This window comes from Falco biarmicus, chromosome 20 (assembly GCF_023638135.1).
Source record: "Falco biarmicus isolate bFalBia1 chromosome 20, bFalBia1.pri, whole genome shotgun sequence".
Taxonomy (NCBI): domain Eukaryota; kingdom Metazoa; phylum Chordata; class Aves; order Falconiformes; family Falconidae; genus Falco; species Falco biarmicus.
In genome coordinates, this window is record NC_079307.1 from 4,695,245 (window position 1) to 4,939,037 (window position 243,793).

General features: G+C 46.8%; 6 protein-coding genes and 2 long non-coding RNA genes across 21 annotated transcripts; 6 read left to right on the top strand and 2 right to left on the bottom strand.

Annotated features, from left to right (window-relative positions):
• Positions 1-16,307: 16,307 nt before the first annotated feature.
• TRIM29 (tripartite motif containing 29) lies at positions 16,308-60,213 on the bottom strand. 3 transcript variants are annotated; one of them, XM_056322874.1, is made up of 10 exons: positions 59,812-60,213; positions 41,924-42,970; positions 34,228-34,323; positions 32,773-33,006; positions 32,210-32,408; positions 28,075-28,158; positions 24,505-24,564; positions 23,153-23,254; positions 21,968-22,044; positions 16,308-16,930 (listed from the first exon to the last, which is right to left on the bottom strand). In XM_056322874.1, the coding sequence occupies exons 2-10, from the start codon at positions 42,779-42,781 to the stop codon at positions 16,883-16,885; spliced, it is 1,758 nt and encodes a 585-aa protein (XP_056178849.1). In that variant the 5' UTR covers positions 42,782-42,970; positions 59,812-60,213; the 3' UTR covers positions 16,308-16,882. The 3 variants fall into 3 exon arrangements, with proteins under 3 accessions (XP_056178849.1, XP_056178848.1, XP_056178850.1); XM_056322873.1 differs by having other exon boundaries at positions 16,308-19,110; XM_056322875.1 differs by lacking the exon at positions 24,505-24,564 and having other exon boundaries at positions 16,308-19,110.
• Positions 60,214-64,359: 4,146 nt separating this feature from the next.
• On the top strand, positions 64,360-72,932 carry LOC130141733 (uncharacterized). The gene is made up of 3 exons (XR_008819149.1): positions 64,360-64,660; positions 65,190-65,247; positions 69,961-72,932. It is a non-coding gene; the product is annotated as an uncharacterized LOC130141733 (long non-coding RNA).
• A 3,582-nt stretch (positions 72,933-76,514) lies between these two features.
• On the top strand, positions 76,515-87,569 carry OAF (out at first homolog). Its single transcript, XM_056322794.1, has 4 exons — positions 76,515-76,895; positions 84,531-84,665; positions 85,235-85,415; positions 85,926-87,569. Exons 1-4 carry the CDS (start codon positions 76,659-76,661, stop codon positions 86,198-86,200), a joined length of 828 nt encoding a protein of 275 aa, XP_056178769.1. The 5' UTR covers positions 76,515-76,658; the 3' UTR covers positions 86,201-87,569.
• Positions 87,570-92,226: 4,657 nt separating this feature from the next.
• On the top strand, positions 92,227-134,713 carry POU2F3 (POU class 2 homeobox 3). The gene is made up of 14 exons (XM_056322772.1): positions 92,227-92,434; positions 96,723-96,776; positions 97,510-97,578; positions 108,693-108,727; positions 122,491-122,595; positions 124,208-124,310; positions 127,383-127,465; positions 127,617-127,799; positions 128,190-128,331; positions 129,193-129,329; positions 130,593-130,754; positions 132,373-132,439; positions 133,008-133,140; positions 134,081-134,713. Exons 1-14 carry the CDS (start codon positions 92,227-92,229, stop codon positions 134,118-134,120), a joined length of 1,521 nt encoding a protein of 506 aa, XP_056178747.1. The 3' UTR covers positions 134,121-134,713.
• A 3,556-nt stretch (positions 134,714-138,269) lies between these two features.
• LOC130141748 (uncharacterized) lies at positions 138,270-141,206 on the bottom strand. 3 transcript variants are annotated; one of them, XR_008819162.1, is made up of 3 exons: positions 141,081-141,206; positions 139,805-140,327; positions 138,270-139,093 (listed from the first exon to the last, which is right to left on the bottom strand). It is a non-coding gene; the product is annotated as an uncharacterized LOC130141748 (long non-coding RNA). The 3 variants fall into 3 exon arrangements; XR_008819163.1 differs by having other exon boundaries at positions 141,094-141,182; XR_008819161.1 differs by lacking the exon at positions 141,081-141,206 and having other exon boundaries at positions 139,805-139,937; positions 140,174-140,629.
• A 151-nt stretch (positions 141,207-141,357) lies between these two features.
• On the top strand, positions 141,358-143,908 carry LOC130141747 (TLC domain-containing protein 5-like). The gene is made up of 3 exons (XM_056322911.1): positions 141,358-141,416; positions 141,711-141,985; positions 142,636-143,908. The coding sequence occupies exons 2-3, from the start codon at positions 141,790-141,792 to the stop codon at positions 143,124-143,126; spliced, it is 687 nt and encodes a 228-aa protein (XP_056178886.1). The 5' UTR covers positions 141,358-141,416; positions 141,711-141,789; the 3' UTR covers positions 143,127-143,908.
• Positions 143,598-154,131, top strand: LOC130141746 (TLC domain-containing protein 5-like). Of its 6 annotated transcripts, XM_056322906.1 has the most exons (5): positions 143,610-143,736; positions 147,995-148,242; positions 149,626-149,825; positions 150,243-150,792; positions 151,579-154,131. In XM_056322906.1, the coding sequence occupies exons 1-4, from the start codon at positions 143,725-143,727 to the stop codon at positions 150,779-150,781; spliced, it is 999 nt and encodes a 332-aa protein (XP_056178881.1). In that variant the 5' UTR covers positions 143,610-143,724; the 3' UTR covers positions 150,782-150,792; positions 151,579-154,131. The 6 variants fall into 6 exon arrangements, with proteins under 6 accessions (XP_056178884.1, XP_056178883.1, XP_056178881.1 ...); XM_056322909.1 differs by lacking the exons at positions 147,995-148,242; positions 151,579-154,131 and adding an exon at positions 145,237-145,537 and having other exon boundaries at positions 143,598-143,736; positions 150,243-151,418; XM_056322905.1 differs by lacking the exon at positions 151,579-154,131 and having other exon boundaries at positions 150,243-151,418.
• Positions 154,132-159,849: 5,718 nt separating this feature from the next.
• On the top strand, positions 159,850-242,838 carry ARHGEF12 (Rho guanine nucleotide exchange factor 12). 5 transcript variants are annotated; one of them, XM_056322900.1, is made up of 41 exons: positions 162,451-162,626; positions 195,891-195,914; positions 196,661-196,749; positions 198,373-198,429; positions 205,712-205,810; positions 206,258-206,307; positions 207,115-207,172; positions 207,900-208,078; positions 208,667-208,744; positions 209,260-209,379; positions 209,993-210,127; positions 211,761-211,832; positions 212,635-212,727; positions 213,333-213,443; positions 213,952-214,050; positions 214,624-214,666; positions 215,062-215,167; positions 215,968-216,105; positions 216,592-216,624; positions 217,363-217,477; positions 218,526-218,631; positions 218,860-219,072; positions 219,516-219,645; positions 219,943-219,978; positions 220,666-220,820; positions 221,475-221,621; positions 222,428-222,513; positions 223,955-224,080; positions 224,890-225,004; positions 227,621-227,721; positions 227,977-228,054; positions 229,593-229,668; positions 230,080-230,247; positions 230,767-230,854; positions 231,766-231,855; positions 232,006-232,082; positions 232,459-232,686; positions 234,533-235,018; positions 236,637-236,950; positions 237,733-237,805; positions 238,436-242,838. In XM_056322900.1, the coding sequence occupies exons 1-41, from the start codon at positions 162,595-162,597 to the stop codon at positions 238,444-238,446; spliced, it is 4,635 nt and encodes a 1,544-aa protein (XP_056178875.1). In that variant the 5' UTR covers positions 162,451-162,594; the 3' UTR covers positions 238,447-242,838. The 5 variants fall into 5 exon arrangements, with proteins under 5 accessions (XP_056178877.1, XP_056178879.1, XP_056178875.1 ...); XM_056322902.1 differs by lacking the exons at positions 162,451-162,626; positions 198,373-198,429 and adding an exon at positions 159,850-159,937; XM_056322904.1 differs by lacking the exons at positions 162,451-162,626; positions 198,373-198,429 and adding an exon at positions 159,935-160,043.
• Positions 242,839-243,793: the final 955 nt, after the last annotated feature.

Consider the following 243,793-nt stretch of genomic DNA (forward strand, 5'->3'; position numbering starts at 1 on the left):
ATTAAACATCAAGCAATGTGCAAACGGGTCTCAGGTGGCAAATGGGCCCTGGAGAGCAGGAGTTTGCCAGCATTTAAGAGAGAGAAAAATGGCCTCACAAGTATAAGACTTGTGAGCAGCGGGATAGGGGAGTCATTTGGAAATGCACTTGGATTTCTGTTGCTTTTCTCATCCCATGGGTTACGGTCACTGATGTCTGCTGCTGAAACTCCCTGTGGGTCAGACTGGGAGAAGGGATGAACAAAAGTGAGTGGGCAGAGAGAAACTCATACAGACCTTGGGCCTGGGACTGGTAAATCAGTGGGGCTCCCAGTCCTCGGCTGCAATGAGCAGCACATAGCAGAGGTGCCTGCCTTGAAGCAGTTTCAGCCCTGCACGGTTTACGTCCTTTCCTGTGCCCCCTTGCAGCATCTTTGCACTTCCCTTGCCCCATCTCATGGCCCAATTCTAATGTTCCCCCCATGATGCTAAAAGTGTTTTCCAAAGCTGACAATTAAATCCTGCACCTGAAATGGGTGCTAATGAGGCTCAGTGTTGGCCTATTCATTACACAGCTGAGAAGCTTATCTAACTCCAGCAACTGAAAAAAACAGCCTGTGAAATGCAGAAGTGCAGTGCTCTGAGGCTGGCAAAATATTGGTGCTGGGGCTCCACAGAAAGTCCCCAGAACATCCCTCAGAGAGTCACCGCGGGGCGAGCTCCTGCTGCACCAGCCCCAGCTGACGGAGCTCCTGCTCCTGGCTGGCAGGACATAATACCCAACACAGGACCTGCCACAGCCCCCTGGGTGCTGGTGCAGGGGAACCCACCAAAACAGAAGAAACAAAGGGCTGAGGGTGATGATGCTGCCGTACTGACCTGCTGTGGGACGCCGCTAGGTGCACAGTGCGATGACCAGGACCTTCTGCCTTAAGGCTGTCTCCATTTCTAGGAAAGCAAGCTGTAGCTTCAAAGCAACTGGAGGGGAGAGGTGTGCTAAAACTGCTGTGGGTTACTCCCCCCACCTCTGCCCCCCAGCTCTATCGCTGTGTGTCAGACCTGGAGAGGGACGTGACACGCTTCAGCCTGTTTCCACCCTCTCTCTTCTTCTGCTGTCCTGCTGAGCGAGCAAGGACAGAGGAACTCATAAATAAAGCCATGGATTTAAGTCAGGACCAAAATCTTATTTGAAAGGATTTGCTCTCTATTTCATTTTTTGTGCAATGTATTTTTATTAACAAGTCTATTCAATCAGAACTGCAACTCGTTGCCTCCTGCGCCTGCGAGGATTCTTTCTCAATGTAATTTGTCAGCTGGATTCCTTCCTGGTTGTGCTCCTGTTTTTTCTCAGCACATTCTGAATCCCCCGTTTTTCATCAAAAGCAGACACTTCCTATTGCTGGAGCACAGGGACACTTCAATCATTTTTGTCCCAGACACACACAGACGTGTGTGTATATATATATGTATGTATGTATATACACATGCCATTCCCCCCCCCCCCCCCCTCCTTTTTTTTCTTTCTTCTGGTCTCAATTTTTTATTGAGTTTCCTGTGACGCCCTGATGACATAAGACATGAAATTATAGTTCCATCATCTACTTCACAGAAATTGTTTGCGAGTGTTGTTGACACGGGCAGTTCCCCACTACCACAGCTGTAGCAGCACTGGCAGCAGAAGGATGCACTGGCAGTTTTTGTTTTATCACCCAGCCTGGACTGAGGCAGTGTGTGCCTTCATCTCCTGGGATTCAGAGTCCAGAAATATCCCTTTTCTGCCCTTTGATATGTAAAGGGGCAGAGACCACCCTGGCTTTGTGGGGCACCCCTCTTCATTTTAAATCTCTACCAGATAGAATGGGAGCTGACCTACAAAAATGGAGCTCTTAGCAGGAGTGATGGATTGAAACCGAGCTGGTGTTTGGAGCCACAGGCTAAGGGGGAAAAGCCCAAACAAGCTGACTACTGCTGTTCTTTACTGTGCCATAGGAAGGATGTTAGCAGGAGGGTAGTATAAAACCATCTCTAGAATAGATGACCAAAATCTTGTTATCCTGTACTCAAACACCTCATTCCTAGGGTCCGGTTCAGGCAGCAGGAAGACATATGGTACAGCTGTCGTGCTGCTGATGGCAGTATAAATAGAGACCTGAAGATATGTAGAGGAGACTGGTGCCTTGCTGATTTGATTTCCAATACCCAACCCTTGAAGCTTCCACTATTTCCCGGTTTTAGGGGTTTGGTGATGACTGCTGACAAGGAACCTTTAAGAACTGGCAGTTTTCTGCTGATTGCGATTTCATATCAGAACTTTGATTAAACTTTTTCAAAATCCTACTTGTTAGCATAATTTGGGTGGATTTATTCTGTGTCTCAGTGATATATCTGATTATTTATGGGAGCTAACGACCGATTACAATTAACTTTGATGAATGTAAAGCTTTCTGGAAGAAGGAGAAAAATATCCCCTCCCTTTGCTATAATTTATAATGCAGGTTAGTTTGGTTTGTGAGTACAAATAAATAGGACTGGGTCATAAAACATCTTGACTCTAGGCAATGGGAGACTCTTTGCATTACACCATCAAGTGGTGTAAACCAGAGTAACAGAATTCAAAGAATTGCGCAGACTTGATGCGATGTGACAGTCTAGTCCTTTATCTTTAATTTGTTCTTTTCTGCTGATTAGAGCTTTACTAGATGTTGGAGGGGGTTGGGGGACACACACATTAATTTATGTAGATTTATGCGCACTGACAATATTTATGTAGGTGCTAGTGCATGCACAGCAAGAGCATGGGGAAAAAAAATTGTATCATCGTCGGAGATGTCCATAGTGAGTAGAGGCTGTGGTCTCCAGAGAGGCTTTGCCTTGGGAAGCAACTCTCTATCCAAGCTAAACGAGAAACCATCTTAGCCTCACAAGTGAGAAATACTGTGCCTGAATGCAGTGCAGCCTTGAGACGCACTAACACCCAGAGAGGTTTGCTGTTGAAATTCTGTGGCAAGGGGAAAGAGAGCATCTCCTGAAAGCTCAGTATCCAAACCCTGGGTGACACTCCATCTCCTCCGATGGGACGTGGCTACCTTGCCCAGCCAGCAGCAAGGCTTTCAGGTTCAGCTGCCTTACGAACCCCACCGCACCCATGTCTGCCTTCTGAGCAGCGGGGCTTCTTGATCTGGAGAGACAACCTGGCCGGTCCTGCTGGTGCAGCTGCCTGCTGCAAGGTCTGCCTGCTGCAAGGTCTGCCTGCAAACCTGTCGTGCCCAGGGCTGTAGGGGTGGGCAGCTGTGGGGCCGTGCTAGCAGGCACTGAGCGCCAGTGCTTGCACCAGGTAGCAGCGTGGCTCAAGTTCAGTCGCATGATAGAAGCTCACTCTGTATCCTGAGGGGCTCTGCAGTCCTTCTGCCTTGTCAGAAACAAGGCGTCATGTCTTGTTCAGCATGAAGGGGGCTGCATGCTACTGTCTTGCTTCTGCTACTGACCTGAAGATAAAGATCTTGCATGGAGCATTTTATCAGCAGTAGTAGATGTTCTTTCTTTATTAACTCTATTTAGGATCAATAATTAATGCTGTTGCCTCCTTTACAGTTCCCCTCAGTGTGAGAGGAACATGAAGGCAGGTTAGTGTTTCAGAGCTTTACTGTCAGAAGAACTTGTGTTCCTTGAAGACCCCTGTAGTCCCAAAGTATATAAGAGTTCTTATACTGTGAAGCTCCTTTCCTTGTTTAGGATCAGCAAGATCCGAATTTAAGTAGGCTGGCAAGGTATATAATTGGGTGTATAATTCCCATCACAGAGAAAACGCATTGAGCAAGTGTCTCCCCCTCCCATCCCTCCCTGCCCACGGACAGCACAACGCAGACTGGGGCAGAAAGTCAGCTTTCAGTTGGTAGCAGAAGAAGCAACAGACAGGATTTCTCCACCAACAATTACCTCCCCAGCGCTGAGCATTTTCTGACCACAACCTGTTTGCAGAGACGGCCGAATTCCAGCTTTGGTGCTGCGCAGCCTGAAACGTGCGTGCCGTTGGCAGTTACAGGGTTGTCAGCCCTCTGTGACACCCTCCTGCTAACAAAGCAGGGCGGCTTTGCTGCTGACCTACAGGTGGAAAGGCTTTGTGGTCCCTCCTCTGCCCCTTGAGCTAATGCACATCCCTGGAGCATCTCTTATTTAAAAATCAAAGTTATTCGGATTCTGCATTTTAGAAAACAAATAGGTCAGGACTAGGGAGCCAGAGTTTCTTTAGCTTCTAGCTAATGTCTTTAGCTGTATGCTCCCCTCGGGTCAGTCCCTGGCACATCAGGGTTCCTTCTTGGCTGCTTTTCTGACTAATGTCTCCAATAGGAGAGAAATCCTAAGCTTATAAGTTTATTTCTGTACCAGACAAAATGCCAGGATGGGATCTTTGTGCCAGCAACACGGCTCCATCTCAGCCACGCTAGTGGCTGTTGACCCTGCTGTGGGTGCAAAGAGACTTCCAAAGCAGCTGCAGGGTATCAGATAAAGGCTCAGCTAATGCCACCGTTCTCAATAGTCCCTTTCATGTGAGAATGGCAAATGGATTTTGCACAGCCTGTTGAAGCAAGCTTGCTTCTATCCCTCAGATGTAGATCTTGCCATCCTTTCGCATGGCAGGGAGACAGAGGCATCGAGTTGGAATAAAATCTTCCCAATTCGCACCTTTTCAGATTGTTTCATTTTTGTGCTGTCTTACAGTTTCTTCCCTGGCTTCTTCCCCTCCCCTTCCCCTTTGCCCCTAATCAGAAAGAAGTCATCTAACTTGAAAGAATATGGTTTTACTTTTGAATCTGAGAAGGTGCAGCAGCAATAACCCTGACCCTAATGTTGGGACAGATATTCAGCTGCCAGGAAGGTAGATCTGGCGTCTTGGCTTTATGGAGAGGGGAGCTCAGCTTTATTCTGAGGGCTTGTTCAGGCATTTTTCTCTCTCTTATTTGTTACACTTATGTTGTGCTTTGGAGGAAATTCCCCCAGCACTCTTCACTGAGCATTGGTGTTGGCTGGTGTGGTCCTTGCAACTCAACCTGCTGCTAGGCTGGGAACGTCCTGATTTATGACCACATCCCTGCTAACACGCTTGAAGCAATGATGATGGGCCAGCACCCAGCTCACAAATCCAGCTGAGATTTGTCATGCCGAATGCCTTGCGCTGATTACTGAACTGGTGTCTCTGTGCCTGCATCTCAAAGTCTGCTCCTCTTGAGCATGTCTTGGCTTCTCTGCAAGCCTGTAATTTATCCGAGCTGTGAAGCAACAGCCACGTTTGCTCCAGTTTCGCTTCAAGGTTGCTTGCTTCATGTTGTACAAACATAGGAGGCAGCTCATGTATGAACTAATCCTCTTCCCCCTGGCTTTGTCCCACAAGTGGAGACAGCAGTTTACTGAAGCTCTTGATGTGTGGCTAATCCAGGTCCCTGCATGGAACCTGCTGGAAACTTCTCCTGCCCCTGTTGTCCTTGTTGCTGATGTTTCCACTTGCACCTGTAGATTTTGCCAATGGTATTTTTTCTTTTGGTGCCCAGTAACTTCTCTTTGGATTGTGTTGTAATTGTCTAGTTCCTGGCTCATGTGAAAGGTCTTCAGACAGGTCTCTGAATTCCATGAGGTCTGTCTCTGCCCCACATTTGAGCCCTGCGCAGAGGCTCCATGGTATCAATTGTATTAGCATTGCCTTGGCCATCCTCAGCCTTTGCAAATAGGCGCTAGAGTCTTCAATTCTCTTTTTTTTTTTTTTTTTTTGCCTCATCCTCCACCAAAGGCATAAATGGGATTATACTGTAGCCCTCCAGATAGTCATGGACCCGAAACATGAAAACAATGGAGCTATCTGCCAGCATAAGTGAATATGGGATTCAGAGTCTAATTAGATGGGGAGACTGGGAGCAAATATGTAAATACCAAGACAACTATTGTAAAGAATATTTTTAGATATTTGTACTGCAGGATTTCTTGATTTGCTGCTGGGACTGTGAGGTTTCTCTCTGTGGTCTCTTAGGAAAGAAAAAAAACAACATGCAAAACAAACCAGTGGTTGTCTGGTTTTGTTTTTCAAGTATGCTGAAAAGGGGGAGGGCAAGTAAGCATCACTCAATTAAGAGGAATATGATGGAAAGGAAAAAAAAAGGTCTCAAATATGATCAGCAGCCTGATCTCTCTGAAGAGCATGCACATGGACATAAACAGGATATGACAAGGTAATGTCTGAAATATCTAAAATATAAAGAGATCCAACAAGGGTACTCCCCACCTCTGTGCTACAGAAACCAAGCCATGAGACACACTTTTTTTTAAAAAAAAAAAGTTAGAACTAGAAATGCCTGGCAAGAACGGTTTAACAAGTGCTGCTTAAAAAAAATGGAGCAAGGAATAGTAGACAAGAGGGGTACATGTCCATTCTCTGTCCCTAAGGACTTTGTCTGGGTCCTAGTACTAGACATCCAGATGCACAGACATCCTCAGAATGCCATAGAAATGCCCAGCATTTTCTGGATGAGACACCGCACCTGGACAGACTTACAGGGAAGACCCACAAAGGTACTTGGGCACTTTTTGAACAGTTGCCCCTAAGTGATGTGCTCAGGGTGAGCCAGGACAAGGAGCATCCTGCTCTGCAGCCCCGAGCTGAGGGCGAACAGCCTGCTCTTTGAATTGCTGCAGGAGGCTGCTACGAGGATCTGGCTGGGGATCTGGCCATTGCATCAGGTTTACATGGGACCTGGGGCTTTAAACGCTGCTGAAACAACAGCCCCAGGCAGGAACTTGTGTTCTATGGCAGGTAACAGAGTTTGTAACATGCTGATTGGCAGAATTAAAGGAAACTGGTCTTACTGGTAATGCAATTGCCATTTAAAACCACCCAAACAACCTGTGAAAAAGAAGTTGCCTAGAGGAGAGTCTGGCCTTTGAGTAAAAGCTGAAGGAAATTACTGTGGTACCTCAGGGGAGACTCTAAAGAACTGATTTAAGATGGGTCATAATATTTCTTAGTACAAATTGCCCTGTGTAATTTCTTGTCTGCCAAGCACTAGCCTATCTCCACTCTCAAATCCCTACATCTCCAAGAACCTTTCCTCCCATGATCTCTTTTCATCCTCCTTTCCTGAACTCTTAACCCATCTGCTTTAAATAGAAAGCACCTTTCCCTTCTGCTATGAAATACACTAACAGTTATCCTTAAAGAGGAAACAGCCACTTGCACAAAAGTGGGTTTCTGCATTGCTTGAACTCCAGCTCTATCTTTTCAACCCACCAGGGACCTGCTTCCAGACAGGAAAATGCTTAACATCTGAACTGCATCCCACAAGCAAATTTATAAATGTTCTGAAAGGAAAAGAGAAAGAGAAAAGACAATAACAGCCTTTGAGCTGGAAACCTGATTTGCCCCATGACCATGTTTTCTCTGTGGTATGATTTTTGCCAATTAATATTCATGATATTAAAAGGAGATGCCATCCAGAAGCCACAAACTAGCGATAATCATGTTGACCACAATTAGCTTACCAATGTCATCTTTTTCTCGCTGAGCTTAGTCTGATCAACTTTAATGGCATATAGTACTGACAACCCCTTATAATATTAAATGCAGAAGCTTCACTTCTGTTGCTGTTTTGGAAAGCTGGTAAGCAGCTATCTGTTTCGGGGTTTGGTGGTTTTCATAGTGTCTCTCAAAATCTGGTCATTGCTTCTCTCATCTGACCTCCCATCACTGCTCTACAACCACTTGGAGCTCTCTCAGGGCTGCTCAGAGGAGGATGTTGATTGTCATTTCTGCTAAGCGGAAACCCATCTCCCACTAAGACCTCTGTAGTGTGCTACAATAATTTAGGAGTGTTTCTAGAATTCTTTGATTTGAAAGCGTGAAAGTTCTGGTATTGTCATAGCAGGCATTATCATTGTCTCTGGAGAACGAAGGATGTTCCCTTTAGGTGCACAGGTATCAGTAGGTAACAAATGGAAGTAGCTTGCTCACATTTGCAGTTCCCGGAGAGTTCATAACCTGGCCTGGATTAGTAGCCAGCAGGAGGGCAGCTTGCCACAGCTTGATGTGACCCCTTTCTTGGTCATCTTGAGGTCTCTGTGCTCTTGGAGACAGGAGATTCAGCTTCTGCTTGCTAGGGAAATTCACATGATGCGAGTCAGGCAATTGCTTCCTAGATGACTGCTAGCCTTGTTTCTAGTGAGCACGATCCGAATGGAGCCAGCCCACGCAAAGCCTTCGTTACTGGGTCTAAATGAAACGTGGCTGTGGGGCAGAGCCAGCCCGAGCCATTCCCAGTTTGTCCCCTTAGACACATCCAGCTGGTGCCTGCTGTAACACTGCCTGCATCTCCTGGCCCACAGCACTGTAAACTCTGGGAATCTGATGCTGGGGCATTAGCCATGACAGCTAGGTTTTTCTTTAATTCTACACAGAAGTTTGTGAGAACCAAGATAAACAAGATGTGCACAGGACATGAGGTGTGGAGTCAGGAAGGCAAACCCTGTGCCCGAATTCCATTTTCAAAATACAGTTGTGACTGCAGCTGTATCACCTCCTATCTCCCTTCCACCGCACAGGCGGGGACCGCAGCATGGGTAAACTATGGCAGAACTTCTCCTTTTTTTTCAATCTCAAGACCCTCTGATTTTATTTTTTTTTTGGGGGGGGTGTGGGTCAGGAAATCCACAGACCCTCTCGCATGGCACTGCCTCAGCAGCTTTTACTTTTGACCATGTGAAAATCACGCTAACGTTCTGAACATACACTTCTTATTTCCATTTCACCTCTGGTCTGTTGCTGCAACATGTGGTTTTTCTCTTTGGTGTTAAGCGATGCTTCCCGTGGTTTGGGTGAACCGCAGTCTCGGTGCTGATGGGGTGACTCACTGGCATTAACTGGTTGGCAGCGGAGCCAGAAGAGCCTCAGTCCTTTGCGGTGTTAACCACAGAGCCGTGCCCTTGCCTTTTGTGAGACCTTGGCATTGCTTCTGCTGCAGAAGCTAAGCTCCTGGCCCTCGGCAGCTGGGACTGCAGGTCCATGGAGACCTGGTGCTCTCCTGCCCATCACTACCCCGGAGCCGGGTGGCGGGGTCTCACCTCTGGGCCTCCTGTCACCTGACCTGGTGCCTGCCAGAGGGCTGGAGAGGCAGGGCTGCAGCTTCTCCCCCTTGCCAGGGCTGCAGCAGCAAGGGGAAAGTGGGTGGAGTGGGAGCCTCAAAGACATTTTGCCATTAAGTGGTATAATTTAGTCTCTGCTCGATGTTTTGATTTTGCCCAGCTGTGTCTGTGTGCATTTAGATTAATCCTGTTAGCTGGCAGAGGCAGGGCTGCCTGCTGTTTGTCAAGAGTGCTTGTGTGATTTCTGCTTGATATGCAGTTGTCTTGGAGAGGAACTTTGCAGCCTTACTCCTTGGGGTGGCTGGGAGTCAGAAGGGAGAGCTGCTGAGGACAGGCTGCAGTCTTCCTCGAGTGTCTGAAACGAGGGAAAAGCTCCAGTGCCTTGGTCGCCCAGAGGGCACCGATGTGTGGCCATCGTATTTTGTCAGGGTAGGAACCAGCTGGTTTGTGCCCATGGGTTTGTGCCACCGCCTGGCTGGCACCGCGACTTCTCCTCATCGTCTTTCAGTCACTCGCAACGAGCAGAGAAAGAAACTCCGCTCTGCACATGACAGGAGTGTCTTTGGAACTGAAGAGTCCAAGCTCTACCTCTCCCTTTGCCAGGGAAAGTATGGACTACTTATTGAAATTAATTGCTCCTTTAACAAATTACTGCTCATTAACCAAACCTCTCTGGCTGTGCACACTCTTAGCCTGTCTTATCTATGAAATGAAAAAATATTACCCTTAAAAAACATCTCCTAATGGTTAGCACAGCTGAGTTGACTGGCCATAACTCTATCAGCATATGATGAAAAGTGATGCCCTGTGTTCCTACCAGCCATAATAATAAAGCATCATAATACAGCACACAGCTTGGAGCTTCTACATGGCTGGCTCAGTGTGGAATATCTTGGCAAGTCCCGCAGCAACCTGAGGAGTTTGATCCCACGATAACAGAGATGGGTGCCCAGAGCTGCTGTCCTGGGTCAGAGAGAGGAGCTCTGCCGTTTTATTTGTGTGCAGAGATTTGTGACCTTGCTCATATATTTCGGTAGTCTAAGTCAGTCTCTGTCCTAGACCTTTTTTTTTAATTCTACATATTTCAGTGAAACTTTGCTGCATTAGGTGTGATGGAAGTGGGGTATCTAGAGAGGTTCAAATGGGGATTAATCATTTCTCTGGGTAATGAAAACACAAAGTTACTATGTTTAGTTATGAAGGGCAAAAGTCCCTTATGCCTACTGAACATGAGAGTATGCTGGGATGAGACTTTTGTTCTTGATTATTTCTCTCTACTTCCTGTGCAGCTGTCCTTTCAGAAGAAGCTAATGGATTTGGGAATATTCAGTCATTACATCTCCCTGAAATTATTTTTCTTAAAAGTATACAAAATAATAAATGTTTCAGTGGGGAAAATTTTCTTTTTCTTATACTATTTTTTTCCCCAGAAAACACGTTATTCTGTTTAGGTTCCTCTACTTCTTTGATCGTATTATTATCTTGTATTATTCCATCTTTCCATCACCTCCTAAGCACTGCACACAAAATATTAACCTTACTAACCATATTCTGCGTATCGATGTCTGCACTGTTTTCCCATGGTGAGTTTAATATATCGATTCAAAGGCATGTTGTGGATGCCCAGCTGCCCCCGCCCCCATGCTGCCTTGCCAACCCCCTCATTTTGATCAAGATTTGACTTTTCAGCCGATATGACTCTTGCCTCAATAAATGTGCTACACTGGAGCAAACAGGGTGGAGGAAAACCCTACATCTGCTGTTTCTCTGCCTTAATGCCAAGGATCCCGGTGATGCCGGCAGTCTCTCCAGGTAGAAGGTGGAGCTGCGCTGTAACCCTGTGTTCCCTGCACTAATAACACCTTTAATCTGCCAAGTGGTTTTCAAATGTGCTGAGATGTTTGCACAACAGTTGTTATCGGAGAAGCATTTTTATGAGACCAGACTGTATAACGCTTTGCTGCCACATACTCCTGAGCTAAGGGACAAGCGGATTCAAAATAGGATTAGATATGTTTGAGGAAAATAATCCTCTCCTGGCTGGAGATTAGACCTCAAGTTCCTCCCTCGCTACAAACTCCTTTTTTGACCTTAAGAAAATCTCACCTTCTCTGTGCTTCTGTCCCCTGTGGTTGTAAAATGGGGATTCATATTTGCCGTAATTTCCATGGGAAAATAAATGTACCAGACTTCCTGATGCTGATGCTCAGCTGTTACACTAATAAGGAGCTACATCAGATACGTAGTTAATAGGATTTAAAAATACTAAAAGTGGTATTAATTAAGGACATAAGCTGAGTACTAACTGATGGGGTCATAAGGAAATAGCTCTCCCTAAACACAGTTTAGCCCACATCTGTCTACTGACATCTTCTGTTGAAGCATCTGGTACTGTCAGATGGGTTACTGAACCAGATGGACTTGCTCTGCCACTTGTTTTAACACTGCCTTTGTTCGTGCATCTCCTGACTGATTTCCCCCTAAAAGTTTCCATTTTCCATTTGCTGTATGTCAGTGGGGATTGATTACTACAGAGCAGAATCTATACCTTACCCATGTGGAAACCTGATAGATACAACAGGCCTGATTGGGACTGAGACTTTTTTCTTTTTCTAATAAAATTGGAAATCGTAACTGAATATTGCTGGCTGGTGTTTAGACTTCGATGGAGTATGGTGGCTGAATGGGAGGAAGATCTACAGAAAATTTCTCTTGGAAGCGCACGATACAGAAAGTCAAGGTCACAAATCTGTACCACTGGCCCATGTCTACTTGTATTAAACCCGTGCCTTGGGTCCCTCTTGCCTGTTCTCCTCCCCACCAGGTCACCACTGCGCTCCCCGCCGTGCGTGTTTGCTAGCCCACCAGGCAGCCGCTCTTGCAGCCACCAGACACCCGGGCAGTGAGCTGGGTGGAGGGTGTTTTGTGGACACCGAGCAGTTCCCACCGCCCACAGAGCCAAACGGGGCGCTGAACAGTTTCTCTGCTGCTGAGGTTTGCTGATGGGTTGGGACGAGGAGCTGGATGCCCTCAGTGACGGTCCTTGGCCCCCACAGACCCTGTGGTCAGGGTCACAGCAAAACAGGAGTGCAGAATTCCACATGTGCTGCTCCTGCTGTTGTGTGGGAGAGTCTGATAAAACGCCATCAGGCTGGGAGACCTGGGGCGCTCCTGTCCCACCCACATGCTCCGTGTAGGTTCTGCTGTGCCTGCGACACTCCCAGCATCAGCCAGCTGAGTATCTTGCCAGGAACAGCTGACTAGTGTATTTTAATTAGAGCGAGAGTAAATTACATCGGACTACGAGAACCCGACTTTTTCACAACGGCTTGGGGAAATGGAAAGACTAGCATTTTCAATTTAAGGTTTAGTTAGATAATGCCTGTTGGTGCCAGTAGATTACAGAATGGATATTAAATCCTCCAGGATTTGCAATGGGAAAGTACTCACAGAATCCATAAGCAGGCAGGAGAGCATGGCTATGGAGCTATCGTCCCCTGGAGGTCCCGAGCAGGAAGAGAAAATGTGAAGTAAATCTTTTCTTTGAAGGAGGCTCCATGTAAAGAGCACACGCACACAGGCTGTGGCCTTTAAAGGTTTCCCTGTTAAGAAGCTTTCTTGCTCCTGACAGCAGCCAAATGGCACGTGAAAAGGTAATGGGGTCTGTCAGGCTGGTGGAGCAGGGAAATGCCGGGCTGGAATACCGAGGGTAGTGCTCCTGCTGTGGGGCTTGAGACGGTCCCACAGAGACCTTCTGCGCATCCCTGTGAGACCGAGACAGCCGTCCTGAGTTGCAGGGACCCAAACGCAGCTCCCCAGCAATTCTGTGCTGGGCTATTTCATAAAATCCGTGTAAGCTGATGCTGCTGATGCAGGGCTGGGTGAGCAGCCCCTGGCAGTGGCAAAGCAGACTCTTGCTGATGACTCGGGACCCGCTGGCCGGCTGAGCCCACTCCAGCAGGACTTGGGGGCACCTAGGGCTCGCCAGGTTCTTCCTGGAGCTCGCCAAAGCCAGGCTAAGCAGGTTTAGGGTGCCAGCTGTAGGAAGATTATCCTACAGGTTCAAGGGGGACCAACTAATACCATCGTAAAGCATCTGGTATCGCACCTTACCAGACAGCAAATAGCCTGAGGTAGTGTTGGACCAAATCTGCTTCAGGTCCTCCCTGCAATGTATCCAAGAGCACAGAGTCTGGCATCAGCAACACCAGAGAAGCTGCTCCCTCCTCCCTGTGCCTCTGCCCCCGATGAGGGGACTGCAGGCCATGCCTGCCTTCTCAGGGAGAAAGTGTTGAAAACTCATATTTACATAACATGAGTTATATTTACAAAACACTGGACATCCTGCAGTAACAAGTAACCAGAAAGGGCAAAAAGTTTATCCTTCATTATCCTAATATGCAGGAAGCTCTGCCTGACAGTGCATGACAACTGTTCCAGGACTAGATATATGATCAATGGAAGTGTGCAAGATTACTGGTTTAAGTGCACTAAAATGCGCCAGTTAATTAGCGCAACTATCCATGCATATTTTGTCTGGCTTAGATGTTTTGTTTTTCCTCTAGGTTAAGGGAAATACAAACCTGTAAGGAGTTACCCTACAATTTTTTCATTTTAGAAGCATTATTTCAACAATTCTTTCTATTGAGTTGAGAGCCATTTAAAAATCCACGTAGAGGAAGAAGCTGAGGTAAAAAGAACATATTGAACCAGTTTTGTATTTCTTATTGTTGATTTTTTTGGGTACTGTCTGGGTGACTGTGCTGTGACATGTTGGCCTCACTTGTACCAGACAATAGTGTTTTCTGCTTGTCTGTCTGTGAGCTGTGGTGACCTGGTCCGGGACAGCTGAACAAGATGAAAAACGTTTTTTTTTTGTGACGCATTGAGGTAGCAGAATTACCAGCTGTACCATATCTGCAGATGTTTAGTATTTCCTATTCATTTCCAGTCCCATGTGTGACAGATCCATGTCCTTTACGTGTTGGAAGTGATCTCCTGCAGGCAGGTGCTAAGCCACCCCCAGGGTTATTGCAATATTCAAGGAAGAATCTGGCCTTGACTGAGGGTCTGAAACTGGTGTCACCGTGCCCCTCGGTTCCAGCCTGGTCTGTGGGAAACGCTCTGTTATTCTGCATCGCTTCAAGGTCTGTAGCCTGAAGAGCTAAAAGTCTAAAGATCAGATTCTTGGCAATAGAAGTTCAGAAGCTACTGCAGCCTTTGACTGAACATCCCAATAGTTTTATTAAGAACGCATCCCTGTGTTTTATGCTTGCTAATTAGCAAATTCAAACACTTTATTTCTGTGTTATCTTTGTGCAAGAGAGTGGCAAATTTATGTCATTAAAATATTGCAAAAAATTTAAAGGTTCACAAGCAATTAGATTTTATTATTCTTGTTTATACCCTTGAAAAATTGTTCATTTTAAAACTTTGTAGTCAATATGTGCAAAGATAAAACAGTGGCCTGTCTTGCCCTGGGGCCAGAAGTCAAGTGATTGAGTGAGCTGGATGAATTATTAGAGAAGACCAGCTTTTGGAGGTACTTGCTTTGGTTCTTAGCTGACGGTTGCAGCCAGCTGACACCCAGGAAGAGGGTCCGTCCCCATGCCAGTTATGTTTCCCTTGGACTAGCAAAGATCATGCAGCATTCTAGTTCAGCAGCCCTTCATTAAAATATGCTAGCAAAATTCAGCATGATTTTTTTTTTCTATTTGTGTGACAGTTTCACTCCTTTTTTTGATGATCAAAAGGCTGATGACAGTCAGTTGCACAGCAATATACCCTGCACCCCCCTGGCCTGATGCCCCCCGGGCTGCCGGTGGTGGGCTGCGCTGGGGGTGCCTGGGGACAGTAGCAGGCTGGGGCAGGGGAGCTGGTGTGGTGGGGGGGGGCGGCGGGGAGACGTTAGGGTTGCTCTGCCAGGCGGTGGGGGTTTACAAATAAAGTCTGTGCTGAGAAACAGCCTCCTCTGGGCCAAGAAACTAGACCCAGAAGCTTAAACTGTAAGGAAATTGCAAACTACTGGAGGTGAAAGGGAGAAGAGCACTCTTGATTTCAGCGCATCCAGGCCCTCTGAAGGGGGGTCACAGCTGCCTGTCACGATGGTAAATTCTGTCATTGAGCTTGGCCCTGACAGCCCAGCTTTGGGTGCCCAAGCGTCCCCTGCCCTTCTGCAGCTGCTGGCTGGATCAGAGACCCCCATCACCCCCGCGCCTCCTCCAGGGATCCCCTTGGGGTGCGAGCTGATGCCTGACCCCAGATCCAGCCCCTCCGCTCTGCCTGCGCAGGGGCAGCCGAGCAGTCCCTGACCCCAGATCCACCCCCCTGCTCTGCCTGCGCAGTCCTGCCTCGCTCAGCCGGGCCGGCTGTCCTGGCCCAGGAGCCGGTGTGCAGCAGCACGGAGCCTGGAGCGCGCTCCCAGCCAGCGGGGCTCAGCACGGCGTGGCTGGGGCTGCCCTGGCCCGACACCTGAAGCAGGCACGATGCTGCCCTGAGCTCATCACCCCATCCCCACGCTGCCGGTGCCGCCAGTCCTGCTCGCTGCCTCTGACTGCTCAGGCCATCAGCACCATTATTTTTTTTCCTAGTGTCAAAGAGTCCAGGAGTGCAGACCGTGCTTGTAACTTGCTCTTCTCATGCTTAAATGGTGGAACTGAGATGTTTGCAGCAATTTCAGGACAGGAAGAAGATTTCTCTTTGATTGCTTTTTAATCACAGTAATAACAGTAATGGAAGCAGTGAGTGGAATTGATGGGAAAGAGCTGAGCTCTGTTCTCTGGCAACTCCCATGTGGGGTAAACAAGGAGGTTTTACTGGCTTCTCAAGTGAATTGGTAGTATCCTTGCTCTTCAGGAATGACTGGCAGCAATGTCTGGGGAAAAATAGCTGGTACCCAACAGCTGGCAGAAGAAATATGCCAGGCATCCTCTGGAAAGCTCCCTGACTTAGTGCAGCTAGGGCAAATGAATAAACCTTGCCTGCTTCTGCTCTTACCCCCACAGATTCACATGTACAAGCGCTCTCTTAAGTGGCTGCCAGGGCTGCCTCTATGCATGTCTCCGTGAACCCACATCTTTAGCAGCCCACAAGGGGTTTAGTCTCTCCCTCGGAGACAAGAGAAGCCATGATATAGGCAAGAAGTCTGAGCCGTGCAGAACTGGGGACCTATATCCCCAGGAGTTTTCAGGTGGGTGGAGGGTCCCAGTGGTGCCCAGAACCAGCCTCCTGGGGAGACCAGGTCAGGGCTGCAGCCTGAACTCGCCCAGGCTGATTTTGCCCAGCACATACGTGAGCAAGCACTTTCCCCCAGTGGGAACTGGCGAGTTAAACTCTGGCAGGGCAGAGGCACCGAAATCATGATCAACCACAGGCTGAGGGGTTTCTAGGAATGCCCTTCCAGGGCAGGATCTGTGTGGCACCGGTGTTTGTGGGCTGACCTAGCTGGGCGTATCTGCAGGGTAGTCTCAGGGTATTACACTAGAATTGCATCCATCAGCCTGGCTTTGACCTTCAAGGGTGTGGGAATTCTCTCTGGGTTGGCACAACCTTGACTGAAAATGTCTAGAAAGCAGTGAAAAGAAAGCTTCTGGGAGCTGGGGAAAAGGGTTCTCCAAACCCCTTGCTTGCATCAAGGATATTTTGAAGAGACTTAACCTCACTGAGGCTCTTACAACCATACAGACAGCAAAGACAGACCTCGCTCCCAGTGTTTTTTGGTCAGACATGGAGCTTTCTCCTTTATTTCTGCAGTATGTTGCACACGTGAAGGGCCTCATTTACATCAGCGCAGTCGTGTCCTGTCTGAGGAGGTGGAATTCCTCTTGCTTTGCTGATCAAGACAAACACGATAAAAACAGTTCATGCAAAATACACCTCGACGCCGCGCTGCTAGCCCCCCAGGACTGCGAGCTGTGCCCCGACCCGCTGGCCTCCGGCAGGGCAGAGGGCTGCAGGGGGACCAGGGGGCTGGGAGGGGACACCCGGCATCCTCCAGGCTAACGCAGATGGGGAACAGCTCCGGTCCTGGTGCCGGAGCGTGAAAAGCTGTGTGAGCAAGGTCTGAGTGAGGCCCTTAAAGTGAGGCGAGGAAGGGGAGCAAACAGCTGTGGGGCTGCGGAGGTGGGGCAGGGCAGAGCTGTGGGGGGGTGGGGTGGGCACTGGGAGAAAGGGGATGTTGCTCCCTCAGGCTGGTCATTGGTGTGCTGGGCGAGGGGCTGCAGACCCCCTGACACCCCACAGGCCTTCTTTAGGGCAGGAAAGAAGCAGGGGGTTTAATATCCAAGTTTTGGAGGAGGAGGAGGGATCATGCCCACATTTTGGAAAATGGAGAGGAGGCGGTGAAAGCTTTTACTGGGACATAAGGGACCCAAGTTATTGCTGGACGCCTGCTCAGGGGCAAAACAAACAGTGAGACATCGGAGGGGACTTATTTTATCCTTTCACACACATACTCAAACCCCTCAGTCTATTTCCTAGCAACTCTACCCTAGTTTCCCTTTCTTCACATCCTTCCCTACTACTCTGTCCCCTTCCCCCCCGGTCATCAAGGAAAAAAAAAAATAATTATAAAATAAATGCCATTTCAAGTATTCTGGAGCAAACACCTTTCAGCCTTGGAAGTTTTGTCTGAGGTGTCGGATTAAAAAGCAGCGAGTACCTTTGCACAGGGATTAGCAAAACAGTAATCTTCAGGGAGTGATAGGTGTGACCCCTCTCAGCAAGGCATGGCAAGCATGTGAGGGTAGGGAAGGGGGGCGGGGGGAAGCCATGAAGAGCAGCTGTCAGGTGTTGGTTCTCCGGCAGCTGCTTATCGCGGTTTGAGGGCTCTGGTTCTGCAGTGGGCCATCTGCTCCCATCCACTGGCCTGGGGAGGTTTCTGCATAGCGTGGACCTAACTTTGTCCAAGGGGAAGGAAAATAATCTCAGCGAGATCCCGGAAAGGTTAACCAGCCCTGGCTGGTTTGCAGGCTGGGAGCTGACATGATTCGTCTAGCCAGGGGACAAACAAAAAAATATTATCCTGAGCAAAAAGCTATGGTACTGATTTTCATTGCCCATTGCAGAAAAAAATACCTGAGCCACAATATATAAATCAATTTTGGTTTAGGGGAATTAAAAAACCCACCAGAAAACAAAAAGGCCCCCAACACTTATGGCATCTAATCAATCTTACATTAGTAGGGTGGATTTTCTTTTTATTTCTTAATTCGAAAAGGTGGCTGGAGGGGTACTTCAGTGGGATAGAAAGCCTCTCTGCCCTCCCCCAGCAGCTGCCCCTGGGCTGCAGCAGCTCTGAACAGTCCTGCCGGGTGGCTTTGGGGAGGCAGCAGGAGCAGAGCTGAGCTGACGAAGGACCCCGGGAAGCGTGCTGCTGCTGGCACGGGCTGCCATCCCGGGGAGAGCTGGTGTCCCTATCCAAGGCAGGGCTGGGTGACAGGGTAGAGAGGCGTGGGAAGAGCTTTAGCCTGTCACTGCTCCCCGTGGCTGGCTGGGACCTCTCCGTTCCAGGAAAACCTTTGCCCCCCTTCCCCCCCCAGCTTGGGACCTTCCCCAGGACTTAACAGCTATGGTCATACACACACACTCAGGATGAGGGGGCAGCTGGAAGAGCAGAGCGGGGGGTGCTACCCAAGCATCCATGCTTCCCGGGAGAAGCAGAGCAGCTTGCTCTGCAGAAGCAAAGGGAAGGGCATCAGCAGAGAGGGAATAAGGAGGTCACAGCAGAGGATGGGGTTACGTTGTTAAGGCCTGCGGAGCTTTCAAGTTGATTAGGTGATTTGGAAAAAGTCCTTGTTTCCTCTAGTAAAGGCTATTCCCTTCTGCACCTTCCCTCTCCCTGGCAGAGATTAGAGCAGTAAGGTTAATATAGTAGCAGGTACATCCATGAAAATCCACAGCTGAGTCTTCACTCCAAGTGCTGCCAGCTCTTCCCTAAATCTTCAGGAATCAAGGTGCCTCGTTGGAAGTGGCTCCATTGCCTTTGTTGACGTAAAAGGGGCGGTAATGTGACTGCAATGGAGAATTTGGGGCATGTGAGTTTGACCTACCTTCCTTTTCTGACCGCCTATACTTCACCCTCCTAGGCAGCCCAACCATACATATCTTAACATACTCCTGTCCTAACACCTTCAGCCTTGCCTCTTGCAGAGCAACGCCACCTTGTTTCACTGCTGGGTGTGCTGGAGTGATCAAATGCAAATGGTGTTGCTTTTTGATATATACGCTATGCTTTGCATGGACCTCATTCCTGAGCCAAATGAGTCTGTGCATCATATAAAATCTAGACTATGACTCATGGCTTGATGAGAGGTTTCTGTGATAAGAGGAATGTCACCTTTATTTTTATGCTGCTGTCAGTGTCTTTTAATTGCTCACTAACCTGAGAACTCCTGGGAGTTTTCACACTTAAAGCCGTGCACAGTTATGCCAGCGATCAGCTACATCGCACGGTGTTTATTTGTGCTCTTTGGCTGGCAAGGCAAAACTCCTGCGCATGGAAATTCTCACACAATGGTGTAGTGTTTATTTCTGCCTCCACACGTTGCAGAGCCCAGCGCTAAACGTTTGTGTAAATGGAAGCTCTGTTTACTGCCGTCTCTAATTGCATTTCTTCTCATCAGGACCTACCCCTGGAATTTCATTCCAATCTGCACCATTACAAATAAGCAACGTGTGGCAAAGTTGTGTTGTGCAACCTGGTGACGGCATGGCATGACTGCAAAATGCAAAAAAGCCAATTTGCTGTCCGCGATAGCTGGTTGCACTCTTCGAGACAAAATCTCTAGCCTGGATGAGAACACGTTTATGCCAATGAAGCAGTGACCAAGGCAATCAGGAACAACCATGGTTTTGTAGCGTCTGATCTGTCTTAGGTTTGATCCCCTGCCCAGATCTCACTTGCAGAAGGTGGGAGAGACCCCACAGGAACACGCCGGTACGTTTCTGTGCAGCACGCTAGTTAATATTAAGCACGGCAGGGGACTGGAAGCATGGGCAGAGCAAACCCAACCCATTTTGCTGCTCAGTGCTGACTCCCAATACCTCCCGCTCAATGTTCCCTTTTGTTGAAATTCTTTTCATTTTATGGCTTTAATTTCCAATATAATTAAGAGGTGGAAGAGGGGGGCTTAATTTTAAAGAAGTCCCCGTGGGTTAAAAAAACATTCCTCCTTAAACTCAAAGTATAGTCCTTTGTGAAAATCCATATTTACAGAACTTTTAGAGTGTGTATTACTTAAATACATATTTAAGACTATTTTAAAAGCTAGATTATTGGCCCAATAGACCATAAAAGCTCCTGCAGAGCTGCTGCAGTCCACAGCGTGCATTTCTATTTTGGGACTTTTTAATGCTTATATTTATCAACTCAATTGTTAGGTTCAGGGCTATCTGGTGAACACAGGCTATAAAAATAAAATAGCCGCTACAAGTGTATGCATGAGAAAGGGATACAGAAAAAGACCAGTGACTTCACATGAGAGAATTTACCCAGGCTTTCTCCATGGGTAAAGCACGGGCTGCGTTCATGGAGCACAGCGCACTGACTGTGGTGCAGTGGGTTGCTTATTGCTAAGACCACCCTACTCACATCCACCAGTGCCCAGGGCTAACGGAGACTCCACTTTCCTGACCAGACTCCCCCAGTATACCCTCACCATTAGGGAGGCCAGGTTGGTATCTAAAATCACTGGGAAGACTCTCCATCTGAGCACACATGATAAAGCCAATGCTCCTTTGGAAAGGTGGCGATCAAACACAAGACAGAAGATACTGCAAAACTCTGCTGTTCCTAGGAGGTACGTTTTGCTGTAGCCCATTCAGAGACTCAAGGCTGGGTTTTCTGAAGGTGATGCAGGCTGCCAAGGAACATCCCTTTCAGAGGCATTCATTTCCTTGCGGGGCCTTGAAAACTGAGCAGAGATGTACAGCTGCAGTCCTTAGGCAGCCGCTTTCTAACTGTCATGCATTTCCTCTGCTTTCTTCCTTCATTGCAGGAACACTCTCTATTCTTGACCCTCTGCTTCTTACAAGTCTTATTTCCAGGAAACAGTAAATAATCTTTCACAGATGTATAATCAGAATTCAAAAAATAGATTTCATCTGCGGAGACGGGGGCAAAAACTTGACGATCTTAATTCAGATCATGCAAGATCTCAAGGCAGCACAGTGTGAATGGATGTTAAAAAAAATAGATTAACTTAGTGTTTCTGTGGTTGTGCATTAACTGTTTGGTAACCTTGTACATTTAAGATTACAAGACCTAAAACATCACTTTCCTCTGCCCCTTATAATGCACCCTTACCTGTTTAGGGCTAGCAGTGTGAAATGAGTGACTTACAGATGTTCTAGGGATTTATGATCGTAGTCTGACCCCTCATCTTTGATGTTGTATCTGCCCACTGTAGGATGTAATTAGCAAGATACTTTTATATGGTTGTCTTTGGTGTCATTTACACAATCTGTGCCTTCTAAATGTCACAGACTACTAAGAGTGTATGATATCCCTGCAGGGAGGAAAAGTAGTACAGATAGCAGCACACGTGCTACCTGTATTTGTATAGCTTCTAGAAGCCTGGATCAAATTTTAGACGAGGGCAAAATCTTTTCAAAATGTCATTTTGAAGTATTGATTATTCCTACAACCCAGAGCTGTGGAGGTGGCAGCAGCGGGCAGGTGTTAATCTGCATCCCTCTGTGGATGCAGTTAACCACAGAAAAAACTAATAGAAGCTGTTGACTTGAAGCTCTCACTTTCCCATCTCCAAAGGACTTAAGCCCTCATCTTGAAGTCTCAGGTATCCCTAGAACAGACAGTTCTCCTGCTGAAGCTGCGCACATGCTTTCACACCAAGGGTATATTTCTTACCAATACGGACTGCTTAGAGGATTTCCATGTCTGTGGCGTCACCTTTGCAGACTGGTGTCTCACTATTGAAGGGTAAGCTGTGACAACATAAAACAGCCTGTTATAGATCAGTCCCAGCCACCATCCCCATCTCCCCTTGCGAGCACCAAGATGAGTAGCAGGACTGGAAGTGCCACATCATTAGTATTGCATTGCTTAACACTGAAATGCAGGCATTTCTGGGGTGGGACACAACAGCCATCAGACAGATGCCTATTCCACCACCCAATCAGTTAGAAAAAGGGAGTAAAGGAGGTCTGTCTAATTAAAATGTCTGAGGAATGTGGAGAGGTGGAATGCAATCAGTCCAATTAAATGTAGGCCAAGTCTTGAACTAAGCATTCTGACTCTTGCAAAGAACACTATAAGCTATTTAATTAGCACAAAGAGCCGAGGCGTGAGTTTCATGTCAGAAAATTAATGACAGTACCTCAGGCAGTGTGATAAGCCCTAACCCCCTTCTACCACACCAGCTCCATTCTGATTCAAAAATAATATGAGCCCTGCAGTTTCAGTGCCACCAGGCAATGGCCTTGCCCCACCATCTCCCATTCACAAATTAATCAGACCTGACTCCACCTGACAGGTGCTGATGCTCTTGTATTCCACCTCTGGTGCCCCTGAACTAGTGTGTAGTCAAAAGAGCTTTATGAGATGGTGAATGGGGGATTCTGGTTCAGATGAAGGAGGACAGGCAGGTAGTGCACATTTTTTTAAAAAGTTGTGCTCATTGGCTATTATCTTTTCAGGACAATAGCTGTTTGTGGTTTTTTTTAAAACTGATGAAGCTAGAGGGGTAAATGGCCATGAACGTAACTTCCTAGTACTTTCCTCTCCCTTAGAGTCACTATGCCTCTAAAATCATCTAAAATTCTCATTTCTACCCATTGCAAACGAAAGTGAAAACCCTTCCAACTATTCATTTTTTAATACTTTTTAATATTCTTTAATAAACTCCCGTTGCCCTGGTTTAACAGACTAAGTTGCTCATGTGTGTGAGTATCTAAGAGACTGACAGTCCGGGCAGGAGACACGGGCCAGGTGTAGGGCTGCTCCAGGCCTTCTCTGGGGGAGCAAGAGCAGGATCAAATGTCTTATCACCTAAAAAAGGGCAGAAGGAAGGGGAAAAAACTAAATGCCTAGTACCGGTCTTAGTGAAGAGGCTCCCGTCAGACTGTTTGCTGAAGTCACCAGGCGGATTCTGTCCCACCGAGGAGAACTGAAAAGGCAGCTTAGTGCCATTGCCTACTGGAAGATAGAAGAGGTTGTGTTATTCCGCAGTGTTGCGTGGTGCAGTGGGGAAGCCTAAGCTCTTCACAACACACCCTGTAAAACTACCTTCGACTCGTTCAGGGGAAACCGGGAATGAATAGCTTTGTCCCTTTTCTCTTAGTAAGAAAAGGCAACTGAGAGCAATCAGTTGTGGGGTCCCAGTGTACACAGTGTGCGAGTGTGCAGAGATCCCAACGCTCCAGGCAGGCAGGGAAGAGCCTTTCTCTTGAGAGACCCAGAGTGCAGGTGTGACTGAAGAGCAGCAGCTTCCTCACAGGTAAACTGCATCTCCGGAGACCGGAGTAGTGAGGTAAAACTACATATCTGCCGAAGCTCCCTTGCCTCCAAGCAGCTGAGGCTTTATTCAAAGCCCATTGGAATTAAAGCAAGGCTTCCCCTCCTGGCCTCCTTAAGGTCAGGCCCTGGCTGCCAGAATGAATCTGAGAGCAGAGATGATGAGAGGGAGACAGCCCTGCCTGTGGCATCAAAGCAAGAATGACTTAGGTGTGGCTGTGAGTCACCAGAGCTCCCCCAGGTAGAGTGGCCAGGGATGCTCGAGGGCTGCCTCTGAGTGAAAGGCACGGCAGGACCCTCTGAGCCTGAACGAAGCAAAGTAAGAAAACACAGGCGAGAAAAAGGCAGGTGGGGGTCTGGGAAGAAAAGGCATGGCTTGCTGCTGCTGGTTCTCAGTACACTAGCTCAAAGCACCCCCTCTCCATTGTGCTGGTGCTGTACAGACAGTGAACATCAGGCAGGCTCTGCCTTTGAGAACTTATGAGCTCAGTAAAAGGTGTATTTGTGATGGAGAAGAGCAGCCTTGTGCTTCTGACACTGGCTGCGGGTATTTGGAGTCCGTTCCTGGTACTGCCACAACCTCCAGAGATTGCCTTGGATGATGTTGGCACTCCTGTCGATTGCAGTTGGTTTGGTATCTCAGGATCTTTGCAAATTGGCACCTATGTTTTCCATCTTCTTCTCTCACTGTCTGAACAATGAGGACCAGGGATGCCTTTCCCTCCTATATACACAGCACCTACAGCAGTGAGACTCTGGCCTTGGGTGTATGCAGACGGTGCTGATAACCCATGTAAAGAGATGGTTCTGAGACAGTGATTGACAGGTGACAGGCCAGCTGAGAGGAGAAGCAGAAAAGGTTGGTTAGCCAGCTAGAAAGCTGTGGCACGGGGGGTTAGATCCTTTCAAACTGAAGTCGGAATTACCCGTACCAAGTGTTTCCTCAGTCGCTTGGAAGGAGGAAAATTCCCATGATCGTGGGTTGAAATTGGCTGTAAAACAAGAGCATCCAGTTCAGCAGTCGGCTCCTGATGAGCTGGCTCAAAGGCCTGTGCCTGGCATTGCTCTATGAAACAGTCCCCACCAATTTGGAAGCAGCCCCAAACCAGAAGTCTGGGTGCAGGGAGCAGAGGAAAGCCTGGTCTTTTTTCTCTGGGTTCTAGGGAATGGCCCATAGACTTCTCATTCAGAGAACACAGCTCACTCACTGCCACAGAGCTGCTTTACCTGCATTAAATTGCCAAGTCAGGTTTGTCTACTCAACATGACTATTCTGCAAAAAGATCTGCAAGCAGAGGCTTGGATTTCAAGCTTGAGACACACAAGCAGAGGAACATTTCTTGCTCAAGTACATGTTGTCTCAGCCACTGTGACAGGCATGTGCTCCAGGGTTTCACTGGGGCATCACGCTGCGGTGCAGAGTAGTGCTGCTGTGCCCCTTCTGTGAGAGACCAGACTCCCAGAAGAGTGCAAAAGATGAGCCCTTTGAGCTGCTATGCTGCCATCCTGTGGACTGCTTTTCCATTTAAGCAATATTTCTGTTTAAGCAGTTCTCTCTCCCTCCCTGGGTGCCTGAGTCCCTTCTACTCTTCATTCGAAGACTTCCAAAGGCACAAAATGATCTTTCCAACCTCTTCCTGGCTTTGGCCAAACTGTTTGCAACATCAGGAGAAGAAAGCTCAGTGGAAGAGGACAGAAAGGAGTGTTGAGCAGCTGAACAGATTGTTCCTCTATCTTTTCAGCAGCATTTGAAACCTTTAATGTCTCCCTTCTGCCTCATTATGTCATCCCTGCACGCAGATGCTCTATGATACTGGCTTTAATGACAAAAGCAAGTCTCCTTGAATTTAAGCAGGGCTTAAAAACCTGTAGGTTCAGCTCAAATCCAAGCAGTTTCTTAGCATGGGCCACTGCAATTAGCGCAGAGGACTGACTACTTCGGTAGCATTCCTCAACACAGCAAACAGGCTTGCCACTGTGGCCTCAGGCAAAGTTTGCAGTGATCCAACCTAGTGAGGAAAAGGGTGTGTTACAAGACTATCATGAGACATTCAAGGATTCTGTGCACATTGTGCAATGCAAAGGGTGGTCCTCTGGGTTTTTTTCTTCTCATTTTATGGAATTCCTTAGAAAAGATGCAATTGGAGGCAGTGCTGGACTTCCACATGACACATGGATAGAGCATAGAAAGCTCCAGAGAGTTAAATGATTATGGGTATATTGCATTATTCATCAGATAATCCTTTGCTAGCCAGCATACAAGCTAAGTGGGTCATGTCTCCTGTTTTGCCTACTGATTCATTCTGTTCCCAAAGTCCCCATCAGTGTGGTTTCAGCAGCTGGTTCCTTTCTGTCATACTTGAGCTCTCACACTGGCGAAGAATCCAGTGCTGTTCCATCCCCATCTCAGCCGAGACTGTGTGCAATCACACGCTTAGGTTTTTTGGACAAAGAAACTTTGTTGGTAGAAAATACAGAATGAGTAGTTTTGGAAGGCAACATGTCTGTGCTCTCAGGAAAATGGAGATGTGTAGGCGGAACAAAGGCTGCCCCGGTTTTGCACATTTGAAAGTCCATTGCAGGAAGCAGTGGGGCACTGAACCGCCAGCCGCTGTGCAACCCTCACGCTACTCAGTAGCTGACCGTGTCCTGCAAGTGGCCCCACTGGGTACAATAAACAGCACTAAATAAGAAACCCTGCATCTTATAATATAAGATGTAAATATAACTAAATAAGCAGTCCCTGTTGATCCCTCCTGTCTCCTGATCCTTCAGGAGGTTGGGATGCTGGATCCCAGTGGGTAGCCATGAAGCCACTGCTCCCGGGTCTCAGCAACTGATCCTGTAGAGAGGAGCAAAGGGAATTCCAGGCACTACAGCCCTGACTGTGCTGGAGCGAGCAGCACAGAGTGCGCAGCCCGCTTCAGCCACACCACGCACTGCAGCAAATGGCTTTTCCCTTCACTGTGCCACACCAGGTTCCAGCCCTGCCCCAGACACACATGGCAGCGGTGATGGCAGAACGGCACTGCCCGCTGTGTTCCTCCCATCACTCCACCGCGCGCTCTTCCAATGCATGTTGGGCCGCTTCCAGCTGAACCCGAAGCCCCCCGTTTTGGGTAGAGATGGGTTCAGCCCATGCAATTTTAGAACTTTCAACCACCCCTTAAGGTGGAAAAGAGTTTTGGATGTGGGATCTGTGGTCTCTCCGCAGCACCAGCAGCTCTGCTTAGCAGAGCATCTGTTTCCCTGACAGCACAGAGCCTGTAGAGCCCTGAAGCATCTGGGGCAGAACCGCAGCTATAACCGTCCGGGCGGCATTTGGAGACAGGCTCTGTGCGAAATGAACCCACCACCGACAAAATGCCCCTCTGCAGCCTCGGAGGAAAAGGCTGCCCCCTGACTTGGGGGGCCTTGCAGGAGGCAGTCCTGAAAAAGGCTTGCTGACGCTGGATGGGGAATGTTGCCTCTGCCCCTGGTATCTGCTCCAAAGGGCATCCTCGCCCCCACGGCGCCTGGCAGGGCTGCCAGCGAGTGCCAGGCGTGGGCTGGGAACGGAGCAGAAGGGCAAAGTGGAAATCCAGACAAAGGGCTCAGTGTTGGGAGCTGGGTTATCCCCATGAAACCCTAACGACAGAGCAGGCAGGCAACACCGCACTTCAAACACGCCTGCGGGGAGTGCCACCACTAATTGCTGCATATCCCTTCGCCCTGCCCACCATCTGGCTTTGCAGAACAGCAGCTGTAAACACCTGGAAAATCCAGGCAGGGCCTTGCTCTCCAGGGACCAGAGGAAATTTGGTTATTTATTTTGTTCCACCGTTTCTGTTCTTTTGTTTCTACAGGCATTGCCTTGCCTAGGCTTTTAGCACTCCTCACGCTGGAGGTCCTGAGACTAATTTAGAAATAGACAACTGCTATTTTACAACTGGATGCGTTGAAAACAGTTATTCACCCCAAAGACTCATCTTGTAGTGTTCATGTAACAACTGGGACATAAGCATATCACCAGGGCTCTTGTCGCCAGTGTCAGAGCTCAGAAAGGAACTCCAGACTCCTGCTTTTTTAGGATACATTCCTCATTTCTTCTATCATTTCCCTGTAGGGAAAAAGTATATTTTCTGGTGAAAATAAATCCTAATGCAGGGCAAGCCCAGTGTAGCTTTCACACTTGATAGCACAGTGGTATAAGCTTCTGATGGAGAGCAACAGTGACCGCAAACTAGTAACACATGTTAAACTTCCCCTATATTCACAAACCACCCTCTGAAAGAGTCCCATCTCTCCAGCTCTCCCCCATAGAGTTGAGCATCTTTGCCGCCTTGTGTGAGATGAAAAGGCAAAACCTCAAAGCTCTGTAGGCTGGAGAGAAGGCCCGGTATAAACGAATGCAAAACGATGGATCTTGTCCAGGGGAAAGCAAATTTTGGGACAAATCATTCATGAGGTTCCTTTTCTATGCTGTGTTTGGGGGAAGCCTGACCACCATTAGGGTGCCATACCTTTGGGAGACAGGAACATGGAAAATCTCTTCAAGTTGTCAGGCTGGTTCCACTCATAGTTGTTCATCATGTACCGATGGTCACCTGGAGAAGCAGAGCAGGGCGTGAGCTAGAGGAGGCAGTTTAGTGGCCTTGAGGAGGATGGAAGGAAGGGGGGTAACACATTGGAATTGCTTCCTCAGGTGCTGCAGGAGAAATGGGCTTTGAAAACAAGTTCCTCTATATTTTTAATTCCTCTGTGGGACCCTTTGGCTGGGAGGTAAAGCAGTGCTGAGGCTGCCCAGAGGTTCAGCCTGGGATGAAGAGCAAGCTCCCTCAGAGGCATCGCTCAGGTGAAGCATCTGGCTATTCAGTAGATACCCTGTCTCCTGAAAATCCATAGGGAGACTTGACAGTTGAGGCATTTTCCTACTAAAATACTGCTGTGTGGCTAAAAATGTATCCCACTTCAAAAGCAGTGGTTTGGATTTGGTTTCTTTTGTGCGCTTAACCTGTGCACAGCGCTGGCTTCCAGCCGGCAGGTCGTGAACTGCAAGCGTTAGAAAGCTCAAGGAAGTCAGCGTTGGGAGGGCCCAGTGGATTGGTTTTTCTTCCATTTTTAAAGCAAGCTGCTAAACCTGAGTTACAAACAGCTCTGGCTTCCTGGGCTTCTGGACGGGGCATTTCATTCAGGCTTCATGCAAAGTGGATGAAACCTACCCGCTTGCCAGGTATTACACAGCCTGTCATAATTTAATGTTATAGATTTTCATGTGTAGAGAGATATATATGTATATATAAATATATCATAAATTAATATAAAATTACAATAAAATAAAATAAAATAATAAACACAGTTTTGGTTTTCCAACACTGACCCACAGGAAATGATGCTCCGTCAGTGCAGTTGCTCATAAAAATACTTTCCTTTAAGGCCTCAAGTGTTATATTAGCCTGTTGTTCTCCACAAGGAAGTAAATTTGGTTCCTGTGTTTAAATAGTTCCATTCTTCGATTCTTAAGTTACTGAACAAACTTTTATGTTACTTCTCCAATTTATTTCTGTCTTATTTAAACTCCCTGGATGCTCTCTGATTATTTGCCTCCTTGCTACACTACTAAGTAGGTACCTGTTATGACAACTAAAAGAAAGTGGATTCCCTTTGGAGTCTGCTATTAAGCACGTTTCATTCCATTAATACAATATTTCTTCCTGGGAAGTGTTTTACACTAGAAGATGAAGCCGGTTGCAAATGAATTTGTTGCAATGACTCAGGGGGAGTCTGAGTTAATTAAATCCATTAAGTAATTGTTGAGTTATTTCCTTGCAGTCACTAGATGTAGAGTGCTGTCCTCTTTCAAGTGTAACTATGGTTTGAAAAACGGAGACCTCTGAAGTTTCTGAGACTCACCTTAAATAATATTTCCCAACTGAGTGGCTACCACTGTGTTCTTGTCATTAGGCAGGCTCCAACCGTGTCCATTAAATCCTTGGTAAAGTTTCTGAAAGTGCACAGGTTTCTGGCAGTAGTTAATTATTGCCCTCAGAAATGTTTTGGCACTTGAATCCCATGGATTTCAGGTACCCTTGAGGGCTTCTCCATCAGTAAGATGGAGGGGACCCTAACTGAAAGGGATCAAGTGATCCAGAAGTAGCCAGTCTTTATGCGGAGCTACTAGAACGGAACATAACGCATCCTCTCGCTGGGCTGTGCAAGTAGCCAGGTAATATGTATTTGCTCCAAGACTGGCAAAAAACAGTTCAGCAGATGGAAAGTAACTTCCTAAGTTATGGTAACTTTACTGGAAAGTGCTTTTATGCTACTCATCTAGTTTTCAGAACCAAGTGCTGTGAGTAGTCAGGCATCCAAAACCCCTTTGGCATTACGCCATCCGGAGTCGGGAAATGCTGCAAATCTCCAGGTGAACAAAGAAGAAGAAAGAAAAATGTACAAAAATTCTTTTGGATCTGAGCTGCTTGTCATCTGTTTGTATTAAGTCACAGCCAAATTTCTCAGCAAACCTCAGCACATGGAGTGTTGAGAATCTGACTAGGTAGCTGCAGTGTTAAAAGCTGGAAGGCAAACAGCATTCCATTTCTGGTACTTCGTTAAGGGAAGGAAGAGTTGAAAAATCTGGCTCTAGCTAGGCATCGTGAGCACTGAATATGATTCCTGACTGTTCTGAAAGGTTGGTTCTCTGGACCAGACATCTCTGGTCCATCTCATTCATGTCTAATGGAGAATGATGGCGCTAGATAAACATCGCTGAGCCGTTTCCAGTGCAGGCTCCTGGGGGCCTGGGACTTCTCTCCATAATGCAGGAAGGCAGCAGGCTGCCACAGGATGAATACTAGTGATTCTCATAACAGATTTAAATGTGCTCTGGTCCCATGTCACCTTCATTCTTATTGCTTTAGATTATGAATGCCAGACAGGCTGATTCACAAAACCCAGGCTCTGAAAATCATTAGCTTGTTGACCAGTAACTGAGCCCATGTTGTTCTGACCTCAATGCATCTTTTCCATGAGCTGCTTTTTAACTGGGTTGTTTGTTGGTTTTTTTTTTTTGGGGGGGGGTATCATTTCTCCCCCTCCTCCTTTATCATATCATCTTGTAATGTGGATCTGTCTTTTCTGGAAGTGATTTGCACAGCTGTTGCCCAGGAAAAAGGTGGTGTATTAATATGGAAGGAATGTCTAGTGAGTACTGTGAATTTGAATGAAATAACAGTGATCTTGCAGATTTCTGGCCGAGTTCCTCAGCTGCTAATGTCGTATGAACTGGACTTGAGATTATTCCTGCATCTTTTTGAGTTACACATCCTCCTAAACAGCAGGGTGCAATTTGTCCTCACATTACCTATGCAGCTTCTTGACCTTTATTGTTCTGGTATCTAGGGTTCCACAATTATTAATAGATTATATCGTTATAGCAGCCTGATGAGGTAACTATTGATTTCGATCCCTATTATTCTTAGTGCAAGAGGTCATTTCATGGGATTAAGTAACTTGCCCAAGGGTACAAAGGCTATTTGTGGGAGAGCTGGGAAGTGAACCTTGGTTGTGGAGTCCCATCCTGGTGCCCTGTCCAGCTACTCTTATGTGTGAGCTTGATGCAAAACAAGTCCTTTCTGCAGAACTAATTTGGAGATGCAGGAAGTAAGTGGGTTCTAAAACTTGGGAGATTCCTTGCAGTGCTGTGGTATGGACCATGACCTCTCTATTCACGTAAGAGAGATCACCGATTCTTAAACATCACTGAGGCGCGGGGACCATTTGGCACTGCATGTCCCTTGAACACCCTGGCTCAGGGCAGGAGGGAAGCAAAGCTTCCCTAGTGGGATGCGGAGAGTATGAGCAGAGTGAGTTATGCTGGTTTCAGTTGCAGCTTAACCTGAACTCCAAAATGGAGACTTTTTTACTTGGAAAATATGTTATTAGATTTTCAGTGACAGGCGCTTGCAGTGTATTTCATGTTCCAGCCAGGCAGGCAGCGGCCAAAATGGGCTGTTGTGAAAGGGTATGTCATGCAGTACAGCACACGTGCTACCTGAAGCTGTACAAATAGGCTAATGACAGGATTTCAAACTTGCCATACTGGGGTGGCTACATGCACATTTCTGCCACTGCCTTCTCAATTTACCTAGCAAGCCACTGAGTTGCCTTGGTGTATCTGTGCAGTCAGTCTGCCACGTAGAAATGTTGTGCTGAACTTGCAGGGGCTTCTTGGAGCCTCCTGCATGGCAGTGTCCCTGCCGACCTCTCACAGGAGGGGAGGGTCACCGTTCTCGACCCCAAAGAGAAGTGTTCCTCTGAAGTCCCACACAGGAGGTGGCTGAACTGATTAAACATTGCGAAGCCATAACACAAAACAGCACTCAGGAAAGCAGGAGTAGTTTGGGCTCCTGGGTACCCTACACACAAGATACTTTAAATCACTGGTGGTTCAGCTGGCTCCATCCCCACATAGGTCTGGTAGGACAGCTCTGATGTTCCAGAGTGAATTCCAGCTACAGGTAGTGTTTCTCCTACTTTCCCTAGGTCCTTGCTTACTTTCTCCTCTGTGAGAGGACACTCATCACACTTCATCTCCTCTGACTCTGCGCTAGGCTTTGCTGAGGGAGGCAGGGAAGGAGCAGATCTCAGATACTCTACCATTCTCCATGTGGTTCCTCTCTATGAAGTTGCGGCCAAGGTCTGCCTTGCAGATCTTCTCCACATGCCTCATGCAGACGTTTAGGAGGTCATCTCTGAGGAGTCCCATAGATGGGCTCATGCTCTCCCCTTCAAGCAGCACACTGTATGTTGGGAGAGATGGAGGGGGGACATAATTCCGCATCAAAGCCCCAAACTCCTGCCAAAAAAGAAGGGAGGAGATGTTACTGAGGAACATAAGAGATGGAGGCTAGATCCTAGGGAACTGGCTAATGTTAGGGTCCAAATAGTATGAAGTCCAAACCAGAACATTGAAGATGCAGGAGGCAGATTAATTTTCTGCCCATGAACTGTAGCCATCTACAAAAAATAACCAGGCATTGGAACACCTAAGTTCTTCACCTGTTAGAGCAGAGACAGCTTCAGATGTCAAGGTTGGTTCCTGCCATGCGATGCACTGAACTGGAGAAGGTTAATGCATTTTGCATCAAATTGGGATTTGTGTTTGGGACAATTCTTGTCCTCATGGGAAAAAAAGGAAAGGAAAATGAGATCTCAGTTACCTGCAGGAAGAGCACGGAGTCACTGATCTGGTGGATCTGCTCCCTGTTCTCCTTATCCTCCCGCAGAAGCTTTGCCCTCTCTTCCAGCTCATCCACAATTTCTTTCACGTTCTCTGAAGCAATCTTTTCCCTCTGGTCCAGGGCAGCCTTCACTTCATCCCTCTGCCTCTCCAGGTCACGGATCAGCTCTTTGAAATGCTGGTCCACTGTGGCTTTCTCGTTGGTGGTGTAGTTCTGCAAAGGGAAGGAGCAGAGAGAGGAGGCAGCAGGAAAGATACAGAAGAAATAAAATATTAAACTTCTCAGTGAGTCATTTGCTGATAGGGAATAGAGGGGGATACGTTCAAGCATTCTCAGCACTTGGACTGTGACTGTGGGGACTCTGGGTACATAAGTCTTAGCACCAGAAAAGTTGTGCCAAGAAAAGTCATATGTATTCTTGCAATAATTGTGTGTGTGCAATCTAAAGGGCATGCTGTCTTCCTGATTAAAAAAGCATATCTTTTATTTCAATTAATGAACTGCGCTCTTAAGTGATGTTTAAAACCACTGTTTAACATTCTAAATCATAGTTCTGGCTCCTCAAGAATTTGAGGACCAGATTCCCACCATTTCAAAGGATGAAAGGTGCTGAAACACTTTTTACAAACCTGACCTCTAGGTCCCTCTGAAGGACTGTGGATGTAACTATATTCAGAGTTAAAATTTCTAGGTCAGATTTCCAATAATAATAATAATAGTAATAATAATAATAATAATAAAGAAGACGAAAAGCAGAACTGGCAAGCCAATGTACATGTACCACATAAAAGGGAGAAGAATGGCTTTGCCTATTAATATCATGCAAATTTTCTGGGGTGTCTCCAAATAGTGTTTTCACTGTTCTATTCAGTTAGGGTATAAATGAAAAAAATAAATAACGCCATTACTGTATTCTCATCCTTAGTGTGGTGAAAGAATTATAAAGGAGCCCTACATCAGTATGGAAATAAGCTGTTCCACTATAAAGATGTTTGTTGGTGCATCTGTTCCTATTGCTTTATCTCTGGGCAATCCAGAGCCCTTCTGGAGTTTATTTTTGTGTGTGGTCTAGCAGGAAAAAAAGCAGCACACCTTTGTTTCCGAATCAGCTTGGCTACTGGTGGCTGAAGAGCTGTAAGGGACCCGAAGCAGGGAGGTGCCCTGGATCCCTTTGCAACAAGGCTGTGCTGCCTCTCACTGATGCCCTGCAGGGTACGCTGCGGGATGACTCCAGTGGGAGTTGTTGTTTCCAAGATTTGACATGAGTCAGTTTTGGAGAGTGATGAGATAGACGCTGGGTAAGGGATGGAGTAAGAGCTGGATATGTCAGAGAAACTGAGGAAAGGAGGATAGGCATGTGAGAGAGTGGGGGTTGGGAAGTGGCAGACACAGGAGAGCCAGAGAAGTGAACTTAAAATAATATCCTGTACGCACCTTGATACGGTCCCTCTCCTTCTGCCACTTATCCATTTCATCTTCTACCTCAATGATCTTCAGCTGCAGTTGCTCTTTCTGCAGTGAAAGCTCAGCCTGCGAGAAGAAGGGAGTCTCATGAACCTGGGGCTGAGGGTGGCCTGCTTCAAAGAGGCGCTGTGCTTCCACTTACGCGCTTGGCCCTGAACAATAACAGCTGGGAGGTACAGGTTCCTGGCACTGCTTGAAATGGAGATCATGTGCTGACACTGGACAAGATCCCAGAGCTCCTGGCTGGGTCAAGCGATTCAGCTCCCTCAGCAAAGACAGCAGCAGAAGCACCCACCTACTAGGCTACCGTCATGGTGCCGCTTTTAATCACATTAGAGTCATTAGCTGGAGGGGGAAGAGGCCTGTTTCAAAATTCAGCTGTGTATGCAGTGAAGGGCCCATCCCAGGGTGTGCCTCTGCAGCAATAACAGTTTTAATGTAATTATGGAATGACGTTTGACGAGTGTTGCAACAAGAGGACGATGCCTCCGGCAGGAATTGTGTTTAGACAGGATTGTGGATTAATTTGCTCTGAATTGAGAGCTTTCATGTTATGATGAAGCTGGGGAATGCTTGGAAAAAATAAAAAAAAAACAGGAGGAGGGAAGAGGTGTAGTCAACCATGCTTGGCTTAGATCAGCAATTTCACCGGGATTCATTTGCATTTCGTTTTGCACTGGCTTCCCAGAGAAGCCCAGACCAGACAATTGCATGCGAGGCAGCTCACAGAAGCGGAGCCCGCGGAGGGCTGGGCAGCCGCGCACTGGTGTGACACGCCGGCTGGCGTGCGTGCCGTGCCCCTGGACCAGACCGGGACCTGGCTGTGCAGTAATGCCTTGCGCCGTTAACTCTGGGCCGCACCTCCCTCGGTCATTCCTATTCAACCACCTCCCTGCCCAACAGATCATGACAAAGCCTTTGTTTACGCATTTCAAGATCTTTCTGTGTTTCATGTGTGTACAGGTTGGTCAGAGCCAGCTGTCACTACAGGCAATCTGCTGGAACAGTCACCCGCAGAGCTGGTTAGGAGCTAGGCGGATGGCAGAAATGACATGTATTCCACAGCTGACCTATGTCACATTAGAAAAGTTCTGAAAACCCACTGTTCATGCGTGTGGGATCCTTTGGCAAATGGATGTATCACCCAAAAGCACTTACATTTAGGCCAACAGTTAGAGGCAGGAGAGACGAGGGATGGATCAGCCCACTCCCACCACAACTAACACATGAGGTTTCCTTGCCGTTAAAGCACAAGGTGTAGTTCTCACTGCTTTGTCACGCATCCAAGAACATAATACAACATGAAAACCTGGGTCTTCTCTTGTCATCATAGTTGCCATTGAGGTGGGAGTTTAAAAGTTTTCAATTCCCCATTCCAGTAGAAACCAGCATCGCACAATGAAGAGCAGGCAACAAGCTGTCAACCAGCTCAGACCAAGGAAATCAGGGCTCTTGTCTTGGTGCCAGTCACCATAGTGTCTGAGCATCCTCTTGAGCTTGAATCAAGCACAGCTGCATCCCAGAGCCATTGACTTTTGCTGTTCCAATTTAGAAAATCTCTATTTATAGAGGGAAAACAATTTGGTAGTTGTTCTATTGCTTTATGAAACAGAAGAAAGGGGGAACACAGAAGGCAAATGTACTCAAAGGTACCTCAATGCCAGAAGAGCTGCACCCTCACTTTGTCATTGTGATTGTCCTTGTTTCTTGAGAGCTGGGAGAGCACTGGCCCTCTAAATATTATCCATACACCCTGACAGTCTTCAGTAGTCAACTGAATGCTGTCGTGAGCTGAAGGTCATATGCTACAGGGGTTCAGGGCAGACACAGAAGGGTTTTGCAGTACAGGATCATCAGGAAACCATATGGCTATCAAGATGAGAAAATTTGGTCTACTACTGATCAAGAGAGGCATGAGCTTGATACTATAGTTTTCACATTTTCAAGACAGTGACTTGGAGCAGTGCATGCTTTTTTCCATTCTCATGTGCACTGTAAGATGTCCTCTGCATCAAGATGCAGAGGTGCACAACCATCTTTGCACAGCAGGGAAATGCAATGAGATAAAAAGCATTTTAGACCCAAATATCCATTGCACTGCCGCAACCAACGGGAGAAATTATAATGCAAGTTGTTTCCTTGAGCCACAGAGCTACATCCAGATGGCATTAATTGCTAGCAAGGTTAAGGGCACATCTCCTGAGCAGTGGGAGGTCTTGTTTCCCTCCTTGACCCTAAATATCTGGACTATCTTATGACAAGAATGTGAGTGAAATCATCAGAGAAGGATTGGAAGGATTGTTTTGAGAAGAGCAGACCATTTACAGCCATGTGGACACTCCCAAATACAAGGGGCTTTAAAAGAAAGATAATAAGAAAAAAGATTCAGGTGATGGCTGGAAGGTAGTGATAACAACATTATAATTTTATAGTACTTTTTAATTAAGATGGGTCTCAAAGGAATTTTGCAAACTATTAATTGCTCAAAAGTGATAGCTACCTCTTAACAGCTTGTTGCAGTTATAATATCCCTTCACCCAGAAAGTCTGGGTGCCTCTGGGATGGGATGTAACAACTCTTTAAGAGCAGACCCACACTGCAATTTAGAGTGAGGATTGTGATTTGCAAATGGAAATTACAGAGATAGTTCCAATAGCCAGAATGCAAATACCACACTCATCCAGGTTCAGCATGGGTTAAAACGCCCATACGGAGGGCAAAAGGAAACACTAGTACAGACACCAGCAAGGGCAAGGGAGAGGAAGGGGACTGTTTCATTGCATGGTAGCGCAAACATTAAAAGTAGTTTTACCATTGAAAAAATGTTAAAGGGGTCCAGGAAGGCTCTGGAATAGTACAAGAACTGGTGAAGTAGGCACCAGGAGGTGGATTCAGTAGTGGGGCTCTGGAGATGGACCAGGATGTAAGGGGTTCAGCAAAGGTGATTTCATGATGTTTTTAAGGCCCTGTTCAGTCTGGCACTGGCTGTAAGACTGCTTTAGCTGCCCAGGTCTATCCTGTGTCACGTTTACAGCAGGCTGGCTACAGTTACCAGGGACAGCCAACTCCTCAGCTTCATCCCCTGTGAAGAAACTTCTCTCCTAGCTTTCTTCATATTTCTCAGATTTTCCAGGGTCAACAATCCCAGATCCCTTACGTGATTGACCACCCAGAACAAATCCCTGGGGTGAGGCTTGGGGTCCAGAAGGTCCTAGTGAAAGATAATACAGCAGATCCACCCGTTGCAGGCGGGAGTCCCTACAGTGCAGAAATACCACTACCGGTGAAGAAGATCTGGGAAATACAGGTTTAGACCATTCAGTTTGACTGTAGCAAGTTGATAAATACTGGCACTGAGAGTCTTTGAGCTAAGAGAGGATCCCCTATTAGAGTCTGAGTTAATTAGGACAGTCAAGAGGCCTAAGTGAAAGTTCAGAGTGTGCACCTAAACATCCACAACCAAGCCCAGCCCTTGTGGTGTAAAGGACCTAAAGATGTGAGATTATGAGTCTTGCATCATGATGCAACTCCTTTTTGCAAGGCGGCAATACAAGCATCATCATGTCTTAATGCTCTGGGAACCCAGTCCCTGCGTCCCTCAATCAGGGAACGCCCGTGTCACCAGCCTGGGAGAGCTATGCTAATTACCTAACAGCAACAACCAAATGCAATAATGAAGCTAGAAAAAGTGTTTAAACTAGTTGTCCCTGTACAGGGCCCGTGTTGGACATGACCTGGCTGAGAAATCAGCAAATTGTTTGAGACATAATTTCTGCCGGTTTAGCCATTACATTTTTCTGTCTAAGCTTTTGTTAACCAGAGGTGGGTGTCAGTGGGCTACAGTCTGGGGAGACTGCCAGCAACCTGCAAAAATGCCACTAGTCACTGCATGACCTGAGGCCAGAAAAGGCTCTCTGTTTTGCACAGTTTGACGAGAGTTCCTTCCTTGCAAAGTGGTGGGTTTTCCCTGGGTTCTGCCCTCACTGTAGAGGCATTACCATAGAATGCAGGCAGACAGGCAAATCTACTGTAATCAAAATTTGCAGCAGGTCAGCTTCCCCAGCCGCCCCGCTAGGGAACATCCTGCAGGAAACTGCGCCGTCTCTGTGGAAAGAGCATCTATTTAAGCTGTGTCCGCAGAGCAACCACAACTGGTGTAGATAAGGTCTCACAGCCGCACCATGCCCTAACCTTGCATCGGTGAGAACGCCCAAAATCCCTTCCGCTGGCATATTGATACATCCTCGTTTGCTCTCTATTCAGGCAGCGAAAGCAATACCGAGAGGGCTCAAATGGATGTCCCTCTGGATCCATCTCTGTGGATGGTTGACTTCAAAGCCTAGTTCAGACTCTGTGAAGTCTCTCCTTTTAAAAGTCCCTTTGTTGAAACAAGGAACACCCAGCTCCCATTTCTGCACAGCAGTTCTCTGCTGCCTCTTTAAACCTGCTGTACAATGTGAACTTTTCTTTAAAGGTAAAGATTTAAAGAAAAAAATCAAAGTGCTTTTCACTAGAACTGACCTGACATGCTGAGTACTGAGGCTGGCGCTCGAAAGTAACGCCAGGTTATTTACGGCTCGGTGACTGGCAGGCATATGCGAGGTTGTCTCATTTTGAGAACAGGCCTGTAAAACAGGTTTTGAATGAAGGGACCCCTTTCAAAATGAAGGATGTTGTCTGAAAGGGGGGCTCGAGTTCTGCTGGTAAATCAAGCCGGCCAGAGGGTTTTATTGGCGTGTACAAGCTGCTATTGACAATTCTTACTTTTCAGCTGTGTGTGGTTATTACCCAGCCTCATGGACTTTTTCTTGGTCGTTTCTTGTCCTGATTCTGGCGGGGGTGTTACTTTTCCTTTAAAACTGTAGCAGGAAACTAATGCAAAGTGGATCTGGGGAAGGCATTAAAAGTTTGCTGGGTAAAATAGGTGAATACCACTGGGTGGAAACTCAGACAAAAGGTCTCTGTGTTCCCTGCCACGTTTTCTCTGTCTGACCCCCTGTGCCTTCCACTCCTGCCCGCTCAGCAGCACACCAGGCAAAGGGGGGTGGGTGACTCTCATCCCAAGCTCCTGCGAAGTGGAAGATGGTGCTCTGTTCTCCGTCTGTCTCCCAGGCAGAGAGACACCAGGCTTTCCACTGCTTGCCTAAATGCCCTAATCAGTAGGTATCTGTATACTGGCTTGTTTGCATTCCTCTTCTCTGAAGCTGTACTGTCTCTGTCTGCACTGTGGACCAAGCAGAGTTACCTAATTCTACAGAGGGATTTAAGCTACCCTGTGGTTTCCCAACACTGAGTACAGCACCTCTCTCCCCTGCACACCTATAGCAAAGACAAACTCATGAAAGAGGCTGTAACCTGCATTAATTCTGCATTACTAAAGGAATACACGTATGTAAAACAAGCATATTACACCTTATTGTGTGACAGTTTTGTGCCACCAAATTGCTGAGCACACAGATTGACAGGCAGGATTAAGCACATCACAGCATAAAAACCACCCCTAGTTCTGCTGGGATCTTCTCCAGCTTTGGAGTCTCAGTATGACCGGGGACTGGGAAGTCCTCGTAGATAAACCAATTGTTCCTTGACAGCCAACACTGTGTGAAAGGGTCTGTCTAGATACAGCTGTGTTCTTGTCACCAGCCCAGTGGCATAGTTAGCAAATTTGGTGGTAGTCGAGCTACTCAGGAGCTGCTTGGATGCCAAGCTGTCAAAATAGAGCAGGGATAGGGACGACCTGATGTGGGTTTTTTGCTTATTCTTTTCACAAAAGCCAGCAGCACCAGCCACACTTTGCCACTCTTCCAATTTGTGGTCACATTCCAGCTCAGCTGATTTACAAGACTTGAAAAGAATAGGCGGTGCACACAAGGGACTTGGAAATGTTCATTCCTCTTTGTGGTACCTGCTAAGGCTCCACCTATGGTGAATAAATCAGGGCTAGAAATAAACATTTGTAAGCAACAGCTATCCTGTTAATTGTTTTTGTCTGAGTGAATACTCACTCAAGTTACAACATGATCAAAACTCGTTGTCAGGAGAAACTTGCACATGTGTATGATTCATATTGATAAAGCCCTAAATCCTCTGGGCTTAGCAGCTGCAGAAACAGCACAGGACAGTGCAGGAACTAAAGCATGGAGCTAACAAGAGCGGCACAAGGACTCTGAGAAAGAAATCAAATACCATTTAAATCTTAGGTAAAGTCATCTCTGACCAGCTATGGTTGCCTCTTTAAAAGCAAGGTGTTCTAGGTCCATCCAACCTCAGGAAGAATGATCTGAACAGCTTTGGTTCCTCAGGGAACAACTGTTAACCTCTTCTCAGCAGAAACAGCGAAGAGGAATTGGACAACCTGGCAGACACTAGACGCAGCTTTATGAGAGTTGGGCATATGCTATGTTCAGAGCTGACATCAAAAACACAAGAACAAGCAATTATGAAACAAACAGCAGGCTAGCAAGCCCTGCAGGAATTTCTTTAAGAAAGACAGGCGGAGACATGGAAGAAACCTTGTTTGGTTCAGCAAGGCTGCAAGTTGGAGATGACATTGCAAGAAAAGACCAAAAATTTGCACAGAAAGACAAGACATACGCTCTAAATGAGATGCTTTTTTCAGCCTTACAAAGTAATTCTTCCTAGCAGTGTAGGAAGAGTTAAACTGTTCTTCCGAGTTAAGGGTAACACTTTCCAACAGTGGGTACTTGTATGTGCCTGTTCCCCACATCAGAGCACTGGCTTGGGCTGTGCCTAAGGATTTAGCACGCCTTAGTGCCCTTCCAGCTTCTGCCGTGGACTGGCTGAGTGACTCTAGGCAAGTTGGTTTACATTAATGTTTCACGGGTCTCCTTTCTGTAGCCTTTCCTGTCCTGCCTGCTGAGAAGGTTTCTAGGCCAGGACACGCTCTTCCTACGGGGATGTACAGCACTGAAGACAGTGGGACCCTGATCTTTACTACTACTACTTCATTCAAGTGAGCACTGTTCCACATACCGTGCATCTCCTTAGATGTCCACCTGCTAAACCTATTGTAGTAACACTTCAGGGGGATGATAATGTTTCGTGATTGCCCCAGGGGGTTTTCTTCACCTAACTTTCAGAAGACTCTTCCCACAAGCGTGGCTCAACACTATTATAGCCGTAACAGAAAAGAAAAACAAAACCCCATAATCTCAACTCTAAGTAGCTGAGACAGCAATTTCCAGTAGTAACCCAGCAGCCGCTGATCTGACCGCCTGTGTTCTGGAGGTCCTGAGCTTGAGGAATGCACCCCCTTCCTGGCTGTGGGTGACACTCCAGACACACTGTCAAAACTTGAGGCAGTTTTTGGAAAACTTAGCATTTAGGGCTTTGATTCAGCTTCTGCTGAAAGTCAGGGGTGGAAACCAGCTTCCCTACACACCCCCGCCCCCAAATCCACTCTGCCACACACCACCAGCGCTACGCTGCTGTAGCCAGCCATCAGGAGAACGACAGTCCCATTGGAGCAGAAGCCAGGGAATACCAATTCTCCACTAAATGCTTCCCATCCACCACCCCTCATACCAGAACTACATTGCAGACATGATTTGAGGAGAGACTGCGTCAGCTGGAGAGCAAAGGCTGTGGTGTGACATTGAGGTCCATTGGAAAGACTGATGGGAATGTGCAATAAAAAGAGCATTACCTCTTTCCCCGCTTTCTCGATCTCCACTGTCACTGTGCTGTGGTTCTTGTGCTCTTGGAACATGCAGAGGTAGCAGATGCACATCTGGTCTGTCTGACAGAACAGCTCCATGGTCTTCCCATGCACAGGGCACTTTCTTGCTTCAAAGTCCCTGATGGGGTCCAGGAGCTGGTGGTCCCGGAAGGCTGCTCCCTCCAGGTGGGGCTTGAGGTGCAGCTCACAGAAGGAAGCCTGGCACACCAGGCAGGACTTCACGGCCTTTTGCTTGTTATCGATGCAGGAATCACACAGAACATCCTCGAGCTTCACCCTGGGCCGTGACCCAGCTGCTCTGTCAGGCTTGTTGAAGGTGGGTCTTCTCAGGTCCCCCGTCTCCACCAGAGGGAGGGAAGTTTTCTTCAGGTCCCCCATCTGCCCCCCAGAGAACAATGACTTCCTTCCTTCCCCTTCACTGGGCAGGAAGCTCTTTTTGGAATCCAAGGAGAAGAGGGGCTTCCTGAGATCACCTTTCTCTGCAAAGGAGAGGGGTGGTCTCCTCATGTCTCCTATCTGTCCACTGGCATATTGCATCTTCTTTGAATCTGCCGAATCCATGCTGAAGTAGGTCGATCTCTTCTCATCGGAAGACTCCACAAACTGGATGATGGGCCTCTTCCAGTCACTGCCAGAGAAGAGGGAGCTCTTGATTTGCCCTGTCTCCAAAGAAGCACTGCCAGTGCCTTTCATAGCTTCCTTCTCGCCTCCACCAGGGTTTGCGGTCTTCTTCACTTCTTCTTCCTTCTTGGGGGCAGATGGACTCTTCACATCCTCTGGCTTCCCAGCGGTACCGTTTGTCCTCGCTGCACTCCCCGTTTCCATTGTCTGACCAGGGCAGATTGGCTTCGCTGCTCAGCCTTCCCTCCAGTCCCTGTCTCTCAGCCCTCTCTAAAGCGGGTACGTCTGCCCGGCCGTCGTCTCAGCAAGGAATGACGGTGGAAGGCAGCAAAGATTCTGCCCAAGTGACGCACCTGGAGCTCCTGCAAGGAGGAGGAGAAAGCCTGGATTGTGCTAGGTAGTCGCAGGTAGAAAGAAAGAAACAGACGTTACCAGGGATCAGAAGCTACAGCTGTGCAGTTAATTATACAAGGCAGTCCACACCCAGGAACATTCTTGTCTAACCAGGTTTGGGAGGAAGGGCTGTTTATACACATAGAAAAAAAAAAAAATTTTTTTTCAAAAATCATTTTCATTAAGATGTAGCAACCAGTTTGACTGCTTGTTTCAAAAATAATTTTGTTCATTGTTGCCAGGAGCTGAGGTTACCTCCTTGCAGAGATGGGCAGGGTCGGAGAGACCATGAGATGCTGAAGATGGGTTTGTTAACTGGGTCATACACATGCACAAAAATAATGATGGTTGTAATTAAAATGAACGCCTAGAATAAAGCATTCTCAAACTGGGTTCCCCTGAGGGCTTACTGTATTCAGTAGGGCAGGGAGGGGAAATATATGGATAATACTGGGTTTAAAAGACCCTATTATCTTTATTTTGATGCTGGATTTGCGCATGGTTCATCCCTGTAGACCTGGTCCAACTGCGCATCAGAAGAACCCAAATGACCTGAAGTAAAAATTGGCTGGTCCTGTTTTTCCCCCGGGCCATGCAATCTCCACTGATGTGATCAGCAGAATACAACCCCCATCGCCTATTCCATTGCACTATTCTCACTGGGATAAGGGTTTAGGTGTATCTTACGGAGCTCTTCCCATAAATGTCCACCGAACTGAGAGGCATACCTGGAAGAGGAAATATTTTACAGCTAGATGGCCGAAATATTTCTTGCAAGAAAAAAGAACTGAGAAAGAGTTTTAAAAATAGATCTGTCGCCACTAGCTGTATTCCTGGGAAATGTTCAGCTTGTCAGAATCGCAGAAGATTTCTGAAGAAAAAGGCTCTTTACAAGCACTGGTGAATTCCATCCACTTCAAAAGAAGGAGTTTGATCTTCTCATATCATTTCAATTTAGCACAGATTATGCTCGGAATTTCAGTGAGATTGCTCTGAGATTAATGCCCAGGGTGTAAATTAACCATGCCTAAGACTTGTGCTTAATTTAATTTTCGCAGAACGCAATGGTGGTGCTGCTGGAGAATGTGATTTTTAGCCCATAATAATGTCTCGTCAGAAATCTGTAACAGAACCCCAGCTGGAAGTGTCCTTAGTAGTGGAAGAAAAATCCAGGTCTGCATTTTGCAGATCTTTTTCAGATGTGGAGGAAATAGAGGCGCAGCCCAAAACAGGAGCAGCATACATTTTGGATCTGATATGGGAATGAGACAGCCAGGAAGCGCCCGCCTTACAGATACAGTTTCTAAGGGCTTTTTCTGTGCAAAATGAGAGAAAAAGGAAGGTGTTTTTTTTTTTTTCTCTTCAATTGAAATGCAGTTGGGACCCCTGGCTCATAGATCCAGCCCCTTTTAGTGCCTGTACATCATTATGACTTTCTATATATGATAAATGATTCAGTATCCAGTATTTTTTTGGATAATAGTTGTTGGGAAAGGCCACACCTTTTGCAGTAATTTCTAGTGGACAGGTTTTTTATTAATAGGACCGTAGCCTTTCATAAGTCAGAAGTCATTCTCTGCAATAGGAAAGGGCAATGCTATTTTTTAAAAACAAATTTCATTAAAGAAAGACTGACTGACATATATGTATGTATTTCTTTACCCCGGCTTCTGGGGCTGAGCTAATCTTTATAACATCAACAGTCCTGTAGATCTCCAAGCAATTAAAAATACTGGAGGGTGGAGGTGCCTGTTCTCACGTGTACAGGAAAGATTCAGCAGAGGTTTTCCAAACTAGCATTAATACTTTAAGAAACAAAAAAACATCTACCTGAAGAGATTTGACTTGGAAGAAGGTGGCCCTGGTTTCTCTCGTTTTCCTGACACTTTGTTAAGATTTTGGAGTAGGTAAGGCAGTCAAAAGATTAAGGACTGAATTTTTTCATCTTGGTTTTATTGATGCAAATCCAGAGTAAACGAGTTTAATCCTGTTATCCTAGGCAGGCTTGGAACTAACTGGGCTTAGGAGGAGGTTTATTATTGATTCTTCTGTCCATGCAGAGGCACATACAGGACTGACACCCTCCAATAAGTCACATTATGGCTGTACTTTGCCTGACCTACCCTGACGCCAGCCACGGCTTCAGCTCCTCCAGTTGTTGCAGTACTGTGAAGTACGGCCATGCTTGAGATGCAAGACATTGCAATGTCTATCATCTAATGCTGCTCGAATCAGACTCAGATGGGCTGATGTCAGCCCTCATGACAGCCGGTATGTTCCATAAAGCTGTGGGTTCTGCTTTGGCTTTTGAATAGCTTGGGTGGCATCTGTCCTTGCTGCTTATGTCTGGAGAATCCTCAGCGTAAATGCTCTGTGTCAGATGGAAAGACAGAGGTCATGTGCACGCACACACACAGACTAATGGAGCCAAGCGCAAACTGGATTTCTTGAAGAAAAATCTGTCTGCCAGTCATCTGAGCTGAACCTCCCTGGAGTCCGCAGGAAGAAAGAAAGGATGTCACTCACGTGTGCGCAAGGAACATTCCCTGCTGTTGCCAGTCACTTCTGCTTAATGCCACTTTCACTGGTCCCCTTTCTACCTCAGCTCACTCTTGCAGCATCCCACATGCCTGGCATTAGGCACGTCCCGCTTGCACATACCTGAGGAACCATGGCAGGGCCATGTGTGACCAGCAGTGACTAAATGCATCGCCTCTGCTGCCATGCATCCTGGGACTGCAGCTCTGTCCCATAGCCAAAGGCCAAGCCCACTCTTTTCCCTATCATCTCTCTGCACATCACACATCATCACATCTTTTTCATGCCAAAAAATTGGTTTTGAACTCACTTCTCTCTTACTAATTCTGCTCCCCCCTGGGAAATCTACTGTTCACACCTCTCCAAGAGTTGAGGTGCACATGGTCTTATCGGTGCTCATAACCACAGCCATGCTGGGAGCCGCAGGAGGACTGCTGGAGTTAAAGTGCAGTTTGTTAGTTAAACGGTAGTTTGTTAGACAATTTGTGCTTCGGTTCCCAACTGTATTTAGAAGGCTTGTGCACACACATGTATTTCAGGCAACTTAGAAGCCAAAATAAAGTACAGACTGGACGTCTCTTTATTGCAGGCTTTCTCTTTGCACCTCCTGGAGGGTGGTTCCTGATTTCTATAGCATGATTTCACACTTGTGTAAGCATCATCTGTGATTTTTGCACCAGCTACCCCTATATTTCCTGCAGAGGACAACTGTCTCCTATCTAGTGCACTGCGTCAAGCCGATCACACAGTATGCCCATGTCTGTGCCTCTGACTCAGAGTATACACCCACGTTTGGCATCTGCAGTGCCTTTCATCTGAAAAACTCGGAGCGTTTTTCAAAGGTTCACAAATTAAACTTGACAACACCTTTGCAAAATAGGTCTGGGTTGCTAACCCCATGTAGCAATTAGGGAAACTGAAGCATATACTGTGGAACAGACTGAAAATTTTCAGCAAAAATGAAACTTTTTTTCTGAAATTGCTATGCAGCCTTTTGCTTGCTCATTCTCTGCTTTTTCATGATTGTGACCCCTCTAAATCCTTGATTTTTTACAAAATATTCCATGACGCTTCTGTTCTTATTTTGAACTTAATTCTTTTATTGTATATGCACCAGTAAGTTTGGGTAGTTTACTGCTTGTATTAAAGTGTTTCCTCTGTGCAACGAGCTGCACAAAAATCCTCATGGGTAGGTGCCTAAAATAAAAAATAATTTCCCCAGGATGGAAAAAGTGGAAAAATTGGGTCCATTTCAAACTAAATAGAATAGAAACAGTTAAGCCAACCCTGGGGCACTCCTTTAGAGAGGCTCCAGAGCAGAGTTTCAAACACCAATGACTGATGAAGTCATGGAAAGTCATAGAGAATTAGATCAACCAGCCCATGATTCACTAGCCCCAGTTCTCACAACAACTCCAACCAAAGCAGGAGCAGGGAACCTGTCTGCTAATTGCCTACTCTGTGCTCTACCCACTAATCCACACTCCCTTTCACATCCTACATACTTTCAGTCCTTTCTCATTTCTTACACCTTTATATGAAATAAATCCACAGCGCAGAAGATGTGAAGCTGAAATGCATGCAGGCTATTGCTGCTACAAGAAAGCAGAGGAGATCAATCTGTCAGGCATGTAGACACCATTGGGCAATGACCGTGCATTAACCAGCTCCCCGTGTAACAGCAGAGCAGGCAGAACAAGTTCAAGGCTTCGTGTTGCTTTCACACGTATCAGATTCAGTCAGCAATGCACCCAGAGAAGTCGGTGGAGCTATCCTGCTGCAGAGCGCATGGGGGGAAATGCTGCAGATGTGCTTAGAGCAGCCTGCAGACATGCTCAGAGTGGGGCGTTGTACCAGAAAGACTCAAATTATATGGCATAAACCAAAGTTCAGAGGCTTGTGACAATGTGGGCTTGCCACACGCAGCTGTGTGTCTCGGGGTCGGCGAAGAAGGGGAGGAAAATGGAACGGGGGGATCCAGTTGTTTGGGGGGTGCATTTTCCCGCTAGGGGCAGGCTGAACTGAGAGCTCCCTGGAGACGGTCAGGACCTGGCATCAGATGGGGGGACCTGGGGTTTGAGGGTGGTGTGAGCGTCCGAGCAGCTCCTCCAGGGTACCGTGGCAGGACAGACTCCAGCTTCCCAGGCCTTAAAGCAGGCCTGCAGGCTATGAGCTGGGCCGTGGGGAACCTTAATTATTGACACAAGTTACAGGCAGGACATAAATGCCCGTTGTGTAACAACGATGCTCCACGAGCGTGCAGGAGGGTGATTCACTGAAGGAGTGAGAGGGTGTGTGACGGGACAAGGGCATTAACTGGAGGATATGTGCTGCCTGGGGGAGGACCCCTTTCTAGTGGTTACGCTGAGTCTTCAACTTGGAAAAGGCTGAAGGGGAAAACAACTACTCAGCGTTAAATTCATGTGGAGGACAGGAAAGGGAATACCAGCTAAAGAGGGAAATCTATTTGAATTAAAGGACAGTGCTAGTGTAAGATCAAATAGGGTGAATTTGTTCATTAAAAAATATAGGCTAGGAATTAGAAGACGATTTCTAGACATCACAGGAGCAGAGTTCAGGGATGGCCTTTGAAACAGAGTCTTGGCCACCAGGATCCAAACTGGATTCAAGATGAGCTTGCTACAGTCATCAACACATTGCATAACTGTATGGATGATACTGCATGCCTTCAATGTGCTTACAAGACTTGTTGCACCATGTTCATATTGGTTTTAATTAATTAATTAAGCCTGTATTTCAAGGCTTCTGCTCGTTGCCTGTAGAGGCCAGGAAGGATTCCGCCCCCCACCCCCCACCCCCCACCCTTGATGATTAACTTGGTTTCTGTGTCATTGGTTTTCATGTTTTGTTTTCTTTTCCACCGCCTTTTCATGCACTGGAGACTGGCACAGCCTGAGATGGGGAAGCTGGGTGGAGCTGGTTGGACCTCTCAGGTGTCTGCTCAGCACTGGAACACATCTCCAAACCTGGGAGCAGGAAGGAGTATTCCTTAACTGGGTTGGCAAGGACCACTGGAGCTTTTATACCTTATGCTGGAGGATGCCATATTGTCTTTTGGCTTCCTGGGAGCATGGGCACTGGCACTTTTCAAGTCCTCCTCAGTAACCGTGCAGATGCGATTTTGAGGATGGTCCCTCATGTGAACCGGGGAGATTGTGATTCTGTTCACTGTTCTGCTCCAACCTGTTTGTGCCGATTAAGCTTGTCATACAGCTGGGGTCCTAGACTGGGAGGGAAGTGCTGTGGGATGGAGCCCAAGCTGGGAAAAGATTGAGGGTACCACTGGTAAGAGTTTTATTTGTGATGAACAAGACTTGACAAGTCCACATCATGTGCTATAGGCAGGCTTGATGTCCAGGGCTCTGTGCTAATGGAGCTGGAAGAAGCTTTGCACTGGGTGATGGGTGATAAAAGATGGCTAATAAGGTACATCACTAATTGCTCCTCCTTTATCTCTTTCTAAAAGTCACCCCCTTCTCTGCAATCCCATGGTTCCCCGGCCCCCCTCTCCAAACACCCATGCTCTTCCAAGTTGGCAGCTGTTCCCCAGCTTCCCTCCCGGTGCAGAGTCTCTGACTTCATGAGATCAAAGTCCCAGCTCCCTGGAGAGGTCTGGGAGCGAGAGCAAGTGAAGGTGATGGTACAGGGTGTGACTGACTCACAGTGCCGAGCCTGGAGGAGGCAGGTGGAGAGGGAGAGGGGAAACACGGATGGATAAAGAAGAGCAGAACAAGGACAGGGAAAGAAGGAAAAAGACAGAGCACTATTAACAGACTCTCCCTAACACACGAAATGCACTGAAATACTCTATGTTTGGCAATATCAAGCCAAGCTTCCCTCCAGGCAGCAGCTGTTTCTAGCAAGGGTAGCACATGGAGAAGCTCTCCTTGCCCTGGCCTGCCCTGAAGACAGAAACTGTGGCTCTGTCCCTCCCGAGGCACCCAGGCCCATGTGGCCACTGAGCCCAGCACAGTGGGAGGAGAAGTGGGACAGGGCAACCTCTGCCCCGAGAGAGTGCTGCAGGTGGGGCTGAGGAGGGGACAGATGCTTCTTCCCCTTACACTGGGCTCATCTGCAGTCTGGGTGCTGGTGAGGGTCTGAGGGTGATGGCAAGATCATGGGATCTGCTCTAGCCCTGGTCAGTGTCTTCCTTGTTAAGTGCAAGTGCCATCTCCACCAGATCTTTCTTCACCTCTTGCAAGAGCCTCGGTGTCTCAAGTCACATCTCTGCAGAAGGCTCAGCCTCCTGAGACAGGCCCCCCTGCAGGGAAGATGCTTAGAGGGATGGGGAGCTGTCACCCACCCAGGGCAGCAGGGCTGGTCTGAGCAGTCCCACAGAGGTGGAAGGGCCCCAGCAGGCAAGGTCTGGGCTGCCCTGTGCAGAAACCTCCACGGGAGGTTTTGCTGGCATGAGGGCTGCTGCTCCGTCATGACCAGAGACAGCTCAGCACTTGGGGAGCTGCATCCTCATCCTGCCCTCGCTGGGCTCTCCTGCCTGCTGGGGAGCCTTCAGGGGAGGCGGAGGGTGGCCCCCGCCTGTGTCATTGTGGTGTTCCTGGAAATCGGGAGTGCAGGACGGGGGGAAGCCTGAGGAATGAGGCCACCACACACATCAAATGACTGTGAGCTCAGCTCTTGTGTCTGGTTGTTCAGAGGAATTCTTGTTCTGAAAAGCCCCTGGGAAGTTAAATGGGAAAACATGTTGAAACAAGGATGCTTATTCACTCTGTGACTGAGCAAGACAAATATCCAGCATGTGTGTGTGTGTGTGTGTGTCTTGATTTACTCCCCTCTTCCCTTCCTCTATAAATACAGAGCAAAAAAATGGGGCAGCAAAAGACAAATGAGATGGAGGTGAAGCAGGGAGACAAAGAGGAGGGGGAAATACTGGGAAAAGAAGGGAGAAGGAGAAAAAAAATCAGAACAATTCTGGGAGAGAAGTATAAAACCTAGATAAGAGAGTGAACCTGGGGCCTGAGCCTCCCTTACTCACTGCCATAAATACAGGATAACTTGACAGAAGCTGAGGCAGGGCGAGGGTCAGGACCAGACCTCGAGGAGGGTTAGCATCCACCACTCTTACTCATCGGGAGCAACGCTGCACTGCATGCCTTGCCTGGACTTGCTTGTCCTTGGTCAGCATTATCCCCTCTGCAGCCGAATCCCACCCTCTGGTTTTAGGGTGGTGGCAACTGCCTGGGAAACAACTGTGTCATGCCATCCCCTTCTCCAGGTGCAAACAACAGGATCAGCAAGCTGCAGGGAATGCCAGCAAGGCTGCTTTTTTCCAGGCAGCAGCACAGAGACAGTATTTGGGTTGCTGGCCTGCAGCTGGAGATGGGATCAGGGAGCAGGCAGTCCTTGACACAGCTTGTCTTCCCAGGTCCCTTATCTGCTCCTGTCAGGGGCAGTTCAGTGTCTGGGGCTTGGGAAGGCATCTGCAATTCAATGGGAGCATGTGGACACTGGCCCTGGCTTGCACAAATGGGAGTGAAATTTGGCATCCAAGGAGAGCAGTGTCTGATGGAAAATGTCTGATGTTTGCTTTGGAATGGATCTGGGAACAGGCTGATCGTAGCTTTTACGTCACTGGCACTGAGCTCACAGTCCTTCAGCACCTGTTTATACCTTCTTCCAAGCCCCACTGTTAAATGGCAGGAGCCCAGACTTCACCTCTCATCCTGCTGTCCCAGCTCTCTGCCCTAGCCCTTGCCTCTCTCCAGGTGCATCCTCACTGTTCTGGACAGCCCTGCACACTGAGTCACCTGCACACTGAGTCCCCCTCCCAGCCTCCCTGTAACCAGCCTCCACCGTCCTGCCAACTGCACTGGGGCCTCTTTGCTTCACTCCTGTGTGGCCTGGTGGCCCAAAAAAGCTGTTCCCTGCTCCACCCCTACCCAGCAAAATGAACCTCTGAAGGGTTCTCCAGCTCAAACCCCCCTGCAGCAGGACCTGACTCCAAGTCAGGGGAAATAATGGGCTTCTTGGTGGCACAGGCATGGCCACCCACTGTGTCCTTGCCCTCGGATGCTTGCCTGTCCATCCCATCCTCTCACCTACCTCCCTAGGGCAGAGCTTTCTCTGTGGCTACCGTGGAGCTCTCCTCCAGACTTGGTGGCAGCTCTGTCACTGCGGTAGCAGCTGTATGTGGTGAGTTAAGTGCCCACAATAAGGTGCAGGGTAGCAGACTGGACATTGGCAGCAGCAGCAAGGGGCACAGCCTCAGGCCAGGCATCTGCCACGCTCCCTGTGTGCCAGCCAGCACTGTCACCAAGACTGCCTGCTGGCCCCGCAGAACAGGATGGCCAGTCAGGTTGGAGAACTCTTTTACAGCTGCATGTGAGCTTTGGAAAGTGCCCAGCACCCAGAGGGCCCAAAAGCTCATGCATTCCTGCCTCCCCACCTCGCTACTCCTGGCAGAGCCTGCTTCTCCAGCAGCGAGCTGCTGGCAGAGAGGCAGGATTTGGCCTCCTCGTTGGTGGTATAATTGTGAAAGAGGGGAAAATAATGGGGGAGATTCCCAGGCAGCTCTGAGCCATGTGCTGGCACTACAGCTCCGCGGGCCGCAGGAATGCCAGGGAGTGGAGAAGGGATGTTGCTTGTGCATGAGCAGGGAACACCTGGGTCTTGGGCAACTCAGGGAGCCATCCCTGCTGCTCTGGTTGGTTCCATGCATGTACTAGCTGCTGGCCTTTATTACATTAATTGCATTTAAGTTTGAGGCTCCATCAAGTCCAAACGCAGCCTAACATAGCGTCATGGGGCTGGCTGGCACCCAGGAAGAGATGCCAAGGGGGTGGAGGAAGATTGGGTGAGAGAGCTGCCGGCCTGGGGGAGCTGCAGCTCCCTTCCAATACAGGGAAGGGCGCGCTTGCCTCTGCCTCACACTCCCTGCGCCCTGGAAACTATGGTCCTGCCCCCTGGGCTGGCTGGGTCAGCCTTTCAGGGTGAGTTCCCCATGTCAGGGGGACACATTGCCACCCAGGGACACCTCTGCCGCTACAGGAGGGGGAGGGGGCTGCCCTCACCCGCTTGCTTTGTCCCTCCCCTGCCCCGTGGCAGCAGGAAGGGGAGAGAGGCAGCGTGGACGTGTAGACGTGTGGACACACAAGAAGGACACCTTCGCGCTCGCTGAGGAGAGCGCATGCTGCTCACCACCCAGCTGAAGAGCAGCTGATTTCTAAGAGGGTGTTTCTGATGGATGGAGGCCTGTTGGACGTTGCTGGAAGGTTCCCACATCTCTCACCTGGTGAGCTTTAGTGTTCAGCTTTTCTGGGACTCGGTGTTCACATCTTGCCGGTGCAGCAAGGGAAGATGCAACAGTGAGTGAAGGGGTCCCTACCAGCACATTTTTAGTGGCTTTTTTTATAGAGCAGGGCTCTCCGAGCATCCCAGAGGACCTCCAGGCTGGCTGGTGCAGCGCTACTGGCCACCAAAATCCCCTCTCCCCTATGCCACACCTGCAAGCCTTCCCCAGCATCCTCTGGCCCATCCCAGCTGCCCTCATCCTGCCGGTGCCCTGCACCCTACTGGGGTGACGTGGAAGCCCAGCTCGGGGGTATGCAGGAGGTGCTTCCTCCTCGCTGACCTTCCGCGACCGTATGCCCACACCACGTAGCATTCAAACAACCTCCCCCAGAGTCCACTGGGTTCACGGGAGGGTGCCACAGGTGCTGAGCCCCACTCTCCCCCTCTGTGCTACGGGACTGCGCCATTTCCCCGAGCCTGGGGCGTGGGTGAAAGCCTTGGAGATGGAGAGGGGAGCGGCCGCGGGGGAGCATCCCTGGGGGAGCACCCCTGGGGGAGCATCCCTGGGGGGAGCATCCCTAGGGCAGCCTCCCGCCGCGGTGCCCGCGGGCAGGGGCGGTGGGGCGAGCGCAGCCCGGCACTGCTGGCCAGCCGCTAGGTGTCCTCCGTGGCCCGCACACGGGTGTCGGGAGCCCACGGGGCAAGGAAGCGTGGGCATGCTGGCCATCCCCCCGGGACAGCGCCGGCCTCCCCCCCTCCCCGCCCCGCCTGTGCCGCCCGGGACCGGAGCCAGCGTCCGGGGCTGGGCAGGGGGAGGGGGGTGCTGTGTTGTCCCAAGTCCCCGCCCTCGGTGGTGAGGGGCTGCCTGGGCCGGCCCGGGGCCGTGTCCGTCCCTGGCGAGCCTGGGGGTGCCGGTGGGAGGGAGAAAGGGCCCTCCCCGTGCCCGTGCTGCGGGCAGGGGCGAAGGAGCTTCACTGCGCATCATCCGCCCGGCTCTTCCGCGCCCTGCGGGAGCGGCGAGCCCAGCGCCCCCGCTGCCAGCGCCGGGCAGCGCAGCGGGGCCTCACCGGTACCTGCCCGCTCCGGTACCTGCCCGCACCGGTACCTGCCCGCACCGGTACCTGCCCGCTCCGGTACCTGCCCGCACCGGTACCTGCCCGCTCCGGTACCTGCCCGCTCCGGTACCTGCCCGCACCGGTACCTGCCCGCTCCGGTACCTGCCCGCACCGGTACCTGCCCGCTCCGGTACCTGCCCGCTCCGGTACCTGTCCGCACCGGTACCTGCCCGCTCCGGTACCTGCCCGCACCGGTACCTGCCCGCTCCGGTACCTGCCCGCTCCGGTACCTGCCCGCGCCCCGCCGCCCTTCCCGGGCGCTGCCGCCACGACCCCCCGGCCCCGCCGCGCCCCAGGGGGCAGCGCCTTCGAGATGGATTTTCAGCAGGACCCCAGGGCTCCTTGGGGGTCTGACAGAACCTCCTCCTCTCCTCCCCGCTGGAACGCCCCAGATGCTGGGAAGGGATAGTTAGGTCTACAGCAGGGAGAACAGCCCAGATTCCTTCCTGGGGGAGAAAAACATAATCCTGGGAACGCCAGCTCTCCCAGTCCTGCTTTTCTGTCCTAGAAAGACCTTTTCTGTAAGCAGCATGAAGTAAATGCTCAAGAATAAATGCTATTGCCTCTGTAGGGTTGCCAGCAGGGTATTTCCCAAACACCTTGCAGAATACAGCTAGCAGCTTCCCCATCAACATATTCCCCCTTCATTCAAGTCAGCTAGTTCCTGCACTATCTTATCGGCACACTCATTATACCCTCAGAAACACAGTGTAAACATCCCCAGCAAACTGCTCTTGATGACAATTTCCTTGCCAAATCAGCCACTTCCCTGCTTGAGTGATGGTTTACTAGAGAGGATTTTTTGTAACTGCTGTTGTTTGAACAAGTGAGAAGTAAATACAGCTCCCGTTCTGGGAGCACATGTGTGCACCTGCTACGCAGAGGTGGGAAGGTATCTGTGGGAACTGCTCATTAAAATACTGGCAGCTCATCACTACTGCTTTGTTCAGTTTCTAACCTGGAATTTGGCTGAGGGAGGAAGATAACGCTGGCAGGAGCTGCCAAGGGAACTTTTATAGTCCAGGCTTTCAGACAGTTGGTTTTACATCTTATTCCAAAAGATGGCACCTGCACTGGCACAGCATCTCTCGTCAAGCGCATCAGGGTACCGACACGGGCTGTGTGGGGAAGGGATTGGTTGTGCTGGGGATGACAGCATTGCACGCTGCTGCTGGGCACCAGGCAGAGAGGGGAGTACTGCTGTGCGAAGCAGCAGGAAGATGACAGAGCACTTGCCAGCTTCAGCCCCTGCCTGTCTCCGCTTTCATTACCTGCCACGGCTGCTGTGGGATTTAGAGCAGTCCTCGGGCTGCTCTACTTCACAACAGGGAATGCAGCTGGATGCAGACAGGCTGGGACCTGTTGGGGATTTCAAGTGCTTCCTGTGCTCTTCAGCACTGTAGAGCAAGCACAGCCTAAAGAAAGCCCTTTCAGCTTTCCCTGGTGTTTACTCCTCCACGGAGTGACCCAGCCTGCCCCGTCCAAGCCTGTACGATCCGGCTGGAGCTGAGCCCTTGGCCACGTTGCTCTCCTATTCAAAGAGAGAAAGAGGGAGGATGCGGAGAAAGGGGGGAAAACAGAAACTAAATTAGTCTCCCAGCTGGTAGCAGAACTTCCGTGCAGCGATTCCAGAAGTCTGTCCAATTTCTTCTCCCATGATGAGGCTTTGTTGCAGACCCTCACAGCCTGCTGTAAGAGCACTGTGCGAACTCCTCCTGCAGTCTGGGCTGGGATGACTTTCTCAGATGGGCACATTCCTACCCTGCTCTGCCTGTGTGTCTCTCTCTTCTCTTAACTCATATTTCACAAAGATACATTTTTTTCTTCCTTTCCCCATGTAAATAACACCACATATGGCCACAAACGGTTTGTTCAGCCAGCAGGGCTGCTCCAGACAGGAGCCAGTACTAAACTAAGCAAACAGTATCATTCAGCATCCTGGCCTGATGCCCACCTTAGCAGCCTGAAGTAATGCTTTAAAGAGGGGGCAGAAACATCAGGAGGTGATAGGGAAGCTTTTGAGAAAGGAATTCACATACAGTTTAGAGAGAAAAGAAAATCCACTTGGTGTTCAGCACTGATTGAGTTTGTTTGTTTCTTGCAGTGATGTAACCACAGAGCTGTATCGCTTCACGACGCCTGCCATGCATTAGAGCAAGGTGCTGGCGCATAGCATGCTTTGTACTGTGGCCCTGTGTCCACATTAGCTCTTTGCACTTACGTATCTAGTAGTTGCTGTTACAGTGACTGAGAGGAAGGTTTAACAGAAACTAAGATCTAAGCATAGACGCTTGGGTTTTAACTCTGCTTTTTGGAGCTGGAGGCATTAGAAGTGAGAAAGAAGTTAAAACCTTGTCCGTTCTGTGCTGAACCCTGGTTTCAGTGGATCCCTAGTTCAGGGAACTGCATTTCATCACCATTTGCAGTGTGCCCTGCTTTCCAGGCAGAGGATGTATTGCACCATGCAATGCAACATCTGTCTGAAGAGGTGCAGAAACAGCAGGCTAGCTGGCAACCTTGCTCTAAGATGAGATCTGAAATGGTTATGATTCCCTAAAGGTATATATGGTAGAAGGGGCAATACAGACCTTTATAGCGAGAATCCTTCAAGTCTTGACATGCTGTGACAGGAATCTGTTGGACTTAAGACTGGTGGGCAAAGAAAGATGGGCTGGTCCTGGCATTGTGAGGGGGCTGTGCTGTAGATTTCCAAAGTCAGACTGGGACACGGACAGAGAGTCCTGCATAATTATTCACCTGACACTGACTGAGAAAGTGTGTTCTTACTCAAGAAGTGAAAGTCTTTTATCTAGCATGAAAAATCAATGTCACCAATAACAGTAGTGAATATAAAATGGCATGTGATAGTGAGTAAATTTCTTCACCAGCGTTCACTGAACCAGTGAGGAAAGGTATTGCCCTGGACTGGGTTCTGATAAAGCGACAAGGGCACCACACTGAGAAAGTAACCTTGGATTCAGAGATTAGCTGCTGATTCAATTAAAATGAAATGGAAAGGCAAACAAAGCCTGCAAATACGGTTCTTGATTTCAAATAGGCAAATCCTTGTTGGCTAAGAGAAATCCACAGGAATGAAAATTGGACTTGGGAGCTCAGAGGAGGCTTGCAATTTTTCTAAGTCAAAAAAACAAAGTTCAAAATGTTTGAGAGGTGGGGGGGGTGGGGACACCTTCCAAGGGAGGTTTCCAGTTCTAGCTAGATGAATAACCACCTCAAAAGGATGCTAACAGTAATCAGAATGCCTGCAAGGGATGTAGGAACAGGCCAGATCAGCAGAGAAAGCAGCAGCTTAGAGGTCGGTGTGTGGAGGAATCAATGAGAGCTGTCGAAAGCCAAGCTGACTAACCTCGCAATGGGCATTAAAATAACCAGCCCTAAGTTCTTCGGGTGCAAAAGAGCAAGGAAGGAAGAAATGGTGATGCTCTGCAGTCAGCATGGGGTAGAGATTAAGGCAGGTCTAAATATTGCCTCAGAAGGACTTAATCATCAGGGGGAAAAAAGGCAAAGGTACTCACAGGGAAATTGCCAAGTTCCTGGTAGAAGCAAAATTCAGAGCTCACTTTCTGGTGGGGGGTATGTAGGAAAATACCTTCTCTCTGGGTCTAGAAGAGTGGTGGAAGCCATAGATCCTTCCGCTGGGTTTTTAACAACTCTCTGTCACCTCAGCATTATCACAGGACCAGAGCACCTAATTCAATACGTACAACTAAAAAAGGATGGGGTTGGGAGAGACTATTGTAGGTGACTACAGCAATGCTACCTCACTCCTTAGCAGGATGTCTGAGCAAATTTTGCAGGAGAGAAGTATGTTAAGGCTATATATAAATAGAAGATGAAATTAACTGTGGCTGCCTAGGAGGGACTAGTTGTTTTTCTAACTACTTGGTTTTCTTTTCTAAAATAATTCAACTTGTAGATTCAGCCTGGGGGGGGAAAAACTCTCTAGCTTGCTTTAGGATGAAGCTTGAGCTATAGTGAGGGCGTGTGTGATTCTCCTAATACTCCAGCAGATCCTTTCCTGTTCCTGGGGGAGGAGAAAGGGCTTCTGAGAAGTACTGATGATGATGAGCTTACACCTATACCTGTGCTGGGAGCAGTGGCCACAGAGGTACTTTACCCCCAGTTTGATTACACGGATTCCTCGCTGGGTCACTGGGGAGCTCGCTGCGCTTCAGCAGTGCTCTGGCCACCTTGTTCGAGGCAGGGTGAGCAGGCAAGGTGGGGGGGTCGGGCTCATCGGTGGCACCAATGCCCTTCAGTGTCTGGAGGAGGCTTCCTAACTGCACAGCGAAGAGGCACATTCCGACCAAAGTCCGGGTTCTGGGTCCTCCTCTTGGCTGTCCTGCCGCTGGGCTGCGCCGCCACGGGCAGGCTGTGACCCCATCTTTGAGATTACGGTGCAATGACGAACAAGGCCGGAGAGACGCCAAGTATCGCTGCTGTTATTTCTGACCCTAGCATGTTCAGGTCTCCTCCTCCGCTTCACTGCACACACGCTCGCTCTCTTGCTCTCGCTACCCTAATAGCTCACAGTAACCCGAGTCTGTCCTTCCCCTTTTCCTTACTTTCTCCACTCTTGCTCAGGCACGTTGCTGAGCAGGGCAAAAGTCAGCATTGCTCCGGGAGGTGCCCCTCTGCTCTCTGCAGTGACACGGGAGGCGAGAAGCCAGCTGGCACCGAAAGGAGTCCGAGAGAGGGAGAGGTGGCAGGAAAAGGGGACAGGCATGATGAAAGGAGGAGAAAAAAAGTTAGAAGACAGAGAAAACATTTTTTGCTCTGATTTGTGGGAAATCTCTCTGCTGTCTGTTAGCAAATTTCTCCTGTTTTTGCAGCAACTGCAGCCTCAAGCTACGGCCTGGAAGCAGGGGAAGATGAAAGAAAAGGAAGAGGTGGGAGAGGGCCCAAGTCTTGCTAAACCAGCAGGATGTGAAACCCGCAGTAGTAACTGGCTGTCAGCGCTTTCTTACTGCTCCCTGCCACTTTCCTGGCAGTAGTTCTGAGCCCAGCAGCAGGGCGAGCTTGCGAGAGGAGGAAGGGGCTGCAGAGAAGCAGCGAGGAAGGCAGTGGAGATGGGAAGGAGGGAAAGGGAGCTGGGGCAGTGGGAGGGGAGCTGTGCTGCCAGCAGTTTCCTGCAAGGCCTGCAGGCACCTCAGGGTCCAGAAGTGGCCAGGGACTGCACAGGACTCCCTCGGGGTCCTTCCTTGCCAGCCAGGAGTTTCTCCAGGGCTGCCTGGTACAGACAAAAGCTTCCTCTCTTCCTCTTGCTGCCCTGGCTGGCGGGGAGCACACTTCGACTCCAGTGCCTGCTTCACCTCTTGGCACTGGAGGAGCAGATGGGAAGATATTCGAGCTCAGTTGGAAGAGTCTGTTCTGAGTTTGGGGTTTTTGTTCTTTCTTTTTTTCAAAACCACAGTTAATGTCTTTAATACTAAGCTGAGCTGCTCATAATTCTCCTCCAAATCTTGCGCTAAGCAGGCCTGCTCCTGCTCTGACTCAGGGTAGGAGATGTTCAAAGTGCTCCTGCAGGGCAGGGGAGGGGGTGGGCAGCCGCTTGCTTCATCCTCTCTTTCAAAGCTGTTTATTGACCTTGCAGCTCTGCACTCCCTCCCGTCCACCCTGAGCTGCAGCCTCTGCCTTTCTCGCACCCCGACAAATCTCTTCCTCGGTGCCTGTTCAAGGATCCTATTTAAGGATGTTTTGCATGGGAGAGCACACCTGCCTTCCCTCCAGGTGCTCTGTAGGGACCCCCATGCCCTCCGGCAATGCCAGACAATGACCAGGGCAGTCCCACCCATCGGCTGCGAACGTTCACCCCCTCTCTCAGAGACGGTTCACCCCCTCTCTCAGAGATGAAGCTCAACCTAAACACCAGGCATGAACACAAGGTTTTATACTCACGGACAGGTCTCACTTGCCAGGATTAATCATTACACCAAACGGAATACTTCCACTAAAGCATGAAACTGCACTGGCTGTATGAAAACCTGAATGACTTTGGTGACAAGCTAAGCAAGACCCATCCTGCCCTGGTCATCACATGGTGCATTTAACGCTTGCGTGGCAGCAGGGCAGGAGCTCTGCCACCCCTGTCAAGGGCTCCCTCTCTCCCCCGCCTCCAGTGGCTGCTGGTGCGTGGCAGGAGGCAGCCAGCCTTGCTCGGGACCAGCGCTCGTTATTGTCATCAGCACATGCCATAGCAGAGTGACCTGGCCGGGAGGGCCCAGCAGCCTGAGCGCATGCCTGTCACGTCTGCCCTGCGCAGCAGAGCTGCTTTCCTCGCTCCTCTGTCCCCTGCCTCCCTGTCGCTCTTCTGTAAGGGTCCAGGCACAGGAAGACTGCCTGGCATCTTCTGCTGTCTTGCTTCACAGCTGGTGGCTTTGGGGGGGGGGGCCGGGGGGAGGCTTTGCTCAAGGGCAGGGAATAGGGCCGTGTCTATCTGGAGCTGGTGTTTTGGAAGGGGGCCCCTCTTTCTGACCCCACCTCCTTTCCCCTTTTACGAGAAGCTGGCCTCTTTCAACTGACAGCAGGGCTTTCCTGCCAGGCTTGTTAGCTTTAGCTGGAACAATTTCCTTTGAACTCAGCTTGAATTAACATCTCCATGGCAATAGGATCAGGGCTTTGTCTCTTGCAACCTGCCCTTCACCATCAACAAGAGGTTCTACCAGGAGGTGGGAAGGGAAGGGTATGCCACCCTGGCCAACACCACCACCTCTTCCTGAGGGAAAGCAGAGGCGTTTGCTGGGAGGACAAGCAAGGATGATTCTGTCTGTAACTTCCCCTGGGGCGGGGAGGGGAGGATCAGGGAAGCTACAGCAGATGCTGGCAGGTCCTCTCTCCGTTTAGATTAGCTGCTGCATAAAGTGCCAGCGAGTGAATGTGTGTGTTGGGGGTAAAAGGAAAGCAGCTTGTTTCACTTCACCATAAACAATTACAAACAGTTCCCCTGGGACTGGATTTCTCCGGTGCTGCGCCAATGCAGCGGAAGGAAAACAGTGCTCCCACTTTATCCAGACAGTGTTTTCTCTTCTGCCCTGTGCTGTCACCCCATCTCTCCCACAACCACCCAGTTCCCCTCCTCCATCTCTGCCCTGTCTGCTCCTTCATCTCTAGGGCTTGGAAATCTGCTGCTGCTGAAGGAGGCTGGCTGGGTCACTCTCCCATCCTCTCACCAGGTTATGCGGTGCACTTAGCCCTTCCGACCGTAATATCTCCTTTCCCCTGGAGTGTGAAAAAGCCACACGGGAGTCAATGATTATCTGGCTGTTTGCTCATCAGATGCTCCTTATTCCTCCCCTAGCTCCCCCAGAAGGGAGATCCCCCTCTTCAGGCTGTTACAAAACTTGACCTTTCCACTTATGCTAACCATGCATCACCCCCAGCCCAGGCAACCCATGCACCAGAAAAAGGGACACTTTATTCCCTCCCTATCTGACTCCCACTCCCAGCCCTGGGCCCACGTGGGTCGGTCTGTTTGGCAGTAGTGGGTTCTCACTAACAATATGGGGTTTTTTCCCCTTGTAGAGCGAGAGGCTCGTTTTGCAGCCAAGTCTGGAGGTGGGAAAAAAGAGGCCTTTTCCTTTGAATGCCGGGTAAATTCTTTGGGAGCTGCCTCAGGGAAATCAAATCTCAGTTTCTTCGTTTTGGGGGCAGAACAGGGGGAGATGTAAACACTACAGCAACCGCTTCCCTTTCTCCTGCTCCTCCTCTTTGTTGCATTCCCTGCTCCTAAATACCCTGGGAAGGCAGTGCTGCTCCTGCTCCCCACTTCTGACATCCTGGGATGGGCTGTAGGTGACTGGGCAAGACAGGGAAGCCCCAGACGGATGCTGTGTGGTCCAGAACGGTTTTGCTGGGCATTACATGGCAGTCAAGGTCATTGCAGCTGTGGTCCCCCAAGAGGTTCAGGGAGCAGAGCAAGGTCCTCTCTGGCATGACATGCTGGCGTCAGTGGAGGTTCAGCAGGGTGTACAGGGCAAGAAGTGCAGGGGCAGCACTACAGGGCTCAGAGCTCCTGGCTCAGGCTTTGTGAGGCAGTTGTGCTTGTTTGATTTCCTTTTCTACCTCCTTCCCCAACAGAGATTTTTCTCCCTCCTCCAACAGAGTTACTGCAGCTGGATCACAGCAGGCAGTTTTCATTCTCTGTTAATGAGAAACTCCTGCACTTTGTCCCTTGAAATGGAGCCATGTTCACCACGTGATTTGTGGGGAAGGGCTCCAGCTAAGGTTATGGTGAGAAAGAGAGAAGGGATAAAGTGGCTCCCCTTGTATACATGGTTCCTGTGCTAGGGGCTGAGCTGGGTGGTGGGAAGGCACCAGCTGAAAGCCAGTTGCTGGGGGAATCAAAGCCTGTCTGGCCTTACCCTGCTGACCCTGCGCTGACGCAGCGGGCTGTCTGGATCTCTTCACGCCAGGGAACGTGAATTCATCCCCCTACACTTCCCACCTCCCCCATCCCCATCCTCACTGTGATTAGCACGCAAGAGGCTACATGCACATACCAGCCTCCCCACTCCCATAACCATGAATCATAAACCAGCAGGATGGTTTCCTTGAGCGGGAGAACAGGGGTCGTTTCTGCTTTCCTGGGCTGGCCTCTTCCCATGGCAGCAGCTCTTGGTCAGGGCCAGGGAAACCCCCAGCCTGTCCCTGGGGCAGCTAGCAGGAGTGTCACTGGGAAGGAAGGGGAAATTTCTCTTCCACAGCCCAGGCTTTGCTGCCAATGGTGCCCCAAACCTGCTTGGCATCGCCAGGGGTGCAGCTTTCCCTACTAATCCAGCCCCCTGTTGCAAAAGCATTTTCTGAGCGTGCTTGCACCCCTCTGTGCACCCCGCCAGGGTACAGCACGTCCTTGGTGAGTTTCTGCTCTCCCGCCTGTGCTCTGAACAGGCAGAGCACAAAGTGCCAGGCTCTGCCTCCCTCCCGCTGTGGTTAGTGCCTCTTATCTCAAGCAAAGGTATCTCTTCTCTTGCTAACACAGACAAGAGTGCCTTGACCCTTTTATGGCTCCAGCCCAGTGAGGGATTCTTGTTCTCTTGCAATCCTGCCCCACGAGCTGTGAAGGGAATATAATGTGATTTCTCCAGTGCTAAGAGCCGCTCAATTAGTTCTGGGCTGCAGACTTCCTCGCAGCAGTGCCCCACAAACAGTGTGATGCATTCTCTCAGGCCTGGCGCTCTTGGTGACCCGCGTGCTGCCCAGCCTGGAAGCGGTTGGCAGGGCAGCTGCAAGCAGGACCATCTTGTGTCCTTGGCCAAACTCTGAGCTTCACGTCACAGTGCCTTGGGAACACAAAAGGGACTTCCCAGTCTTCCCAGCAGTAGCTCTGTCTTACTCCAGCTCTCGTGCCCCCTTTCTGTTTTCTTTCACGCTTCTCTGCTTTCATGAATCACTATTTAACAGTGGACTCTGGTTTTACTCCACAGCATGACTGAAGGACGCATCCTGAACTCCAGAGTAGCAGCTTAAGCCAAACCTCTTTGGACTTTGGGGTATTTGAAATTCAGAGCCCAGTTCTTTCATGAGAGAGGGTTGGGAACTCTGGCATCTGGGAACAGGTAGCTTCTTAAAAGATGCTGCTGGTTTCTCCCACATGCCACAGACAGGGAAGGCAGGAGCATCTTGCCTTTGGTGCACTGGAGGGAAGAAAAAACTTCCCAGCTCTGAATACTTCTCAGCTTTTGCATTCCTGCTTTCCCCACCTCCTTAATGGGGTGGGCAAATAGGAGAAGGCAAAGCAACAGGAAACTCTCAAGACAGCTGTGATTTTTCACCAGAATCCGAGAAGCTGTCTGAGCTCGGCAGCTGCGCTTAGAGCTGGGTCATTAAAATGACACAGCAGCTCGGCTGGGCTGTAGGGAAGGAGAGATTCCCAGCATGAGGGGGCCTTCGGGAGCCGGGGTGGGGGAGCCCCTTCCCTGAAATAACTGGAGGACAGACAAAAACAGAAAACTACCTTGGAAAGTCTGGCTAGGGATATAGAAAATATTCCTCTAAGGTCCTGGTGCTGTGCCCAGCTGGTGAGTTGCCGTGGCTTTTAGCCACCAGTCTGGGAGCAGGATGGGGGGTGTAAAGCATCACCTGGAAGAGTTAGGTTTCCTTTGCTGGCCTTGTGCTTCCCACGCTTTATCAGTCCCCCAGCAAGCACTGGAACTGAGGCCAGGCAAGGAAGAGATTTTTTGTTTTATTATTTTTTACTCCATCCCCCAAACGCCACATCAGCAGCGAGCTGCAAGCTGCAGGATGACCTCAATGAGGAACAGATTGTCCCTTGGCCTGCCTCCATCTCACTGCCTGCAGGGACATCAGGCAGGAGGACCTTGAGCTAGGAAGATAGAGATGAGGGAGTGTGGACTGTTTCCAGGAGCCACGCGTTGGGATAACGACACCCGGGAGCTGGAGCCAAAGCAGCAGCAGGGTTGGGGAGCTGCAGGAGGGACTGCAGGAACTGGCACGGGGCGGGGGGGGGTTCTTTCTGTCATCTCTAGTTTGATGGCTTGTTGGCAGCACCCAGCAAAGATTTACAAGCATTAGTCAAGAGCTGCGATCAATTGGTGAAGCTAGCACTAAAACCTGGACCTGAACCAGCTCTACCCCTCCCTCTCCTCCACTGAAACCCACAGCGTGGGGTGATGGCTGCCAGCTTCGCTCCAGAAAGCTGGAAAGTGACACCCCTCCTGAGCACTGGCCAGCCCGTTGCCACAACCCTGCTGCACAGGAGCTTGCAGCTTTCCCTGGGGAGGAAGGAAAGGTGACGTTCACCTTTATCTGCCTTCCCAAGCAGACATGGAGCAGCCCCTCACGCCTGTGTAAGGCAGAGCAGCCTCTGCATTGCTCACGTCGTGCCCTCCCCAGGCTCGGGGGTGAGCGGTGTGGCTCCAGGAGGGAGTATGGCAGCTCTGTCCCTTGCCATGCTGGGCTGGGAGCAGGGTGGCTGTGGAGCCTTCTCACCACAAGCAGACAGGCAGAAGGAGATCCCCACCCTTTGAAAGGTGGTAGGTATCACTGCCAGACTCTCGCATAGCCAAGGTCATATATTTCCTTTTTTTGACTGATTCCCTCATCTCTGAGTTCAAGAGGTACCTGTATAAGCTGTGCTACTCTGATTCTCATCAGCCACCACCACCCCAGATCCTTCATGGGAACAGACTCCTGGCTTGGACCTTGTAACTAGTCCACTCTAGATTCACCAAGCCTAGCTTACAGGTTTTGGGTTAATTTCTTGACAGTCTATGAAGTTTCTCTGCTTTAACCTTGTCTTGTTAAATCTCTCTTTCCAGGTTGGACAATCATTTCATCACTTACTACATTTATTGCAGCAAGACCTGGGCTTCTCAGGTAAGTGCCAGGTTCTCACTGGGCAGGTGCTGTCAACAGCAGCACAAAGAGCCTCAGCCCCAGAAGTACTCGGCCATGAGTAAAATCCTGTTTGTCCTTCTTCAAATGTCACTGCAACCCCATCATCTATCTACTTTGCTGTAATAACCAGCCATGTTCCCCATCCTAAATCAATCCTCATCGTTTTTCAAAGCATGCTAGGTTATCATTAGCTTTCTTATGTCTGCACACATGGCGCACGATGCACCAAGGTGCTTTGACTGTGTTTCAGGCTGGTCTGGGCATCACTCATCCTCCTGTAGCCACTGGAGAAGTTTTAGTGACAGTACGGAGTGAGTGTTTCATGGATTCAGGGCTTTTGTTTGCTGATTGTATCGCCAAGGCTATTGCAGCGTCTGTATTCAATACTGATAGCAACAACCTCAGCAAAAGAACAGGATGAGAAACAGCCTAATCGTCAACTCCACTAAGTCGCCGGGCTGGATCCAGCTTGCATTTGCACAATGTGAAATCCCCAGAGCCGGCTCCTGGCCCCCATGCTCGCAGGGACTAGCACTGTCCCTCACATCTGATTTCAGCGTAGGACGAGCTGCAGAGGCAAAATCCTTCCCAGTGTAAAATCATGCAAATCTAGCACGGAAGGATAACGCTAATGACCTGTATAAGATATTGCGTCATGTCAGACTGTAGCTGAGGCTTATTGCTGTATTCACACAATTGGAAGGGCTCCAGAGAGCCAAAGCAAAGCAGGAGGCATTGGTGTGCCGCTGTGGCAACCAGGGCTCTCGGGAGTGCATTCTGGATTTGGTGTGTAACTTCTGTTAGTCACGAGACCTATTTCCTAATTTCCAGCTCATTTGTTAATTCCAAGTGGCACATCTCATTCCGTCCACCCTGAGCTAAATCAGGCTTGAATTTCGGTGATGCTGAATGTCTGCCCACCTCCTTGATTCCAGGTAATGAGCTCTGTGAGGTTTTTCTGGAGGCACCTTAAAACAGAGGTGTGCTACGAAGAGCCCTGGTAGGGGTGGCTTGTTCAGCCACTCTGCCCTCCTCATCCCCAGCTGTTTAACCCACTTTCAAACCGTTCCGTTACATGGCTTTGATGGGAAGAATATAATGTAATGTAATATAAAATAACAATTTACAAAACTATTTCCAATGAGCTTTAGGACCATGTAAGATTAGGCGACGCAGAACACAACACATCTGTCCATAGATGAAGTGAATAGACATTTTGGTTAACTTGGTGGTTTTTAAAAAACTATTTGAATCAGTGGGCCCATCAGTCCAACAGACTGCCTAATTTTGCATTAATGTTCCAGGAAAGCATCGGAAACATTTCCAACTAAATCTGAAAGAAAAATATTTGCATTTCCCTCCAGGCTGATTTCTAACTGAAATTGCTGGGGTTGAGCGCTTTGGGAGGGGGGTGCTGCTTTTCAGTAAATTTCCACAAAATAGATATTTGCCATTACTCTGGGAAAATGAAATTCAGACCACTGCAAATGCTCAAATGCCAAATTACTTTCAAGCACAAGAAAATTTTGAAATCCTTAAGTATAAAACATATGGCACTTTGCTCTGGAGTAAGATTGGAAAGGAAAAGCTCAATTGTAAAGCTGAATTGAGGATGTTTTATTTTTTAGACTGAAAAGAGAGAGCTTTCTTTTAGCTAAAGGAAAGCAGAATTTTGAGCATATCTGACTGCTTACCGCAATTGCTTTTTTTCCAAAGATGAGCAACAGCCTTATTAATTATTTGCATTGTGGTCATATTAGGTCAATTATTAAATCACTTAAGTGAAAACCAAAAGATCCTTAGACATTTATGTCATGTGAAAATGGATGAAAATGAAAAAAAAAATTAGATTCTTCCAGTTTAAGAGAAAGTTATGAACCACTGGCTCTCTCTGTGAACACAGAAGATTTGGGATGGTTCTGCCTTTAAACATGCAAGGCAAAGGGGGGAAGGAGATCTTTATAGCTCTAAACTGAAGTGGAAAAAATCCCCAAATACTTAATTTTCTTTTTGCTGCTTCGCTGTATACAGGAAAGTTTGCAATGGAAATTAACCTCCCTGGGGAAAGATTTCAGACAGGACTGTGCTGGCTGACTGCGCTTGTCCCCGTGCCCGCAGGGAAGCCGGACCCCTCTGTGGAGCTCAGGGGCGAGGGGGAAGCCACAAACCACCCAGCAGCTCGTCCTTCTCGCTACGCTGGCTGCTCCGGGGTGCTGGCACTGTGCACCCAGCATCGCTGCACAGCAAATCAGGGCTAAAATGTGCCTAACATTTTGCTTTGGGCTTGAATTGATTCCAGTTTCTCTTAACTGTTTCGAGAGTCGACCCTCAACACGAGGCTGGCGCTCCCAGCCCGCATTGCTGCGTCAGGTCTGATAGAGTCAGACGAGCGTGCTCAGCTGTGCAGGGGATTACGGTTGTTCCCATGAACTCCTGCTTAACTGAGCGTCCAGTCCCCAGAGCTCTCAGGACCTCGAGCTGGAAGACTCCTGGGTTCCCCTGAACAGTGCTGTCATTATCTTCACTACCTTACATTTACCCCATGCAAAACATTCCTGTTTTGCTTCCTTGCCATTCGTGTAATGTGGATCAGGAGCGACTGTGACTGCTGTGCTGGGAGAAGAGCAGCTTTCCCGACCCCTTCTGCAACTGGAGATCGCCCCGAAGCACAGCACCTAATTAACCTTGGTTTATTCTTTGTAGCTGCAGAATGTTTTTATTGCTCATAAACCTACCCTGGTCCCTCTCTTCAGCTATTCTCATCTTCTGTAGGCTGTGATTCTTTTTGAAATGTCCATTTTATAAATCACTTTAATTAGTTTTATATCATTCTGTTATATTTATATCACTTGATTTAGGTTTCAGATTGCTTCCATTACATCTTATATATTGCTTTGATTTTATTTATGGTGTTTCTAGTGCATTTGCATTGCTTTCCTTAGATGGATATCATTTTGGCTGGATTTACAATTTATTTCTTCAGTTAGATTTATATCACTTTAATTAGATTTATATCCCTTTAGAATTTGAGGGCTTCACGTAGATTTATAATATCTCTTTTACTAGGCTTGTCTTGCACAGAAGATTTGCATCCTTTTTGTTTTAAAGGATGTTGCTTAACCCAACACTGATGTTGCTTTATCTAGACTTTGGTCAGCCTCCCAATTAGATATATGAAGCAAGAACTCACCACCTGTTTTTTCTCCCCCTAATTTCCACTGAGATCATTCCGGCATAAACTGTGCTGATTTAAATTAACCTCTTCTAAATCAGCACCAGCAGGAATGTAGTGGAGATCATCTCACTAACTGATTCATCAGAGTACCCAGTGGAAGTCCAGTTAGATACCACTTTTTCTTTCCTGTACAGTAAATATCACACCATCATAGAGAAGCTGAGCACGCTCTCCCAGCATGGCAGGGGACCACAGCTGTGCTCTCCCAGGATGCAAGACTCTGGGATCAGTGTCCAGTTGGGTGATGTAGGCTCCAAAGTGGGTTTTCCCTGTCCAAGGAGGTACGCTAATCATGAAGCAAGTGGGTGTTGAGCGAGCAGTAGTATTTCCTCCTCCACTTTCCTTTTCCCTGGAGGATACTCAAATATCTTAAGGACAGCTCAGAGCTGGTAGTCCCAGGCATGGTGGCATCTCCATCCTCAGCATTTCCTACTTGCTGCTGTCCCCAAAACTGTAAATGTGCAAGAGGAGCAAGCACCAGGGCAAGGCCATGACCCCTCACACCTCATTTTGAGCTGAGGTCTTGCAGTACATGAAATTCCAGTGCCAGAGCCTGTCCCTCAACACTCCGGCCAAGACCACAGCAGGAGGAAAGCAGCCATGCTCCGAAAAGCCGCTCTTCCAGTTAACAGCACGGGGGACCTGGCTTTGTATGTCCTGCCCAGCTCTGATCACATCGGCGTAAGAAACCAGCTAGAAGGGATCTAAATCCACGTGCTTCAGGGCGAAAGCCAACCAGTGATTGAGAAGGGTCAGTAGATGTCCCTGAGGGCTGTTATTCCAGATGTTCACAGCAAGATATTTGGTTGTTTTCCCAGAAACATGTGATTCAGGGCTCTGTCAGAGGGCAGGACAGTGGGCCAAGTGGACCGCTGCTCCCAGACCCTACCTCATTTTATCTCTAAACCCACTGAGGGCCTGAGCTGATGGACTTTAATTTCTGTGAAGATCTTCAGCCATCCACACTCAAGTCTGGCAACTCACTCTAAGGTCTCATGCAGACAAAACCAACCTCCCGAATCTCTTCTTTCCCAAAACACAGCAGGACACTGGAGCTTACTGTGTTCCCAGGGATATTAACAGCTCATGAGACATACCACGTTAGGGTACCCGGGGCTTGGCTACGTGAGATGCCTGCCAACCAAAGACAAGCCCATCAGCAGTGCAGAGGGCTGCACATCCTCCCCATCCCTGGAATGGCAGGAAGGTTTTCCTTCTGGTCGCTGTGATTACTGCAGGGCAGCTTTCATGGGACAGTTTCAGAAGGCTTTTGCAGTGGTTTTAAATTGGATTCCTGTGTTTGTGCGGCATTTGGGAGCCCACGTCAAACAGGCTGAGAGCTGGGTTCAGGAAAGGAAAAGAAAAAAGTTTTTCACCTCCTGATGCCTTCACCCTGCCCTGCCTTCTTTGTCTCTCCCTGACCTCCCCCGCTTTGTGTTTATTCCCTCTGTGAACAGGACAAACCCTATGAGGCATGAAGCAGCGAGGGAGGCGAGGAATGTGTTACAGAAAGCCTGTTGTTTGATAGTTGAATCCAGATGTTACGGGAAGGAGCAGAGCTGTGTGAGTGGGAGAGAAAAAGGCTGGAGCAAGAGAAAGTAAGGAGCACCAAGCCTGCCCTCCCAGTTAGACCAGTTAAACACAAAAGGAATGTGAATTCAACTCTTCGGGTACATCTATTCTGCCCCCAGCAGAGGACAGAAGCTGGACCGAAAGTGAAGCCTTCCCAAACCTTCAGTGCAAGAGAAGGACTGACCCACAGAAACTGCTAAATCCTCCTCCCCTATTCCAGTGTGACGTCTTTTGGCCCACGCCAAGAGGAGCCTGCCGCAGGAGGCATCCACAGCCAGTGCTTAGTCATGGGCCCTCTTCACAAAAGCAGCTATTACTCCTGTAAGGAGCTGTAGAACAGTGCTGGTCACAAGGGACATTTTCCAAGTATTACCTAGTAGCTCCCAAATCTACACCAGCAGCATGAACTCTGAAGTCCCTCCTTCAGACAGACCAGCCTCTTCCACGTGATCCTTCCAGCAATCATGGCTTTTCTAAAGAAGGGCAGCCCAGACCTTGACCACTGTTAGTGGATGGTCCCCACCGGTTCCCACGGTTCAGGATTTCTCCGTTAGGGCCTCAGGTCCCCTGTGAGGGATCCTCATCTATATTGTATGGTGTGGCTTCAAGGGTATTATTTTTGTGGCATTTCTCTATTCCACCCTCACTGTGAACCAGGTCACACAAGACCATGGCAGGAGCAGGCTCATGCTCTTGAGTCTCTTACTATGAATTTACCCAGGGGAAAAGGGGCAAAACCCCCTCCTGACACGCCAAGAACTGCTCTCCTCCCCCCATCCTCTGCCTTTCTCATCCTCCCTGCAGCTGCATCCAGCCTCTGCATAAACAAGCATGGTATCTCAATTAATGTGCATCTAATCAGGACATCAGCATCTTGGGAAAAGAGTCTGCATCGGCTATAGAGGTTGAGCACGCAGTTAACCTCCCAGTGCTCTGCCACTGGTGCCTGTTCATTCAATTACACCCAGGCTGCTGTACTCCTCAACCTTTTAATTGCCCAGGACAGAGAATAGGGTGGTAAACAGGTCAGAGACAGAAGATGCTAGGCATTGTTTTAAGACAGTAAAGCTGTTTTTAAACACCATTCAGAATCTTGTTTTATGTAATTGCCGAGAAAAGGAGGGCATTCAGGAGCGGCAGCAGTGAACACGCAAAAGGGATACTGAATAATTTTTAATTAATGAAAAATTACTTGAAGCCTGATTCCCTTCTGTAACAGTAAGATCTCTACTGAACAGCACAATGCAAATCCTTTCCCAGAGCTTCAGATCAAGCCACAGGTCCACTGTAGTAATATTCCTGATAATAGCTGGGATTTAGTCAACAAGCTGGGGGACTGTGAGGGTAAAAAAAAAAAAATCCAATTAACTCTCCCAGAGTTCTATTAGTTCTGCAGTGCTCTGAACAACAGTAAAAAGCTGGTTTTTATGTGTTCAGATCCCCAAAATAGTTGCCCTGATTGAATCCTTCAAAAAGCACTGATGATTCTTTCATGTAGCTTTAAAAGTAGAGTTTGGCATGAAAATGAAAGATGGAAGATTAAAGAGATCAAGGCAGACCATTTGGTCTGATCCCTGACCTCAGTTATACCAACTTTAGTTGAGATTAACACCAGTGTAAATAAGATGAGGAACTCAGGGGCTCAACAGGCAGCAAAAGTTTGTTGTCAGCTGATTTTCATCTCGAAGACTTAGGCATCTCAGGCTGTTTTGGACAACTGCTGCCTGTGTTTTCAAAGCCCAACCAAAAAGTCTGGTTTTCCTTCCCCTCGCCTTTGCCTTACTGCCGTGGTCTGTCTGTGTAAGCGGTGAGCCAGCACGCTGGAAGGAGAGGGCTGCCAGGCTCTCAGCGTGCACACACTGAGCTCTCCTCAGCCCAGTGAGGGAAATAAACCTGATGAGGCCAGGGGAGGGACAGAAAGCCATGGTAAACCACAGGCAAGCTGCCCAGCAAAGGCTGGGGAAAGGACGGCTCCCAGGACCTGCTAGCTGGATTAGCAGTCTGATCAGGGCACAAGGTCTGAGGATGTTTCCTGGGGTTCTGATCATCTCTGCAGCCTCCGAGGTCAGCTAACAGTGCAGTGTTCTCCCTGCCGAAAGCGCCGCAGAAAGGACCTGCAGAGCTGTGAGTGCACTGGGAGTAGCTCCCAGAGACATGCATTGCCCCAGGAACACTGGAAAGCCTCCTCAAGCCCCTGTTCCACCTCCATCCAACAGTACATCATGCTTCCCAGCTTCCGCAGAGTCAGGATCTTGCTTCTTCCCACGGCAGTTTGTGGGTGATCCTGGTGTGTTATAAATGAGCATAACCTAGTGTTAAACCTCTTGCATTGTCAAAACAGGTGTACGCAAGAGCTTTGATGCTTGCTCCATCCATCTCCTCCATGTCTTAACCAAGCAAAGGTGCTGTGTACAGTTCATTAGACACAGCCCAATAAATCACCTTGAAAGAAATATGGCTTGACATCCCTGCTTTGTTTGAGCTCTGGCTTGGAAAAGACTTGGTGTCAGGGCACTGAGCATACCAGCAGGCACTAATTGCCCCAGCGAGCCTCGCCCAAGCCTCAGCCCACACACTCTTCCTGCTGGCCCCACAGCCCTCCTCTGAGCACCCAGTGGGGAGACCCACTGGAGAAGACGAGCAGCGTAGGACAAGGCTGTGTCTTTGCCATCGCAGGCATGACCCTGGGCAGGGGTTGCCGCACAGGCTTTGTGGGGATAACTGGTCCAGCCAACAGTTTAGTGAGCAGCAGGCAAGTGTGAGATGATAAGCCAGGCAAGGGCCATGCTGAGGAGGTAAGTCAAGTTCAAGAGGTCCCACCTGCAGGTAAGGGCTGGGGACCAGGGTCTTTGCTTAAAAGGAGCAGTGGAGCCAGGGAAAAAGGGGTGGGGAGGGAGGGCTGAGATTGGGCGTTCAAAGTTTGTTGTTGCAGCAGTTAGGTATGGCACAGACCTGGGGGTGCCCTGCCTGGATGTGTGCCTTCCCTGACAGCCAGGGCCTCCTAGCTGCTTCATGGCTTCTGCACAGAATTTCTGTTCAACAAAGTGATGCGTGAGGCAAAGGCAACTGGAAACTGCGAACAAGAGGCCTTTCTGAAGAAGCAGAGATGATTTGGAGGACCTAGAGTTTCTTGGGAACCACTGTGGTTGTTGATTCAGCAGTCTGAGGGGAAACCACACTGGCAACGATAAAGGTTGTTTCTGCAACAGCAGAGTTGTGTGGGGCCAAGATCAGCTGAGATCTCGAAGAGGTGTGGTGCTGCTGCACCTGCATGACAGCCCCCTGCAGCCCTCCAGTCACCCGACACAGGCAGGACTCGCTTTTTCTCTGCCACAGAGGATGGGGGTGGGGTGGGGGGTGTCTTGCCCCTCCAAAGGCAAGAGATGTGGAGGAGTTGCTGGCAGCAGAGCAGCTCTCAGCAAGCTCTTCCCCACTGCCCAGCCCCGCGCAGCCCAGCTCCCCACTGAGTTCCCAAGATTGTTTCTTAGAATAAGCAGCTCACTCACAACAAACATCCTCACTCTTTGATGTGTCGCTGGTACTGTTGTGGTGGTGTTTCAAATACCTTGGTTTCACGCTCATAATAAGAAAACTGGCCACAGAGGCTTACTGTAAGTTGATGAGAAAGTAGCAGTAATTATTGCGCTCTCGTCTGTGGGAGGGTAAACTTCAGCTGTTAATGGCCTCTAGAGTATTGACTGATTACTCACATCGGGGTGAAACAGCAAGGGGAAAGGGCCTTCATTCTCTTTGGTCTTAAACGCTCCTGTGTTCAGAGGGGTGGGTGGGAAGCATCCTAGACTGCACAAGACAGAGTGGCAGTGGTCTGATTTTGGACTAAGGTGAAAGGATTATTTGAGGGGGGAGATGGGGATGGGGGGACACGGACGGGGCAGATGTATTCCTGGAACGGATGAAGGGAGATGCTGGTGCAAGTATTTATGCCTCATCCAGCTTGACAGCATGCACACAACAGCAAGTGGGTGGCAAGTGCTGAAGACAGGGTGGCTGTAAACAGTTTTGTTTGCCTGGTAAATTTGCATGTGGGAAAGGCAGGGGCCTTGCGAGCAGTTTACTCACAGAGCCTTGCAAGGGACACTCTAGGACTTCTCACACCCTCTGCTTCTATTTGTCCCTTGCTTGCTAGTGCTTTAAGCTTTTACGGCAAGGGCTGTCTTTGAGTCCAGGTCTTAGTGGGCATTGATCCCTTCCTGGTTTTCCAAGGTGCCGACGTGACACCAAGCTTCTCTAAATTAAGTTTTGAAGGAATGAAGATTTGTAGCTTGGCCAAATATTAGTGGTTTTCCCCAGGGATGACAAAGGATGCATCTATGGCACCAAGGCAAACCCTGTGTCAGATTGTAATCCCCTGCTCCCACGCGCTGCCCTGCTGAAACTTCACAACAAAGCATAGCAGAGAGAGTTTTCTATTGACAAACAGCATATTTTTTTCCTTAACCTTGTTCTCAAACATGGCTGAGGTATTTTAATGGAAATTTCCTCCCAGTAACATGACTGCAGCATGTGCATATACCAGAAACTCCTGGCCCAGACCGTTAACATTCAGAGAACTAAATGCAACTCAGCAACCGATGCTGCAATGGGAACATTGAGCTGTAAAGCATGTTCCACCTTTCCTATAGCTCAGAAAAGAGATTACAGGCATGAGGAGCTGTCCCGTATCAGCAAACAGCAAAGGTAGAGGAGGCTGACTGTCACCAGTAAAGCACTAGTTGGGCCACTCAGACCTGTCCCTTTGAGCTGTCTTTGAGCTGTGCTTGCTCTTCAGTAATTCTCCACTGGCCACTAAACTGTTCAAGTGTCTCTTGCTGGGATGTGGGCCAGCAGTGCCTGTCCCTTTCACTTGCCAGTTTTCTGTCTCTTTCAAATCTCAGCAAAGTTCTCGGCTTCTGTCCTCCCTGAATACTTTTCTCCGCTATCTGCTAAAGAGCCACTTGCTCTTTAGTTCTGTTGCCTGCCAGTGTTTTGAATCCACTCCTCAGCCTCCAGTATTTCTTGTGTCAGTGTCCATTCATTTTGGGACTGGAATCAAATCTACCATTCCCGTGTCAGATTCAAGGTTCAGTTGCGCCTTGCTCACATCGCAGTCCGCAGGACTATGGTGTTCCTGGCAAGGTGCTGAGCCTCAGAAAGAGCTCTCTGAGGCAGCCGCCTTCCCGATTTCCTTTGCTCTCAGAGGTACCAGGAGAAAAAAAGGCCACCACTTACTCCGAGCCAACCTCGCTAGACAGGCAGTCCTGAATTACCTCTCCCACCCCAGGGCCCAGGTGCGCAGTGGGTGCTGGTAAAACCCACAGCTAGAAGAGCACTTCCCCCAGATGTGGAGCTGCAGGGAGCACAGCCTTATCTCCGTTATCCTTTGTCCTCCATCCAGCACAGACACAGGACGCACAGACACAGGACCGCGCGCTGGTGCTTGGGGCTCAGCTGCGAGCCCACAGACCTGAAGCAACCCTGGTGCGACAGGGAAGGGGATTCCCGGTTTGGGCCGAGAAGCTGGAAGTCTTCCCAGGGTTATCTGTGCCCACCGGCCCGGGGCACTCTCCCTTCCAGCCCCTGCGGGGTCCTCCTGCCTTTTTGCATAATCTCCTCTGAATAAATACTCTGTGAGCCATGAGCGAGACCTTCTCCTGCAGCTTTTGTCATAGGAACTGCTGCCCTGCTGGTTCCTACCTTGGCCCTCCGGGCCCTCCCTCCCTGTCTGAGCCCACCCGTCTGTCTTTCTCCCATTTGCACCCCTTCGCTTCTTCTTCCCCTCGGCTGTCCTGGTTTAGCTCTGCGATTGTCCTGGGAAGTGTTTCCAGGGATGGTTTGTCTGAGGGAGGTTGTGGAGGTTTAGGGTTAGCCTGGTGTGAGGCCCCACAAGCACTGTTCGGACGCCAGCGCTCCCACCGCCTGGAAGCGGGGACTCGGGGCTGTTTCTGTTCACTTCCGAGTGTTCCCTTGCAGAGCTGCTCCTCGGGGTCGGGGCCCACCGCCACAGCGTCTGGGGGGGGGGGGGGCTCTGGAAATCCAAGGGGTCCTCCACGGCGTGACCGCGGAGGCGGGCGGGCGGCGGGCACATGGGGGGTCGCCTTTTGCCTGCGAACCGGAGTCTGAAGCGACCCGGGTCCCCGCTGCGGGCCGGGCGTGCGGCCCGCCTGCCTGCCCCCCGCACGGCCACGGCCACGGCACCGCGCCGTGCGGCGGGACAGCCGGGACTCGCCTGCCTCCCCCCGCTGCAGCGGGTGGCCACCCCGCGGAGGAGCCGGTACCGCGGGAGCCGCCGTGCCGTGCCGTGCCCCCCCCACCCCCCCGCAGCACAGCGGGGCCGCTGCGGGGGCCGGCCCGGCCGGCGCTGGCCCTTTAACGGCGGGGCGGCGCGCCGGCTCCGTGGGGCAGGCCCTGGGCCTGGGGGAGGAAGTGACGGGCGGGGGGGCGAGGGAAAAGCCCGCCGAGGGTTGAATGAGAAGGGCGAGCGGGCGGCGCGCCGAGGCAGCCCAGCGGGCCGGGGCTGGGGAGCGGCGGGCCGCCTCGCCCCATGCCGGCCTTGCCCTGAGCGCCGCGCCGCGCCGCGGGGGGGATGCGCGGCCCGCGGCGCCGGCTGCCGGCGCTGCCCGCGCTGCTGTGGCTGGCGCTGGCCCCGCTGCCCGGCGCGCCCGGCCCCGCGGCCAGGGCCGAGCTGCGGGTGCGGGTGCGGCTGCCCGGCGGGCAGGTGACGGAGGAGAGCCTGCAGGCCGACAGCGGCTCCGACTGCATCAGCCTGGAGCTGCGCACGGCCGACGGCGCCCTCGTCACCCTCACCGCCGACTTCAGACAGGTAGGGCTGGGGGCCGGGCTGCGGCCCCGGGGGGCGGCCGGGGTGCCCGCGGCGGAGCCCGACGGAGCGGGGAGGCGGCGTTGGGAGGGTGGCTGCCGGCGGTACCAGCACACGGGGACCCCCTCGGGGGCGGGCTGGGGCCTGGCGACCCCCGGCCGAGAGCGCCGGAGCCACAGCCGCGCCTGAGCGGGGGGTCCCTCTGCACGCGTGGGGAAGGGTCCGCCCGCCCCTTTGTCTGCAGCCCCCGCGGGCGCTGCCCCCCGCAGCTCCGGCCCGCCCCGCCGGTGGGAGCAGCGGGGCCGGGGGCTCCGCGCGTGGGGGTGCCCGCGCTGTGCCGTGCCCCGGAGCATCACCCCGCGGGGCCGTGGGGTGCGCTTGGTTCCTTGGGCGCAGGAGCTGCCTCGGGGAGCACGTGCGTGGTGTGGGAAGCGTTTGATTGACAGCTGCCTGTGAGGCTGACAGCAGCCCCCCCAGCCCGGCCCGGCGTGCAGAGGTGGCCGCTCTGCGGGGGGGGTGGCCGCTATGGCCGAGCAGAAGCCCAAAGGTGCCGCGTCTCAGCGGGAGGTGGCAGCTCCCGGACCAGCGCGGTGTTCCTCGGAGCACGCCGAGCCCGGCGGGGTGCAGCGAGCTCCCTGCGGCACGGGAAGGGCCATGGGGCGCCGCGGGTGGCACGGCTCCCCGGGCAGCGCGGCAGCGCTGTCTTGCTCTAGCCCTCTGTTCAGACTGTTCAGGTGGACTTTGGTTTGCAGTGGGAGGAAGCTCAAACCCATGAGATAGGAAGGTGTGGTGTCACAACCTTGTTGTGAACCTTGGAGCCTTTAGCCAGGGATTATTCTGCTGCCTCTTCCCCTTTCAGCGCTGTTCTCTGGTCCCCGTCTCCTTGCAAGCCTCTCTGATGACCCTCATCCATCTGGAGGGTGCATGGTCAAGCCCACCTCTTTCTGAGATGCTAGCAGAAGCTGTGGTGGGTTTGGAAGTGATGGCGTGCTCCATGTACTCCAGCACACATGAAGGGAAGCAGTACCATGACTCCAGTTTTTTGGGTTGGTTTTTTTTTTTTAATTGCAATGTAAGACATGGCACACCAGGGAAGTTTCTTAAATCTGCAAGTGGCAGTGTATTTCTGGCCAAGGGAAATCCAAACTCCTTATAGAACCTCTAGGTCAGCCCTTTGGGAGCCTGGGATGTGACTTAGGGACTTCAGGTGTTCTGAACTGTTGATTGTTTCAGCATTTTTCCACTTGCTTCAGCTTTTCTTCAGGGGAGCTTACTGTCAAATCTCATCTACAAATGCAGCAAAGCGTATGTTAGCTCTTTTCTCACTCTCATCCTTATTATAGTTGAGCTGTTTCTGGGTACAGGTTGTCTGAAAGTATCTTGACTTCAGCATGGTAGATCCTTAGCTCCATGCAGCCCCTCAGCTCCTGCTGGAAATACAACAGGAGATGGTCCCTGGAAGGCTTTGCAAGCATCAGACTTGCAGAAGTCCACTGCTAATCTTCAGTTTCAGAACAGTTGGGTACTGGCTCTCTCAGTTTCATGGCTTTGCTAGAAAATAGCTGAAAGAAGCCAGAAAAACATAAAGAACCGAGATGGATTTGTGGTGCAGTGACTAATGATGCGAGCAGGCAGCTGCCTGGCCAGGCCTCCCCTTCTGACCTGTTCTGGCTGCACACAGGCATTTCCCTGTTCTGCTCTGGTGCTCATCTCTCTAACATTACACAACTTCTCCTCTCCAGAGAGAAGGTCTTGAGGCTCTTCATCTTGGTAAAAGCAGCTGGGGTTGTTGATCTGGCTTTCCCAAGCTAGATTGTGTGGTCATGCTGTGGCCAGGATGCTGGCCACATTTTGCACAAATGATTTTTCCGCTTCTCTGGCTTAAACTGCAGGGGGTTAGTCCAAAGGCAGATATTATTTTTTTAAATGTCTTTGCTGACAAGGAGTTGCTGCTAGACCAGGGGCTGGAGGAGAAAGGAGTTATAATGAGGTCATGGTTCCTTTCTCTGTTCTGACACTGATGGGACTTGAACAGTGGTTGGGTCTTCCACAGAGGTGGGACTTTCATGTCTCTTACACCTCTGCCTCCCCTCCAGAGCTGAACCTGAAGGGGTCATGTCCTCAGAGCACGCCAAGTTGGTGGTTTTTTTCTCGTTCTCTAGTGCAGCACAGACTGCTCGGTGGGAGTCCAGACTGGGACTTGATGTTTTCTGGGCAGCACAGTAGCGAAGACCATTTCTTTTCTTGCAGTGTGACGGAATTTGGTGAAAATGCTTCTCCTTCTCCACTGTAGTACTGTCACACATAAAATGTATTGCAAAGAAGAGTGAGGGGGGGATGGCAACCCTAAATGTTGTGTCTAATTTGAATAGCATGATCTCTCTAGTTTAATATTGAACAGTGGCCTGAGAACAAAGTGGGTGGTTTTATTCCAGGGTCAGCACAAAGGTATGGAAAAGTTTCTTTTTCCTTTTGATTGCTGGAAAAATTGCATTGGAAACACAAGGGAGAAAGCATGGGTAATAGCAGTTTAACACTTGCACTGCCAGTCCTTTCAGTTTCCTTGTTAATAAAACTGACATTATTTGATATTGTGGGGCAGTATTTTGACCCCCTTATGGCAGGGGTCTGTCATCTTGGATGCTAAATGACCAGGTGATACAGGAAAGCAGCTGTCCAAAGATTTTATCAGTGCAATTTGGAAAACAGTCTCTTCTCTGATAGAGATACCAAAAATATAAAAAGGAGGGTGGGAGGGATGGGGTGGGCTCATTAAAACATGGTGGTGTTTGTTACCCTGAGCTGTAGTGAGGTACCTAAAAATGCTCTCCCTTGAACTGATCACTCAAGGGTAATTTGGCAGCTGTGCCACACACAAAGGCAGCGTGGTGGCTGCTGAGCTGAGCACAGGGCTGGAGGGCTACACTCCTCCTTTATGGCCGGAGCTGCCTTTTGCTCACTCCACGGCTTCAGTGAAGTCATTTCTTAGGTAAATCCAGTTTCAAAAGTGGCCTCTGACAGTTACTTTTACGCATCACTCAGGTTCCGGATGCTGAGCATGAGAATGCTTAACTAGAGAATGTTCTTCCAAGCGTCTTGGAGCATTGTGGGGATTTCTGGCTGCTCAGTGCCTGTAAGAATCAGAGTCAAACTTTATTGCTCCTGAAAATGTGCTTCCCGCTCTCCCAGCACATCCTCAGTTCACCTTCATAGATACCTGAATGTAAGAGGCAATGTACCAAAGGGACTTCGTTCTAGCCATTTCCAGTAGGAGAGGGGTTAAGAAACATGATCTCCACCCATTCAGGGTAACTCAGCTGGCTGGACCCCCAGTGTGAATGCAATAACAGCATTCTCTGTGTTGTAGGACCAGCTGTAGCTGTTCCCCCAGGACCGCAGCAAAGGCTGCTGACAGGGTAAGGAACTGGGCTCAGGAGTGCCGGCGTTACCCCGTGCCCCGAGCAGTGCATCCCCTTTGCGTGTACCCCCCACCCTGAGCAGACACGTGACAGCAAAGACAAAAGTGGTCCCACAGCAGCACTGCTGTCCTTGGGGGAGAGAATATTGGCAGGAAAGCTGAATGGGCTGTGGGGAGGAAGGCATTGAAATAATTTATTTCCCTGGGAACTGGTTTGCTCCACTCAGTGTGAAGTTGAGATGCTGGGCTCAGATCTAGACCACACAGGCTTGTACGTCTGTACTGGATAAACCCTAGAAAGGGAGGTTGAAATGTTCTCGCACCCTGGATGGCAGTCCCTGGAGGAGCTGGCCGAGGACAGAGCGAGGAGGGAGGAAGTTTGATGATTTCCCTGCTCCTCTGTGCAGGGAAGTCTTTGCTGGAAGTCCCATTGGTAGATGCAGGCATCCTGGGCTGTTGGGAGCTCAGTGCACAGATTTCCTTTCTGCCCTTAGGAGAGGGGAGCTGCTCTCCCCACGCTGTGGACGCCAAGGCTGTGGTTACCTCCAGTGCCATGGTTAGAGCGTGGCTGCAGAACTGGTGGTTCTGTTACACCAAGCGTTTGTCATCCAGCCCTAAACAGCAGCTGTAACTGTACCCGCCACCGGAGTGTGGGTCAGGGCCAAGGATTCTCAATGCCCCCATGGTAAGTTCATCCGAGAGTCCTCGCCCTGCAAAGGCAATGTTCTGCTGGGACTTGTTCCCTGCTGGGAAATTTTGCAGAAGCCCAGAATTAAAGGTGCTGTTTGTTGCCTTGGCTGAGTACCCACCTTGGCACTGATTCACCCTATTCCTGCTGGTGGGAAAGAGGTGACGTGGCTGCAGAGGGAAAGGCTCTTTCTGCGTAGGAAGAACTTTGGTGGCTCTTTCCACGTGAGGTGTGACATATTTTTGATGTGACAAGCTTTGGTTCTTGCTCCACCTGAGGTCACATAGGCAGGGCAGGGAGAGCTGGGAAGCTAAGGAAAGCCAGGCGAGGCTTTGAGAGAGAGAGAGGGAGAGAGGTGAAGCAGGGCTGGGGGAAAGAAGAGACGGGCTTCTTGCTCAGGAGCGAGCAGTCGCTGCAGGGTACGTGTCTCCCAGGAAATGGGCCAGCACACGGCACAGCTTTAGCCTTGCTCTGAAACCCCCAGCAAGGGTCGCTTTGGGTTTGCTGGGAGGTGGGTAAAGCTGGGGTTTCTCTCTTCAGACCAGCGCATGCCATGGGAGCCAGCTCCTTGAACAAAATGGCTTGATTAAAGCTGTTGGTTGGCTCACTGGCTGTTTCAGTGCTGGCAAAGCCAAACTATTCCTGTCGTTCCCAGTGCACCTCCCTTGGTATCTACAAATGTGCTGGAAACCCCTGATGTCTGGAGTTGAGGCAGCACCAGAGCCCTCTTCATGCCAGAGCTGCTTCTTTTAGATGCTGCGGAGTGAGACAGGGAGAGGGATGTGGGCAGAAGCACGGGGGGTGCAGGGGGGGCAAAGAAATTATACCCCCTCTCTGGGGGACCCAAGCCCATCGTGTGGAGGGGGTTGCAAGCATTGAGGGTGGCAGCTCAGGGTGGTGGTTCTCGCAGGCAGCAGTATCTGCAGGGCTGGTGGCATGGCTGGCAGACACAGATCTGGCTTTGCTGTTCAATGCACCCGTCCAAGCAGCCAGGCGCAGTGGGGAGCAAAGGGCTGGCTGGGGGTGCGCCCAAGGGCAGGAGTGGGGAGGCACGAGGGAGACCAGCCATGCCTTTCTGAAAAAGGAGACTCTGGGGGTGGGGGAAAGGATGTGTTGTGCAGTGGGACACCATCCCGCTCATCTTTACTGTCTTCCCCCCTGATCTTTCCTCCTGCAACTGTACCTTCCCCCAGTGCAAGACCACCTTTTCCTACCTTTCTCTCCCTTTTTCCATCCCCTAGCAACAAGCTCTTCCAATGATGATTTTTGCAGGGAACTCTATCATGGGTTACAGGGACTTATCAACCTGTAAATCAGTAAGCACACAGAGGTAGGCAGATAAATATTTAGATCAGATGAGCAGCAGCCCTGGGTCACTTGCTTGTCGGTGCGATGGAAGCAAGGCCGGAGCTGGAGGCAGTACCATAAGGTGCTTCGAGGGCAATACAGCGGTGGCTAGTGACCCTGTGTGCTCCGAGCTTGCTCCTGCCAGCCTCGGGTTGGAGGGGGGAGCAGGTGTTTGTCTCGATGCCCGAGAGCTGCTCGTTTGCACCGTTTGTGCATTGTTGTGACACAAAGTTGGTCTTTCCTCTCCTGAGTGCTGGGAAGTCAGGAACACTTAGCTTGTCTCTGCCTGGACTTTGCAGGGGCAGCTGGGGGGGTCAGCCGGGAGCCCTGGACTGTTTGCCAGGAGCCATGAGAGCTCTGAATCTCTCATCTGTATCAGCCGTGAGGAGGGAAGAGAGTTGGGTGTCTGAAGGCTAATTCTTAAATAGGCAGATGAGAAGGATTAATCAGTTGCTCAGCATGCTCTCGTTTTACAAAAATTGCCTCCAACCTGGGAAGTGCTGCACTGTTTTTAATCTCCTGCCTGTAGAGGTTTTTGGCTTGAGTGCAAAACATGGCTATCCCTGTTTGCATTTTCCAGACTGAATGCTGATTGTTCAGAGTGAATTAAAATTAAATCTGCAACTGAAGAATATGCCAGGGTCAGCTACTAGTTTTAGTCTTGCGCAGCATGGGAGATCACAGCAGAGGAGCTCAGCTGGAAGGCAGGTGGACTAAATGTAGGTGGGAACAAGGGTCATTCCGGTGGTGCCAGTGTCTCATTGGGAATTCTCCCTATTAAAGCTGTCAAAAAAAGAATGATTCTGTAGTAATTTCGTAAGCGTTTTTGGTATCTCTTTCTTCCCAGAGCTCCTCTGTGTCCTGCTCTCGTGGTGTGTTTTCAGTCAACAAATGCACCCAGCAAAATCCTTTCTTCTGTCTTGGGGAGGGAAAGGCATCCTAGATTGCAGCTGTTCTTTCAGCTGTCCAGATGTGCACTGAATTGTATACTCTTTTCTCTTCTGGACATGAAATAGAAGGCAGGAAATAAATAGCTGGCCGTATGAGCTAGTCTGTGGAAAAATTCAGCACAGCCACTGCTTAGAGCTTGTAGGAAAGAGAAAAGCTCCCTTCTTCTCAGGGCAGAGAGAGGTTTGGAAGAAGCAGAGCTTATGAGCCATACAACAGGAATAGCTCAGGAGGAGAGGGATGATCTTAGCAGCTTGGCATAGCTTCTGTTTGCTGGTCCCTAGCCACCACTATCTGTCCAGTTCTCTGTGGAAGACATTGTTAAGAGCGATGGCTGCGGGCGGGTGCCAAAAGGCAGTAATTGCTCTTCATACTGAGAAGGAGGCACTGTTCCGATCCGTCTGCTTAGCCCTTACACTAGTATGGTCTGACACTGAGACGGGGTGGTGGATTCCCACAGAGTATACAAATGCACTGAAGTAAGAAGCCAGAAGAATTGATACCTGCATAGAAATCAGTTGGCTTATGCCAGAACAGGGTATAGGGAGATTTTACTATCGAACAAGGTACTCTGAGTCTATGTGAAAGTAACTGTGACTGTTTTCCAGGCTGGTTTTGGTGATGGACTACAATCCATGCCAGAAGGTTTATATATAAAATGCCAAAACTCTTGACCCAGGCAGAAAAGAAGGTCAGCTGCAGCTGATCGTAACGGTTCCTTCTGGCTTCAACAATTTGACTTTCATTTCTGTTCCACGGGCTGTTGGGGTCAGAAATGAATAATTTGTTCTCCAGGATACCAGTTTCTCACAAGCGGCAGAGGAAATTTGCAACTGCTTGCCCCAAGTAATGCATGGAGATAATGGCTATGTGATATTTGTTTAACAAAATAAACTGAGGCTCCTTGGAGGCTTGCCTCCCTTCTTGGTAAAGGACAGAAACCCCCAGCTGTTGTTTGAGGAAGCCATGGATGTGGGATGTGACCTAGCAGCAATTTGTCCTTGCTACAGTGGGATTGCAAAAACCCTTCCTTCTTTACAGACAGCAGTTATTATGCTGCAGGTTTTTGGGTGGAATTGAACCTGGGACTACGCCCCTGTGCTGGGGTAGCAGAAGTGTGAGACCTTTGACTTTGTTCTTTTGGCCAGAACCTTCCTCTTTGACCCTGACCTGTTGGTTCACCCTACTGATGCCAAAGATCTGAGACTCTCACTGTCTGTGTTTGTGTCTTTGTCAGGAGGTGAAGATCTTCCGTGCCTTAATCCTAGGGGAGCTGGAGAGAGGCCAGAGCCAGTTCCAAGCGCTCTGCTTTGTCACACGGCTTCACCGCAACGAGATCATCCCCAGTGAGTCCATGGCAAAGCTGCGGCAGGTAAGAGGCACCCAGCAGCTGGCTTCAGTGCCAGCACCACCCTCCAGTCCATCCAAGGGGTTTAGAGCTGTCCTGCCTGGATAGCCTTCCCCAGCAGCTGCCTGGTTGTTCAGCTATCAGACCCACTTTTGACCACCTCTCCTGCTTGAGGCACTCTGTATTAAACTAAGCTCATCAATAGTGTTGATCCTGTTCTACTATTATACTAGAATGAGGCATGATTTAGTGCAGCCTCATCTATATCACAGGGTAAGTGGATGGCTAGAGCAATCACCGGGAAAATCCCTGCCCCACATCACCCAATGAAGTAAGCAGTGATTTGGGACTATTCATCACAACAAAGCATTGAGAAACACCACAGGCAGAAACACATCAGAGCTGTGGTAAACTATCATCTGTTTCAGCATCAACAAGAAGTTTAAGTGCCTTCCATCCAGACAGGATGCAGGTGCATTTACAGAGGAACATCCATTTGCACATCATTTTATGCTGACATGAAATCACGACATGCTATAAGGAATAATTCGTTGCAACCAGGATTCAAGTTTTCATTATTTCATCCTCTGCAGAAAAATCCCAGGACAGTGCGGCAGGCTGAGGAGGTGCGGGGCCTGGAGCATCTCAGCATGGATGTAGCTGTCAACTTCAGCAAGGGGGCCCAGCTGAGCTCTCACATCCACAATGTCTGTGCAGAGGCCAAAGAAGCAATTTACACCCGAGAAGAAGATGTCAAGTTTTGGCTGGAGAAAGGTAAGTTTCCTCTGGTTTCTTTGGAACTGCTCCTGTCAGCCAGTTGGCGTTCTGCTGTGATCTCTTCTGCCAGGTTTCTGGTGATCAGCACAGATCATTTTGGCTTCTCCTTCACTGTCTTTATGGTGGGTAAGGCATTTGTATTGCTTGCTTGCACATCATGCTGCACCAGTCTTATTTGTTAGCATGTCTGACTTCTTTTGGTGGTGCTCTCCTAGTGAACCTGATTAGGCAGGTGTTTTCAAGGTAACCTTTCTCCTGGTCCATCACCCAAAAGAAATACACCAAGCGTGTGAATGTATCTTCTGGCTTACTTTCACCAGGGCCCCTTCTCCCACGATTCCTATTCAGACTCATGTCCAAACAGCCCCTGGAAATGCACTTTGCCTAACCTCACCCTCCTTGACTGTCCCGGAGACTGCAGAGAGAGCAACGCTTGCTTTGGTGGCTCTCTCCTTTGCCCTTGCCTTTCGGCAGCACCCTGAGCAATGTCTCTGCTTCCTCCTGCAGGGGTGGATGGCTCTATGTTTGAGGTCCTGCCACAGACATCGGATCTCCCTGACCTGCAGCGCTGCAAGCTGTGTGCTGATCGCTGGAAACCCTGCATTTGCAGCTACTCGCTGAGCATCGAGTGGTACCCATGCATGCTGAAGTACTGCAAGAGCCGCGATGCTGGGGGCAAGGTTTCTTCTTACAAATGTGGCATCCGCAGCTGCCAGAAGGGCTACACCTTTGATTACTATGTGCCGCAGAAGCAGCTATGTCTCTGGGATGAGGAGACCTAGCAGAGCCAGGCCGGGCCTTTTCAAGGGGCAGCTCATCTGCCTCCTGCCACTATTTATGATGCTAAGGGCCTCCTGGAGCTGTCTGCTCCAAAGAAGGAATATGGTTCACAGCGGTGCCTTGTACCAGGAGAGCTCCGTGTGTGTGCCTTTCTTTCTGGCCCCCTGTGACTCCCTCCCCACCTGACACTGCCTCATACTGTGATAAGCAGGCTCAGCTCGCTGCCTGTTGATGCTCTCCTGCCAGCTGCTGGGAGATCCAGCTTCCTGGAGGCAGCAGGAGATGGAGGTTTCTGGGGTGAAGCACCAGGAGGGGGTGTGTTTTGCCCTGCTCTTGAGTTAGCAGGTGTGAAAGGGGGCAGCTCTGATCAGTTATCAGCCCCGAGCATCCTGATGAGTGGTCAGGGCAGGGAGAGAAATGGTTTTGATGACCTGGACTGTCAAACACCTCTGCCACCGAAGAAGCCCTTTCACTGACTTCAGCCCCTCCTGGTGATACAGCAGCATTTCCCAATGGGAAAAGAGCTGATCTGTGGGACCACATACCCTGAACAAGGAAGGTATGGAGCCTACCCAAAGCAAGAGCCTACCTGTAGCTTTTTTTAGTGTCTGGCCATTACATCCTTCCTGTGGCTAGAAGATATAATGGGGGGATGTATCCCAGGAATGACTTTTGCCCCTTAAAGGGCTGGTAATTAGGGCTCTAATTAACCCCTGTTTAGACTAGTGAAGGCCCAACTTTCTGTGTTGGTCTTGTGACTCTCCCACAAAGAAAGAAACATCTAGAGACTTGTAACTACCATGATATGTTGTGGTTCCAAGGGGGGAAGATGATCCCAGGTGGGTTTGCACTGTCGTTTTGAAGAAGACAACCTACATCTACGTCCAGTTTTATGTCCTTTTCTGCCAGCTATTCACAAGAAGCTCTTAGGTAGTTGTACTGCTTTGCTGTGCCTTGGTTTCCCCTATATGTAAAACAGGGACAACACTGAAGCTGACCTTGGCCCTGGTGTACGTCTGGAGGGCATCAGGCAAAAAGCGCTGCAAGAGTTCTGCCTGGTTCCTGTGTCCTCTTCCACTCAAGTCAGAAGGAGCAGGGAGGGGAGAGAGGCTGTTGGGGTGAACATTGTGAACCCCTGTGCCTCCTGGTGAAAAGCCTTCACAATGTGCCTTTTTGCCTAAAATACCGGATTTTTTGACAAAAAAAAAATTGGTCAATTATTTTTGTATTGATCACTTAAGGGGGGAGAAGGGAAAGGTATTTTAATATTGCAACATGAAGTAAAACACACTTGAAATGATTTTCTTTTTTAAAAAACCAAATTATTTATCATTTGTAAGGTAAAATAAACTGATTTTTTTTTTTAAAGCATCCCTGGCCTAAAAGATTCCTTGTGCGTCATTATCTGTGTGTGATCCAGTTTGGGTTCTTGATAAAGAGTTGCTCCCTTATGGGCAAGTCTGAAGCCTGCACCTAGGACACTGGAGACCCGTGGATGGGGGGAACATCCAGCTGCCCAGCATGCCCACCGCGCTTCCCGATGTGTCCTGCACCTCCAGCGTCCTGCCCACCCAGCCCCGGGGCTGGCAGGCAGGCAGGCAGGCAGCTTTGGCTCATCTCGAGCATCTGTGGAAGCTTTGAGCCTGAGCTCAGGTGAAGTAAAAGACCAGCAGTAGAAGCAGGTTGTGGGGTGATGCAGGCTGGTGCCTGCTCTTCTCGCCGAGTGGTGGTGGGGTCCCCTCAGGGGACAGTAGCAGATGTGGCTGGAGGCTTGCCTGGGTCCAGCAGCCCCAGTGAAGTATTCTTTGTCTGTTCCTCTGTAGCTGAGAGGAGGTGAGGGCAGCAGAGCTTCGGGCCAGCTCGGAGCTCTTAGTGGCTGCTCGAGGGAGAGCCGTGGAGTGCTGATTCCCCCTAGTGTGAATGCAGGGATCGGACAAGGTCTCCTGCAACCTCAGGTGCTCCAACCACCGAGGCGACTTACCCCTTGCTGGGGTTTCTGGGGAACCTGAAATTGCTTCATTTTGGCTTACGTGGTCAGCGTTTGCAGGGGTGGGTTCTCCGCTGCCTCTTTCCGTGCTTGCCGGGGATAAATCCAGCTGTGGGGTGAGGTGGGCAGAGGGGGGCTCCATCCTGCTGGGAGCCCTGCGTAGCCCGTACCCGCTGCTGCCTCCTGCGCAGGGGTGCTGGGAGGGGGGGATGTGAGCTCGCTCTGGGAGCGGTGGGTCCCATCCCGGTGAGCGTCAAGATCCATGTTTTGTAGCGTCGAGGCTCTGGGGTGCCGGGATCACAGAGACGTTTCAGCCCTTCCCCGGTTCCTCTGGCAGCACCGAGCTGAGGTGTCCCAGGCCAGCTCTGGGAAGCAGCATGGAGCTCAGCACCACCGAGCCATCGCCTCGGCTCTGCGGGGTGGCGAGGAGCCCTCCCCGGGCCGGCCCTGCGTTTGGGGGGCTGGGCCCGTGCTGGGCCGGGGGCCGCTGGCAGCAGCAGGTCAGGGAAGGGCACGAAACGCGAACGCGAAGCACCCGCTGCGCTGGGCCCCGGAGCGGTGCTGGGTTTGCGTGGGCTCCGGGGGGGTCTCCGGGGGGAGGTGGGGGAGGTGGGCACGTCTCCCCGGCGCGCTGCAGCCCCCAGCCGTGGGCGGGAGGGGTGTCTCGGCTTTCTCGAAGGGAATGCCGCCTGCCGGGAGCCCTGCCCGGGGGCTGAAGCCCGGCGGTGCCGCTTTGCGGTGCAGGTTGCCCGGCCTCCACCAGTGGGTGCTGGCGGAGCGCGGCTCTGCGCGGCGGGGCCACGGGCTGCCCCCGCTGCCCGCGCTGCCCGCACTGCCCGCGCTGCCCCCGCTGCCCCCGCTGCCCCCGCTGCCCGCGCTGCCCCCGCTGCCCCCGCTGCCCCCGCTGCCCCCGCTGCCCCCGCTGCCCGCGCTGCCCCCGCTGCCCCCGCTGCCCCCGCTGCCCCAACTGCCCCCGCTGCCCCCGCTGCCCGCGCTGCCCCCGCTGCCCGCGCTGCCCCCACTGCCCCCGCTGCCCCCGCTGCCCCCGCTGCCCCAACTGCCCCCGCTGCCCCCGCTGCCCCCGCTGCCCGCGCTGCCCCCACTGCCCCCGCTGCCCGCGCTGCCCCCACTGCCCCCGCTGCCCCCGCTGCCCCCGCTGCCCCCGCTGCCCGCGCTGCCCGCACTGCACGGACCCTCCCGCCACCGCCACCCCGATGACAGCGCTGCAGCTCGGCCCCTGCAAGGTCGCGCTGTCCCGCCGAGCCTCACTAGAACTGCACTGCGGTGCATTTGCCTTTCCAAAGAAAAATCCTTGTTGATGCACTCAAATAACACCCTGAAAAAGCAGCTGCTGCAGGTGGAGGCAGGAGACCTTCTTGGCACGGAGGGAAGGCGCAGTTGGCCAGGAGTGCTGGTATAAATCCTTGCTGCTAGGAAAAAGCAGTGGGGATTTTGTAACATCTTTCTGCAGTTTGTGCTTTCAGCCTGTCCAAAGGCCATACTCCATAAATCAAGCACTATCTGCGGAGCTTATCTTCCTCCAAGAAGGGAATAAACGCTGGCAGCAGGAGTGGGGGAACACATGCGTACAGTGAGGATGAGAGCGGACTGATCATTTGTTGATGGCCATGGAAAAAAACCAAACCAACCAGCGCATCTGCTGGCATCTAGGTGTGATCATCTCAGGGCAGTGTTAAAGCAAATCTGCCTTTGCCTGGAGAAGGTGGTCTTATTTCCAGAACAGAAAGGAGTGATGCTGCTGCAATCTGACCCCTACTACTTCTCTCTGTGGGTAGCAGAGGTGTCTTGGGTAGCATGATCAGGAGAGTGTATTCTCTTTTGCCTGTGTTGTCACTGTGATCAGTGAAGCCAAGGGTACCCAGGTGAAGGGCTGTGCTCCCACAGCCGTTTGGGGAGAAAAGCACCTAAATGTTGGTTGGTTTTTTCCTGCTGTTTCATTGATCACAAAATAAGTCAGAAAAAGCAGATGTCACCAGCTGCAGGGCCAGACTGGTGGCTGGAGGATTGCTGGCTGTTCTGGGCAGCACCCACGGGGCCAGGAGAGAGGGCACTGTGGCCCTGCCCAGGGCTGGGACAGCATCCCTGGCCGGGGGATGTTCGGGATTCCTGCCCACCTGGAAGACTTGCTGGGGAGGACCTGCCTGCCTGGGGCTCCAGGACAGGCTGCTCCCCTCTGGAGCAAGAGAAAAGCACTGGGCAGCAGAAGAGAAAAGATGGGTGTCAAGTGAACTTCCTGCTTGGTGTACAAAAGGGTCTCTGATGTGGTGGGGAAGGAGAGCTCTCGTGGTCCCCAGCCTTTCCAGGGCCTTTCTTCTGTGCCCCAGAGGCCCTTCAAGCTGGCTGGGAGCCACCAGCAAATCCATGTTTGACGCAGTGGAGACACCTGATCGCGTCAATCTTCAAGATGGGGAAAACCCAGACATGGGGGTCATGCTGAAAACGCTAGCAGCAGCTGGCCAGGAACAGCCCGAGGATCAGGGCCTGAATGGCTGTGGTTCCGCTGACACAGGCTCAGCTCGGTGGCAGGAGTCCAGCCCCTCCAGCAGCTCGGAACAAGCTGCCTGCGCAAACTACCTCGTGTCACCTCTCTGCTTCCTGGAGCACTGAGCCAGCCTGCCGGGATGTCCCCTCGCGCCCTGTCCTGCAAATGTTAGTCTGACCCGGGAACTTCCCCTCTTCCTGCTTACCCCCTTCCACCTCTCCCTCTCACTTTCCTCCACTTTTTCCTTGTTAGAGCTTTCTTTGACACGTCGCCCTTTCCTCCCAGCGCTATGCCCTCTGCTGAGGATGCCCTCCCTGACCGCGAGCCGAGGGCAGGCGCTCCAGCCCCATAACGTCGTCAGGCTGGGTTGGAGGGAAGGCTGGGGAGCCTGCTCGCCCGCCCACCCATCTCTTCACAGAAACCTGTCTTTCCAGGGAGGGAGAGCAGTATGTGGGAAAGCCAAGAGCCCTGGAACGTGAATTAGGCAGGGAGAGATGAATGTGTGATAGCTTGTACCTGGCAGCTGCCAACTGAGCGTGTTAACGCTTTCAGGAGGGGGCTGAGCAGTGCTGGAGCTCAGGCGTTTAACACAGGCGTCCTGCTACCCCCGGCTGTGGTAGGGGTCATCAAGGCAGTGAACAGCAGGGACGGGGGCAACTGCAGTGCCTGGGTCCATCGGGGTGGCTGTTGGTGCCTGTCGCAGCACAGAGCGTAGGCTGAGGATCTGGCCTCTGGCAGCTTTCTGCAGAAGAAGCCAACATTAGGGGATTTTTTTCCCTGGCTTCCCTGGAATTCGGCTAAATACTGCAGCTTTAAACAACATGGAGGAGGAGGAGGAGGAGGAGGCTGTCTGCCACTTCTCTCCTCTTCTTGGGGGGCTGATGTACCACAGAGTACGGGTCAGGAAAGGGGAGACTCCGTGTGCTGATCCTAACCCTGCCCTGTGTCTTTAGCCAGGCCGGGTTATCCTTCTGCTCTTAACTTTCCTTTCTGTGCTGGTTTGTTTCACACGGCGTCGTTAAGGTTCAGCCCAGACCCAGACCTACGGGTTGCAGAGACTCAGCCGCACAGGCTGCTCTCGTGGCTCACGCTGCAGAGACCCCAGGATTTAAGTGAAGGGGCTGCCGACCAGGGGGGCTGTTCCAGGTGCCTTCCCCTCTGGGTGCTGGCAGCCGCTGCCCAGTTTGGCTCCATGCCTCAGCCTCTCTTACCTGCACGTTGGAAGGGGCAGAGCCAAAAGCCTGTCCACAAGGGGACAACTCAGACTGGGGCTGACGGCGGAGCCCCCGCAAAGCCCCCCGCTCACAACCCAGCAGGCAGGTGCTGTGGGGTGTATCTGTGCGGGTGAAGGCGGGCAAACTGCCTTCCTTCCTCCCTCCTTCCCACCCCACCCCACGCCCTGGTAGCGCTGCAGGGACTCATCCATTCCCGAGTTACTAATATGCAAATGGTGCTTTTGCATGGGCCGGGCGCCAGGCTGCTGGGTGTCAGGGCACCCAAGGGAGCCGGAGGTGGGGCGAGGCGTGGCGCGGCGCCGCATGCTCACCTGGCCCTGCATGGCAACAGGCAATGGAGCTCTAGGTCCCTTCGGGAGCGGACCCACGCCTGGTTTGAGAGGCAGCGGGTGGCAGAGGAGGGAGGGCAAACTGGCAGCCCCTGGCAACCTGGGGCTGACGGCAGGAGGCTGGGCGCACCGCGGATTTCCCTCCACCAGCAGGATGGTGAACCTGGAGTCTGTGCACGCAGGTAAAGAGCACTTGAGGAAGGATCGGGCTGGAGCTCACCGTGTAGCCGAGACCGTGGACTTGGGCAGGAAACAGGATTGCTCCGATTCCTGTGACCTTTCCTCCCTCCTTTCCCTCCTCTTTTCTCCCGCTGGAGCGCATGGTTCAGTGCCCACACTCCTACCCGGGGATGGATGCTGCCCTGATCCTGTTCAGGGGGCTGCCAAGCCATGCCCACAATGTGGGTGCACCGCTCACGCTGCCAGCCCTAACGTGGGTGGGGGAGCAGAGCGCAGAAGTGTCTCGGGAACCTGGAAAATGACCTTTTAGTGCCTGACCTGGGGGTCCGGTCATTGGGATAAAGCTGGGAGGAGTGAGAGGGGATAAATTCACAGAGATGCAGCAAGGCAGAGGGGAGTGCATGTGTGAGAGAGTGAGAGCGAGATGGAACGTGGGTTGGAAGGAGAAAAGTTAATGACAAAGAGGGAAAAGGAGGGAAAAATGAATGAGGAGGGAGCTGTAGGAGGCTGAGTTGAGTGAGGAATGAATGAACAGGGACACTCTGAAAGAGACAGACTCCTTCCAGGGGGTCTGATCCAGAAGTACAGCTTAGGTAGTCCCACATCTTTGCTGAGAAGACCTCTTTGCAATTCGCTGGGGAACCAGAGCAATCACTGCCAAATCCCTTGGAGCCGTGCTGAGCTCTGGCTCGCCCCGACAGAGTGAGTTTAGCTTCTGCCCTCAGCAAAAGCCCCTGTGCTTGAGGGGAGGGACGGTGCCCCGGGCACACCGGAGCTGCGGGTGCCGCTGGGGCAGGGGCAGAGTGGCGGCAGCAGCGAAGGCCAGATCCTGACAGCCCCTCCTGCGGCAGGGGCAGGCAGCAGGATGCTGGGGGTACGGGACCACCTGCCCTGCTGGTGCTTTGTGCAGCAGGACCCCTGCTCGCTGTCCCCAGGTGTGGAGGGGAGGGGGGTGGGTATGGCCATCGCTCTGTCCCAGGCTCGGTCCCTCTGCGCCCCTCCTGGCACGCTGCAGTGAAGCACGGGTGCTGGGTGGTCCCGCTGTGCAGGGGAGACCTTGGGCTCCGTGGTCAGTGCCTGTAGCCCCTCACCAGGCCCTGCTGGCCTGTGGGCTCACAGACAGGCCTGCAGGGCAAGCCAGGTGCTGCGGCAGTGCCGTCACCTAACGCAGTGTCAGCCTGCAGCGGGCTGTCAGAGGCGGCCAAAGCCTCTGCTCCCTGGTGTTGCTCTCCCCATGGCTCTGGGGTGGCAGCAGCCCCTCCGGGCCGGCCGGTCCCCGCTGAGCAGGCTGGTTCCCTGGCCAGCCACCGGGAGGGGCAGCGGGGGAGCCCCTGGTGCCGCCGGCCAGCCACAAGGAGAGGCTGCGGGAGGTGTGAGGCTCATGGTCTTGGCTCGGCGTGTGAGCCTGACTAGTCTGAGCACCTGCAATGGGTGTGCTTGTGTGTGGTGTCTCTCGGGGACGCATCCCCCGCAGGCTCCTATCCACCCATCTGCTTTGCTTGTGGGCGACTCTTTCTTCATGAGAAGATTCCCAAAATCGATACGGTGCCCTCTGTCAAAGCCAGTGGCATCACTCCCAGGGTGGATTTGGCCGGCAGCTGCGCAGAGCTGGGTGCGTACTGAACTTCCATTCTCCCATATCATCCCACCCTGCCATCTGCCAGGAGAGCCTAGGGTTTAAGCCGTCTTTTCGCAGGGAGGGAGACCAGCCTGGGCCCAACCGCTCTCGCGTGCGGGAGCTCAGTGCTGGTGGGAGGGCGCTTTCCTCCTTGGGCAAAGGCACTTCAGCAAGTTCAGTCCTGGGGTCCCTGCACAGCAAGGCCTTGCCGTGAGCTGCTTGCAGAGCTGCTTCTGCTCTGCCCATGCAGGGAAGACGCAGTGTGCAAGGTGAGGGTGGGCTGCTCCGGCCTCGCATCCCTGCCGGGAGGGTTTCCCTGCAGCAGCACCTTCCCTGGCTGGGCCACCTCCTCCTCCTCCCCAGGCATTGGGACAGGTCACCTGCCTGCAGCCTCTGGAGGGTCTGGACACCTAAAGCACAGAAAATTCAATAGGCTCTGGGTAATGGTCTCAGCCAAGCTGGGTTTCCCCACCACCACCACCAGCTTTCCTTTTTCCTTTGAAAGTCATCAGGTTGGTTTACCCTAGTGCCCATGTCTGAACAACTATAAGGGCTTGGGAAAGCTTTATTTGCTGACACCATTTGTTTCAGCAAAAATAGAGATGCAGATATATCCCCAGAGAAGTGTCTGCACTGGTATAGTTTCTTTGGTCTGGGCAAACAAACCAGACTGCCCCTACCCCAGGTATGTTTGCGAGCTGAGGTACAGCAGCACATTTTTAATATGGCCCAGGCCACAGTGGCGGCTCCTAATGGGTCTGTGGTTAGGAGTTAGGCAGTCCTAAGTTGCATTATTTTTCCCAGAGATTTTTTTACTAGCCTGCTTATTCTCCGTGTATTGCCAACATGGCAAAGCCGTATGGAAGAAGCCGGCATTTAGCTGGACTCAGTCTCACAGCCTGCCTTGTCTTGAGGTGTTTTTTCAGATGGAGCGGGAGTCAAATCCAGACGCATCACTGTCCTGCTTTACAGTGGCAGCCTCCTGAGCGGCCATAACAAGGTGTTGCCTTTAACTTGGTTACACTTACATCACATTAGAAAGCAATTCCTCTGTACGTCTGCTCCCTGTTCTTGAGGATCCCTTGGAGGATGGCTGGCGCTACACTGGTGTCCATAGGTATAAATAAGCTGGTCAGCCCCAAACCACTCAGATCGGTGGGCCTTGATCAAAAGGGTTCTCTTTTTCTTCCCCCTCACTTCAGATTTTTAAACTGTAATAGTTTGTGTATGTCTATAATGGGAATTTGATTTTTTGTGAAAATACAATTCTGCTCTACACGTGAGAGAATCACAGGGTATCTTGTTATCTCCTGACTCCAGGAGGAGGGAGTTTAAGTGATAGGTGGCATGTGATATGTAATCAGGTTGCAGCTGCAATCCCTCCTCTCCTCCCCACCCACCCCAGGTTACAAATGGCAGAGGGGCTGCAGGTTTGCTCCTGTGAGAGGGGGGAATTCCTTAGGGTTTGCTTTTGTGCCTTCCTCTCAGCTCTGTCTGAAATGCTCTGTCTTTTGCTCTGTGCTCATAAGGGGCTCCTTGGTCTTGGGGATTAGATAAATTTTTTTCAGTAACGTGCATTCATTCATTATTTGTGTGCTCATGATGAAACCTGTTTGGGCTTTTTTGCAAACTTGCAGACTTTCTCAGTAAAGCAAGCACTGAACTTCTGCATGGATTAAGATTTTTCTTGCTCTATTTTATGAGAACTTGGCTTTCCTTTTTTTTTTTTTAAGATGTTTTTTGGCAGCAAACAAAACTTTATGCTTTGTAGATTGCCTAAGTTAGGGTCCCTTGGCAGTGTTACAAGACAAGAAGATGTTTATAGCTGATGATAATTACTCTTCCTGCAGTAGAAATGCTTAGAAGCCCCACTAAATGTTCATGTCTTAATTACAGAGGATTTATTTGAAGGGGGGGAAAAAAATTCCCACAACTCTTTTCTCTCTCCTTTCCCCCCCTCAGTCCTTAATACAATTTAAGGAAAAGCAGTTTCTGAAGTATGTGAAGGTTTCTTCACTCTGCCTCTGGTATAAAATCTTGACTTATTTTCTTCCTTTATTCATTTGTTGATGAAAAAGTTTCAAACTTCAACCTGAACAAAGCTGTTCAGTTTTGCCCCAAAAGCAGATAACCTTCCATTTGCATACTGGAAGTTTGAATAGGGGAAAAGAAAACCTGAACAAACAAACAAAAAGGCCTGCCTGTTTTAGTGTGAGTAATAGAGGGAAATGGGTATATAGGGTTCTTCTCACCCTCTTGGCCGTTTGGAAATAACGCAAGGCATACACAGGAAAGAGGAAAAGGTTTGCATGATGCTTTTAAGAAGGCTTCCACCTGTCTCTTCTACCCCAGCAAAACCACAGCAAACACTGGCCCTGCTTCCACAGTGGTGTTGTTGCCCGATGCAAATGGGGTGACTCCTGTGGCCGGGATTCGCTGCAGGAAGCACATGCAAATCCGTCGGTTCTTTATAAAAAAAATTATCTTTTTCCCCCCCCCCCCAACTAGCCTGGAAAGAGTTAAAATTCCCATGGAAAGGGTAGAAGAGGAGGGGGTGTCCATCTGAATTTGAATAGATATTCTTCCTTCTTTCACTGGTGTGTACTTTGCCTCTTTTAAGGAGGAGATGAGCAATCCAGTGTAAAGTTGACTATTCCCACCTTGTCTTTCAGCTGTCCCCGAAGGAGAAAGTGGCCCCGGGTGTGGTGGCAGCCATCACTTCAAGGGTAAATGATGAATTTATTGGCATTGATAAGGATGGGGGGAAATATGCCAGAGCTTGATGGCAAAGCACTCCTTTTGCTCCTGGGCTGGGGACAGTGCTTTGGAGCCAGGCAGCTTCTTCGTGGTTTGCCAGGGGTGCAAGCACATGCATGTGGGAGAAAGCAGGGTCTGCAAGCAGGGATCAGACTTCAGGAGAGAAATCAGCTCAGTTTGCAAGGGGGAGAGAGGAGAAGGGAGACTTCATGTCCCTCTCTGAGAGCACCTTGCTCTGCTGGTCCTCGCCGTAGGTAGGGCACCAAGCACTGGCCCGGCTGAGCCGTCCCAAGGCACAGAGGGTGTGGGAGAGGAGGGAAAAGCTGGGAGGGACCCCCTGCCTCTACAGGTGTGATGGAGGACGGTGTCAAACTGGGAGCCTCACCAGAGGCAAGGAGGGCTCCCAGTGCTTAGACAACCCCTCATCCTCAGCACAGGAGAGGAGCATGCGAAAAGTGGGAACACAGCAGCAAATTGGGGAGGGGGGGAAGGAACGAGGGGGATGCAAAGAGCAACAGGAGGGAAAGTGCATCCTCGGAGCTGATGAATATTCTAGTGACTGTATGTTGAGGAATCAGAAATTTGAAAGTCTGATGGTTTATTATAATTACACATTCATTTGTGCTGTTTAGTGGCAGCCACATGTGCCTGTTGCCTGGGACTGTGACCTGTTATTAAAATCAGTTGTGCCTCCTTTTCCAGAGATCAAGATGAGCGGTGATGCGGCAGATTCCACAGATACTCGGCATGAACCTGACCAGGTGGAGCCAGGTAAGGAGGGTCCGGGATGTGGGGGGCAAGGTGAGGGAGCCTGAGGAGGGAAGGGAAGGAAAAGAAAAGGGGGGGCACAGGTGCTGGAAGTTTCTGTCCATGCCTTGCTCGACTCCTGTTGCTGCTACCTTGCGCTCTTCCAACCAGGCTGAGAGTTGATCAAGAATGTGCTCGGGGCTAGGATTGCATTGGTATCTTGACCAGCATGCAAGGTCCTTCTGGAAGGGCAGTGAACCCATGTGTGTCTCAGTAATGTCCTCTGCGGGTTTAGCATGGGAATATGCTCACGTCTTGCCAAAGGAATAATGCCACTGAAACGGTCTTGGTCTGCTCAGTTTAGCACAAACAGCTCTTCATTTTAAACAAGGTTCGTGTCGGGAATGTTTCCTTAGACAAAACTCCCTGGGGACTAAGTTGTTTTTGGCCACGTATATGTAGAAAAATGGAAGGGGCTTCAGGGATAATCAAATCCAGCTAGATAATTCCAGCAAAAATATATCGCTCTTCATCTTGAAGCACGATTGGGTTTCTCATCTCCACTACTCCCACCTGACGGCTGCTCCGACTCTCACTGCTCCATGGCTAGAAGCCCCAGCTATCCCTGAATAGGGGAAGCTGAAGAACAGGGTGATCCTCTGAAGATCATAGTGTTGGTGTTCACACTGATTTCTGCCAGGTTACTTACCAACTTCTGGACTGCCACAAGGTGTGATATACACCAGAAAAATCAGTTTTGTATTTTCTGGCATCGCTTCTGACCGCTACTGCCTGCAACGTGCTGTGAATGCAAGCCCTCAAGTCTGTAATTTCACAAAAGCTCATGGTCAGATTCCCTTTCAGGCAAGAAACAGCTAAATAATAATAAGAAATATTTTAGCATCCACTAGGTACGACAAATTAAGATCATTAGAAACTGTGAGGCTCACCTGTAGACTTAGAAATAAACACCTTTTAAAACCAAAACCGGCAGAAAGAATGTAGAAGGCTCATTGTTCCTTGAGTAATGAAGAGCCCCTGAGCTTGGGGTGGGGTGTGTGTGACAGGAGATTAAAACTTTACACAGAATGATTTCACTGTTTCTTTTTTACTTCTGTCATTTGAGATAACTTTAGAAAAAATGAGATCTTGGTAAAGCCAGAGAACTCTAGGCATGTTTTAATGGGACTAAAGCTACCACTTTTTTTACACCTTGCACTGAGGACTAGAGCTCCTCTGTGCTCATAGCAATTAAACTGGGTTATTTGACATAATCTAAGGTAGAGATAAAATCTGGATCTATTCACATCCATGAACTCTGAATGACTTTGGTCAGGTCAGCTTCTGCTCAGGGCTTTCAGATGACCCCAAGTTGTTTTTTGAGATAAATGTTCCCCATCCGCCTCGCAACAGGCATGTCCCCAACATCCTAAGCTCTTTCAGAAAACCCTGGTGGCTGTCACAGGGCCTTAAATTGGCAGCCAGAGGCTCCTGAGATGTTTTTATGCATCTTGGCACGCAGAGTTGATGGATAACATAGTTGAATCAAGATTAGGGAAGGTGTATTGAGAGCTGGTATTTGGGTTTGGTATTGGCTGGTACTACATGTAGTGGGAGACGTTGGCTGCTGCTGCTGTAGTTAATAGTGTTAAACAGGCGAGAAGCTGGCACCACAGCTGATCGGGTAAAATATGTTTTTCAGCTTAAGCTGCCCAGACAGGCATTAGTGTTAGCTGTAGCACCTCTTTCTAGTGGTAATTGAGAAAAGAAAGCAGAGAAGTGAAGTCAATTTGTTTTAAAATAACAAAAATGTTTGCAGCAGCACTAGCTCTGCTCTAGGAGCCTTCAAATCAAGCAGGGAAATCAGAACAAGCAAATCTCCTTCATTTGCAAAAGAGTGACACTTCCCTGCGGACTGATACAAGGAACCTGTTCAAATTATTCTTTCTTCTAATGCATCCCCCGTGACTGGTTGATCCTTTCAGGATCGTCAGAGATCACCACATCAGGCTTAGCTGTGATGAGAGACGCTGCAGAGAGTTGGATGCTTCTTGTGGGACTCTCTAGCAAACAGCCACAACCCCTCCTGCGGGGTGACCGGTCCCCTGCAGGACTCTCAGAGAGGAGGGTGGCCAGGGCAGCCCCACACACTATTGCTCAGGGGTGTATATTGTACTTCAGGTGGCGTAAGCTGGCACATCAGCCCCACGGGCAGTCACGTCTAGCCAAGCCCACGGAGGGTCTGCCTCAATGCTTTACCTAAAACCTCTATACATCTTTGTTGGCTTCCCCCCTCCTCTTTCCGACCATTCTGTTTTTATAAACAACAAAGCTCTTTGTACTGAAACTCCCTGGAAGTTTTTATTTTCCCTTATACACATAGTTAGAGGAATATTTACTGCAACACCTAATAGTTTAGTGTTTTGTTTACTAGCTTCATGTGGGAAAATCTGTTTTCCAATGACTCATTAATTGAAGACCCATTTCCTAATGATTTGGACCAATCCACACAGCTCCCCAGGAATCTTATTACCCCCAAAGGAGAGGGCAGTTACCAAACTGACAATATTACAGCTTATAAAGAACGAAAATCCTTCTAGGTCCATATTTACAAAGGCCTTTCATCACCAAAAGATGCAAACAGACTCCAAAAAGAGTTGTGTTTTTTTTTTTAAAAAAAAAAAACAAACACAAACAAAAAAACTGGAGGGAGTTGGGTGCCAAAATGCTTTTGTAAACCAAGCCCTTGATCTAAAATTGATGCCTAAAGATCTGATGGGAAGTGTCAGTAGCAGAAGCATAATCTCATCCTTTCATATCTCCGCCAGTTCTAGGCTTAGAGGGGGAAAAGGGGTAATTTAGGGCATTGTTTTACTTTGAAAGTGTTTAAAATAATCGTGGGGTTTTGGTTGGTTTTTTTTTTTTTGAGAAAATTGTCAAAATTGTTCATCTTTCATAGGAGGTTAGAAAGCTAAGCTTTTGTTTGTTGGTTTTTGTTGGGGTTTTTTGTCAACACTGATTTCATAGAAAATGCTTCAAAGCTTTGTAGCAAGATATTCTCCAACCCCCCACATTTGTTTGATTCCACGGGCCTGCCACGTCTACTGGTTGTAGTGAAATGTTGCCATTTTACAAAAAGCTACAATTAAACACCCAAAATTCTAAGGACCGTCACCTACCTTGCCCAGTCCTGTGACTCTTAAGCCTTCCTGTATGTTACTCTGCCTTTTTTATCACAGTACATGTGAGAAGGGCAAGAGGCGAACAGGCACGAGTGCCTCTGGCAAGGGCTGTGGGTCAGACTGCCTCCCCCCATCACCCAGGAGCTGTGCAGGTCAGCCCCAGGCTGGGGACCGGTCCGGGTCCTCTCTCCAGTCAGAGGGTCCTCTTTGCCCTCTCCTGCCTGATGCCAGCGTGGTTTAATGCCTGGTGTGCGGCAGCCGTGGCTGGGCTCAGCTGGGCTCACCGGCAGTCCCACTGACTCCATGGGGGGTAATGACAGGCAGGAGTTTTATGCTTGGCTGTAAGCTCTTTTCATCTTTTTAAACTGATGAAAGCCATGCCAGCAAGTTCTGGGCTGATTTTTTTTATGGGAACTGTGGGGGCTTGGCACTGCAGAGTGTCGCCCCTGGTCTTCAAGCCGAGAGGCAGAGATCTCCCCCTTCTTGTGGTTTATCTAAGCCCTCTGTATCTGATGCAACAAAATGCTGAGGTGGGACTTGCCTCTGTCTGTCTGTTTGTTTGTGTCAGACACTTGTTCCCCGTTTATCTGCTTGATCAAAACAGGTTACACCAAGCAAAGCTACTTCCCTTTGATTTCATCTGTTGAGGCTATGGGGGGGAAGCCAAAGCTTTAACAAAAGGGCGATAGGGAAGCTCTTCAAACACAACCATCGGTAACTGAATAGCTGCGGGCGCTCCGAACATCTTCCCTCCCCACCCTGTACCATGGGGAACTGGCCGGCCTGCCAGAGCCCAGGGCGGGGTGCGATGGGCACCCCGGCGCACGGGGAGAGCAGCTGGGGTGTGGATGTGTGGGTGCAATATAGGACAGCCCTACGGCGTAATCGCTGCCTCGGGAGCAGCTGGTATTGCTCCTGGGACAGTGGCGCTTGGCTGACCTGGCAGCTTCGCCCGGCTGCATCACTCCAGCTCTGGGGGAGCAGCAGCCAGGTGGAGGGGCGCGGTTCCATGGGGAGGGCACACAGGGCTGGAAAGCCGGGCTCTTGGCCGGCTCTGACCCCAGTAGCAGGGTTACCCAACCCTCACAGCCTGGGTAAGCTATCTGAGCACACCAGGAAGGAATAAAGCAGAAATCTTCTCCCTGAAGGAGACCCTTTCTTTTAAACCCCAAGAAAGTGGTAAGGAGCTACGACGCATCTGCTCCTGTGGTGTTCAAATGTGTCCCTGTTGAGGAGACATGCCTGGGAATGTCGTTCTTCTCCCCCTGCATCCTCGGCTTCATCCAGCTTGTGCCTGGGGAAGGAAGTCAGCATGAGATGCCTCCTGCCGCGAGACACCCAGGGTCCCCCGGCAGCGGAGGAGAGAAAGCCAGGGCAGCTCTGAAACTGGGTGCCAAAGCTTCCACCCAGGCAAAAGTTCCTCCCTGCACCCTGGCTTCTATGTCAGTGCACTTGGCATCAGCATCAAATCCATATCAGGGCAGATGGAAAACCAGAGACCTTGTCCCAGTCTGCCCCTCTGCCACGCACTCCCTGTACGAGCTTAAGCCCCCTCTGTTCCTCAGCCCTGAGGCGAGGGGCCTGGGCTCCTCTCCCACCCCTTTGCCAGGGCACAAGCTCTTTGCTGTGGGTGCTGCTGTCCCCAGGAGCGGGCACAGCTGCGGGCAGAGCGGAGCGCTGGGCTCCGCTGGGCTCCGCTGGGCTCCGGGAAGGCTGGGGCTCACTGCGCTCCCACCGCAGGTCGCTTGTAAACGTGGCGGCTCAGGCTGGGACAGAGCATGGAGCTCCGAGCTCTGTCAGCTTCTAAGTCAGGCAAAAAGGCACGTGTGGGGGCAAGGGGGGCCAGCCCGAGCAGCGCGATGGCTTGTGCAAGACGAGCGGTGGGTGCCCCGGCTGCACTGCCTGCTGTGCGGGGGCTCGCCTTGCTGCACGCGGGGGGCTGCTCGGGCTCAGCTTCTGTCTTCTGCCTTTTGTTGTTACCTTGGCAGATGGGGCTGGAAAGAGAGGGCCAGGCCAAAGCCTTTTGAGGAAACTTGTCCTTCCCCGGCCCCACGCTGAGCCTAGTCCTTGGCTACACCTTTGCTCTCCAAGGCCAGCTCTCCCTGGTGAAACTTTCCTCAAAGCCTCCGGGATTTCTCTTGTCTCTTCCCCCCCGCAGCCATGCACAGCCCCAGGACAAGTCCTGAATAAATGAAAGCAGCAGCAGTTGGGCTGGAAACAGCTGGTTGCTATGGCAATTGGGCCTGCTCAGGATTTGCATAAGGCTGATGATTTTCATAGCACAGCCACATTTAAGGCAAGCAGGAGAAATTTCCATATTCCCAGCTCCAAGTCAGTTGGGGCGTGGGGGAGGCCAGGAGGGGGGTATTTGAAATTCAAATGAAGGTGATTAGGGTTTGAGGTTGGGTTATTTTATTTTTTTTTCTTAAACATCCCATTATGGAAGAGGATAAAAAAGGACGGGGAGGGGAAAGGGGAACAAAAGGCTGTTTTGACTTGAATCAGAGGGGCAAAGGAAGAGCTGGTCTGATCTGCCTCTTGCCTCTGGTCTAAGAGAAGAGACTTGCCCTCTCCCAGCACCTGCAGGTGAAGTGTTTTCCGTGGGAACAACGGCTGCCCTCAGGTTTCCTTCTGGAAACTGCCTGAGTCTCCCACACTTGCTGTCCTGCTTTCTGCCCCACACGAAGGGTATGCTGCACTCAGAGCTGCAGCGGGACTAGAAGATGGGGTTTCTTTGAGGCATTGCTGACAAAGGAAAGGCGTTTTTATAACCCAGGGGTTTCCACCCAAATTAGACACTTGAGTCTTCAGTGAAAGCTTCCCCTGGAGTCTGTAGCTGTCTGCCTGAGTCAGCACAGGTTCACTTTCCCTGCTGACAAGCCCTAACTTTCCCATGGAGATGCTCTGATGCCCTGGCGCGGTCTGTCTGTGTCTTTAGAGCGCAGGGTGAACATGAAAACGGCAGCCCTACCTGGCTGCCTCGAAAACTCCCCATCCTGTTCACACTTTCCCCTGCTCCCTTTAAAAAACGCTCCTTAGGGTAAGCCTTGGAGCAGCAAGCATCCCAGAAGGGCACGTTAAGGCTCCAGGGAACTGGCTGGTGCCTGATCAGCTTCAGCTTCTGCTCCCCAGTGCTACTGGACACAGCTGGAGGGAATTAGGGGCAGCCACTAAAATGGAGAGAAGGTGATTTAAGCGAGCTCCTACCACCTGGGTTTTTTCCTGCTAGTTCTGGAGAAGCCACTGGTCTGACTGCTGGGAACGCTAGCGTGAGGGCTATGGCTTGGTATTTGCTTGAGTCTCCAAAGTGAATTAAACTCCTGAGGAGTGTGCTTGATGCCGAGTATCTTTTTTGCTTAATAGAACTGCATCCTTCTCAGTGCAGGTGAGCATTTTGCTTCATGTGCAGCATGCAGGTCAAGTGTTGTTTGCAGTTACCATAGTTGTTGCCGCTCTTTTCTTTACCAGCTCTTGGGTAATTTTTTAACTCCAATTGTTGTTTGAGGTGAGAGATGTGACTCTTGTCTCAGTTAGTGTGAACAAGTTAATTTCTCAGCTTCTAGAAAATGCACATTGTAAGGCGCTCTGCATCTGGCCTGTTTTGTCACTCTCTGATGGCATTGCGCTTTATCAGCTGGAGTGCTAAAATCTTCAGGATAGGTGAGATTAATCTTAATTTTAGATATTCAATACTTGGAGGCTGAAGCCTGACCTACTCACCCCAGGCTCCTTGTACAGTCAATGATGAAAATAAGTATCTCCAGAAGGTGATTCATCTCTCTGCCATCTATCTTGGGGGTGAGATGACTTGCCCTCTGGAAGCGCCTGCTTCCTCTCCGTGGCTGTAAAGGGAGCCTAGAGCAATTGGCTCAGAAGTAGACACCTAAAAATTAGACATCTAAGCCCAGGCAGCTGAATCCCCTGCCTGGTGTCTGCCTGGCACTGTTCCTCCATCGCCATTCAGCTGTTCTGAATTTCCCTCCCAAATGCACGCGGCAAAAAACTGATTCCCTGTGGGAATTCCCCAACACCTGTTAAAGATTGAAATCACCTTCTAATTCCCTGTCCCTTCTGTGCAGCTGAGATCAAACTGTGAGGCAAATTAAGCGTGTAGCTGGGTGGGAAGGGGGATAAGGTTAGCCTTCTGGTTGCAGCCCTGTTTTTGTCGTCGGGTGAAGAGCCACGGGCGCGCTGTCACTCCCCACAGGTGACATCTGCATGTTGTGGCATGTATTTGCCTTGCGAAGATGAAGGCGCACTGCAATCCTGATTTTACTCTTCTCCCATTACGTTGATTTTATCCTCAAGTGCCGGACTGGCTCGGCGGCTTCCAGTGGGAATTGTGTTGGTTCTGATAGAGCGCTTGCCTTTGGTTTCCAGAGCAAATGCCATGTTCCAGGCGAGGGGAACAGCAGCGGGTGGGGGGAAGCTGTCCGGAACTGTTCTGCTGCTCCCATCCCCAGAGAAACCTCCCCAGGCAAACTCGCACCAGATCTGATGCCAGTGCTATGCAAAACAGCTGCCAGGTGAACCAAGGAGAGCAGCACAGTCCTCATCTGCGTGCTGCGGGGAGCCAGCTGAGCTTATCGCTGCCTTTTCCCCCCCTGTCCGGAACAACCACAAAGCAGGGAATGACGGCTGGTTTGATGCAGTGGTTCCCAGGAACCACAGTGCGAGGGGCTCAAAGCAATCTTTCTCCATTTAAATCCCAGGGCTTCCCCAGTTTGGTGCAATTTAAGGAGGGGAGGACTGCATCTAGCAGACACTGGAGACTTTGGATCCCATTGTGTCTGGCTGGTGTAGCAAGAGGCAAGTTGTTGGCTGGTGTGAAGCTCCATTAGTATTAGTGGAGTTCAGGCAGTTTACAGCAGCCGAGAATCTGCTGCCACTTACACTTTTATTTCTTTTTATCTCCTGGAGCTAGAAAAGATTAAATCTTAAGTGCAGATCCTTGTTGTTTGAACAGCCCGTTCCTTTAAGGAGAGAAATGACTACTTCAGTGTGAGTCCTGATATTGACAGAAACTGGGAGGAAACCGAGTCTATTTTTAAAGTATTTGTAGGGAAGTTACTGATTTACCTGAAAGAGGAGAGTTGTTATCCCCATCATACCCGAACCTCGGCTTGCAGCTGGAATAGTTTCAATTTACTTGAACACAAGCTTTTAACAAAACAGAAAACGACAAGATTTGTTTGCAAATAAATCTGTGCACAAACACTCGCTGGTCCTGCTGAAACGTTGGAGGGATTTGGGTATCCAGCTCCCATTTACATAACCACTGGGAGTAGAAATAACCTCGCCCAGTTTTAAATATCTCACTATTGGACATCTAAGCCTGAACTAGTTGCCCCTGGGTCCCTTTGTAGTCAATAAAGAGAAATAGTCATCTCCAGAGGGCCATTCATCTCAGCTTAAGATAGGCGTCTAAGATAGGTCAGATGAATGGCCTCTGGAGCTGCCTATTTCTCCTCACTGTCTACCAAGACAGCCTGGGGCAGCTATCTCAGACTTAGACGCCCAAGCTACAACCGAGTTAGTGTCAGTCTCTGTGCATATTTGCAGTATGCTCCACTGTCACAAAGTACCTGGCTGAGGTGCTCCTGAAGAGCCCTGTCCATCTGCAGTGGAACGCGCGCGAGAGCGGCGGGCAGGGCTTGGGGGAAGTTCTGCCTGGCCTGGTAGGGGAGGAAGAGGGAAAGGCAGGCAGCAGTCTGTCAGCTGCACCTGATTGTGAAGGGAGGAAAAAGTAAGAGATGGGAAGCTTGGAGGAGGAGGAAAGAAAGTGCGGGAGAGCTTGGGCCTGGCGGTAGCGATATGGAGTGAAACTCCATTCCAGCTGTGCATCTCAAGCTCCAAGTTTTGGGGTGTATGGTGGTGACTCAGAGCCATCATCACTGGCACCCAGGGATTTCCCTCAAGGTCTTTGAATCTTGCCTCATCAACGTGCTGCATCTGAACGTGAGCGAAACTTCTTGTATCCAAGAAACCAGAAGATTGCCTTTTCCTTCCTGTTCTATTTTAGCAACTGGGAACTTTATTTCCTCCTCTCCTCCTTGCCTTTCTTCCTTTTAGCTACTGCCTTTAGATTGCATCAAACCCCCCCGTGGGTTTCAAAGGTAGAAACTGCAGGCCTTGAAGATCCTCACACAGTCCTGCTCAGGTGTGTGGATACTGATTGCGATCATCTATTAACGCTATCAGCATTCCCATCGTTATATGTGCAGTTGTTGGCTCTTGGGGCGTAGAGCTGGAACGCAATGAATGAACAAATTCCTCGGGCGGGAGCAGCTGGAGAGAGATGGTCAGGGAGCAGATGGTTACAGCGAGAGGCGCTGGAGCACGGAAGCACGTGGCAAGTTGGAGGCTGTCATAGAGTAGGGAGTTACACGGACGAAGGTAAAGACCTGAGATTGGGAAGAGAAAAACCTTTGAGTAGCAGATCAGGAGGAAGACAGAAGCAAGGGCTGGCTACAGCACAGCAGAAATGCAGACAGGCTGGGGGAGAAGGTGCAGATCTTGGTGGAGTTGCAGACAGTAAGAAGACAGAGGAGGTTTCAGAGCAGGGGGGCAACAGCTTGTTCTGCTCTGAAATGCTCCGGTATTGTTTCATAGCAAAGACCTACAGCTCAGCCTAACTGGAGCAACAAAGGCAGCTCAGTTTCCGCAGCCAATGCTGTTAACGTTGCTGATTAAATCTCCAGAGCTGTTTCTAGATAGCAGAGAACAAGGTGCCATGAAATTGTTATCGTTGACTCTAAAATATTTTGCCATCTATGAATAATTGTACCAAGCACGCTCCCCCTGAGGATCTCAAAGAACCGTGCTGATTCACCTGGGAATATTATGTGTACGGTGCAAGCTGAAAAACTGCATGCTAGGGTAGGGTAGAGGCTTGTTCAGATGAAGAAAGCAAGTCAATGGGAGAGCTGGATTTGCACTCCTGCCTGCACAGCCTCTCTTAACCGCTTTCCAACTCTTTGCAAGAGAGACATGAACTACTGAAAAACACGATGTGTTGAAGCTTGATCAGATCACAGGGTACAGGCTATGCTTTATGGGGAACGTTATACTGGAAAAAACAGGAGGAGGTGGCCCTGGGGGCTTGTGCCAGTGGGATGTGAACAATTTAAGACTGTTTATTACAAACTCAGTTGGACTGGAAGAGAGTGACTTAGGGAATGGATTGCAAAGGGAAGGGGTTTCTTGGGGTTGCCTTTGCAACTAAAGAGGCTTCGTGGAATCCCTTAAAGCATTCATATCTGTGGAGCGTACAACCTTTCCTCTGTGATGTTCTTGATGAATTTGGCAGGTGTGATGGGGGGGGGTGGGGGGGGGATGTTTATCATCAAAGGGGAATGAGTGAGGGCCTGTGCGGTACCTTCAGGCTGAAACCTGTCTGATTTTTCCCCCTGTGCCTGCCAATCTCTTTTGGAATCAAGGAGACGCCTCTTGAGCACAACCCCACGGCACCCTCTGTTCCTTTAGATATCCCATAATTACTCAGTGCCACATGGGTTCCTGAAGATCCCTGGTTAACAGCCACGGCCACCTGTTTGCTATCCTCTCCCACAGTTAGTTCTTGCTTCACATACAGTGCCTTGGTCTTGGATTTCCCTGGAGATTTGCAACATCCTCCAGCTCACCTCTGCTGGAATCTCCCTTGCAGACAGTGAGCTTTCCCCTACCCTCACTGCTTGGCCAGGTGTCTCCCAGGCAGAAGCGCTTCTGCTACACTTCAGGAAAGGCTGATACCACCAAATGTTGCAGAAGCTGCCTTGGTACTTCCATTGCTGCTGTCACATTGACTTCACCTCCCCCCTCCTCTCATTGCTCTCACAGTAAACTGAGCTGGGCTAGCAGCACCTCTTGGGTTATGTGTGTTCTAAGCTCTGGAAAGTTTACATCTATGTTGACTGTCATTAATGCTGAGGTATTTTTCTGTTTGTTTCATTGTAGGCAATGAACAGAATGGGCTGGACTTTAACAGGCAGGTAAGACGCTCCCTGGCTTACCACGTATTTTCCTGCTTTCTTGAATTACTGTTTTTTAATTGCTCATCTTGCTGAGTCCCAGGCAGCTACTGCTAAGAGATAAAAACTGTTAGGTCAGAAGCTACCATTAAACAGACCACATAAGTTCTTCCCAATTGCCTTTGTGGGATAGAATGACAGATTAAACTTCTGGTTTCCAGGCCTTCCTATTTCATAGAAGTTCAGTTAATTATAGAGTTTCTTTAAATCACCATTAGCTTGAGGCTTTTTCTGGCTTTTTAATTTTTTCCATTGTCATTTAGATACAAAAGGGACCACAGCTACACTGGCAAATGCGCAAATCCCGCCCCAAAGTCCCATGCATTTCTACTGCTTGTGACACTGGCGCTGAAAGCCCTGTGGTATGCAAGTCTAAGAGCACAGAGCTGACTCACAGGAATATCAGCAAGGACTGAAGATGAGGTGGTTTGAGGTCTTGGAGTGCGTAGGTCAAGACCAGGCCTGCCTACAACGGCAAATACCTCTTTGCAAGACAGTGGGGAAAGGGACAGCAGATAAAAGCAAGTGCTTCTTGCAGGGCAAGAAAGTTCTAGTTACGAATGAACGTGTGAAGGACCGTTGTCTTTGTTGCGTTTGCTGTTATCCTCCTGCTTCATACAACTAAATGAAACCCCTGTCTCACTGAGTGCCCGGAGATTTTCACACATGGCTCTCAGAAATCCCCAAATCTGACATCAGAATTGCCAGGGGAGGAAGGTAACAAGGTGACAGCCCCGCAGAGCATATAGATCTTAAATCTGTGCAGGCACATGCGAAAATGCTCTCTGAGTCCAGAGCTAAGGATCCTGTGGCTGTCGGTGGAGCTGGACGTGGTCCTTGTAAAGAAAAAGAGGAGGTCTGGAGAGTGAACCCCCTGCCCTGCTGCAGGACCCCAGGGCTGGCGGCAGAGCTGGAGCGAGGAGAGCAAACGGGGCTGTAACTCCAGGGGCAGCCGCTAGCACTGGAAGCAGGGGTTGGCACTCTTAACAGTATGGCAACCTACCCGCTTCCAGTCATGCGTTCCCCGAGTTCAGGGGTTGCAATCCCTTGCAAAGGCTTCCAGCTAGCAGCAGGTGGGCAGCTGAAGCTTCTTGCCATCACTTTTCTGTCCTTCAGGCTTGCCTTGGTGGCTTTTGTCTGACAGACGTCAGCAAGCTGCTGTTTGTTTGTTTGGTTTGGCTGCTCTGGTTTTGGGTGGGTCGTAACTTCCTATCAAAGGTGTCTTAACACGTTCAGCCATCTTCCAGGTTTTTGGAATACCCAGCTGAAAACAAAAAGTCTTGTGTCTCCAGCTCTGTGGATTGCAGAGCCCAAAGCACAGGCTTTCCACACGCCAAGAGAAGAATCCAATCTGCTTATAACTAGTGATAAAAGAAAATTCCCTCAAGACAGAAATAAGCTATGAAAGCACAAGATCGTTACATGTTACAAACTTTTCCTATGGCAACACCACAAAGATGTTAGAACTGGGAGCGGGGCTGGGGTTAATCAAGGAAACGCTATTGAGTGTGGTGAAGCAGTGTGATTTACACCCGGTGATGATTTGACCCATTATCTTTAAGGTCCTAGTCCTCTGCATGCCACTGAAGGAGCAGGTGCTGGTGACGTTGCGAGGGCAGACAGCCTCACAGTTAGCAGGGTTTGGGCCAGTGTCTCCTTGATAGAAAGATTTTTCTCCCCCAAAGAGGCGGTGGGTTTATGACAGCCTTTTGTCGCATTCACTTCCCACTTCAGTTTTTCTCCTTCCACCAAATGGGCACTGCAAAATCCTTTTGGTTTGTGCCAGCACATCTCTTTGTGTAACTGAGTAGCAAACCTGACTGGGGACTTATCAAGGTTTAAAAACCCAAAGCCTGAAAACGTGCTCGTTTTAATGTTTTGGGGTTTTCTGGTTTGTTTGTTTGTTGGGTTTTTTTTATGTTGTTGTTGGTGTTGTTTTTTTAATCTGGTCCGATTACCCAAAACATAGGTAGTGTCCGCAGAAGGGGTTTTCCAGTGATGTCAGGGATGGGGATGTAAGTCCGTGAGAGTGGACACAGGTTTGTGCAAATGGCTCTTTGTCTCCCTCTCTTGGCCCTCTCAAGGCCGTGTGTAGACTTGAGCCATTATTGTTATTATTATTATTATTATTATTGTTATTTTAAATGAGCATGAGCCCAAATGCACACGGGTTATACACTCACGTTTCAGGCTGACCTCAGCTATTGCTGAATTCATCTTCAATTCAGCAAACAGATTTCAAATGACGGGAAAAAGGAAGAGGGGAGATATGGAAATATCAAAGTGTTTTCATGTAAAATCAAGTGCTGAGCTCTTTAATTAGGGGTGGAGGTTGGTGGGTTTTTTAATTTTGGTTTGGGGTTTGAGGTTGGTTTTGGATGGCTTTTTTTTTTTTTTTTTTTTTTCTGTTACCTTGCAATTCAAGTTTTCAAACTGAAGCCAGAGAAGTATGGTTTGAAACACAACTCCAAACTGAATGCAAGAGCTGCTGAGCTTTCTTTGACTTTATTTGGAGTGCTGGGCGCTAATCGCTTTGAAGATCATAAATCTCACATCATTTAAGCCTCTCCCCCAGTCTTTGTAGATGGCCTACATTTCAGGTCTGTTTCCCTCCCATGTTATGCTCCAGGCAGGAAGGGAAGGGTGGAGTGACCTGGTTAGACCCCTTACTTGCCTACCAGTTCCCTGCTGTGGCTGCTCTCACCCTGAAAACGGGGAGGAGGGCAACTCTTGCGGAGTTTGAGGTTTTCTCCCAGTTTGTGGGTCAGCCCTGCGCTTTATGAGAAAGCTGCCTTCTGATCCCTCAGCCTATTTGGCAAACATTTCTTCCCCCCTCCCCTCTTCAAACTCTCCTCCCACCTGGATGCAACACTAATTTGTATGTGAATGAGAGGGAAAAGGGTGTGTATGGAAAAAGAAGCATCTTCTGCCTTGCCTATCTGGTTTGGCTTTTTATTTAGTGAGTCTAATACTGGTTGTTTCCTGTTTATATCAAGGGAAATGCAGGGAGATGGTAATAAACTTTCACCTTCAGTGCTGGCAGCCTGGATAGGGACATCTGCTGCTTGTTGGTTTGGGATCGTGTCCAGAGCGTGGCAGGGACAGAACTGAGTAACTCGGCAAACGTGGCTTCAGAGTCTTGCCATGGAAGGGCATTGAGTGGGACCAAGAGAAGGTCCGACTGCAGGTGTGGAAACGGGAACCTTTACTTGCTGTAATGTGGTGATCCTTACCAGGCGGTGCTGCTGCGGTCTCACCAGCTCTTGTTTGGTTTATTTCCCCGTCCGCCTTCAAGGAAATATTGCGCTGTTTGTTTTTGTAGATGGCTCTGAAGAGAACTGTCCTAGAGAGCCAGGTAATTCACCCTGTGCCTGGAGTTAGTCCCTGAGATAATGTTGCCTTCTGGAATTACACACACGGAGCTAGGGCTGATGGTTTTGAGAGATGAAGGGCTTGTGTGCGCGGTGTGAGCGTTGCAGCCCAGCACACGGTGCTGTGCGTTAATCCGCAGCTGGAGGAGGAAAATATACAGATGCTGAATCACCGATTTATTTTCCATCAGGAAAGTAATGTGTAGGATCGTGTCATCTGTTGGTCCTTGCAGCAATGCAGTCTCTGAGTGCCAGGGAGGAACGAAGGCTCAGATCTCCTCTCCTTCCAGAAGACGGAAGGTGCAGTCCCTTCCAAGCCTTTTCATGGTCTCAAGCACTGAACTCCACTGAGAAAAAATACGTCTCAAAATAAAGCTGAGAGGTTATGTGTCGTTAGTGCAGGAAAGGCTTAGCAGGATCTGCATGTAACCAAATATGCCATGTGGTTTCATTCCAGCAGAAGGCTAACCCTTGCAGACAGGCTGTCATTTGTTTAATGATAATGACAGGTTTGATATTTGTATCGATGTGAAGGTGATCCTGCCGTGAGACCTCACAATATTAAGACAGACAAGCAGGCACTACTGTGTTTGAGCAGCCCAGGGCGCAGCACAGCTTGAATTTTCCTGATGGCTCTTTACTCCTATTACTTTGTTTTCTTTGGTTTACAGCAATAAGGGGATGTAATAAGGATATATATCTCTTTCCAACAGACCTCCTAGAAATAGGATCTTGGGATGGATTTACCTGGGGAAAGGAGGTAGCTTGGAGATGTATTGCTGGGGCAGGAGAGATCTTCAGAAAACAAAGGGAAGCATCTGGAACAAAATAAGGAAATAAGATACACAATTGAAGTGGCCTCATATTTCATATGCACATTAGCTCAACACCTACATTTGCACACCAGGTCATGCACATTGCCATTTTGACTGTTGCAGATGACTGTAAGGGACACGTTTCAAGATCACTCTCTTACAGTGGTCAGTCAGCATTAAATAATTGAGCTGCTTAAGATTCCCCCCAGTCAGCAGGACCTGAGCAGACTTTTCTGGCCATTGAGTGTGTCCTCCAGTATATCACAAAAGAGCAGTGAGGAGCTGGGTCTGCTGAAGAATTCCTCCCTTCCAAAACCAAGTGAAGGATCCCATGTGTTACTGCCCTGCTCTCTGCAAGAGGTGCCAAAGAGGTTCCCCTCCCTCAGGACCTCCTTATCTAACTCCTCTCCCTGCCCTGTTCATACCCGACAGAGCCATTGTCCAAGGAAACTTTAATTTTTGAGGTTTATGTGGGGTTTTCAACAGTTGTTATGAGGTAATAGAGTGGGTTGCCTCAGGTCGTCAGAGCTGATGTCCTGTAGACACGCTACGAGAAATTAAAGTGGGCAAACTGCATCTGAGATCTAAAGTCACTGGTGGCTCTTTTTCAGTGCCATTAATAACACTCTGACCTTGTTTGGTACTTTCCACCCACACGTCTGAAGGTATCGTGCTAATGAATTTTGCATCCTGGTGCCTCTGGAAGGTAGGGAGGTGTTTAACCCTGTCTTACAGATGAGGCAGACACAGGCTGACTACCTGGCTTTTCCCAAAGATGCTGAGCACCGTGATTGCAGTTGAAATCAGTGGATGCTTTATAGGACAGTTGCCTGTGGACATTGAGGTGTATTGTAATCCCGGGACCTGCTCCCTAGCAGAGCTGGGATATGGACTCCGATTCTCTGATTCATAGTCTTGTGCTCAACCACAGACAAGTTCTTCCTCCCCTCCATCCTTTTGAAGGTGGAAAGAAGGGCCTAACTTGCTAGGTAGTTTGTTATTAATATCTGGGATGCAAAACTCCCTGCAGATTTAATTTTGCTCAATCAGGGCTTCCCTCCCCCCAGGGATCTCTCTCATACTTCTTCATTCCACTTTGTGTTCCCACCTCCCCCTAATCTCCTGTGTTCCCTACATGTCATTTCTGTTCCTGCTTGGCTTTTCCCTGTGGGTAGTTCAGGTTTCAGTCTGCCCTCCAGATTTCCATCCCAGTCCTGTTTTGCCCTCCTCTCAGGGGGAGGTTCACATCCTGCTTCCTTCTTCCCTCTGGGGATCAATTCAGATTTCACTCTCTCTTCTCTGCATTGCCCCAGGGTATCAGCCCAAGTCTTGCATCTGCTTTTCATCTCTTGAGCCTTCACTAACTGGAAATCAGCCTGGCTGTCCGTATCTGCCTTGACTGACACTGGATCTAAGCTGAGCACCACCTTGGCCTTTCCCTTTTGAAGTTTCCCTGCTCTGTCCTAGGGACAGACTGATTGCATAAATTTGTATGTGTGCGCTGGTTCGTCATTGAAATGCAGCCCTTTGGGAAAGCATCAGAGAAAGCCCTGGCTGGAGGGGAAGTCCTCTGTTTCTATATACGGCGCTGCTTTGCTTAGGACAGATATGTAGAGGAACCCCTTCTTCAAGCTAGTTTGGTTCTGGCGCCTTGCAGAGGCCCTCAGATGAGATCGCTGGGAATGAACTCCCAAACCAGCCAGTGAGTCTTGGGGGAAGCTTGTGAAGGGAAGGGGGATGGAAATGGGAGGAAGGAATTTGGCCTTCTAAAATGTTTTCTCAACAGGTGGACTGAAACCATCGGATTAATTTTATGTTAGCCAGTAACAGTTGACAACAGCCCAGCACTGCTTCAGACATGGCTGGATTGTATCTGTTTCTTACGATCCAGCTGTGGTCCGTTCACAAACTCCTGCTTTCCTGCTCCAGGCTTCTAAAGAGCAACCTGTATTTATATGGTATTTCCTGCGCTTGTTGCCTCAGTCCACCAGCCGTGTATCTTGTACAGCTGTTTCAAAGCTGTCTTAGAGATGAGGGAGAGACAGACAGGTCTTCCCTTCATGCAAATTCCCTGCTCCGACTGGGCTCCTATCATCCTTTGGGAAATACTTTCTAGGCTCGCAGGGGACAAGCCCCAGTTTCATGGACCTCTCTAAAGGGACATAACAATTGTTTCCACAATAGAATCTAGGCTTAAGGCATGGTTGTCGCTGTCAAACCACTATTTAGGTTGGCCGGCACCTTTTTAAGCAGTGACTTGCACGAACTACTGTGCATGGATATGACTCTTCTGCCCACTGGAGGATGGCTCATCGGTAATAAGGAGAGGACTCGGAATTCTTGAAGGCCTTTCATCTGGTGAGCTCCAAGAATTCAATCAAAAGCCTGCACCACCCAGCAAGGGTGGGGCCCTATACCCATTTTGCAGAAGGGCAAGTCATAGCATAAAGAGGCGAAGGCCATGGGGTTTCCAGCATGGCCTCTAATTTTGGAAGCCTGACATCAGAGTGCACTTTCTCTCTTCCCAGAGGTGCTGATCTGCCAGTGCTCCATGTGAAATCAGTGGGCTGAACTGGGGCTGCTCAGCCCCTTAGGAGCCAGGTGTTGGGTTTATGCCAGCCAGGAGCCCTCTTGCCCAGCACGGAGAAGTTGCCTGGAGCCACTGAGCCCAGAGGAGAGAACTGGCTCTGGGCTCCCTCGATCACTAGACTTCATTCCCTCCACCCATAATGGAAACCTCTGTGATAGTCTCCAGAGAAGTTGATCTTTCTCACTCTCCCTTTCTTTTTAAATTATATTACTGGTGTGTATTTAATGCAATTCCTCTAGCTGCTCTTCCTGTGTCCCAGTTCCCTGGGGCGCGGCAACTGGTGCCAAAACAACCGTGAACCAATCCGAGAAACCGGTGGAGCTGGGATGGAGCCAGCCCCAGTCACGGGAGCCGTCTGATTCCAAATTAATTCCTTTCAAACACGGGATGTGGTGGGGAGTGCCCAGCTACCAAGGGCTCCCTGTGCCACGACTGGGTGGGTGGACACTGCTCTGCCCTCCTCCTGGGTGACTGATCCGGGGTCCGCGGTGCTGTGCAGCAGGGAGGCAGTGCCAGGTATTTAGATGGCTCATGACTAGTTGACAGCCAGAGGGCACAGAGAGTCCAGAATAACCACAGCTCCCTCCCCCTAGACAAGAGATCCATGGAAAGGGGAAATTTTCTCATGCAGGGAATTTGGAGAACAGTTAAGGGTCTGATTCTGGCCCCAGAAAAGCCCAATAAGGCAACATTGCTGCTGACTTCAACAGGAACATGATTAGGCTCCAGGGAACCTGTGTGAGCATGCAAGAGGGCATGGGAGAAGCCATGAAGCCTGGTGTGTGAAATCGGATTGATAAGGAAAGGGGCAGGGATGCAGCCCAAGGTGGGAGCAGAGAAGATAAGCACAAAGGTGTAGGCAGAGGTGGAGTTCTGGAGAGCTTTGGAAGTTGGGCAAGTGAAATTGAGAGAGATGCAGGGAGCAGTGTGACAGCGCATGAGAAGGTTGGGGCAGAAGGGCAGGACCTCTGGGCTGAGAATGGCTAGGGAGGAAGGGGCAGGGAGAGTCCTGGAAAATGGAGACGTGAGAGAAATTGCAGGCTTAATGGTGGTAAAATTGCTTTCCATGCTTTGTTTGGAGGTTCTCACCGTTCTGACCAAGAAAATGGTATCTTCCCCTCCCCTTTTTGTAAATGCTTCCAATCTGCCGTGTCCACAGGCCTTGCCAGAGAAGGTACCACATGCCTGAGTACCAATAGCAAGAGCAAAGATGCTCTAAGTGGTTGCTTTTCAGTATGCTGTTGCCAGTTCAGTGCTCCCTGAACATGGATCGCCTCCCGAAAGCAGCAGCCAGCTCCTGTGCTCCCGAGGCTCTTGCTGAGGCTGCAGCCTCTAGCGCGAGTGCATCCCGCGCCAGGACACGCTGCCCTGGGCAGGCGCAGCTGCGAGCGTGGCCGTTTAGGGCACGTGCTCTTCCCACCTCTGGGTTTGGTCCTCCACCCCCTTGCCCAGCACCTGCTTTTGAAGCCTGCTGTGCTACCCATGATCGTCTTGAGGTTTATCATTTGGCACAGAAGTGTGACTTCTTTTTCCTGTTCTCTGTTTAAAAGCAAAAATACTAGGGCATGCTGTGTCAGAAAGGCCACGAATGCAAAGCTGAGCGTGGTTCTGTTTGTTTTCTTCTGTGAAGCATGCAGCTCTGTTACTCTGAAGGTTTTGATTTCCCACCCCACTTCTACTACAGCTAAGGCACAACTCTTAACATCCCGAGCTGAAGCTCAGAGGAGGACAAAGCATATTCAATCATGCCTCAGTTCATAAATGCAAAGGCCTCATATAACTGTGATGCAGGTGTGTTGAGGTTAGGAATTACATTTTAATTTTTCAGTGTGCTGTCATCGCTGAGTTTTAGGATATAGTCTGTTAGGCATTCAGCGTGGGATTAATTCCTCTTTTATCATGTTGTCAGCTTCTGAAAAATCCCACCCTCTGGTGTGAAAGGATATCAGACATTACAGAGTGAATATCGTTGCATTGACATAAGGGTTTTCTGCTTTTTTCCTGCATGTCTGTGAAGCCTTGCCGTACGTGCAGGATAGTACATGTGGAAATAGTAATTGCAAGCCCATTATTATTATTATTGCTATAATTTATTATTAGTGTGTTTTTTATTTTATGGTGCCCACGTGTGCAGGTAATTCCCAGAGAAGTACACTTACGCCATGGGAAGGTGGGAAGGCTTAGTTAACTGCAATAGCCTTGGATCCAGTTCTGATACCTGTTTCTGTCGTAAAACTTCCTCCCTTCACTCCAGGCGAATCACTCTGGGGCCGCTGCAGACAGCCCTGTTGTACTGAATAGCACTTTGGGGGTGACTGGGCCCTGGAAGAACCGTGCCCTTTGTTTTCACTGAGGGACAATTGGTTCAGACCCTCCGTGTGCACCTGATCCTCCTCTGCCCAGGGAAACAGCCTTACTGCTCTGCAAGCAGGGGAGGGAGGGATATGAGTAAGTCAAACTCTTAAACAGTTGTGAGTTGCTGACTATGAGATAAGCCAGATACAAAGGCAGATAAATATCTGTTTCAAAGAGGTTACCGTCCAAATAGAAACTACACAACAAATATGATTGTTTTCTATCTGACAATAACGACTGCAGCTCCCGTCTGGTAGCTGCTACGGGAGAAGGCTGACATGGCTCTAAGGGCCTCACGCTGGCAGGGTACGGAGATCTCTTATCTTAGATTTGGGGAAAGCATCCGAGGCTCTGGGTGCTGAACCAGTTGGTGGGTCCCACCTCTGTGAAGGGGATGATGGAGCGGTGCTTATGTTACATCAGAAGCGCTCGCCGAAAGGAGGTGTCGGGGCTGCACCCAGGCTGCCCGCTTTGGTGCCGAATAGGTGAGGGAGACCAACCCAGCCTGCCAGCGAGCAGGGACCCTGAGCTGGGCCAAGTGACCAGCAGAGCCAAAGCCAGGGTCCTGCCTGAGCCGTGGGACCCGACCGCCGGCCCATCGACCCAACGTGGCTCAGCCGGCCGGTCCATCGGACGGGTACGGGCTTCCACGCAGTGAAATCGGAGCTGCCGAGGTGAATCTTTCCAACTTCCTCCTGTACGGCTGGCTTTTTACAGCTCTGCAATATGTCTGCAGGATGTTTTCATGAGCCGAATGTTTGCCAAAAGTTCACAGATCAGTTACAAAACAGATGTACTCTATTTTTTTTTTTCTTCTCTCCTTCTTCCTACTGGTAAGGAAGAGTTTGTGCAGTAATTGCAGGCAGGTTGGGAGATGTTTTCTTCATAATTCTCCTTCTTATGAAATGTTTATGAAACACCTTCCACAAATCGGTTACGCAAGCAGGCTGAAGAGCTTTGATCATTTTCCATCACCCTCAATATGTTTCTTAGTTTGTTTTGCTTTTTGTTTTTGTTTTTAGGCCAGAGATAGGTAAGAAACAACCCATCCTTGGCCAGGCCCGGCAGACGTGCTAGCCAAGTAAGGAAAGGACTCTCCTTCCATCCAGTCACCCTTCCTGTGTTTTTCACTCCCATTGCTTGGGGGCAGCTGACCCTATTTTAAGGCTGTGAAAACATCCACTTGAGATTTGCAGGCGTGATTCCCTTCCTACCCCGGAGCAGCCCGAGGTCGCGGGGCGTATGGGAGCTGCCACCTGCCGTTACCTCCTCCGGAGGCTTCAAGCTCTCCCGGCTCTTCCTGGGGGCTCCCCTCCAGCCCGAGGGGAGAAGGTGCCCGTGGGTTCCCAGCCAGCAGCCCAGCTCCCCGGCTCTGGGTGAGCAGGATGTGTTTGCAGCACTTCCCTTGGTCCCGCTGTTTCACGAGCTTATTTTTCCTTACAGAGGTTTATTTCCCCAAGTCAAACTCAATGGGAAGAAAGTTAGGTTTGCTCCCGATGACTTCTTGTTCCCCATCTGGCCTGATCATCACGTAAAACCAAGGTCCTAAGGACCACAGTGGGATCTGCTCCTGGTTCTAACTGGATAACTGTTGCTCACTTGCAATGTTTCAGCAGGGTTCTCGTCAAATACCTACACAAGGTGACTCTAACCATTTTGAACATCTTTGGTTCCTTGAAAACTTTTCTCATATTTGTAGAAAATGCTTGCAAATAGGTGTCAGATGCACTGGGAAAGGAGAAGGCAACTCCTCCCTGTGTTTTATTAATTAGAAATTTACATTATTTTAAGGGAGTCTCATGATATTGAGTGGCCTCGCCCACAATGTGTGTGGTTTTTTGGGGGTTTTGGTTTTGGTTTTTTTAATGTACAGTTAGTAATATTGCCGGTTTAGCCAGGGAAAAAATGAAGGTGCAGGATTTGCATAAACCATCCCAAAAGTTTTGGATATACCCCGAACTCTTGCTAATGAACAATTAGCCAGCTGCAGGCCTGTTGCGGAGAGGAAGAGGAGGGAGAGGTAAATTTGAGCCTAAACCCAATGAAAATAGGTGCAGGGGAGAAGGATTTGTCAAGAACACCCAGGTTCCCGCCCACTGCGCAGGAGGGAGCCGGAGAATTCCAGGGACGGGGGAAGGAGCAGTGGGAGATGTTGTTGTTTTTAAATCGGGAACCGGTCCTTTGCCAAACCCACCTCCCGTTCTCATATTGTGCGATGCCTGGATGCAGCTACACACCCCTTTCACCCTGGAACGCTTCCAAATCATTCCGCTTGGCAGCTGTAAAAATTGATTTCAGTTTGGAAATGGCTTGTGCTTCTTCAACACTCCACTCCTATTGGGATCATAACTTAGGCGGGATCAAGTGCCTTGTTCTCTAAGACGCGGATAACTTTTCTTTTTGGGACTGTTCAGACTTGGATGACTGCGTTGTGTGAGGCAGACACACATGAATTGCAAGCAGGGGTAATTATTATTTTTTTTAATTTATTTTTTCTTTTTGGCTTGGATGACTTCTTTTTAATGCACCCTCAGAAAGAAAAACGTGCATAAAGCCATTTTCTGCAATGACTGGATGGCTTGGCGTAACGGTGTATTCTCCTGAGCTTTTTGTCTAACATTTAATAACTTGGACACTATCCACATTGATAGTGATCGAGAAGACCTTTCCATCTGACTTTTTTTCGCCAGGCTAAGAGGGATGATCATGCCAACCTGAAAGGTAGGAAAGAACTGGAATTAATAGCATGTATAACTCTTGTTGCAGGGAGCTAGGATTATTGCAAAACTAGTTTCGGCGGTGTCCAGAACTATAGTTGTAATGAAAGAAGATGTTGTAATTCTCTTCCCTCTGTGTAGTACCTTCCAAAATGCCGAGGTTAACGTTAAGGGCCAGCTCCCTGCGCTGCAGCTGCAAGCCTCTTTGTGACCCCATTTTCTCCTTTTCTCCTGCCCCGGTGGAGATACGTGTATTTGTTTGCTTTAGTCAAATTGAAATCAAACCTCCCTCGACCAAAAATATTGGCTTGGGCCATCGTTTTTAAAAGGTGAATTTCTTGTCCCCCTCTGCTGGTTGGAGGTTGTATGACCCGAGGTCCCCATCAGCCCTGCAAAACCCCGGCAAGCGCGACCCTGCTTGTCTTCTGCAGGGTGCTGGGCTCGGGAGGGATGTGGTGGGAGATGCTGGAGTTCAGCCCCACTAGTCAGAGTGAATCCGCAATGCTGAGCCTGTGGACAGGGTTTTCAGGACCTGTCCTTTCTGATGTCCTCCTGGTTTTTCTAGTTGGTGGAAACTGGAGCCTCTTGGTGCGCTAGAAAGGTTTAGGTGAGGAATGGGACTCATGGTGTGAGTCTGGTTCCAGGCATTCTTGTGCTTAGGAAAAATTTGAGCCTAAGTTTGGAAATTCTTTGCTTGGATCTTCTCATAGAGAAAATGTGTTATAGGAGCTCGGTATGACTTTTCTGTCTCCTGTGCATGGCACCTGCGTATAGAGACCCCTCATACAGCTTTCAGGAATTAACCTAAAAACTTCTAAAATCTCCCCAACCGGGTTCCCCTCTCTCCTGTCCCAGTCAGCCTTACCAAAGGATTTCAGCTGGTACAAAGTCAGGTAACAGTTTTTTGGGGGGACTTTTTGTTTGCTTGGGTTTTTTGGGGATATGTGTTTGGTTTTGGGGTTGTTTTGGGGGTTGTTTTTGGGGGGTTTTGTTTGTTTTTAATGGAGTAACAATGCTTGAAATCAACATGGAGACTATGGAACAAACCAGAAACAAGGATTCAGTTCTGGTTCTCAGGTAAATTCTTCTCTCAAGGATGTGGACTCAGAAATCATGATTTTTTTGTAGACAAGAATCTTCCTTGAACATGAAAGTAGATCAAAATGACCACTGGACAGAGGGTTGACACCTGTGAAGTTTTCCTGTTCTTTTTTCCATGGCTTGTTCTAGCTGAGGAAGCAGATTTCTCCTCACCAGAGGAGTACAAATCCTTGTTGCTTTCTGGCAGAAGCTGAGCAAATACATTTGGTGCCCGGGGTGCTGCATTTTCAACTCTGGAAGAGTACACTACTTTTTGAGGTCTTCTGCTTCGTGACCTTTCTTTTCCCATCCCCTTGTACCCTGCTCTGGTACCTGCAGAACAAAATGAGAGGCTATCTATAGCCAACCCCACCACAGGGTTGCACTCTGTGATCTATAAAGAATTGCTTCGTGTCTTCCTTATAACTCCACAAAATGCCACAGTGTTTTGTCTGAGGAAAGCACTCGTATGCTTTAAACCTTGCTAAGTCACTAAAACTTAGTTACTTCCTAAAGTGTTTTAATTAATGTGTTTTAACTGAGCAAACTGCAAGCCTCCCCTTGGCTTGGCAGAGCAGAAAAACTATGTCTGCGTTATGGACTGGAGAGCAGAAGCGGGGAATGACCACGCCGTTCCACAAAGCCAGGGGGGAAGCAGTGGGTCCTGACCTCTTCACTTTTCCCTGAAAGGAGCCCTGCCAACCCCTCCAGCCCCTCAGACTCCCAGCCACCCCACGCCTCCTGGTGCCCCTTATCTCTGCTCCCCGATGCTAACAGTTACTTTGCTCTTTTTCAGATTAAAACCGAAGACCTCAGCGACTCCTTGCAATCTACAATCCCCCCTAGGTCAGGTCACCTTGTGCAGGGATCATCAATGATGCCTGGCAGCCAAATCGCAGGGGTAAGTGATTTCGCTGCTTCAGGGATCCAGAAATCTGAGCTGGCACCGGTTAGTGGAGCTTTGAAGAGGCTGGGTTTGAGACACTGGCCAGATTATGTGTGCCTTTTGACAGTGGCAAAAGCAGACTCAAAGGTATGATGGACACTGAATTGGAAAAGTGAATCTGTGTTGGCAAAAGTCAGCTTCCCACTTCACCTCTTACTTTTCTGTAAAAAGTTTTACATGGGTTCAAAGGGAGACTGGACATGTACTTGGAAGAGATTTCCTTCAAGGGTCTACTAAGTAGACAGCCTTTCCTTCAAGTTTGTCTACTAAGTAGAGAAACCACACTAAACTCAGGAAATCCCTTGAATTGAAAATAATTGGAGGCTGAGACACCACCAAGGGGAAGTGTCAGACATGCTCAGCCTGGTCCTTCCCCTTCCATGAACATCTGGTTAATGCCACTGTTGGAGATCAGATTCTAGGCTAGATTAACAATTGGTCTGAATCAGTACAACCATCCTTGAATATGTTGCCTCAGTCTGATTTATACCAGAGAAGATATTAATTCCTTGAGGGAATTTTTCTTTTCTAAGGTAAAAAATTGGAGTTTAGCGCTTAGCTCTTGTTAAGTTCTAGTGGGAGTTAGATACCAGAAGGCCACACAGCTGCTCAGTAATCTCTTCCCTCATTCTCTCGTGGGGTATTGAGATCCCTACACAATTCAGGGATCGTCTAATTTCCCCAAAGCTTCAAAACAGTTCTTGAGAAGCTCGAAGAGCTCATCTTATTGAGTAACAAGTTCCTTTAAAAATATACCTCTACAGACAGTTGGTCTTACTGGGGCTTTTTTTATGTGTGTGTCTACCCCAAGTAAATGCAAACTCTTAGCCCCTAATCCCAACAAAAGACGTGGGGTTTGGACCCCAGCACTATGAAAGAACACCAGGATGTAATCCTGCTCTCTCAGTACCTATTGCCTGTCCTGCTTAGTGCAGGGTGGGGAATTCCTGGCAGTACGTGGCAAAGAACAGGAAACCTTCGCGGAGCCGCTCACTGTGTTCGCTGCAATGCCTTTGCTGTTGCTGCAGAGCATCAGGCGCTGTGGGGAATCGCTTCTTTCCCACCTCAGCACACGGCTGGCTGGGACACTGGCCTTCTGCGGAGAGCAGGCTCTCCGTGTCTGTGAGATGGGACCATCAGCTGCACTTTCCTGTGTAATTTTAGGGAGTACACTTTCTCAAAACACATTTGCTGGAAGAAATTGAAATCCAAGAGGTTTCACTGTTACTTCTAACAGCTAGGTTTTGATTGCCAGTGCCTCAAAATTGTCATTGGCAAGAATTAACTTTTTCAGATAAAAGTAGACAGTTCTCCATGCCGATGCCTGTGTGTGAGCACAGAATTCTTCTTATACAGCTGAAAACTTCAGATCCCAGAGTATGTCTGGGTCTGTAGCTCTGCAGTGCATGAATTACCCTATTCCGGTGTGTTGGCAGCTAAGTGGAGAGTGTGACTGGGGTCAAGGATGGTATAAAAGAGCAAGGAAGCTTTGTGGGAGAGGTGATGCTGTGTGAAGAGCAGACATCTCTCAGTTTTGTTTTTCCTTATGTTTTTTTTTTCCCTGTAGGATATGAGCTCTCTTCACACCCTGCAGCAGCTTGTATTGCTTCCCGGTCACATGCAGTCAGTTCCCCAGTTTCTTCTGTCTCAGTCTCAGGCTGGGCAACAAGGTAAGAGCAAGAAGAGCTGAAAGGGGCATTGCTATAAGCAGATGCATATCGAGGAAAAACATTCTCATGTCTGTTGCTTTCATGTTCTCCGTTAAAGTTTTCCCGGCGTGACGGTGTCTGTTTCCCTGCTGTTACCAGCTGCATTTCCACCCACCTCCCCCCGTGCCGGTTCCCACACCCGGGGTGCTGATCCCGCTCCGGAGATGCTCCGGGCACCTGTGGCTTGTGCTGGCCAAGAGTGCCACCTTGGGGCCTGGTGGGATCCCACCTCTGAAACCAGAACAGCCCCCGCTGGGCCAGCCCTCCGCAGGGCTTCCAGAAAACGGGAGAGCTGGAGCTGAGGGAGAGTAAATCCAGAGAAGGAGCCGAGCTGCTCTGGTGGAAGAGCTGTGCTGGCACCCGGACAGTCTAACCTAGCCAGGAGCAACCCAGGGATGAGAGCCGAGAGGTTCGGGAATGCCAGTGGTTGTTCCCAAATCTCGCTCCAAGCCATGGAGAGGACAGGAGGTCCAACTACTTCTGAAACACAGTGTGATCAGCTCCATGAAAGGGATGAAAGGACTGAGGACCAAACTTTCTGTCTTTATGGCCGATATTTGTTATGGCATTTCTCCAGTGACAGGGATACAGGCATGCCATGGATGATGTTTTACGCTGCTTGTGGACAGACAAACACAGGCTCTGATCCAGATGCAAAGGGACTCGGGTCCTTTGCTCACATTCTTGATAGAGTCCAGCACAGAGGTCCCTGTGCTGGGACTCTATCAGAATTATTCAGAATTAAAACCTTAAAATATCTGTAGCTTGAACCTGCTGGCAAAGACTCTCCAAAAGAAAACCTGTATTGTAGGCAAATGTCAAACCTATTTCCCATTGACGGTGTATAAACTCTTCTCTCTGCCAAGTGATGCTGAGTGATGCATGAAGAAACTTTGTGTATACTTACCAATAATCTAGAATTTAGGGTTTTTTGAAATGGCAGGGTCAGGATAAACCATTGCCTACCGCCTGCCTTTATTCGTGTGCACTGGGAAACCCATTATACTGCAAAACAGAACTTGGTTCCTTGCATAGAGTTTCTTCTGTTCAGTGACTTCCCTTGGCATCTGTAACCCCTCCAACAGATGGCCACTTGTTTGGCTGTGACCCCTTTTGGTTCCAGTCCTTACCAAGTCTGGATATTCTGGCCGGTAACTGGCTTGTAGTGCAAGAGCACTTCCATTTGAATAGATGACTGCCAAGTTTTAACGATGCTTTGCCATGTGTGTGCACAGCCCCTGGGGAGTGGAAGTGAAGGCATAGGTTGGTTTTGTGGAATTAGTTGTTTGGTGCAGGTACAGGTGAAGTGTTCGTCATACCGAAGAGATGCACAAACTATTTCTGAAGTTGTCCCTGAAGTCACCATGGGAACACTCGCAATGGTTCCTGAGTTCTGACTGCTGGGCACATCAGTTCACAGATTTCATGGCCAAAGGGACTTGGCTGTGGGCTTAACCATCCCAAGAGCGCACGTGTTCTGCTTTGGTGTCTGTTTTAAAGCTGGCTTTAAGCTAGATAAGTTCCCAGGTCTGCTTGATTGTGCCCTGATGTGATTCATCGCACAGCCCTTCAAACAGCCAGCGCTGGCGGATTTCAACAGGGCGGGAGAGCTCTGTGCCATAAAGGTGGAAGCAAGCGGCCAGGTAGATGCTGGGACACTGTCAGCCAAAATATTGCTGCTGAAATCTTCATCTTACAAAAACACAGCCTCGGTCTCACCAGCTGTCAAACCGGTGATTCCTGAATCCAGTCCATAATTTTCTTTTGAGCTAGAGCTTAGCTTTCGCAAAGGTGTTCAATCATGATTTTAAAGACTCCAAATGACAGAGCATCTGCCATGTCCCTAGGCAAGCCATTCCAGTGATTAATTACCTTCACTGTTAAAAATGTGCACCTCATTACCAGCCTGCATTTGAAATTCAAAGTTGTTCCAGCATTAGAGGAGGCTTATTGAAGCACCAATCTAAATAAATAAATGGGAGCCTGCACATTCAGATCTAAATTAAAAAAGGAAAGACAGAAAGAGGGAGAGGTGGGGGAATGATTGATTCTGGAGATAATATTTTTTCCTTTTTTTTTTTTTGCAGAAATCCATAAATTTCTACAGTTTTCCCTGTAATTGTCATTCATAATCAATAGAATATATTGACTGTTTCAAGAAAGGTTATAAATCCTCACTAAATTCTATAGGCTTCACCCACAACAGACTTGAAGAACATAACTAAGGTTCTAGGAAGCTACAATGCTTTGGTCACTACTTAATCCTTTAGGACGTTTCCTGTAAGAGGTATAGGCTTGGACTTGGCAGTTTGTCAACTAAATAATTATGCAGTCCCCATAAATACGAGTTTTTGTTAGTTTTATAGATTTTCCTTTTTCTTTTCATCATTTCGTGCCAGTTTTTATATTTGGAAAGAAATTCAATTTATTTGAAATACAGTAGCGTGGAAAAGAAAGGGTCAGATGGCTTCAAAATGAACTTCAAAAATGAAATGTATAGTAGAAAGCAGAGTGGAGAGGCTCATGAGATTAACTGTAGGATCAGGATTTTTTTTAATGAGATCAAGTGGCTGAAAGTTGGAGTCAGAAAAGCTTATGTTGGAAATAAGACACACATTTTCTTTAGCAGCTACAATGATGAAGCACTGAGGGAGATCACCACTAAGGATGTAGTAAATTCTCTGCTTCTTGGTGTGTAAAATCAAAGTTAGATGTCTACGTAAATTGTCTCTGCCCTAGTCCAGCCTTAGGTTAACGAGCTACATGCGGGGATCAATGGATGAGATATTTTACCTGTATCATTATTGTAATAATCCCTTTCAGGCTAAAAAGCCATGAAAAGAACCTTTACTTTCTCTTACTCTAGCTCAGAGCCATCCACATTTGTAAGGGCTGAAATGCTGCTATTTTGAAAGAGAGCTAATGAACCTTGTCCCTCTGCGCTTCGCGAGCCTGCCCTGCGCAGCAATGCCCAGCTGCCCGCGTGCTGGTGCAGGAGCTGCTCTGATCACACGTGTCTCTTTCTCTCCTCAGCTTTGCAGCCAAACCTCCTCTCCTTCCCTCAGCAACAGGGCAGCCTTCTCCTCTCCCAGCCGGGACCCAGCCTGGCATCACAGGTAACTTGCCTCAACATGCAGTCCAACGCGCCGTCCCACCCTGAGAAGCACCCATCTACAAAAGCGCTGCTTCGTTAAGGGCAGATGGCAGAGGAAGCAGTGTGCTTCCCTGGTGTTGTGACTCTGTGCGTCTTTGCTGCGGTTTTAACAGGCTGTGGGCCGTTCTGGACTCCCTGGCTCGTCAGTTGAACCCCATTTGGATGTACCCCAGCACTTGCAAGTGGCAAAGCACCTAACTCCATCAGGGGCATCTGAGGAACCCAGTGACCTGGAGGAGCTGGAAAAGTTTGCTAAGACTTTCAAACAAAGGCGGATCAAACTGGGGTTCACGCAGGTGAGCAGCCTCGTCCATGGTCAGGGCGGTGTTGCTTGTGGTGTGGACATGTGGGGCTGGGGGATGTTGTGGCAGAGGCACAGATGGAGGAAGGGCTGGAGTAGGTACAGTCTGGCTTGCTTTGGAGCATCCTCTTCCAAACACATGAAGAGATAACCCCTTCCTAATACTTCATTACCACGACCTCATTATCACAACTGCTCCAATACACAGAGGCTCAGGGGGTGTGGGGCAAATTCCCGTGGGAAGAGAAGTCACACTTTCTCTGGAAGGCAGGTCGTGGGAACCAGGCTGAGCCTATTCTGGAAGCAACTTGAGAGGCGGTCTGAGAGCAGGAAGCTGTGAGGGGCTTTTCTGAGCTCATGTTGTGATTTGGATCTTCTCTGGCAGGGTGACGTCGGACTTGCCATGGGGAAGCTCTATGGCAATGATTTCAGCCAGACCACCATTTCCCGCTTTGAGGCTCTCAACCTGAGCTTTAAGAATATGTGCAAGCTCAAACCCCTGCTGGAGAAGTGGCTGAGTGATGCAGGTAGGTGACATGACATGCAGAAATGCCACCAGTCTTGGCCAGGACAAGAGGATCCATCCAGGGAGCCTCCAATAAAAGCCAGGAAATATGGAGCTGGAGCTAAGGCCTCTCAGATCCCAGACTGGATCACACAGCAGGCTGCATAGCCACCTCAGTGGCAAACCACATCTGTCCTTTCTCCCTGGCAATATGGGAATTGCAATTCCGTGTCTGGGGCAGTCCCTTCCTGCACTGCCTCTTGCTCTGTTGCATGGCCTGGGGCAGATCATTTCACCCCGGTCCATTTGGTCCCTCCCTGTGTAAACTGGAAAGAATAGGAAGGGACTTCTAAAGTTCTCAGCGATTAGCCCACGAGCTATAATTAGAAAAGGAAGATGTCACTGCAAGGGGAATCCCCAGCAGCAGCAGGATTGGGCTGGTGTCCTCTGCTGGCTGCGAACCACTGCAGCAATGCCATCAGCCCTTCAGGCATCGCACGTTGGTCAATGTATCACGTCAGGTGTTTCAGCTCTATGAGGCTCGATCCAAGTGATGTAAGTCAACATCTTCAACTGTGTGAAATCATTAGAAAATGTGTGTTCCACATCAAAGCAGGCTGGAAATCAAGCTAGAAAAAGGAAAAATAGTGTTGATTGAAATTTTAGCGCTCTTACTTCTTTCCTGATTTGGACAAGATCATTGATGATTTGGACAAGATCATGATGAATTGCTGGAGCAATTTTAATCATCCTCAGAGGAAGGGTCCACAATGTAGGGACACTTTACTTACTTTAGGAGGTGCCATGGTTCCCAGAAAGGATCTAGGAATGGAAATAATTCGTTATTTTCTTGCGTATCTCTCTTGCCTCCCTCTTTCCCCAGAATCTGCTCCTTTGGATTCTTCCATGAGCACTCCCAACTCCTACCCCTCAGTGAATGAGATGTTTGGACGGAAAAGAAAGAAGCGAACCAGCATTGAGACCAACATTCGCTCCACGCTGGAGAAAAGATTTCAAGATGTGAGGGGAAAATCTTTCAGTGTGTTGTGAACTCTCTCAGGGTTTGGCATTTTCTAGGTCATATCAGCACTGAACCCTCGGAAAGAGATCTCCTTGTTTGTTTTGACAGCAGGTTAAAAAAAATGCTTGAAGGGGTTAGCAGGAAAAGCGTCAAAAGCAAGGAAATCAGACCCAATTATTTCCTTGGTAAATGTTGTTTTAAAGGAATGACAATTCCATCACCACACCTGCCCATCGCTGCCCACTGCTCAGCGCCGTAGGGGAAGCCCACCCCCTGCACCCACCGCTGCTCTTTGCGAGTTGCAGGCGCGGGCAGGGGACCCGTGAGGCCGTGGTGCCCTACAGAGCAGGTGCCCCATTAAGTGGGTCTTGGGAGACCACAGAACTAGTTGCTCCAGCTATTGCTGCTGAATCATTTCCGAAGTGGAGCCTTTTACTTTTTAAGCTTCAGAATTTTCAAGAAAAATCACTGCAGAGAGCAGAGCTTTAAATAGGTAGGACTAAATTATGCACCAGAAATTTTTCATCAAAACTGGTTTTGACCAGCTCTCATTTTTTCTTGGTTTCTCCCTCATATCTGATCATATCAAAATTTCCTCCTAAGACTGTTAATGCGAACAAAAGACAGTCTTTATCAGATCGTTATGAGTACCTTAGTTTTTAGCTAGTATGAGGCATTCTTTGTAATGGGAAGACTGTCTTGGCATCCATGCTAGGTGGTTTTGACCCTCAAGTCTCCAGCTCAGGTCAAAATCCTCAGAGCTGTCGAATGCACCAGAAAGTAAGTGACTCAGAAGAAAGGATAGGTGCTATTATTTCCCTTCATGAATGAGGGATGGAGGAAGAAACAGAAGAAATGGCTTTTCTGGGATGGCGCAGGTAGGCGTACAAACAGCACCCCGAGCTTGTGTCTCCTGTGTAGTGATAAGAAGACCACCAGCCATTAGCTTCCCCCGAGCAATGATTTAGGGTGCTGTTAAGATCAAAAAGCATGGTGCTTTATGCAATAACAGGGCCAGGTAGGTGACTCATCCCCCACTGATTCCATGAGATTTGGTGTTGAATCAGAAGCACTTTCTGGTTCATAGAACATAATCTCTCACCAAATATTTACCCTTTGTCTTGGAAGGAAATTTTCTCCCTTCCTCAGTTTACAGCCAACGCCACCCCTGTCCTCTGCCCTTCCAGCAGCAGAAGCACGCACTGATGCTGTGAGTTACGGCTCGCCAGGGCTTTCTTTAACCTCCTGCCCTTTCTCAGCAGAACCCCAAGCCCAGTTCAGAGGAGATATCCTTGATAGCAGAGCAGCTCTCCATGGAAAAGGAGGTGGTTCGGGTCTGGTTCTGCAACCGGCGCCAGAAGGAAAAGCGGATCAGCTGCCCGATGCCATCCCCCATTAAATCACCTATCTACAATTCCAGACTGGTGAGAGACTTTGGATTAAGGATGACATCCTACGTGCCATCCCAGACAAGAAGAGAAAAGGGTGGGGGGATGCAGCGGGGCTTGCTGGGAAAGGAAACAGGACAGGACATTTCCTTGTACACACAAGTCCCTGAGATGCTGGCAAGCCCACTCCACCGTCCGGTGGGGGACCACACCTGCAGGAGTGTGCAGGGAGGCAGCTGGGCCAGCCACGGACCAGGCATGTGCTCAGCATCCCAACTTGATTGGAATCTCATGCCCACACTTACAGAACATTTATTTTTATTCTATTAATGACAGCAACAGAAAGAAAATACAAGTTTCCTAGAAGGTACCGATCAGTTTAATTGTAGGATAATTTATCCAAATAGGGGTGCTGTCCCAAACCTTTTCATCCTGAGAATGGTAAATCAAAGCTTTCCTAAGTTAGTGGAGGAGGAATCAGCATTCCATGGAATAAGAATTACATCCACTCATGTTAATTTAGTTGTTAACTCTGAAACCTAATGGTAACCATTTACATATCTGTTTGGTTTACATCTGTGCAGAAATGCAGAATACACTTCAGTAGTGCTAATTGTCCTTCTCTCATCTTGTACATTCACATTTGGGCAGGCATATTTTCAGTGCCAGGAAGGATGAGGAAAACAGAAACTGTTGTGAGAGTTGGTGAAAGTGTGTCCTTGTTATCTACTGTCAGTGGCTACTGTGGATAATAAGCCAACATTGCATTTCTGCTACTTAATAGTTGCTTAGTTGCTGCCACCTATAAAAGTGGCAGGAACCTCCCTACGGTGGTGTTAACGCTGGAGCACATGTGAGTGGGAGGGAGCGTATGCATTTGAAAGCAATATTTTATCTTGAAATCTTTTGGGTTTTGGAATTATCCATCAGAAGGCAGGAAAACATCATAAGAAGTTTGGTCACTTGTTGCACAACAGACTTGATCTACAGTCACAAGCACAAAATGCTGCTTGCAAGCCATGAATTTTTAAGGCAGCTGCTTTGGTGAATAATTTTCCTGTGATGCATTGTACAGAGTATGCCTTTGCTCATCAGTCATTCTGAACAACGTGTTGCTTTTAGTTAAAGTATCACAGTGGAACAACAAATGCCCCTGGCTCGCTTCGATTGCAGCCACCAAATTAGTAATAGTCACCTGAGAATTCTCACCCATCAAGAACTCCCTAAAGGAAAAGGGATTATTTGTGCCCAAGACCAGAGTGAACTGGGAAGTTTCAGATTGAGAACATCCAGTCTGAAGCACCCAAAGGACAGTGGCTCCTACCCACTGGATCTCAGGACTCCAAGAAAGTTTGGCTTGCATTTGATAATTTCAGGTCTTTCCATAGGTGATCTAATCCATATAGGATTTAGACCTATAAAGAGAGTGTTGGGCACATGTAACGCTCATTCTGGTTCCTTTCCCTGGCCCTGGATTTGAGAATGGTGCTTCCACACTGGAATATGAATAGAAATATCTGTGGGAGCCTCAGATGTAGACAAGAAGTCTGCCCGGGAGTGAGCGCACTCTGAAGGGAATGTGAAAGGAGTGGCATTTTGTGATCTACGTCCTCATAGTGCCAACTGCTTACTGTTTGCTTCTGTTTCTCTCTAGGTCTCTACCTCAGGGTCCTTGGGGCCCCTCTCCGTCAATCCAGTGCATAGCACCATGCCTGGGACTGGTAAGCCGTGAGAAACCTCTCACTCACCATTCCTTCCTTCCTTCCTCTGCTTTGGCTCTCTGACTACTTGGTGTCTAGGTCACGTTTGCAGGCCACTCTTATTAAGACCCTTGGGTTTGGCCAGGGAAAGTATCCCCACGTTAGTGTATGGGGATAAGAACAGCCGAGTCTTTCTCTTGGCTGGAATGAAGCCATGGAAAGCTTCCTGGGCATGATAACATTCCCAGGTTAATCCTGGGCAAATTTTACTGGAGTGTTCAGGTTTGGGAGCCAGGCACACCTAGAAGCCAAACAGCAGGAGTGCTTGGGGGTAGGTTACTTCATGTCTTCAGCCGAACATTGTCAGGTCTCCTTCAAGAAGCGCGATTCACAGTAATCACCGAGAGCGCAGCCCTGGGGACCCCCAGCACCTCCTCTGTGCTGGGGCACGGATTCTGCTCGGTGCTGCAGGGCAGTGACTCAGATGAGCAGCAGGATGGGCATGAGATACGGTGGAAGTGTTTGGGCTTGGGCTGTCCTAGGCAGGAGGAGGAGATCCCAGTCTTACTCTGCTTTCTCTGCCACACAGTAACATCATCGTGTTCCCCAGGGAATTCCAGCAGGCCCTCGTCCCCTGGCAGTGCACTGCATGCCAGCAGCCCCGCCACAGCCCAGAGCAACTCCAAAGCTGCGATGAACTCTTCTGGTTTCAACTCTTCAGGGTAAGGCAGTGGGGGCCACAGCTTGCCCCTTGGCAAGGGCATTGGAGGGCTTGGGAGAAAAGTCATGGGGCCTTAGAGAAGAATCCACAAGCCCTTAGAGACTCCAGCGATGTGGAGCTATGCAGTGGCATGATCTTACATGAACCTTTGCATCTAACCTGAAGCTTCTTGGGATATGGCTATTTTTCTACTCAAATAGTAAATCAAGTTTTGGCTAAAAAAAACACACTGGGTAAAGAAAGGGAAAAAAAACCCCAAACCAACCAAAATCTGAATAAAAACACTGGCCATAAGGACTGTCCTAAACTAGGTCCCTGTGTGGAGGAAGCAGAGGAAGGCTTATTTTGCTGTTTCTGCTTGGATAAGCCCCTCCACAGCCAGTTTTCTCTCCTGCAGTGCCACCCAGAGAGCTCTGCTGCAGGGTAACTATTCCACAGAGGCAGATGAAACAAGAAGAAAGATTTTCCTCTGCCCTGCCTTTAGATGCTACGACAGCACCAAGCCACGCATACGGGCTCAGAGCCCTTCTGGTTATTACACTGAACATGCCTCTGCCACTGTCTGTGCTGGTCAGGCCTCTCTGCGTTTGTAGTTTCTGCTGCATCGCATCAAGGATGCTGTTAGTAGAAGGCAGCAGAGAGCGGAGGGCGTTCCCCATAGCTGCTGGGCTTTCTGAGTCACGGATTGTCCTGTGCCACAAATCAGACCTCCTCTCACATGGAGGAAGTCCAACAGCCAGGTAGTGTGTGAAATCACGAGCACAATGCAAGATGTTGCTTAGAAAGCCAAGGGGTTTGCTATGAGTTTCCTATAGGAGCAAAGGGTCACTCGCTGCCTGCCAAGTCAAAGAAAGGTTACAAATGGAATAATGATTTTTATGTCAAAGGGAAACTGTGAACAACATGGCAATTGTAGCTCTTATTCCCTGTGTTGCAAACAGATCTTGGTACCGATGGAATCAACCTACCTACCTCCACTGAGATGACTCCTCCATCCTGTATAAAAGGAGCTCTGACTTCTAGCTATGGACCAACTTCTCTAGGAACAATGCTTGGGGCAATATCTGGCGTTCCGGTGCCTTCAAAACACTGCCAAATGAAGGTCTTGTTTAAGGGAACCCACAGCAGCAGAACTCTCCAGGGACTCAAACTGCAGCCGACCTCCCCCAAGGATTCTCAACGCCAACAGTGACATTATAACCCTCTTCCAGGCATTCACTTCAAGAACGAGCCCTTGCTTAGCACTATTAGCATGAAACACTGCCCTCTGCTAGCAAATCTCTGCATTCACACTGGATTGCCTGGCAGTCCCTAATCTGGAAGGATTTCTATCAGGACCCTCTTTTCCCCTCACTCATTTCAGAGCTTCCCATAAGAAGGGTCTATCATGCTGTTACTATCACGCACACACACCACAAACCCCCAAACTGAGCCGAGGTTACCCACTTCATTTCACCAGAGACCTGTGTCCAGATGTGTGAGCCTTGGTTTTCGACTGACTTCCAAGGTCAATGGCACTGTGCTTTATCCACTACCAAACTCGCTTTGCTTTGAGCCATTCTGCTCTGTTTCTAAAGGCGCTTCCCCCCCCCCCGCCCCATTTTTCTTGCCCCCCCCCCCCTTTTTTTTTATTAAGTATTTTAGAGCCTTCTTATTTTTTCCTTTTAAAAAAATGGTTGTCTTTTGCAAAATTTGTGTCCAGGTCTTGTTATTGTTCACAGCTGGCCTCACTGCCCCACTGGAGGATGTCACTGTTCGAAAACCTTGGGTGAACTTCTGACTCGTTGAACACAAAAGCAGTTTGCGTTGATTTGATGGGACAAGGATTAGTCTTGACCTTCCCTTCTTTCTTTTATTCATCCTTTGGGTTTTATCTGATACCAAACGAGAACAACCTCTCTGGTGTAGAGGTGTGCATGTGTCCTGAGCTTTCCTGCACTGTAAGTAATGTAGCTTGCCTGTTCTCTGCAGCATGCTCTTCTGTTCCTGGGAGGACAAGTTGTATTGCTCAGGTGTGAATCTTGATGTTTGTGTGTGCAAGGAATTTCTTAATTTCATGAGATGCCAAAGTGTAGGAAACTTCAACTTTCGCAGCAAATCACCAGGGAAATTGTTGTTACTTTGTGACTCTCCACTTGAGAAGAGGTAGATATTTAATTTTGTTAAAGTAGACTTGAGTAATACAAATTCCTGGTCAGGTTGTCTATGGGTACAAGTAATTAATTCAGTGGAACTAGAGTAAATTAATATCTGGTTCACAGATTGTAAATAGTCATTTTTGAGTAGTAGTCTTTTTTTTCTGATGGCTTTTTTTTTTTTTTTGTAAACGTGAGGTTTTTGGGGTTTTTTAAGTAAAAATTATCCTTTGTCACTTCTGGGGGGGGGGGGGGGAAACATTTGATCCATTGTTTCTTATCCTGCTCCTGCAGTCCTGTGTGATGATTTATTGCCATAGGGAGTCTATGGACCTTCAGAGTTTACCAGCTACCTTTACACAAAGTATTGAACCCTACATGCACATTGTATATAGAACCGCATTTGTTGCTTTGAGTGAGGTTTTGTTATAGAAGCAGACACCGATAGTAATGAGAAAGGACTGGAAAAAATAAGGTAACATTTCTTGAAAAATGAAAACTAAGAAAAATATTTCTTTTTTAAAAAAACACTAAAATAAGTTTTTCAAAATGTTCTAACACAAAAAAGGGAGAAACTGTATTTGTTTCCTGGATTCCCTACCCCCACTCATTCACCTCTGAAACACTCATCATATCTGTTTTTCAGTTGAAAAAACATTAAAATTAAATGAAACCTTTTTTTTTCCAACAAAATCTGTTGTGATTTCAAACACATTTTATGTTGGGAAAGCAAGAAATGTAGATGGGAAGTATTAATCTAACTTTCCTGATGGCTATGGCCCTTCTTTCTGCCATTAATTACATTTTCTTACATGCTTGGAGGGTTGATTTCAAGCCTTGTTCTCCATTGCTTTCCAACTATATTTAGGGATGTGAAAGGAGTTATTTGCATATAATCATGGTAAAGCTAAGCTGTGACAGTCTGGTGCAGCTGCATGGGTGAGTGTTCTTGGCAGATTTCTTAAGGTTCCCATTGCTGTCTCTAACAGGGATTTCCCCGCGAGAACTGTCTCCTACAGCCAGAGTGACAGGAATTAAAGATGACAGCTTTTTCTGTGGTGTGCCTTAATCACAGGATTCTTGAGGAAAAAACAAATTCTCCTCCAGCCAAGAGAATGATACGACAACAGTATTTCAAAGCAACTGTGCTACAACAACTGCCTTAAACTCAGCCAGCTGTTCGCTAGGTCAGCTGCAGGGACGGATCGTAGCATCACAGAACCATTTAGGTTGGACAAGACCTTTAAGATCATCGAGTCCAACCGTTACCCCAGCACCGCCAAGCCCACCACTAAACCACGACCCTAAGCACCACATCTACATGTTTTTTAAAACACCTCCAGGGATGGTGACCCCACCACCTCCCTGGGCTGCCTGTTCCAGGGCTTGACCACCCTTTCAGTGATGGTGCCAACATGCCCCCCCTGTGCAGACTGACCCCTGTCATTTCCTCCATGGGATTGCTTGTGATGGTGGGCTCCCACAATGAGCTAAGGCAAGCTTTGCAGACACAGCACCACCCGCCCAGCTGCCCTCCCGCACCGGCTCTGTCCTGCTGGAAAAGTCTGCCCGATCGCTGCCAAATGCTACTAGTGGAAGATCTCTAGAAATGAATGTACTCATGTGTACACAACCAGGGGACTGGTAACTGGTTTTATTCACACACAAGATCTTTGTTACTGGGTAGAGAATTGGGGTTGATACTACATTTATGTATTTTTCCAGATTAATTTCCATTAATTTTGTGTAAGCAAATGAGTTAAACAGGCTGGGAGGTTGGTGGGGTGAGACTAAGGGATCTGTACTAAAATGGTGGAGGGTAGGAGAAACAGGATGAAAAACTCAGCAAAATTTTTTTTTTGCTTTCTAACTAAAATGTGCTAGCGTTTTATTGGTTTTGTTGAAAGAAACCTTTCCAGAGTTACGTTTCTTTCTTATCTGATCTAAAAGATTAGAAAAAAGTATACTTTCATGTGAAAATTTCAATTCTGTTGTAGTTTAAAAGAAGTCCATTCAGAAAGCCAGTCATTGACCTGTCCTCATGTTCAGATAAAGCATGTGGAAGGAGAATTCCCTCTTCTCTCCCTGGCTGGGGTGGCACCAGCCCCACGTGCTAAGACAAGCCGATGTGCGTTGACAACTCAATCGCACAGGCTGAACCCTGCCAGGTGCATCGCTATGGGTTTGTGGCCGTGGAGAAGGGATGCTGCAAGGGATGTCCTAAGGGAGAGGTGCAGGGGATAACTGGCCAGCTCACAGCCGCTCCCTCCAGGCGCTGCCTTTCCTCAGGCCTTTCCACTGAAGCACCTCAGTGGAGCTCCTGTGAGGGCTGGCCAGCACCACGAGAGGAGGATGGAGGATGAAACAATCTTTTTTTTCATGCCAGCCTAAGAAGTGATTTGCATGTGACTGTTCACTGAGCGTGCTGCAATGCTATGAATAAAGTCAGCAGGATCTGGATTTGGACCAAACAACAGCCCTGGCTAGGGATGAAAAAGAGGGGTGGCTGGCTGCTGCTCTGTGATTATAAAGACCCTTTAAGAAGCTTCCAACTTTTTAAGCAATAATTTTACAATCCTTATTCAAAGCCAGTTCCATATGAAAAAGATGTTCAAGTGGCATGAAGGGATCTTGCTCCAGCCTCTCCCTCCTAAGATACAGCCCCTCTTAAAATTAATACTCTGCACAATGGAACCAAATGCATCGCAGGATGGCATGTTGCTAAGACATTGACACTCTCTCTTTTCCTTTTTTTTTTTCCTTTTTTTTTTTTCCTTTTGGCTATTATGAATATCTAAAGATTAGCAGATAGGAAAAATAATTTTTAAACTACTGATCTGTACCTTTGGGACACCCTGTCTTTTTTAATTTCCTGCATGATCTTGGACAAATGACTTGATCCCCAGTAGGCGACGGTGATGACAGTCCTTCCCTTCTCCCAGTCCTCAGCTTGTACTAACCAGCACAGTTCATGAATGATGAATATCACAGCTGATTCTGTTGCCATTCATCATAGAAGACATTTATTACACTGACCCTTGGCAAAGCTCTAGTTTCCAGCTCATTTCTATTGTTAAAAATCTCGAGTCATTTCATAGATTCTAAGCAATTACATAAAAGCTCAGAAGTGACCATTCTGCTTGCCCTCATAACCCTAGCCTGCAAATTTTACTCGGTAACTCCTACGCTAATCCTGTACCTGGTAGCTGAGCTGTAACTTGGCTACTGGTTTCAGTAGTCAGTTGACACTCTCCTTAAACACTTGGTAAAGGCTCCCAGAGGTTTGTGAGCCTCTTTGTCAAAAGACACCAAAAACAAAATTATGAAAGGCAGCAAACTATCTACAATAATATATTTACAAGTTACTGTACATGTATGCACCCTTATAGTACTGAATAGATACAACAGCATCAAAATCTGGCTCTTAACTGACAAGGACTGTTACATTTATTTTTCAGAAGTTTCCTCAGGTAATTTGCTCCCACAAAAACAGCACTGCCTACATTTTGGAATATTATTTCTGAAAGCTGGGAAGGTAATTACAAATGTATTAAATGCTGAATAACGGTACCTGCACATTAGTACTGCAGCTGAGATCAAAGCCAAGCTGCGCCAGGTGTTGTGCAAACACATCATGAGAGCTGATCTCAACTGAAAAGTTTACAAACACAATAACAAATCTCTCAGATTTTATTGATAAACTGGTCCTGAACAGGAAAACAATCCCTAGCAGATTGTACGTTTCACAAAAAGCTACAGTTGGAAGGGAAAGGTCTTAATTCCTGTCTTCTAGGGATACTTCCAGTCTCACAGGAGCATCTAAGGGATTAAAAATAAACAGAGCAGGAAATTCCAGCTTTCCAAGAGTAAGAGTCACCTCCCACAGCCATAGATAAGCAATGCAGGGAACAATTGCTCACCAGCAGGTGCCTCACAGTGGCTATAAGACCTCACGTAATCTCCTGAACTACCTGGGCTGCTACCAAAGCAGCCCTTGTGCAACAGCCTCCACGCTCTGTCCCTGCTCTTCTCCTGAGAAGAGCTCCTCCGCGCTCCTCCGCGCTCCTCCACCGTTAGGACTCAAGCATCAGCGCCGTGCACCCCAGGAGCGAGTGAAGAGGCAGCTGTCAGCTGAGTCCCTGTCTAAAAACATCTCTGTGGGTCCCCCATCCCTACCGCCTGTGAGTATAAGGGGTGCAACCCCATTCATCTTTTGTTTTTATCTGTGGTCTGGTCATTCATAAGCTCTCTGGAGAAATAAGCCAGATGCCACTCAGCTCCAAAATCAAATCATGCCCTTGGAAGTTACGGTCTCTAGTTCCTGCTCTTAGCCAGAGAGGACTGAACTGACACCCTCAGAATATAGAAGGGACAAATCCTCCCGACTTTCCTTTCTGCTGACAGACGCTCGGATGCGTATTGGCGATGCTCTCCTATTGATGACTGACATCAGGGGTGACTTTTCCACTGAACTGCTGTAGCAACTCCAGTGCTCAAAGCGAGTGTGCAGACTCAGAGGAGGTGGGGTACCTGATACATCCACGGTGTTTAGCAGTGTCCAAGTTCAAGAAAGACAGGGCTGGAAAATTAACAATTTGCTGTTGGTATTTAATTTCTTCCATTGTTTATTCCCCTTTCTTTCCTCCTCTTCCTTCCTTTCCACCTGCAAGGAGAATGAGTGCAAGCTGGGAGAACGTGGCTTGATTCCTTGCCCTTCCCGGTTTTCCCTGTGGCCTGAAGGGAGACTTTGGGCATTTCTAAGTGTCCAGATGATTCCATCAAGTGCCCTCATCACTCCTGATGCTCACAGCCTTGGGACTTACAGTCCTGGTAGAATTAGCATAGGTCCTAGCACTCCGATGCAATGCCTTCATCGGCTGAGCTTAAGCTCCGGCTCACCTTTGCAGACACCAGCAGGGACCAGCTCCCGAGCTGCCGTGGGACCCCGCTGCTCTGTGCCGGGGGTCCCTGCCTGCGCAGCCTGGGGCTTGCTTCAGAGCAGGGGCCAAGGCGTCGGCAGAGAACTCTGAGCATCCTGTAACCCACAGTGCAACTAGAAGCATATTTTGATGTGTTACCAGAGCTTGTAGAACACAGAGAAAGGTCCTGCGGAGTGCTGCATGTGACAGGCCTAAGTGACCACAATGGGGCCTGTCCCGCTCCGAGCGCTCGGGGTCACCCCCAGCACCGGGCGCTTGTGGCTGCAGAGGGGGGTCGGGGGGTCTGGGGGCCACAACCTCCTTTCGGCAGTTTTTAAAGCAAATTGAATAAACAGAAATTGCAGGTACCGGCCTGGAGCCGGCTGTCAGGGCTGGGAGGAAGCACAGCCCTTTCCTGGTGCCTCGCTCCTGCTCTGCCCAGCCCCGGTGCTCAGCCCAGCCCCGGTGCTCAGCCCCAGCCCAGCTCCGCGCTCACTCATCCTGCTCTGCGTGTCCTGCGCCGCCGCTCCCCGCGCAGCCCGCACCGCCCCCCGTGCATCCCGCACGCCCCCGCGCATCCCTCGCCGCTCCCCGCACCGCCCCCCGTGCATCCCGCACGCCCCCGCGCATCCCTCGCCGCTCCCCGCACCGCCCCCCGTGCAGCCCGCACCCCCCCGCGCATCCCGCACCGCCCCCCGCGCCCGGTCGTCCCAGCCTCCCCCCACAGCCCCGTAGCGCGGCGCTGCCCACCGTGACCCACCCCGGCCCCTGCGGGGACGCCCGGCGCAGCGCAGCCGCCGCTTTTACAAATACCCCCACCCCCGCGGGACGGGGGCACCTTCCCCCGGCCTGGCCCCGCGGGACCCCCCCACCGCACCCCCCCTCACCCCAGAGAAACACCTCCAGCCGCAGGGGAGCCCGGGGACCCCGCGGGGAGGCTCAAACCGGCGGGGGTGGCCCCCAAGCGCCTGCCCCGGTGTCCCCTCGGCCGCGCTGCCGGCGGCAGGGTGCCCCCCGGGCCGAACCGGGCCGGGCGGCGGGGCCGGGGCGCGGGAGGAGCCCCGGGGGGCGCGGAGCGGACCCTCCCCGGCGGGCGCTGCCCCGGCGGGGGGCGGGGAGGGCCGGGCCGGGCCGGGCGGATAAAGGCGGCGGGGTGCGGAGCGGCGCCGCCTCCCGCCCGGGCTGTCCCGCAGAGCCGGAGCGGGCGGCCCGGCCAGCCCGGGGTAAGGAGCGGGGCGGCCCCGGCGCCGCTTCTGCCGTAGTTCCGGGCCGGGCCGGGCCGGGGGAGCCGGGTCCCCCCGAGGGCCAGAGGGGGTCTGGGGCGCTGTGGCTCGGGGGGGGCGGGGTCTTTCTTGTCCCCAGGCGCGCCAGGGTCTTACTAATGGGGGGGGGCGCCGTGCCCGCGGGGAGGGTGCAAGGTGTGTTTGGGGGGACTTTGGTTTGCACGTTGTTTTGGGGGGGGTGGGTGGGTTGGTTGATTGATTTATTTATTTATTTTCCCCTTCCTGGTGGTTCAGCCAGTGGGCTGGGTCGGGTGGGCGCCCCCGGCCGAGGGGGCTGCTGTGCCCGTGAGGCCCTGGTGCTGTGCCCAGCAGGATGGTTTCCGTGGTGCTGGAGGTGGGGGCCAGCCTTGCTGCCTGGCTGCTCCTGTACTGCTGCTGCCGCCGCTGGGGCAAGCGCCGGTCCTGCGAGTGGAGCTGCCGCCTGGTCACCCTGCTGCACGGGGTGATTGTCACCTGCCTCTCCGGTTACGTGGCTCTCCTGGACGGCCCCTGGCCTCTGACCCACGCCGGTATGTTTGGAGTCTCACCCTGACACATGTCCTTGTCATCGCTGCAGGCTCCTGGTTCTGTTACAGGTGGAGCTGGGGGGGGCTGATGGCTTTTGCTGTCTGTTCCCTTATGTGTATGTTCTTGGGGTGTGTCTGGGGCAGGGGTTTAACTCCTATGCTTCTTTCCCAGCCCTTACCACTTCTTAATGTTAATTTTATTTTTTTTTTTAGTTCATGTACATATTGGAAGTTTTCAGGTTGGCAGCATAATTTTATTGCAGCATAGGTGTAGCAATGTGTTGGGAATAGATCAAGTGCTGCTCACATCTTTAAGGGTGTAATAAGGTGTTGCACCTGGCTGTGGGGTTTTGTTTGCTGTTTTCTATCATCACGTCTCAGTTCTGCAGATGGGGGTCAGGCTTTCTAGAAGGGTGGAGAGCGGAAGAGAAACAGAAGCATGGCAGGATGAGATTGCCTCCCTGGGCCTGCTGGGCAGGCTGAAGTGTGAAGGGAGAGCAGGACCAGACATCTAAGCTTCCAGCCTGGCACTTGTCCAGAGGATAAAGCTGGAAACTAAGGAGGAAAGAGATATACTCACAGCCTGTATTGCTCCATATTGTAGAAGAATGTCTCATTTAAGACCCCAGACTAACATGTATCTTTTGTTTCAGGTTCGCCAAATACATCTCTCCAGATCCACGTGCTGTCCCTGACCTTGGGTTACTTTATCTTTGACCTGGGCTGGTGCCTATATTTCCAGACAGAGGGGTACCTCATGCTGTTCCATCACATGCTGAGCATCTGTGGCATGATCATGGTGCTGGGGCTCGGGAAGTCTGCTACAGAAGTCAACGCTGTTGTATTTGTTAGTGAGATCACCAACCCACTGCTCCAGACCCGCTGGTTTCTGCGGGAAATGGGCTGTTACCACACTTTCCTGGGAGAGGTGGTGGATTTCCTCTTTGTGTTCCTCTTCCTGGTGCTGCGGATCGGAGGAGGAGCTTTGATCATGTACGTGATGGTGACATCCCCTGATCCCAACTGGCTCCTCAAGGCTGGAGGCCTGGCCATGTACTTTGTATCTTTGGGGTTCACGCTTGAAATCTGCCGCTTTGTCAGGAGAAAAATGTTGAAAAAAAAAATTGTTCCTGGACAAGCCTGAGGAGTGTGAATGCACCTGTGTGAGATGTAATGGGCACTTGGCAGCTCGTTAACGGGTTGTGGATGACAGTCCCTTGGGCTGCAGTCCTGGCTACTGAAGCTTTTTCCTGTGGAAAGAACTCCTAAAAGCAATGTGGAATTGACTTTCTGGCACTGGCAGCGGTCTGCTACCCCTGGGGGAGATGAATCAGCGCTGGGAACAGGAGAAAACTGACAGAAGAGGGGTTCTAGTGGAAATCTGAGGAACCTGGCATGTCTACTAACTCTGATTCCCTGCCTTCTGCAGCGATGGTAGAGGCTCAGGGAGGTGGCAAAGCCAGGCTTGCATTCAGTATGCAACCGATAACTGCACAGACTGCATGTTCTATAATCCATATTGGAGGCAGAATTATTTTACAGCATAGAGCCAGAAAATCAACCCTGAAAAATACCATCTACCCATCAGGTAGGGGTGTGACCTAGCAAAGATTTACTGAGCCTCACTCTCCCTTAATCCTGGAGTTGGACAACACGCTTGACTGAGTACTTGGATGAAAGCTTCTTAACAAGATTCAAGCACTTCCAGGGGTAGAGCAGATTTGTCCTTTGAGTGTGAAGTGATGGTACTTGAGGTGAGGCAACGTTTTACCTCATTGTTTTTAATGATATATATATTTTTTTTAATACTTGCATTCAAGCAGATACTGATCTTAGAGCAGTGTGACTTCACTGGACTGACTCAGGCCCTTGTAAGCAAGAGTCAAGAATTAGACTTGTGCCAATAAACTCATAAGCAGGTGTTCACCTAGCCTTGGATTGCTTGGGGAAAAAAGACACACCAACAAAATCAGGCATTTTTGTGGGTGGGAGATGATAGAGAAGAACCCAGTTTCTGTTCTGGGGCTGGCTCATTTACAAGCCACTTAACCTGAATGCATGATTAATGAATCTAGTGGGTGACTATATTTTCAGGGGTGACAGTAATGTTTAGGCAGTCTCAAGTGTAGCATTGCTCCATACCAGCAGGTCTTGGAGTATGGACCAGTTCTCTTGTTTTCATTACCTCTCAGAACTGTGTTCTGACATTTCCCCTGGGGTTTTAATGTGAATTTCCCTCTGTTCAAGGCTGCAGTTCAGACTTACTCTCCTGTACAAACCTTGCTTACAGCTGAGAAACAAATGGCCTTGTGTTGCCCTCAGGTTTAGCAAGGCTGGTTGCCCTTCCTTCCTGCCTCCAAAGGCCTTGTTTAGAGGAGCTGCTTCATGGTGCTAAAGAGCCCCTGAAACAGCTTGTGCGGCTCTGGCTCGAGTGAGGTGTCACCCCTGCTGCTGAGGTGAAGGAGGGGAGCCGCAGGAATGCAGCTGCTGTGCAGATGCAGCTTTACCAGCTCCTCCCTGCCTCTTATCGCACTAACTTTAGCACTGTTCAGGGCAGATAGCTGCCTTGGCTGGGGGTTGGGATAAGGTGCTTGAAGAAATTAAGTAACAGTAAATAACCTAACTTCTGACATGCCCTTTGAATGCAATGCAGCTGTGAATCCAGACAAGTTAGCAGGCTAAGATGTCTAGAAAAACAGGAGCCTTGTGCTCCCAATAAGTTGCCAGCATGGCTCTGGGGGCCTGGCCTCATGAGCTATGAACTCTTGCCAGAGTCACTGTGCGCTGCCAAAAACTCCTATGAATGATGAGACTTCTAATAAAGTTATGTTCTCTTCTTTTTTTAAAAAAAAAAGAAACGATTGCTGGAATGTTCTTTTGTTCCGGATCTTAAGGAGGCAACAGGAGTTAACGCTGAGAAAAACAGGTTTGAGGGTAGCCTAAGCATGCTAAGGCTGGTAGTCACTGACGGTGCTCTGGCTCATGTCCTGCAGTTCAGGAAGCAGTGAGCTGGTGGGGAAACAAGCACAGGCTGAGTCACATGCTCTGGAGCTCAGGCTTTGAGGTGTGAAGGATAGATGAGGGTCAGCAGAAGCTCAGAATTGTGACTAATGAACCCATAACCTGCCACGCCAATGAACAGGATGTTAAATTGAGGTGTCTGCTCTTGGTGGATGCAAGGTCACAGGGTAACTGTTAAGTACTGGTTATGGCCTCCATCCCAGGTTGCCTTTTTTTTTTTTTTTTTCCTGCAGCACCAATGCTTCTCTGTTCCTGCATTTCATCCTAGGAATGACCCATTTGGATAGCTTGGGTTGCAAGGTGGCTTGTCTACACTATCCTTGGAGAAGCAATTAAAAGCTTGAGAACACCTTGGGTGTTATGAGACATCCTAAGCCACTGCTGAGTGGCTGTTTCCAGCTGAAAACTACTACTGCTGGGCCAGGACTCTGCTGTCTGGAGTGGATGTGGGCCTGGGCTTGGTTTCCACCAAGTAAACTCTTCCTGGGACAGTAACCCAGTGACCCAGCTTGTCTGCATGCAAAACAACTAATGGTAGTTACCCTGTGAGATTTGAAGCAAAGTGCATGCCCTTGGGTGGTTGTGCACCACATTTCATCTAAGAATAGTTTTAGTGTTAAACCCTCTAAGGTTATGCTAGAAAAGCATCTGGCTCTACCCTCCATATCTCCTTGGATTTCTTATTTGCTAACATTTCAAAGAATGTAATTTTTAATACAGGTGGCTGATTAATGTCTGTCAAATATCCTTGAAGGCTTTTACAGTTAAAAAAAAGTGAACAGCAGTTGTGCCTTGTCACTGTGGAAGGCTAGTGACTTTTTCTTGTGTATTTCCAGTTCTTACATATTTCCAGTTTATTTTTGGATGAGATGTTTCCCAGTGTTGGCAAGCTAACGTGTTCTGTGTAAGCTCTTGTTAGCGTAGCTACAGAAAGAAGATAAGAAAGAACATACTGCTGAGGGAGGGTGTAGCTACACTAAAATGGGTAGCAGTGTGCAAATAGCTGTTAGCAGAGGTGCCTGTCCTGAGTTGTTCTGCTGAATGCTATTCATCTGCAGGCAAAATGAGCTAGTGCAACTCAGCCTGCCCATTTAAATGGCTGACTGTGCACAAAGCAAACAAGAAAATTAGTGTATAAGCTGCACCTAACTTCTGGTACAATCCATGGGGAGATGATTTAATTTGCCACATTGCATCTCGCTAGATGCAAATTTTGCGCATTGTATGATCAAAAACCCCCACCACTTCTCTGTATTCTACCTCGAGTGGCCTTTGCCTTGTTAGGGCTTCCAAAGCCACCTTCTGCAGCCATCCCTGTGTCCCTGTAGTTCTTCCTGGTTGCTGAGTGTCGGTGCCATGAGTCAACATGAGCCCTGTAGCTTTCTGGCTGGCTGTCCACACTCTTCTTTAACCTAAGCTGAACAGCAGAACAGCTCCATCTCTGTTGTTACCGAGGCTTTTGGAGAGGGCCTGGTGCAGCCAAGGCGGAGGAAAGCAAGATGAGACCTAGGATTTGTCAGAGAAGCAAAGGGACTGTTAACGCTAGCGAGGATGCTGAAATAGCTAAAGGACTGGCATTTTGTAGCAATAGGAGCCTGTGCCTGGCCTGAACGGGAAAAGTAAGATAGATACCCAGCTGAAAACAGGCTTATTACAAGTGCGGTAAGAAGCAGGACAAGCCGTTCCCACCCTCTGTGTTTCAAAAGGTAAAACCTGACAGGATGAAGGAGAAAAAAACCAAAAAAACCCACCAAACCACCTGTTTCTGGGTGGGAGAGATCGCAGCTTAGGAAGGCGGCGGGACGGCACCTCGGGTGTCCCGCATCAGCCCTGGGCTCTGCTGCTCTCTGCATGAGGTGAAGGTGGGGGAGAGCGGAGCCGTGGGCTGCCGGAGCGGGCTTGTGGCGAGGGGCGGCCCGGGCCTGGGGGCCGCGGCGGGGGCCGGGCCGTGACCGGGGCGCGTTCCCTCGGGGACACGCGTGGGGCGAAGCTCCTCAGCCCAGGGGCGGCCTCTGGGGGGCCGGCGGGAGGCCGCGCCCGGCGGCCACGGGACCCCTCCCGCCGCGGGCTGAGGCGGCCGCCGGGCCCCCCTCCCCCCGCTCCCGCCGCCCTTGCCGTCCCTCCTCCCCGCCAGCAGGTGCCCCTCGGCCGCCGCCGCTTCCTCTTCCCAGCGGCGGAGGCCGGGCGCCGGGCCGGCCTCAGCGACCGCGGCCCTGCAGGTGGGTGCGCGGGGCCGGGTCGGTCGCGGGAAGCGCTGCGGGGGCGGCCGGACCGAGGGGAGGCCCCCAGGGCCCCGCAGCTGGGCGAGCGGGGCCGAGCGGGCTCGGCCGGCGCGGTTCGCGGCTGGCGGCGCGGCGTTGGGCCGCTCCGGGTTCCTCCATTTTCTCTCTCAAAAAAAAAAACAAAAACAAAACCGGCGCGTTGCTGGACGTGCCCATCTAATTCTTGAGCTCTGGAGGTGCCCATCTAATTTTTAAGCTCTATTCGGGGAGAGCGGGGCTGTTTCGGACTCGGTTTTAAGCACATACAGTTACTGTAGAGCCTGCTGTCATTCCCGACCCTGCTACTGGTTGTACGAGCAATAGTACAGTTACTGCTGGGTTTTATTGCCCTGCTGACAGGCATCGTTCACAGGTGCAATATATAGTGTATATGCACATGATAGATGTTGAGCTTTGTGCAGCTGGAGGATGGACCCCTTCTTTCTTTCCAGGGGATGAGAAATGTCTTCTTCACGTGTAGGTGTGGAAAATACCTTAAAACGTTTTAAAGGTCATTCCTCTTCCTTCTGCCAGCCTTCTCCAGCTGGTCAATCCCTTTTGTCACATCAGAATTCCTCCTGCCTTACCTGCCCTGGCTCTTGAATGCAGTGCAGACCTCACGTACCAGGGATGTCAAAGGAAACACCTGGGCAGAGCAGTTAATCACATCCTTGTTTCATCTCCCCATGTTCCCAAAGCCCATTATAACGTAATGGTTTTGTTTACCCAGCCTCCTGAAGCCATCCCTGGTAATTCTTGCAACAGGCCGGGCAGGAAGGTTGGGCACCGCAGCTCTGACGCCTCGTCACGTGCAGCCCCGGTGCTCCCGGCGCGGCTCGGCGGGTGCCAGCAGGACCAGGGCTGCTTTGCTATTGTGCAACTGGAAACTCGCGTATCCCAGAGCGTGGCTTGGCTTTTTTTGGTGCTCTTCCCTGAATGCTCGGGAGCAATGAGACACATCTTATCTTTCATGGAAAGGTATTACAAATGTGAACGAGATGTAGATGTTAGAGTGTTATGTATCTGGGGGGCTTTTAGCAACCAGACCAGTGTCCTCCACCGATGTTTGTGCACTGTAATCTTCTGGCATGTCTTTTGCTTGTTTGAGAGATTCTGTGTTGCACAGTGAGTGAGGGAAGGTGTATGAAAGAAATACTGCTGAAAAAAGTCTTTTATGGGTATAGATTCTAATCTTCTCGCATCAAAAAGATTTGGAGGTCTTGGGGCCAGAAAAGATGAAGTGGAGCCCGCGGTTAGGAGAACTAAGTGGTTTGCACCTTGTCTTAAGCCTCTCAAACTGCAGAGGAGGGAGTGCCCAGTGCCTTGCCCAGGGGAGGTGCGGAGCAGGCGAGGGGCGCCCAGGGTGTGTAGCCAAGGGTAGGAAAGGGACTGGCTGTGGGTGCTTGGCTGTTCCCCAAGGTGGTGGGCCACTTGATTTGATCACCATTTGCTGGGGGTTGCTTTGTTCTAATCTGTGTTTTGTCCTCACATGCTCATGAAGCAGTTTGAACTATATATCATTCCACTGGAAGTCTTCCTGGGGAGGATGAGGGCAATTTTACGGTGTTTTTCCCCCGAATTATCTTGCAAATGTGTTAGTGCTAGAAGGTTAAAATTCAGTAGCAGGAGGAGATGGTAATGCCTTTATGTTTCTCTTGACTTATTTGCAGTTGGTGTCACTGCAACGGGAAGATTGATTAGCAGTGGACCTAGCAAGAGACTGTGTGTTTTGGATTTTCATCTTTTTTTTGTTTCAGGAGAGGAGGAACCAAGCTAGCAAACAGCGTGACAGGATGAGTAGGTCAGGTGGGGCAACATAAGCAGACCAGTCAAATGCAGATATATGGGCAGGGAACTAAAACTAAAGGGCAGGCGTAGCTCTGGATCAAAGTGTTATTGCTGGATGTGGTGCTCCTCAGCCTGTCCCACAGGCAGTGCAGATGAGCACTAACATATCCCAGCAGATCCTGCATTGCAGACTGGTTGGGGAAGTCCTCTGAGGTGCTTTACCAAGTTGTAGTATGTTTTCTGTTCAACCAGGCTAGGAACTCGCTGCCTCACAAGGTCATTGCTTTCTGTGTGTCTTCCCGCAGCTGAGGTGACACTGGTGGGGGTCTGTCTGCTGGTGGCCACATGGGGAATCTGCCCTAATTCTCAAGGATACGCTTCTTTGATGTAGGCCTTTCCCCAGAGGAACCACGCTTCCTCTGCAGAAAAAAATTGTTAGGAGGAAGCAACACCATCAGGAAACAGCACTGTACACTCTGGGATGGTTACGGATGACATGCTGTGCTGGGGTTGTGCTAACACTGCCGAAGGACAGACTTTCTGATCCGTTTTGTCTTTCTGTTCTTGTGACAGGATGCTGTTCCCCCTGCCTGTGCGAGTAGCCTGCAGTCTGCTTGCCTGGCTGGCTCTCTACACTTGGTTCTGCCATCGTTACAAGCACCGGAATTACGAATGGAGCTGCAGGCTGGTCACGCTAACCCACGGCATCCTTGCTACCTGTCTCTCTGCATACATTGGCTTTATTGATGGTCCCTGGCCTTTGAGTCATCCAGGTAAGTAATGAAGTTGTGGTCCCAAGTCCCCCAGTGAGTGACGGCATAAAGTGGGGTTCTCCTACCGCTTTGGTATCCAGGCCACTTGAGGAATGATGATTGTAATGATATCAGAGCTGCTCTGTGATGGAAAGTACTAGAGGAAAGGAGAGACTGGTACTGTATTTTGCTAGTGTGTGGCCCTCCCCAGCTGCAGTCTGGCAGAGTGTGTGATCATACTGTGTGGCCATTACGTGTGCGCAGCTGTTAGACTAACAACTATAGTATTGTGACTTGCCTGACTTTTCCAGTGGAGCTGTGATCAGTACAAGCTAATACCAGTCTGCCAGTGCTGAAGGTGAATACCCCTTTCTTATCTTGGAACCTGCCTGCTTGTTGCCTCCATGCTTTAAAGCTCTCTCTGGTGTTATGTTTCAGGATCACCAAACACAACTCTTCAGGTACATGTGCTGTGCCTTAGCTTGGGCTACTTCCTCTTCGACCTTTGTTGGTGTGTGTACTTCCAGGCAGAGGGTGCCCTGATGCTGGCCCACCATCTGGTGAGCATCCTGGGCATCACAGCATCATTGGCACTCGGGGAGTCAGCTGCGGAGGTCAACGCCGTCATCTTTGGTAGTGAGATCACCAACCCACTGCTGCAGGCTCGCTGGTTCCTGAAGGAGATGGGGTGTTACCACAGTTTCACAGGTGATGTGGTGGATTTCTTCTTCGTGGTCCTCTTCACTGGGGTGCGGATTGGAGTGGGGGCCTGGCTGATGTACTGCGAGCTTGCTTCTCCCAAACCCAGATGGTACATTAAGCTGGGTGGTGTCATCATGTACGCTGTCTCCTGGGTTTTCATGGTCAGCATCTGCCGCTTTGCTAGGAGGAAGAGCATGAAGAAGTACCACGCTTGGAGGAGTCGGAGGACTGATGAGTTGTACTTGAAAACTAATGGACATCTCAAAAAACACTGACTGGATGCTAGGTAAAGACTTCCTTGAGTTCACAATCTGGCAAGAAGGGGATCGTGCCTGAAATGCCACTGTTGGGAGAGGAGCCAACACACGTTAGCAATTCTGGAGCCAAATTTATCCCTGGCATGACTCCATTGAAATCCATGGAGCTATGCCATGGATTCACTGGATCTGCAGTGTTTGGCCTGGCAGAGACTGGCTGAGTGTGTACATAAGCATACGTTAAATGATAGGAGTGAAAGAAGGGCTAATTTTACAGACTGAACGTAACCAGTCCAGCAGTGCAGGTGTAAATAGTAATGTTAGTAGCTAACTCCTTCAGCACTGGTATAATCTTGGAAGAGAGAAGAAAATAACACTAGATCTTCATGTTTGGTGTCCTGTACAGTCTAGATAGTTAGAGTGACTCTTCATACTGTTAGGAAGAAGCATGTTCTAGTGTTTCGTCAGAGCTAGGATTCCTGGCTTTTCCACCAACTCGTTATGTGACCTTGGGCAAGTCACATAACGCTAACTCTGTGCCTAATTTCCCCATCTGTGAATTGGGGGTGATGGAGCTGATCCATCTGTGTTATGCACTTTCAGATTTTTACTTGAGAGGTGCTATATAAATGCAAAATGATGGTTGTTAACTGCACTTTGTTCATTATCCCTATGTTTCCTTTGGGAGAAACAATTTTGGTGGTTGAGCTAGAGTGTGACTCTAGAAAGAACAGTATTTTAGGTAGGTCGTTTCCTACCCTTTCTAATTCCTTTTAATAACTTATTTAACAACATATTAATAACTTATTTTTCAGTAGTGTCCAGAAGCTCTAATCAGCACTGGCGCCTTGCAGGACTAGGTGCCCTGTGAACACACCCAAAGATACGGTACCTGGATGTGAAACGCTTTTCTGACGTTTTCCCTGTTCTTCATCCCTGACTGTTAAAACTCCACCCGCTCCCCCACCCTGCAAATACTGATTTTAGCTCCTTGAGCGACCACGACTCTGTTATGAGAAGCACCATCAGGACCTACCAGTAAGTGGTTTTCTGGCTGATGAACCAAGCCCCAATTTGTCTGAAGAATGCCAAAATCTGCTCTGCTGTGCTTATTGGCCCAAATGCAGGCAGGGCATGGAGCTAGCCTGAGTCCAAACGACATGCCTTGAGATTGTTAGACAAATACCTTCTCCAAGCTGCAAGAAACTTTTAAAAATAAGAACAGTAAATGCAGAGTGTTTTACTGCAGCAGTCTGCAGTCTCTACTTGGCTGTTTCTGAAATCTAAAGGGAACAGGGGCCAGAACCTGATTTGTAGTGAAGGCTGTGGATTTCTGCTGTCTTTCAAAATGTCATCCTAGATTCAAATCAGTGTATCTGAACGCAGAGTCTGCCACAGTTTTTGGGGATAGTGGGGGCTGTAGGTGGATGTCTGGGAGCTCTATGGAAAAACAACTGAAAAACACTTGAAACCAGCATTGATGTTTTTCCCCAGGACCATAAGGTATCAGTTTCGACAAGAATGTTTCCTCAGGTCCAGATGGGCATTTCTGGTTGAAGGGCGGCCAACATGTTTCTTCAAAACACAGTGGCTAAGGTGGAAGAGCTACCCAGCTTCAAATCTGTTCTCTGCCCTGTTCAAGCCAGAAACCTAAACTTGGCTCTCCATCTGAATTGATGCCTTGACTCCTGGGCTTTGAATTTACTTCTGTCTCCCTGCTTGGATCTGGGCCATTTTATAAAAGGGAGCATTTATAGGGTAAGAGATCTTATTTCACAGCCTAATAATCAAAGAAGCAAGAGGCACAGATTCTGGCCTTTTTTAAGCAAAAAAGTGAACCTGACTGGGGGGGGCGGGGGAAATAAGCGTTAACTTACTTGGTCCCATTTACAGGGAAAAACACTCCCCCATTTGGCAGCTTCTAGTGTTTATTCCACTGCATGTTCTTAAGCACTGTTCCTTTGTTACTGCTGTTACTATTATGATCATTTATTCTGAGCCTCAGCACCAGGCCTCCAGTGCAGCTCAGGTGCCAGGTCTGCTGTGAGCCTTGCCTGTTGCAGCCAAAGACCTGAAGAGCCCAAACCACTTCAGATTAGCAGAGCCAACTGGTGGGTGAGCTGGTCCTGAAAAGGAAACGTCACTCATTTAGCACAGCATAGTGATAAGACTGTTGATCCTTGAAGGGTGACGGGAAGGGCTGGCTGGTTCTTTCCCAGCTCTGCTGCTGCTGCCAGGCATGTCAAAGGAGTCTTTTTGCCTCAGCTTACCCACTTAACAAAGTGGGTACAGTATTACCTACCTCATGGGGTGTTTTCATTTGTTAACACTGAGCCATCTTTTATGGAGGCTTGGTGGTCTGTGTCAAGCTGTGCTGTATAAAGGCAAAATGCTGTTGCTTTGAGTGAAGCATGTCTCACTATGATCCATCATCAGCACTTTCTCACCTGAACATGGCACTTCCCAGCATCTGGCTTGCCTCACAGAAGCAGGAGTCCAAGGTGTTTTGCGGTGGTGCTTATGGGTAGGAGTCAAAAGGAGTAAGCTAGACACCCGCGTAAAGATCAGCTGTGCTGCTTTTGTTTGCGTGGGCTCCCAAGTTGAAGGATGTCTGGTGGGTTTTCCCTAGTAAGGATTGCAGTAAATATGGAGCCAAAAGAATTTCGGCAGCCAGCCTGACCAGAGAGTAAGGGCTTTCAGCAGCAAGTCCTGAAGAAATGTAGGTGAAAACAGCCTGTTCATTTCTCAGCGCAGCTGCTGACTTGCCCACCAAGAAGAGTTTCCTGAGCAGTCCTGTTGATTTGGACTCTGACCTCTGCTGAGGTTTGGTGTGCAGCTTACACATGCGTGGTTACAGCCCTGCTGTGGGAGCTGTACAGCCCATACCTGCCTGAGTGAATAACGATGTCAATTAGTGACTGCAGGTGTCTGTGAAACACCTGGTATGAAGATGTTTTGAAAGATAATGCACTTAATGGCTGGGAGGAAAACTTGGTTGGAAGAAGTAGAACACTGTTCGATGTTGAGGCTTTGGAAGTTAAAGGCGTCAAAAAACAATAGAGCAATTAGGAGTGACTTTATGAGGTAGAGCTAGTAATGATGTCTCAGAGCAAAGCCTTGCAGTCTGTCTAGTGGGCTCCAGCATAGAATCACAGACCCAGAACAAGTATAACTTTCAAGCTGTTGAATACATGGTGGGACCTGTCCTCAGGCTAGTCCATAGTGGCTAGAGCAAATTGTGAAAGGAAACTGCAGAACTAGTGCAAAATAATAACTTGTGTTTGAATTACTGTGTAATAGCAACTAATGTTCCACCAGTGAATGGTGTAGATGCTTTGTAACATGTTTTATAAAATAAAGATTATTTATTATATGAGGAATTTGTTTTCTGTCTTTGGATGCAGTTCTTAAGTCATGTTGTGTATTGCTGGATGAGTCAGCACTGGCCATGTAAATTAACAAAGTGGCAGTCACCGGGTGCTTTTTAGGGACTGATCCAACAACTTCTACAGCTTTCACCATTATTGCTTCTTAGACATGTTAACAGACAAAGCTTTCTTTGTAGAGTCATCGAATGGTTTGTGTTGGAAGGGGCCTTTTATTTGCAAGGTCATCGTGAGGAGTACTTAGGAGTTTGGTGTTTGCTAATAGGTGCTTTCAGGTTGTTGACTGGCTGAACATGGCCCATTTCTTCCATAGTGTTTGTTCCCAGGCCTATCCTCAGGCAACTCGTGGAGCAAAAATGCTTCCTTTGTTTTCTGTGCCCTATATGCTAAAGGAGAAGGTTCTCCTGTGTTTCTGCACCATGGACCATGAGCTCTTCTCATTCATAAACTAAACGTACTAGGAACTGATGGGAAGAGAGTATGTTTCAGCGTCATTTAACGTTGCCTTGTGGGGGGTACTTGCAGCGGTAGAGATGAGCCAAAGTTAGCACTGTGCAAAGGTGGAGATTTAGTCTGGGGTCCCTGTGGTGCTAGTCTGTCTCTCCGTGTGCCTGCTGTAGTGTTACCACTTACGTACTGCGGAGCTGTCTTCATTCAGAGCCGGCATGAAACTCTCCGGCTGTGGAGCTGCTGGGAGCTGTTTATATCGTGTTCCGTTCATGCCCCAAAGCTCCTTGGGCAGGACTGCCTGTGCCACATAACCTGCTGTGGGAGATGTGAGCTGCCGGGAGGATGTTGTGCAGAGCTCAGGTCTGTTTGCACAGGGGCTTCGTGATGCAATAGCTTAGCACCAGGAAAGCCAGCAACACACAGAACGGCTTTGTCAAGTGATTTAGAAAGTTGTGTGCTACTTTTGAAAGCTCTGCTTCAAAGGATGCTCCTAAAATAAGAGGAGAGGGAAACATTTCTTTGAGTGATGCTTTCAGCGATTGCAGTAAGAGACCTCGGCACCAACAAGAATTTCTGTGAAGCAAGTGCTGTGCAGAACAGAAGAAAAGCCCTGCCCTGCGTGGCCTGTGCCAGCCACTCTGAAACTGTGTGTAGCCAGGCCACACCCAGGAAAGACCTGTAGTGTTGTGTTGGTAAAGAATAGCTACTCTGCCTTGCTTACTGTCGCAGCAGTTTGCCAGAGATCCAGCATGGCAAAAGTCTGTCTTCTATAAATAGTTAAGCCAATTTAGTTGTTTGGATGTAACCCTTAAATCTACCTCAAAATCCTCCAGCGCTGGGGAGCAGCTGTGTGGTGTTGATCCCTCTAGAGATGCTGGCTTGTTTACAGGCAGCTTGGCTGCATGATGAAGGGGTCTTAGGGACTGCAATAATTAATGCTGAGAGTTTGTTTAACCTCTGAGGTAGTCCAGAAGCAGAGAAGAAAGTACAGCAGCATTGTGAAGGTTTGTTTTAGAGCTGCAAGCATCTTGCAAGTTTGATGTCTTCAGGAATGACACATCAGAATCTAGCCTTAAGTCAATGAGCAGATGTGCTTTGACTGTAAAGAGTGAAATCTGCTCCCCTACCCTCAAATTAATTCCAGTTTTTATCTTCCTGTTACTTCTTTTTAAAGCCATTTCTTCCCTGCTGCCTGCCTTTTGCTTCTACTGCTGGCCCTGCAGTAGAGCTTTACAAAATCAACCTCCTCTTTCAGTCCTCTGCCCTCTTTTTGGAGCTGAACTCCTTATTTGTATTTGAATAAACTGTAATTTTATTATATTCAAGGCTTTATTCCCTTGCAACAGTAGTCCAAGCACTGATGTAAAAGCATTAACATTTTAAGTCTTTGGAGGCTGCTATTAGACTAATACCAATGCTGTCAGCAAGTCTGTTTCTTGGACAAGGGAAGATGAGAGACAGTTTTAAACTTAATGGAAGTTGTGGGTATGTTCCTGATACTTGCAAACTTTGTATAGCTTGGCTGGAAGTAAAATAACATGTCTGCTGCCATTTCCAAAGAAATAAAATTTCAGACACAGAGAGAATCAGTCAGCATTAGCTTTGTGTTGCATAAGCAATTTCTAGGCAAGGAGCAACTCTTTTTTGGTTATACCAGTATACCAGCACTTTTCTTTTTCCAGGTCGGCTTCAATATGTGCTCTAGTAAATCCTTGTAAGAGAAGGTGTTAGCTTCGCTGGCTTTGTTCTGTTTCCCTCAAGTTCCAGGGGGAGTTTGGGAGCTGATAAGTTGGCAACATACGGAAAAGCTTTTGCAAAGTAAGAACGGTTTACTGGTAGTTCATTTCACATGGGAAGGAGAAAGGTTCAGTTTCTGTGGCTTCTCAAATGTTACAAAGTACAGGTTTTCAGCAATGCTTGTATTAAGTTGCTGTTTGAATTTTATATGGTCTCAGAAGGTTAAGATCTATTCAGTGTAACTGATAATCCTCAAATGTAATAAGAAACAATGTTATTTGCCATTTCTTTAGATTTTATCCTAATAAAAAATTATTTGTTTTGTTTTAAATCCCCCCTCCAATTACAGGACATTGATTCTAGCAGAGAGTAAGAAGGAAGCTCATGACAGACCGTACAGCAGCTTCATCTGTCCTTACAAAGGGTGCTGCTTTAATTATGCTGATATGGAAAGAAAGCTTAGTGCAATAAAAATGCTTACTGTGATGTGGATTATCCAGGTTTAGGAAGTCTAATAGGCAGTCTCAGTAGAAGCTCTGGTAGATTAGGCTATCTGTGTCTCAACAAAGTCAGCAAAGTATTGCATTTGTGTCCAAGTGACTAAAAAGCACGTACCAGCTGTGTATACATTTCCAGCATTTCCAGTGAACTGCCTGTCTGTAGGTAGCAAATCATGTGCCTATTTTAAGGTATGAGATGATAAAATGATTTGAAATTCCATAGCAATGTGGAGCACAGCACAAATTCATGGGGTGGGTTTTTTTCAGGTTAGAGTTCTATCCAGACATCCGTTAGTGGCCATGGATCGGTGGCATCAGATTGTGAAGCAGGCTGCATCCATGTTACAGTGAAGCTGATTAGCATCAGCCCAGCACCTGGCTGGAAAAAGCAGTAGAAGGGCAAGGAGATAGACGTGTGTCTGGATTTGATTCAGAGTATCATTACTATCTTCAGCTCCCTCAAAAGTTGAATCTCAGCGAATAACAAAATCCCACACACATTCTCAGCTGGCTCAGAAGAATCTTGTGCCAGAGTAGTCCCCCAGGATCAAAGGATGCTGAACTAAGCAGCAGCTGTTAGCTCTTAGGTGAGTTTGATTGGATGGGATTGCAGGGCACTACAAAAAAATCAGTAAGGCAGGAAGGTTTAAGTTGTGCTAAGCTTGAGAGCAGTCAGGCTTACCCCATCCCTGACACGAGGTCAAGGTCTTGTCTGTTCTTCAGGAGTCATGAATTCATACGCACGTTTGGGAAACGAGCTGTCTTCTCTGTCGGCCTTGGGAGTCATTTCCCCTGTGCCTTTCCTCTCCAGCTGTGCAAGGAGTAAAGGTTGACTGTTGCTTTGCAAAAGCATCTGACTTTTTTTTTTTTTTTTTCCAAACAGTGGTTGGCATGGCAATTTATGGTAAGTTTACATAATAGTCCAAAATACTGGTGCATTCTGTCACTGGTCTTAAATTGATTACTGGTAAGTAGCAAAAGTTAAAAGACTAAAAGACATTATCCATTTAATTTTTATGATGGAGGTCAGCAAAACTCAGCTAATAGCCCATCATGTCCAACTTAACAGCACACAGTTTTACAAACCTATCTGTTCCTTACTTGAGGTCTGCAGGAGATCCATTGCACTCACAGGTAAATTGCTCTAACGGCCGATAATCCTGTCTGAAACGTTACAAAGTGAAATTTTCCTGAAAGAAACCCGATTACATTCACTGTTTGCTCATACTTCAAATTTGAAGTATAGCAGCTGTCAGAGGCAAGGCAGTGTGATAAATCCGGCATCGGGGCGTAAAGGTAGGATCATCTTTTGCTGCTTCGCAGAGTCCGTAGGGGTGCAAAGCCTGGCCAGACGGCCACGGGTGCACCGCGGCGGCCGGAGCGCAGCAGGCACAGCCCCCCCCCAGCTCCACCGCCCCACACGCCCCTTCAAAGGGGGACCCAGGCGGTGAGCTGCACCTCGCCGCCCGCCTGCCAGCAGGCTGCATTAATATTGCAGGCAAGTTTCGGGAAGAGGTGCCGTACGCGGCGTTCCCAGCAGATGGCAAGAGCTCCTCGGTGAGCTCCGCGGCGAGCCTGGAGAGCTTCGGACTTTCTGCAAGGAACCCTCGGGGAAACCTTTCTCTGCCATCCCGCCTTCTCCGCAACCCCGTACAAGGCACCTCCAGGGACGTGCCCTTTTTGTGCCACCCTTTAAGGCAAAGAAGTTATATTTCGCAGGAGTCAACCTTTTGCTTCAGGGTCCTCCTTACCTGAGTTGCTCTGGATTGTGAAAAACGGGCTGTGGGGGACGTTGGTGCTTTGCCCTGGCGGCACGGACTGATGAACTTAGTACGCAGTTTCCACTTCTAGCATATATGTCTGTGTGTGGTACTCTATTATGTATATTCAAAGTGACGACTTCAGAGCTACCAAAACCCACCCCAACCTTTCAATTGGTACTGCGCAGTGTAACTGCTTATTGATTTCCCCTCCCCACCCCCCGGATTTCACATTGTGAAACTGCCTAGGCAGAAGTATCATAAATATGCATCCATATTAATGTAAATATGCAACCAGCTCCCAACCGAAAAAATCAGCATTTGCAGAAAAGAGAAGCAGTTACGGTTTCAGAATGTATTGAATATAGCTTCAAGCAAGGTATGGTCTTGCATGCCTAATGATGTATCTGATCCTGAGTTTCCAGAACCCTGTTTTCGTCTCTTCCCAATGTTGAATTGTTTTATTAGTGCTTTTTCTTTTTAATAGTTGCATTAAACATTGAAATGTGAATGCAGCCCATTATGAGCAAGAGTTAATCTACTGAACCCCATGGCAGAAGTTTATGCTTCCTTTTTGTCACTGGTATAGTCTTGTGTGATGCTGCCTTTGACAATACTGAGCAAATTTTTGTCAGATGTTAATCACTGTCACTCCACTGAATTTTGCATCAATTCACTGCAGCAGTGGATAAGCTTCCTTCTCCTTCCCATATATATATATATATATATTTTTTTTAGGATTTCGTCCAGCTAATTGTTGTTGTCATTATGTTGTCATGCTCAATAAAATATAATTAAAGTAATAAAAAAGCATCAAGACCTAGCATGCAAATGCTGGGCCTGCCATGAAAAAGATCTCCCAGGAGTCTTCCTTTCTCAAGGCACAGAACTTGATGTTCCCCAAGTTAAAAGCAGGGAGGGCTTGACTGCAGAGGAGATGCACTAAAGAGATATATAATAAATGTGGATAGATATAGTTATTCATTCACTCCATTACCACTGGCCAATGTATTGCATACAGCTGCAGAATGAGAGGCACCTGTGGTTGCGTGCCATGCACTTCTCCCCCCCACCCCCCGGCCTTTTTTTTTTTCCCAAGCCTCTGTCTTCCTCAAAAGGAAATGAAAAGAGGAAGTATAAATGTCCTGCATATATATGTCAAGTATCACGTAGAAAATTATTTCATCCCATGCTTCCTCTCTTTGCAATGTACTTCATCAAAACGACAAATTCTTCAGACTATCAGTCTCCTGGCTTCCTGATTGATGCTCGCTTCACTCCAAGGGGGGGAAAAGCTGCATGTTGTGGAACAGCAGGGTCCTGACTATAGCTTCAAGCAAGGTACGGTCCTGCATGCTTAATGATGTATCTGGTCCCGAGTTTCCAGAACCCTGTTTTCCAGACTCTTTCCAAGTCCATTGTCCTGGCCTTGAAGAAGTATATCAAGGTAAGATTAATTAAAGGGAGGGAGGATGGTGTCCTGTATGATTTGGATTAGCTAATAAGATTATTTTGGTCTGTTGGCGTGTGGCAGGAAAGACTGATGTTCCACAAGTCCCTCTGCACTAGGAGGCCAGGTATTCATGCCCACCTTCCCTGGCAGTGGAGCTGTCCTGCTTTCTATTCCACTCCCGTGGAGCTCATGAGCTTTAATTCCTGGTGACATGAAGCACAGTAGCATGGAATGTTCCTGAAGTTCTAGCATATAGATATTATTCCATCTTATTTATCCCCTTGTGCTGGCAACGAGATTTTGGGATTAGGTAATGTGCCTAAAACTCAGCTTCTGATCTCTTATGGCTTGCTTTGTGCTGTTTGTGCACTGTCAGGAACAGGCTCTGCTGTTGAAATGTGTGTGGAATCGAGATGGGCCTTTCTCTCCAAAGCTGTGTCCTATGGGGCACAGATGGCAGGGAGCTAGAGCAATGTGCCAGCAAGGATGGGTTTCTCTAGAGAGCTGTGGCTGAGGAGGGGAAAATCCACCCATGCTGAAATTTGAATGTCCGTATATTGTATGTTTAGCAGGTATGGTAAGGGGCAGCAGTCTACGTCGCTCACCTTTTCGTGTTGGAGGGGATTTTTTATGTTAAGTGGGGCAGGAACAGGCCCTGGGCCGCCCGTGTTCTGGGAAGGCTGCGATGTGCTCAGGGAGGGATCAGTGCTCGTTCTCATCTCGGGGTTTTGTCGACCTTCTGCGAGAAGAATCCCCGACGAAAGGCATGGTGGAAGTGCAGGGCCTCGGGATTCGGCACAGCGCTGTGGATGGTCGGGGTCTGCGGCGCAGGGGGCACTGCCTGAGCCCCTCAGCTGCGCGCCTGCGGCACCTCACTGCCTTAGTTTGCTCGTTACTTTCTTCCCGAGTTTCTTCGTTGTCGTACTTTCCACGCCGTGCGTGGGGAGGCACGGGCGCCCCTGCCCCCAGAGCCCGTACACCCCAAACCCGACGGCTGGTCGGGCCAGGGTGGCACATGGAGGGGACCGGCCCGGGCGGCGGGCCCGAGGGGAGGTCGCTGTGAATCCGTTCGGTGGGAAGCGAAGGCAGCACCCGCCGGCCTGCACACGGCTGAGGCCGGCCCGGCGGGTCCGCTGAGCGCCCGGGGGCCCGGCCCGGCCCCGCGTTCACCCCCCGGGGCCGGGGCAGGCCGCGGCCCGCTGGAGCCCCGCGGGGGGACCCCGGGCGGCGCGGGGGGGGGGCCGCGGGGCTCGGCCCGGTGCGCCGGGTCTGGATGCGGAGCGGCGCCCGGTGCCGGGGGGGCGAGGCGCCGGGCCTGGTGGGGCGGTGAGCCGATCCCCGCTCCCGGCCCGCTCCTGCGCCGAAGGGGAAGGCGAAGGACCGCGGGGCTGGGCAGGGCCGGGCCCGGCCGGCGCCGTGGCCGGGAGGGAGGAGCGGCGGCCTGCTGCCGACGGAGGGGTCGGCGGCGGCGGAAGGACACGGCGGGAGGGGCGGGGGCGGCGTGAGGCGGCCCGGAGGTGCAGCCCCCCCCCGGAGTGCGGGGGAGGGGAGAGCGCGGAGGCGGCCCGGCCCGGCCCGGCTCGGCGCAGGCTCCGCCGGGACGCGCGGCTCCCGCCTCTCAGCAGCGCAGCGGGGCCGGCGGCAGGGCCGCGTCGCCAGTGGTCGCCGCGGGACTTTGCCCTGAACCGGGCCGGAGCGAGCAGCGCGCAGGCCGGGGCCCGAGCGGACCGAGCCCTCCCGGGGGGGGCCCTCGCCGGCCAGGCCGGGCCGCCGCGCCCCGCTGTAGCTCGGGCCAAAGCGGGACAGGCGGAGCGGCGGGGCATGGACCTGCAGGCCTAAGGGCGGCGGCGGGGCGGCCGCCCTGCCCGACCCCCCTGCGGGCGAGCCGGCGGGCGGGGGGTCGGGGCGGGCCGGCGGCGGGACATGGGCCCCAGCGCGGCCCTCGGGACACCGGCAGCGGGCAGGGCGCGCCGCCCGCCCCCCGCGGGCGAGAGGCCGTAAACAGCGGCGGGGAGGGGGCGCCCCGCGGCCGGCGGGCACCCCTCGGCCCGGGGGCGGTGGGCGTGCGGCCCCGGCGTGGGGAGCCCCGCCAGCAGCCGCCGGCGCCGGGGCTGCCCTCCGCGCTGGAGCTTCGCGCCGCAGAGGATCGCTGCCTTCGGAGGATTTTTCCTGCTCGGCAACGCGTTGTGTTCCCCCCGCCTGGGGGCCGAGGGAGCGTCGAGGGGCACGGCTGCTTTTGGTTGCTTTTTTGGCTTTTGTTTTGTTGTCGGAGTTGTTCCTGAACATCCCCCACGCCCCACTTCCGTGGTCTGGATATTCTGGGTGACTGCAAGAAGAGTTTCGGAGTTGTTCTGGATTCCCGCCCCCCCCCCCCCCCCCCCCCCCCCCCCCGCCCTTGAACTGAATTTGTCCTCTGTGCATGCCTCTTCTGGACCAAGGCTGGATCCTGAACCTCAGTGCATGTGGGGGGCAAAGCCTCGTTAAATATTCCTGCAGTAATAGTAAAATGTAAATTGGATAATACGACTTCTTGCCAAAGGCTCCAATGAGTGGCACACAGTCCACAATCACGGACAGGTCAGTATAAAATGAGTTTTCTTCCTTTTTTTTTTTTTTTTTTTTTCTTTTCTAAAGTCTAGGCTCTTCCCAGAGCTCGTGTACTTTGCATTCTGACGAGTGACAGCGGGACAGGCAGAATCAGAAAAGCGGGATTAAATCTGAATTTCTGGGAGTTGGTACATACCTACGGTGGTTGACTGTCAAGGCAAGTGGGTTAACTTTGAAACTGGAGTATTTCAAGTCCAACAGCTTTCAGGCCTGCCAGGCTGACTTTGTACGATCTAGAGGTTGCAATTCAGCTTCCCGGATGGGTTGGTGCTGGGAGGAACACCAAAAGCAACTGCTCCTGCCAGAAGTTAAAGCAAGAGGAGTGACAAGACTGTAGGATACAGCTGGAGCCTGAACTCAAAAACCGTGCAGAGGATGCCCTTGCTTCTCTTTAGGTCAAGCATTGTAGCCTTCCAAAGAGAGGTCACTTCAGGTGAGGGCAGGAAGGATAGTTGATGAGCAGGAATGTCTGCTGGCGTCTACACTACCTTAGCAGTAATCTGTTCCATGCTTTAGATACCTGCTCAAGCCTCTGGGCTTCTCTGCAGGTGCTGCCATGTGCATTTCATTAGCAGTCTGGGGTTCTTGCGCTTGTACTGGGATGCTTCAGAGACAGAGGAAGAAGAACATGTATTTTCTATTGTAAGAAAAAAAATCAAGTAGGAAACCTCTTACATGCTTTTTAGGCAGAAGTATGGAGTAAGTGTCTTCAGGCTCTTTTGAAGAGAGGAAGAGATACCTTTTTTTACATTTGTAAGCTGAAGAAACTTTTACTATGTGTTTTGTTATATTCTCCTTAATTGTGCACGTTGAGTAGTTAAGGTGTGAATGTGTGTGTTGAAGGCCTCGCTAGCCTTTCGTGACCGATATGGCCAGTTCTGGCACAGGAGAGAAGCCAGGGCTGGGGCAGGTTGGCGATGCTTATGGGTGCTCGAGGTTACCTTTTAGACTCGAGGTACAGGCAGGAAAGAGAGCAAGTGTAGTTCTCGCTTACACTTAGTCCTTTTCATGGTTCCACAGGTCTTAACAGACAGTACAGTGCCTGAGCGGCGTGAAAGAGCTCTTGTACAGCTCAGAACCACCTATGGTTTGTGTTTATGACTGTGCTGTTCATGGAGTACTAAGTCTTTGAAATGAATTGTGTAGCATGTACTAGCAGAATTGGTGACAGAAGAAAGCCAATGGTTTTTTTCTTTTGCACTGTGTGTGCAAAAATAAATCTCTATTTAATGACATTAAAATAGACTATTTAAAAAAATTATTTCTAGTAGTTAAAAAAAATATGTCCTGGTCCATGCAACCCTGTGTCACAGGACGCACTTCTTCTGTACCAGACAAGACGGTGACAGTAAACAGAAGGTGGTGTTTCAGTGGCTTTGTGAGAATTTTGTCACGTACTTGAGAGGGTATGTCTTATGGCAGGTTGGGCGATATCAAAAGGAATGATAGGATTTTCATACCAAGAAGCAGTTGAGTGATGCATGGAAAGGAAAAGCATGAGGACAGGGAATTTAATTTGCTTCTTAGTAAAACAAAATACTTTCCGTTATTGAATTGGAACAGCCTAATTGAAAATGTGGCAGAGACAAAAGATGTCGCGTTTCCTTTTGCTTTCAGTGGTGGCAAGAGGATGTTTCTGTTTGGTGTGCCATTAAGGTTTTGGTTCAAAAGACTTTTAATGTCAGGTAAGGAGCTGTCTTCATAACCCTGGCAGTCGGAAGCTTTCTGGCAGCAGGGTTGTGTGACGATTGGGGGAGCGCGGGGAAGCAGGGAAGCCTTGCCACAGCCCTTCGCCTCTGGCCTGCAGGAAGCCCAGCTCTGGGGCTGCAAAGGGAATTCTGGCGGTGTGGCCCATCTATTCCCCAGCCAAACCTTTCAGCAGAACGCTGGATGATGTGGCAGTGGTGCGTGTTATTAGCATGTGGATGTCTGGAGCAAGGCCCCTCCTTTTTATCGGCAGCGTTGTGCAGGATCTGGAGATGGGGTGGGTTTTGGTCACTGTTGTCCTAGCAGTTGTGTTGGTGAAAAGCTTGCTTTCCCGTTAGGCCCAAGAAGCCTCTGCATTGCCTCTTTAAATCCAGCTCCTAAGCTTGGAATGTAAAACAGGTGCACTATAAATAAACTTGATGCTTCTAGTGTCATTACACCTACATGCTATAAATTGTACGACGTGTTCAATTCTCTCTGTATTTGTCGGTGCCCTTCCTCGGTGGGACCGAGTTGGGAACTGTCTTAAAACAGAAAAACCCAGCTTGCATCTTGTGCCCAGTGGCATTGTGAATATAACAGGGTAGCATGGGCCTGCATTTTTCTCTGTTAGCTTTACATATGTGTAGCTGCTTAAAGCCCTGTTACAGGCAGCAAATATTTACTTTTGTATCCCTTCAGTTTAAGATAGTAATCATACCGAGTGTTTTGATAGCTGTTTGACATTTCCCTTGTCCAGGCTGAACTCGTCCCATCCTTTACATGTTTTATGTCTTTTACGTTCTTGTTGATGTCATGTATGACATTAATGTATATGTAAATCAGAAGGAATGTATGAATGGCCATTTCTAGTGCTGTTCGGTAGCCAGTATGATAAATGATGTTTTCATTAAGCCCCCTCCTTCTTTTTTCCTGCCCTTTTTTTTTTTCTCATAATACTTCCCTGCCCCTCACCCCGAAAGTTCAATGGATTTTAGTGTCTGAGACTATGCTGAAATACAGTCGTGCCAGTTCATATCTCATACATCTGGGGTAATTTTCTCTGTGGACCAAACCTTAACCCTTTTCATTTTGATGCAGGTTATGCTTCATCGCCGAGTTGAACAGCTGAGCTGTTATCCAGCTGGCTAACAAAGCAACATCGTTTTCTTCTAGTGTCTTAAGACTGGAGGGAAGTGAATGCCTGGGGAAATGGGGGAATACCAGGTATTAAACAAAAAGGCATAACAGATGTTAAGACTTCTGAGAACGTAATGACTGTTCAGCAACCTTACTGAGGAAGCATCTGATACATCCCGTTCCCAGTCAGCTACTCAGCATTTGGAGAAACGAGTAAAGGGTGCTAGCAGAAAAAAAAGATTTTCTCGTAATACTTGAGGTTTAGAAATACATAAGCAAAAAGTGCCCCAGGATAGCCATGATGCACTACATGGCTTCTGATGCTATGAGAGAGCCAGAACTTAAAGCCAGTGACATTTACTTCCTCTTCTTTCTTTGGGGATGTTCTTTTACTTTGTCAGCTGCTTCTTTTCATATCCTGTTGCCCAGTGGACCATACCACACAATCTTCAGAAGCCTTACTGCTCTGCCACTTCACGTTTGTAAACATTTATACCCTTTTAATTTAATTCTCTTAGCTATACTGTATTTGTTTAGAGGCCTCCTCAGGTGGCATTTATCTTGCTTGACTTAGTAAGTTTTTGAGGTAGACATCTCTATCTGAGCTGGCCATCAAGATTGCCTTTATAGTTAGTGGAAGAAACTGGGCACATCTAGGGGACCATTGATTATCCTGAAGTAGGTATCTGAAATTGGTCAGGTGAATGAATGATAAGATGCCTGCTTGTCTTCATCCAGCTCTGGATTTAGATGAGATTTGCCACACTTTCAAACCTGAAAATTTCTGTTCTTGTTCTTCCTCAAATTCCTGTCTAGTTACTAGTGCTAGGTTGGATTTTTTTTGCTGGGTATTGTTTTGGGCTGTCAGCGTGAGGATTTTGGAAGGGGGAGACTGGGCTACAGGGACTATCTAAAGCTTTGGGACCCCACTCTGGGTAGGGTATGTTAGAGGAGGTGGTTTTCCGTTTCTTCTGTGGGACTGCACATGAGTGTGCCAGCGTGCACTCACTTCTGAGCTCTTCTGGCCCAGCCGCACTTGGGCAGGCCGGCTGGCTTCCAGCCTTGCTCTGTTCTGCCGTTTGTGGCAGGCAGCACATGGCTGAGCGAGGTAGGGGTTTTATTCTTTGCAAGGACATACTGGGGCTGGGATGAAATTCGGCCATTTGCAGGCTCTGGTTGGCCACCGAAGGATGATCAGAACTCTGCTGTATCCTGTTATGACACTAAAGAAACATTTGTATGCTATTAATTCTTTTTTTTTTTTTCTCATCGTTAACTTTATTTTTCTTCCTGTAACCATTCCAAACATGCTGCAGAGTTGAGCAATTGCACAGCTACAGAACATGCTTTATGTTTCTGTCTGTTTAATAAAGCACGATAAAAGAATGGAGGCTCTTTCTGCTTTTGCAGTACCTTGTTGAGGAACCGATGACTCTTCCTATGCAGTTGCTTGCAAATGAGTTTTATTTATAACAGTGCTGTAGTTTCTGTTGCTATGATTGGAAAATAGGAGAGGTAGAATTTACACATAATTACCTTTGAGAGGTTTTAATTCCTGATTTGCTCCTGACTTGGTACTAAAATAGACCCTAATTGTTTCTTATCTGCTTAGATGCACTTTCTCTGTCTTTGGCTGTTTGTAAGTCCCTGTAGTAACTGGGATTTCTTTAACTGCCCTTAGTGTTATTGAGTAGCTAGATGTTGTTATCATGCATTTTATTTAATTAGTAGAGTTTGTAAGATCTAATATTTATGAAAAGTTGGCTGCAGCACAATGTCTGTTTCTGTGGGCTAAAAAGTGTAATAGTCATTGAGGTAAGTTGCCTTGTGCTTTCCATCATTGTGCCTTCACTATGTTTGCAAATAAGCAGTTGACACAGTCTGTGCATAAATTCATTTTTTATTTTGCTTTTATTGAAGCTGTCAGAAGAGAGTACTGTCCGTGATGTTTACTATTGGCTAGGAAGCAAATGCTGCCAGTTCATGCTGCATAGTTTATTAGGGTTTTTACTGGAGACAGAAGTTGAGGTGAGCTTGATTTTCAAGTTTTGAATAGAGCTGTGGGCGTCATGATTATTTGGGTGGAGGCAGGAATGATATTTCATCTGTTAGCCCAATTGTATAATTCTCCCTGTGCACATAACTCCTATTATGGCATTTATTATTGTTTCAAATGGGTAGAGTAGGCATGGCACTGGGATGTATGCTACTTCAATTTTATACTTTTAAAAATCTTGTCTAGCTCCGCAGGAGTCAGGGTGTGATACATTTAGCAGCAAAAAATACTCGTCAGAGCTAGTTTTGAAAAGCCTAGAGGGTGTGCAGGACTGCATGAAAAGTCTGGAGAAACGGCCTGGTGATAATGTGAGCTCTTCAGATACCATTCCTGTCCAAGGGATATCCACAGGGGCCTCGTCACGTGAAACACAGAAACCCTTCTGCCAGGTGGTGAGGCCTCTGCGTTTCCCAGCCTGATACAGCCTGTTCTGCGGAGAACTCTTTGACTTACCACGGTAGTGTTTGAGTGCTGATCTGCACTGACACCCCTAATTACTGTCACATACGGGTTGTCCTTTTTGGTGTTGTGCCCCTCCCCTTTCTGCCTGTGGACAATTGTTGGTGCATTGGAGTTCTTAAAGATCACCGTTCTGTTTCGGTTTGTTAATGCCTGCTGCTGCCCTGTTTAGAGATGTCTGAGAAGAAATGTGCATCTTACCCTTGGAGCAGAAGTTGCTGAGGTCACTGGTGAGCTTTGTGGTATTCATTTTTGAACTTCTCAGACCAATCTTTATAGAACTGACTTCTGTATTGATGAGCATGACCCATAGCGTAGAAGAGTTTCTTGGTCCTTAAGGGTGGCAGCATTGACCACGGTCCTCCTGCTGGAAGTCAAAGTAATCTTCTGTTTACTCTTGGAACTATTCTGTATCATGTTGTGAAGGTAGTGATTTAGGCACTGAAGATTATTTGGCAGTCCATCTGAAGGCAGTATGCAGCATTCGTGTATTTGCCTGGGGAAAGTGGTGCAGACACCTGTACCAGTTACTTTGCATATTTCATGACTATATCCCAAGATCTTTTGATTATTTCAAGAAGGGGGGTGGGGTGGGTGGGTGGGGGATGTCTCCTAGTGGATTTGTGCCTTAAGCATTTTGTGTGAATCTGGTTCAGTGAGTAGCTTCGATGCCTGCTTCTGTTTCCTTGCTTTCCCAAGAAACTTTGGAGTCTAATTAACAGGATTTTTGGCATTAACTGTTTTTTTCCCCATTTTTTCCACAGTGTTCTGGATAGCATTGTTGGCCTGTCATGGTTACAACCGTCAACCCCCACCCCAGCCAGCCCAGTGCTATAGCTTGTAGTTGTGCAAAGTATCTCAAAGAGGAGCAGTGTTTGCCTTGGTCTGGAGGCTGAATTCTCCACTTAAACCTCTAGGTGATCCTTCTGGGTCACCGGAGAAGTATGTTGGCTGTGCTGCTTGAAAGATAAGCTTGGGCTCTTGCTTTCAAGGCTTTATCCACCAGGTTTCTCATTGAATGCCTCTTCCTTCCCTCTGAAAATCAGCAGTAGGAGACTTATTAATGAATCCCATTTGTATTAGCTTTGAGTTTCTAGACTGGGTGATCTGAGTTGTTAATAAAAATACTTATTGTAGCATTCCTAAGGCTCTGCAAATATTCCTCTGCATAAGCACTCTCCCTTCTTTCACTCTAGTCCTGATATTTTATCTGCTTTGAGATAACTAGATCTTTCTTGTGTAATGAATGCCAATAGCACTAAGAGAAAATAGACTTGAACGCATACTTTCTGGTAGGTGATGCTATGCTATGTTCTGTGGCCCTGTTCTGGGTAATTACTAGGTTTAAAGAACAGAAGTGTTAGTTCATGTCTCAGCTTGATTAAACTAAGGGTCAGGAGCCTGGATGTAGATAATGTCTTAACATCAGAAGAGAGGGCTCAGAATAAGGACGGGGGAAGCAGTAGCAAATTGATTAGTAAAATGAAAAAGGATGTAAAATGTGCGGTGTTTGATTAAGAATGTACAAGGGATAAAATACAAGGCAGGATACATACAGAATAGGAACAGCACACTTAGAAAAAGACAGGAAAAAACAAGGTTTACTCACTTTTCTTTTAAAAGAAAACATTTAAAAATAAATATATTAAAAATGACAGGAAAAAGCAGTGTCCTTATGCTTCAAATGTAAGCATAAGTATAAATAGTAAAAACAAAACAAACAATGTTCAGACTGTGACATTCACAAATGGTCTACTAAACATCACTTGTGCTTTGTTATTACCCTGCATCCTTTCCTTGAGTATTTTCAGTATTGGGTCTATTTCATTTCTCGGAGCAATGAACAGGAACCCTTTCTTGCATAGTTGCACCATTTAGCAAAGTCTGATGGTAAATAAGAAGCATTGCTGTTTACATTTGCTGGCAAAGGCTTAAATGTTATCTGCCTGGCTATTTTAAGCTTTGTTTTGACAACACTGAAACTTCTGGGCTCTGTGATGTCGGTTGGTAAAGTGCTTTATTAAATTGCTCTGGCACTGGAAAAGCAAATGAACAGTGTGCTTCCTGAGGCTGAATACCTGAGGTGGAAAGGATCCTAAGGCAGGGCACGTGAGTTCCAGTACTTGGAATAATTTGGTTGTAATCTGTCTGGATCATGGTCATATTAGCTACTTGGATCCTGACAAACGTCCTGCTGAAGATAGGTGGTGTTTCTTGCAGGACTGGCACGCTAACAGTCTGTGCTGTCTGGCACATGGCACTTGGGTCTCAGTTCATTTAAGGGTTCAGAAAAACTAAACGTTTTATCACCACGGCACAGGGCTATGTAAAAGATGGACTGAACTGTGTGTATTGAGCAAAAGGGCCTCTTTTGGTGGCTATGAAGAAGTTGCGGTGCTGGTGCTGGAAACCTAAGGGAGAATCCTTGGGTTCTGGGAGTTCTTGGTTGCTCTCAGATGGCACAAGAAGCGTATGTGCAAGGGCAAGACTTGAACTGATCTCTCTCTGCTCTTGAGCTCCTGAAATATGTATTGGGAGCCCCTGAAATATGTATTGGAAGGCTTCAGAGATATTGGTGGAAATATTACTCCTGTCCAGGTGCTGTTCCTCCTGAAAACCCTAAGTAGCAGCACAACTGTTCTTATTTGAGAAGCTCATGTTGAATTTATTTGCAGACGGTGAATCCTGGTTTGTGGTATCACAGGCAATCACTTTACCGAGAGCGTGGGTGACTTCCCAAGATGAACTAGTAACCTGTGAAGAGTTGGATACTCTTTTGTGGAGTCCTGAGTGAGCTGTAGTGCTGGGAGGGGGCTGGAAAGCTTAGGTGGGACCTGGATTAACCTGAGCGAGCATTTCCCAGTCTGGAGGAAAAGGCCCATCTATTTAATAAAGCACTAGACTGATCCAAGACAGGTATGGGATTCTGAGTCCGCCACTCCCATAAACATACAAGCTTCAACCTGTAGGCTTACCTAAAGTATCTGATGGCTGCTTGGAAGTCTTTTTACCCTGTTATGATAGTGGCTGTTAGCGTAGCTTATTGGCAGCACATCAGACAAGGCGTCTCCTCTCAGCACTCAACACTGGTGCACAGAGGCACCACTGCATGCTTCTGTTGTGCCCAGATGCAGAAGAATATTCTGATGTGTAGGGACTAAGATCAAAGCCACCAGAAAAGTGTTGGAAAAAAGGAGAAAAGAGGAGAATCGAAGGAGAGAAGTTATAATGAGCGAGGAGAAAAAGGAAATAGGAAAAGGCTGCAATGTAAGACATGAAAGTCAATAGGAAATGAGCGAGAGGGAGAGAAATGGGAGAGGTGGTGGCAACTGCCAGATAGGAGAGAGGTTTCCTGTCTGCCAGTGGTTTCTGAAGGCAAACATCAGCCACAAGGGACAAAGTAAGACCTGCTAGTGTAAGGCAAAAACCCCTGACAAGCCAAGGCTACAACTGTGTTTTCTGTGGAGGACTGAACATGTGTGCTTGGTGTCTGGGAGTACCTGTCTATTTCTTGAGGAGGCCGTTACTGTTCAGGACTGGGAAACTCTTCCAGCAGTTGTAATGCCTTCTAAAATTTTGCTCTGCTTTGAGTGGGAGCAAGTCCCATGTTGACAGTATTTGAGCCATGATGATGATTCCTTTTCTTTTGTTAAGTAGCTTTCAAAGTTGGTGCTTGCAAGAAAATAGTGTGGTTTTCTGATCTGTGTCGATAATTTCTTCTGCATTCTGAGAAATTACTGTGATGTCCCAAATTAAGCAGTGACTTCAACCCAAAAGCAAACTGTTCTTCTCAAGTTGTTTCTGGTTTTAAGAGAGTGATTTTCACTGCTGCAGACTGGTGTATAGCCATCTGACCTGAGTTAGGTAGGCAGCATCATAACAACTTTGAAAAGATACTCAGGGGGAACTGTAGTAGAGAGAAGGGAGTGAATTTATGTGAACTTCCTAAATGCGTGTGTGTGTGAACGATGGTTTATCAGAAATACTTCTGTGTCAAGGATAAAAGCTCTTAGCTTAGAGATCTCATAGTGATGAACTGCAGCTCTCAAGTTGGCAATTTGTTCTTGCTGTCTGTTTAGAGAGACAAAATGATAGGTTGTGGTTTGCCCTGCGTAGTCCCTGTGGTTTCAGTAGCGGAAGTGGTTCATGTGGGTGCAGATCTGATCTTAGCAAACCAACAAGCTCAATAATTTTGGCTGGTGAAGGTGGTATGGGGATACTGCAGAGAGAGCCGTTTGCAATTGTTGTGGGATTTTCTTTGTTGTAAGGATGCGTCAAAGTCTGTAGGGCACTGGTAGTATGAATACCTTTGTTGCCGACTTCTTCTCTACCCTTGAGTTACAGTAGAACCTTCAGCAGTAAAATAAAATATCTTGTAATAGTTCAGAAATGGATACATGATCTTGAAGAACTGTGCTCTGTGTCTGGTTTAGTTGCTTCAGTGGTGGGTGCCTTCACGTGCAAGTTTGATAATATTTACTCAGTGGTTGGTAGGTATAAAGTTGCCAAGCACTGCAGCCCTTTCAGTACTGAAAGGCCTAAGTTTGACACTCGGGCATGTCAGGTCCCTGAAGTTACGTAAAATGTTCAGCCCACTCACACTATGGAAATTGTTGTGGGAATAAACCCCCTTAATACTGGGGGACGGAGGGGGGGAAAAAAAAAAAAAAGAGGCAGGCAAGTACACTTCTGTGTTCTTCCAGCGTGGAAAGATGTAGGAATGTTGGTGATAGCTTTAAATGCTAGTGTGTTGTTTATTTTGGATGTTAACCAGTGCAACTTCAGCTGTATGTATTGCATAGCAAACCTTGACCTCCTCTCCCTTTTCCTTTTAGTAGACTTATTATCAGGTTTTGCACTCATCAGTGAGACATTAACTATATTTTTTGGTGTCTGCACCTGTTCACCCATGCTTCTGACTCCCCTTTCGTAAGTGGGGTATCTGGCTGTGCTCTGCCCCTAGTGATCCAGATGCACAGTCCCTGGTTTCGGCCAGGAAGACACTTCTTTCCTGGTAGCGTGAAAGGTGCTTGCCTGGCTGTGAGATCCAGCAAGGAGGGAAGAGTTGCTGTGTGCTGATGGTGGCTTGTTTTGACAGTTAGCACCAGCCTGACTGGAGGAGGCTCGTTCTCACAGCAGAGCTCCTGGATCACGTGTAAAGCAGAAGCAGATAATTAAGCTTAGCTGCACGGGGGAGAGGAAATAGCCTTGCAACAGGTTCGAGTTTTGGGCAGCCTGCAGATCTAAATCCTCTTGCTGGAATCCAGCCAGATGGAGAGAACCTGCTCCTTTCGCCCTAGCTTTTTTTTTTAAAAAAAAATTTTTTTTTTTTTTTTTTTTTTTAAATCATCGTGGCTCTGTGGCTACTGGGAGGTAGCTTCACTGAGCCTGCTTGCTTACTGCAATGACAACAACATCACAGGAGCTCGGAGTGCGCTGAGAATCTTGCTCCATCTGTTGCTTTTTGTGTACGGAGAAAATGGCTCCTTCAGGTCTATAATATGCTTCTTGGAATATTGATGGGTTTTGATCAGTTGTTGGATCAGCTTCAGAAACTTGAAGTGTATTCCACCAAAACAAGTTGTTTCCCTGGTTTTATTGGGAAGTGAGAACGTATTTTTCCCAAAATAAAGTGTTCGTTTAGAGGGTGTGTAGGGATTGAATTTTTCTTTTCCTTTTTTCTTTTAAATGAAATACCTTTTAGATCAAAACTGCAATTAGCCCCAAAAGAATGATTTCCACAGTTAGATCAAGAGGAAAAAAATAACAAAGAACATGCAAATAATGAGGTGGGGTTTGGGTGTGGTTTTTTTTGTGTGTGTGTTTTTGGTTTTTTTTTTTAATTAATTTCTAATTGATTGTGAGGACAGGCACAGAGGGACTCTGGACACTTCAAACAAAGACTGTTCCGTTCAGGGACCTTGTTTATTTAAATCCCCATGTGAAATCTCTTCATCTTCTTCTCAAAGTTGTATTTGGATCAGTTTGCTGTGGTAGTAAATTTTGAAATACAGTGATTAGCTGTATGGCAATGAGAAGCCTACTCAAATATCTGGGACCCAAAAATGGAAAGCTTGTTTCCTGTGGGATTTTCAGAAGTTCTTTCTCAGTCAGGCTAAAGCTAGTAGTATTCCTGAAGGTGGTCGCATGCTCTGAGAATCCACGAGTGCTGTATCCTCCCTTTGTCTCCGTTACCTCTCCAGCTGTGTGTGCACTGGCTGGAGATGTCAGGCTGCATGAATCTGGCACGGGAATAACAGATCTGTGGGGCAGCCCTTTGTCAGTGACAAACACTTTGGCTGTCACTGGGGCCCCAGGATCTCTTTCTCAATGGCAGTCGATCGAGTTCAGTTGCATGATAACACGCAGGAAGAAATGCTCAGTAGCAAGTAAATTTTGTCTTGTAAGATTGCGAGCTGCCTGTACTTCTGCTCCGCCTCCCTCTTTTCCATCATGTGGAGATGTTTGCTTTAAATTAAAGCACTTCTGTTGGCATCCTGGTGGTTTCCATGCTGCAGTGGGTCTGATTACATATATTCCATTTCAGAACCCCAGGCAGAAAATACCTTGGGAGAAATTGCCTTACTGTGGGCCGTTAACAAGTTTAAAGAAAACTATTATTTCTAATACTGGTTCAGTGCACTGAGAACTGATGTTTTGCCGGTGACCAGTGCTTAATTTTTATATTTACAAGTTTCTTGCATGTGTGGTGACTTGAATCATCTCAGTTACTTAAACTCAGCTGTTGGTTATGGTGATAATGCAACGTTTTGTTTAGTCCTGTGAGAGTGTTTGGCTGTTGACAGCTGCTGATGGGTAGTAATCATGTTAATACAGTACAGTGGAAATTGGAGAGGGAGGTCTGTATATGGTGTTTGGAGCATGCTTTGATACAACATTGAGGGAGTTCTGGTTTCTTGCAAGCATGGATGACTCTCAGATCTAGCTGATAAGAACAAGTATAATAAAGTTTCTGTAGGTAAGCTGTGTGCATGCTCTGCTTAAATGGAAATTATAATACTTAATTTTGTATATTTGATGATCAAGTGTTATCTGAAAAGCAGCTGCAATTACGGTGTTAAAATTTGCCTGGTTTTAGCACCATTCCCCCTCCAGAGGCTAATGCAGGAAGTGTCTCGAAGCTGCAGCAGTACTCGGCTTGTGAGCAAATATGAAAAACTTCAGATGAATCAGCTGCCAGGCCCCACCAAAGTGCTGGCCTGCCCCTTTGAGGAAACATACCGTCATAATTACACGGGTATAACTAGCTGTGTGAACGCTCATCCTTTGGAATTTCAAAGTAAGAGGCAAATGCGCTGTTGCAGTTACAATGGTAAAGCATTCTGGCAAGATCTAAAATCTTCTTTTTCTCCCTGCCCGTCTCCTGACCCTTTGCAGGGCTCCAGCGGTGTGCTTTAGGCGTGATGGTTGGTGTGAAGCGGGGAGATGGAGAGCCCTGGAAAAGACTGTTGATTATGCATTGGCTTGAGGGCAAAGGAGAAATTGTCAATAGGACAGACTCTGAAATAAAATTAATTCTAGGGGAGGTAACTCAAACTGATATTTGGCTCATAGTCAATGTCTGGAAACACTGTGGACTCTAAATATCGGTGGTTGTATGTTCCTTGTCTCACTGAAGCGATGAGAGAATGGAAGTACGTTCTAGTGTGTTAAAGAAATGGATTTCTGCATTTTCAGAGGCTGGGGCTGTGAATACAGGTATTGCGACCTTGCATGTTTGTTTCCCCCCACCCCACGTTTAGAATTTGGGAGTGTAAGGCTACAGATGTGTAATACAGTAACAGTAAATCCAGTGCTGGCTGACTTACAGGGTCAACATTTTGTTGCAGTTCATGTCCTTTTTTTTAATTATTATTATTATTTTTAAAATTTGTATTGTATTGTAGAGCTGGGGCAGGATGAAGTCTATGGTGAGTTGTGAATGACCTGCAAAATCCTTTGGAAAGAATAAGTTCAGCTTGCCCCCCTCACCCTGGTTCTTAATATATAAGCAGTTGGTAAAGTTTTTTAGGCCTGAAAGTATTTATTGCTGAAAATTTTCAGCAATAGAGTGTACCATAACTAGGTATTGAGTGCTAAACCCATGTTATTGTTCTTGTGTTTTTACCTCTTTGAATTATGACACAGTTTAAATAACTATGTTCAGCAGTTTGCTATGAATGAAGTAGATTTTATCTTAGAAAATGGAGTATCCCTGTTCTCATTTTTCTCTCTTTTCAATTTGTCAACTATACAATAATTACTTTTCTCTCTCGTTTAGTATGCTGGTTTGGCATTGATTCAAGCTTTAATTTAGTGACTGGAATAAATACTGTGTTTCAGAGCTGTTTTGGGGGCCTTTTTTTTCATTACAGGCTTACTGGAATCGGTTGAACTTAATTCAATGACAGGATAAGCAAAAATGTGTTTAGATAGGCTGTTCTGAAATGTTTAATGCCTTCTAAAATTGTTCGTGGTAAAAGATCAAGGAAGGAAACAGTATGACCTTTTAAATGAAGCTCCATATATCCCATTTTCCTACGCCAGAAGTCAGCCCAGACAATGAGACTGAAAGAATTAGGGTTCTCTTTCATAAAGGATCTTTCACTTTTTGCTTTTACAGATAGGTATTTTTCTTTACTGCATCACAGATGTAGCAGACTTTACAGCTGTCTTTTAATCAGTTTCCATATTTGTACCAGAACTTTCTTATTTTAATAACTGTCTGTAAAAAATTGTTCAGTAGCGTATTGTGTGTCACAGTGGAAAATGATGGGTCCTTCTGTAATTTTTTCTTGGGTTATCAGATACTTTATTTCAGTAATAGCTATTACTAGTAAATGCGTGCAATTAACAATTGTGCTTAAAGTTTTGACGACTTCACTATTTTCTTTTTTGAAGTTTTGTTTTTTTTTTTTTCCCAAGCACTGCATTCTGCTTAGGGTTAATGCAGCCATGCATTAAAAACGGACAGATGTGATTCAGTCTTGTAGTGATTGACTCTGTAAAGTAGGTTGCCGGTCTAATCCTAACTTGTGCTGATACGTGCTTTTTAGTCAGCTGGCTGGAGCCTGGAAGGTGGGTTTTGTGCAGAGCAGAGCTAGAGGACTTGTATGGTGAATCATTCAGTGAGGTACATAATAAATTGGGTTGTATCACAAGCAGTAGAGAGCTGTTATATTTTCTTGTCCTCTACCCCTGCATTTGTGTTTTCTCAGCCTGCTCAGTTTATCAGTTTCTTTCATGTCTAAATCATCCTTTCCTCTGTGGGTAGTACTTCTCTGGAGCTTGTCCCACATTTGATTTGACCTCCTCTTGTTTCTTCTATGACAGTTTTCAATTTGAATTTTGCCTGGCACTCTACACGTGCTGTCTGTTGAGTTTCACATAGTGACTGCTAAAGCTGTCAACTAATAATGTACTTTAAAAATGGAGCTATTTTTTAGGGGGTTCTCATCTGGTATTTGGGATTCTAAAAGCATTTGGTTAACTCTTGTGTAGCAAAATGCTCTGAAACCCAAAAGCTTGCAGGTCTTTTGGCTTACTTGCATGTGCGTTGCTAGCACTCACTTTAACTTTCCTTCCCAAATATGTTGTGTATGCCAAGTCTCTGTGACATGGTTTCTGTACCTCACGGGGTGCCGTGCAGACTTCTCTTACTAATCTTTTAAAAGAGGAATTATGGTACTAATTTAAGATAGAGTGGCTTAGTACTGGTCAGATAATCTGGATAGTATTTCTACTTCGGCAATTGTTGATCTACTTTTTTACTGCAAAAATAATTTCCTGTTTCTGTACCTCGGTTTCCTATTTTTCAAACTAAGTTCCAGTGATTTAAGGAATGTTTCTAAGGACCTGAAATAATGAAGTGTTTGTATATGTGAAGCAGTGGTTTTGCAAAATTACTACTTTATCTGACGTAAGCTCTCTTTAAATTGTCTATTCTGACTTGCAGAGATTGCTAAGGGGAAGCTTCTGTATCTTTAACTTCCACTGACTATTATGTAATGCAACATACTTTGGATACTCAAATGAAATATTAACTCATTTGTTCATCAAGTTGTCTTCTGTTTTTCCATAAAGCATGGCCAAAGTAGGCAAACAGAAGATTTCTTAGTTGTATGCTGCTTGTGAGTTGTTGCTATTTCAGGCCAATAAAAGTACATGAAGATACGGAGGCTTCACAGTGCTGGGAAGGGGGAGCGTACCCGCTGTGCTGTGTCGGTCTGCACAGCTCTGCGCAAGGCAGGAAGGAATTGCCTGCAGGCGATGGAACAAGTGTGTGGATGACAGCTGCAGGTCAGGCAACGTTTGGGTGCTGCTGCTGTCAGAAACTGCATTGAAGGATCAGTATCAGTTCTGTAAAGGCAGAAGGTCAAAGACCAAGATGTGTCTAAAGCAAAAATAAAATGGACGTCACTTGAATATAAGGCAGCATAGCAAAGAGGGGAAAAAAAAAAAAAGGAAGACTTTATAGTTCTCTTGACAAGAAAGAAGTATCATTGTGAATGAAATATGAGAGTTCTGACCTTTTTGTGGAGGGGAAAATAAAAAAGAAATTGGTCATACTTTTCTTAAAGTAAACTTTACTGGAGTTCAATGTCTCTAACATTTTTGTGACTTCTAGGTAGGTATCTACGTTCTGAGTAAAGGCCCACTGTTTTTGTACTTGAAAACACTCAGATGTGTCTAAAAGATGCAGGTAATCTAGTGGACTCTGTATTCTTGCAGGATCTTGCTGAAATATGTCAGATTTCTTGCATATCTTCTTGTCTGTACTTCTATATTTACAATCTCTTTCTCTCTCTCAGAAAAACCCCCAAACAAAACATAGCAGCCTTTTGCTAGTTCCTGTTCATTTGAGATGCATGGTATGGATTTTGTTGCTTTATGTAAAAGATAGGAGGAATTAACATCCTGAGCCCACCAAATGAAAGAGGCAGGTTGAGGGTCAGTGCTCATAACATACGGATTTATAAAGTATTTAGATACTCTGATGGGGGATCTGGACAGCCCTTCTGCCTATCAGTTATGATTTTAGGGGCTAAGGAAGTGCATTGGCAAGCTTTTTGTATATTGATGTGATGTGTTGTAATGTTAGGGATTAATTGATTAAAAATGCATGTATCCATCTATCCCATATCCTGTGTCTGAACTAAATCCTTTTCCAAGAATAGGTTTCTTCATCCATGCCTCTTAGAACTTCCCAAAAATTGTGAGCGAGGTTCAGCCTCTTCAGCTAAGTTGCAAACAGGATGCTCAGTGTGTTGAAGCCTTAGGTTTTGTTACAGAAACTCAGCCAGCAGTGGTAGTGATCAGATGTGCAGCTCTTGCTGCTCCATGGATACTTTTTTTTTTTTTTTCCACAGGGGTGTGGACTCCATTCCTTGGGGACCATTTTGCTTCCGCTGTATGGAGCTCTGGGAAGCTGTTCTTTTCCCATGCCTGGCTCCTTATTGGGGTAAAGGTCTGTGAATTCACATAAATATTTACCATATCCCAGCCTGACCAGCTGAGAGCTGCTAATACTGTTATTGAACAAGAAGAGCATTGCTTATGTTGCTTGCAGGGTGTGTGGTTTGTGTACAGGCAAGCACTGAAGCATTCCTTAATCAATAGAGAGTGTGAGGGAGGGAGCAGGGACCAAAACTGCGGTTACTTGGCAAAGAATGATAGAACAAGGAGATATGAAAATTCTGGGAAATGAAACCTGAAATATACAGGCTTGTAACTTGTGTGGTATTTTAGCAGCTTTAACTTAATTGTCTTATGTTTTATTACACGTTTTCTAGAAGGACGAAGAAATGGGGCTAAATGAGGAGTTAGCTACTTATTCTTTTACCATCTTTCCTATGTTCTTAGGAGAGAGTTCTTTTTAAATGATGTGGAAAGTGGCATCTCTTGTCTATGTCTTCTTTCATTATCTTCCTTCTCTGCTGTTGTCCAGGACTGTAGAAATCCCTGTAGATTTAAAATAGTGATGCTACATTTACAGTTCTAGCCATATCTTGGCTATCTCTGATTTCTTCTAAAAAACTGGTTGCACCAGACTCTTTCTTGCTTTTTTTGATCACAGATTTTTTTTTTTCTCCTCCAAATTGTTTTCTTATGTCCTGTGGCTGAGAGAGTACTGAGGGAAGGAAATCTGGGAAATCAGAGTAGGAAGCAAGATATAAGCTTCCATTCCTGAATCTTTCTTGTTTTTACACTATTTCCTGGCAGCTGCATCAGTTTGTACTTGAAAGGAATGCATTGTGTTGCTTTTCCCCCAAAGCTGTAGATAAAATATAAATAAAAATTAATACTGTAAAAAATTGTAAGTTTATTATGTGCTTAAGCAAAAAAACTACAGCCAACAATTAAGTCTTACATAACCGGTCTGTGTAGTTCTGCAGTGGTCATACTGGATCAGTTATTCCTATACTCTTCCCTATCCTAAGTAAGAAAGAGGACTTTGTCTAAAGTTGTGATGCATGCCGCCTTTGTGACATTTTGAGTCAGGGCTTAATAGGCTTCAAAAGGTGGTTGGCGCTTTAGGAAGCAATGTTTTTTCCGAAATTCAGTATTTCAGGAAAGAAGCAACCTGCAGAACTGGCCCTGTTTACTTACACCAGTCCATCGTATAGTTTTTACAGTGTAAAAGAAGCCTTAGACCAAGAAATGAACAAATTCAGTGTTGGCTGCAAGAGTTCGTTCTCATAATAGTTCTCCAAAAGTGCTGTTGCTGCGCCCTGTGCTTAAATCCTTTTTCTTTGATACTTTTCCTGATAGACTGAAATTTCACTTGGATTCTTCAAAGTGGTTTTGACTTTGTTATAACGAAGAGAAGGCTGCAATATCTATTTCTGAAGCTTTTAAGATTGTTTCATGGTAACAACACTTTTCTTTTCCCAAGTGTTGATGCCAATTAGAGAGTTTTTATGTTTAAGGGGATTGAAAATATGCCTTCTGAGATAAAGGCATGACACCTGCCTTCAAGCATATTCCTGTTGTATTTCTCCATTTCTTCATTGACCTGAATTATTTCAAGTTAAATATTTTACATGCAAATTTCAAAAAGCAAGCACTCTGCTCAGAGGAATTTCAGTTTTGCAAGGACATAATATGTATTACTCTGCAATGTTGTAGATATTTGTTCTTAGTGATTGTAAAGCAACTTACAGATCTTAAATGTGTGGTATTTCCCTGCAATAGGGAATGCATTGAAGGGAAAACTGAGGCACACAGCTAGGGAATGTGAATATCTGTGGAGGGGAGCAGAGCTAGCTCTGACCATCCCTTCCAGGGTCTGCTTGTTGGAGTGCATTGTTTGGACCGCTGCAGTTGGTGAGAGAGTGCTCTGCGTAATGAAGGAAATGGGAAACAGCAAAAATTTTGTTTTAAGCAAAATATAGTTTACTAAAGTAAGGCATATTGGCCTGCTTGCATTGTTTCATTGACATGTCACTTAAGGGTAAGGAGCGTTAGGGAGAAGAATTAGGGAAGACTTGATTTTAAAATGTAATCCAGGTTTTAAAATGTCTCTGTTTTGACACCCTCATTTTCGTTAGCAGTGGCTGTTTGGTGCACGTGATTCTCATTCGGGCATGAACAAACTGGATATGAAGCTGTGCTCTGGGATTTGCAACGAGTTTTCCCTCGCTTCCTTAACTCTTTGTGATTTCATGTTTGCTTAAAAAAAATGCCCGTTCATTTTTTTCTTTTTTCCTGTGTTTTGGGTCATATACCAGGACTCTGAAAGGAAGGGGTGCTAGCCTGTGAGTGTCGGAGCAGCTGGCTATGTACTGGATTTTTTTCTTTCCTCCGGTTACCATTTTCTTTTTGCGAGCTGACATTTTCTTTTCTGATTTGTGAAATTCCTAGAAAATGAGGAGCTGGGCAAATGTTTCAAAATACGAACCAATGAAATACAGCTTACTACTATTTAGAAAATGATAATGCATGCCACTGGAAAAGATAGAAGCATGGAAAATACATGCTCTGCCTGTGAAATTATTGCATACTTAAAACCATGGAGCAGATAGATGTAGGGGCAGGAGCTGATTTCTTTGGCTTCCTGTCTGCTGTGTAATTGTAGCCTTGATGCAGTTGTGGCTTGGAGATTATATTTGGTACCAGCATGCATTGGACTGGGCAGCGCAGCAGCTGCGGTGAGTGTAGTCTAAAAAATTTGGTCATGAAAACTGAGGAAATGCAAAAGAAAGTAACTACGATTCATGTGTTAAGTGGTTTGCTGCAGTTTCACCTTTTTAATAGGCTCCATGATTTGGGAAAAAAAGTGGAATTTAATTAAGAATGATAATTCAAATCAAATTGCCAAAAATTATTTTGATTGAGTTAGACTGTTTTATGGCAAAGGCTAAAATCGAGATCTTGCTTTCTCTCGCATCCTGCTGTACATGGTGGCTTGGATGCTTGTTAATGGAGAGCCAGGCATCGCACTGCCTGGGGCATAGTTAGAGCCCTGGGAAGATTTACATTAATCAAACACAAACAGACAGTGTAGCGTGAAGAAATTTCTATCCCGCTAGCAGTGCTCACAAACTTAATTAGGTTATTGGGGCAGAAAAAGAAAACAGCCCCTTCACCCTCCAATCCTTCTTCCCCAGGGCTTGACCAGTCATACAAGCTGTAAGAGCAGTAAGCTTATTGCCCCCCTGGTTTGACCTCCTAGTTTCTTTCTCTGGATGACAGAAAGAGGCATGATTTCATTCTCACCCTCTTTCCTGCCCTCTTCTCTTCTAAAACAATACAGAGGCTCTGCTTTTCTGAAACTGTGTGCATTTCAGGTGCCATGGTGGTTGGATGTTTTCAAAATGCCTGAAAACAAAATACACTACGTGGCACAGTGTGACCCTGTAAAAGGCTGAAAGTGGATTGAAGGAAAAAAAAATCTCACTGCCCTATGCCAAGTCTTTGTTCATGTGCCTCATGTGATGCAGTTTCTTTGATCAGTGATCTGATGTAATGACATGCATGCCCATATATATCTGTGTGTGTATATCTATATAAACCCACATATACATGCATACGTACATATACATAAATACATACAGAATTTACGTATCAGTGAAACATATACATAAATACATGTTTAAGTATATATTGTTCTGTCCCTCAGGACAGTTGGAAATGCTGAATTTTATAATCCTAGCTCTCCTCTGCTTTCTTGTTGCATGCCGTCTCTGTGGGATGTACGCGGATGCTGTTCTCTGTGTGTCCATTAGCAGTGCAGCGTTGGGCCACAGCTGATGGTGGTTGGGAGGAGGTGGGAGAGAAGAGGTGGAGTTTCTTCCCTTCCCTCAAGTGGTCAGTGAAACAATCAGGCAGATGCCTCTCAAGGATATCGGATAAGCGTAAAAAAGCCAGAAAGCTTCCAAGAGGTGTAGCTTGTGCTCCTCGGAGAGGACTTGGTCTCAGTGTACTCCCCCTGGAAATGGGCCTTTGGGATCTCCCTGTTCAGCTTACTTTGTGCTGTGAAACAGGTAATATCTGAGACTCTTTGTTCCTATTCTGTCATATATGAATATACTGGAAGTTGAGAAAATAGCTTCCTTGAATGCAGAGGGGGGAGAGAGGATTTTTCCTTTAATATCTGTTGGAAAAAGGGTGAGAGGGGAGGTTTTTCTCTTAGGTTATGGTTTTTGTTTGTAGGGGTTTTTTTCCCCCCCTCTTTTAATAGCTGCTATGCAAACCTTAGTTACTATTTTCTGTTTTCATTGTGAAAATGGCCAATTAAATATGCTTGCTGTGAAAATCTGTGCCTCAGTGTTTCAGCTCAAGAACAAAGGTTTTGACAGCTAGAAAAGATGCCTTAGATGCTGGCAGCACTACCTTCTTTCCATTTCCCAATGCTGAATTGCATACCAGCATGTTAGCAGAACCTCCTCATCAGCTTTTGCAGTCTGAAATGAATGTGATTTTTGATAAGCTGACATTTTATCCATGTCAATGTTAAATTAGATTTTGGTGTTCAAGAAACCATCTTTGAGTGTTTTGGGTGGGTTTTTTTTCTGAATACAGTTTTCACTGGCCGCCTTTTTTTTTTTTTTTTTTTTTTGTCTTTTATTGTAAAGTCTTCTAAAAATGAAGCAAATTGCATCAGTAGAGGATAGTCACAATAATCATCCGGACAGTGCTGTTGGTGCAGAATTGAGGCAATGTTAATACAGTGACAGCCATCAGAGCACTGAGAGACTCCTCTCCATTTCCAATAGTTTCTGATAATATATGGCTATGAGGATTTGATGTAGAAGGGCTGTGAGATGCTCATCACTGCTGGGGGGATTTGGGTTTTACATATATACATACAAAAAAGGTTATATGTAAAAAGCTTTTTTGTCTGTGTTTTTTTGGTTTTGGTTGTGGGTTTTTTTTGGTTGCTTTATTTTATTTTATTTTTTTGTGAGTCGATATGCTGCAAAGTGGTTACTTAGTTACTTCCCTTTGTGGACAGATGCTCATTTTCCAGGAAGGCAGCACTGTAGGTGGCTCTGACATGAAGAGGTAACTGTCTGAAATACTGAGCAACAATCTGCAAGTTACTGCAAGCTCTGCTCTCAGCCTGGGTGAGAGCTGGCAGTTGTCACCATTGTGCCTGTATGGAGGAGGATGTACCAAGAACTGGTCTAAGTGATGTGGGTGGGGAAACAACTTAAAACTGGTATTGATATTTCTGATAGCTCAGTTATCTCTATCCCACTGCCACACATCTTGAGGAACTTTCCTTCCATCACCTCTTAGCAGCTGGTGGGTTTACTAAGTAAATGTTTTTTTCTTTCTTCTTGGATTTTTACGTATTTTAAGAGACCCAAGAGGAAAATACTCATACAAACATATTCAGAGGCCTACTAATATCAATGTACTTGATTCGTATGCACTTCTCAGGATCCTGAGCCTTTTTGCAAGTACCACGGCTTTGCTACTGTTTGGGTGTTTTTGGTTTGTTTTTTTTTTTTTTTCTTTTCCTCTTCCATTTTATAGTAGAAGAAACTAGGCTTGGTGTTGCTGTGAAATCCTAATCCTGTGTTCTGCTCCAGTCCTTTACAGTTGGTCTTTCTGGATTTATCCTGTAATTTAGATGAAGAGGAAGATGAAATGTGAAGGAGCAAAGCATGCCGCGAATGCCTGTGCAAATTTTTTCACTTCTAGTGCAATGTATGCTATGTGCATCTTTTGTCTTGTGTTTTATAGGTGAGACCTCCTGCATTTCAGGGGAGAAATAATATGTTTGCATATCACAGAAGTCTCTCTGTTTTTCTTAGGCCATGTAAATAACTAAGATAGCTTTGACTTAAGTATGTGGTGTTGTTAATCTCTTTCTAGTTCAGTTTACATCACATTGTCAGAATATACAAAAAAGAAAAACTGACATGTATGGTTGAGAAACTTTCTGTGGATACTTTCAAAATATGAGTTAATGCTAGGATAGAAACCCTCTTGGGAAGTGTTGAAGCAAGTAAGCTGAAATATTCAGTTAGTTGCATATTTTTAATTTAGTCTCAAATAGTTTAGATTTCTATTGCCCTCAGTGTTTGCATCTACATGAGTAAAACTTCACCAGCAGAATTAGCTAGATTGGAAGCTGTGCAGGACTAAGAGCTAATAATAACACTATACAGGTTAAACAACAACGTGGTACTGATTTCTTGGTCCTCTCTGCACTACAGCTTTTGTTTGTAAAATTGTGTATACAGTTTTTCCCTGGTGTAAATTAGGCCACTGGGAGCCCTTTGCCTTTGGGTAGTTTAAGACGTACTAGCTGTAAATTAGTTTATTGCAGCTGGCAAATATTTAGAAGCTTTGCAAAGGTCGTAAGGGTGGATATTGTCTGCACATCCCATGTAGAATGGGTGTAGTTTGACCAAAGGTTCATAACTGGGTGGGAGAAAGAAAAGGCAAGGCTGAAAATGCTTTTTGGTTGAATGCTTAGCTTTGAACTGATAAATTCCTAGTTCTGATGAACAAGTAAGTCTTGGATTTGAGGTGTTGGCATTACATTTCTGGACCAGTAAATGCATGTTGACCTTTAAAACAAACTAATGAGAACTGAAGGAAAATGTGAATTAAGACAAAGTGCCTTTCTTGGAGCTAAATATTTTAGTCATGCTGACCTTAGTTATTGTGTGTTGTACAGTAGGTCAGACAAACTGATAGTGCCTTTTGAATATATAAATCCATCGGTGAAGGTGTTGCTGAGCTATGTACTTCTGCTAATGTGTTCAAATTGTGGTAACATCTATATCAAGATAAATCTCCAGTGATGTATTAAGTCAGGCATGAGTTCATAATGCTGAAGAGCAGAACAACAACTTAGCCTTGTTGTTTTTTTTAAAACATCTTTTGAAAGACATGCTGGAGGAATAGTAAATATGTCTTAATGTGGATACTTTCTTACTGGTATCTAGCTAGCACCCGAGCTGTATTTATTAGTTACAAGCTACAGAGGTGTGGTGTTCCTGTGCCAGGCAACTGTACTCACTTACTCACCAGAAATGTGAACTCTGGGCCAAATATTCAAATACGGCTCTGAACCTTGTACGTATATTTGCAGGACTTAAAACTGGGTAATTGGAGTTTGTGTTACAGTATTTTGAAAGCTACATTTCCAGTTGTGTTACATGCACCATGTTTTTTTCTCCTCCCTTTCTAATTGCTGTCTTCTGCTGTTTTTAAGAACTGTTTCCACACTAGTCTTGTTGCTGGTTCATAACAACCACAAGCCAGGTATGGCATTAATAAGGAGCTAGGCTGTGTGCCTAATGAAATGCAAAAACTGCTTGACACGCTGGGGCAACGCGAGTGATCTCCAAGCCCTTATGCGTGCGTTGGGTGAGAGCACATCCCATGGTGGCTGATGGCTTTAGGTTTCTATGGTTGGTTTAGGAAAATAAAATTGTCTGGCGCAGCGCTCTTGTTCTTTTGTCTCTTGCTTTGATTTTTGTGCATCTAACTAGAAAGCTTTTCCAGACGCCGTGTAGGAGGAGTGAGTGGTGGTGGGGAGGCGGGGAGTAGGGCTGCTTCCATTGAGCCAGTTCTGTATTGCAATTATTGGCAAGCAAAGCAAACATTTCATTTCCCCGTAATTAACTCCAGTTTAGGGAGGCAGGTTAATTTTGACTGCCACGCCCTGTCTGCGCAAGAAACCTTGTTGCTTTATTTGATCCTTTTGCAGAGGAGCAGTTCGTGGGCAAAGGGATTTAAAATGCTTTTCAGAAAAGAAAACTGGAGAAAAGAAGCGGAACATACTTGTTCTGCACTTACCCGCCCGGCAGACAGCTGAAGCTCAGGGTGCCAAGATGATACGAAAATGTGGAGAAAAGAGCTATTTTGGAGCTCCTCTAGTACGGCCAAACCATGCATATTTCAGCTGCTTTTCCTTGCTTCAGGGAAGCTTGAGCTCTCCATGCCTGGGAATAGTTGTCTATAGCCTACTTCAAAATAAATAAGTGAGAAAACTGGGTCATAACTTCTGAGATCATGAGGCTTGACCTTGCTCCTCCTCTACCTGGTCAGTTCTGTTAAGTGGGTCATGCAATAAAAGCTTGCGACGAACAAATCGTGGACATTCCTTCTCTGCAGTGCTCTAAAGTTTTGTTTAAATTTTTGTTATGGTAACATTTTTTGAAGGTCATCTTAGAAGAATACTTGGCCTTTTTCAGTATTTCTGGTGTTTAATTCATCTAATTTTTTCCATTTCAAAGATGTTAATTTTTCTTTCCCAGAGGTGGAAACTGATGGATTTAGTAACTTGTAACCAGTCACGTTGGGAAACTGGTAGGAAATCACCTGTGATTTGGCAGCCTCTGTTCTTCATCGGTTTCTGAACAGAGTTGATTCCGGTTTTGAATTGCGTTGCTTGGGCAAACTGCATCCCTGTTGCTTGAATCTTGCTGTTAGGCTGAATCTAAAAGTAGCGCTGGGGAAACATGAGCAACTTGGTTTATTTATCTTCTCTTCCACTGCCCCTCTCCCCAGTTTTAGTTTGTCTGCTTCTACTCCACTGGAGATATATTAAACAATAGATGTCCTTGTCTTAAAAGGCTGTAACTTCAGGCCCTGTAGATGGGAAGCTGATGCTTCTGAGCCTTGGAAGTCAGTCAGGAGTGGAAGAACAGTACTGGCTGCTGAAAATGTCTCTGTCCCCTCCCCTTTGTAGAGTTTCTGCGGGGACTAAAAGTTCTTGCAGGGTCCTGGCTTCGGCAGCAGAGCAGCACAAAGGCCACATTGAGAAAAGCTGCTGGGGAAGCCCTCCTTCCTTGCCTGCCCTGTAAATGCAGTTCTTTCTCCATGAAAAGCCCTGACATCAGCTCTTGGAAAAATCCAAGTGCTTGTGTCATGGAAAATAGCAGAGGCACTTGCTTGGGCTGGGACTGAATGACTGAACTGTGGATGAAACTTCTCTAGAGATGCGTTTCTTCTACCCTTTCCAAACGTTACTGTTCGTAGAGAAATCTAAACCCTTCCCATCTGAAAGTTTTACAGTGAAGGGGTGCTAAGGAAAGAACTACAGTTGACTATAGTATATTCAAAGTACCCTGCTTGTTGTTTTTAATTTATTTTTATTTTGTCTGTTTTAGCAGTGTGTAGATCCTTTTAGAGCTGTTCACATCTATCTGCAAAGGAGTATTTCCCAGAGAGAGCAATGTTCATTTGGAGGGACGTACTACCTGTATCATCGGGAAATTCCATGTACCTCCAAAATCTCCGTGTTCCTGTAATCCATTCCATGAAGATTTATCTTTGTGTTCTGTTTTTCTTTCATCTTTTTAAACTGGGGGTTTTTTTTCTCTTTTTTAGCTCCCTTCTCATGCTGCTGTCTTCTCTCCACCCTCTTGATGAAACCCTCACCCAGAATAAATCTCTGGTTAACTGCAAGAATGAAAGATATATCTTTATATAGATACATATTTTTTTTAAAGCTCAAAGAGGAAACATCCCTGTGATGGAAAGGTGCTTTCGCTAGCACCAGTGGAATGTTCTTTCCCTGTAGAAATACCTTCCTCTTAACTCCTGACCTTCTCATCTTAAAGACGATCAGAAGCCTGCTAGCTTTCTAGACTTGTGAAAAGGCATAATTTTTTTCCCTTTATTTTTATAAAATTTGGCTTAATCTAGTTTAAGTGCTTAATGCTGTCAGTTGCCATGGTGCTGGTCCTTTGCGTTGATGCTTATACTGATCCATTAAGAAGTATGTTGATGGGCTGTATTGGCTATTCTGTGTTTTCTAACCTAAAAGGAAGATTGAATGACACTTTCTAGTTAAGGTTAGAAACATTGGTGGGCCAGAAAAACAATACAACATTGGCTAGGTTGGAGGTACTCACTGATGCTTCATTAGGGCAAATCCAACACTGAAGTTGTTGGGAATGTTTAGAAGGTGGAGAGCTGTGTGGAGTCAACGCAGAAGATACTGGCTATATGGGCTCTCCAGTTGCTTCACTAAACTTCCTATGTGCCTTCCAGAAGGCAGTGACTAGGCTTTTTCACAAAGCTGTTGGTAATCTAAAGCTAATAATGCCACAGACAGTTCTTCCATGAGTCATTGCGTCAGCTGTGGTTGCTGCCTTGGACTCCTACAAAAATAACATGGAAACTTTTTATTGCATAGCTCGGTTTTGCCTCCTTGTGCACTTGCTACAAGTTCATAAGATCTGTCTGTAGGCTCTGACAGCGTCCCGGGTTCCATGCTGTTTGGGTCCCTTCTTCAGCCTGGCTGCTTTTCTGCACCTTGCGTCCCAGTCTGTTGTCACCAGTATGCAGTGTGGGTTTTTTGAGGAAGAAAACTCTGGCTTCCTGAGCTTATGTACTTTGATATGGGGAGAAGATGACACTGCATAAAGCTGCTCTGTAAGTGGGTTTATGTTAAGGTAAATAGACTTGATGTGTTGAATCAGTGTTGTCCACAGAATAGCTGATGTGGTTACACTGTAGTTTGTGGGCAGTATAGTGAAATGGCAGACTTTTCTGTCTGCGTTTTTTCTTGGTTGCTTATAGCTGCCCACTTGCTGCATCTGTGTTTCTCTCTATCCGCCTGTCATGTGCTATCTCATCAGTTCCTTTTACTCACCCACTGTCCTATACAGAACATGGCTACCCCTTTTTGTTGTGACAGAAGGACTGCCTTTAGATCTATATTAAGGTCACATTGGTACTGCTGTTGTTCAGGTCATGTCAGCAGTCTCCCATAATACCTTTCCCAGGGCTTTTTATAAGCCCTGCAAAAAACTGCTCTGGTGGATATCTGTGTCTGCAAACTGGGAAAGCAAACTGACTGGTTTGGTTGTTTGTTTTTTTTTTAGTTCCTGTCTCTTTCAAGATGAAACTCTGCGAATTATCTGCAGAATGGCATTTAAGATGTCCATGCTTACTGTACTTTCAAGGCACTTACTGAAACCTGCTAGATTTAGACAGATGTAGCCTTTTTCTGACTGCTGTCAGTGCAAGCCCAACCAGGGTGTTGAAAATGAAGCTTAATAGGTACTGAAGGAGTTGTATGCACTAGATGCACTAAAAATAATCATGAAATTCTTCAGTGATTTTTTTAACTGACACCCAAGAACAGACTTCAGGTTTTCCAGTTGTAGGATCTGTTTGGGTATGTATGAGCAAGAGGAGAGTACAATCCAGCTCAGCATTCCAGGAGTGTGGCTGCTAGTTACACAACTTGCTTTTTCACCAAAATGCACGGAGGTGGTGCTGGCAGAAGGCATCTAATGCTTCTCCTTGATTTAATTGGTGAAAACCTCCTGAAGTAGGATGATGTAATTTTAAATAGGCATAGTTTGGCGTTTTTACTAGGAGGGCAGGTCGAACTTTGAGTTAACCTTTGGTTTTCCTCTTCTCTTTCTAATATGTGAAAAAGATGAATGAGTGAACCTGTAGTATTTCTGATCTCTCCTGCGCTGGGGATGATCAGGTGTCTTTGCTGCTGCTCTTGCAAAGTTACGAGTTCTGAAAGAGGGTTTGCCTGTAACAAAAGCAGTATCTTATTTAAATGAAACTAATAAAGCAATGAAGAAGCTTCTAATGCAACTGTTCATCTTCTAATTAAAAATTAGTTCTGTCAAGCAAGCAGTTTTTGGCTGTTCTCTTTTGTATGGGTTTCACAATATTTCTTACTCATCTCGGCACAAGTTGTAGTAATTTATACTTGCATCGTGCAAACACACACACAAGCTTAATTTCAGGCATGTGAATAGTCCTGCTGAAGTAAATGGAACTGAAGTTAGGCACATGAATAAGTATTTCCAAGGTTGGGGCCCTTGTCTGAATCTAAATATTTTTGTCTTTGATCAGTTTTTGAGATAGCAGATACTTGAATTCTGGTAATATTTTAGTATGGGAGGAAAAAAACCCCAACATGGTTATCTGAATGCAGTGCTATTTATGGTCAGCTATATTTTCAATCTCCTGGGCTAGAATGGAATGCTTTGTACTGTTGGAGGCTGGGAATCCTTCTTGCTCTGGTGTGTTTTGACACATTAGGTCTTAAAACTATCTTTTTCTGTCTTGGCTTTGAGGTAGTTACTAGGCGTTGGTCCAGTACTGAATGGTGCATGCATGTGTAAGCTAACTTGGAGAAGTATAATTTTTAATCCACAGTGTTACCAGGTGTATTTTTTCTCACTTGGCTTTACAGTAAATAGATTTTCCTAATGCAGCATGACTAAGAAGACATACTTTTAGTAATTTGATGCATTTAAATTACTTAAATTATTTTTTAAAAACAAAATGTGACTTGGCATTTAATTGTTCCTGGTATTTGGGAGAGTGGAACAACTTGTTTGAAAATGTGCTGATGTTCATCAGTTATCAGACAAAATGTCTACAGGGTTTTATCGTGTAGCCTAAACTTGCCAGCTAGATTTGGAATTAAATCTCCATCTGTTAACCGCACCCTGCTGTGCCTTCAGTTTGCATGGTGTTTACAATAGTAGGTGAAATACATTTTATATGATTATATATAGTGCTGAATACTCTTAACACAGGGGATTTTCAGTACTACTGTCAAACTTAATGCTATTTCAAAGTGAAGATGAGTTTCACTGAGATTAATACTTGCTGGATAAATTCATGGGAGCTCTTCAGTGTTCATTGATTATACTCCACTTAGCTACTTTTACTTGGGTTTCTGCTGTAGTATGCAAGTGACATAGGGTTTGGGGACTGGAGAACATCTTCAGCAAATCAAGACATGCTAGGTACTGCTCAGGTAGGAGGCTGGGAAAAGAGGAGGAACTTCTATATGAAGTGCTCGCCAGAGTGTGACTAGCAAGGACGTTAATCGCAGCTGTAGTCTTCACACAGCTGACTGGTCCGTCTCTGTTTCTTGTGATTTCATAACTCGGTGGCCTGGAACCATTTCAGGTCTGGGAGGGGAGTTTTCCCGGGGGGTGTGCATGTGTGTGCTGGGGAGCTTTACCTCCAGCCTAGCTGGACAAAGCCCATCCTCTTCCTACTCCACTGGTTTTATGGAATACCTCCGAGGTGAAGCAAGTGCAGGGGGGCCCTGGAGCTCCCTCAGCCTCACTGAACGTGCTGCGTGTGCCTGCGAGGCTGTGCTGCTGTGACAGTGGCCTGCTGCCTGCCCTGGTTCCCCACCACGTCCCTCCCTCCCTGCCCGCTTCGGAGAATAAAGAAACGCAGGATGGAGAATAAAGAAACGCAGGACGCTGGCGGGCGGCCAAGGGGCTCCGAAGTTTCCGGGAGCGGCTCCCGGCCTGCTCCGCAGCCGCGCTCCGTGCGGCCTGCCCAGGGCGCGGGGCAGGGGGAGCAAGCCCTGCCACCCCAGGCCTGGGCTCGGCTGTCCCGCCGTGGGTGCTGGCATGCATTGGGGTGCTGGGGACCCTTGGGCAGCCCTGAGCATCTGCCGAGTGCCCAGCCTGCCGCTGTGAGGGGGTGACAGCCTCGGAGTGGGAGACATTAGCTCCCACTCAGCGGGGCTGCTGTGTGCACCCCGAACCTCAAAGCACAGGAGAAATTCCTGATGATTTTGCAGACAAAACCTCTGCGTTCTCCTAAATAATGAATGTGAGTGGTCTACGTATAAGTAGAAAGGTTTCACACAACTTTCTAGATCTCTAGGATAGAGCATTTGCACTTCATCCTTGAACAGATAATAATTAGCTCTAAACCAACGAAAAAGGTACAACTTTATTTTGTCCATAAACAGTTTCTTTTGCTGGAGCATGAGCCTGGACCTGCTGGTCACCCAGGAAATAGGATAAAGTTTTGGGATAACGTTATTTCACTTAAATTCTTCATTAAAATATTTTCTAGTAGTGTTAGGATTCTTAAATGCAGCTCAAAAGTTCAAGTGCATCAGGTAAAAATGTGGGATAATTCACCTTAACTGTTTTTTCCTGCCTTTGGAGGGACGATGGGTTGTCTTTCCCCAGGATCCTTTTTCTCCGTTTCTGCTTTTCAGTGAAATACTTGATTACTGCTGCATGTGTTTATGGTGTTCAGACAGGGTCAGGCTGGCCTGAGGTGACTTTTGTCATCTTTGCTTTGGGATTCAGGTTGTCTTGCACAAAGTAGTTCCTTACTGGTTGAGATCCGTAAGTGGGAGGACTGGATTCTGGAGAGGTCTGGCTTTGCAGGTGGAGCAGAATGAGGAGAGGCTTGGTTAGCTGCACATTTCTTATTTGAATCTGAGTGGATTTCCCAGGCTTCTAGGATTAAAATATTGTGCTTTCTGGGGAGAGGAGGAAAAAAGACTGTTGCTTCTTATGCACTCTATATGCAGCCTTTTCTCTTCAGTTAATTAACTTATGTGCAGCTTTACCCATAGATTCCTAAGGCTTATGCAATCAAGGGACCTATCTACCCCCTTAATTTTGAAAGCGGTTGTTGTATTTCAGCTAAATTTGATGCTGTTATCTAAAAGATTGCATGTGTCTTGATGTGTATAATTAATTTTGGTAATAGACAACATTTTAATCTCACTTGCATAATGTGTCATCAGCTGTTTGTTTCAGAGTTGCCATATTAGTGCATGCTTGCATAGGGGATTGGCATGTGTGAGCTGGCCAGCATTTTGGGTGTATACGCGTTCAATGGAATACCTATTATTCAAAGTGAGGGATTAAGTTGACTACTTCTGCTGTGTATCCAGTTATGTTTTTCAGGTAATGGGAGGGAGTTACTGTAGCTTTAAGACTGTGTGGTATTTCTGGCTGGGCCACTTTACGTGTAGTTATCGAGGAAAAGGGAATAGGTGAATAGGTGACAAGGTGCCTCTCCTTTGGAGAAAGAAGCTTAAAACATGAGGGGGGTGTGTTGGGCAGCTGTCTTGGTGGTGCTCGAGGAATCTCTTGTAGTGCTCGGAGAGAATGGTTCGGTTCTGCGCGTTGGACCCGTTTGGTTGAACAAGCTCAGTTTGGTCTGTCCTGCACTGTATCCCTCCTTGGGACTGTCCTGCACTGTAATGCAGATGTGCCATGCCCTTTACCAAATAGGTCTGCTTAAAGCTAAATTTAAGATAATAATAATAATAATAATAAATAAAAGGTTGATTTGTTTAATGCCCTGTTAACTTCCATGGTATTAGCCTTTTACTTGAATCTCTTCTCTGCCTCCATCTCATCCTTACCCCATTACTACTTGGAAAACCTGTATAAACTGGAGAAACTGAATGCAATAAGGGTAACTGTTATGTATATGGGTGAAATTATCAGCTGTAATAATTGCAGTTGTCTTCATTTAGAGCAAAAAGTGACTTATGCTTTTCTTGTACATACACACACAGCTCTAAATGTCTGTATTGCTTTCTAGCAAAAGGATCTAAAAACATTTAACAAGGTAGGAATGGAGCTAAACTAACAAATTCTGAGAATAAAATGGTTCTGGTTTATTTAGTAGAAGTTGGTACCTTAAGCTAGATGGCATACACCTTACTCTGTCATTTTTCTGCAGCAATTCAAGGGAAAAAATCCTGGTTTCCTAAGTCCCGCACCTTTTCCTTACTTAAAAAAAAAAAGCATATACACTTCTTCCTCCCTTTAACTTCAGGTTTGTGTTACCTGTTATCTGTATGCCCCAGTAATAATATTTGGAATAGTTAATATAATTTCAATTTAACTTTACTCTGTTGTGCTTGTCTCAAAGATGGTGAGTTCGTACAGTTTCATGAAAATAGTTAGAGATGTTTTTAACTTCACTCTGTTGTGCTTGTCTCAAAGATGGTGAGTTCGTACAGTTTCATGAAAATAGTTAGAGATGTTTTTAACTTCACTCTGTTGTGCTTGTCTCAAAGATGGTGAGTTCGTACAGTTTCATGAAAATAGTTAGAGATGTTTTTAACTTCACTCTGTTGTGCTTGTCTCAAAGATGGTGAGTTCGTACAGTTTCATGAAAATAGTTAGAGATGTTCTCAGGAGGAGGTGTCAGCATGAGCTCCTGTATTACTAGATATTGCAGAACCCACATAGGAAGGAGATAGCTGGAATGTTTCAGCTATAGGAGAATTTTCAGTTAGAGTTTGGACCTTCGTTGGGTACCAGGTACTCGGTCCATCAGCAGGACAGAGTCAAGCTACATTAAGTTTTAGTGTATGGAGCTAGTTGTTAGGAGAGGAAGGTGACCCATGAACTATTATACTGTACTAGGAAAGAAAGAGCTACTAGATACTGCATTTGAGAGAACAGGTTTCTGCGTCTGTTCTTGGTTCTGTTTGAAATCTTAAGAATATTGGTAATAATTCTTCCCCTAGTTGAATCAGCTGTAAATGGACTAATAATTGGCTGAAATAGAAGAACACCAAAAAAGACATTCTCTTGTAAAAGTATTATGGAAGTGTAAAATAACTGTATTTAAGCACTAACGTTGATATCAAACATAATATTGAGAAACAAAGAGTTCATTAAACTTATCTTCTTTCTTCTTTTCAGGTTTCCTCTCAAAAAACCTACAAGGTGAGTTACTGAAGTTTGACTGCTTATCTGTATTGCAAATTATGACACAGCATTTTTGAAGGAGGAATGCCTTTAAAAGGAAAAAAAATGTACAAACACAGATAGCAATGCCCATTACAGATGTGAGGAAATTAAGATCCAGACTGGGCCAGGGTGTCAAAAATGTAGTTGGTGGTATACTTAAAGTGCATGGCATAGTGTTACTGTTTGCATTTCTATTACGTATGCTGGTGGGTCTCATCTTACGTGAGATTTGAGATGGTCAGAGAATGTGACACTGTGTTGGTGCATGAGGTACAGGTGCTTCCTTTGTGGGGTGGGGGGGTGCTATTCTAAATCTTTAATTTTTGCATACTAAAGGTATTTGAAGGTTTAATGGGAGAGGAGGTGGAGTTAAGATGTCATGAGTTTTATTCAGTTTTATGTAGCTTAAATTTAATTTGCTTTTAAAAGAAAACATGGCCTGGTGTTGAATGATAAAGAGAATGCACTTGCTGTTACTAATTTTGAAGGTTAATGAGACAGTTTCTAGAACATTGGATACCCTTCCAAAGATTCTGAGGGAGATCATTTTTCCACCTGAATTCAGTCTGGGAATAAATTTTTTAAGTGAACTCAATGCGTATGTTTTTATCTAAATCCCTTGTTAGCAGACAGAACTAGCTAAGGTTGTTCCTGAGAGCCTTACCAGTTAGGCAGTGCTGCTGTGGTGCAGTAGTCAGGATCCTCTCTTTGGTTTGACACAGACACGGCAGCATTCTGAGCAGAGAGTCTCCAGCTGACAAGAAACAGAAGGTTGAGCGCTGCAGTAGTACACACGACTTTGATCCGACAGGTAAAGTTCTAAAACGTCATAGGTGAAAATTTCTAGACTTCAAAAAGTAGCGGGGATTGAAATAAAAATGATTTTAATGTGTTAACAAATGCGGTTTTCAGAGTTGGGCTGTTCCACAATTGCAAAGCTGTTTTGAAGCATGTGGGCATTGAAATGAATACGGCCTTGCTTTTAAACGTGCTCGTCTACAAAGCAGCTGTTAACTGTGCAAGAATAAACTTAGATTAGTGGTATCAATGAGTAATTCTAACTACTTCCTCTTTCAGAAAAGTCAGTCTGAAATTTCAGTAGGCAAATACTGTAATTAGTTGTGAGTAGTTCTTTTGGCTGTTTTAGTTGAAGTGTGAAATTGGAAATGTTACAGGCTTGACTAGGGCTTGATATTCCTGGTTGGTTTGATTTTGGTTTGGTTTGGTTTTTGAGCCTTAGTGGATTTTGATCCATCTCTGTCACTTGTAAAGTGAATTTGTACTTTCCAATGTGATATATTGTAAGATAAAAGTCTATTTTTAAAGGATATGCTATCCTATTTATTTTTTAACCTTCCAAAAGGTTAAGTTAGGGTCAATTTGGTAAGCCTGTCACAGTGCTGTCTTGGAAATTACAATGCACGCAGGGAGTCTTCACTCTGTCTCTGAAACACTAACCTGTAGACTACTGTGTATGTTCATGAAGTGCATGACAGGCTCTTGTCTGAGCCTCTTGGCCCCATGCAATGTAAGTTTTTCATGTCTGTGTATTCTGCTGTTTAGCCCAGTCTTTTCCCTGGGGCTTGTAGAAGACATGAGAGTTGAATGTAAGGGTGGTAGAACTTGGCGGAATGTTTTTTACACAAGACATTTGAAGTGACATTTATAAACCACCCTGATCGTTAATGCTTTATGCCACTAGATCCATGACTCCTTCCTAGTGTGCACAAAATAAATAAAAATGGGCTTTTAATGTCAGGTAAAAAAAATCCTATACAGGAGAAAACCTGAATTAGCGCTTCTCTTTTCCTTTGTCCTTGGGAGTAGGTAATGTAAAATTATTTCAGGTTGGGGTAGGTCAGGAGAGGTCTCAGTCTGTGAACCTGCTTTGTAGAAGGAATTTGTTTTCTTCAGAAGCAAACTTCAGGAATCCTCTAATCTTAATTTGATGAAAGTCATTGCAATTTTGAGAGATGTTACTTGACACCACTGTTATGATGCTAGTGATCTGGTCTGATAGATGAACTCTGTACTGCAGCTTTCATAAAATTCTTTTCTTTTTAAGGGGTAAATTCAGAATGCTGAACTACTATGCATCTATTGATTACTTACGCTGGAGATTAACGTTACCGGAGTTTCTATGCTTGGACTGTTTTTTATCCAGAATGCTCTCTGTAGTTCATTGTAGAGAACTTCTTTAATTGTCTTAGATTCTGTAATAGATTCTCTGCGGTGTTACCTGTGTCTTCATGTTTGTATTATTCACCCCTTATTCCAAGTGTTTCACCTATGTTTTGTTCACATCTTATTTGTGTTTTGCACGATTTAACCTAATAAGTCAATCTGTGTTTTTCATGAAGTTTTTTTTTTTTTCCTCATGTTTGGTCTCCATATTTTCTATATCTCTCTCTCCTTTTCTCCTGCTCTCATGCAGATAGCTCCTCCAAGAAGACAAAGTCTAGTTCGGAGGAGAGTAGATCCGAGACGTATGGTAAGCTAAAGCAGCTGCTGCAGCCTTGCACCTTTGCAGTCTGCTCCATGCTTTCTGTCTGTGCACCCAAGGCTTTAATCCTTTACCTGATCTGCATGGTTGGCTCTGCAGCAGGGACTGGGAAACCGGGTTTAAATGTTGCTTCAGTGTATCAGCTTGTAGTTTTTATAGTGGCTAGAAACTAACCTGTACCTGGCAAGCATAGGCCCTCACCTGGATTCTCCTGTTATCTGTTGATAGCTGGGAAAACTTGCTGGGGCTGCCCTTCTTGGAAACCTCGTGCCACTGGGTAATTTTGGTGTTGTATGAGGACACAGCTTGTTCTGGACTCCAGAAGAGTTTTTGTGGTTGTAGAAAAGTCTGTGTCTTGCTCTAACTGGAGGTTAATCTGGATAAGCCAGCAGTTCATCTTTTTGCATTATTTGTAGAGGATCTTGTGTCAATTCCTTTTCATGTTTCACAGATGTGGGAAAATGTATCTGTAAATAATTTAAAAAAATATGGAAGAATATGAGCTTCACAATTCTTTGTTCTGAAGAGGGAATAACTTCCATGGCAGTCCCGTATAGTTGTGTGTTACTACTGTGTTGTGGGCTTGTAGACTGGAACAATTTGGCATGTTAACAGTTTGGACAGCCCCACGCATTATGTTGCCAATACACCATGATGGGTGCTGTTGGAAAGAATCTCTAGCAAATACAGCCTGTTTGCTCATACTCCTCCTTTAGCTTACCTCAGATACATCGATCTTCAGGCTGTGAGACTCTCTCCATCCTACCTTTATGTTAATGACTTGTTGACATTCCAATCTCTAAAGATACTTGTATCTTAGAAACTATAAGGTAATAAGTTTTCACAAGTTGGTGGGTGGTCTTTTGGATCCTACTGGATTCTTAAGATTCTTGGACCTAGACTAAATTTGGCCAGTACTGCTACATCTCATGTTTCTAAGTGTGCATGTCCAGCTCTCTCTTGACTCCAGCTGTGGGTTGCCTTTCCTTTCCTTTCCTGTTTGGGTTTTTTTTTTTTTTTTTCTTGATATTTAAAACAATCTGTGATACTTTCTGATTTTTCTCTGTTGAGAAAATTGCTTGCTGCATAACCTGATGTGGGCTTTTGGACAGATGCAGTGTCTTCTAGTATCAGCTATGTCATTCCACTAGAATAAAACTGCCAGGTGTAAATGGCTGTAATCCAGCGTCTTAAACCAGCTATGTAATACAAAATGATGCTGTCATAGCTCTGGTTGTAAGGAACATTAAAAAATAAAAGCAAAAAAACCCACCCAAACCCCCAAAAAACTGACCCTGAATTGTTCCTTCCAAACCAACATAGGCATGTTAGCAAAAGCCCTTTAGTTGCTTCAGTTCAGGGAGGTGTGATCTGTTCCTTCTGTGAAAATGAGATCTCTTAACTTTCCCTGGAATTTTGAATCATGCTTTTTTTTTTTTTTTCCTCCTTCTTTCCATTTTTAAAAGGAAAGTGGTATGACAGTCATGTTCCTCAGGGTGTGAGACTTCCTCAAACTACAAAGCAGAGCTGGAAACCTGTCTTAGGGAGACCAGGCTTGCTGCAGCTTGCGTGTCTTCCTCCCATGCTCAGGGTGAATGAACAGGGACATGGCCTGCTTGAAAAGCATGTGTTTTGGGATGATGCTTCTGATGGACTTGTGTTGAAGGCTTAACCAGTTCTTCCCCTTGCCAGGCAGGTGCTGGTTAGTGACAGCGTAGTGGAGTTCACTAGATCCCTATGTCTTGAACCTGCATTAATTTTTGCCTAATGCTGCTTACCCATAATATACTGGAGGTGCTGTCAAACTGTTGCAGGTTAATTACAGGAAACATTTGGTATGCTTGATGGAATGTATCTGTGTTTATACTTCTCCCTCAGTCTGTGCAGTGTCCTGGTTTTTTATGAATAGCAGAAAGGAACATGACTTCCTAATGTAAGCCTTTACTTCCCCCAAAGTTTCCTGCAGATGCTCTATCCATGCCCAGTATCTATGGGAGCAGTTTCCACTCATCCTTCCTTTCCAGTGGCCTTTGCTGTGTTGGACCTTGCCCTGCCTTTTGTCTCTGCCCTCTACCTTTGCAGGTTCTGTGGTATGCGTAGAGAAGTCTGCTGTTTGCTTTGGATGGGACCAAACTATTTAAAAACCTACAAGTAGAAATACTGCACTGATATTTTTCTCACTGGTGACTGGATGTTAGCTAGCCATCAGAAAGTGAATAATAGAAAAGTCTTGAATGACAACAAGAAAAGGAGGTGTGGCTTCTGTGTATATGTTTGTTCTTACCTCTTGAAATTCTTAATTAAGGAGCAAGAGACCAGAATTTCTTGAAGTATATGAGTGGCTTGGGGGTGGGCAGAGTGTTTATGTAGGGAAATGGTTCTAATACGTGCAAGTTGATCTGTAGTGACATGAAGCTTAGAGTGCAGTATTTTCTTCCGCAAATCCAGACATCTCATATTCATGTATTCAACAAAACATAGATGATCAGGAGAGAGATTGAGTGTAGTTTCAGATATGCTGGAATTTACTAATTAGTGCCATAACCTCCCACAATACTTGATACCTGTTTCTCGAAGTAGAATGTAATCTTTTAATGAACTTGAAATTAGCTTTCAGGGTGGTAGATGAGATATCAGTTCCTCTTCCCTTTTTGCTATAACTTGGTCGCTCTCCAAAGATACCTTCCTTTATGTTTGGTAATGATCAGTCTCTGGCCCAAATATTAAACTAGGCTGTGTACATACTCTTTTCATATATTCTTTCCAACACTGGGATGAGTTTTTAAATCTTTTGTTTTGAAACCCCAGATTTTACCCCTGTTGAGATGTTTTTACATTGAACTTACTCTTCTGGTTTTGTTTCTTGCAGTTCTTGGCAGCCCTGTGTCTTTATGTTGTGGCCACCATTTTCCAGGCTGTTAAGAGGACTCTCAGGAGCCCCTCGTCACTACCCTCACAATAGCCAGGAGGCTGTGAGTGCAGGGGCACTCGACCACAGGGGCTGAATGTGTCGTTGCCATGGGAGCAGATAGTCCTATTTATCATGGTTAAAATACATGGGTCTCTTTTTTTCTAGAAAGGTTACCAAGCCTTGTTTTATGATAAGTTTTAGCAAGACACTATATGCTGCGCTAATTTCAAACAGTATAGTTTTTGGACTGGCTTTACATGACTTCTGTTACCAGGTTATTGGAAGAATCTGAAGAATGCTGCTAGTATGGCATTTGGCATGAAGATCATGGTAATAACTAGAACTAAGTGAAATTCAGAATTTCATCCTTTGAGAAATTTTATCTATAAAAGCTGACGGTATTATTTATTTTGTGGAGCAGCATTTCTGAAAATACTTTATAGAAATAAAGCTTCCCAAATTAAGTGAAACGTGTGGACGTTCTCAAAACCCCAAGGAGTTTGTTTTTGTTTATTAAATGATTCATGTCAAATCGCTGTATTAAATTGCATTTTCCCACTGTGCCCTCATGCCTCCAGGGAGGTTATAGTTCACAAGTCTCCTCCCATGCCATGTCACACACAGTTTGATTAGAGGAGAAGCTACATTGTATTATGGGAGATGTAATTCATGTCTGCTGTCTAGTGAGTCAGGTTTTTAGAAGGAACCCCTGCTTTATTTGTGCACTGCTAGGGAAGTGAACTTTCCTATTTTATTGAATAACTTCCAAATACTTAGGATTTGTGGAAGAGAAGGTGGTAAACGATCTTTTTGCTAGAGAAGCTCCTGGGCAATTGAAATGTGTCTGGAAAGGCTGTTTGAGACAGTGATTTTTACCATGATGTGTTGGTGACCTTGAGAAGTTCGGACTTTACCCTTCCCTGTTGCCAAAAGGCACACTGGTCACGGGCTGGAGCGCTGAGCCACCATGTCGCAGAGGGAGCAGTGCCACCTATTGAAACGTTGATCGTCCTCGTTTTTCTTGCAGCTCCTCTTCTCTGACACTGGTCGTTTCTGACTGCTTTCATTTTTAATCTTAAACCTCTTTAACTACAACACATAGCTAGTTGCTTTACTGTGCTCCTGGCTTGAGGCTATACCAGTGAGTTTTTATAATACACACGAGGATGAAAAAGGATTTTTAAGCTTTATGTTTTTTCTCCACAGAATTTTATGAATCCACTCAAGATACAAACATGTAGTCTCGATTTTGTGTACTTAAAGTATAGAGTGATGTCTCCTCACTGCATGCCGTCAAGATACTGTCATGTCAAAGTGAATGTGGGAATCAGATTATTATTGGTTTGGTTTTTTGAGTACTATTGATGATAAGTTTCTGTTGACCTTGTAATGTTTACTAAATTTCAGTTGAAAAAAAGTGAAATAACGTGGTAAGATATTTCAAAATGAATGACTTGTGATTTCCATTCAGAAAACGTGAGGAATTGGAACAGGAAAGCGAATAAGGTGAATGAAAAACTAATTGCCATTTGCTAACGTGGACTCTTCAGTGTAGCCCCGAACTCATAGACTTTAATTAGAGTGGGTGAAGTTGGTTTAGTTAGTAATTTAATATAAGTGTTTCTGTACGTACTTGTGATGTCCAGGCGTGACAGTAACAGCTGTTGAAAACCTTACGCTGTGTGTCATTGGGCACTCAGTGGTTTGTGGCTTTCCTTTAGGTCCATTCCAGAGTGTCTGATGAGGTGCTCAAGGTACAAGATGCGGGTTATGAAAACATTGCTGCTCTAGTCTTAAAATTCCACCACTAAGCAGATTTGAAATTGAATGTATTTCATTTAAAGAAGTGAGCAAGTGACAAATTTGGGGGGTTTCTTTCCTAATTTTTCCTCACAGCAGTGTAAAAGAGAGCAGTTGAAGGTTGCTGTCTTTAGTTTACCTGGTTCACAGAGGGAGTGCTATCAAAGCTGATCCACTTCTGTAGGCAATGGTGTTATCTTCAGAAAACTTTCAGATAACTTCATTAAAATCACAATAAAGCTGCTGTGTATCTCCATCAAGCATGGAATCTCTCAGCTGGCCTACCTACACCTCATCCAGCCTTTTCTGTTGTTTTAGGAGGAGGGTTAACTGCCTGCTTCTTGTCTGAAGGGAGCAAATACAGGGAAAAAGCAATTACGGACTAATTTGGGTTCAAGCTGTCCTAATTTCAGTTGCCTCCCCATACTAAAATTAAAAGGTGGTCTTGGGTGAAATTGAGTCTTGTGGTATGAAACAGTTTAACTTGATTATTCCTGTAACTTAAATTACGCTCTGTAAAGTCGTTTTATGTTGCATCTCCTACTGCATTGCCACTGCTTTGGCCGCTGGTCAGGTGCATTCAGGGAGGAAGATTATCGGTAGATTCAAGGGTTATTGGTTCTGGAAAAGAAACGAATTTGGTGGAAGAGCAATGAGCACGCAGGGCTATACTGTGCCTTTAAACAAGGACAGTTCTTATGAGTCAAAAGATTAGTTAGTGTCTTACTCATAAAACCTGTACGTCTGGCAGCAGGGTTTAAAATGAGCTGTTTTTATGAAATAGCATATGTTCTCTTTCCCACACCCCACCCTGGGGCATCATTCTTGTGAAGTGAGACTTAAAGAAGCTTGGTCATATAGAAAAATGGGAGGTACAAAAGGGAGAGGCATGTTCTTTCACTTAACCATATAAAGAGGGTGTGAAAGGTGGTGGGTTTTTCCCCCTCTTGTCTGCTTTCACCTTGCATCCATTCTATCAACTTACTTCAGATAACTATGTACAGTATAATTTGTTTCTACTTTATCAGCAGAAGGGGAGTTACTGGGATATGATACTGTGACCAGACCGCTGCAGAAGTGCTGGAATGCAGCTTTTCCTTTCCCACTACTCCCACACCCATTTTCATATATGCCACACTGGAGGAGAACAGGGCTGACTGGGCAGACAGTGTTTTCACTTGAGGCTCCTCATTTCCATTAGGAGTTACTCCAAAGAAGTGAAAGGAGCTGTAGTGGTGCGAGAGTAATTTAAGACATGGGTATGACTCCACACTTTTTTCTAATTCCTTCCTTAAAAATTATTCCAGAAAAGACAGTCTTGCTGGAGCAGCATCTTCACAATTCCCTTAGCTCCCTCTGTACTAACAGAAACTGCTATGATTTTGGTATCTCATTGTGGAGAACACTTAATTCTTTCTCAAGGTGCTGGTGTAAGAATTCTGCCTGATGTGGATTTATAAATGAAGCAGCAAAGCAAGCTGTTAGAAATAAGTGATGTTTAGTAGCTAGTAGTTTCTGTTGTGTAAATAAAAGAACATCAGTGAAGCATTTTGCAGAGTTTTAAGGTCGCTTTTCAAGATAAGGGCTCCATTGTGATAGGCTTTTTGCAGATGCTCCTGGGAAAGTGCCCTGCAATGAATATTCCAGGACTGCTGATTTGTTTTGGTTTGGTTTTCCCTTATTTTGTTTTCAGGTGAGCAATGGACATAGACAGCATTTCACTGTTTGAAAATGCTGTACCTACTAAGTACATTTATTTCTGCAGTAGTATTTATGTTCATGTTATACTGAGTAATCCTGACACCGGGAAACAAAACAAGTTGCCTTTGATGTCACACAGCAAGTTGAAGGACTTGCACCTCCTGGGATTTTGGCCCTGTAGTGGCTCAGTGGGAAATGAGCTTGATTGCAGAAGTTGTGTTCAGTGTAATGTGGCTTGTACCTCTTTATGCTGCTGTTCTGGTTCTTCGTGATAGTCTCACCTGGAGCAGAAGGTGCTCCAAGATGAGATTTTTGTTGAGAGATGGGTGAAATTTTCCTGATCAATAGATCTGTTTTAGTCCAAGCCGCTGATGTAGCTGCTGATGTTAGTCTGAGAGGTTTGTGATTTCTTTTTTAAAGTAGCTTGTAAAACAAACACTTGTTTGATGTTTTTGATGGTGTACTGGAACATGACAGCCTGCTGCCATACTTTGAAGAACTATTAATACAAACAAAGGGAAATTGTGCTCATTGGTTCGTGTACCTAGCTGCCCTTCTTAAAACGCTGCTTCTACCTCAAGTTGTGTCTGATGTGCCAGAGCTGTCTGCATCTCTGCTGTTGTATATCTGTTTTGTGTAACTGAAGCAATAAGCTTGACCTGTCTTGACATCCTATCTGTTTCTGGACTGATGCCCTGTTTCTGTCTCTCATATATTTTCCCTTGTTGTATTGTACCAGTTTCTTTCAGTACTCTGTGATTATCTAGGTGGATAAGGTTTTGGACTGATGCCTAGCTTGTGTCTCTTTGTATTTTTCTCCTTCTCTTTCTTCTGCCCTTTCCCTACTTTCTTATGCAGGTCTTGTTCAACGGTGTGTTGTTATCCAACGGGATGAAAACGGATTTGGGCTGACAGTCAGCGGAGACAATCCAGTCTTCGTGCAGTCCGTCAAAGAAGGTAAGCAGACTTGTTAAATGTGCTAGCCAGTGAGCAGCCTTGAGGGTTTTCCTGTGAGTCATAGAGACATTTGCATGAGCTGGAGGAGAAAACTCCAGATGCCTTCCTCATGGGTGGGATGGCTGTAGGTTCGGAATAGGATGTGCAAGGACATTGCCTGTTGGGATGCAGTGAATCACCTCCTCAGTGTCTGATGTATTTAGAAACTGAGCTCTTGTATCTGAGAGGAAGTAAATGACTCCTTGGAACGTGGTGGGACTGTGGCTTGATATATACACTGCAAAACAGAAGTGCTCTAGTCTAGTCAGAGGTTTTAATCTGATGGAGTCAGAGGAAGCTTGGGTGAGTGCAGCAGGTAGCTTTGTGTGGAGCTGCAGAGGTACTGAAACCAGTTCCCCCTTGAATGGTTCTATTGACGTTGGAACTAAATGATTCTTGCCTCTCTAGATGGAGCAGCCATGCGGGCTGGAGTGCAAACAGGTGATAGAATTATCAAGGTAAGGGCATCCAGATCGTCAGAGAAATGGATCCTTTGTGTTGAATGAGCTCTTTCCCTGCAAGAATGTCATTGATACATCTGCTGTAATGTTTGCATTTGCCTGTGGGATAGGGTGATAGCCTAAGTTTTGATGTTCTGGGGAAACCAGAACAGTAACCACCGAAAGCTCACTACTGGACATTAGTTTTTTTGTGGAGGTCACTCCCATTTCAGAACTTTATGGGCAAGTTCAGCATCCTACAAGGTTCAAGTACCACACATAGAGCAAAAACAGAACTGACAGGAGAAAGAAGGAACGGAGTAAATAAATAGTCTTCCTGGATTATTGTTTTTCCCCTAACTGCCCCTAGGTCTGTATTCTGTTTTAGTCCCAAACAACTAAGAAATCAAGTCAGTAACTAAAGACTCTAAAATATCGCTGCAAAATAATGGTTGTGCTACAGCAGCTACTGACACAGAGCTGGGATTTCAACTACGCATTTAAATTAATTCATTAAATTAGTTACCCTAATTTTTTTTCTGCCCAGTCAGAGGTGGATTGCTTTTTTTTGTTTTTGGTTTGGTTTGAGCGCCTGCTTTTCTTTGGTATGGGTGTATAGGTGTTTTTTGCAGAGCTCTGCTCACCAAGTTAAACTGTTAGAAGGACAAATTGTTTATGTGTTGTCTTGAAAGATACAGTAATGCAGATGGGGGGGAGGAGAAAATATTGTTTCTCATTCTAGTGCTTATTTTGTAGCGTATGGGTACCTTTGATTGGAAATTGGTAGCTAAACACTGTTAACTTTTTCTTCCTCCCTACCCCCAGGTGAATGGCACTCTTGTAACACACTCAAACCATTTGGAGGTGGTAAAGCTGATCAAGTGTAAGTAAAGAGAGGTTACTGGTTTTATCTCTGTGCTCCTTTTAATCATGAAAGGCATAATTTTAAAGAACCAATGACCCATTCTGCTGTCAAGTGACAAGGACGAGGTCTAACCATGCCCCATACTGAGAGATAAAGGGTGTGTATGGAACAGTGAAGCGAAACTGGGGTAATTTTGACATCTCAGACCTGAGCTGATACATACTGTTGCAGTTTATCTGTAGCTTGATTACCATCAAACTTGCCAATGTGTCTTCCCATCTTTTGATTCCACCTTAAATACCACAGCTATTCAGGCACTCTTAATGTAGATTACTGTATGCTGTTTACAACGTACTGGAGTTGATAAAGGAAGTGTGTTCTTGGTTGATTTTCTTGTACAAGGAAGAAGGTGGTAGTGGTTTCTTCCACCCTAACGCAGTTTATTTTGAGGCATGAGCGTATGTATTCTGTAAATGCAACCTGGTAAATACAACTGCTGGAGTAGGAATTGGATTGCGTGCTTTTATTAAGGATTATTACTGTGAAAGAATTTGGATTACCTGAAATTTAAACAGAGATCTTTAAAACAGAGCTGACAGTGCTCTCAGGTTCTCTGGTTTGAAGAACAAATGGGTGAAGAATGGTCTGAGTTTTGTCTCTAGGGCAAAATGGCAACCAGATAAACAACAATCACAGAAATCTGCAAGTGTCTCTGAAATGTGAGTTGTTCTTGTTCTCCCTGCAGCGGGTTCCTATGTAGCTCTCACTGTTCAGGGGCGCCCACCAGGGTCGCCCCAGATTCCATTAGCTGATTCTGAAGTGGATCTGGCAGCATTTGGGCATATGTCTCCCATCATGACATCTCCCTATTCACCTGGCACATCAGGAAATGCAGAAAGGATTACTAGCCCAGTGCTTGTGGGGGTAAGATTTAAAACTTTTTCAAAGAACCAGTGTAGCAGTGGAAGAAATGTAGTAATATATTTTTTTTCCTGAATTGTTTTGTACTTCTTGCACATGTCACGTATTGGCATCAGAATATTTATCCTGCCACCCAGTGGGCTTTTAATCACATGGGGAAAAGCAGTTTGCAAGTAAAAATACCCAGTCCTAGCTGAGATAATAAAAAAAATGGTTTTGAGGGGTTATTCATAGGTTGTCTTGGAGATATACTGTGATTTGTGTGATAGGAGTTTATACATTTTCTGGTCCAAACCAGTCATGCTGTAACTGCTACTAAAAAGTGGATTGTAGGTATGCAGATGTGCAGCAAAGAAGAGCAGGGAAAACAGATAGGCAAACACCTCTGTCTTATTATTTATATTTATATGTTGATAGCTATGTTTAAAAGTAGAAAAGAATGCATAGGATTTAGAAACTTGAATTGCTTCTTGTAGGGCTTTTCAGAGCCCATGTTTAGAAAATGGATGAAAAGTGGGCATATCCATTTTCCTTGTCTGTCTTCCCAGCTCCACCAAAAAACCCAACCCTTAATCTCTCCATCTTTTCTAGGAGGAGAATAATATTGTCCACAACCAGAAAGTAGAGATTCTGAGAAAGATGCTACAGAAAGAGCAGGAACGGCTGCAGGTACTGGAGCTGCCTGAGTCTGAAGAGGGGTGGAGGAAAGTATGATGCAAATATAAGGATCAGTTGTGGAATCACTGCTTAGTAGCATCTTCAACATTCGCTTGTGTAGCTTGTGTTTCAGCTTAGCTTTTCTATATACCGGACTGACAGCAGAGATCTAGTCACTCTTAGTGATCAGTTCTTGAGTTTTTAATCCTTGGCAGAGTAAAAAAAAAAATAAAATTGTGGGAGCTTTCTTAAGTGGAAATGTACGTAACTGTCAATCTGATCTAATTCTTGGTCAAGTAAGCATCTCTGACTTAGAGATTTCAGTAAATCTCTAGAATGTGGTTATTTTTGTATGGCACAGGAGAACTATATAAAGTGGGCATTCTGTAGCATCTACTTAGTAGGTGTGCATATGTGCTATTTACTATTTTAAAAGTGTAAATGGAATGAAGATTAGTAATAGGTTGTGTTTCAGAGCTTTGAAACTGAGGAGATACTGAGTGAAAGCTCATAACACTATTTTTCAGTCTCTGCAAGAAGAGTACAGCCGATCACCCACCACACGACTGCTCAAAGAGATACAGGAAACGAAGAAGCACATTCCTCAGCTGCAAGAGCAGTTGTCCAAAGCCACAGGCTGTACTCAGGTAACAGAATGTGTTGGGCTTCTCTGTGGTATGTTCCGGGTGAAAATTCTTAGGGGATGATGATGTTCTGGGCAAGCAGGAGTTCCCGGCTGTGCTCGTCTGTGCTTGTACAGGCAAACTGCACCCTCTAGAGCTGAGATTTTGTCATTAGGCTTGCAGAGGCTGTCAGGCAATACAGTGCAACGTGAGCATATGAAGTGGACTTTGAAATCATTCGTGAAAAACTGCTTTTAAAATATTAAGTGCAGACTATGAGGTGTTTATTAGTCTGTCTGTCAATACAACTTAAAAGAAACCTGTGAAGTCATTCTTACATTGGAGAATGAATAACTGGAACATAAAACAGCTTTGCTTTTGCAAAAAATAAAAAATGTAGGTGATACTATTTTTCCCTTTTCCCCTCTGCCTATAATGTTATAAGTCCTGAAAACTGGGTGTGATTTTTCTGTTGTCTTCTATTAGAAAAGCCTTACAGCCTTTTCTAGATAGATAAAAAAAGTTTCATAAATAAGTTGAACTGTCTCCATTTTGAAACAGCTAATTTTTAAGGATTGTCTCTGGAAATATTCTACTTGCTTTGTGCTGTCTCCCAAATCACTTTATTTTTTTTTAGGATGGAGTCTTGTCCTCCAGGTCTGTGACAGAATCACTGCAGATCAGTGAAGTGGAGGCAGAGAGTGCGGATTGTGTGAGCAAACTGGATTACAGTGGTGACAGCCCCTCCCGACCAAACAGTGATGTTGCTGATGTGAGTCTTGAATGGCTCCATAATTTTTCTTCTATACTTTTGGATTTGGTTTTCTTGTGCAGATTCTTTTATGTTTGTGTTGTCCTGCGTGTTATACATATGTAGTGTATCTCAGTAACGTTGTGTATTATTGGAATAGGCTTTTCAGTACACACCAAAAATCTTTCTCTGAGAAAGCATACTGTATTGGACTTCATTAGAGACTGGAAAAGAAATAGTGTGGAGTTTGGGTTTTTATCTAGGATTAGATTTTCCTGGCACAATCCCTGTAACCAAACAAAGAAAGATGGATGCCAGCATCTTTTCCAGAACTCAGAGATGCCAATTAGAGCATCTTTTAAGAGTGTGGTAATATTCTGATTATGGCAGCTGTGACTCAGATCCAGTCAGTGGGCGAGTTGCCATGAAAGTGGGGAAGAGTCTTACTTCTACCGAATAAGCTTCAGTTACTGCCAACAGTAAAGACTTTTAGTCTGTTCATTCGTTAGTTATCAATCTAGTGTGTTAGTTATCAAAAAAGTGTGCTCCTATGGTCTCCCTACTGGAGTGCCTTAGCACCTAATCCTTAATTAAGTCACTGTTTGATTAGTGCAGAGGAATTGAGACTCTGTACTTGGGTTTTGGCATTAGTCTGTTGTTTAACTTAAGGACGTGGGAGCTAAATTTGTACTAGCAATTGGAAGGGAAAGAAAAGTGGGTCAGATGTACCTCCAAAATGTGAACATAGTGAACATACATGGTTCTATTTTGAGGCATTTGTCCTCCAACTTTGACTATACACTCATGTCTGTATACAATAAATGCAGAACAAAATTCATAAATATATTCCTAATGAAATTAATCCTGTCAGTATTGTGGAAGGCATTTGGTCACTGGAGGTGATTGACACACCAAACAATCGATCTTTTCAATCCCAATGGTGACCCTGAGAAACTTGAGGATTGAGGGCAATAGAAACCTTTTGAAGTTTAACAAGAAGTCCAGAGTTCTACAGCTGGGATGGGATAACACCCATCCTGCATCATCATCCATCAATGCAGGCTGGAAACCAACAGGCTGAGTAGCCTGGCTGAAAAGACGTGGTTGTTACTGCAGACACACTGAGATGAGCCAACAACACATGCTTTTTGCAAATAAAGCCAAGTGTCTACTGAGCTACAGGAGAGAGGGGATTGCCAGCAGGTGGAGGGAGGTTATTTAGCCCTTTCTGCTGGGCCGTGGTGAGACTAAACCTGAAATACTGAGCCCATTGCTGGGAGCACCCTCTTCAGAGGGGATGTTGAGAAAGGGGTCTAGTCAGAGCGCTGGCAACATGGGTACTACAGAAACTGTCAAAGAGGTGAAGAGAGCAGAGAGAAAGCTAAGGACAGGTGCACTAGCAGAGTTTACAGCTCTGCTGTTACTCAATGTCACTAGCTTTCTTACTGAAACTGCTTCTGCATTTGTTTGTTTTTGGGTTTTTTTGGAGACTGTGCATGTAGGTCACACAGTTTTCTTGTTCATAACTCAGCTGTTTAACAGTTCACTCTGTGAGAAAGGAGAAGTTTTGGCTGTTGTGGCTGAAAAATGTACTGTGCAGTTCCCATTTTCCTGGATTTGCTGGTACTCACCAGAACTGAACTTTCTTTCCCAGAGTCCACGCAGTGGCTTGAAGGAGCGGATTTATGCAGATGAGAGCCCGGAAAAGACTGAAGTTCAAGATACTGTGAGTACAAAACATAGTGTCGCAACAGCATCTCCTGTAATGGAGCCGTTAAAATCTTGCTGTTTTTTTCCTGCTTTCTAGATGGAGCATGCATAAACTTTGCTTTAGAAAATAAAATGCAATTAAAATTGTGCAGGGAAAGTTAACTAGCTGAGTAGATGTTTATGGAGTTTAAGAGCAGGCCCATTTAGAAGCGAGACATACATAATCAGCAGTAAAACAGCCAGACCTAAAATAGGTAGAGTACTTTGTACATATTTTATTCTTTGAGTCCAGAAATCAATGAAACAGTTTTTTCTTTAGGGTATTTAGTCATTATGAGGCTGGCATTATCAGGGATGGCCTCAAGATCAGGTTCAAAGCAGAACACAGCAGAAAGTGCAGACCTATCTGAACGTATTACTGCCTTCCATAGAATGACTTGTGAAGTATTTTTCCCCTTATCTGCTTGACTTCCCAAAGTAATATTTCTCCATATGTACTAAGATGGCATTTGTCATGTGCCACATGCTTAGTGTGCTCGTGTCTGAGGATGATGCAGCTGGTTTTGAGTCATCTGATTTAATGTTTCTGAATGCTTGCAACTTGGGAGAAACATTAGTAAGGGGATCTCAGAACTGCAAATTCGGACAAGGTGGACTTAAGTGATAGGGGTTTCCATTAAGTTTTGAAAATGAGAATAAAAATTATATTACTGTCTCTAACTTAGTAAAGAAGGTTTACTGTGCCAAGAGGGTAATAGCACTGTACGCTGCTTCCTTCCCTTCCATCCTTCTCTTCCCTCGTTCTCCACTCGTCCCAGGATTCTCAGTCCAGTGTTGGAAGTCCTCTATCCCGAGTGGGGCCTCAGATCATTGGAGCAGAGGATGACGACTTTGACACTGAACAGGAGCAGGTGGGAATGACTTTTAGCCTCAGCCACACCTTTTCCCACTTGACCATAATTCTCTTCCTCTGTGCCTAAAATACAGGTGCTCCATGACTTGTTCTTATTGAGCAATTCGTGTGTAGTGAGTTAAGAATCAGAGAATGTGATTCCTGCTATTGCTGATCTTGCCAAATAAAAACATTTGGGGAGTCTATGACAATATGCCGTCTTTGATTCTCTCTGTTAAGTTTTCTTCTCATTACTTCAGGCTTTCTAGAAATTAATTTGCCTTATTTAATTTTCTTTTGCTTATTTAGTTTCTGTTAAGTTCTGCATTGTTGTCACAGCAGTATAGCTGCTGTGGCTTTTGACATATTTAATCTGAGTTATTTTAGCTGTCCTTTGCTCTGAATTATATTTCATTAAATTGTACATAGAGTTCAGGAAATTATTTAAAAGAAGTGTTTGTATTGTAAGCTCTTCCTGGTATGTTAGAATGGCATTGCAAAGGTTCTGGAATTGATCACTTTTAATTAAACAAATGAGGAGCTAAGCTGTTGGAACAAAACTTCTTGGTTTTTCTCACAGTAGCTTTCTTGAATAATTCAAAAAGTTTCTGTGTATCTCTACAGATTAATGGACAATGCAGCTGTTTCCAAAACATTGAGCTCCTGAAGTCTCGCCCAGCTCACCTGGCTGTTCTTCTGCATCATGTGGTGTCCCAGTTTGACCCTGCAGCATTGGTAAGGTGTCCTGGAATTGTTTTGCTCACCCACATTGATCACCTTAACCAGGGTGTATCAGAATCTCCTTGTTCTTGTGTAAGTGCACTGTCAGTGATACCGCTGGGTTGGCAAGGAGAGAAATGCAGCTCCTGTGCAGGCATGAGAGTATTTCAGATAAATGAAGAGAAGCACAAAGAGAACTCTCTCCCTTACATTTAGCTGTTTACAAATAAGTATTTAGCTCTTGAAAGCATTTCATTCCACCCTAAGTCTGTTGACTGGTGGGATTAGCCATCTACAGGGGAGGTCTGATCTCCTTCTCCCCCCACCCCCCCTTCCCTTCTCTGCTGATTACTGGGGCAGCCTAGCTGAGGTTACCTGAGCAGTCTAGATGGCTGAAAGTAGCTAGGAAGAGTTTCAATCCAGCAATGCTGAATTCCTTGAAGTATTTGAAAAAATATTGGAGTTAGGGGTGTTAGACGAGTTCTCATGGTATCACTTAATTTCTTCCCCTTCTGTTTTGCAGTTGTGCTACCTTTACACAGACTTGTACAAGCAGACCAACTCCAAAGAGACTCGGCGTGTCTTCCTTGAGTTCTACCAGTTCTTCTTGGACCGAGCTGCAGTAGGTTCCAGTAATTTCTCTCATTTTCAAGCATATCTAGCAAGCTGACTTCTACCTTTCTCCGCTCACCTGAAAAGGAAAAAACTAAGGAGTTATTTCAGTTCTCCAAAATAAGAAGTTTTTTTGTTTAAATGTTACCAGTGAACATGGCAAAAATGAATGGTGTGTAGCCTCAGATGCCTGGTAACTCAATAAATCACAGGGAATGCATTGTCTGTTAGAGGAAATAATTTTGTGATTTGCAAGCAAGTCCTAGCTGTTATACGTTGCCTTTTAGTTAATAATTGCTGCATATATTGATGTGGCTTTGCAATGACTGGGAAATTTTATGTCTGCTGGAAAGCCTGAACAACTTCCTTACCGTCATGAATTTGACGAGGTAGTGTAGCAGAGGCTAGTACCACATGTTCAGATGCAACACACATTGGGGATGGGAGTCTCCCCTTAATACCATCATGTGTTCAGGTTGTATGACTTTGGCTTTTGAGGGATTTATTTGTATGTTTGTACTGTGTGCTTTATTGGAGTGGCATTTGTTGTGCATGTTCTCCCGGCCTTTCTTTTCTTTTACAGAATCTAAAAGTTCCAGTTCCAGATGAAATCTCCTTAGAACTAGGTAGGGTGCCCTTGCCTCAGGTATCTATTTCTGCAGTTTCTACTCTCTGAGTCAGTCCAAGTTGCTGAAATGTGCTTGGGGTTGCTTCAAAGACAACACAGTGTCATGTGTTACAGGGAGAGACAAATAAACGCTTCTTATGTTTCTTGGGGAGCACGTAATACATGCATGCGTGTAAGTGGTGGGGAAGCACTGGCCACATTGTCATGTACATTTTTTAGTATGACAGTGGATGTGTCCAAAACTGCTTACACTTAATGCACTGAAGTTCATATTATCAGCAAGTGAAAGGCAAAAAGATACTTTTGGATGGGTTAAAATATGTATGTGAATGACTTTATTCTAAGGTGGAGAGGACAGTTCTCGAATGCTCTATTTTCTCTTCTGACTTCCAGACAGAAGACGGCCGGAACTCCTTCCTGAAGAGCTTCATCGCCAGTTTATACAAACTATGCAAGATAAAGTCTGTCCAGAAGTTCAAAGGAATCTGGAAGATTTCAGGTAACAACAGTTGTCTATGTAGTTTTCATTTAATTCATACCTGCCCTCTGTCAACATGTCCAGTACAGGGGCAGTCCAGACTTGAGGGACATAGTGATTTGGCGTCGACTGAATACGAAGATAGTGCTGGGTAGACAGCCTCCACGGTCACCCTGTGACCAGTCTTTGAATGTTTTTTGACACCGTGTTGCAAATAATCAACTGCAAGATCAGTTTTAGAGCTTGGAGTCTTCATTCCTTAAACCTATTTGAGGCAATTTCAGAATATTGTTTCTTAGCTGATGTTATATAAATCCTTCTTACTAATTGTGTTTGTAATGAGCTTGTATCTTTCTTGTGTTTTTCCTTTTTTCTTCCTTTTTTTCCTTCCGTCTCCCCTTTGGGCATGGAATAATCACATGGGCATATAGCAGAATTTGATAATTAATATGCCCTGTCATGTGGAGTCATAAGAGCTCTGTGCCAACATGAGACATTATACCACCTAAAAATGTTTCAGTTCAAGTATATGCTTCAAATATGCAACCTGGCATGCTTCAGAAAGAGTAACCAGTTTTTCTTGACTCTTGCAATGGCTGCCTTTCTTGAATAAGTGCCATACAGCTCCATCCCTCCAAAGGGTATCTTAGCTATGTTTTACAGTGAGTGTAAATGTTATAGAGAAATGTCATGACTTCTCCATTTTCATACAGAAACCAATAGTGAAACCTGTTCGACATTCTGAATGTCAACAGGTTGCTTTTCCTTGTAATAGGCCAGTATTCAATTTCAAGTGATGCTTCCCTCTCCCTGTTTTCCAGGCAGAAACGCAGCATGGGATTGACCCTGGCAGAAGGAGAGCTAACCAAGCTGGACGCAGAAAGACTTCGTGACCGGAATGCAGTGGAGAAGGAAAGAGCATGTGCAGAACAGATTATTGCTAAAATTGAGGAAGTCTTGTGAGTAACAGCAAGTATAATTGGGGTGTGTCTGTGTGTAAAAAAAGGTTCTACCCTGAACCCAAAGACAGCAGAGCAAAGGAATTAGGAACTAGAAGCACTTTGACACCATTGTGTTTACATTGCTTCCCCTGTTTGCTGTCAACGTATGTTTGAGTGATGATAGCAGAAAGTAACCTAATAGTTAAGTCCATATATCTTTTCAAGAAGGCTGCTGTTCATATAGCAGAGGTAATGTTTCCATTGTCAGCTTTTTTTTTCAGCGCATTATTAGATCAGGGTCCTTTTTTGGGGGTTGTAGAAACCTATAGCTTCAGAACCCATTTTTTCTTTTAACGCGAGCAGAGTCCAATTTTCCCAGCTGAACCTTCATTTTTGTTTACTGTTTTTATTCCCACTCGAACACAACTGCTGATGCTCTGGGTGGATGTGGCTGGGGATTAATTGGCTTTTGAGTTTTGTTTTGAAATTCTTTCTTGTTTTTAGGATGACATCTCAGCCTTTGGAAGAAGACAAGAGGTAATGGAAGCTGTGTGGGCTTTGTGAAGTAAGAACCCCGCTGCTGACGCTGTGTTCTGCTGAGCAGAACAAGGCAGCCCTCTGCTGGCTGCAGCCACAAACTTTTTCTAAATTCCCTGACATAATTTGAATTTAGAGCATCAGTCTCTTGCTCTCAGCCCCTTCTTATGCTGGTTTGTTGCCTTTGTTTCAGATCTGAAAAAGGTTACTGTCACTGAGAGTTCGTGTTTCTCTTGGGTTTTTTTTGTAGCTAACATTATTTTCTCTACATGCCTTGCCGCCTTCAGTTTGTATGTATGCAGATGTCTGGTAGCTTTTACTATAATCTCTACAGAAACCATACCTTTGACTGATACTTATTTTTACCATAACTATAATGTTATTTCAAATATGTATTTAGGATATAATTTTAGAACCTTCTGTGTAATTCTCAAAATGATATTTTCACCTCCTAGGCTGGTACATCTTTTATATACTCCATTTTTTATTTACAAGAGGACAAATTCTGTTCCTGGCTGAGTCTTTCCCATTGTCTGTGAAAGTTTCCTATCAAAAAAACAAAACCGAAAAGATGCCAAGTTCTTGTAGTTGAAAAATGGTTAATTTCTCAATAGAGCCTTTGCTTTTTTAATTTTCTTGGAAAAATGTATTTTCCCCAATACATTTCTCCTTAACCTCCAACTATTTTTTGTTTGTGTTTTTTTTTTTTTTTTTATTATTTTTGTATATACTTGGCAGTTCCACAATGCAGTATGTGATTCTTACTTACATGAAACACCTGGGAGTCAAAGTTAAAGAACCTCGTAACCTGGAGCAGAAGCGTGGCCGTATTGGTTTCTTGCCAAAGATCAAGGTAGTAGTGTTGTGGCCAGAGTGCATTTGTTTAGAGCTCCCAGCATGGGTGCTTTGTTAGAATTCAAAATCTAATTTTGCATGACACATTAGAAGTTGGTATGATTTTACAGTCTTCATTGCTGCATCGAGAGGAGCTGGGATTACTGAGCTGCGTAGAAAACTTAACAGTTGAAATTGGGTTCTACATATGTTTTCAGACACGTGGATTAGAAATGAGTTGTCTTTCTTTCTTTCTTTATCTGTATGCCTGAATTCTAACTGCCTGCTTTTCGCAGTTCCAACATTATTAAAACTTTGGGTGAGAAATGTTTCATATAATACAACCTTGAATCACATGAGGATCTCATTAAGGCTAATCAGGTTGTTGACCTGTATACTTTAGTTTTCATCTTGAGAAACTTGCCCAAAACCTCATGTTTGTTGATGCAGTAAAGCTACTCTTCTTGCCACCCACACTTTCCCAGTTATATAATGAATTTTTCCACCAACACTCCATCTTTGTGGGTGTATTCAGTTGTCTCCCACAGTATGGGGGTGTATCTGGTCACAGTAGCTATTTATTTTCATCAGCATTTCAACTTCCTTTGAAATGTTAAGACCCATCAACAAGCAGTTCTCCCATGACAGTGCAAAAAGGTTAGATCAAGCATTCGCAGCCTTTCTGAAGTGGTAGGATAAGTTGTATTTCTCCCAGATTAGAGTCTGTATGCTTGTGGAGGTTTGGAGTCACACGATGTTATGCCTTAGAGAAACAGGGTGCTGTGGGTCACTGTGACTTGGTCTCTTACCCTAGGGATCTGTTCAGATGCTGTGCCTCCTTGCCGTTAACCCTGTTATTACACACCACTGATAGTCTGTCTGTAGGCTGTGTTTGCCTCTGATGCTGCAGGTTGTTGACCTGTCAATAACTTGTTCAAAATAAAATCCTTTTGTACCAAGCTCCTGTAGTTTTAAAGAATTAGTCAGTATCTCAGTAAATAACTGAATTTGAAGAAATGTGATCTGTTTGCTTTGCTTTTTTTTTTTTTGTTATATGTTAACTGCAGCAAAGTATCAAGAAAGAGAAAGAAGGAGAGGAAAAAGGAAAGAGAAGAGGCTTTCCTAACATTCTGGGCCCACCAAGGAGACCGAGTCGACACGATAGCAGTGCAAGTATGTCAGACAAGGAAATGTATGTTCCCTAACTATTAGTCTGAAAGTCAGATAAAGTCTCTGCTGTCTTATAAAAATCTGTGCTAAGAAGATTTAGTAAACTTTTTGTTTTTAAAAAATGTTTTTGAAGATACATAAACCTTGTTTTGCCCTGAAATGCTTCCTCTCTCCGTTGCTGAAAACCGGTAAATGCTCTTTCAGCAATGTAACAGCTCTGTGTTTGTTTAGTTGGCAGAGCCATGGAGATGCAGAAGCCCCGCCATCCCAAGCACTTGCCTACAGCGTCTTCTGTTAGCCCAGAGCCATCAGACTCTGGCAAGATGCGCCAGAGTGGGTCCTCCAGTGACGGAGCAGATGCACCATACCCACCTGTCAACCCAATGTCTCCTTTGGCAATGGGTCCTTTTTCCTCTCCAGAGGGGAGCAAGGACAGTGACACAGGTAGGATAATACAAGCAAGGAGGAATGATTAAAGACAGTGAATGGGATGGGCAAAGCTCTGATGCAACAAACTTAACAAATTGGGAAATGTTTTTATGTCATTAGACATGGTCTTCCTTGCCTTAGTCATCTTTTCTGACTTATTCTCTGGTTCAAATTAGGAAATCTTATCATGGCCAGAAATTGTTGTTAGGCAGGTTCTATCAGTGTGGCATCGGAGCAGGAAAAAAGCCAGTCTCAGGTGCCTGCTTTTGTAAGCACAAGTCAGTGTCATCTAGAAAGATTTGTCACTGAGATTTTTCTTGCCCAACTAGGAATTCAGTTCCTCTAGTTCTAAGCTGAAATGAGGCGGTGCATCAAGAAGCTATGAAGAGGCCGTGAAGTTCTTTGATGTACTCTAATTTGGTACAGTTCTTGGTATTTCATACTTGTTCTGTGTTTAGGTTTGAAGCAGACTGGAGAAGCTCCACCTGCTAATGACTGTATGGATGGCACACCCCGCACACCTAATAACACCTTCGAATTCCCATCTCCTTTGGAAAACTTGCAGGAGGAGGAGGGAGAATCAGAGAGGTAACTAGGGAGCCCTGGTTGCTTGAGCCTTGGAAGAGCCTCCATGGGACAGTGGCTGTGGGAGCTTAGTCCATAAAAAGTGACATCATTTGTGTTAAATATTATTGGTAGAAGTAGGAAATGTTCTGTGCCTGCTGCTGCGGTAGTATCAGAAAACTGTAGATCAGGAGGGTGAGGCTGACAGATGGACAAATGTTCTAGCATGGAGGTGAGGCCTTTGGTCTGGAGTTGTGTGATGTCTGGGTGGGGTGAAATTCTTGCATAAGCTTCCCTAATAATTTATTTCATTCCTTGCAGAATGGTTGACATGGGAACACCAAAGCCTTTTCGCAAGTGAGTATGCTTGTAAATGTTCGAATGTCACTGAATTTGTTTAGATTTTAACAAGTTATGAAGTAGAATGTGGTGATGTTCATAGTTCTGAGCTGGTACAATTGTCTGCATGATCTTTCCTTTTCTTAAATAAATACATGAAATGAGACACGGGCGTCTGTATATGGGACAAGTGGAGTAAATCGTATGCAGATAAGCCCTTTGATCTGTGAGTGAAATATGGTGATTGTTGTACCTACTGATTCAAATTGATGGGTTAGGGAGTTGAGATTTCCACACGTTTTCCTCTTTTTTTTTTTTTTTTTTTTTTTTTTTTTTTTTTAAATATAAAATCTGTGTATTGCTGTTAGGTCCGTATCTGCCGATAGATTGAGGGAATAAATTGTAACCTGCCCTCTCACCGCTTGGTATTTGACTTCAAGCAAATTATTTTATCTGTATCATTAAAAGGAGGATTATAGAAGTACTGTAAGAACAGATATTCACTCTTAGTTGTTCTGTAAAGGGCAAAATTAGAAAATGTGCCTATAGGTTCAGACATCTAACAGCCTTCAGTTGTTAGGGAGAGCATATTCGTAATGCTTTACAACTGATACATGTACTTAGTAAAAAAAAAATAATAATAATCGTTCTTACTTCCCATTTTAGGCATGGATTTAAGGATCTGACCTGTTTTTTTTATGTTAGGATGGACAGTGTTGGCTTCGCAGATGTACAGAGTGAGGATGAGCTGTATGATTTTGACATGGACATGGACCCTCCCAACTGGCAGCAACTCGTGAGCCGAGAAGTGTTGATGGGGCTGAAACCCTACGAAATCAAGCGCCAAGAAGTGATTAATGGTGAGATGGGTATTTTTTCCTAGCTCACCAAGCACAAAGTTGAAACCTATCCTGTGAAACTCTGAAGTTCTTAAAATTCCATACCCTCTCTGTCTTCATTAATCTGCTTGAAGTAGTGGCCATCTAAGTCTTCTGGTTTGCAGAGCTCGTGTGTTGTGAAACTTGTACTTGTTACTGAAAAGTATCCTGCGGTGAAACTAATCCAGTCCTTGGAGAAGAAATAAACAATATTAGGTGGTTTGACACTGAAAGGCCAGTTTGCAATATCATGTGCCATAAAAGAAGGCAAGAGGCGCTGTCTAGGCTGTTGGAAAGCACATGATGCAAATGGAAAGCTACTACCAAACTTCATCTTCAAAGCTTCATCTCAATTTCAGATCTTGCAATCCTGCAGAACTCTATGTGGCTATAAGAGCTGCTGAGAGCTCTCTGAGTCATGAATCAGTTAGTGTTTCTGTTCTTTCAAACATGGAAGTATAGCAGAGCATGGCTCCATTCCGGAGCAAGCTGGAATATGGGCCAGCAAGGGAGGTGTCGGTAAGGGAGACTTTTTGTAAGTTCATACTTCTGCTTCTGTTTGCTTCACATTTGAATCCACGTTGCCACACCTCTTTAAGAAGGTGGTTACAATCCTGTTTCCCCCTCTTCCTTCAGAATTGTTTTACACTGAGAGAGCTCATGTCCGCACGCTGAAGGTTCTGCATAACGTCTTCTACCAGCGTGTCACCCGTGAAGGGATCTTGAACTCCAGTGACAAACGGAAAATCTTTTCAAATCTGGAGGATATCCTTGGGCTTCATGGTAAGAGCAGCTGAGGTGCCTTTCAACTTTGTAGTTGCAGCTGGAATTCTGGGTGTGTGTATGTGTGTATATATATATATATATTTTCCTGAAAAATTTAAGCAAGTGACCTAGAAACAACAGGGAACTTTGTAAAATGCTTCAGATGAACAAGGATACTTCAGCTGTTCTTCCTTTTTGCACGTTTTTTCTATTTCTGATTTACAAAGATAATTTCATAAGGAATGCATGTGTTCAGTGTTTCAGGTACTTGCTTTTTCTTATCTGTGTACACAGACTCTCTTCTGCTGATTCATGCTTTGATAAAAGGAGCAATGCTTTGACGAATGGTTTCAATGGGTCAGTGTTCAAAATGTTACAACTGTTTAAGAGAATATGAAAACAAATTTGGAAGGATTGATGGCTTGCAGGTGGTTTTGAAGGGCAGCCCTTCCTAATTGTTTAGGAAAGAACTGTTCATAATTAGAATTTCAGTTCTGCCGCTGAGTAACCACTTGTATAATTTTATGCAGGTGGCTTAAATTGCGTTCTACATTATTCCGATATTTTTAAAAGGGCAGTGATATTGAGCCTCAGGAAAGGTAAGGCTGGAAAGGTTCTTAGTGGACATTTGAAGAGAGGTGAGACAGAAGTGCAAAGGAGTTATATAATGTTTTCTTAGATATTCTGCTAAATGTATTAGGTTGCAGGATGTATTTAACGGAAATTACTGCAAATCTAGTCTTTTCCTAGGTAGTTTTTATTTTAAAATCAATGATTAAAACAATTTGAGCAGCATTAATAAAATTTACTTTTTTTTTTTTAAGTTGTATTGAACGATCAGATGAAAGCTGTCCGAAAACGGAACGAGACTTCTGTTATTGGCCAAATTGGGGAAGACTTGCTTTCCTGGGTAAAATCCTTTTTTGCTTCCTTGTGCTTGAAAATAACATTTCATAGAATGACAGAGCCAGAGGTTAGTGAAGGTAATTCCCAGCTAATGGGAACTGAGGGTCTGAAGAGCTGTCATTTCTGTGGAGCCAACATAGAGCTACAGAATGAAGGTTGAAGGAAAGCAGGAAGAATTCATAGGATTTTTCATTTGGCTAGAGATAAGAGTAATTTAAAGAAGAAAAAATAATTTCCTTATGATGTGTGGGTAGAGCAGAAAGGTAGTTTTGCAGACATAAAGCTAAGAATTAGATTTTGAAAAAGCTGATAGCACAGTTTATTTCAGTAACACTGAAATACAAGTCTTGCGTTGCCTGTGGTGCAGTTAAAAATAGATTAAAATACTGGTTTCCAATCCTAGAATTTACATAGCTGGACCTTTTCAAATTTATAACACTGTTGCAGGCTTCCTTTCTGAGATCCAAATGACAGGAGCAGGAGTGACATAGATTCTTTGAAAAAGGAGATTCCCAAGAGAGAACTTACCAGTTTGTTTTCAAGACTACTTAATTTAGGATTGAAGATTGATCTGCCTAATTCTTTTCAGCTCTGCATAGGTCTCTTCTGGTGTTTTTTTAATATCCCACTGTTTGTCTAGTATTCCAGAAAAAAAAAGAAGGAAAACAAAAGTCAGGTGTGGCTGGTAAAGAAACACCTCCAACCCTTTCAGTTTTCCTGTGTATTATGAAAAAGTGAGAAAATACTTGCTAGAGCAAGCTAGAGTTCAAGCTAATTGTTATATGCCCTTGTGTAGTATTTTGGCTAAGTGACTGAAACAAAAACCCACGGGATCTCATTCTCTGGAGTGAGTATTTCAGGAGTTACTACACTGCATCTCAGACTGGGTAGCAGGAATGGGAAGAGTTGCAGTAAGAGGTTAACCATCTGTCATTTCAAGTACATTTCTCAGCTCTGCTCATGGCTATCATTTCCCCTAACTGTGTTTCTGTAATACTTTTGTTTAGGAAATAAGATGTCATGTTAATATTCTGGTTTTAAGCATGGGTGTCCCTGAGAAACAAGATGACTCTTGGCTTTGCTGACTAGCAGTCTGGTAGATAATGCCTTGTCGTGCATCTGAGTGCAGTTTTTTCTGCTTTCCTTGTGGCTGCTAGTGGAGACATGGCACTGTATTCTCCCTCTGAATCAGTAGTGCATCTGTGGAAAAGACTGGATGTGCTACGGCTGGAGACAGGAGAGCTGCAGAGTTTGAGATGCAAAGGGTTCCTCAGTAGATCGGGAAGACAAGACCTTAAGAACAGGATGGAAATTACTTCTCATATACTGCCAGTAATTCCCTTCTTCCCTGGCAAGACCAGTTCTGCTATGTGGCTATATGTTGAAAGTGGCACATGCTGAACTTGAGTCTGTCTAAATGTGGCTTTCTTGTCTTTCTGGCACAGTTTAGTGGACCAGCAGAGGAGAGGCTGAAACATGCAACTGCCACTTTCTGCAGTAACCAGCCCTTTGCTCTAGAGGTCATCAAGTCACGCCAAAAGAAGGACTCTCGCTTCCAGACTTTTGTGCAGGTGAATTTTATGCAGAGGTTTGAGTTGCCTGAGGATGTGGCTTGTGGCCAGCACAGCATAATGAATGCTTGTAGATAAAGTTACTATAATTAATGACATCATGTCTAACGTTGTCTTCAGATTGGGATCAGTTCCAATACTGTATTTATCTCTACTAATCATTTCTGGAGGGAGGAGCCTTTAGTTCTGGGGAACACAGAATGTCCTGATAGAATGCAGGAAAGCACGCGCTGTCCCAGGCAGGAGGTGACACTTCACTTGAGGTGACTGTTTCCCAAGGATGAGTCCTTCTGTGGGGAAAACTGCTTATAGTAGTGCAATTTTGATGCATTCCACGGGCAGAAGACAGATGATATATACCTATCCTGCCTGCCAGGAAAGGGGCTTGAATACATTTGGCAGTTGGAGGAGAGAACATTATCTTCATTACCACAGACTGAGAAGAATTCTAGTAATACAAGGGTTGAGGTTATATTGAAAAATGTACTGTAGGTTTGCTGTAGTGTGAAAGTCTAAACTGATGTCTTCCCTGCATGGCAGTGACTGAGATTGATTTGAGATGGTACCAGGCCTGTGTGAAGTAATGAGGGAAGGAAGCCGCTGCTTTTGTGATGAGCCTTTCCTATACGTAATTGCAAAGGGAGAGGGGATGTGTTGTCTGAATGATAGATCCTGGCATTTCTTGTCTTGTATTTAATTACTGGAAAGTGAAGTAATAGGCGTTTACGTGATGTATAGATGTTACACATTCAGGTAATTATAGTCTTAATAAAAATGACAAATGTAGATATTGTGCTGTTTAAATTTAGGATGCTGAGAGTAATCCACTGTGTCGCCGGTTGCAGCTGAAGGACATCATTCCCACAGAGATGCAGAGGTTGACAAAGTACCCCCTTCTGCTGGATAACATTGCTAAGTACACAGGTAAAGCCTTTCCACCAAGGTTTGTGCATGCATCTCGGCAGGTTGTCTAGACAAATGCGATTTCAAGGCGTATGTTGAAGAACAGTTCAATTGTATGGATCACTGTCACTTTTCACTGTGACCTCGCTGCTGCCTCCCACACAGGGGAGGGCAGGTTAAAAAAAATAATAAAATCCAGTCGTTGTTTCTACGTTAAATTCATTTTCCTTCTTTGTACAAAAAATAGAAAAAAGATAAATCCAATGTGAAATAAGCGAATAACAGTCTGCATTGGGTTGTAGTGTGTGTAGAGTGCAGTATAATAAATTAAACGTAGTTTTAAAAAGCTCAGGGGGGAGCGCTGAAGTTTTGAAGATAAACCAAACCACTCTGCTTATGAAAGTTACTGGCAAAACAACTCGATTTGCTATTAGTTTTTGAAGAAGGAAACCAGGAATTCCTGACTGTCTCCTCTCCACCCTCCAGTTCCTAGCCAGTTTCTTAGTTTTATGCTGATGGTTACTGTTATTTACGGCTTGTAATGATTATGACAGCCAAACAGAAGTGAAGAGAATGTTTTCTGTGCACCCTTTATATTTCTGATTGTATACGAGTATGTGATAATGTCAATAGCTGAACTTACATTCAGAAGGCATAGAAGCAGAATAAAAAGAGCAGGTATCATGTAACTCTTCCTTGTTACGTGCTCTTAGCAACCACATCTTTAGGAACTTACTGAAAGGCAAGTTGCATTTGTGCTATTGTTTTGAATAGTCATTAGCATACCTTGTTCTTTCTGTGATTTTCTAGATATATTTAACTCACTTCTGTAATCTTGAAGAAGGAAATAACTAGAAAGCATGCAATCACTAAAGATGATACTCTGTTTCAATAAAGTGGTTTTCAATAATAAATATACTCTGATAAACCTTTTTTTCTTGAATTCAGGGCATTAAGATAGCTAAATCAAACTAGTAAGAGACAACGCATTTAAATGAATTCCAATTTCCATGTAGATATATTTGAGAGAGGAAAAAAAAGATCTTCACTAACAGAAATCCCTAATTGTCCGTTACGAACATAAAAATGTGAACAATGAAGAATCTAATAAAAACCTATCAAGTTATTCCGTTGGTTAAACAAGCTTGGATAGACATAGGGCATACTTCTAGGCAAGGAAGAAGAAAAGGAAGATTATAGAATCTAAGCAAAGAACATGTAGTGTTAAAGCTTATGGCAAATCAACATGTTTCTTCAAGAGACCACAAATCAGGTAATACAGAACAAATTGATTTTATTTTTTTTAATGTCAAGGTTTTCTTGTTACTGAGTAAGGGTGTTTGGTTTTGGTTTTTTGGGTGGTGGTTTGGGTTTTTTTTTGCTTTGGTTTGTTTTTAAAATCAGTCCTCAGTTACTAGTTCAAAATTGCCAGTATCTTTGAAAATGGTCAGAATGCAGTCTGACCTACACCCCGAAAGTCTGATATAAAACAAGCTTCATAAAAAAAAAAAAAAAAAGGATGTTCTTGACATAATGTAAATGAAGAACAACTTGGAAAGAAATATTTCCCTACACAATAGACACCAATAGAATCTTAATGAAGCCTTCTTTCCTCATCTGTTGCGTCTCTAAAGCACTACAGAATGTTTTTATGTTCTTGCAGAGGGTGGAGTTTAGCTAGGATGTGTTACACTGGCAGATATTTCCAGCATAACAGGCGAAAATATGATTAATAATACCACAAGATGCCTTTTCAGGTTTACTAGCAGTACCTGCTGTAGTGTAATTTCATTACTCATAAAAAAATATACTGCATTTACAAGTTCACTCTAATCATAATTAGGAAGCATGTGATACTCCATTATCCTTGATGTACTTGTTTATTTGCCTGTTTACTAGATTCTTAATGTGGCTTGTGGTAGTGAGAATTGATGGGGTTCACCTGTGTGTCTCTCTGTGTATGATCAAGTGACATTGGCTGGAAAGATAACTTGTTTGCTCTTGCTGTAATGGAAGACTGTTTTTTATAATCAGGCTGCATGAATGTAGCCAGAGATACTTCTTTCCTAAGCTGTTAAAATAAATACAGGTTATCTGGGTGCAAAAAGTTATTATGTAACGCATTTTTAAATATATTTTGCATTATTTTTCTTTATCTGTTTCTCTCTCTTCCAAATTATATAAATAAGAGGATTGGTAGAAATACAGAAGAAAGTAGTCAGTTGCCAAATCCTGGGACTTTGGCTAGCTGGCTGTGTGCGATTTTAAATATGTACCCCAAAACTGTCTTTGTGCCACAGTGGAGTCTTAGTAAATTTTTTAGATTTCTCAGAATACTTCTCAGATTGATGCTTGTGGAGTAAATAGTTGTCACAAGCCCCTCACAAAAGGAACAGTAAGAAGTGCTGTGTTGTGCATGTTGATCATCAGAGGCTGGTGTCCTGTGCAGGGCAGAATGAATTATCTCCTGTCACAGATGTATGGTTGTCATTTCACCTTTGAAATGCAGCACTTTTGTTGATAGGCTATTCTGTTTTTAAGTTCTCTTTCTCAAATTCGAGGACAGCAAACTGCACTAGATCTCTGACTTTTTCACTCTTTATTGGAAAACATTACATTTCCCTTTTTTTCTTGCAGAGCTGCCTGAAGAGAAAGAAAAAGTGAAGAAAGCAGCGGATCATTGTCGTCAGATCCTTAACCATGTGAACCAGGCTGTCAAAGAGTCTGAGAATAAGCAGGTAGGAGGTGAATGGAGTTAGCGTCAAAAGTTGAGGAGAAGGGGGTTGAAGGGCAGCAAGCTGTTTTAAGACACCTAGGGTCTATGTACTAGTGTTTTGATGTTGTGCTTAAAGATGATTTGTGGCATGAAATATTCCTGTGAGAGGAGGAATCCCGAGCATTTGGGAACGTGTGAAAGTATTTGTGACTGCCTACGCTCTGACACTAGTGACTTCTGCTAATCAAAGTGACTCCCTTCATTGCATTTTCTGCAGCATTTGGAAGATTATCAGCGTCGTCTCGACCTATCCTACCTGAAGCAGTCTGAGGATCCCATGATGGATGAGTTCAGGGTGAGTAACAGCAATAAAGCAATCTCTGTGTAAATCATGATAGCAGCCCTGGTGTTCAGCTTACGGTTCTACTAAAGTCTTCTGATGTACCATCAAATGGTCTTTGGAGATGAATACCTCTGTACAAAAATTAAAACAATTGGTCTCAGAAATTTGAGTTTTTCTACCTTTCTGAAGATCTCTGTGGATGTAACAACTTGATTCTGCACATAGTAGTGTTGATGAAGCTTGTAACCTCTGTGGAACAAGTATTAATGGTCTGCAGGCTAACACAGTGTATCGCATAAAAGATATCCTGGTGGACAATAAGCCTTATTATGGATATATATCTCATGTGATTGCATGTCTTAGTTGTGCTTTTGGAACTGGAGAGGCCTGAGAGTCACGAGGTGTAGCAATGCAGTTGGCTTTGAAAGAAGAACTTGTACACAGATAGGAGATCCACAGGTATAGCCAAATAAAGTCTTAAGTCCAGGGCTAAAAGTACTGTGTTTCATCACCCCTGTAAATTCTTGCAGTTATGATAGTGAAGCTGGTTACTTGTTGTCAGCTGCTGTTAAATGGAATGGGCAACACCATATCCTTGGAGCAGGACTGACTTTATGAAATTTTCACATTTCAAGTGAATGATGCATGCCAATAGGCACTTGCAACTTGAAACATGTTTTTTCTTTCTCATATGTTCCAAATACGTGGCTGCTACACAAGGACCCTTCCCCCTTTGCTCCTGCATCTTTTCCTTGTGATTTGGTACTTTATCCCCAGTTCTTAATTTTTACCACTGTCTAAGCCTGTGTCTTGTATAGATTCTCTGTTATTTATCACTCTCCTATCTTCCCCAAAGTCAGCATGTATCTAAAAAATTCTTATGTGAAGACTTTTCTGTAAAACTGTGTCATGTATCCTTCCACAAATAAACTTGCAAGCATTTAGTTAGGAAATGAAGAACTTACTGGCAGTTATGAAATCTTACTGTCATTGATTGTAGTCTCTGAGACTTGGAAGGAATGACTTGTGAAAATTGTCACTTCTACTTGCCTGCAGATCTAAATGTCACAAGCACTGAAATGACTGAAGAATCCATTGACATTATAAAGTCCATCAGATCATTGGAATGATTTGTATATCATTTGTAGGCACACTTGACTTGCAAATTGAGTGCTGAAGCATTAACTAGTTTTAATACTAGAACTGGTGATTTCATACGGGATATTGGAAAAACTCCTCCTAGATATCAGGTGACATCGTACTGCCTTGGTAGCATGACTTAGTACGAAAATTCTCTACCCTGTGACCCCTGGCATCTGCAAAAGAGCAGTGGGAGAGGAAGAGTGATAACAATTACCCTTCACAAAATTCTGGTTTACAAGCATTACCCTACTTCTGCTCCACACTTCTCTTTCCAGACTGGGTTTAGCTGCTCATCTCCAAACTGGAGTGCCTATCCTAGCCTTCCCTCTGACATTCCCTTGCTTTACCATTACCTGTTTCCACCTAAATTTCATAGTGCAACTTTTTTTGCTTTCCCCTGGTGACAGAACTTGGATCTAACGAAGAGAAAAATGCTTCATGAAGGACCTCTAACTTGGAAGGTTAATCGTGACAAAACTATTGGTGAGTCCTGTTCCATCTACCGACTTAGCAAGCACACACAAACCCAACTGAGAAGGAGAGAAAGAGAAAGCATTTCTGCAGTTTGCAATTATGATTCTTACTGCCACCTATAATAATGCCTGTGTGTTTCTCAGAGCTGATTAAATTATTCTTGTCAATTCTGAAATGTGCTGGAGTATCATTAAGGCCATGCCGGGACACAGCAGTCAGTCATGAGATGATCCAATTCCATCTGTAGCATTCTGCTGTAGTTTTGATGAAGAAGATTTGCAAGCTTTGCCTAGAATGGCATAGCACTGATTACAGCCTCTGCATGAGTAATCAAAAATGCAGCCTTTTTATTTCTGCAGGGGAGTGATACAAAACTATGAATCTTTTAACTCATTCTGGGTTCTTTTGCACTCGATGCAGATCTCTACACTCTGCTTCTGGAGGACATTCTGGTGCTGTTGCAGAAACAAGATGATAAACTGGTACTGAAGTGCCACAGTAAAATCTTGGCATCGACAGCTGACAGTAAACACACCTTCAGTCCTATCATCAAATTGAACACTGTTCTGGTTCGTCAGGTGGCAACAGGTCAGTGTAACCAATTGAGAAAGCAAAAGAGGAAGCCAAAAACGAGCATTAGATCAGTTGAGGGTAGATTTTTTGTCTAGAGTTCCAGAGTAGAACATGGAAAAATGTGTAGGCTGAATTCTTGGTTGTCCAACATCTTGCTTTGTATGTATGAGCTTTTTAACTTCTTTGCAACAGTAATAGGCATGGTTTGAGTTTTAAATAGACTTCTAAATTTAAGTACTCTGATTGTATCAGATGAAAGGTAGTCTAGAAGTTATTAGGAGGGGAAAAAAGGAGAAATAAATCTGTTTCCAAATGGTTTGGGTGGTAATGGCTCTTTTTTTTTTTTTTGGACTAATAGACAAATTTCCTATATAGAGGAAGACTTATGTTTGTATATCATAGCGTTGGAGGGTTATCTCATGAAGTCTTCTTTCATTGCTTCTCATTGGGGTTATGCCCAGTTTTAGGAATTTTCAGAAAGCTATGTGGGACGAGGCAACTAGTTAAATTCTTCCCCTCCCTGTGTTGCTTCAGATAACAAAGCTTTCTTCGTCATCTCCATGTCAGAAAATGGCGCTCATATTTATGAACTGGTGGCACAGACTGTTTCAGAAAAGAATGTGTAAGTAATTGGTTCGGCTCCATCTGCTGCTTGATTTGTTGTACTTGAGAGATGTTGTACACCTGCGTGCCTGTGGTAACTGTGCAGGTGTCTCTGAATTACCTAAGTTCCTCTCTAAGCTTAGCTGAAAACAGTGATGTTGACCTATGTAGGAAGTATCCAAGGATAGTCCCTCCCAACTTACAAAAAGCAGGGGAAGGGTGTATACACAGGTGTTAGTGAGTGTGTGTGTATATATATACTTCTAAGCACGCCTATGTATTAAAAAACCCCACCCCATACATACACTCAGTGCTTCTGTTATTTTAGCTTTGCTGTCTGGCTCACTCCAGACCGTTTTCTGACCTCAAAAATGGCTTTTGATTACCCTTGCAGTTCTGGTCTTTTATGACTGCATCTTCGTGCAGAACCAGTTAGCTTTGCAGACTTTGGTACTAGCGTCATGAGCACCCCGGTGCATGAATTTGATTCCCTAGCTAAATGCTTTTTTTCCTCTTTGGTAGAGGAAATGCTTTTCTTCTGAAGCGTAAGCAGGGCATAGACTTTATTTGTATGATGCATAGCAACTGTTCTAGCGCGTCATATATGAAATTCTTCAGTAATATCTGCAATGTTACTTAATGCTTTTGTGTATGTATATATAAAATAACTGCCTTGCCTGAGAACTCCTGTTAAGGTCTTGTCATTCATTTCCTTCTGCTGAAGAGTATCCTGGTGAGGTGAGCATTATGCTCTGGTGCTTCATTTGTAGCTGCAAGGTATTGCTGAGGAATTGAATGTAACAGAGTTAAAGATGTTTCTGTTGGTAAGAAAAGCAGTAATAATATTAACAGGATTTAAAAGGTGTTAAATAGAGAAGTATTCTTTATGCTGCATGTCTTGCATGTTTTTATTTGATGTTTCTTCTGCAGATGGCAGGACCTTATTGCTCAGATGGCAGGGACTGTAAAAATGGGGAGTACCAGAAGAGTGATTCCATTACCACAGTCAGGACCTGGCGAGTAAGTAAAAGCAGCTGGAAGAAGAAGGGCTCGTTTTTCTTTTTCCAGTACTCCTTCTTCTGCTCAAAGTTTGCCATTCAAAGCACGGATTCTCATGCAGCAGTTCAGATATGTGACTAAAAGAATGTGTTTGTTCTTTCCTCCCTGCAGAGAAGAGCGTGAAGAAGAGGAGCAGCAGAAGCTTAAAGAGCAGCATGACATTCCTGCCAGTAGTCTACAAAGTCCAGGTAAAACAGTGGTCCAGGTAAATGGTGTCACTAGTTTTGCTGCATGGAGTGCAAATGTGCCAAGCCTTATTCCTTGTGGCTTGGGGATCTTTTGGTAGCTTTGACACTTTTCTGGAAAGAAATGATTTCTTTACAGGTCATATAGAGAAGTGATACTGAACCTCTTGACGTACCTCTCACTATTTCCATCTGTTTTATTAATTGCTGGGAAATATTCTTTTTTCCCCTGGGAAGAATTGACCTTTTACCAATCCCATGCTAAAGAACTGTATTTTTCAGTGTTTTCTGAGATACCTGTGTGAAGCAGAATTTTCTGCAGTTTAACATCATATTTGACATAGTTGTTTAACCTGAATGTGTATTTTCTGTTTACTAGATAAAGATTTGGGCCTCGAATCTCCCTTAATACTGAATGCTCAGTCGTCTTCGCCCATCATGTCTGAAAAGTCCAAGGTAGAAAGTCTTCTTGTGTCAGAAAGACAGTTTGATAAAGTGCAGCAGGCAGACCTGACACTTAAAGATTCTTCTGCATGCTATGAACACACAGCCACCAGTTTACCTTCCGTATCAGAAGGGCAGTGGGCACTGGATGCATTAAGGAACTGTAAGTATCTGTGGGCAGTGTCTGGGATACGATTTGGAAATTGTTAGGTCAACCATCTAAATCAATGAGCTAATATAAAATCTAAAGCCCATTTCTATAAAATATCAATTCTCTCTGTGCTGTACATCACAGTGTAGCAAAACAAAATGGATCTGACAGCAAGGAATTCTAAGTTCTGAATTCGTATACTGGCCCTTTCTGTGGCTTGAGGCCTCTCGTTGTTTTTCTGTGGTTTTCCCATGTATAAAATGATGGTGGTAATGAATTGTTACTTACTGTCCATGAAGTTCTTTGATGACGGCAGATTGCAGAACTTTGTGCAGTGCTGTACAGTGCCATGGCTAGTTGGCAGTTTTTTTAAAAGACAATGCAGTTAGCCTGTGGACTTATTTTCATAGCACTGGAGCAGAATAGGAGAGGTTGCATGAGTTGCAGAATATGATTCTGCATATTTTTTTGTAAAATCCTACAAATGAGATTGGATATATGTGAGCTTGGCAAAGTCTAGGTTCAGATTTTCTGAGGAATTGGGAGGTGGTTGGATATAATTAGATCAACACTTGTTCGTGTTGAAAAGAAATTTTCCTGATGGACAGATTATTCTGTAGAATTGTTTATAGAAGATTTTTAATCACTTTCTCCATCCTCTGGTATACCTCCTTTCACAGGAAGAATGCAGGGCTACGCAACCTACTTGATCAGAGCTAGCAGTGCAATTCCTAAATATAACTTCCTAAAATTTGAATGAATTCATTAATCCATGTATCTCTTCTTGGCAACTCTGAAAGGGACACGAAGTCCCTCAATTGTACTTGGAGGGAGTAGCCAGTATTGCTTCTCTGTGGGTCATTTGCTTTTACCCAAATGCACAGCATTCATATCCTTGGCCCAAATTCCCTCTTCCATCTCCCTCTACAAGTAATGACAGTTCTCTGCAATCTAGTAGGTTATCTCGGATCTTTAGATCCATTTATGCTTCTCCTTACAGGGTTCAAAGTCCTTTTCTAATTCTGAATGCTGTACAAGTGTCCTTGGTACTTGTTTTCAGAGACTAGCGATAAGGTAATCTTAGTCTGTGGGGTGCGTAGAGACAGTATTAGTGACCCAGCATCTCATGACTATTCAGGCTGTAAAGAGCAGCCCTCTGACAGCAGCCGTGGGTCACTCACATTTTGACAGGAGCCTTCCACTTAGATGAGTGACTGTTCTGTTGTATGAAATCATAGCTTTTCTTGGGTGTTAAATGATCATTATATGTTGAGATTGAACAGTGTTCTTATGCTCTTGACAGTATCACATTTTTGTTTTGAACAATGTGTCCTTATTATGAAGTGTTTGGTTGGGATAATTTGGGAACCAAAGGAATGTGGGTTGAAGTTCAAACAAGAATAAATTTGCATGAAATTTTGGGGGAAATGTGTCTTCAATTTTTTTGATCTGTCATTTCAAAGTTGAGTGGAATGTTCTCAATATGCTTGTTTCTCAGGTGGGAATCCCCTATTACAGCCGTAAGTTTTAGGTCATCTGGGGGCATGAGTGAAACCTGGGCACTCATCAGTGCTCCACCTCACTTGCTGGATAATTTCAGTAGGTGATTTCTCGGTTGTTCCCTAAGCAAGGTGGAACTTGCACTGATCTGTTTGCTGTTGCTTGTAAGGTAACATGTAGACTAAGGCTTCAGACCGTACATACTTATTTTAATCCTGGTTTTTCCTACCAAGAGTAATAAGAGGGCTGGCTGCTATGAGAGAGAGACCTTTCTGAAAGGGTGGCCTTAGGTCTAGCTTATTCGTTGTTAGGGAGGTTATGGTCTGAGAAGCCTTGTGAACGTTATCTCTACTTGCAGTGGGCTTGCTGAAACAATTGTTGGTACAGCAGCTTGGCTTTTCTGAGAAGGGGACCCTTGAAGACCGGCAACGCTTTCCCAGGTTTCGGACCGTTTCTCATGAAGCCCAAACGGAGAGCAGAAGTGAGCCTGGACTACAGCACTCTGACAATAACAAATTTCACCAGCCTGGAACGGACAGAACGCTTCTGAGAACCGGAACTAATGAGTCCACAGCTGGTTATGGCCTCCGGACTTCAGCTGAATCACCAGCTTCAGGGGATGCCATGCAGCTGATCGTGAGAGACCCCAGATCAAGTAGTACCTTAGCAATAGACCGCATGAGTATGAATCTGGAGATCTCAGCCGCAGAGCTGGAAGGGGTGGCCGCTGATGAAAGTGGGGAGCATTTTTTTGATGCTCGAGAAGCTCACAGTGATGAAAATCCATCTGAAAGTGAACTAATGGAAAGGAAGGAGGAAGAGGATGTGCAAATACGGATCTCAGGTGAGCATATTTCATTCGCTCATTGAATGATAGTCTGTCTAGATTCAGTATTAGAGATGTCCCCTTTTCTTACATGGTATAGGATATTTAAAGTTAACTTTCAGACCCTGACAGTAATTTTAGCCCTGAAAAGGGCTTTGCAAACATGTACCTAATGAATCCTCTTTTGTATGAAAGGAGAAGCTGAAATACTGTGGGGTTAATACACTGTGACAGACTGTAATTATGGAGGCACCGGGCACAATGCAAGCTCTTGATTGCGGTTGCCACAGGACTGCTTTATCTCTCAGCTGACTGTTGGGACCTGTAGGGAGAACATTTTCCCTGAAGGAAAGCACTTCCCTAGTCTGTACACACAGAGTCCCCATGACTCCTGCTATTTTGTAGGTACTGTCTTGGTAAAAAACCAAAGAGTTTAGCTTTGCACTGTAATTATCTCCTGCGACCTTACCCCAATGTGAAGTTCTTCAAAGATAATTTTTGTTATTTCTATTATTTTTACTACATATGGTATATTTGGCAGTTACCTGAGTAACATCTCAATGTGTATCTATTGCAGCCCTCAACAAGGTTATAGAGCTTTTAACTCAGCAGATAACTAGCTCTAAGACAGCAGCTGTGAGCACTTTCATGGGGCTTTGCATGCTTTGTGTTTGGAAAGTCCTGTGATGATTTTGATCAGCTGACATGGTGGCACACTACTAAATTTAGTAGACAAGTTGAGGTTTATCTCACATGTATGTTATAGTAGATGTAGGTACTAGAAGGTAGATTCTATATGACTATTAGTCTTAATTTCTCATCCATAAATGTTTTTGCTTGAAAACTGGATTCTCTCAATGTGAACAAGCCAATTTTTGACTTTTGACTGCCTGAATGCTGCTTTCCAACTACATATTGAAAATAATTTTTCTTTCCCTGAATTACTGAGACATTTTAAATTATTAAAACTGAGCCAACAACTTGAAGCATCTAATTTATTTGTCACCTCTTACGCTGTTTACTTTCTTAACTGTGCAGGCACATCAAAATTAGATTGACCTGTTTTTAGTCAGTTCTGACTCCACATGCTAGCTTTGCTCTAATACTGTAGAGAAATTATTTAATATAATCCTATTGCTAAGTGCAGGTTGTGAAAGCATTTCTGTCTATAATTGCTTTATCTTTTAACATATCATCAGCAAGCTAAACTTTAAAGCTAACCCATCTAAAACCATCGTCAGCACCATAGCTAGTTAAGCGGAGGTTAGAAATCTAGCAGTCTGTCGGGTACCATTAGTGTAAGTGCACGTTTTTCAGATGTTATAATGGAAACACAGATTTTGGAAAACAGGAAGGTAGGTGCTTAGCTCATCTAATCATGTAATTCTCAAACTGCAGTCCCCAAACCAGCCATGATCTCTGAAGCCTAATTCAGAATCAAACTAGTCTGGTCTGATACAATCACTATTCTGTATAGTGTTCACAAATGCTTTTTCTTACCCATTTTGAAATGTCTCAAGAGATCTGGGCCTCTCACCACTTATCTTCCTTAAAGTCTGCTTAAACTGTCTACAGTTCAGTGGTTCTTGGTGATTATTGAGCTGGAGGTGTTAGTAAAAAGCTGTTCTCTTAACAGGAAATTATTTGATCCTTGATGGATATGGAACAGTGCAGGAGAGCTCCACAGATGAGGAGATATCATCTCTGGTTCTCCAGTGCACTGCAGGTGGCCGCACCTCTTTGGACTCTGCACAGCAGCAGCCACTTTCCCCCCGGGACACGCAGTCGGATGGAGGAAGCTCCCCGTTTGCTGAGGAGATGATGGCCTCACGCTGGGGGGGAGTGGAAGAGTCCTGCTCTTTTGTAGCAAGCCCTCACTTCTCTATAGAGTCACGTGTGCAGATGATGCAGTATATTCAGAAGATAGAGGATGACCTTGAAAAGTTAAAGGTACGCTAAGTTTCTATTTGCAGTATCAGGATTTTCATATTCCTCCCATTTCATTTCAGAAAAGAGCTTGAAAATAATTTTGAGGGGGAAGAAGGCAGCCATGCCTGCTTTTTTGTCTTTGACTCTTACCTCTAGAACCTTTTGAAGCAGAAACTTGGTGCTGTTTTGGTTGCATTGAGTTGTGGGTTACGAGAGGCAAGTAGTTCTGCTAGAGCTAGCGGGTATGTATGTTGCTTTGATTTGAATTCGGAGAGTTTCCTGAGGGATAGGACAAAACCGAAGCAAATCTGCAGCAGTGGAGTTTTGAAGGGGCCACTGGCCTAAGGAATAGGAATTCCTGACATAAAATGACTTAGCAAATCTGTTGTATACTGCTGCTGATGTCAAATGGAGATGCTAAATTGCAGCAGACCGGTAAACAAGGTTTTCAGACTTGCTATATTCAAAATGATGGTTTTGTATGTGCTGGAGATTTTTTATACACAACAGCCATTGCTGTAGAAGTGTTATAGCGTCTTGGTGTGCAAGTCATACCGACATGTTAGGTCAGTAGCCAGCCTTTAATTTAACTGAAGTCTGAAAAGTGGAGTATTGCATCCAAGTGGAAGGCCTGATGAAGGTGCCGATAAAGGAGCTGAGATCCACTGTGGGTCACTGTGCAACATGGGTGATTTCAGTCCACTCACTGGTAGTAAAAATTCCCTTTTCCTGTTTGAGGCCCTCTTTGTTCACTTGGTAATTAAAGAGCCACTTGAGTTTTGGGGTTGTTTTTTGTTTTGTAGGAGGTTGAGGAAGACTACACCATTCTCCGACGCCAAGGGCTGGCTGGATCAGCCTCCACAGGAGAGCACTCAGGTACGCAACCAGACTGTCTCTAATTGGTAGCATATACCACATTAGCTTCAGACATTAAACAAAGAGCACAAAGTCAATTATTGATGTTTCTCACATGCACGCAAAAGGTTTCACCTACTTCAGCAGCTTTCACAGGGCTGAGACCATGCTGATTCCGGGAAAGGTCAGTTGTATCCATCGAGACTCACGTGTGCAGAGGAGCTTGTTCCTTCCTCTGAAAAGGTTGCTCACAAGCTGTCTCACTCATACCTGCCAAAGACCTACATCTCAGGATGTACAACTTCTCTGTCAGAGAAGGCTAGATTGATGTAAAATCCCAAAGGAAGATTTTTTGAGCATGTAAAATGAGTACAGTCTGTCTTCTCTTTCTCTGGAGTGTCTCTAGTGCTGTGTAAAGTGGTTGCCGTGGGTCCCTTTAAATTGGCCTTGAGCATCCTAGAAATGTAATTTGCTGGAATTAACTAACAAAGGTCGTCAAGGTTAAATGGCTGCGCTGTTTCTCATATAACGCGCTTTCACTGCTAATACTAGTGTTTAGAAATGTTAGCCATTCTTCTCTCATTGCGCTCCCTTTCTCTCACCATCCTTTTTTTTTGTTTTTCTTCTTTTTTTTTTTTCTTCTTCCTTCAGACAAAAGCTAGTCATGTTTTCAGGAGTGACTGAAGATTGGATGAAGAGTATCAGGATACAGTACCCGCTGTCTTCCTTGTGGACTTTGAGACAAGAGGGTTTGGACCATCCACATGTGAACCATACTTTAGCAAAGTGGGAATGGGGTGCTTTTCCTGTGGGGCATCTGCACTATCTTGTCAGTGAGGGAGCCTATTCTATTCTGCTCCTTTCCTTGCTACCAGAAATTCATTTTTCAGAACAGAAAAACCAAACCAAATGTACAGAGCTTTGGGTGTAGGATATAAAAATGTATTTAGACATTAAAAAAAAATCAATGTATTTATTTGACTTCATTCCGTGTATCAAAAGCACATTTTAATTTTTTAATCTGCCTTTTTTTGTTCTATTTTAATTGGGTAGTGACAGTTCTAGCCCTCTGCATATAGTACACCCAGCGTGCCACTGCTCCTGAACCAAAGGTCAGGTCTGAGGGGAGAGGGTGTGCCTATGTGCAAGTGTATCTTTACTTCACTGGACTGGACTCTGCACTCCCTGCTGGCAATCAAACTGCCATGCGAAGAGCTAATTACGAAGGTGTTAGGATGACTTCTGGCTGGAGCTATCTGTATTCAACAATTGCATGGGAACTGCTCATGTCACCATATGTGTAACAAGAATTTTCCATGCACTAAATAGCCAGGCACTTGAGATGGGCAAATTTTCTTTTTCCCCTCTCCCATTAGGGGTCTCCTTCGTTGACATGCAAGATTAGGGTGGGAGAGGAGAAAGGTAGGTTTAATTTTTTTCTTGACTTTGTTGGCTTTGATCATTGTCTCCTTTTGTAAAGTGATAAAAATACTTGGACCTGCAGCACTTTCGTAACTCTTCTCTGGATCAAAAAGAAAAAATGCAAACCCAGAAGTGTTTCAAAGATGTGGGGCAGATCTGCCCCTGATCCACTACTGAATGAATAAGGGCTGCCATTTGAGTTAGCCACAGGTACTGCTGATTATAGGGCCAGTAAGTTTTAGTACCTGAAAGTATGTCTTGCTGAGGGCTTGGGGTGGGTTTGGAGGTTTTTGTGGGGGGTGGGCTTCGGTTCGTTTTTGGGTTTGGTTTTTGTTTTTATATATATATAATATATATATATATAAAACAAACCCCTGGTTTGTGCCAATGTGTTCTTACTGAAACAGAGATGTGCAAAACAAAGTAGGCTGAAACAGCTCTCTAGTACTTCGTTAGGCCTGTTGTAATGGGGTTTGTTGTTGGAATTCCTTCCAGTCTGGGAACAAGATGGTGAATATCAGGCTGCCGGCAAAGCTAATGTGGGACAGCCTAAGCCGGCTGCGCCTCTGCTCTGAAGTTGGTCCTAGGGCAGGCAGTTCCTGCTTGGCATAGGTGGTTGAAGCTGTCCCCACTATCACAGCCACCGTGAACAGGACTGCTAGTGGGAAGTGTGTAGGGCAGTCTCTTTTGCACCCTCTTCCCAAGTCTTAAACTAGTTAACGAACCCAAACCGATCAGCATGCCAGACCTGTAAATTGCATTAACATGTCAGAACTGCTATAGCATTGTTTGCATCATGAAATGCTGAGACTCTGTCTTTGGTCAGCATAAAGATCATGCTCCTTGCTCCTTTAAAGCAAATGTTTTCTCTTTAGCTACTGGCAAGAAATCAGATCTGTCCTTTGTCTACTTATGTAGGAAAAAACCAGTTATTGTTCTTCCCATTAGAGATATGCAAGGAATAAGTTCTTGTAAAGACTGACAGAGTTTCAGCAGAGATGATCTTGGGCCTGGTGTGGAAGTTGGAGCCATGAACCCTCACAGAGTAGGGAGGAGTTTCTCTTGTTTTAAAAGCCAATTGCACAAAGTGTCATTTTTCACCAGCGGAGCATTACACTGCCAACACAAGCCACATTCTCTTCCAGGCTGGCAGGAGCTTCCTCTTTCCTAGCACCCACCAAGGCCTGTCCTGTTGCACCTGTATGAGTGTCCTGGCAGTATTAGCTGAGCACTTCCATTCTTACGTGGGTGGGATCTCCCCTCCTCACCTTCAGCCATATGGTTCCTTTGGTTATAAACTTGTAGGCTTCCCCTGATAAACCCTGAAACTAGAATGCTGCCTCATGCTGATGTGGTGTCTTGTACTTGATCCTGCCAGAAAGAGAACTGGGCTATAGCCAGCGTCAGTGTTTAAGGCCCTTTCTCCCTCCCAGCTCCCCTTCATCGGCTGGCATGATGCTTGCCTGGGTCTACACTCCAGAAGCAGGAGCAGTTACTATGACCTTAGCTGTCTAAAAGCTTTCCAACAGGCTTCCATGGTTGGTTGAAAATTACCACGGAACTATTAGAGAGCTTAGTCTGGCTTTCCAAGAGTGTGCTGGAAGACCAGGAAAGGCGGGACCTGTGAAGCCCTGGTTGCTTAATACTTCCCTTGTGACTGAAGGTAAAATCCTTGGTTCTCGGGTTTTCTCCAACTTGCATGAATTTCAAGGTTCATGGTGAGCAACATATTGCATGAGATGTAGCTGTTCGGATGTGCCACGGGGGAGCAATCTGCCCTTGCTGCTTCTGAGGTTTTCACCTTTGCATAAGCATTTTGTAGCATCATCTGCCACTATATTGATTCATCTCTCATAGGTGTAGTAGCAGTGAAAAAGCTGGGAGTGCAGAGTATTTATGCTGCCATGTCATCCTTACGTTATTGCCTCCAGAGATGCTGGAGTGGAATTTTCCCCACCATCCCCTAATACTACCTTGGACATAATCGACTGGGAGGCCAGGTGCAGTTTTGTCCCTGTCAGCTCTCAAGATGTACAAGGGGAAACATCCACACTTTGTGCCAGGCTCACAAGGATGACAGAGAGGCCTTTGTGCTAGATGAAATGGACAGTCTGCAGAGCAGGAGATTGCAGAGAGCTTTAAGGAGTGTTAGAGAAGACCAACCCATTTGAACCCAGTTTTATGGGCAATATAAATGACACGCTGTGCTCTGTCCTGTTTATTTTTTTCGTTTCAGCTGGCCTTCTTATGCTACATTGATCGTCCTCACAAATAGGGCATTACTTCTCTAGAAAAATGATGGTGGGGTCAGGGATCCATTATCTTCTGAGAGCAGTAATCTGAAATAATGGGCAGTCCTTTTTCCTCTCTAGCACATCTACTGTATAGCAGACATCAGGCCATGTCTTGCTGTGTGGAAGGAGCTGGAACTCAAATGCACTATGCAGGATTCTCACACTTTTTTTTTTTTTCTCCCCCTTTAAGCCATAAGATTACCCTTTTTAAAATTCCAGTTTGCAGTGTAAGGGAGCATTTTAATTTGCCCCTCGTTGGTGGATGGTTGATTGTACATTCCCTTACTGAAACTGGATAGCAGAGCAGGACAGTGTTCTCTGGGGTTTTTTGCCCCAGGCCTTCCCAATGTTTTGGGTTTTTTTCCTTCCCCAAATAAAAGATGAGCAAGGGTTTCTCATCTTGGGAACAAAGACAAAGTATAGCAGCCATTCTTGCATATCCTTCTGAGAAGTGTTTTCTGCTGTTACGGGATGTAGTTCATGGACAAGCAAAAAGGTCCGATGGGTATTTTCTGGAATGGGCAATTTCCTTCTCCTGTAGAAGGGTGGAAGAGCAAACGTGTTTGATCACTCTGGTTTCTTTAATGAACATGCCTTCTCTGTAGGGAGGGGAAATTCCTTTAATGTGTCCTGTAGGTGGGGTCAGAAAGAAGGATGAGGAATGTAAACCTCAAGAGCTAAGAAGTCTAGATGGCTGGTCAGCTTTCAGACAGCACTATGCCTATTTCCAGTGTTTTCATAAAACGTAGATACTCTGATTTACAGGTACTGTCCCTGTTATTAGAAGACGGGTCTGACGCTTCAGCAGGTGACCCTCAATTTTAATCTCAGTGCTTGATGGTATCTGGCATTGTTTTCTCCCTGTGTTCCCCAAAGAAATCCCTGAATTCCCTCCCCCTCAGGTGCCAACTGACAAGCAGATGTACTGCAAAAGGGATACTGCAGCCAAAACACTGCTGTTTTATTTTGAATTAAGTCTTGTGGAGCTCTCTTCATACTAGAATATTTTTATTTTCTTTGTACAACATACAATCATGTACTCTTAACAGAGATTTACTTTAAAGAGAAGAAAAAAATCTGGAAGTATTCTTTAAAAAATACACAAAAATCTTTATTAATAATCCTGTATTTTTACTGATCATGTTTGAATGTCTAAAAAGACTTTATTGTTCTAATTATCCAGATGTATGTTTGTAAAATAGCTCTTTTATGACTTAGCTGATAAGGTTGTATGTTTCTGGAATTAAATATTGGTCACTTAAAAAAAATATCTGTTTTCAGGATCTGGGAAATAGAAAATTTAAGCGTTTCAAGTATCATTAAATAAGCTTAAAGGAAGTAAGTTTTGTCTGCTGGATTTTTTGTTTGTTTTTTTGGAGGTTTTTTTTGTTTTAATTGCCTCGAATTTTGGCAGGACAAACTGTCTTGATTGGCAAAGGAAGCTTTCACTTGGTACAAGTGACCTTTCAGAATCTGTTGTTGCTGATGCAAGTGTGGGGACCCCCAGTTCTCCCAGTTAACACAATTCTTGTTGAGCAGCTGCTGTTCCTTGAGGAGGGAGTGAGAGCCTCCTGCCAGCAGCAGAGGGGATGCTCTCCTGGGGACACTGCCTGTGCCCAGCTGGTGGGCAAAGGGAGCGAAAACGCTGCTGTTCTCGTTTGGTCGAGGTAGAAAGGTCCTGTATTTCCAGGCACTGGCTGTTTCCCCGCCTGCTGTCCTGTCCCCTTCTAGTTTGAGTGGGAATATTTGGGCTGTGTGAGCAACTTCAGTTCTGGTTGATGAGTTCACTCCAACCACCTGCATCTCACCCCCACCCTAACCTTGTGAATAAAGTGCAAGAAATTGATGCTTTGGACTCGGTGGCCTCTGCTTAGAGGGGCTTCTAGCAGTGTATCTCATTTGGTGTGTCTTCTCCGAAGCTCTGTGCCCAAGATGGTCCTTAAAAAGAAAAACACAGGGGGTGAGAAGTAGTACTGAATCTCCAGAGATCTTACTCAAGTCTTAAAACTTCTGACACTGAAGGCACCGGGTGCAGACTCTTCACAGATCTTAAGTACCTTGACCAAATTCCTGCTGTTCGGAGCGGGTCAGTGAGTAGCTAGTCTTATTCTGAAATCAAATGAGCCTTCCTGAAAGAACTGAAGTTCCGGATCGGTAAGTAATCAATGTTTATGCTCCTCTCACATCCTGGACTTGTACTTCTTTGCTTCTCTGTGTTGGTGTCAACAGCAGTCCTGTGTGAAGGCTGTAATCAAGCAGGGGTATCTGTATATGCCATATAATGTAATGAGTA

Bases quoted from the DNA above. Each gene is read 5' to 3' on its own strand.
- TRIM29 (XM_056322873.1), bottom strand. From the start codon at position 42,781: ATGGAAACGGGGAGTGCAGCGAGGACAAACGGTACCGCTGGGAAGCCA. The intron at 32,409-32,772 runs GTAACTGAGATC...CTTTTTTGGCAG, and splicing joins ACTCCGTGCTCTTCCTGCAG to GAGTTTGGGGCTTTGATGCG. The intron at 24,565-28,074 runs GTATGGCACCCT...CTTGTTTTACAG, and splicing joins CATGTTCCTGTCTCCCAAAG to CCAATTTCAACCCACGATCA.
- OAF (XM_056322794.1), top strand. From the start codon at position 76,659: ATGCGCGGCCCGCGGCGCCGGCTGCCGGCGCTGCCCGCGCTGCTGTGG. The intron at 76,896-84,530 runs GTAGGGCTGGGG...TGTCTTTGTCAG, and splicing joins TCACCGCCGACTTCAGACAG to GAGGTGAAGATCTTCCGTGC. The intron at 85,416-85,925 runs GTAAGTTTCCTC...TTCCTCCTGCAG, and splicing joins CAAGTTTTGGCTGGAGAAAG to GGGTGGATGGCTCTATGTTT.
- POU2F3 (XM_056322772.1), top strand. From the start codon at position 92,227: ATGCTCACCTGGCCCTGCATGGCAACAGGCAATGGAGCTCTAGGTCCC. The intron at 130,755-132,372 runs GTGAGAGACTTT...GTTTCTCTCTAG, and splicing joins CTATCTACAATTCCAGACTG to GTCTCTACCTCAGGGTCCTT. The intron at 132,440-133,007 runs GTAAGCCGTGAG...TCTGCCACACAG, and splicing joins TAGCACCATGCCTGGGACTG to TAACATCATCGTGTTCCCCA.
- LOC130141747 (XM_056322911.1), top strand. From the start codon at position 141,790: ATGGTTTCCGTGGTGCTGGAGGTGGGGGCCAGCCTTGCTGCCTGGCTG. The intron at 141,986-142,635 runs GTATGTTTGGAG...CTTTTGTTTCAG, and splicing joins CTGGCCTCTGACCCACGCCG to GTTCGCCAAATACATCTCTC.
- LOC130141746 (XM_056322906.1), top strand. The intron at 148,243-149,625 runs GTATTACAAATG...TTCTTGTGACAG, and splicing joins ATCTTATCTTTCATGGAAAG to GATGCTGTTCCCCCTGCCTG. The intron at 149,826-150,242 runs GTAAGTAATGAA...GTTATGTTTCAG, and splicing joins CTGGCCTTTGAGTCATCCAG to GATCACCAAACACAACTCTT.
- ARHGEF12 (XM_056322900.1), top strand. From the start codon at position 162,595: ATGAGTGGCACACAGTCCACAATCACGGACAG. The intron at 195,915-196,660 runs GTGAGTTACTGA...GGTTTGACACAG, and splicing joins CCTCTCAAAAAACCTACAAG to ACACGGCAGCATTCTGAGCA. The intron at 214,667-215,061 runs GTAGGGTGCCCT...TCTGACTTCCAG, and splicing joins TGAAATCTCCTTAGAACTAG to ACAGAAGACGGCCGGAACTC.